The sequence below is a fragment of the Pimephales promelas genome, chromosome 10, assembly GCF_988280905.1.
Source record: "Pimephales promelas chromosome 10, fPimPro1.hap1.1, whole genome shotgun sequence".
Taxonomy (NCBI): domain Eukaryota; kingdom Metazoa; phylum Chordata; class Actinopteri; order Cypriniformes; family Leuciscidae; genus Pimephales; species Pimephales promelas.
This window is the reverse complement of record NC_142778.1, coordinates 35509779-35798136: the sequence shown is the minus strand read 5'-3', so window position 1 is coordinate 35798136 and position 288358 is coordinate 35509779. Positions and strand designations below refer to the sequence as shown.

Below are 288358 nucleotides of genomic sequence, written 5' to 3'. Positions count from 1 at the left end.
ACAAGCACAGTTCCCGTTTAGCATTGTTCTGGCAATTTCAATTTTAACGTGAATTTACGCGATCTGGAAGGGCGAAAGATTTCCCTATGCAGATTATGTACCAGGTTTAAGTTGGACTTACAACATTGACCAACAGAAAGCTATACTATATACACAATAGACGACAGAAGTAATTTTCTAATTTATTCGCACATTAAAAAGGGACCTGTTATGTTCTTTTCACCAAATTGAATGTAAGTCTCTCGTGTCCCCAAAATGTGTCTGTGAAGTTTCAGCTCAAAAAACTTCACAGATCATTTATTATAGCTTGCAAAAAGTGCCCCTATTTGAGTGTGAGCAAAACTACAGATTTTGTGTGTGTCCTTTAAAAATGCAAATGAGCTGCTGAGTAATTACAGACAGGATTTTTATTGCGGTGTGAACTATCCCTTTAAGCCTTAAATGCTCGGATCGGACGTTTCTGAACGGTTAGTTGATCAAGTTATGTAGTTGTTGTGGAGATAAGTTGATGTACTGTCATGTTAAGCTAAAAATCTTTCAGAAACAACTTTTGTGCAAATCCAGCGTTGAGCTGACCCTGAAGCAGATCATGGACTTCTTATGTAAGAGTAGGGCGAAATCTGGAACGAGTTATGATTTATGGGGATTATAAAAAAAAAAAATGAGTGGGTGGATTTTTTACCATTATAATCTGGTTGTTTACACACACTGTGGGCACACATCTGTGTTCAAACACCATGTAAAAGTGAATTTTGCATAATAGCGTTCCCCTTTAAGAATGCAGGGTTGGGGATTGATACGCAGATTCCTGTTCACAGATTTAACTTAAAGGAGTATTTACTCACCCCCATGTCATCCAAGATGTCCATGTCTTTCTTTCTTCAGTCGAAAAGAAATTTAGGTTTTTGATGAAAACATTCCAGCATTTTCTCCATATAATGGACTTCAATGGGAACCAAACGGTTCAAGGTCTAAAAGACAGTTTCAGTGCAGCTTCAAAGGGCTTTAAACGACACCAGACGATGAATAAGGGTCTTATCAAGCGAAACGATCGGCCATTTAAAAAATAAATAAAAAAGTTAAAGTTTTATATGCACAAATGCTCGCCTTGCTCTGTTCTGTGATGAGCGTCCGTGACTCTCCTGTTCATCAAAATGAACGAATCTTTTTTCGAGTCATGACCCTTATTCATCGTCTGGTGTCGTTTAAAGCCCTTTGAAGCTGCACTGAAACTCTCATTTGGACCTTGAACCTTTTGGTTCCCATTGAAGTCCATTATAAGGAGAAAAATCCTGAATGTTTTCATCAAAAACCTTAATTTCGTTTCGACTGAAGAAAGAAAGACGTGGACATCTTGGATGACATGGGGGCGAGTAAATTATCAGCAAAAGTTTTTTTAAAAGTGAACTACTCCTTTAATTGATTCATCAACCGCTGTGACTGATTCAGTGTGTTGATTCGTGACTCGTGGCTTTCTGAATGATTCTTTTAAAGAAGTCATTTGTTTATGAATTGGACTACACTGGTTGCTCTGTGTGATTTAATACAAAGAACCAGTTCAGAAGACTCATTTGTTTGTGGATTATGATTGATCTTGCAATGTTAAAAACCAACATCAAGTCTGTTCAAATGCAGAATTAATATATTTTTAGTGTGTCCTACAAAACATACGCACAGTCAGGCATATTAATGTACTCACGCTGTACAATACATAATAGATCAAAGAGCACAGATTAACATGAAACGACACATAATATAAAATAGATCTGCTTTGTACAGTTCGGGTTAAAAGTTAATGTTCCTCTGATTAATCGTGGTTACCTGGATCGACCGCTATTTTTGGATGACTTTCAAAGTCTCCATCAAGTAGCCTCTGTTTTCCTTTCAGTCACAGAAGCGCTGCCTCTTTCCTTTCTGTAATTACACCCATCACAGGCTCACGGCCAAACGTCATACTTCATGACACCAGACATCTCTTCATCCACAGTATAGATGATGTATTTCCTGACAGGATCACCTGTGCATGTAGAAATATTCCCTTACACACACATCTGCAAATATCCTAGCAAATTTCACAGACAGTATTACATATGATTATGATTCACACGCCCGCTAAATTTATCGAGATAAAGCCCTTTATTTTTAACATACCATAACTGTTATCAGACCAATTGCACTGACGCATTAAAACAGTGGCCATTATTTCATGAAAAACAATGCAAATGCATAATAAACCTTGCGTGTCTGAATGTCAGTTGTGCATTAGAGATAATTGTGTTACAGTTCTGAGACGAGAAAAGCATGAGCTCATCTTCACCCGCGCGCACAGACAGAAACATAGTTTAGATAATAATATTCCTAGTTAGGTTTCTTTTAAAGGGACACCCTCATCCAAAACCATACAAAATGTTCATTCCAGTTTAAAGTGTAAGTTTTCTCTTAACCCTGCTGTAAGTGGATGAAGCAGACGTTTGAGGAGGCGGATAAGAACGGAGACGGTCTTCTGAACATTGAGGAGATCTATCAGCTTTTACACAAGATGAACGTCAACTTGCCTCGCAGGAAAGTCAAACAAATGTTCCAGGTATGCGGGAACGATCAGAAAAGTGGAAGCTTTATAGGAGTAGTTCACTTTTAAAAATAACTTCTGCTGATAATTTACTCTTTCTTTCTTCAGTCGAAAAGAAATTAAGGTTTTTGATGAAAATATTCCAGGATTTTCTCCATATAATGGACTTCAATGGGGACCAAACGGTTCAAATGAGAGTTTCAGTGCAGCTTCAAAGGGCTTTAAATGATTCCAGACGATAAATAAGGGTCTTATCAAGCGAAACGATCGCTAATTTAAAAAATAAATACTTTTATAAACACAAACACTCGCCTTGCTCTGTTCATTGATGCGCGTTCGTGACTCTCCTGTTCATCAAAATGAACGAATCTTTTTTTCGAGTCATTTCGTTCATTCAACAAACAAAATGAACGAAATGACTCGAAGAAAGTTTTGTTCATTCGTTCGAACAGGAGAGTCACGAACGCGCATCAGAGGACAGAGCAAGGCGAACATTTGTGCTTATAAAACTTAAACTTTTGTATTTATTTTTGAAATGACCGATGATAAGACCCTTATTCATCGTCTGGAGTCGTTTAAAGCCCTTTGAAGCTGCACTGAAACTCTCATTTGGACCTTGAACCGTTTGGTCCCCATTGAAGTCCATTATATGGAGAAAAATGTTGGAATGTTTTCATCAAAAACCTCAATTTCTTTTCAAATGAAGAAAGAACGACATGGACATCTTGGATGATCAAAGTTTTTTTGAACTAATAAAGTGAACTAATAGTTTAAAGAAATGTTTTTGGCGAACAGTTTAACAGTTGAGAAAGAAAACGCAACAGTATAATGGATCCACGCGTCAAGTCTTAAATAAATAATATATCTGCTGACAAATTATGAGGTAATGTTAAAAGTAGTTTTTCCCCATGGTATCGAGGGCAAAATTGTGGCCAGTTAAAATACTGAGAGGCTAGTAACTTTGGAAAACCACTTGCCACAGTGGCTGGAGAGCAAAAAAGTTAAAGTCAAGCGCTGCACACACATATTATTTGCTTCAGAAGACATTGGTATATTGTGTGGATTACTAATAAGTACCTTGTTGAGGTTCAACCTTTGGGAACCATGGACTCACAGAGATAAAAATCCTTCATCTAAATTGAATCTAATATGTTAATAAATCAAACAATGTTTCCATTGTTTTATAGAAAGTTTAATTAAATCCGTCTTGTGCTGTTCCCCCAAGCCAGGGGGCAATTTTTAATTTTAAGAACGGCATTGTTTTCTATGTACTATTTGTATGTACTTTATATATCACCTTATGATTAATGTGCCTTAAAAATGATCTCTCCCATTTTTGCTTGTTACTGCTTACGTTTTAAAAGACAATGAATTTGAAATATTTTAGACGGGGAGAACTGGACAGAAAGGGATGACTGAATGAAAAACTTAGTACTTAGTTCAATAAGGTCAATTGACAAGCAGGCATTGTACTAAGATGCCGTTTAATTGGATATATTTCAACATAATCTTCCTTTTATGTATAATAATGGGTGAACTAATTCTCTTTACAAGTCATGCAGCTTTGCTCTCTCCGTGCGTGTGTTCACAGGAGGCCGACTCGGATGACCAGCAGGGCTCACTGACGTTCGAGGAGTTCTCGGTCTTCTATAAGATGATGTCCTTGAGGCGAGACCTCTTCTTGCTGCTCATGTGCTTCAGTGAGAAGAAAGATCATCTGACCGTAGAGGAACTCGGCAACTTTCTGCGTGTGGAGCAAAAGGTCAATATAATATCTCTTCCTGATCAACGCACACCTTTCACAAATCATATGTCGTCTTCTCATTTGCCATATTTACAGTATGTGTCGCTCTCATCCGGAAGCTTGGACCCTGCAGGCAATCATTTTACCCCTTAAAACTCATATTTGATAATCACAATGAGTTTCTTAATGCCTTACAATAGCCTGAACGTGACTCTACAGCCACTTCATTTAGTATACGCAGACTCATGAATATGCAAATTAGTCCCCGCCTCCACTTAAACATGCTTTGAACATCATAGAAAGTCAGTGGAGAAAAAACCCCGCCCCCTCGTTGATGGGATTGGTTTATACGCCTTATTCACGGCAGCGCCATCTTTGATTTTTAATGAGAATGAAAGCGAGGCTGTGAGGGATAGACTTGCATCTCTTCAATGGGCTGTACTGTTATTTAATGTGTTTTTGAAATGTTCTGCTCATGAAACACTGGAAAAATATCTTTCTAAGAAATTTCAGTTGACAAAAAACTCCTGACAGTAAGTTGTGGAAAATTGTAAGTAATCTAAGAGCTTTATTCAGCTTTTTAAAGCGGATGCCATTAGAAACACGGTAAGTCTATCCCTCACAGCCTCACTATCACACCTGTCATGGCGCTGCTCTGAATAAGGTCTATTGCTTGTGATGATGGTGTGTTTTTGACACACTGCAGTTTTAAGGAGAAAATACTCAACATTGGTGTGTTGACATGAATTTGCACATGGTTTGTTTTAAAGCATGTTAAAAACACCACAGAGACACATCATATAAACTTGATGTTCACCACAGGGGGATACACACACGTTCCCATGGCCATGTCTGTTCAAGGGGTTTTCATGCTTTTCTAAGCATATATAGTTATTGCAGAAGCTCTCTAGCTCAGTTTTTTTTTAATGTAAATCCCATAAACATCATCCTGACTGATGTTGCATAACCGCCTCGGATGTCTCACACGGTCAGGCTATTAACCACTTCCTTTTCCTCCTTTATTCAAGCTTTTGCATCTTACTACTGTATGTAAAGGTACAAAAGCTGTCACTGGGGCTTTACCTTTTCAAAAGGTGAACTTGTCCATTTTAGGTCCTAATATTTACATTTTACTAATATGTTATGTACAGTATGTCAATTTTAGGTGCTAATATGTACATTTTAGGTGTTAATATGTGCATTTTAATTATCAATATGTACATTTTAGGTGCTAATATGTACGTTTTAGGTCTGAATATGTACATTTAAGGTGTTAATATGCACATTTTAGGTGCTAATATGTACGTTTTAGGTGTTAATATGTACATTTTAGGAGCTAATATGTACATTTTAAGTGTTAATATTTACATTTTAGTACGTTTTAGGTGTTAATATGTACATTTTAGGTGCTAATATGTACATTGTAGGTGTTAATATGTACATTTTAGGTGTTAATATGTACATTTTAGGTGCTAATATGTACAATTTAGGTGCTAATATGTATATTTTAAGTGTTAAATATGTACATTTTAGGTGTTAATATGTACGTTTTAGGTGTTAATATGTACATTTTAGGTGTTAATATGTACATTTTAAGTGCTAATATGTATATTTTAAGTGTTAAATATGTACATTTTAGGTGTTAATATGTACGTTTTAGGTGTTAATATGTACATTTTAGGTGCTAATATGTACAATTTAGGTGCTAATATGTATATTTTAAGTGTTAAATATGTACATTTTAGGTGTTAATATGTACATTTTAGGTGCTAATATGTACATTTTAGGTGCTAATATGTACATTTTAGGTGTTAATATGTACATTTTAGGTGCTAATATGTACAATTTAGGTGCTAATATGTACATTTTAAGTGTTAATATGTACATTTTAGGTGTTAATATGTACATTTTAGGTGCTAATATGTATATTTTAAGTGTTAAATATGTACATTTTAGGTGCTAATATGTACATTTTAGGTGCTAATAAGTACATTTTAGGTGCTAATATGTACATTTTAAGTGTTAATATCTACATTTTAGGTGTTAATATGTACATTTTAGTTGCTAATATGTACATTTTAGGGTTCTTATAAGTACATTTTAGGTGCTAATATGTACATTTTAGTTGCTAATATGTACATTTTAGGGTTCTTATAAGTACATTTTAGGTGCTAATATGTACATTTTAGGTGCTAATATGTACATTTTAAGTGTTGATATATACATTTTAGGTGCTAATAAGTACATTTTAGGTGCTAATATGTACATTTTAAGTGTTAATATCTACATTTTAGGTGTTAATATGTACATTTTAGTTGCTAATATGTACATTTTAGGGTTCTTATAAGTACATTTTAGGTGTTAATATGTACATTTTAGTTGCTAATATGTACATTTTAGGGTTCTTATAAGTACATTTTAGGTGTTAATATGCACATTTTAGGTGCTAATATGTACATTTTAAGTGTTGATATATACATTTTAGGTTCTAATATGTACCATTAAGGTACCAATATGCACCCTTTAGGTACAAAAGTGTACCTTTTGAAAAGGCACAGCCCCAGTGACAGCTTTTGTACCCTTTTTTCTGAAAGTGAATAGTATTTCACTGTTTTTGCTATATTTTTTTAATCAATAATGCAGCCTTGGTGAGTGAGCAGAAGAAATAAAGCTAGGCAAAATTGTATCATTTCGCATATTGCTTCAGATTGATAATTTTCTTTTATTGTCTCTGACCAATTGGTTCTTTTTATTCTATTTTAGTTGCAATTTGTAATTATTTTGTATATAAAACTCACAGCCATTTAGAGCATTTTACTGTGCTTCATGCATTTCTGCCTGAGCTCCTGGGCATTCTTTAAGATTCAGAAAGTGAAAGCCTCTGTCTCTCTATCAGCTATATTATAATGTTTTCAGCTGAGGTTCTGAACGGCCTCAGTGTGATGCTAAAAAAGCCTCTCTGCGCATGCACGGACCCGACGCCCCGGGGACGTGGAGAAAAGAGGGAAAGGGTGCAGACAGAACTGAAGGATGAAGCCATTTAGTGAAAGAATGTCAGTTTGGAGGGTTTTTGTGAGGAGGGCAAATGTTTGACATGTTCATGAATCCTCTCTGGAAGGGGACTTGAGGTTGACCCTCTCTTTTGATTTCTTCACAGATGTCTAATGTGACTCCTGAGCACTGTCTGGACATAATCAATAAGTTTGAAGTCTCCGAGGAGAACAAGCAGAATGAAGTTCTTGGAATCGAAGGTGAGAATTATGTTTTCTCTACTTTTCTTTCTTCCTACGTTTATCGCAGACAGAAAAGCTAGAGCCTAACTATATTTGATCATGTGTATATTATTTAAATTAAAATTAATTACGTAGAAACTAGGGCTGTCCTCGACTGCAAGTTGACGTTAGCCGTTCGTTTAGGCTGTTAGTCGATTGTTCTGGAGAGAAATGCTAAACCATAACAAAATGCATTTAAATATATAAATTAAAGGAGTAGTTCACTTTCAAAAAAAAAACTTTTGCTGATAATTTACTCGCCCCCGTGTCATCCAAGATGTCCATGTCATTCTTTCTTCAGTCGAAAAGAAATGAAGATTTTTGATGAAAAATTCCAGGATTTTCTCCATATAATGGACTTCAATGGGGACCAAACGGTTCAAGGTCCAAATGAGAGTTTCAGTGCAGCTTTAAACGACACCAGACGATGAATAAGGGTCTTATCAAGCGAAATGATCGGTCATTTAAAAAATAAATAAAAAAGTTTAAGTTTTATAAGCACAAATGCTCGCCTTGCTCTGTTCTGTGATGAGCGTTCGTGACTCTCCTGTTCAAACTCGTTCATCAAAATGAACAAATCTTTTTTCAAGTCATGACTCGAAGGGTCCTTAATAAGACCCTTATTCATCGTCTGGTGTCGTTTAAAGCCCTTTGAAGCTGCACTGAAAACCGTTTGGTTCCCAATGAAGTCCATTATATGTAAAAAATCCTGGAATGTTTTAATCAAAAACCTTAATTTCTTTTCGACTGAAGAAAGAAAGACATGGACATCTTTGATGACATGGAGGTGAGTAAATTATAAGCAAACGTTTTTTGAAAAGTGAACTACTCCTTTAAGTTGAACATCAGAGAAGTGCTAAATTAATTTGGTCACTGATTTTGGCCCAAAACTGAAAATAGCTGTTTCAGCTGAAGATTTTCAGTAGCAAATTTTCGTAATGTAATAATAACAATAATAATACAGTTTTTTGAAAAATATTTTAAGGAAAATTTAAAAAAAAAATTCAGCCATGTTTTAATTTAAACTGTAAACCTGTTGTGCAGTACTTTGTATGACAAAAAATGAGTGTGTGTGTGTGTGTGTGTGTCATCTGTCTTGACAATTCATCTTGTCTTGCTGGGGCTTTATGTTCTGGGTCCATGAGTTCTCTGCACTGGCAACCCTCTGCCCTTAAGCTCAATCACACACACACACACACACACACACACACAGGCTTAGTTCAGATTGAGTTCCTACTAGAGTAAAGCTGATGGAACTGATGACCTGCTGCTGCCGTGTGACCCTTTAATAGTCCACCAGACATCTGTGTAAAAGAGAAAACCCTATCTGTCTACATCTATCTATCTATCATAACATTTGCATTTTTTTGTGTAAAAACTGCAAGCTTTTAAAAATTCACTGAACTGATCCCTCTGACCTAATTGACCTATGGCTAAGCCACGCCCCCTCCACTCACTCGAACACACGGTCAACATTCGGGTCACAGTAGGAGACATTTCACAGGAGGCAATTGGTGATTTTTGGAGACAGAAAGATTATATATCATCTCGGAGTCACCTAAAGGGCCTTAACTATGCATTGGAGGGTTATATTAATAATTTTATTTTCGAGAAGGTCGATGAAATGTACAGGTCACAGTGTAAATGTGATAAACCGCATATCACTGCCATCACCGTTTGGTGTTATATTATAACATTTTATATTGTATATTTTGTATTGTAATTCACCTGCTCGGGGACTACAGATGGAAACTAGCTTAAGCTAAATCTGGTGCAAAGCATCTTTAATTAATGTTTTTTTGCACATTGTCCCTGTTGAAATAAATAAATAAATGAAATGAAATTAAATGTTACAGTATTTACATGAGTCATTCAGCACAACATTGTTATCTCGGTTGTTTACAGATACGTTAATGAAGCTAAGTGACATGTACAGCGCAGCTAGAAGCTAACGTTAGCGTTTTCTAATGTTAGCCTAACTTTACGTTAGAGATTTTAAAGGTAACGTTTAAATACGTTGTTGACTTAACTTAGAACAGATGTAGACATCCTTGTTTAATTCATCCACGTTTAGTTGGTGTTGTGGTCTACTGCGTAACTTAATCCAGAGCAGACACTTATCTCGGTTGAGATCCCAGACAGCAAACTGACATTGAATCAACGTGGAAACGACGTCTCTCATGACATCGAAACAACGTTGATTTTGCTCATCGAATTAACGTTGAACCAACGTCAGACGCGGCATTCTTCAAAGCTAAATGAAAATCGAAAATTGGTTAGCTTTCATAACGATGAAACAACGCGTTGATTTCAAGTTGATTTTCCGTTAGTTTTGAAAGAATGACGCGTCTGACGTTGGTTCAACGTTAATTCGATGAGCAAAACAATCTCAGATCAACGTTGTTTCGATGTCATATTTCCACGTTGATTTGATTCAATGTCAGTTTGCTATCTGGGATGTGGTTTGGGAAAGGGTAAAAAATACAAACCGTCGCCCAGCATCTCGGAAACCTCGTGTCAGAGTTATATGTACCTCATGCACACCGTTTGACCATTTTAAACTTAAAAAGACAAGAAAAAAGTAATGAAAACTGACTAACTGCAGTGCATTTCAATGGACGTGGAAGCAGAGAATGTCTGAGTGTATTGGGTTAGCTGCGCACTCTGATTGGCTCATCGCTTTTGAAGGCGTGGCTTAGCAGTATGGCTAGTATGTTATTTCATGTTATTTTACACGATGTCCCAATATTTTAGCGGTGCATCAATCATTTGACTTGTATTTTCCTTTTGGATTAGTTTATATTCGCTCAAAGATTATGTTTATTTCGGCTTCCGCCATCCAGGGTTCACCAACTACATGCGGAGCCCAGCCTGTGATGTGTTCAACCCGCAGCACAACGAGATCAACCAAGACATGGACCAGCCTCTGTGTAACTATTTCATAGCCTCGTCCCACAACACCTATCTGACTGGAGACCAGTTACTGTCCCACTCCAAGACGGACATGTACGCGTGGGTCCTGCAGGCCGGCTGCCGCTGTGTGGAGGGTGAGGGAAACCTGAGGATATCAATGATTAAAATAGGTTTTGTTTATTTGAGCGTGTGTGTGACTCTGTGACTCTGCTTTGTGTTACAGTTGACTGTTGGGACGGTCCGGACGGGGAGCCGATGGTTCAACACGGTTACACTCTGACCTCCAAGATCACCTTTAAATCTGTCATTGAGACCATCAACAAATACGCCTTTGTGAACAACGAGTGCGTATTTCAAGAGTTCCTTCTGTCTATTATGATTAGTCAGGAAATCATTTTCTTCACAGCTTTAGTAAAGACATTTAGAGCTCATTTAAAACTAACATATGATCTCTTTTTAAAAGTTCTTTATGGTTAAAGAAAGGAACAATTCATATCAGTGGCCTAGAAAAACTGTTTTATTTTACTAAAGGGTAAAATGTTGCTCGTCATGGACATCGGATGCCCAATACCAGTCCCTTTATTTTGGTAATCGCTATTATGAGAATGGTTGTTCTTAAAGGAGTAGTTCACTTTAGGAAAAACTTTTGCTGTTAATTTACTCGCCCCCATGTCATCCAAGATGTCCATGTCTTTCTTTCTTCAGTCGAAAAGAAATTAAGGTTTTTGATGAAAACATTCCAGGATTTTCTCCATATAATGGACTTCAATGGGGTCCAAACGATTCAAGGTCCAAATGAGAGTTTCGGTGCAGCTTCAAAGGGCTTTAAACGACACCAGACGATGAACTTATCAAGCAAAACCGTTTTAGGTTTTATTCATTTCCAGGATATGAATTCTTGATATCAACAATTGTATTTTGACTAGTGAAATGTCACCATTGGCTGCCATTCAAAACCAGTTGTTGAAATCAAGAATTGAAATTCCAATTCCACATATCAGAAATACAATTATTACTAATAAAAACCTTTATTTTTGATATCAAGAATTCAATTGTTACTAGTTGAAATGTCTATTCTTGATTTCCACAAGTGAATTGCTACTAGTAACAATGTTTATTTTTGATATCATGAATGTGATTGTTACTAGTACGAAAGCCATTTTAGATATCTGAAATATATTTTCAGATATCAAAAATGAAAATTTTTACTAGTACCAACTGAATTGTTGATATCAAGAATAGACATTTCAACTAGTGACAATTTAATTATTGATATCAGGAATTTGCATTTTTACTAATTTAAAAGCTAAAACGGCTTGCCACACACGCGGGCAAACTAGGGAATGAACTTGCCCTCCCTTGCAAACAATCCTTGGTGCTATTTTGCAGTTCCAGAAAACAATTGCGCCGCTGACCAAACAAAACCTAGTCTAAAGTCAGTGCCGTGGTGTGTTGCGTGTACATTCAGATGATATTTTAACCTTCTGAGGTTCTTCGGGTCAATAATGACCCGAAGCGTTTAAATATATATATTTTTTTTAAATCGTAGCTTCATCGGAATGGTCCGAAACTTGGTGACTTTAATGGTACTTGCTATATGAACAGCCCAAAAAATTGGGGACAGGATTTGAAAAGTCTAAATGGTCGTAAAAAAAAAAAGTCACACTCAGGAGTCGGGACCTTCAGGTCAAAAATGACCCGCATAGGAAATGAATGGGAAATTGGCAAAAATGTGAAAATACTGAGTTTTTTTGTGCGTACAATCTACAAATCAGCCACAACAGTGAAGGGGTGAATCTATAAAACATCAAGAGTGCAAAAAAGACACACCACACACACACAAACACACCAAAAAATTCAGATTATACTTGTGTTTTGCATTTTTAAAAATCTCAGTTTGTCCACGAGATGGCATCCATCTAATTTCAAAAATTGCTTTTATGAGGCCTAGGCTTGACTCCAAAATGAAATACAGCTTTAAAAAATATATATTTAAAAAAAAAAAAATTTTCTATTATATTCAATGGGGGAAAATTTGGTCATAATTATTGCATTAATACTAATTATAATTATTTTATTTTTTTTTTGAAATTTTTTCAAAACACCAAAAAAGAAAAGAAAAAATATTATAAAAAAAACAAGTAAAAAAAAAAAAATATATGATTTTCTTTTTTAAATATGAATCCCGCCCTTTGGGTCATTTTTGACCCGAATTTCCCGAGTGTGTCTGTTAAACGAAGAACCCCAGAGGGTTAAGCGCGCATGCTTGGCCACAATACAGAGTGTGAACAACACGCACACACTGTAGATGATTCTCTCATCTACACAGATGCATTTTACTTTTAGCAAATGATACATTATTATAAGGAAAAATATACAAACACGAGGGAAATCATTGTTGTGTTGTGTAAAGCTTACACTTTTACCCAAATTATTATATGCATGTTTAGCCAAAGCTAATTTGGGTGTGTTTGTCCCGTCCCCAATGCCACTTCTCTTTCTTTTACGACCCTGACGAGAACATCGATCTCCTCGGCTGTGAAGCGCGTGCCGTTATAATAGTATTGCTCCATGGTACAAGCGCACCTCGTTCATCACGCTCTTAAAGGGAATGTGATATGACGCTCTTATTGGTTTGTTTCCCGTTACGCCCAAACCACATCTATGAACAATGAAGCTCCTCCAGACCAACCCCTTTTAGATTTGCGTCGAGCGCAAGAGGCATTTATCCCTCCGGTTAAATAGCAACAGCGCCAAGATCCGCCCACAAAGTTACTTGAGAGTTGCGTTTTAGATCGTTAAAATAGGGCCATTTGTGTTTGCTTCTCTTCATCTGACTGTTATCAGATACTGCACCCTGCTGTGAGTTGCATGACATAATCATTATATTTAATTTGTTGTGGAAAATTGTTTTGTTTTTCACCGTACAGTACTAATAGAACAGGGCTTTTTGCTCCACTGCTGGATGCTCCTAGAAAACTACCTGTCTGTCTCTTTAATGGTGTTTCATCATTAAACAGCCACCTGTTTCAGCTAATGGCTCGCCATAATGGAGCAAATGAGCATTTAGCACATGCAAATCACACTCAGCATATCCCATGACGCCTGCTGAGACTGTATTGATATCACATCAGCCCCACAGCCAATCTTTCCGTTTCAATCTTTCTGATTCTCTTGTTTTTCATGCATGTGTATGTGTGAGGCTTTTTAAACCCAGAGGGTTTCCCTGATTCCCAGACAGACCTGACATTCAGGTATACAGCTTGTCTGAATCTAATCCAGTGATTTTCAAAGAGCACAGAATCGTTTTTATATTTTTGTTTTCTCGTATGCTTTTGGAAACAACTTGTTGGAGAAATGTGAATATGCAATGTGGAGATCTTAGACTATGAGTGAGAACAGTGTGGAAGCTTGTTTCCGCCACTGAATAAAAAATATAAAAGGCAATTGTGACTTTTTATCTCAGAATTGCGTGATATAAAGTAGCAATTGAGAGTTATAAAGTCAGAATTGTGAGATATGAGCTCGATATGAGAAAAGATATGAGAAAAAATTGTTAGTTTTTTTTTTCCTTAGAATTGGACTTTATAACTAGTTTATATCTCACAATTCTGAGAAAAGATTGCAATTGCAAGAAAAAAATCTGAATTGCAAGTTTATTTCTCGAAATTGTGAGTTTACATGACTTTATATCCCGCAATTGTGAGAAATAAAGTTGCGAGATTGCAATTGTGAGATAAAAAGTCGCAAATATCTTTTAAAATGTTTTATTCTGTGGTGGAAACAAGCTTCAATAGTGACCAAAGTTAAAGGAGTAGTTCACTTTTAAAAAAAACTTTTGCTGATAATTTACTCACCCCCATGTCAAAAGAAATTTTGACATGAAAAAAGAAATTAAGGTTTTTGATGAAAACATTCCCGGATTTTCTCCATATAATGGACTTCAATGGGAACCAAACGGTTCAAGGTCCAAATGAGAGTTTCAGTGCAAACTGTTCAAAGGGCTTTAAACGACACCAGACGATGAATAAGGGTCGACTCGAAAAAAGATTTGTTCATTTTGATGAACGAGTTTGAACAAGAGAGTCACAAAAGCGCGTCACAGAACAGAGCAAGGCGAGCATTTGTGCTTATAAAACTTAAACTTGTTATTTTTTTTTAAATTACCGATGGATTCGCTTGATAAGACCCTTATTCGTCGTCTGGAATCGTTTAAAGCCCTTTGAAGCTGCACTGAAACTCTCATTTGGACCTTGAACCGTTTGGTCCCCATTGAAGTCCATTATATGGAGAAAAATCCTGGAATGTTTTCCTCAAAAACCTTAATTTCTTTTCAACTGAAGAAAGAAAGACATGCACATCTTGGATGACATGGGGGCGAGTAAATTATCAGCAATAGTTTTTGTGCAGTATGTGTGCAGATCATAAATGAAGCAAACAGAACAGGAAGACGACAAGGGAAAGAAAGGAGAAAGAGAGGGTGAGAAGATGACAGTGAAGATGAAAGAAACACAGATAAAAGGTTAATGTCAGAGGAAGGCACGAGGCAGGGAGCAGCTGCTGACTGTTGTTTCTGTTCCCTGGTTCATGATTACCGTCACCCTCGTCTGTCTCCTGCTGCGTCAGGTTCCCCGTCATCCTGTCCATAGAGAATCACTGCAGCATTCAGCAGCAGAAGAAGATCGCTCAGCACCTAAAGGAGATCTTCGGAGACAAGCTGGACGTGGGGGAGGCCCTGAACAAAGACCCCAAGCAGATCCCCAGCCCAAACAGCCTGAAAGGAAAGATACTCTTAAAGGTACCAAAGGCACCCTCCTAAATGTCCACACTGGATGTCGGTCTAACTGATGAACCAGTCATGCTATCAAAATTAACTTAAAGGGACAGTTCACCCTACAATTAAAATGAAGTCATAATTTAGCCACCCTGGTGTTGTTCTAATGCCGTTCTGTTGGTATCTTTTGTTTAGACTGTAGAGAATCATCCGGACATGATTATATGTGATCATTTCTTTTCATTATGAGCTCCAGCAAATGTTGAATTTCAACCTAAAAGGAAATAGAGAGAGATTTTGTCTCGGCATTTCAAGACTGTACAACTTAAAGGGTAACCAAACCCCTGGTCAGAGTCTGACTCCACCCACTGGCAATATTTGAAAATGCTGAAAAAGTGGGCTGACCGCAGCGGAGATAGAGGGGACGAAATAGATGCTAAAACACTCAATCTGACTGATTTTGACGAAACAAGCTGTTTTTTATACTGCCAAGGGCGTAGCTCGTACCAAGTGCGTGGTGAGCTGAAACCTGCGTACGTCACGAAGTGAGGAACATCCAATAGGAAAATTCAACTGCAGTAGCCACCGTTCAACCTGAAGAGGGCAGCACTAAGACGTTTTTACACCATATCTTGTAGAAATAAAACACTTTATACACAAATGTCAAAAAAGTTACTCGAATCAATGACTGGTATTAATAAAGATCCATTCTTGCAGATCATTAACTAAAAAAAGTTGGTTTAGGGTTAGGATATAAATGAAGATATTATGAAAAATGTCCTTCCATACAATAAAAGTATAATGTGGACTGTGTCTATTTGAGTTCACTGAAAATCTTTCACACATAGGCATTTTTTTTTTTTTACTTTAAAGGGGACATATCATGCAAAATCCACTTTTTTAGCCCTTAAATGCATTTTGATGTATATTTGGAGTGTTAATAAGTACAGAAAAGATGAAATTATTCTCTTCAGGTGCTTCGTTTATATCTTTATATTCTGTTTTGGTCATATTTTTCAACCTGTTCAGATTTTTCTGTTCTCTATGACGTTTTTTGAACTATCACGTCACCGTATTTGCAGCGGAACTGACAAATAAGGACATTGACTACCCAACAATCCGCCATTATTATTTCTCGCTCCGATTTTGTAGTCCGAGCTCAATGATGCAGAAGTTACGAGAGGGAAAGTCAAAATGTTCGGTTGTTGGATGTAGTCACTTCAAGGATTCCCACTTCAACAATCTCCGCCAGTATAAAGAACGGTTTGCCGATTGACTTCGTCTGAATGAGAGGTAAATTCCTTCTATCTTTGGAGACGACGAACAGAGCGTTTCGATAAGCTGTAAATATCGTTAATAAAAATAAAGTACTTTACTTTCTTAAAACACATGGTGGTCATGGTTTAGCAGTACCTTTGTCTTTCTTTGTTTTTGTTTTGAAGTAACGTTACACGTCTGCAGTATTATTGTTCTTGAGTTTCATCAATGGTCATTTAGCTGCTTTTCTAAACGTATCATATTATCAATACAGATTGTTTGTGGTAAGATTAGACCGTAGTCATTTATCTTGTCAGTGTGCTTGTTTTAACAAGAGAAATAGTCGACTTTCACTAATAACACAAAACAGTTAACTCACATACCAATACATCCATATGAAGAGGTTGTTCTGCAGGTTCGTCGTCGTCGTCTTTATCGACTCGCTCGCTCTGGCTCGAATATGTAAGGCTTGATGGACAAGTCTTCTGTTGTTGACATTTTATTAACGTGTGAATAAAAATGTTCTTTGAAGGTATCGTATATAATCGTATATCTCTAATCAATAAACTACAAAAATGGCCGAACGTGGGGAGTTGAACCGACCGTGAACTCATCGACCTGGAGAGCAGGCGGGGTGTGACGCATCTCCTTTTTATTTAAAGGGGCCGCTTTGAAACGGGTCGCTCACAGACGCACATCAGAAAAGGGGCTTGTGGAGCTATAATAATGAGGAATTCAGACCCAAGCATTGCAGTTATGTTTTATATAGACCACAACGGAATGATTTATGTAAAAATGAATGATTTAAAAGCATGATATGTACCCTTTAACTCAAGTTATAAAATTAGTAACATCAAACGACGTGTCTGTGAAGTTATGCACATGAATAAAGACTTACAATTTAGTCTTTTCCTCACACAAAGCTATTATGTATAGCTTCAGAAGTAGTACTAAATGTTACCTGAATTCCTTTGGGCTAAACTTTTTCTTGAAGGGTGTAATGGGATGACAGGTGGTCAGTCAGATGAGAAGAGAGTATTGTTTTGTAAATACGGACGTCATTGTGCCATGAAACAGGTCAAGACAGATGGCACTGCCAGCCTGCGCCTCTACAGGCACTACACCTCAAACCCAGCAGGGACTCTTTGTGATTGGAGCACACTTGACTAAATCCTCGCACTCGAACACGGGTCTCTTTCGATAACACACACACACACTTAAACATGTCACAATGTCAGCTCCCTCCGCCAGACTGTGTTCCTGCCAACTCTGTAGGTCAAAAGCATGGAATTGATTTTCCCTCCGTCTTGTCCTTCCACCGGCGACTCTTATTTCCCACTAGCCCTCACACAAATGCATTTGTGAGAGAGACTTGGAGAGATGAGGGTTTGTGCTTGAGTTTTAGGCTTAATGACCCTTAAACAGGTTTCAATGCTCTGAAGTGTCTAAGGCCCTGTTTACAGTGTGTGTTAAAGGAGTAGTTCACTTTTAAAAAAAACTTTTGCTGATAATTTACTCGCCCCCATGTCATCCAAGATGTCCACGTCTTTCTTTCTTCAGTCGAAAAGAAATTAAGGTTTTTGATGGGGATTTTCTCCATATAATGGACTTCAATGGGGTCCAAACGGCTCAGTTTCAGTGCAAACTGTTCAAAGGGCTTTAAACGATTCCAGACGATGAATAAGGGTCTTATCAAGCGAAACGATCGTTTTATAAGCTCAAATGCTCGCCTTGCTCTGTTGTGTGATGCTCGTTCGTGACTCTCCTGTTCAAACTCGTTTATCAAAATGAACGAATCTTTTCCTGAGTCAACTCGTTCATTTCGTTCGTTGAATGAACCAAATGACTCAAGAAAAGATTCGTTCATTTTGATAAACGAGTTCGAACAGGCAGTGTCTCGGACTCGGCCTCGAGTCCTTATTTTAATGGACTCGTGTGCATTTTGACTCGGAATTGACTCGTACTTGAACAAATTGGGACTCGGACTTATTCCCGAGTCCACTCGAGTCCCATTCAAAATATGTCATGATTATTACTCTTAATATTTCTTTAAATTGTTGTTTGATTGAAACTCAATGAAGCTCAACTATGTATTTAAATTGTCTGCCTTATCATCCCTAATTCAGTTTGCATATAAGAGCCACACAGAATTCGTTTGCAGTAATGTTCTGTAAAAGAGCACTTACTGTAATAATCGTAAGTAATAATTATAATCAAATTACCTTTACACCACTATGTGGCCATTTTAGCATTACAACATGATTCCATGGTATATTTGGGTTACTGTTTGAGTATGGTGCCAATTTAATTGTTATCACCAAATATTTTACATATTCTTGAAGATATCTTTAGAATAGAATAGAATAGAATAGAATAGAATAGAATGAATCTTTATTGTCCACCGGGGTGGAAATTTTTCTTTGGCTCACCGCAACATACAGAACAAAACAGATAAAAACATACAAATAATGTCTCAGGCATAATAAAGAAACATTTCTAGATTAACACCAAAAAAAAAAGAAAAAAGGAGTAGTTCACTTTTGAAAAAACTTTTGCTGATAATTTACTCACCCCCATGTCATCCAAGATGTCCATGTCTTTCTTTCTTCAGTTGAAAAGAAATTTTTGGTTTTTGATGAAAACATTCCAGGATTTTTCTCCATATAATGGACTTCAATGGGGACCAAACGGTTCAAGGTCCAAAAGAAACTTTAAGTACAAACTGCAAACTTGTTCAAAGGGCTTTAAACGATTCCAGGCGATGAATAAGGGTCTTATCAAGCGAAACCATCGCTCATTTAATAAATAAATAACAAAGTTTAAGTTTTATAAGCTCGCTTTGCTCTGTTCTGTAACGCACTCCTGTTCGAACTCGTTCATCAAAATGAACAAATCTTTTTCCGAGTCATTTGGTTCATTCGGCGAAAGATACGAACGAATGATTCGGAAAAAGATTTGTTCATTTTGTTGAACGAGTTTTTTCGTTTTTTAAAAAAATGAGCGATTGTTTCGCTTGATAAGACCCTTATTTATCGTCTGGAATCGTTTAAAGCCCTTTGAACAAGTTTGCAGTTTGTACTGAAACTAAGTTTCTTTTGGAACCTGAACCGTTTGGTTCCCATTGAAGTCCATTAAATGGAGAAAATCCTGGAATGTTTTCATCAAAAACCTTAATTTCTTTTCGACTGAAGAAAAAATAGACACGGACATCTTGGATGACATGGGGGTGAGTATCTAATCCTTTAAGTCTGCTTTGAGACCCAACCTTAGGTTATCAAACCTCTCGGTCTCGACTCGAGTGAGCTGGTCTCGACTACAACACTGCGAACAGGAGAGCCTAAGCCACTGGTTATCCTCAGGTTTTGATTCTGTGGGTTCCTCCTAAATGAGGGTCATCTGAATAACAAGTGAAAACAAGTTTTAAATCTTATTGGGAATGAAACAAACACAAACCAAGAAAACATTACATCGCAGTCTTCCTAAAAAGAAAATTCCCTGGGGTTTCACTTCACTTGTCTTTCGCCTGTGGCCAAGAAGCCATTAGTATGGAATCAGTTCCAGTATCAATATCTGAGGTGCTGTGTCAACACACACAGGCTGTAAGGTCTGTCGATAGTTTAAACCGAGGTGAAACACTACCTAACACTCAATATTGGGTTGTTTGCTGACAAGTCAGAACGATGGAAGCATTCATCGCTCCTTTTCTGGTCTGCAGGGGAAGCGTCTTCCTCTATACCTGTCTGCAGACGCTGAGGAGGGTGAGGTGTCTGACGACGACAGCGCAGATGAGATTGAAGATGACTTCAAGCTGAAGAATAGCATGGTAAGAATATAACACACTGATTAGGATTGAGCAGAGGGGTTGATCACTTAAATGAGACTTTTCAATCATTTGTGTCCTACAAAGGGACATTTTTGTACATCTGGACAGACACTGAAACGTATGGATCACAAAACAAAAACCTTGGGTTGAACATATATATACTGTAGAAAATATTGATGGTTTAACTTAAAAAAAGACTGAAAAGCCTTTTAAGTTGATTGAACTGGAAAAAGTGAGTTAATACAATGAAGGAGATTGATTTAATCATCAGAAACTCAAAATTATATGTTATCTGAACTAAATAAATTATTTAAGTTGATTTGCCAAAAGAAAAAATGTTGTGATAACTACACTGTAAAAAATATTGATGGTTTAACTTAAAAAAGTAAGTAAAATTTTAAGTTGATTGAACTGGAAAAAGTGAGTTAATACAATGAAGTAGATTAATTTAACCATCACAAACTCAATATAATAAGTTATCTCAACTAAATAAATTATTATTAAGTTCATTTGACAAAAGAAAATATGTTGTGATAACAAATCTTGAAAATATTTTTTACAGTGTATTAAACAAATCATATGTGACTGATATTATCTTCTAAGTTCAGTGGTTATAACAGACCAAAAGTTATATATTAAACCATGGCTGTGGTAAATATAGCATAATTGCTCTCATTTATTAGAAATACTACAAAATCAGCCTCTTATTCTTTCTCAATGAAAATTCAGTGTTTTATGGGTGAAACATTGGAGTGTCTCTAAAGTTGCATGTACTTAAAAGGCTTTACACTTTATGTGAGTACGTGAACACAGATGAGTTCAACGCCAACATTTAATTCTACTTGAATTGATTGCAGACAAAACATTAAAAACAACTTCATAACTTTATTAAATAATTTGTGACAGTAACAAATTTTTAAAACAAATATATATATACAAGGATTAAGCAAAATACAAACAATAAAGCACAATAAACTATCTGTAAGTTCTGACACATTAAAATTCAGCAGTGTGGAGTTAGTACTATGCAATAATGTAAGTGAAACCAAAAAAAAGTTTATTATAAAGAACTAGATTTAAATAATAAACATAATTGTAACCATTCATCAGCACTCAGATTTTGAAGGGTTTAAAATATTACATACGACAATGAAAACTATGTATAATGGCCGGGTATTGTTGGCTACCTCACGATCATACATATAAGTATCATGATACATGTTACACTCCAGTATGTAAGCATCATAGCCAGGCCACTTTTTTCAGAATTCCAATTTGGAATTTAGAATTTTCTTCGGAATTCCATTTAGTATACGCCGACTAATGAATATGCAAATTAGTCTCCGCCTCCACTCAATCGCACCAGCTCGGATTGCCTAAATCGGCTGTTGTAAACACAATGGAAAGTGGAAATACTGGTTTGATTCAGCCGTATATATTTGAATAAGAAGAAGAAGAGTAAGGGCTAATTATACAGGCTCACCTACAAAGTGGATGTATCAGAATTTTAATGCGTTTTTTACAACGTCAGGCACATAACAGTAATTGCTATGATCAGCCTTTGGCTTGACTACATTATCAAACAGCTAATAATGTGTTGTTAATGTTACACAAACCAGACAGCTGCCTTCTGAAAATCAAATCTGCAGTGTATGAGAGCATAAGCAATACTTAAACACTTCCACACTTAAGAAAGTGACGCGTCTATGCCGTCTATGGAAATACCTTATCAGAATTACCAATAAGATCATTTTGCTCTTGCTTTATCACCTCCTCTCGACCTCTTTTGAAAACCTCTCACGTTTGACGGAGCCAGTATTTATCTGGCTTTCTCCTCACACCATTCTGGCTCACAGTGAGTCTCTAAAAGCCGATCAATCGCAGGCCGAAGCCCTGGTGAGCTTCTGTTTTTGTGGAAACACCTCTTATAAACATGGCCGTTTGCCAAGAGATCCATCCAGCAGCGCCGCCTCCGCTACCTTCAGAAAAGCTGATGCCGAAATCAATATTTAACATTTATTTTGCCAGACTCATTTATCAACAATAAATTGGTTTCCTAGTTAAGTATTTATTTTTTGATCTTGAATGAAGAATGCTTTAATAGCATTGTAATGTACCCTTGCAAAATATTCATGTTGTTTTGTCAGGAGTAATTAATGTTTAATGATCCACTCAGACTAGTCATTGCTGGCAGCCAGTTAAAGGTTTCTATCCTTCATCTCATTACATGCCTACTTAAACATGTCAGGAAATACAAGAAACACGCTGGCAATGTTGTAAGTTGACACTCATTATGGCCGAGAGATTTTAAAGCCATTTACTTTTTTTTAAAAAGTGACAGAAATCAAACAAAAACAAAAATATTTGCATAATTGGAAGTCTTTGAACCCTTTATTGCTCTCTCAGATCAGCCAGGCTTTGATTTTTAATCAAATGACTCATGAATAGCCATCGAAGAGAGAGAGAACACTGCGCTTTCACTGCGCATGTTTGTTTTGGTACCATATTAAAATTACAGATTTTAACATACTTTTAAAAAGAGTACTTGTTATGGAAATGAATGCTTTAAACTATTATAAGTACGAACTGAGTGTAATGTTTTCAAACACTTAATTGCAGGTTAATTGGTATTTAAAGGATTAGTTCAGTCCAAAATTAAAATTCCCTGATAATTTACTCCCCCCATGTCTTTCTCTCGTCAGTCGAAAAGAAATTGATATTTTTGAGGAAAACATTCCAGGATTTTTCTCTTTCAACGCAGACCCAGTGAACTAATCTTTAAATGGCAAATGGATTAGAGTTTAAATTAATATTAAACATCTAATCTATGCTTTTTGCGAACCACTTCTTTTATGTGTAATTTCATAATTGCTAGTGTTGTCTTTGTAATATGAATAAAGTGTAGTAGTAAAGTCAAATGCACAGAAAAGCATTTATGGGAAACTAGAATATTATTTTAATGTACTTGATTATAATTTGAACTGTGGTGTGTTATTTGATATTAGTTTGATATTAATATCATATTTGAAGTTAATACACTCACCTAAAGGATTAAACCCATATTTTCTCCCATTCATATAACTGTTCCTGGAGTTTTTATCATTTATCTGTTTTTTGATGTACTCTCTTTTTTTCTAGTACATTGCATTGCAGTCTTTATTGTTTGTTTAGTTTTTATGTTTATTTTAGTTTGGGATTGTACAGCACAGTGTTCAATTAATTTTTATTGTGTTTTTTAATACATTTTGATTTGATTTTGATTTGATTCATTTCAGTCTAACGGGCCCAGTCAGCACCAGGTGGAGTCGCACATCAGGAAGAAGCTCGACTCTCTAATGAAAGAGTCTCAGATCGGGGACAAAGAAGACACAGACAGTTTCTCCATCCGAGCGCTGCTCCGCGCCACACATGAGGGCCTCCAGAGAAACCTGCGCAAGGTAGCATTCCTGAGTCGGTTTTTAGCATTCCCGAGTTCCCGAGTCTGTTCTTAGCATTCCCGAGTTCCCGAGTCTGTTCTTAGCATTCCCGAGTTCCCGAGTCTGTTCTTAGCATTCCCTAGTCTGTATTTAGCATTCCCGAATCTGTTCTTAGCATTCCCGTGTTCCGAGTCTGTTCTTTGCATTCCCGAGTCTGTTCTTAGCATTCCTGAGTTCCCGAGTCTGTTCTTTGCATTCCCGAGTTCCCGAGTCTGTTCTTAGCATTCCCTAGTCTGTATTTAGCATTCCCGAATCTGTTCTTAGCATTCCCGTGTTCCGAGTCTGTTCTTTGCATTCCCAAGTCTGTTCTTAGCATTCCAGAGTTCCCGAGTCTGTTCTTAGCATTCCTGAGTCTGTTTTTAGCATTCCCGAGTCTGTTCTTAGCATTCCCGAGTTCTGAGTCTGTTCTTTGCATTCCCGAGTTCCCGAGTCTGTTCTTAGCATTCCCGAGTTCCCGAGTCTGTTCTTAGCATTCCCGAGTCTGTTCTTAGCATTCCCTAGTCTGTATTTAGCATTCCCGAATCTGTTCTTAGCATTCCCGTGTTCCGAGTCTGTTCTTTGCATTCCCGAGTCTGTTCTTAGCATTCCTGAGTTCCCGAGTCTGTTCTTTGCATTCCCGAGTTCCCGAGTCTGTTCTTAGCATTCCCTAGTCTGTATTTAGCATTCCCGAATCTGTTCTTAGCATTCCCGTGTTCCGAGTCTGTTCTTTGCATTCCCGAGTCTGTTCTTAGCATTCCCGAGTTCCCGAGTCTGTTCTTAGCATTCCCGAGTTCCCGAGTCTGTTCTTTGCATTCCCGAGTTCCCGAGTCTGTTCTTAGCATTCCCGAGTCTGTTCTTAGCATTCCCGAGTTCTGAGTCTGTTCTTTGCATTCCCGAGTTCCCGAGTCTGTTCTTAGCATTCCCGAGTTCCCGAGTCTGTTCTTAGCATTCCCGAGTTCCCGAGTCTGTTCTTAGCATTCCCTAGTCTGTATTTAGCATTCCCGAATCTGTTCTTAGCATTCCCGTGTTCCCGAGTCTGTTCTTAGCATTCCCGAGTTCCCGAGTCTGTTCTTTGCATTCCCGAGTTCCCGAGTCTGTTCTTAGCATTCCCGAGTCTGTTCTTAGCATTCCCGAGTTCTGAGTCTGTTCTTTGCATTCCCGAGTTCCCGAGTCTGTTCTTAGCATTCCCGAGTTCCCGAGTCTGTTCTTAGCATTCCCGAGTTCCCGAGTCTGTTCTTAGCATTCCCTAGTCTGTATTTAGCATTCCCGAATCTGTTCTTAGCATTCCCGTGTTCCAAGTCTGTTCTTTGCATTCCCGAGTCTGTTCTTAGCATTCCAGAGTTCCCGAGTCTGTTCTTTGCATTCCCGAGTTCCCGAGTCTGTTCTTAGCATTCCCTAGTCTGTATTTAGCATTCCCGAATCTGTTCTTAGCATTCCCGTGTTCCGAGTCTGTTCTTTGCATTCCCGAGTCTGTTCTTAGCATTCCCGAGTTCCCGAGTCTGTTCTTAGCATTCCCGAGTTCCCGAGTCTGTTCTTTGCATTCCCGAGTTCCCGAGTCTGTTCTTTGCATTCCCGAGTTCCCGAGTCTGTTCTTAGCATTCCCTAGTCTGTATTTAGCATTCCCGAATCTGTTCTTAGCATTCCCGAGTTCCCGAGTCTGTTCTTAGCATTCCTGAGTCTGTTTTTAGCATTCCCGAGTCTGTTCTTAGCATTCCTGAGTCTGTTTTTAGCATTCCCGAGTCTGTTCTTAGCATTCCTGAGTCTGTTTTTAGCATTCCCGAGTCTGTTCTTAGCATTCCCGAGTTCCCGAGTCTGTTCTTAGCATTCCTGAGTCTGTTTTTAGCATTCCTGAGTCTGTTCTTAGCATTCCTGAGTCTGTTTTTAGCATTCCTGAGTCTGTTCTTAGCATTCCTGAGTCTGTTTTTAGCATTCCCGAGTCTGTTCTTAGCATTCCCGAGTTCCCGAGTCTGTTCTTAGCATTCCTGAGTCTGTTTTTAGCATTCCTGAGTCTGTTCTTAGCATTCCTGAGTCTGTTTTTAGCATTCCTGAGTCTGTTCTTAGCATTCCTGAGTCTGTTTTTAGCATTCCCGAGTCTGTTTTTAGCATTCCTGAGTCTGTTCTTAGCATTCCTGAGTCTGTTCTTAGCATTCCTGAGTCTGTTTTTAGCATTCCCGAGTCTGTTTTTAGCATTCCTGAGTCTGTTCTTAGCATTCCTGAGTCTGTTTTTAGCATTCCTGAGTCTGTTCTTAGCATTCCTGAGTCTGTTTTTAGCATTCCCGAGTCAGTTCTTAGCATTCCCAAGTTCCCGAGTCTGTTCTTAGCATTCCCTAGTCTGTATTTAGTGTTCTTGAGTCTGTTCTTATAGATCCCGAGTCTATTCTTAGCATTCCCGAGTCTGTTGAATCTGTATTTAGCATTCCTGAGTCTTTTTTTAGCATTCCCGAGTCTGTTCTTAGCATTCCCAAGTTCCCGAGTCTGTTCTTAGCATTCCCTAGTCTGTATTTAGCGTTCTTGAGTCTGTTCTTATAGATCCCGAGTCTATTCTTAGCATTCCCGAGTCTGTTGAATCTGTATTTAGCATTCCTGAGTCTGTTTTTAGCATTTCCGTGTCTGTTCTTAGCATTCCCAAGTGTGTTCTTAGCATTCCCGAGTCTGTTCATAGAGATCCCGAGTCTGTTCTTAGCATTCCCGAGTCTGTCGCCCTTAAATCCAGTGTAAATGTGTAATGATGCATGAGGCTGTTCTTTTAAAACAATAAAAGACAAACCCATCTCATCCCTTTTCTATAATAGGCAAATCTAAAGAAAGAAAAAAAGAGAAAAGAATTGAAATACCTAACCAGTGCGCACACGCACACATTAGCCTTGCAATCCAGAAAAAGACATGGAGCATCCCTTAATTAACATTCGTTCTGCCTCTCTTCTTGCCCTATTATTAGACTTTGCACTCTCTAAACAATCACTTTGATGAGCCGTTTGTAAAGCAGAGAGGGATTTTCTCTCCCCTTCAGTGTCCCTGCATAATATTTATGAAAAAAACAGAGAATCTGGAGTTGATTTTAAGTTACTGTTGCACTAATTTTATGCATCACTGCATGTGGAAATTTCTCTCTGTCCATGCGTGACGCAGAAACTCATCTGAATAGATTTTGACACTGTTTGAGTTACAATTAAATGCATTTTAAAGGAATAAATGCATTTTTAGCACAATATGGGAAATAAGACATCATTTACTTACCCTCATGTCATTCCAAACCATTTATTTTCATGCATCAGTGGCTCAACAATCGTTTTTTTTTTTTTTATGATCACACGGCTCTTTTGTGTGTTGTGAAAATAGACAGTGACCACTGTATATCTTCCCGTTCCTCACACTGTTTGTAGAACATAAAAATCATTATGTTTATGGAAAAATCCACATAAAACAAAACCCAATGTGTGTGTGTGTGTGTTCCAGAACTCCAAAGATGGCATGAAGAAATCCCAGAGCCGCTCCTTCATCAGTAACCTCAAGCACAAGGTCAGAATAAAGACCGTCTCCCACTCTCTCTTCCTTTTCTTTCTCTCGTTTCTCTGTCTCTGCTGTGGAATCAGGTCTGGCTGTCCTCGAAGCATGTCAGCGCTCTCAAATTTTACATAAATGTGTCCTTTTTGCTCCCCAGAGGCAGAAGGATTTTACGAATAATCGCTATTGATCAGATCATAAAGATGCATCATTGATTCTGTTCAGTTATCAGACGGTCATCGCTGGGTCTCTTTATTTTACACATACACTTACTGAGGTTATATTTAAAAACTCCTACATTGATTAAGCACACCTGTTGACTTGATATCTGATAGTCCCTTCCGGATTGTATATGATTGTGCATATTCATAACGACAGCTGTGAACTCTAGAGGCATTCTCTTATTTCGTTCCCTCTATCGCTTATATTTAATGTGGCCGGTGTGTAATTCAACACCTCAATAGCAAATCAATGAAGTGAGTAAACAAGGCTTGTGGTCATTGCTCCATAAGTCTGATTGTGGGCTATTGTACTGGGCTGTCTACACTTTATTGATTTTTTTATTAAAATGCAATCAGGTTTGTCAGCGTAACATTGCGGTTTCTCATTGCATCCGTCATTCCTACAGGAGGTGTTCAGGCACGTCTCTCATATGTGTGTGTGTGTGTGTGTGTTTATGAGGTCTTAAAGGTTCTTCTTTTGTTAGTAATGAGCCTTAAGTCTATTACTGAAGCTGTTATACTTCGATCCTCTTGGCCCTAAAAAAGTTACATGATTTAGATGCTAGTCACGCCTGCTACACACACACACACACACTCGTGTGGTTATGTCAAGTACTGTATGCCCATTAAAACAGGCCAGTGCTATTCTGTTCGTCTCTGTTGTGTGTAGGAGGAATTTCATTTCCTCCCATCCAATGCAAAGGAGCAAACATTCGATCCATGTACTTATATTTCGTGCTCTGCGTTTGTGTGTGTGTGTGTGTGTGTGTGTGTTCGACAGAGGCACTCCAAATCCAGGCTGAAATGTCAGAGTGTTGAAGCGGATGATGACGGGCAGCAGGAGACATCAGGTGGACAGTTCAACAGGTTCGTCTGTCCGTCCGTCTTTTTTGGTGGATGATGCAAACTTTCTGTTTATTAACCCTTTCCACACCAGCACTTTTATTTTAATTTATTTAAAAAAAGGTTAAAAATAAAAAGGGTTACAGTGCAAATACTGCTGTTGCATATAATGTATATAAAATGCATTCAAAAAATTTTGCAAAAAAATTGCACTGTACCATAAAATCAAAAGTGCACAATAACTAAATCCAACATACTTTTATACATCAATACTTTTTTGATAGGAGTAGTTCACTTTAAAAATAACTTCTGCTGATAATTTACTCGCCCCCATGTCATCCAAGATGTCCATGTCTTTCTTTCTTCAGTCGAAAAGAAATGAAGGTTTCTGATGAAAACATTCCAGGATTTTTCTCCATATAATGGACTTCAATGGGAACCAAACCGTTCAAGGTCCAAATGAGAGTTTCAGTGCAAACTGCAAACTGTTCAAAGGGCTTTAAGTGATTCCAGACGATGAATAAGGGTCTTATCAAGCGAAACGATCACTTCATTTAAAAAAAAAACAACAAAGTTTAAGTTTTATAAGCTTAAATGCTCCCTTGCTCTGTTCTGTGATGCACGTTCGTGACTCTCCTGTTTGAACTCGTTCATCAAAATGTATGAATCTTTGTTCTTGTCATTTGGTTCATTCAACGAACGAATTGACTCGGGAAAAGATTCGTTCATTTTGATGAACAGGAGAGTCACGAGCGCGCATCACAGAACAGAGCAAGTCGACCAATTAAGCTTATAAAACTTAAACTTTGTTATTTATTTATTAAATGAGCGATCGTTTCGCTTGATAAGACCCTTATTCATCGTCTGGAATCGTTTAAAGCCCTTTGAGCAGTTTGCACTGAAACTGTCTTTTGGACCTTGAACCGTTTGGACCCCATTGAAGTCCATTATATGGAGAAAAATCCTGGAATGTTTTCATCAAAAACCTTAATTTCTTTTCGACTGAAGAAAGAAAGACATGGACATCTTGGATGACATGGGGGTGAGTAAATTATCAGCAAAAGTTTTTTTAAAAGTGAACTACTCCTTTAAGTTGCAGTCCTGTGAGCCTTTCTTGGTCCATTTTTGATCATTTTCACAGAACTTTCATGGCCCCCCAGGAATATCTGAGTATGCAATATTCTTAAAGAAACAAAATAGCCTCTGCTTCTAAACAAATAGTGTATTCTAGCTTCATGCATTTTTTATCAACACTCGAATGTGTGTGAAGTTTCATAAAAAAGGAACATTTTACACAAAAACTGATAAAATCACGTTTTTTTTTTTCAAAGACCAAGTCTGGATAGGATTTAGAACGATGATCAAAACACAGATGTAGTCGATCGAGTCCATAAACACACTCACAGCTTCAGTCCTGCCGAGTCAACATTTCATTCAGTTACATTAGGCAGTTTTGATTTATTTAATTTCCTTATCATTTAATGAATTACAACTGCCATGATTGGTAGAGAACATGTAAAGAAGACATTTCATAAAATCAACACAAAAACATGTCAGTTTACCACCTGCAAATTAATTGGAAAATAAAGCTGAGTTTTGTGAATAAGTTGCTATAACTTATAATGAGCCTAATTTACATAAAGTAGGAGACATGTTTGTGCTGAAAAGATTTACTTTGAAATGCACTGAAAAAACACAAGCACAACTGTTTCAGATTCATCCCATAATGTGGCAGTCATAAAGGGATTGTTAGTGTCTTATGTAAATGAGGGTTTGCCATCATTTGTATGCTTAATGTGTTACATGAACACCACGAGGAAAGTCATTTGTAATGAAGCTGTCACTCGGCGAGGGGCTTTTCTTATCTTTAATTTCCTCCTGATTTCCTAGTCAAGACTTCTGCAGTGATTGATTTAAAGCTTAAATCTGGATCTCAAACCTCTCGCTGCTTCAAGATGCGTTGGATATTTTCTTTTCATTTTTATTTTTCATTTGTTTATATCTTATTAATTGAGAGCAAACGTTTGGGATCTGTACGATTTTTTAATGTTTTTGAGAGACGTCTCTTATGCTCAACAAAGATGCGTTCATTAAAAAAATACAGTAAAAACAGTGAAATATTATTAAAGCTTAAAATAACTGTTTTCTATGTGAATATATTTTAAACTGTAATTTATTCAAAGCACCATTACTCCATTCTTCATCTTCAGTGTCACATGATCCTTCAGAAATCATTATAATATGATGATTTGCTGCTGAAGAAACATTTCTGATTATTATCCATGTTTAAAACCATTGTGCTGCTTATTATTTTTATGGAAACAAAGAAATTGCTTGTATTTTACTGATGTAAATGTATTGTGCATCTGACCTGGAGCGAATGATTGCATCTAATAGTGAGATGTTTCACAAAGTAGCGTGTGATGTTTTGCTGTGTCTGTGTTTAGAGGTGGAAGGAGACGGAAAACGATAAAGCTGAGTAGAGATCTGTCAGATCTGGTGGTCTTCACCAACTCTGTGGCCTCTCAGGAGTGTTTAGATGAGGGTGAGAAATCGCTGTTTTCCATATATTATTGATATTTATTTATTTGATAAATGTCACATTTACCTGTGCGCTTCAATATATCAGACCTGTCAGACCGTTCACAGGTGGTAGCACCTCATTGCAGTACACGAGATCCATGGGGTGGAGTCGGATCCATATCTGAGGGGTGGAGTTGGGTAGGATTAGGGTGGGGTTAGGGATCAGGGGGTGGAGCTGGGTAGGTTTAGGGGTGGGGTTAGGGATCAGGGGGTGGAGCTGGGTAGGTATAGGGGTGGGTTTAGGGATCAGGGGGTGGAGCTGGGTAGGTATAGGGGTGGGGTTAGGGATCAGGGGGTGGAGCTGGGTAGGTTTAGGGGTGGGTTTAGGGATCAAGGGGTGGAGCTGGGTAGGTTTAGGGGTGGGGTTAGGGATCAGGGAGTAGAGCTGGGTAGTTATAGGGGTGGGTTTAGGGATCAAGGGCTGGAGCTGGGTAGGTTTAGGGGTGGGGTTAGGGATCAGGGGGTGGAGCTGGGTAGGTTTAGGGGTGGGTTTAGGGATCAGGGGGTGGAGCTGGATAGGTTTAGGGTGGGGTTAGGGATCAGGGGGTGGAGCTGGGTAGGTTTAGGGGTGGGGTTAGGGATCAGGGGGTGGAGCTGGGTAGATTTAGGGGTGGGGTTAGGGATCAGGGGGTGGAGCTGGGTAGGTTCAGGGATCAGGGGTGGAGCTGGGTTGGTTTGGGTATATGTAATGTGGGAGGAGTTGGATCTGGATCCGACTCCTCCCAGTGGATTTCATGTTCGGCAGCGAGGATAATCTCCTAACAGGTGGGAAATATGAAGAAATTGAATAAAGTTATCAAACACTTCACAGTCTTCACTGCATAAATTATAAATTAAATTTAGATTAATCATTATTAAAGCTACAAAAGATATTCAGTCAGTAGTGAGTGATTTTCTCTCTTTCTATTGTACTTTGACTATCCTTTATGACACCAGGTTTATTAGGCTGCTGTCACTTTAAGACCTGACGCACTTGACTCTTTACCCTAAACAGAAAAAATTGACCACGTTCATTGACGCATTAATTTTGACAGCCCTAATGTGTATATATATATGAATGCATCTAACCCAGACTTTCTCACACTTTTTCTCTCAGGATCGCCATTTAATGTTCTGTCGTTCAGTGAGACACGAGCTCAGCACCTGGTGCACCATCGATCTGAGCGCTTCCTGACTTTTAACCAACGGCAGCTCTCTCGGATATATCCCTCCGCCTACCGGATCGACTCCAGCAACTTTAACCCACAAACCTACTGGAATGTGGGTTGCCAACTAGGTAAGGAAAGACTAGGGTGTGGATAGATGTCCACACACATATAAATAGACACTCGTAAATTCACATAAATAAAAACATGCATACATGCAAAAACTTGCACATGCATGATATTCATTATATTTATTTGCAAACTGGCAAATGCACGTCTGACCCAGCTGACTTACTGACCTACACATGTCATCTGGGTCTTGGTTGTGCAGACAAACTGACACGCTAGTCCACTCGTGCAATTCTGCATGTGCAATAAAATGCACATTATGCACTTTTCACATGCCCACACAAGCACTATTCACAAGAGAGTGAAACAGCTTTTACACGGACAAACACACATGCAATGGGGTCCAAAAGGCTGAGGCTGTGAAATACTCAGTGAAAGTGCATTTGTTTTGCATTTTTGTTCAAAATGAAAAATATACAGTATTCAAAGGCTTTTATACTCAGCAAGAAAATACAGTAATATTGCGAAATATTTTTACAGTTTTCTACTGTAATATGTTTCAAAATATCAAAGCTGAATTTTAGCATCATTAGTCCAGTCTTCAGTGTCATGATCCTTCAGAAATCACTCTAATATGATGATCTGATGATCAAAAACATTTTTGATTATTGATAATGTTGAAAACAGTTCTTCATTTCTTTGTGGATTATTTCCAGCATTTTTTCACGCATAGACGTTTAAAGAATAGATCATCCTTGCTGAGTAAAAGGAAGAGAACAAGAAATTAACCAGTGTGTGTGTGTGCATGCATGTGTGTGCGTGCATGTGGGTGTGTGCACACCATCATAAGGGTCCAATAAACCAGAGTAAATTGGACTTGTGGAGCCGCAGCTGAGTTCTGCTCCCTCATTGTTTATTGAATAAAATGTTTACCAGGCCATGATGAAACTTCGTAGTTTGTTAGCCATCCAGTTTATTTAGCGTTACACACCTGAATAAATCACGAAATTATTTCCTAGAATAAAATCATGAATAAATTAACGAAGGATGGAGAGGTAAAAAAGGATGTTTTGTCGTTTGCAGTGGCTTTAAACTACCAGACGGAGGGTCGCATGATGCAGCTGAACAGAGCCAAGTTCATGGAGAACGGAGGCAGCGGGTATGTGCTCAAACCCGGCCTGATGTGCAAAGGTACGCAAATGCCATAATATTCTATATAAACCATCTCTAAAATATTTTGCTCACACCAAAGTGTGTTAGCCTCGAATAAGATGCAATCTCTGCATTGCCTTTTTAAAAACATAATACACATTTCCACTATCTATGAATGTTCTAGAAAATGACTTTTTCTACCTGGTATCCATTGAGTGTCAAGGGTTGCAATTGTTCACATTTGTTCTAATCACTAATTCCTTAGTTTTATGCAAATGTATCTCAAGTGCACTCAAATTGCACCGTTTTTGTATGGAATTTATAGAAAGTGCTGTTAAATCAATGCACAACTACTATGCTTTGTCAGAAGTCAAGCACTTCTGTTCTCTGAAAATCTGTACCAGGAGCCTTTAACCCGCTGAATGAGGATCCGCTCCCTGCAAATCCTAAGAAACAGCTGGTGATAAAGATCATTAGTGGACAGCAGCTGCCCAAACCCCCGGACTCAATGCTGGGAGACCGTGGAGAGGTAAGTTCATCTCCTGTCCACATCATTCCTACCATAGATATCCATAAGGCTAGATGTCTTACGGCGGAGTCTCTATCGTCATCACCGGCGGCCATCTTGTCACAGGCAAGCTTTCTGGCGGGCTCTGATGTAAGATGAGTGATCGGCACGAACTATCTCGTTGAAATCTTGACGGATTACAAACGGTTTGGTTTCTTACAAACGTTATTAACGTGGCTATAATTCACACACTTATTGTACAGAAGTGTGCAGTGTCATAACTACATCTCTGACGTTTATAACAAACCAAACCGTTTGAAAATCGGTAGAAAATTGAGCAAGTTGTGGTTATTTATAAAGGACATGCTCCATTAAAACACAATGTTACGTGTGAGCGAGCTGACTGTGGCAAGATGGCCGCCAGAGCGGACGTCGAACTCCATCGGACGAGACATCTAGCCTTTATTATGGATATCTTTGATTCCTATGACGCGAATTATGGGTGTAACTTCTGTTAAGCTGTGAACAATCAGTGAAAGACTCTATTAATGCAATTATACGTTTTATTTTAGATTATTTGTGTATTCCAGTGAATTATTAATGGGATATATCGTAAATTAAATCATGAGAAGAACAAGACCACAAATTAAAACGAAATACAAAGGGAAAAAATTAAATAATCATGAGGAAAAGATACAGCAACTGAAACGAGTTATAACATGTCATGTTAAAATACCAAGTGTTACGTTATTCTCACGATGTGTGAAAATAAAACGGATCAGCTTTATTATTCTGTAGGGCAACATTATGATTTGAAATGAGTCTTTTTGAATGGATGTGTCCAGCCATACTTCATAACGCAGTAAGCTCATCGGGAATAAGGTGGATTGGGTTCAGAAGAGTACAATGCAATGAATGTATCGGTTTCATTCACAGATCATTGATCCTTTCGTTGAGGTGGAGATTATTGGTCTTCCGGTTGATTGCTGTAAAGAACAGACCAGGGTTGTGGATGATAACGGTAAGGCTTCACGAGTCCACACTCTCAGAAAAAAGGTACGAAAGCTGTCACTGGGGCTTTACCTTTTCGAAAGGTACACTTTTGTCTATTTTAGGTCCTAATATGTACATTTTAGGTGTTAATATGTACATTTTAGGTGCTAATATGTACATTTAAGTGTTAATATGTACATTTTAGGTGTTAATATGTACATTTTAGGTGCTAATATGTACATTTTAAGTGTTAATATGTACATTTTAGGTGTTAATATGTACATTTTAGGTGCTAATATGTACATTTTAAGTGTTAATATGTACATTTTAGGTGCTAATATGTACATTTTAAGTGTTAATATGTACATTTTAGGTGTTAATATGTACATTTTAGGTGTTAATATGTACATTTTAGGTGCTAATATGTACATTTTAAGTGTTAATATGTACATTTTAGGTGTTAATATGTACATTTTAGGTGTTAATATGTACATTTTAGGTGCTAATATGTACATTTTAAGTGTTAATATGTACATTTTAGTTGTTTATATGTACATTTTAGGTGCTAATATGTACATTTTAGGTGTTAATATGTACATTTTAGGTGCTAATATGTACATTTTAAGTGTTAATATGTACATTTTAGGTGCTAATATGTACATTTTAAGTGTTAATATGTACATTTTAGGTGTTAATATGTACATTTTAGGTGCTAATATGTACATTTTAAGTGTTAATATGTACATTTTAGGTGCTAATCTGTACATTTTAAGTGTTAATATGTACATTTTAAGTGATAATATATACATATTAGGTGCTAATATGTACATTTTAAGTGTTAATATGTACATTTTAGGTGCTAATATGTACATTTTAAGTGTTAATCTGAAATTTTTAAGTGTTAATATGTACATTTTAGGTGTTAATATGTACATTTTAGGTGCTAATATGTACATTTTAGTTGTTAATATGTACACTTTAGGTGCTAATACTGTATGTACAATTTAAGTGTTAATATGTACATTTTAGGTGCCAATATGTACTTTTTAGGTGCTAATATACACATTTTAATTGTTAATATGTACATTTTAAGTGTTATTATGTACATTTTAGGTGCTAATATGTAAATTTTAGATGTTAATATGTACATTTTAAGTGTTAACATGTACATTTTAAGTGTGAACATTTTAATATGTACCATTAATGTACTAATATGCACCCTTTAGGTACAAAAGTGTACCTTTTGAAAAGGTAGTGACAGCTTGGCAGTGACAGCTTTTGTACCTTTTTTCCTGAGAGTGCAGGGTTTTGTTGAGCGCGTTTGAGCGTTAGGCGGCGTTAACCTTTGCTGTGATTGGTAATGCAGGATTTAACCCTGTGTGGGAAGAGACTCTGTCCTTCACTCTTCACATGCCTGATGTGGCTCTTGTGCGCTTCCTGGTCTGGGATCACGACCCCATTGGACGAGATTTTGTGGGTCAGAGGACCGTGGCTTTCAGCAGTCTCATGCCAGGTAAAACATATACAGTACATCTGGGTGTTTCTTGGACACTTTAAAATTAAATTAAACACTTTTTACACACAAAACTGTATTGAATTCGTCCTCTAAAAGTGCAAAAAAAATTCTAAACTGTAATTTTTCTGGATCAGCAAATAATGTTTTACATTTAGACTTCATATGTGCCATTTCATCAAAACATGTTCTTCACTGACACTGTTGTCTCCTTGAAAAACTAGTCAACTAACTTTTAAAATAACCTGTGGCTGATTTGTTGGTTGTGTAGAAATGCATATCCAATATGTTATTGAAAATTATTTTTGCATTTTAATGATTATTTTGTTTCCCTTTAATTACCTACTGTAGCATGCATCACATTTCCATTATTTTGCAGCGTTTTTATGGGAACTGTTGCAGTAAACTCGCCTCTGGGACATAAAAGTGATTGCAGTTTAATAAACAACTATGTACTGTACATTCAGTACAGCAGTCCCATTATCAGCTTATTAAATAACTAATATAAGCAGATTAAAAAGACCATGATGATGAAGGGTTCAGGGTCATTAGTAAATAAATGTAAATCCATTTCTTCAATCCCATTTTCAATCATCTCTTTCCCTCAGGATACAGACACGTTTATTTGGAGGGAATGACAGAGGCATCCATTTTTGTTCATATCACAGTGCATGACATCTATGGCAAGGTGAGCTCATGAACACACACACAACTGAACCTCATCAGTTTGATAAAGATTTCCACTGGGCATGTTACCAATTTAAATTCAACACTAGTTTGTACATTTAATAATTCGATTTGTTCCTATTGATAACTAAGGCGGCAGGAGCGGTGGTGCTTTGGTTAAATTAAAAGGTGTAAAAAAGCTCAACAAGCTGTTGTTTCTGGCCATTTCTACTGCCGTGTAAACAAACGTGACATTTGGTTCTCATTTCCATCTAAAAAACGGGATATTTTTATTCATATTTCCCCCCGTCGACATTTTATTGAAGTTCCTCCAACCTTTTTACTTTCCAGTGGAGTCCTTTAGTCCTCAACCCAAGCTATACCATAATGCACTTGCTAGGAGCTAATAAGGTACCCTGGATATGTAGTGCACTGCATGATACTGCATGAGCGTCTACTAATGTGTCGTTCTTGGTCAGTGAACACTAAATGTGCCGTTGTATGGATACGTTTTGTCCTCGTTTTTATTTTGCAAGTAATTCTGTTTTGTTGCTTCCTGTGAAATAATCACATTTTGAAGGCTTGAAGGCTTGAAATGAGATGGTTGAATGATTCAAAAGAATATGCTGCCATCTGTTGGATGTAGCCAGTAATGCAGTTTGCACAGGAGCAGAAGTGTGTGTCTGTCAAAGATTGTCGTTGTGTGATTATGTTGAAGTTGACTGTTGGAAATGAACGTGACATTGCATGTATGTATTGTTATTGTCTCTGATTATGGTTTGATTTAACTTGGAGACCCAACAATTGGTGTGTGTGTGACTGTACAACTCCATCAGGTTTATCACAAAGACATCCTGGGATTTTCAGAAATATCAAATGTTTGTAGGTTTTGCAGCAACAACTTCCTCATTTCTTTGTATTGACTATATTTTACTACAAGGGACTTTTTTTTTAATCATATGTTACCACCACCAGTACACTGTAAAAAAAAATATTTTCAAGATTTGTTATCACAACATTTTTTCTTTTGTCAAATCGATTTAAATAACTTATTTAGTTGAGAATCGAGATAACTTATTATTTTGAGTTTCTGATGATTGTATTAACTCACTTTTTCCAGTTCAATCAACTTAAAATTTTAAGGCAACCAGGTTACTTACTTTTTTAAGTTAAACCAACAATATTTTTTACAGTGTACCAATAAGTCACCATAATACGGAGGCGTATTGCATTCACTTGAAGAAAAAAATCTACTCTGTTTTTCTAAATTAACGAGTTCATTTTTCATGAGAAAAAAAAATTGCTCTGCTTTTCTGAATTAATGAGTTAATTTTTCATGAGAAATTTTTTTTGCTCTGTTTTTCTGAATTAATGAGTTAATTTTTCGTGAGAAAAAAAGTTTTTGCTCCGTTTTTCTGAATTAACGAGTTAATTCATAAAAACAGAGCAAAAAAAAAAAAATCCATGAAAAATTAACTCGTTAATTCAGTAAAAAACAGAGCAAAATATTTTTTTCTCATGAAAAATTAACTCATTAATTCAGAAAAACAGAGCAAAATATTTTTTTCTCATGAAAAATTAACTAATTAATTCAGAAAAACAGAGCAAAAAACTTTTTTTTCTCATGAGAAATTCACTCGTTAATTCAGAAAAACAGAGCAATTTTTTTTCTCATGAAAAATTAACTCGTTAATTCAGAAAAACAGAGTAGATTTTTTTTTTCTTCAAGTGAATGCAATACGCCTCCGTACCATAAAATCATGTCAATTAAAAATAATAAAAAATAGGTTGGCATCACACATTTTGCCCTTTTTCACAAATAATAATGTATCATATTAGGATTAAAAATTAAACTGCATCAATCATTCTCTCACTTCAAAAAATGCTGGGTTGTTTCAACCCATGTTTGGGTCAAATATGGACAAACCCAACTGTTAGGTTTTTAAAAAATATGTCTTGAATATGAAGGAAGTTTTATGCATGTTAATGACAACTGTCTTTAAGTGTCTTTCGCTCAATAATGACATTTTGAATGCAAATATGACATTGTTTAAGATGTCTTTGTTATGATAACTTGACATAAACCAATACATCATAACCTGTCAGTGTCTTGAAGTTAAAGTTAAACTACGTGTATCATGTGTTTGGCTTTGACATTGGCTGTCATGAGGCATTATAACTGTGTCATGAATATTTCTTGTGACCTCGACTAGTGGTACTAATTGAATTTGTCATTAAAAAGTTATAATGGCTTCATGACAGCCAATTTCAAACCCAACCACCTGACAGTTTAATGTAATGTTAACCAATAAAGCTAGCTGCTTTCTTAAGTTTGATCATTAATCTGCTATGTCATGTTTTGTTGTCTTAGTTGTCATGACAAAGACACTGACAGGTTATGATGTATTGGTTTATGTCAAGATGTCATGACAAATACATCTCAAACAATGTCATATTTGCATTCAAAATGTCATAATTGAGCGAACAGTTGTCACAAACATGCATAAAACTTCCTTCATATTCATAACATATGACCCCTTCAAGTAAAGTGTTACCAAAATTAAACTCAACGGTAGGGTTCGTCCATATGTGTAGCATTTTTATAAATGTCTTAAGATAATCTTCTGATTTGTTTTTTTTATCCCTGTGGGTTTCTCAGGGCCGTCAGCTGCGGGGTTTCCGAGGCTTATTTAATAGGAGCTCCAAGTCCTCAGTGGACACAAATATCGGCGTTCCACCTCGGAAACGATCCATAACCGACCATCTCCTCCGGAGGACGGCCAGCGCGCCTGCCAAGGGCCGCAAAAAGACCAAGATGCCATTGGCCGAAGCCACATATGACAGAAAGCATAGTGTTGGGGACTCTCAGTCCACTTATGTTGAGAGGAGAGCGGGGAACAGAAGAGCTCTTCAACACCGCCCAGCATCAATGCCACTGGATAAGCTCCTGAACACTCACCTCAGCCTGTCCACTCCAGATAGGGAAGGGTCTGATCCTGGAGTCGACACAATCATTGGTCAGTTGCTTATAACATTCCCTTTGGGACTGTGTCCTAATGAATCCGAATGAGCTGTTACACAATGTATTATAGCTATAAGGCATAATTAGAGTGATCATATAACACTACAGCACCTTTGTGATAAGAAAGCTTTCGCTATCCTCTCTCAGAGAAGAAAACTGCACATCGTCTATTATTTAACTTCTATTAATAATTTCATTGTTTATGTAAAATTTTCACATGCTCTCTATTGTTTCACAGTCCTTTTAAAGGGATAGTTCACCCAGAAATTACAATTCTGTCATCAATTATTCACCTGTGAGAACACAAATGAAGATGAGCTTTCTGTCCCTCCATTGACAGCTACACAACTGAATCGTAGACGCTTCATAAAGTTCGTGGAGATCGTAAAACTAATCGATATGAATTAAGCGGTTTAGACCAAACAGATTGAATTTAGGCTTTTATTCGCATATAAACATTCATCAACTCGCACATCAGTTGTGATAAACGACACGTTTGCTTGGAGTGCGAACCAATGAGGATCGTTCCCGTGCATCAAGCTGGTTCGGTTGAGCTTGCGTTTACCGTAAAACTTCAAATAATAGCCGAGTCCCAAAAAGACGCCTGTCTCTTTTACACAGCTGGTGTGGCTGCAGGTTTGGGTAAATAAAGTCCGGTTTTAAAGGATTGACTTTGATTAATACACGCGAGGGAGAGAGAGCAAAACAGCGCTGGTGTTTTTTGCTTGTGAATTTTCTTTGGCAGCCACCAAAAAGCGGACAATCTGACGGGTTTTGGAAGATTGAATACAACCCGAAACTAAAAAACAGACCCGGCCTCTGTTTAAAGGAGTAGTTCACTTTAAAAAAAACTTTTGCTGATAATTTACTCACCCCCATGTCATCCAAGATGTCCATGTCTTTCTTTCTTCAGTCAAAAAGAAATTAAGGTTTTTCAGGATTTTCTCCATATAATGGACTTCAATGGGGTCCAAACGGTTCAAGCTCCAAATGAGAGTTTCAGTGCAGCTTCAAAGGGCTTTAAACGACACCAGACGATGAATAAGGGTCTTATCTAGCGAAACCATGGGTCATTTCAAAAATAAATTCAAAAGTTTACGGTTTATAAGCACAAATGCTCGCCTTGCTCTGTTCGGTATGTTCACTGATCAATGTTTAAATGTGAATAAAAGCCTAAATTCAGTCTATTAACTTAATCATTGTGTCTCTTCAGATTTTTTTTTTTACTAAACCACATATGGATTGGTTTTACAATCACTCTATGATCTTTTTGAAGCATCAAAAATCTCAGATTTCATCAAAAAGATCTTCATTTGTGTTCTGAAGAAGAACGAAACTGCGTTCACACCGAACGCGAATAGCGCGTCAAATTCGCGCCTGACGCGTTTAGTTTGACGCTTGACCACTTTGTGTTAATTCGCGTGTCAAGAGGGTAAAAACAAAAGTTTGAAGCGAAATGTACGCGCGTCAGAATCGAAATCCGTTGGCGGCCATTGTTTTTATGTCGATTGAGCATTCATCGAGAGAGTTACCGCTCTGTGTTTACCCTGGAGAGCAGAACAGCGGCGTGGAGATCATCGTCGCCGTATATTTGTGTCCACCGGACCTTTCGGAGCCGTTTGTAAAAGGTTTGTGAATTAGTTTGTAAAAAGTTTTCAATACGGTGACAATTCACGTGACTAAAGAACGAAGGACTCAAACCCGAAGACTCAAACGAACTAATCATTCCTCTTTCCGGTGGTCTGACAGCATAGGCTCAATGGGACTGACAGGAAGAAGGAAAGACTCGGACTCGAGACTCGAGAGATGAACTAATCATTTCTGTTTCCAGTACAGATTCAGAATCCATATGTTGCGCAATGCGCATGCGCGGGTAACACAAGATGAACGAATCACTCCCTGAGACAACTCGATAGTCCCGAGTCATATTAAAGATTCGCTCAAAATGAACGAATCGTTCACGAACGACACATCACTGCAATAGCCTGAACTTGAGACCCAGCAACTAATTAATAGCTAACGTTACAGTTATTTCAGTTGCTTTTGGCTTTGGCTGCATTACCCTATTATGTTATTTTTACAAATGTAATTAAGATTTTCGTAAGTACTAGATGTATGGGATATTTAACATGACATTTTAATTATATAATTATGAAATGACCGAAATGAACGAAATGACTCGATAAAAGATTCGTTCATTTTACTGAACGAGACTCAAAGATCCGAATCAGTAAAATGATCCGAACTTCCCATCACTAGAACCGTTTGGCGAGTTTCACCATTTGCTCGCTCCAGGAGCTACGCTGGATGACGGCCGCTGTCAGCGGTACTTCCGCCTGTCACGCGCCCAGTTTGATGACCTGTTGTCCCGCATCGGAGCGATCACCCTCGCCCTCATTCACCTAATCTAGCTGTTATTTATTTTTGTTTTCATGATAAATAGAGCCAGCCTTCAAAAGTTATTAACCTAGCCTGTGATCAGTGTTGGGTAAGTTACTCTAAAAAAGGAATGAATTACTAGTTACTAATTACCTCTTCAACAGTGTAATTAGATTACTGTACTAATTACTCTCTCTAAAAAGTATTTAATTACTTTTAATTACTAATTACTTTTAAAATCCCACATCAATCTCAACCAGCTGAATAATACAAGGATGAACATGAATCTGTTTTAATTGTTTCAAATAAATACTATAAAATTGCATAAATTATCCCTAAACAGACGAAGGTTACATTATAAAAACATACTTTTTAACATCAGACAATACATTTTGATGTTAAACCCACTATTGTTTGTTTTATGTCTGATCTAATGAAATTTCACACTTTTTCCATACATATTTGACAATAATTCATATGAATTTGTACGAGTGCGGTCGTACAATTTAGACGCCTCATAAAATGCATACGAATCGCTGTGAGATCGGATTGATCTATACACAGTATTTAGGCTACCTCAATTACATCAGAAGTAACTGTAATTAAATTACTGATAAATGAAGAGTAATCCCTTACTTTACATTTTCAAGGGAAAAGTAATTAAATTACAGTACAACACTGCCTGTGATTATTTTCTCTCTCACGTCCAGACACGAACTTATGCACATGTTTGTTGGTTGTCTTTACATCATAATAATATTTCATATAATCTTGATATGGAATGAATAACATTCAATACAAAATGAACATGTCTCGTATAAAGAAATAAAGTTTTAAGTGATAAAATACAGTATTTGCTTTGTTGTGCATAATCCCACCATGCATTTAGTCATATTACAAAATAATTTATTAAAGCATCCAGATACTTCACCACGTGAGCAAGCAGCTAGGCTCCTGATTGGTTAACGCGGCGTGAATTAACGCCAAAGTTCAGATTTTTCAACTCGGGCGGCAGACACGAATTCGCGTCAAACGCGTGAATGCACAAATAGCACTAACTAAATCATTCACGCTTAATGCGCCAGACGCTCAATTCGCGCCATTCGTGCAAACGAGACATATTCGCGTCTTACGCGCCGTGCTCTACACCTCATTCGCGCCGCAGGAATTTTTACGCGCGTAACGCGTCTTTGCATTGACTTAACATTGAAATCATTCGCGCCTGGTGTGAACGCACCATTAGTGTTTGGAACGACAAGAGGGTGAGAAATTGCTGACAGAATTTTCTTTTAAGTATTGCATTTAGTTCTGCTGGTCCCTTTGACGTATTCAGACTTTTCTTTCTTGAATACCTTAACTTGCCTTTGTCTTGTTCTGTTGTGCTTCTCTATAGTAGAAAACTGACTAGGAAAACCCCTGCAGGTAATCCACAAGCCATACTCAGGTCGACTCACCCAAAAACATTTCAGTGTTAAGCCATCGCACAACTTAACCCATCAAAGCTTTTGGAAAAATAAAGCTTTTCAAAAAGACTCAATGTTCCCCGTGCCATCATCAAACGTCCTTCTCACCGTCGTACTTGGTGGTACATCTCATTTGTCTGGTGTACAAAGTTTCGTGCTGGAATTTGATCTGTGAGGATGTTTTTTTTATTTGTATTTATGGACGTATCTGACAATCATCTGTCTTCCACAGATTCCTTCCTCCATGAGAAACCCAGATCCATCTCAGTGGATCTTCTCTTCGAAACGTCAGCCTTCAAAGAGCCTGATGAACATTCGTTTTCTGCTGACCCCGTTCCAGACTGTAACACTGAGCCCAAAGATACTAAAGAAACTCCTTACCTGGTCGTTGTGGGCAGTAGGGAAGGTCTGAGTGATTCCCATCAAGGACATTCAAGATGTGGTCTCACCCAGACTGAAGCAGATCAATTATGTTCTTCCAAAGGGCCAACAGACCACTGGTCAAGTCCTTCAGATCGACGTAATAACGGTGGCTTACAGAGTGAAGGAGAATTTTCTCCACCGAAAGCGGCCACGTATTCCACTTCCTCTTCTTCAGGTACCTTCACCAATTCGCACCCTCCTAGAATGGATCTGCAAGACTCGAAGAGTCAAGCGTCCCTTCAGGACAGCGCTCTCTCTCGCCTTATTGACGCCGTCTCGCTAGATAACGAGTACGACACCTGTGGCTCAATCTCTGCTCTGATTGGCCAATTTGAGCTCACTTCTGAGCAACCTCTGAAATACTCCCATCTCAACAAGACGCTTTCCAGCACGCCTCTAAAAGAAGTCACAACCGCGAGACCTTCCAGTCCCGAAACAACCGAACCTGAAGTCTTCACCATCTTGGATGAGGAGGTGCTTTCTCCTGTGTCTAAAAACATCTTATTCGACTCTCCTGCGGTCCGCAAGGGACCCATCAAGATGCCTCCAGAATGGTCCGTACGTGGAAATCTAAAGCAAAGCTATAGCCAATCCACTGGTTCCTTCGGGAACTGCGAAGGTTACAGAGAAACCTCGTTTAACAGCACAGCTTCAGACCGCTTCTTGCTGTGCCAGGACTCAGTAAGCAGCAGTCTGATGGAGGTGGAGATCAATGTGGACGAGGATCCCTTAGACAACACATTGACCCCTTCGAATCGAGATTTCGAACCCTCTCCTGTTCACTCATACTCCACAAACCAAAATCTGTTCTCTAGCACCCACCTGACCGGAAAATCCCAGCCAAGGAAGTTTACCTGTTATAATGACATCGGAAGTCACAGAACAGATCCCACAGAGGCGAAGACACAGGAGAAACGAAACAGCTTGTTCAGCAGGGACGAGCATTTCCACAAAAGCTCTTCGCCCTCAGAATGTCTTGTGAAGACTCAAGGCTGCCGTACGTTGTTATACACACCTGTCACGATTTCAGAGCCAACTCCACACAGCCAAGTCTTTCCCGTACCTCCTCAGATCCTCAACGGACTCTCCCCAGTTGCTTCTTCCAAGTCCAAGAGCCTGGGAGACCTGACCTCCGAGGACATCTCGTGCAACTTTCAGAGCAAGTACAAGTCGATCAGCCGAAGTTTTGTCACTCCCGCGATGCGAGACCAAAGACGGATGTGTGGTTTGTCCGGTCGTCCCAAGTCCACCGATCCCTTGACTGAGCAGCTTCGCAAGCTTGTGACGTTAGAACATGAAGATTATACGCGTCCCCTCCCTTCTTGTTCTCAACCGGCCCCGAAACCTCTGTCAGTGCTCCCTCTGGTTCCTCAAAGCTCTGTCGATGATCATGAAGACCCTCCTCCATTTCTGTCAAGGCGACTGTCAAGCCGCAGTCAAAGTCGTGTACGTCATATAGCCAGTCGTGCGCGTGAAAGACAACAGGAGGCCTCCAAACACCAGAGTGCCATGGAAGTAGTTCTCCGCAATAAGTCCTGTCAAAATCCTCCTCCAAACAGGCACTCTACAGGCTCTTATATCGCCGGTTACCTGGATCGACTGAGTCCCGATGCCCGAGGCTTGCCTGAGGGATCGTGCACCTCGCTACGCTACGGATACGGATACGGAGATCGCTACTACAACGACGACTCTGTACCTGACTTCTCCAACCCTTCAGAACCCGAGGTCTTCTTCCTGCTTAGGCTTTGACCTACTGTGCATGTATTTCATGTAGCAGGACACTTCCAGAACTGTGTACATATACCATATAACACCGTCTCCTATCTAATTATTTTATATACATGTGATCCCTGTCATGCTTGAAAAAATATGTTGTTAAAAATGTGTGTTGTCTCAAGGTGAAAAAATATCTGTGATGGAAATTTCTTGAGTAGCATGAAGCTGCAGACTCGGAGACGTGCATCTACAGTCCCGCATTCTCAGACCCCTCGTTTTTCCGAGACAGCGCCTCCTATCGAATTGTATCGGATGAAGAAGTGAAGAACTTAAGCCGAAACGTGAGTAGGCTATCTTCAATTTTAGTAGCCTACTCGTTTGATTTATTTTTCTCTCATCGATACAACATATGAATAGTCCATTTAATATTTGTAAAGATAGTTTGTAACAAGATTTGAGCCGTTAGTGTATGTTTTTTCGCCCTCTTCCCCCCGAAAATATTTTGATAGCTAACGTTAGCGTTTAACCTTGGACTTTTATGTCCATTTTATGATTTTGCAAAGTGACTTATAAATTATTTTATTTATTTTTTTATTTTTTTTACATTTTGTAAAAATGTATTAATCATTAAAAAAATTATTAACATTTTACTGATTTTTCAGAAAATTTAAACACACACACTTTCCTTCCGAAAAATTAAGCAAGACTCATACAACACAATATAATGAAAGGAGGACATAGACAAAAACTGAATACATTAAAAAAATAATAGAGAAAAAATAATAATAATACATTTTAAAAAAAAACAAAATAAAATATAAATTTGCCTAAATATAGATACCAAATTCTATCAACATGTATCCATCAATCATGTTTCATAGTTAAATGCTATGTTTTTGAGGCGGAACCTTATAAATGAGTTTTTTTAATGCAATTGAAGACGAAAAGTAAAGATGATGTTTAGGTGATCATTAAATAAAGTACAGAATTGTTTATTATTGGTGTTGTGTCTATTCTGATTTGTTTTCCTTCGCATTCAAAATATCAAAAAACAGACTCTGTAATGTTATCATGGTAATGTTAATTAGACCATTATAGGTTGAACTGAAAGAAAAATTGGTATTTGAATAAAAAATATATTAAAAAAAACATTGTAGCAATATAATATCACATAGGCCTACTATTTTTCAGAAGATAGTTCGTATCCCTTCCATCAGTAACAATGAGGTTTTTTTTGGCACATGCATTAAGCAGGGAACAAAAATATTTATTGTATAATTTATTTGGAGACCGTAATATTGCATCCTATTAATTGCATTTGGATAAGCGTGCGCTGTACTCTGTGTGTGGGTGTTATGCGATCTTTTGAACAGCAGGAGGCGCTGTGTTTGAAAAACGAGGGGTCTGAGAATGCTGGGACTGAGTCTGCAGCTTCATAATATTGAATTTCTTGGAGACTTTTTGGTTGTTGTCGGCAGTCATTGAAGGGGCTTCTCTTTTTATTCAGTCTTCCGGCATAGTGTGTTATTTGTATGTCTGTGTAGTCTGTACATACTATGTTGGTAAATCCTCAAAGCACTACTTAAAGTTCGATTATTGTGATGTTTTTCTTTTGCATGTGAAGCGTTTTCAGCATGACTATGCACAGACCTGTAGATGCTGTGCTCTGATTTTGCACAGAATGATTCTGTTGTATTGAATGCAATACAGCACATTTACCTGCTTGCTCTGACTTGCTTGCTTACTATTAGTCATGAATTTAAAGAAGTTTGAAACTCTTCTTCATATTCTATGGTTAAAGTTTTATTTTTATAATTGATTTGATACAGAGAGCAAAAAAATGTTACTTTTCTTTTTAAAGAGACAAAACTTTTCTCTTTTTTTTCAATTATTCTGTGCTTAAATGCATCTAGTCTGTTGTTCTTTTTATTGTTGCTCATCCGAGATGAGTGTAAGCATTTTCTTACCAATGCAATAAAATTATGAAATGTTTGCTATGAGGTAAAATATTGTTTTGTGTGTGTGGTCTCTCTTATCTGCCCCTCTACTATGTGTAATTTATTTGTCTATTTTTATCTCTCATCATCACTTGATTTGCTACTTGTTTTGGCATTATCACAGAAAAAAGGTGAGTTTGACTGGCCATGACACACATTTACCTCCTAGGGGCAAACACACATTTCTTTATGCAAACACAAAAACAGTGATTACAATTTAGAATAATGGTCTATCAAATTAATAGGTAACTGCTGGAAGTATTGCAGGAAAACGAGCCGTTCATTCAGCTACTAATATGGAAACAAGATTAACTAATCAGTTGGAAATATCAATTTTAGGACTAAGATAGTTCTTTTGGATAATCAATAGGCTAACTACTGAATGAGATTAAAAACTACAACATTAACGTTGTTTTACTCTCAATGTGTTCGTAAAATCACTAATTACTCGAGTGTTACAAGTACATTTTCAAGAACTAGACCTATAGCCTAGTGATCTGAAATTCATTATTTTGAAAGAGAAAAAAACCCGTTTTGTATACTTTACAATAAATAAATTGTGTTACTTTTATTTTTACTCTGGTTGAATAAAAATAAAGCATTCAACTTCACGGCATTTATTTTTCACCAAAAGTACAAAGTACAAAAAGACATGTCCGAAAGGAAGATGCACGGGAGTTGTAGTTTTATTCGAAACTATCCCCTCAGAAAAGTCTTATTATTCTTGAACTCTAAAAACTACATTTCCCATGAACCCCTTTCGGAACAGGGCTAACGATTTTAGGCTATTTATTTATTTTGTGAGTTAATATTTGTGAAGTATCTCTGTTTGCGTTGTTGCTCATTTAAACAGCAACATATTCCAGTATTTACATGTAATTTCCGAGCAAGTTGATTGAAGTATGAAATGTTTACAGACAGTGTTTTATTTATGCTCCCGCGCCGCTGACGTTGGGGGTGGCTGCGTCCAGTAGGGGGAGACTACATTAGTAACGTTATATCCCAGATGGAAGATCGTGAGTTATTTATACATTTTTTCTCATTCACACGAAATCACACCACAGTGAAACGAATATAAATCTGTAATAGGACATACTTTTTTACTATGCAGACCTATATTGAAAATTAGTGCCATTATTATATATAAACTATTTTATTAAAATACTTTGTAATACCGCCTTCCGTTTACACCACTGTTCAGAAGATTGGGGTCAGTAAGATTTATTTATTCTAAAACTTGTATTCAGCAAGGAAATTAATTCTGTTACAAAAAAAAATTATGCTTTTTTTAAACATTATTGTTCTGATATTTTTCTAAATATTAATCAGTAATAACTAATATAATAATATAATAAGAATGTTTTTTCTTGACCAAATCTGGAGAAATTGCTGCTGAAATATCTGCATTACCATCAGGAAAATATATTGAAATAGAAAACAGTTCATTTAAATTGTAATAATATTCACAGAATATCAAATGAATGCAGCCTCTCACCAAATTTCAATAATATATATATATATATATATACATACAGCCTATATACACAAAAAAGAAAACAGCCTGTCAAAATATAAAAGTTTGTCTGTGTGTATGTATATATATATCACTAATCGATTCGACAGCCCTAATATATACAGTATATATTCAAATATAATATGATGCATTGATTATTCAAATTGTTATTTATTAAAATTTATTTTAATAAAGAGGAAAACCCCTCGAGATGTGTCGAAGGGACCTCAAGAAAAACATTAGACTACATACATACATACATAATAACAGAACAAAGACAAAAGCTCTCCATCATATATCATAATATATACCCATAATTAACCAGTCACTATTGGCAGAAACATTTTGGGAAGTTTCCTAATGAGATGAGACATCAACATATTACTGGCTCATATTAAAATTTAACGACTTTCTAAACACCAGACCAAACTAAAGTCATAACTCATGTGACCATGGCCTGAAATACTGGTCCCATTGTCAAGGCCACAGATGCAGTGTGTGATTAGAGTCAGCAGACATAATTCACATACAGGGAAAAATACAACGGTAAGAAAAGTATGCACTTGATTTATATGATACATATATCTGCATAGTGTAAGTAAACACTGCTTTTAAATGCATATGCTGTACATCCTGATCATTAAAACCTTAAAATCCTATGCAATGTGTCGTTTGAGCCGCTTTATGCTTTCACTGTGAAGCAGAGATAATGAGTGACTGAATGTGTGAGCCATGTGGAATCAGTAAAAGGGTTTAAAAGCATGTGACAGAAGATGTTGAATGAAGACATGTGAGTGAGTGTAAGCTAACTCAATCTTTTTCCATTAGCAGCCACTGCCATATTCATTTATTTAAGCAACCAGTTTAGCTGCTTCTTTTTTCTTGCCCAAATCAATAAATGAGTTCGTATAAAGCAGCTTACAAAGCAGTGAATCACAAATAATCCAACTTAGGCTACTTAATATCAACATCTCAGGGCAAACATTTAGTTGTCATATTATGTAGAGGTCATCATGAATGTTAAAAAAAATACATTTGTTCATGAGCCCAAAACTTTACACACACTCATATACAGTAGATATAAAATGGTGCAAAAGCTGTCTGACTGGCTCATGATGACGTTTCATCGTGTACACCTTATAATACGAGCCCGTTCTCATCCCAAAGCGCCATATAGGACGCTTTTGCAAAAGCGTAAATATCCAACGCACATGAAATGGGACGCAGATATATTTGGGCAGAAGGCGCCCCCTAGTGGTCTAACCCTTACCCTACACCTTACCTAAACTTAACCCTAACCGAAGCGTCTAATTAGACGTTAAAGGGTGCCATGTGCGTTGGATATTTACGCTTTTGCAAAAGCGTCCTATATGGCGCTTTGGGATGAGAACGCGTTGATAATACGTACATTTCAGGTACAATGCAAAGTAAGGGGAAAACTTTGTACAGCTTTTGTACCTTGTACGATTAAATTGTCAAAAGAACCTAATACATTAAAAGTCGTATGTCCAGCTTTCCTGGGATCCCACAGTGAATAGCATGTTGTTTGTAATTCATGGAAGCTCTCCTGTTAAGATAAAATGGCCTGATGTTTACTTTCCGGGTTTCTCCAGTCCCAGTAGCGGTGAACGAGACTCGAGACTATACGTTAATATGCTTTTCGTGTCCCAAATCCCAATTTTCTTAAATACCAAAAAAATAAATAAAATCCACAATATTGTTTTCACAACATTCTAATATAAAACGAAGTATAGTGTTATCAATGTAGCCTACATACATTAAAAAAATTAAAATATAAAAAACTTTTATGATGACCACGTCATCACAGTGGGTTAGTTGTTTTTGTCCATAATTTGACCCAAACATGGACTGAAACAACCTAGTATTTTTGTTATAGGGTGAATACTGGTAAAGAGGGACAGTTAAGCTTAATCATTTCTATATTTACATGGATATGTTTTTATTACTAAAAATCAACACTGAGCTAATCATTAAGTATGTGATATATATATACTGTATATATTAGGGCTGTGCAAAAATTAATTGTGATTAATCGCATCCAAAATAAAAGCCTGTGTTTACATAATATATTTGTGTGTGCTGTATATAATTATTTTGTATGCATGTATATATTTAAGAGTTATTTGCGCTTAAATTATATATATATATATATATATATATATACATAATCTATATTATATAAATATAACTATTTTATATGAATAACACATTTTCTTAAATATATACATGCATATATACAAAATAATTATATACAGCACGCACAAATATATTATGTAAACACAGACTTTTATTTTGGATGCGATTAATCGCAATTAATTTTTGCACAGCCCTCATATATATATAAAAAGATTTTGTGGCTATAACAACACTTCCAGTGTGTGGCACATCATATTTAACAACCTTGCAGTGAACCATGATGGTGGTAAGTAAAATGACGTAGTATTCTGAAGTAAATAATGCTAAGGTTATAAAAATGAAAAAAACTCATGAATAATTTGTAATTGTTACCGTATATATTTTGTAATCTTCTTGGGTTTTTTTTAATGCGATTTTGACTCTGTCCCAGTTTGTTAATAGCATATTGTTAAACTGGGACAGGGTATTACTGGCAAACTGGGACAGCCATTCAAGTCATTCTAATGGAGGAATTGAGTTCCCATTTTATATGTCCCTCTTAAATTTAGTTAGTTAGCTAGATAATTCAACAAAGACTGACTTAAACTACTTATACTGAGCTTGCTTGTGCAGGCACAGTGCAGACTGCCCAAGCTAGCTTCAGGGGGACTGGGATGTACCCAATGGCTCATACACATTGGGGTGTATAGCCAAGTCTGACCACCAAAAGGTCACTGGAAAATGAAAATCAGATGATAATCTGGACTGGTTTTTAAAATAAAAAAAATGAATTAAATTAAATTAAACCCAATATAAAATGTTGTGGGCAGGCGAGGAAGGGGGTGGGTTGAATCTGCTGTACATGCACCCCTTCTTAAAAAAAGTGATGTTTATAGGCTATTATTGTTGTTTATATTGTTATTGTGTATTTCATTTATAAGGCCTACACTTAAATAACATCTGAATGTGTTTTAAGTGTCCCAGTTTGACAGTATAGAGCCTTGATAAATGTGGTTTGGGGTCATTGTGTGTTTAAGGAAGACTCAGCCATCCTGTGTTTAATGTTTCTTTCTTTTCTATTGTGTATACTATAGTAGAGCTAATACATTTAGATCATAATAAAAAAGTATGCAGAATATAAATTATCAGAAAGTGTCCCACTTTACCAGTATTCACCCAACTTCTATCTTTAAAAGTAGGCTTAAACGACTCGAGCCACCAGAAACTTTTCCGTCAAACTCCTCCCTATCAGGAATCCCACACGACGAGACCGAGTAGGTTGAGGATACGATCGGTAACGGAGCTGTAGTAGTAAAGCGACCAGCAGGAGAGATAGAGAGACACCGTCAACAACCGATCACACGGAAGAGAGAGAGAGAGACCTTCTGAACACGCTCACAACAACAGAAACACGGATAGACAGGAGTGTCCGCTCCACATCACGCACTCATGGCACAGTGTAACGGGAATACCAAGGTCAGTAAACCGGCCTAAGCATGGCACAGAACCCAAACTCTTCTGCCCGTCAGTGTGCGTATCACCGGTTCTCGCTACCGGTTTTTCCCGTTCACACGCGGCCTGTCTGCGCTGGGAAACTTAGAGCGTGCGGCCACCCGGCTGATTTTTTCACATTTATTAATGCGTATTTGCCCTTATGGATGATTCATATGCTCGGTCTTTGCCTACAGCACTCTACCGGCTGATGTCGCGGTGCTGGATGTGATATTAGTGAGAACATCTCATGCCCCGGGCGAAGCTCGCAGCGCGCGGCTCAGCTGAGCTCGTGCATTCGGTTAGCCGGGGCTCGAGCGCACAAGCTAATGCTAGTTAGTTAGCTAGCCTCAATCAGTGTGACATGCTGAGCTTCCACTGTTAATGAGGTTTCGGAGCTGTGAATGAAATCAACAGTCATCTGTGAAACGCTTATGAGTTTCATGCAGCTGCAAAGCGTTCATCGCATTTATCACTGTGAAAAGTTGAGTTGTTCTGCGTTAACATGCTAGTAGTATGAGCTCTATACGGTGAACAGGCCAGTGCATTTCCATACTGGGCTGGGGAATGGGTCCTTTCTTTCTATTTGTTTTATTATTGCTTATTACATGACTGTTAGTTAATGTCTGCACTATTTCGTGTGATTAAATTAAAATGACCCCTTTTTTCCGGCATTTTGTACTCTTTTGAGGCAGTTATAAAGTGTTGTTTTCTTGCGCTCGCAAACCACGTGGGAGGGTTTCGTACTTATAAACTATAGTAAGAGTTACATGGGTTCATAGTGCGTATAGTATACACTGTCTTTATGAAATGATGGCTAATCTATTTTTACCTCAGGGTTCTGAGTTTGAATTGATCGTACTTGAGACTATACAAATACAAAAAATAATGATGTAGAAATAATACCAACCATAAGCACTTAAGTAGTGTGGATAATGCCAAAAATGGCCAGTATGATATCTAAATAGAAGGCTGTCAATTTTATTACTGATTGAATTGAATATATATATATATATACATGTATGTGTGTATATATATATATATATATATTAGGGCTGTGCAAAAGTTAATTGCGATTAATCGCATCCAAAATAAAAGTCTGTTTTACATAATATATTTGTGTGTGCTGTATATAATTATTTTGTATATATAAATACCTATGCATGCATGCATATATTTAAGAATTATTTGCTCTTAAATTCTGTATATATATAAATACATAATCTATATTATATAAATATAAATATTTTATATAGGAATAACACATTTTCTTAAACATATACATGCATGTGTGTGTATTTATATATACAAAATAATTATATACAGCACACACAAATATATATGTAAACACAGACTTTTATTTTGGATGCGATTAATCGCAATTAACTTTTGCACAGCCCTAATATATATATATATATATATATATATATATATATAGGTATGTGTGTGTATACATTCATTTATTTTAACATTTAATTTTCATTATTATATTTTATATAATCGCGAGCTCTACTCGGATGTAAGTATTAACAATGGCGTCAATTTCAGACCCTGACCATGTTAACGAACAAGAGGCTCGTTCTGATCGGATTTCAAGCACAGACTTTGGCACGGAAAAACTTTTTCCGGGGTGGAAAAAACAGAGATAGCACTCTTCATCCTCTTTAGCGCAGCTCAACCAGGCCTCGACAACTTTAAAGAGGTGGCGATTATTTAAATGAGGAACATTATGACTTCATAAGGTCCGGGACCTTAAAATATAACGTGTTGTAGTCCAAACGAGCCGTTCATTGTAGTTCTTGAAAAGTGGATTATGTTAAATAAAATATCTCCCTTTGGAGTGAACTTTAAGCTTTGTAACCTTGTAGATCGTTTTTTATGCACAAACCGCATCATTATACACAAACTAAAGTTGAAAAAGGGAAAAAGCATAATAGGACCCCTTTAATTCACACACGGGCTGTTTGCGAAAACTTATAAATGCTGCCTTTGAGGCATCTTCATGATATTGATTTTTGAAGGCAGCATAGATGCATCCTTCGCTGGCTTTTGATATCCCACAATCCTGTGCTTTCCATTCTCTGACAGTTGAGCTAAAAAATGTATGTTTTTGACCAACGTTTTCCACTTTGATGTCAATTGTAGTAAGCAATTACTATTATATTAATTATATAATAGCTTACTTATCACTAAAGCTTGCTCTATTTTGCTGTAGATCAATAAAAGGTTACGCTGCCTCAGAAATCAGTTTCGTGTCATTGCCAACAAGTCAGCTGCCTGAGTTTTCGGACACAGGCACCAAAGTGCAGGGTCAGGCTGTAACGGTTATAGATGCATTACATGCAACATGACCTTCCTGGGATGTCATGTGACCACATTTATCAGAAGCTGCACATCTGTCACATGCAAACATGTGCCTTTAAATGCATCACAAATGTAATTAGTAGCGTTTACTTGCCTAACGTGGGGAGTTATGCAACACGTGTTCTTCATTGTGTGTCCGCAGCTGGATATCGTGGGAGAGCCCAAAGACGGTTTATGTTCCTACGAGGGTGCCGTGGTGATCCTAGATGCGGGAGCGCAGTATGGGAAAGTGATTGACAGGCGGGTGCGAGAGCTGTTCGTCCAGTCTGAGATTCTGCCTCTGGAGACGCCAGCCTTCGCCATCAGAGAGCAGGGTTTCAGGTGAGCCCATCTGTGCCAATGCTTCTCAGTGGAAGTGCCATGGAAGCCTAATTGAATTGCAAAGTTGAAATGTTTGATATGGTAACCGACAGGCTTTAGGATCTGAACTAACACTGTGAACCAAAGGCTTTCTTCCCTTTAAATGCAGAATTGTTAACCTTCATTTCGTGGATCAAAACTCCCTTTCTTTTTGAAAGACTGCAAACTAGAGCCAGACCGATATTATCGGCCGATATTAGGCATTTTCTTAAATATCGGTATCGGCAGTTATAATGGCCGATTAAATGAATATTTCTAAAATAAAAATGGACGAATCAAACTTCAACCATGTCATGAGTTGTATAGTTTGTCCACCAGAGGGCACTCTACACCGTCCCTGTTGTCAACACTCGTGTATAACGCACCACACATCCTGAACATTTAGACGTAGAGAAAAGGTATCAAACGTATTTTGTGCATAAAAGTTAGCTTTTCTTTTACACGTGTGTGAAATCCAACGAGGCCAAGTGTGTGTTGCAGACTGTCGTTCTGTAATGGATTTAGATTAGAATCGCTAAATAGTAGGTTTTAGAAGGCAGGCAGCAACTGATGATTGAAAATGGTTTGATGGAAAGAATTTAAAAAGTGCAGGTAAAGGGATAAGCAAGCTGACATTGTAATTATAAGGTAGCAGCATATAAGGCAATGCAGGGACTAATTATTTTATTTATCAGAACTTTAATATATTTTGATGTTCTGTTGTGACCATAGAAACTAGTTTCTTTTTAAAATGCATTATCATATTATTTTAGTTAAAACTCATAAATAACTACAAATAACTAATGTTAGGGAAATCTGTTAATATTTTGTTGCGCGTTTTTTCTAAATAAAAAAAGAATAATAATATCGGCCGATATATCGGATTTTAAAACCAACAAATATTTGTTTTTGTAGCATTTTATTTGCCTTTTTTCATATCTTAAAACTGCTGTCTTACATTTTATATAGATTTGTTTTATTTGTGCAAAAAAATACAAAATAAAAGCATGTTTGATAACAAAAAGTGCATTATGTATTCATTATTATAACATTTACTGCCTGAAAAAAGACACAAACAAGTAAATTCTGCTTGATTTATTTGTGAGACAACTTAAATTAAAAAAAGCACATTCCACTAATAATTTTTATTTTTTTTTTCAATATTTTTGTATTTTTTTTATTTTTATTTTTTTTAAAAACCAACAAATATTTGTATCGGTATCGGCCTTCAAAATCCTTTATCGGTCGGGCTCTACCGCAAACACATTGTCCTGCTCGCCACACACTTTTTGTCATTGTACAGTTATGATATAAATCATCTGCCGCTATTTAAAAACCTATTCTAGAAATTTGTAAAACACCAGTTGGCAATCATTTAGTTTGTCCTTGAGAGAACACAGCGTGAGATCATTGAGTTTCGTGCATTCCACCTGTGGGAACGTAAAAGGAAACAAAGCTGATGTTTTCCTGAAGCGGTGAACATTGAGACTGATGGAAAGACTGAGAAAGCCACACGTTGGAGAGATAAGTGGATCACATGATCTGGCCTTTGCATTAGAACGCTCCCTGTCTCGATGATTCGACCGACACAGGCTCTTTCCATCTTTCTCAGCCACTTGATATTTTTGTAATTATATTTTGGTTAATATAAATAGTTTTATAATGAGAATATCAAATTATTGTCTGCAATGTTAGGGCCATTATTATATCCGGAGGGCCGAACTCTGTCTATGCCGAAGATGCGCCCTGGTTTGATCCGGCCATATTCACCATCGGGAAACCAGTTCTCGGAATCTGCTATGGAATGCAGGTGAGAAACTTATGATCATTATTATTATTAATAATTATAAATACAAATGATTATTATTATTAAGAATTAATAATTTTAGTTTCAAATTATTTTATTATGAATAACTTTATGAAATTATTATAATCAAATGAATTAAATGCACTAGTCGGTAACATTTTTAATGCTTTTCAAGTCTCTTTGCTCACTAAAGCTGCATTTTTTTGATCACAAATACAGTAAGAACAGTAATCTTGTGATTTTATATCGCAATAAAATATGTATATATTTTTGATATATGCAGGTGAACACACCCATGCTAAAGTTGACTAAATAGAGGAATAAAAGGAATAAAAAAATCATCTTTGCGGGCCAGTTGTTCAAAACATTTAATCTGGATCAAAATGATCTGGATTTGGAAATCCCATTTTTTCCTATCCAGGATCAGGTAATCCGTCTTAATTTTATGCTGGTTTTTCAAAGCAACATTGGACTGGATCACCCTGTAAGTGTTTCTTATTTTGAGACAAAACACAAATGGCGACAAGATAATTTTTATTTTATTTTTACTTTACTATACTGAATGGCTTAATTGTTAGCCTGTCTACTTTATCACTGTTACAACGGTTACACAAGTCAAGTGCAAAATATAAATAAAAGTAAATACACTAAATGATACAAATGTATTATTTGACCAATTTTAAAGTTTTACTACATTTTCTTCCTGAAATCCACCTTGAGGGATCAGGATAATCCTGTTTTTTTTGGATCAAAGTTATCCAAATCCCACTGACTAGTTTTGAACAACACAAACTGAAGGTTTGATCCAGATTGAAACTAGGATTGGATTCCTTGATCTGATCTGATATCAAATCCCTTCTTTCCCTTTTGAACAACCCATTTTCAAGATTTGATCCAAAAAATAAAAGAGGAAAACTCTAACCTTTAACACCAATTTTCTTTGTGAATGAATAACGTATCGTAAATAAATAAACGTTCTTCCTTAAAATACAGGGTGCAAAAGTCAGGACACCCCTGTGTTAAATTAGTTATTTCATGAATTAGCCAGTTATTTCATGGATCCAGGATAATATGCATCCTGATAAAGTTTGAGATTAGATTTGCATGGGTTTTTTCCATAAGATCATCTCTCAATGCAAATCAAACCAGCTATTAGGCTAACTGAAATAAAACCATGCCGATCTCTAGGTATGGTGAAGGGTGTGTGATGATGTGGGGATTTTTTACTTCCAAAGGTCGAGGGAACTTCAGCAGGATGCATATTATCATGGATCCATGAAATAACTGGCCTTTAAGGAAGATCATATATTTATTTTCGATACGTTATTCATCCACAAAGAAAATTAATGTCCTTAAGGGTTGGAGTTTTCCAAAAAAAAAATTTAAATTAAGGCATTAAGATCAATTTCCAAGGGCCAGTTGTTCAAAAGTAAGCTGATCGGATTTTGGTTATCGGATTGGATCAAATCTTGAAAATGGGTTGTTCAAAAGGGAAAGAAGGGATCTGAAATCAGATTAGATCAGGGAATCCAATCCTAGTTTTAATCTGGATCAAACCTTCAGTTTGTGTTGTTCAAAACTAGTCAGTGGGATTTGGATAACTTTGATTAAAAAAAAACAAAAAAAACAGGATAATCCTGATCCCTCAAGGTGGATTTCAGGAAGAAAATGTAGTAAAACTTTAAAATTGGTCAAATAATACATTTGTATCATTTAGTGTATTTACTTTTATTTATATTTTGCACTTGACTTGTGTAACCGTTGTAACAGTGATAAAGTAGACAGGCTAACAATTAAGCCATTCAGTATAGTAAAGTAAAAAATAAAATAAAAATGATCTTGTCCCCGTTTGTGTTTTGTCTCAAAATAAGAAACACTTACAGTGACCCCATGTTGGCTCTTCTACCTGTTCTTTACATAGCTGTGATATTGTCCCATTTAGAGCACTGGTAATCTTGAAAACTGTGTATCTGGATCAGGGTGATCCAGTCCAATGTTGCTTTGAAAAACCGGCATAAAATTAAGACGGATTACCTGATCCTGGATAGGAAAAAATGGGATTTCCAAATCCGGATCATTTTGATCCAGATTAAATGTTTTGAACAACTGGTCCCAAAAGATGATTATTTTTTTATTCCTCTTTTTAGTCAACTTTAACATGGGTGTGTTCACTTAAGCTACGTTTGCATATTGATTGTTTTTTAAATATAAAATTATTGTAAAAATTTTTTATAAATAAACACACTTAGTAGTATGTCAAATGGCTAACTGTTTTTTTTGTGTGTGTGTCCGCCAGATGATGAATAAAGTTTTCGGAGGTACGGTGCACAGGAAGAGTGTGAGGGAGGACGGTGTCTTCGACATTGCGTTGGATAATTCCTGCTCTCTCTTCAGGTGCGTGTCGCTTCATTATGTCCGTTAGCAGGTTTCTGTGTTGTCGTAAACATCGCCTCAAAGTGCAATATCTTGTGCTGAAACTCTTGTGCGTTTCAAGGGGGTTGCAAAAGGAGGAACCAGTTCTGCTGACACACGGAGACAGTGTCGACAAAGTAGCAGAAGGATTCAAGATTGTTGCACAGTCTGGAAACATTGTTGCAGGTTAGACACGCTTTATATCCTAAAAAGGATACTTTGTTATTGCTGTGAGTGTTTGTGGTTTAACCCATTTCCCGCGTCCATCTCTGTCTCAGGCATTGCTAATGAGCAGAAGAAGCTTTACGGCACTCAGTTTCATCCCGAGGTGGATCTGACGGAGAGGGGGACGGACATGCTACGCAACTTCCTGTTTGAGATTGCCGGTTGCAGCAGTAACTTCACCGTGCAGAACCGTCAGCTGTCCTGCATCAGGGAGATCAAAGAGAAGGTGGACAAATCCAAAGTTCTGGTGGGTGCCGTCAATCTCTTCAACTTGACATTTAAAACAATCAAGTCTGCTCTCTTTGGCTTTCACACTGCAGGAACCTTTTCATAGTTCCTAGAAGCATTGGACCTGGATTTTGGCGCTAAAATACTATTATAAAATAAAATACTATTTTACAAAATAGTAAAATACTAAAATAGTTCCTAGAACTCACTAAATGAGCTCCTACTTCAGAGAAGGGTCTAAACCAGCGCTATAGGAACTAGCTGTGACGTTAGTGTTGCTGATTGGCCGAACGCACACGCGAAACACCAGCGTCCGACATTTTTTTAAAAAGTACAACCTATATGTTTACAACACAAACTAACTCTGTTTTTCTCCATCACCATGTCCCTTTAGGGGCTCAATGTGTTACTCCTTTTGCATGGCTTTCTGGCACATCCCTAATAGGCTATATTGGCAGAAAAAAAAAATATATATATGTAGAGTTCAGATGCAAAAGCCTCTAAATGCCATTTGAAATTTTCTTCTTTAATGATGATTTTTATCAAAATTGTATATTTAAGTTCAGTAATTTCACTTAAATAACAATTAATAGGTAATTATCATTGCCATTTAAGTGAAATTACTGAACTTAAATATACAAGTTTGATAAAAATCATCATTAAAGAAGAAAATTTCAAATGGCATTTAGAGGCTTTTGCATCTGAACTCTTCATATATATATATATATATATACACTACCGGTCAAAAGTTTTAGATCAGTAAGATTTTAAATGAAGTCTCTTCTGCTCACTCTCTTCAAGGCTGCTTTATTTGATGAAAAAAAGAAGACAAACAGTAATATTGTGAAATATTATGACAATTTAAAATGACTGTTTTCTATTTTAATATATTTTAAAATGTATTTTGAAAGCCGAATTTTCAACATGTTGCTGATTACACATCAGTTTTCAGTGTCACATGATCCTTCAATCATATGCTCAATGATTATTTTCAATGTTGAATTTTTCCCCCAAAATTCTATGATGAATAGAAAGTTCAAAAGAACAACATTTATTTAAAATATAATCTTTTCTAACATTATAAATGTCTTTACTGTAACTTTTGATCAATTTAACTCATCCTTGATGAATAAAAGTATTTTGGAATTATTTTATCCCCCAAAAATAAAAAATAAATTCTTACAGACCCCAAACTTTTGAATGGTAGTGATTAATGTTACAAAAGCTTTCCATTTCAGATCAGTTCTGTTCTTTTGAACTTTCTATTCATCAAAGAATCCTGAAATAGAAATGTAAAAAACTGTTTTCAACATGGATAATAATCATAAATGTTTCTTGAGCATCATATTATAATTTCTGTAGGATAATGTGACACTGAAGACTGGAGTAACGATCCTGTAAATTCAGCTTTGATCACAGGAATAAATTACACTTCACAATATATTCACATAGAAAACCACTGTTTTAGATTGTAATAATATTTCACAATATTACTGTTTTTTTGTTGTTGTATTTTTTTATCAAATAATTGCAGCCTTGGTGCGCAGAAGAGACTTCTTTTAAAAACATACAAAATCTTACCGATCTAAAACATTTGACCGGTACACTCTTAGAAGAAAAGGTTCTATCAGCACTACGTATTTGGAACTCTATACACTCTTAAAAAAAAGGGTTTCTCTGGGTTCTATATAGAACCATGGGGTTCCATACATGACCAATAGAACCTTTTACCCAAAAAAAATGGTTCTATAGAACCATTTTAGAGTTCCATATATGAAGCGGGGGATGGAACCATTTATGGTTCTATTTCTTCTAAGAGTGTAGTGTATATATTTTAAGATTTTGCATATCCAAAAAAATCAAAATTTTCCCCCCAAATCTGATTCAAACCACATTGAGATTTTTACAGATCTCAGTCCGGCTCCTCAAATCGGATTTTGATAACGTCAAACCCAGACACGGGAATCCCGGATGTATTCATACATTATTCAAATGGTATGTCAAAGATTTCACTCCGCTATGGAGGAGACTGGTATATAGTGTGATGTTCTGCTGATTTGGAAAGCGGGATGACGCACCTCCATTTTTCCTGGATTCATTTTGAAAGCCTCGTCACATACGTGGATACGCCTACGTCATTACCAACGTGACCCATGCAGATTCGCTGGTTATGTCTAGACACACATCTGATCACTGTTATTGTGGGCTCAATGCCATATTGATCTCCCTTCATCTATTAAAGGCCTTTTTGTTTGGTTGAAGGCACATATGTGATTAGTGCCATAATTTGTCTAATTCTCTATTAATTGCTGATGCTCCAGGCAGTGCATGGGTTGTGTGTGTGTGAGGGCCACTAATTAAAAATGCCAATTAGTTACTGGTCCTTCCGAAAGCAAGGTGATTTTTTTTTTCCCTGAGCTTCTGCAAAGTGGGTCTTCTCTCTAGAGAGTGAACTGAGGATTTATATTGGATTTATAATCTATTAATGGGTATAATATTATAGCACACGCCCCACTCCAAAGTCATCTCTGATGTACTGTGTATTCTGTCTATTTGAACACTTGTGTCTATTGGATGTCTTGTTTACAGTTACAGTCCAAAGTAATTCCTAAATCAGGATGTGTGTGTGTGTGTGTGTGTGTGTGTGCAGGTGTTATTGAGCGGTGGTGTGGATTCCACCGTGTGCACGGCCCTGTTGAATAAAGCCCTAAACCAGGAGCAAGTGATTGCTGTTCACATCGACAACGGCTTCATGAGAAAGAGAGAGAGTCAGAGTGTTGAGGAAGCGTTGACTAAACTCGGCATCAAACTCAAAGGTAACATTCAGAAGGTTCCTTTTGGTAAATTGTTAGCCATAAATTAATTAAAATTTTTTTATTCATGCATTATTAAAATGTATTTATTGACTTTTATTAAAGTATATTAATTTAATTTTTCTAGAGATGCACGATATCAGTTATTCAGAACAATATCTGTCTGCGATACATTTAGCAGCATCAATTTATTTATTGAATTTTGTGATAAATGGAAAAAATTTGAAAGTTAACTTTGTTTCTCATCAGAAGTAACAGAGTACAAAGCGCTTTTTAATTATTGGATGTGATTACAAACAAATAATGTTTGATGTCGAGAGAAACACTGGCCGTCCTGGTGATTCATAGGGTTCAATAGAGCCTGCATTAAAGGGATAGTTCACTTTGAAATGAATTTTTGATATGTTTTATCTTACCTCAAGGGCATCCAAGATGTAGGTGTCTTTGTTTCCGCATTATTTTCAATTTTGATATTTTTAGGTCAAACCGTTATAATGGAGGTCTATGGTCACCACCTCAAAGAGCATGCACAGCGAAGTCCAAATTAAACATGATTTAATGACTCGTAAATGTAAGCACACATTGATGGCCTGAGACACGAAACGAGCGGTTTGTGTGAGAAAACTAACAGTATTTATATCGTTTTACCACTTCCGGCGCATTCGCAGACCGAAAGCGCATGTGCCCTCAGATCGCTGTGGTTACAAGAGGTAAAAACTAAATAAATACTGTTAGTTTTCTCACACAAACCGCTCGTTTCGTGTCTTAGGCCATCAATGTGTGCTTACATTCACGAGTCATTAAATCATGTTTAATTTGGACTTCTCTGTGCATGCTCTTTGAGGTGGTGACCATAGACCTCCATTATATGACTGACAGACAACAACGGTTTGACCTAAAAATATCAAAATTGAAAATACTGCGGAAACAAAAACACCTACATCTTGGATGCCCTTGAGGTAAGATAAAACATACCAAAAATTAATTTCAAAGTGAACTATCCCTTTAACGTCGCTATTTTTAACTGTTAATGCACTATTAATTCAACACGAGACATTTTCTTTACACAGTCTGACATGTTTTTCCATCCCCTTTTGATTGACAGATAATTGGCTGTTTTTAAACAATAGTGAAACAATAGTTGCCCGATACGTCGGTGCATCCCTTAATTTTTAACTCTTTCTGAAACACACATATCAGTGTTCTAACTATAGCATCACTCTCTCCTTCACAGTTGTAAACGCAGCACACACCTTTTACAACGGCACAACGACCCTGCCGATATCAGAAGAGGACCGCACACCCAGGAAACGCATCAGCAAAACGCTCAACATGACCACCAATCCAGAAGAGAAGCGCAAGATCATTGGGGATACATTTGTAAAAGTGTGTAGCTCAGCTTTTGTAGATGACTATCTGTCCAACAGTAATTGAATTGATGTCGTCATTATTATCAGATGGTCCTGTAATGATATTAGTGTAGTGATCTGTCGACTTCAGTATTGATTCGCCTAAAATGTCTTATTAAACACGACTTCGCCAGGAGAATAAACCTATTATAGAGCATTAAAGAGCAGATCTGAATGTGTAGCAGACTATATTTGAGCAGAACATTGAGTCCTGAATGTGCTGTCTCTCACAGGTGGCGAATGAGGTGATTGGAGAGATGAATCTGAAGCCAGAGGACGTGTTCTTGGCGCAAGGAACGCTCAGGCCAGATCTTATTGAGAGTGCGTCTCACCTCGCTAGTGGGAAGGCAGAAATGATCAAAACTCACCACAACGACACAGAGCTCATCCGCAAACTCAGAGACGAGGTAAAGATCAGCATCAGACACATTTGTGTTGCGCAATGATGCCAACATGGCGTTTGCAGGTTTGAGTCCTGCCTGCAACATGTCCTAATACAAGGCAAACCCTCAGTAATGTCCTGTAACTCTCCATTGTTTCATTTCATAATGATTTTTTTAAAAAAAGGTGTATTTATAAATGAGTAGATATTTGCATTTTACCAAAAATCTAGCTCAAATGAAGTTAAACGGTTTTTGATCCATGAATGTCGCACATATGGATAAGAACACAGCAATTTCATCAACTTACAGGTTTAAAAAAAAATATTTTTCTGTCATTTGTCCAAAATCTCATGTTAAAAAATATTTAAGGCAGGTTGGCTGTCGACAACAAATGCTGGACTAACACACTCTTCTCCGTTCCTCAAATACATAAATCATCACCCTTTATATTAATAATGTTTCTTGAGTAAATAAAACACTGTATTGATTCAAACAACCAGTTCTTTATTTACCCTCGTCACACTTCATTCACGATAGAGGCGGGCGGATTTACAGTTTAAGAATCCAATGGAGTTACAAGTCACTAGCGCTTTTTAACATTTTTCATTGGTTAAACGTTTGAAAAACTCACTGGCAGGCGTAAAGGGTGACCAATAGTAATGATTTGGATTGAAAAAATAAAGAATATGGAGTGGTGATGATAATTTAACTTTTGTTACAGTGTTTTTTAGCATTAGAGTGGCATAATAATAATTCAAATAAAATATTCTTTCCCCTTAAACTTGGTAACTGGATATTCGTAAAATTTCTTTAGCTCTGAATTTTTTATTTTTTACATTTATGCAGTTTCTCTTGTCCATATAGGTGAACTCAAGCAGGGAAAGTGTTTGGCTTCAGTATATTCAGATGTGACAGAATAATAGGGAGGCTTTTATTATTATAATTTGCTTTATTTACTTCAGGGTAAAGTAATCGAACCACTGAAGGATTTCCATAAGGATGAAGTGAGAGCACTAGGTCGAGAGCTGGGACTCCCTGAAGACATCGTATCCCGACACCCCTTCCCTGGTAAGAAACCTCCAAAAATCCCTGTTTCTGCTTCATTATGTGCTTCACTTCCACTAATAAGTAGTTAAAACAAATTGAATAAGTTGTCAATTTCAAGTGTACCTTTCGGACGTACTTCATGCACCGTGTTGTCATTATCGTGTGACCTACCCGGGTCAATTACGTCACTTCATAATTGGCAGAAATAGCAGGTCTAGCAAGGATGCATTTCATTTAATAATTTAATCAAAAGTGACTAAGACTTTTATAACCAAAAAATTATATTTTAAAATAATGCTGTTATTTTTAACTTTCTGTTTATCAAAGACAAAAAGCTGTAAAAGCATTTACAATATTGGTAATAATCAAATCATCATATTAGAGTGATTTCTAAAGGATCTTGTGACACTGAAGACTGGAGTAATGATGATGATTAATTCAGCTTTGACCACTGGAATAATTATAGTTTACAATATATTCACAGTTTTTACTGTGTTTTTGTTCAAATAAAAGCAGGCTTTTGTAGACTTCTTTCTAAAACAAAGATCTTACTGACCTCAAATTCATAATGCAAATGTACATTTTGAATGTTTCACGTAGCGATCAACGACTTCTGAAATGTGCTTTGCTGAAAGTGTGTGTAATGTGTTGCAGGTCCGGGTCTGGCCATTAGAGTGATCTGTGCGGATGAGCCTTACGTCTGTAAAGACTTCGCCGAGACCAACAACGTCCTGAAAATCATCACAGATTTCTCTGCCAGTGTCAAAAAGGTGTGTGTTCTGGTTGGCTGAATAATTGGCCTGACCTTACATTGATCTTTTCAACTGAAAGGTGCAGTAAGCGATTTCTGAGAATCACTTGATATCTGAAATCGAAAAGTGGAACTACTTCTTCCAATTATATTCCTCTGATTCTTTCCTCATGAGTGGACACGCCCCCTATTGCTGATTGGCTACAAGAGTGTTGTGGCGCTCGGCCTGTTTGGTCCGATCCACTTTGTTTTTTTTCTCCCGTTTAACCCTCAGGTGCTCTTCGTTTCGGAGTCACACTTGTTATCATCCCGGTCAAAAGTGACCGAACACCTAAAAATTAAATTTCCTCCATCCCAGTAAAACCAATGCAATTTTTTTTTGTTCTATAATATTTATTCTTTGTAATTTAGTATTTTGAGACAGTTTGATTGAATTTATTAATATTTATGCAATATTTATGGTCTATTTTTGCCATGGAAAAAAAAAAATATATATATACTGTATATATATATATATTTAATTATTAATGCAGTATTTTAGTTTAATATAGAGTCTAGGCCTTCAGAAAAAACATATTTTCTGAAGAAAATTAGCACCATCTGATTACAGTATAGAGAAAAAGCGTAGAATCATGGTGTAACCACTAGATGGCATGTACAGCTCTCTATGGAGAAGCATGTGAATTCCCCAGCTGTTTATGAACACTTTTTTTTTTTTTTTTTGGTGGATTTGAATATATAGTTGAAACAATCTCAAAAACGATTTTTTATTAAAAAAAATTTGGGAATTTTTGTGTTTTTGTCAATTTCCCTATTCATTTCCTATGGGGGTAATTTTTGACCAAAAGTCACCACAAGTGTGACTATTTTTTTAAGTAACCACTTAGCATGCTCAGATCATGACCTCAATTTTTTTGTGTGTTCACATACACAATGCCATAAAAGTAACCAAGTTTCTTAACATTCAGATGAAGCTGTGATTTTTAGAAATTCAAAACAGAATATTTTTCGGTCAGAAATGACCGAAGAGCACCGGAGGGTTAAGACAATTTTCAGAAATCGCTTACTGCACCTTTAACAGTATGTTTTCTGATTAAGAGCTTGGATTATATAAAGCATGCTATAAAATCAATCCTTCTGTTGTTAATCCATCCAGCCTCACACCCTTCTTCAAAGAGTGAAGTCATGCATATCAGATGAGGAGGAAGAGAAACTCATGCAGATCACCAGCCTTCATTCACTAAATGCCTTTCTGCTGCCAATCAAAACTGTCGGTGTACAGGTAAGCCGTGTCATCAGACAGAATTCATGATGTGAGCATAAGAATGATTCACTCAATATTTTTTATTTGTTGCATTAAACAGTGTGTCTTTCACTGGTACTGACACCTAGTGGTTTTCAATCTTTTTAATCACAGCCATGATTCATTTATTCCACATGCAAAAGTGTCCAATAACAGTATTCGGCAGGACATGGTGGTAACTTTCCATGTAAAATTAACCTTGCTTTTTAGTCTAAATCACTGATCTATACAAAAGACTCGATTGCTCATTGCATTCTAAACAATGAAGCAGACAAACTCTAACTCTGATCCGTCTGGCTTCATATCGCCAAAATGACCAAATTTCTGTGGTTAGCTTTTAAACATACTCTTTCATTACACACACACACACACGCACACAGTGTTGCTCATTCTCTCTCTACTCCTTTAATTTTGATGCTATTTATAGTTCTGATGAGAATGTCAAAGAGCAGTACAGTCTGTATCGTATCAGCATATAGAGTGATCGTTCCTCTGCTGCTATGTGCACGTCTCACGATGTTTGTAATTATAAACAGGCTTTCAATCCTAGTGTTAGAGGAGGCTGGTTTACTTCACTGGTCCAGACAGAGCCGTCAGCGTCTCACCACATTGGCTGGGTGTTCCTCACTAAACCACGGCTGTGCTAAAATTACCCCGGTGTCCAGACTCTGAGCTGGGACATGCTGACACACAGGGGGCCAAAGAGTTTTAAATGCCATCCACTGTATTTATGCATGTTGTTGTTGTTAATGGTTAATAGTTCTTCTCCACAGCAAGGATGTACACTCCTAGAAGAAAAGGTTCTATATAGAACCTTAAAAGGTTCTATCAGCGCTACGTATTTGGAACCCCTAAAAGGTTCTATACACTCTTAAAAAAAGGGTTCCGTATAGAACCCTGGGGTTCCGTACTTGGCCAATAGAACCTTTTACCAAAAAAAAAAAAAAAAATGGTTCTATATAGAACCATTTTGGAGTTCCATATATGAAGCCGGGGATGGTTCTAAATAGAACCATTTCATGTTTTGTAGTTTTTAACACTTTTTATTTATGATATAAAGCCGCAATTATGAGAAATCGAGTCACAATTTGCGAGATATAGTTGCAATTAAGAGAAATAAAGTCGCAATTGTGGCACAAATGTTTAAAATGGATATTTTTTGAGATGTGGGCTGAACTCCATTTGATCTGTCTGCACAGGGCGACTCCCGGTCGTACAGTTATGTTTGTGGGGTGAGCAGTAAAGAGGCTCCTCACTGGGATTCACTGATGTTCCTGGCCAGACTCATCCCACGCATCTGCCACTCCATCAACAGGTAATGACACATCCGGACGTCCCTTTGCTCCACCAACCATGTTAGAGAACTATGGGACTAATCACTATGAGAGTATTCATTGTCCCCTCTGAAAAAAATGATTTGTTTGGACATATTGCATCAAGTGTGATTTGTCATTGACTCACTTTTATTTAGAAAGGATGCATTAACCCTCAAACCGTTTTCACTTTATAGCCCTTAATCCTGTAATTGTGGACAAATGTGGGTACAGAGGACTCAGGTGTGATTCTAATTTGTATTTATTATAAATGTTATATCACTGTCTTCGATATCCATTTATGGTGTTTTTATTTTTTTATTTTGGGGGTATTTTTGAATTTATTTACTTCAAAAAGTATCATATTTTCTATGTAAATTATGCTTATTTTTATGTTTTATTTTTAATTTTTTTTAACTACATTAAAATATCATTCCAATAAGTTCTTAGAGCTAAAACCTAAAGATGAAGTGACTTTGCTGTCGTCACCTGGTGGCTTATTTTGGCTTATTTTAGAATGCTGTAAATAACAGTTTTTCCCATTCATTTCTATGGGTGCCCATTTTTGACCAGTTTTTTTTTTTTCTCACCCACTTAACATTGTAGAATTGAGTCAAAAAAAATTGTGTGTGTGTGTTCTGGAGGCAAACTTAGGAAAAGTAGCCAAGTCTTGTACCGCTCAGATCAGGGGAAGTATTTTTTAAAAATAAATCAAAACTATTTTGCCCACATTTGTCCAGAATACGGTTTCAGGGTTAAATTGATCAAAAGACATTTATAATGTTACAAAATATTTCTGTTATGCTATAATGTCTGATTTAATTTTAGGCTTTAACTATCCTGTTACGTTCCGGCTCCAGGAAGCAACAAAATAAAGGGAACAGAGTCCAAAAATATATTTAATTACGTCCAGGGGACAAATGACAAAGAAAACAGACTTTCAACAGTAAATAAACAAACAAACAATAAAGAAAAAAAAGGTCCAGCTCCTGATGTGAACAGCTACAGCTCTCTTCCACAAAGGCCAGCCATCTTAAATAATGATTCCCAAATTCCAGACAGGTGTAGATCCTTATCTGGCAACCTATAAAAGAAAAGAGAGGACAACAAAACAAACACTGAACCGTAGCATATCCCAATAAAGACATGCCAATGTCAATAAAGGTCTTATTCTGTGTTCCTTTGCAGAGTTGTTTACGTCTTTGGGTCACATGTTAAGGAGCCGCCCACTGACATCACGCCCACCTTCCTGACCACTGGTGTACTGAGCACGCTCAGACAAGCGGATTTTGTAGCACACTCGATTTTAAGGGAGTCTGGTAAGAGCTGCTTTATTATTGTCATGTGTAAACACTCCCACCACAGCTATGACTACTGCGACAGCTGTGTAAACACTCTTACCACAGTTACGTACGTCTCAGGGGAAAATCTGCTTGGTTAGACAACATCAGTCAAAGACACTGTTGTAAGACTAACATCTCTGTTTTTATACAGTTTTAACTATTTAAATCATCTTTGGTGTGAACAGGCCAAATTGTTTTGGATAGTTGTGGACTGTCTCACTTTTGTCTCTCGCCTCCATAATGATTCTGACACACGACATCAGGATTAAAGGGTCTATATGTAGTTTTTAGCGGCCTCTATTGGTGATGTTTCAGATTGCAACAAGTGCTTGTGTGCGTGCTTAAAGGAGTAGTTCACTTAAAAAAAAAACTTTTGCTGATAATTTACTCACCCCCATGTCATCCAAGATGTCCGTGTCTTTCTTTCTTTAGTCGAAAAGAAATTAAGGTTTTTGATGGAAACATTCCAGGATTTTTCTCCATATAATGGACTTCAATGGGAACCAAACGGTTCAAGGTCCAAAAGACAGTTTCAGTGCAAACTGCAAAATGTTCAAAGGGCTTTAAACGATTTCAGATGATAAATAAGGGTCTTATCAAGCGAACCGATAGGTCATAAAAAAAAATAACAAAGTTTAGCACGCACGTCACATCCAATGGATTTCGCAGAAAATCCGACCCCACATAGAAATAGGAATACTGACCTTCAGAGGTAATAGCAAAACCCGACAAGTGGATCATTGTAATGTGTGCTTACAACCCCTTCACACACAGGCAATAAAAAAAGGATTAATTTTAGAAGAAAAGTTACATATTGCACCTTTTAAAGGAATATTTCAGCCAAAAATTAAACCAATCCCATAATTTACTCACCCTCAAGTCATCCTAGTGTATATGACTTTCTTATTTCAGCCGAAGTTATATTAAATTATATCCTAATATCCAAGTTTATAAATCTTCAAAAAGCATATCCATCCATCATAAAAGTAATCTTCCTGCCGAAACTCGACTCTCTCGTCAACTATAGATTATAAAGTTTTAAATATGGACATTTTTTCTTACAAAACCCTATTACTTCGCTTCATTAGCCATTTATTAACTTGCTTTCATGATGAGCTTCAAAAACCTGGACACATTTCAATGGCATTACAAAGCATGTGAATGGCCAGGATATCATTTAATATAACTCGGATTAGGTTCGGCTGAAAGCAAGTCATATACACCGAGGATGGATTGAGCGTGAGTAAATTATGGGATAATTGTTATTCTTTTGGCATGTCAGCTAGACTAGATTGTTTATGTACATCACTGTTTATACTTTATATCCAGGCTACTCGAGTAAAATCAGCCAGATGCCAGTCATCCTCACCCCACTGCACTTTGATCGTGACCCGCTTCAGAAGCAGCCGTCCTGCAGACGGTCCGTCGTCATCAGAACCTTCATCACCAGCGACTTCATGACCGGCATCGCCGCGACTCCAGACAACCAAATCCCCGAAGAGGTGAGGGATCAGATCCTCCATACACACACAAACAAGGGCTGCACGATACTGGGAAAAATGTCCATTCCGACATTTTGTTTTTCTGCGAAAAATATTGCGATATAAAAACAATTTGAATACAGTAGCGGAGTGGCAATCGGGAGAGTCGGGAGTTTTCCCGTTGGGCCGGTAGTGTTTCGAGGCCGCGAGGGCCGGTCTGATAAAATGTATTTATTGGAAGTTCGCCATGGCCCAAGCTAAAGGAAGAAAACTTTTTTTTATTTTTTATTTTTTTTTTACATTTTCTTTAACGGAGCATATATTTGCACTAAGTGCCTGTCTTTACAGCAAAAAGACGCCCGTCTTGAAACAGCCTCAGTGGTGTAGGTCGTAGGCCGGGAATTGCTTGAAAGCAGCTTTTGATGCGCTGAACGCGAGTTCGAATCCGCCTTTTGCCGAACTCTCTCTTCTTCCTTTTCCCAACACATATGTAAAGATGTAAAATGTAAAACCTAACATTAAGATCTCTAGCGTTATATTTTGCCAACGAACTAAAATTGAAACCATGATATGGTGTTGCGCCATTATAATAACTGATATTAGAATAGCATCCAGTTTGTGCTGCGTGATTACTTTGCTCTCGCGATCATCATCTGGTGTTTTCTCCTAAATAAAAGCTCAAGGGTTTATTTCTTGCAAGTGAAGACATTAGAACAAAAGTATTTTAATTTTCCTATATCATAGTGTAATGTAGGTTAAAATATACTTTTGAAATACTCATTTTCATTTACATAGTATACATTTATAGGCTATAAATGGATTTTACAGTACGTCATAGGAATAATTATAAATCATTATTATAATAATTGTTTGGCATCCTAAAACACCATTGATAATGTAATGCAGACTGAGACTCTCATAACTAAAAAGATGTTTGAGCCCTCTTTATTGTCCTGGTACAAATTAATATTTTGTCTTTGTTCAACGAGCAGTTTATGTGTTGAAGCTCTTAATTTTGATCTCTCAGAGAGCACGAGATTGATGCATTTAACTTTAAAATGTCCAAAATTTCCCCCCGAACCCCCCTAGAGGAACAGAGTACACCCAACATAGTTTTAGAAATTACTATGGGAAAGAACGACCATTTATGAACTTTGCTCCAGCATACTAGTACAACAAAGTTCCTTTTAAATCAGTAAAACTGTAAATGCTATCGGCTATTAAAATCGTGCCGGCGGTCTACGAAATTTCTCGGTAGATTTTTTTGGTCCTACTCCGCCCCTGTTTGAATAGCTGTATTTTAAAAAGAATGAATCATTCTAAAATAATTGGTCGAAACACTTGATCGAATTGAAAACCGAAACTGAAAGGACTGCGCATGTGCAATGATGTGCGGAACAAGCCCTGAATTGTCAAAAAACCTCTCAAAATGCGAAAAACGCAGAATTTTTTTTTTTTTTTTTAAATTGATTTACAGGGTCAATGCACATTAATAAACAAGTGTAAACATGCCAGAATTAGCCCAAGAGGCTATTTTTACATTTTTTTTATTTTTCGAATGTTACACAGTCACCCTAAAAACAGAGACAGAGCATCACACATACACACAAAAAAACAACAAAACAAGATAAAATAAAATAAACATATATTATCTAAAACAAAAAAAAACATGAGAGAGAGAAAGAGAAAGATTGCTACACAAGAGAGGGACAAAGCCAAGAGCAATTGGTACAAATAAGTCTATTATCAAGAATGCAATACTAATGTTGACAGTGCTGATTTGTCAGTAACCATTTTTTAAGATGATACTTTTAACGAAAATTCCAGATGCGAATTTCGGTGTGCAATGACCTTAACTCGTGCTCCTCTGCCCACAGGTGGTTCTCAAAATGGTCAACGAGATCAAGAAAATCCCTGGCATCTCAAGGGTGATGTATGACCTGACGTCCAAGCCACCGGGAACCACCGAATGGGAGTAGAGCAGTGGACTCTAGTGATGTATCCTCGTCGACTCCTCTTCTACCTCCCCCTCTCCCGGTACTGTAACATTCCCACCCCGTCTCCACTCCCGCGACCCCTTTAGGCACGCCGCCCTGTCATCGTCCCAACGAGACCGGAACATTCCCGACGATGGCAGGATGTACTGTGATCGGCGCTAAGCTGACATCGCTACTTCAGTCCGGCCACTTTTTTTGGGGTCGGTTGTAATATTATTGGTATTATAATTGTTGTTGTTGTTATCCTCTTCACTGAGAATAATAATGATGATGCATTTTGTATCGGCTCTCTGTGTTTAATGCATTGTGACAGGTCACTTCTCCATGCTTTCTGTCGTTACTGTCCACGTGCGGCACGACACGAACAAAACTACTTTGTTTTGTTGTTTTTTTTAAAGCAAATCCACCCATTCAAGGATCGCCGCTTTCTGCCTTTAAAAGCTTGTTTTCACTTTCCCAGTGTTGATTTCGGTTTGGATTTGTCTCCTGAACTCTTCTACGGAAGATTAGCAGTAGTAGTTCTTGAAACCGTGACCAATCGAAGTTGATTTGCCAAATACAAATACAAATGCGATCAGACAGAGGTTTTTCTGCGAAGGAGACTCCTGAATCTGGAGGCGTCCTGAAATTTGTGCCTGTTTTCTTTTTTTTTCTTTGGGTTACTTTGTTTTTCAGGGATGTGACTTTATTTTATGCTGCATTATTTTCTTCTCTCATTTCAAGAAAAAGGATTATTAACATTTGAATAGTGCTAAGTGTGATATTTTAAATGAGTTTGCCTGGGCTGGTCTTATAAACGCGTAAGATCAACAGTGTACTTATTTTCACCAATAAAGGCCTTGGGATTTTTTGTGCTTTGTAGAGCAATAGTGTTTCTGAAGGCAAAGGAAATGAGATTTACAGAGGGAGGAAGAGTAGGTGATTGACAGGGAAGTACACCTAGTCCTTTTGGGCTAAGTTGGGCTTGGACCATAAGTCAAAAGTGTGTGTGTGTGTGTGTGTGTGTGGCCTCGTTTTTAATATTCCGCTCCTTTAAAGGAGTAGTTCACTTTTGCTGATAATTTACTCACCCCCATGTCATCCAAGATGTCCATGTCTTTCTTTCTTCAGTTGTAAAGAAATTAAGGTTTTTGATGAAAACATTCCAGGATTTTTCTCCATATAATGGACTTCAATGGGGACCAAACAGTTCAAGGTCCAAAAGACAGTTTCAGTGCAGCTTCAAAGGACTTTAAACGATTCCAGACGATGAATAAGGGTCTTATCAAGCGAAACGATCGCACATTTAATAAATAAATAGCAAAGTTTAAGTTTTATAAGCACAAATGCTCGCCTTGCTCTTTTCTGTGTGACTCTCCTGTTTGAACTCGTTCATCAAAATGAACAAATCTTTTCCAGTCAACTTGTTCATTTCGTTCGTTGAATGAACCAAATGACACGAAAAAAAGATTTGTTCATTTTGATGAACGAGTTCGAACAGGAGAGTCACATAGAAAAGAGCAAGGCGAGCATTTGTGCTTATAAAACTTAAACTTATTATTTTTTTTTTTTAAATAAGTGATCGTTTCGCTTGATAAGACCCTTATTCACCGTCTGAAATCGTTTAAAGCCCTTTGAAGCTGCACTGAAACTCTCATTTGGACCTTGAACCGTTTGGTTCCCATTGAAGTCCATTATATGGAGAAAAATGCTGGAATGTTTTCATCAAAAACCTTAATTTCTTTTCGACTGAAGAAAGAAAGACATGGACGTCTTGGATGACATGGGTGAGTAAATTATCAGCAAAAGTTTTTTGAAAAGTGAACTTCTCCTTTAACAGAAGTGTGTTCTTGTCTGTATAGAGAGAGGGGCGCTCGAATGGCGATCGGTGTCCGACCCCCCTCTGTCTAATTTATGATGTAGAGAATTGTTGTGAAACTGTATTTATTGTCTTCAAAGATTTAATTTCAAAACCTTCTGTTGTCACGATAGCAAAAAAACTCAATGCAAGATGAACTTACTCCCTTGTCTTAATTGCTCTTAACGTCTTTTTCTCAGTGTCACATTTACCATGTGTATATTTTACTTGTCTATTAAAAATACAACTAACAAGTTAAGTGGGTAAACTGCAATATTACATATGATATTCAGTTTAATTTATGCAATTCTATGTTGACCCCCCCCCCCCTGCCTCCTTTTTTTTCTTCTTTTTTTTTTTGTCTAAACATGAACAATGCTGTTTTACCTTAGTATTGTGCCTCAGACCAAGCCACCGCATGCAGTTTGAAACTGATATTTGTATAATGCAAACTGAGCTTTAATAAAGAACTCTGTGTTCAGATTTCTCTCATCACAAGATCTTTCATTCATTGATATATTAATTGCATTTGATTCATAAGCTGGTATAGCTAATTAAATACATCTACAATATGTAATGCTATAAAATGTGGTGCAAATCACATTACAAATAGATAAAATTCTAACTTTTTCCCCATAATTTGGCTCCAAAAAATGATCATTTTGACCATCCTCCACAAAATAGTGGATTACTCTGTAAATATTCATCAACTGTATTTAATATTTTGGCTTTCATCACTATTATATATAAAAAATAACAATCAAAAAGTTTACTTTACAAAATGACTTGATATTCATTGTCAATCACTCACAGACATTTATTAATTCTATAAAGTATTTTAGTGTTTCTTTATTATGTTGAATTTTTTTTTAATTTGAAGTTTTGCATCTATTATTTACATTTTATTTTGGCTTTATTTCAACAATTTTTTAAGGAAATGTGGTTATTACTGGCTGTTTATGTGTGGAAAATTATTTATTTCTCAAGTTATTCCAAACCTGTATGAGTTTCTTTCCTAGATATTTTGATATTTTGAAGAATGTCGGAAACCAAACAATTGGACCCCATTGACTTCTATAGTATTTTCTTTCCATCCCATGAAAGTCAATGGGGTCCATCAACTGTTTGGTTACCAACACTCTCTAAAACATCTTCTTGATATTTTACTTGATAAAGGTGAATAAATGATGGCATGATTTTAATTTTTGGGTGAACTTTAATCACTTTTATCACTTTAACACACCCTTAAACCTAACCATAACGTGATGAATTCGTGTAGCAGGCCACTTAAAACGTCCCCGAATGATCTGTAATTCAGGTGTTTTCGTTTGATGTTGAAGATACGTTAACTTTTACTCCAAAGTGTCACAGATGAGCACATTTGCTGTTAGCCGTTAAACTAAGCATTGAAGCGTTAAGAGCAGATATTGTGTAACGTGAGTCTCTTGTTTGTGAACTACAGTGTGCTTGTGTGTGTTTCTCCCGCTCACCTGGGAAGAGGGATCAGGTGTGTGTCAGACATGTATTGACAAGCACATCCACAAACAGCCAGATCCCGAAGGAAAGGAAAGATCCAGTTTGAAGCGTGGTATAGAGCTTAAGGACACCAGTGAAGCGTACGGATCACAGGTACATCTCTACAGTAACACTCCCAGACTGAGCTGCAATTAAAATGTTTTCAATGTTTGAACAAAAAAAAAAGTTCATTTAAATTCGTTAATAAATTCGTTAATAAATAATAATAAATTCGTTTTTCACAATGTTTCACTCAGATGCTCTTGGAGAGACATAAGTCTAAAACAGTGTGAGGGACTGACATTAATATTAATATAAAGCAGCAAAAATCATGCCGTACTCAAAAGCAAACAATATACAGTCAGTTTTCTAAATTTTGCGTTTCTAAATTTTTGAGTTTCTTCACAAAATACAGAAACACAATGAAACAATGTGATAGTCAGAATTTTTTTATTAAACACCTTTTCATGATTTATTATCCTAATCTATTTTTTAGTCTTTAAGAAGGTTTTTTTTCTACAACTCTTATTTATTTTGTCCATTTGCACCGCTAAATTTGGGGTCAATAAGATTATTTGAATGTATAATAGAAGTGTCATGTTTGTTCATCAAGCAAAATTAGCATTTTTTTTATATACACTACAAGTACAATACAAAAAAAAATACTACTGTAAACTATCATTAATATACAATAAATTTAAAATGTAATTTATTTGTCATTCTCTTCATATTTTGTAATTGTTATTTTATGCATGTTATAAATTATCTAATGTTGTTGCTATTTATTTTATTTTATTACACAAATCTGCCTTGTTATGGTACGGTCCTGTTTTATGTAAAAATCAGAGTTTTTATTTTATTACAGTAGTATTTATTTTATTATTTTTTATTATTTTTTGGGGGCATGGTCGATGTTTTGTTATATTTGTATTATATGAAAATTCAATAGAAATTTTTTTTTTTTTTAATTTACTCCTGTGGTGACTTTTTCAGGATTATTTTTTTTCATGTAACATTATATATCTTTATAGTTATTTTTTGATCAATTTAATGTATCTTTGAAGTAGCCTATACATTTTATTCTAAAAGACAAAAAATAGACTACAAAATTTTTAACATTAGTGTATGCCAAATACTTTATATTATTATTATATTTATTACACTGTATAAACCATTGTATGATATATCTATTAAAGTAGCTGTAGATGATGTTCGATTATACATTTCTCTACCCATAACTAAATAGGCCTACAAATTCAGCATGATGAAAAAGAGCAAAACACTAGAGCATGTTTGTCACTTTCGGTGGCATTTGGCCCCTGATGTGAATCCACACTGATCAGTTGAGTTTTCTTATGCAATCTTCAGAGACCCCCTGAGAGATGTGTCAGCTCAGGCGTCGCTAACTCATCATCGTGTGTGTCGAACACAAGCTCATCCAAGCAGTCTGTCTTTTACATGTTCTTCCTCCAAATATGGATTTAACCGGATTGAGCTCCAAAGGACGGCTTTTGCTGGTTTTCTGCGTCAGTATTTTCCTCTACACGTCCACCGATGCCGAGGGGAGCTGTAAACTCAAGGCCAAGTTCAACCTGAGGGGTTATAAGGAGGTGTTGAAAAGGACGGTGGTCGTCGGTGGGATGTTTCCAGTTCATCAACGCCTGGTTGATACGGACGCCAACACCACCATCCCTCCGGAGTCGTCCGACTGCGAGGGGTAAGACGCTGCATTTAACATGACATTGATTTGACCTGTTTTTCAGACTGCCATTAGATCTGGTGGATCATCACATCGCCACAAGTGCACACTTTCTAATTGCTTGTCATTATAGAAAAAAAGATAAATTGGTCTTAATTATATTCTTGCGTCTTAAAGATCATCATTCATTATTAAACTGTAGTATAAGGAGTAATTACGGTTTATCCTCCCGAGAGAGCACTTTTATGTTACATAAACGAAACAATGGAAAATAACTTGTTGCACAATGCCACTGGTGCGGTGTAGTGGTAGCAGTGGGAATTACACGTGATTTGGCCCACTTTAGACATTTATAAGTACAATGTATCCACTAAATTAATATTAATTAATGTTCTGTTTATTAAAACCAAGTGTAAATCTAATCAAGTTAGTGTTCTACATTTATTCCAATCCAAAATAATAACCAAGGAAAGTAATTTAAACTATATATTTTAATTGTGAACTAATGTTCAGCTGTTCTTTTTAATAATAAGCTTGTACACACTAGTCACAGAAACGAAGATGTACCTTTAATTTGCTCTCTAAACACCCCACAGTCATCATGTTTTCAATCCATTTCAAGTTTTGACGTGACATAAAGCAGTGATATGGTCCACTTACTTTTTATTAGTCTTCCCACAAACGCAATCACTTTCTTTATTCAGGCCGATTCGCACGAAAACGAGAGCCAATCATAACCAGTTAAAGCAGTAGTTCACTTTTGAAAAAAACTTTTGCTGATAATTTACTCACCCCCATGTCATCCAAGATATCCATGTCTTTCTTTCTTCAGTCGAAAAGAAATGAAGGTTTTTGATAAAAACATTCCAGGATTTTCTCCATATAATGGACTTCAATGGGGTCCAAACGGTTCAAGGTCCAAATGAGAGTTTCAGTGCAGCTTCAAAGGGCTTTAAACGACACCAGACGATGAATAAGGGTCTTATCAAGCGAAACGATCGGCCATTTGAAAAATAAATAAAAAAGTTTTATAAGCACAAATACTCGCCTTGCTCTGTTCGTGACTCTCTTGTTCAAACTCGTTCATCAAAATGAACAAATCTTTTTTCCAGTCGTGACTCAAAGGGTCTTAAATAAGACCCTTATTCATCATATGTAATCGTTTAAAGCCTTTTGAAGCTGCACTGAAACTCATTTGGACCTTGAACCGTTTGGTTCCCATTGAAGTCCATTATATGGAGAAAATCCTGGAATGTTTTCATCAAAAACCTTAATTTCTTTTCAACTGAGGAAAGAAAGACATGGACATCTTGGATGACATGGGGGTGAGTAAATTATCAGCTTTTAAAGTGAACTACTCCTTTAAGCAGACGGTCTAGTCATGCTCTAATGACTGCTAGTTGACATGGACTTACTTGCAGTTAGTAGAATATCTAAAGTGGACCAGGTATCCTCTGTTGAATAAGAAAGACCAACATTAACATGAATTTAATCATAATTTGATTAGATATAAGATATTAAAAGCAAATGCATTCAGTTACATGAAACATTATAAACATGTCACCCACAACGAATGTGAATTCCCCCTCAGCTTCAACTTCCGCGCTTTCCGCTGGACTCAGACGATGCTGTTCGCCCTGAACGAGATCAACGACAGACCGGACCTGCTCCCCAGAACTGAGCTGGGCTACGTCATCTACGACTCCTGTTTCACCATTTCCAAAGCCGTGGAGGGAACGCTGACCTTCCTGACGGGCCAGGACGAGGCGGTGCCGAACTACCGCTGCGGGGACGGGCCTCCTCTCTCGGCTCTGGTGGGCGCCGGAGGATCGGATCTGTCCATCGCCACCGCCAGGATCCTCGGACTCTACTACTTCCCACAAGTACCCTCCATCTAGCTCTGTATTTTGGCAATCGCACACTCTAAAAACAATGCTGGGTTGTTTTAACCCACTTTTGGGTCAAATATGGACAAACATTGGATTAAAAATGTAACCCAATGGCTAGGTTTGAAAAATTGCCATGACTTTAAAAAATGCTGGGTTGTTTCAACCCAATTTTGGGTCAAATATGGACAAATTCAAACGTTGGGTTAAAAATGTAATTTGAAAATGTAACCCAATGGCTAGGTTTGTCCATATTTGACCCAAAATTGGGTTAAAACAACCCAGCATTTTTTAGAGTGCATAAGATAACCCTAATTTTAAGGTCAAAATATATTAATTTACAAAAAATGCCATGACTTTAAAAATGCTGGGTTGTTTCAACCCTATTTTGGGTCAAATATGGACAAACATTGGATTAAAAATGTAATTTAAAAATGTAACTCAATGGCTAGGTTTGTCCATATTTGACCCAAAATTGGGTTAAAACAACCCAGCATTTTTTAGAGTGCATAAGATAACCCTCGTTTTAAGGTCAAAATCTATTAATTTATGAAAAAGAAAACAAAAAAAAAAATGCCATGACTTTAAAAAATGCTGGGTTGTTTCAACCCAATTTTGGGTCAAATATGGACAAACTCAAACGTTGGGTTAAAATTTAATCTTTTTTTTTATTCAACGGCTGGGTTTGTCCATATTTGACACAAAATTGGGTTGAAACAACCCAGCATTTATTACAGTTTCGGTTCAAATTCTCACTATATTTCCTTGTAATATGACATAGCTAGCCACTTATCAGCATGCATATAATGACTGTTTATTAGTACCTATAACACATATTAATATGTTGTTCTGCATGACCATGTTCTACATCCCATAATCCTACCAAATGCCTATATTTAATTAGTTCCTTACTATTAATAAGCAGTCATTAGGAGTTTATTGAGGCATAGTTAATATTAAGAACATTTAAAAATGACATTTATGAGATTCTTGAAAAGAAACCTAATTTAGTAGTTTGGCATACAGATTAAGAAATGATTATTATTACAATCATGTTTATTATTATTCCTTAGTTTAGTTTGTTTTGGTGCAGTGAACATGCAGAAACATGTAAGAAGAAAAAAAACATAAAACAGTAAATTATATCACAGAGAGGAATTTTTTTTTTAAATTTTACAGCTTTATTCAGCAAGATTTTTTCAAATAAATACAGTTTTTTTGATATTCATCAAATAATCCTGAAAAAAAGTATCACAGATTATTTACACACAAACATGAAATATATATGTTAAAGACTATATTGAAACATACATCTATTTTTTCAACATTGTATTTATTGATTTTAGAAACATTTACATTAAAACAAGCACAGAAAAAAGGGTAAAAAAAATAAATAAAATAATAATAAAAACAAATCTATCCTATACAAATTCCAAGACAATGGTACATTAATAACATAATTTGTTATTCCTGGTTACACCGAAAATAAACTATTTGGTTCAGCTTCCTTTAAAAAATCTATAAGGTGGTTCCATACTTTGAAAAACTTTCCAGATTTTCCTTTAACAATATATGTGAGTTTCTCCAAAGCCAAACAACCTGCCAATTCCTGTAACCATTGTTTAAAATTAGGGATTTCTGTGTTTTTCCAATGACGGGCAACTACAAGTTTTGCTTGTAATAAACAGAAGGTCAACATTTTCTTACCAGAGTTAGTTAGAGTGCAAGTTACAGGGAACATATTAAATAAACAAAGTTTAGGACATTTGGGGACATTCTGTTTCACCACCAGTGACAAAAAGTCCAGAACCTTTTCCCAATAAAGTTGAACTTGAGGGCACTTCCATAGACAATGGAATAAAGTTCCTATCTCTGAGTTGCATTTTAAAAACATACATCTATTAATTTTAAGTCATTTTAGTAATAATTCCAAGTGTTGATTTGTCTTTCCTCCTCCCCAGATGAGTTACTGCTCGTCCTGCTCGGTTCTGGAGAGCCGGTTCCAGTATCCCACCTTCCTCCGCACCATCCCGAGCGACGAGCACCAGTCCGTGGCCATGGCCAAACTAGTGCTTCACTTCGGCTGGACCTGGGTGGGCACCATCGCGGCCGAGGACGATTACGGGAAATACGGCATCAAGAGGTTCAAGGAGGTGGTGGAGGAGGCGGGAGTGTGTATATCCTTCTCCGAAACCCTTCCCAAGATCTCCAACCCGGAGGCCATGGAGCGCATCGCTCAGACGGTGCTGGACTCCACGGCTAAGATCATCGTGGTGTTCTCCTCAGATGTGGATCTGAAACCTCTACTGGACGAACTGCTGCGTAACAACATCACCAACCGCACGTGGATCGCCAGCGAGGCCTGGGTCACGTCGGCCGCCATCTCCCGTCACCCCGACATCCTGCCCGTCCTGGGGGGAACCATCGGGTTCGCGGTGAAGCGTGCCGAAATCCCCGGCCTGAAAGAGCACCTTCTGGGTGTTAGTCCATATAACGACACTCTGACTGAAGAGTTCTGGGGGATCGTCTTTAACTGCACTCTGAGTTACAGGCAGGTTATGAGAGGCATGAAGAGATGCACTGGAGAGGAGATGATTGAAACGCTGAATAATACGTACTCAGATGTGTCTCAGTTAAGGATTACGTATAACGTGTATAAGGCTGTATATGCCGTGGCGTACGCCCTACATAACCTCGAGACTTGTGTACCTGGCAGTGGCCCGTTTGAAAACGGCACATGCGCTGATATTAACAAATTCGAGCCTTGGCAGGTATGACACACACACACACACACACACGTTTGTAAACATGCAACCAAATAATCCATTAGTAATTTGACTGTGCAACCGGACTGAAAAGTCTTTATGTAAACACCTTAATCGGTCCAATTGAGTTTGATCCCATCGGATTAAAAGCGGTGGTTTATTCCTTTACTACTTTTCTATTATAAGCAGCACGGCACAATGGTTAAAGGGTTAGTTCACCCAAAAATGAAAATTCTGTCAGTATTTACTCACCCTCATGTTGTTCTAACCCCCTAAGACCTTCGTTCATCTTCAGAACACAAATGAAGATATTTAAGATATTAAGATCGCTCCTGCATACTAGCTCCTGGCCTCGAAAAGTCATTAAAGACATCGTTAAAATAGTCCAAGTGACTACAACTCAGTTTTAACTTTATCAAACGACGAGAACACTTTTTGTGCGCAAAAACAAACAAAAATAACGACTTTATTTCAACTATTCACTTCCTTCTCCATGAGCCTGTAGTCAGTTAACGTAGTGGGATTGCGTAGAGCTACGTCACACGTAGGCTCACTATTGGCCGACGCTGGTCATGTGTGTGTGATGCGTGTAACGTACAATAACAGAAGCTTACGCTATTAAACTAGTAACCTGACTCGAGGCAGAGGGAGAAATAAACGAATAGTTAAAATAAAGTCGTTATTTTTGTTGTTTTTTGCGCACAAAAGTGTTCTCGTCGTTTGATAAACTTAAGATTGAGCCCCTGTAGTCACTTGGACTATTTTAACGATGTCCTTTAATGACTTTTCGAGGCCAGCAAGTCATTCCCTCAAGAAGCCTATGGACTAGTACGCAGGAGCGATCTTAATATCTTAAATATCTTAATTTGTGTTCTGAAGATGAACGAAGGTCTTACGGGGTTGGAACAACATGAGGTTGAGTAAATACTGACAGAATTTTCATTTTTGGGTGAACTAACCCTTTAATATGCTCATTTATTCCAAATTATGATCAGAAATTGATAAATTTTAAGTCTGCTGTTTAAAACAAGTGAAGAATCAATGTAGGAGAATGGTTAATATGTGAAAAACAACAGGAAACTGCATATATTCGTGCTGTTTGCACGTCCAAAAATATTGCTTGTGACATATAAACGCGCATATTAACCCGATCACATGTTTAGCGTTCATGTAAACACTACATTCAGATTCATCAACCGGAATGAATTCAGTCCGATTGAAACTGAAGTTGTGCATGTAAGCATAGCCCATGTCCTTTGTGAAATCTACTCATTTATAACCACTGTGTGCCTTGTGTTCAGCTCATGTACTACCTGAAGAACCTCCAGTTCACCGTCCCTCACACCGGAGAGCACATATTCTTCAATGACGGGGACGTGGACGGCTTTTATGAAATCTTAAACTGGCAGAGTGATTCAGACGGAGAGATCACATATTCCCACATCGGTTACTATAACAGCACGGCACCCGCCGACGACAGGCTGATTATCAACAATGCCTCTATCATATGGAACAATGATGTCCTCGAGGTGAGGATGCGTGTAATTTACTCTGATTAGAAATTGGATTATATATAGTAATGATGATAGGGCTGTTAACATATTTCATTGCAGTTAATCTCTATTTTGTAAAAAGTTGAATGCATTAGGTCTCTTTTTAAACAAAAAACATCTATCTATCCATTCATTCATCCATTCACACATCCATTCATACACCCATTCATCCATCCATCCATCCACCCATTCATTCATTCATCCATCCATCCATCATTCATCCATCCAGCCATTCATTCATTCATCCATCCATTCATCCACCCATCCAATCCATCCATCCATTCATTCATCCATACATCAATCAATCCACCCATCATTCATCCATCCAGCCATTCATTCATTCATTCATTCATTCATCCACCCACCCATCCATCCACCCATTCATTCATACATCCATCCATCAATCCACCCATCCATCCATCCATCCATCCATCCATCCATCAATTCACCCATTCATTCATACATCCATCCATCAATCCACCCACCCATCCATCAATCCACCCACCCACCCACCCACGCACGCACCCATCCATCAATCAATCCATCCAATCCACCCACCCATGCACCCATCCATCAATCAATCCACCCATCCATCCACCCACCCATTCATCCATCCATCCATCCACCCATCCATCCATCCACCCATCCATCCAATCCACCCACCCATCAACCCATCCACCCACCCATTCATCCATCCATTAACCCATTCATACATCCATCCATCCATCCATCAATCCACCCACCCACGCACCCACCCACCCACGCACCCATCCATCAATCAATCAATCCACCCATCCATCCACCCATCCATCCATCCATCCATCCACCCATCCATCCATCCATCCATCCATCCATCCATCCACCCATCCATCCATCCATCCATCCACCCATCCATTCATTCATCCATCCATCCATCAATCCAACCACCCACCCACCCATCATCAACCCATCATCAACCCATCATCAAACCATCCATCAATCAATCCACCCATCCACCCACCCATTCATCCATCCATCCATCCACCCACCCATTCATCCATCCATCCACCCACCCATCCAGGGGCGATTCTAGGATTTTTTCAACTGGGGGGCACAAGAGGGGCCACAATTATTACAGAGGGGCCATTATTATGTTATGCATTTATGTAGAACTGTAGATATCCAAATCATTTCAAGTTCAGTAAGCTTTAAAATCAGCAATAAACAGTGATACCCTGTTATCTTTTAATAGCAGTTATTTACTGCTCTACATCAAAACAATAAAATACAATTTATATTAACTTTTCACTTTACAAAAGTGATAGAAAAACTGTAATAAATAAAATAATCCAATGTATTAGTGTCAGACTCACAAATAATAATAGAACAGCCTTATTTATATAAATGCATAATTATATTAATCATTCATATAATAAATACACAGTTAATGAATTCATATAACTGTAATAAAATTGTATACAATACATATTTTTTTCCCACATCCTATTCAATTTGCATTTCAGCAGTTGCAGTAAATTTGCATTGATGAATAGAACAAATCTACTTATTTCAAGGAAGGCTAATTAGTCTTGAGCATATTGATTGTAAAATATCATATATAAATACTTTGTTAGACTTTTTCAAAAAGGTATGCTTTAGTTTAACGTAAAATATGTGGATCATAGAAACAGTTTAGAATGACTTAATTAATCCAGTGTTATTTTAGTATTAATTATTTATTTTGCTATTTAATCATGCATTTTATTTATTTATGATTTTTTTTTTTTGAGAATGTTTCTGGATGCAGGGATTAAATTGACAAAAAATTCTTCTGAATTCATATTCCTGTAACTTTATTTAAATAGTCGAGACCAATAGCGTTTTAAACCGATCTAATATTGCCAGTTTGCGTAATTTAAAAGCTATTTTAATCTATGAAAAACAATTACTTAGGCTATCTTGACAAATAGGCCTAATCAACCATCTACATAACTTTTCAGTGCATGTTTTTGTTTATCTTATAAGACCAAACAATGCTAAACTATTTTAATATAGTTTGTTTCATGCCAAATCGTTTTGGTTGAGGGAAAAGTGAAGTTTCATAACTTTATATATTTAGGCCATTTAACTTTAACTTTGTAGCCCATTAGAGAGCTGACTTAAGTTTAACTGAATTGTTTGCTTTATTTCTCATTGTATAGCTTATTATAGCCACCTATTAGGCTACTTAATACTTTTGAACGGGATATCATTAAAACTGACATTTAACAAAAAGAGACAGGGTTGTGTAATTTTATATATTGTAAAATAAATAAAATATTCTTTATATATATGTGTGTGTTTTTACTATGCATTCTCTTCACTGTGTAATACAATAAAACGATACAACCCTGTCTGTTTGTTAAATGTCAGTTTTAATGATCAATAATGTTTCACATTTTTAAAATGAAAACAAAAAGAAGCAGGGTTGTGTTTTATATTTCGTGTTGCTATAAATATATGCAGTGAAGATAGTCAATGTGCGTTAACGTTACCTGAAGCACATTTTTGTGGCCATTAATATGTACTAATGTGTTCATTTATAAATGAAATGAGGCAGAGTGGTGTTTTATATCTATTTCGTTTTATTGTTGATGAAAAGTGGCAAAGTTGTATTTTACACCATATTTCGTTTAATTGCCTATACATAAAGAAATAACCGGAGTAGCCGCATGCTGAGTGACGCAATCAAGAACGCGCTGTTCCGCAGAAAAACCGGACTCGCCTCCTCTCATCCTCGGGAGTTCGTTCTCCGAAGTTTGCGTACTTGGTATTGAGAAACGACCAATATTGACCCGCGTTCTGTTTTCTATCATGGGACCGCAGCAAACGACCTGTAGCCTGACATGCACTTCTCAAAATCTAAGATTAATTGAGTGAACATGGAGCAGTTTTTCCGTGAGCGGGAATTGAAAAACCGGAGTGGACCATGAGCGAAGTGATTACAGAATGCCTAGAGTGGAGAGTGGAGAGAGGAACGTGCTTTTGCTCCACTCCAGGCTTTATCACATTCCCCTCAGCAGGGTGAATACACATCGTCTTTCTTTAAAAAAATAAGCTGTAGCCTATAAAATATATCAACTTACCGTGTGGTTTTTGAGAAGCATCGTGACGCGGAATCATGAATTATTCTACTACAAGCTGAAAGATTATGATTTGAATTTTTGAGTGACAGGCAATTAGAAGGGTGGGGGCACACTGGGGGGCCAATCAGTTTTCAGGAGGGGCCAGTGCCCCCATGGCCCCTCCCCTGGCTACGCCACTGCTCCCATCCACCCACCCATTCACCCATCCATCCATCCACCCATCCATTCATCCATCCATCCATCAATCCACCCACCCATCAACCCATCCACCCACCCATTCATCCATCCATTAACCCATTCATACATCCATCCATCAATCCACCCACCCACGCACCCACCCATCCATCAATCCACCCATCCATCCACCCATCCATCCATCCACCCATCCATCCATCCATCCATCCATCCATCCATCCATCCATCAATCCACCCACCCATCATCAACCCATCATCAAACCATCCACCCACTCATCCATCCATCCATCAATCCACCCAACCATCCACCCATCCATCCATTGTGTATTACACTGTACCTAAAAAATCCAGTATGATGTTTTAAAATAATTGAACATTATTGCGTGTGGAATCGTATAGAAGATGAACTGAAGAACGGGTTGTTTCTCTTGTGTCCCAGACGCCTCGCTCTGTGTGCAGTGAACGCTGCCAGCCCGGCACCAGGATGGGTATCCGGCAGGGTGAGCCGGTCTGTTGCTTCGACTGCATCCCCTGCGCAGACGGAGAGATCACCAACACAACAGGTCACGGCAATAAAGACCTTTGTTCAATCAGTCCATTAATGGTTTCAGAGTTTATCCTTAGTCAATCTGAATAACTCTTCCAACAGATGCACGAGGCTGTCTCCAATGCGACGAGGACTACTGGTCCAATGCCAATCACGACGAGTGTGTGCCGAAGACCATCGAGTTCCTGGACTTCTCCGAACCCCTCGGGATCACACTGATCGCCATCGCTGCGTTCGGGGCTCTGGCTGCCATCGTGGTCGTGATCATCTTCTTGATGCACCTCAACACACCTCTGGTGAAAGCCAACGACCCTCTGCTGAGCTTCTCTCTGCTGCTGGGTTTAGTGATCACCTTCCTCAGCTCCATCGTGTTCCTCGGTGAGCCTCAGAAGTGGTCGTGCATGACCAGTCAGGTGGCGTTGGCTGTAGGCTTTGCCCTGGTCCTCTCTTCATTAATGGGGAAATCTTCTCTGCTCATGCTGAGAGCCAGAGCTGTAAAAGCTGTCAAATCTGCGACGCGGGCAGCAAAAGCAGCGGCAGCGGCTGCCGAACAGAGTCCCGACACCGAGGTCATCGCTCCAGCTATTCCTCAGAAGAACGACGTGGATCCCATACATCCCAGGCACCAGAGGGCGATGATGATAGTGGGCACGCTGATCCAAGCGGTGGGTTGCACTGTGTGGCTGATCCTGATGCCTCCACACCCCATTAAAAACACAGCCGCCCAGAACATCAAGATCATCCTGGAGTGCGACATTGGAAACATCATCTTCATCTGCTCCATCTTCGCTTATGACATCCTTTTGGCTCTGCTGGCCTTCGCTTTTGCTTTTGTGGCACGAAAGTTGGAAGACCACTTTAATGAGGGCAAGAGCATGACCTTTGGCATGATGGTGTTTTTCATCGTTTGGATCTCCTTCGTTCCTGCCTATCTGAGCACGCGGGGGAAATTCATGGTGGCGGTGCAGATCTTCGCCATCCTGGCGTCTAGCTTCGGCCTGCTCGCGTGCGTCTTCATCCCCAAGTGCTACGTGCTGCTCGTCAAACCAGAGAGGAACACAGAGGAGATGATGATTCCTCGAGTCAAATCACGTGACGCAGGCGTTTCGCTCGCCACCAACAGCACCGCCGTGTCCACCGTGTCTCTAGATGGCTGAAGACATTCCCCAAAAATCATCTACTGTGTCTTATTATATTGGACTCTGACATATTTAAATATACATTTAAATCTAAGACCCAATAGGAATATCAGTAAAGGACTTTTAAGGGGGTCGTATTGCACTTAGCATATTATATCATGTCTATGTATAATACAATTTAGTTTAATGAGCATTTTTTGCCATCTCTAACCCCTAGAAGGCTGTTTTTATACATTTATTCGGTAACACTTTACAATAAGGTTTTCAACTCACGTAAAGTTGATAATTCCGCAAATGACTGCAATTGCAGGTTTCGAACAGAGATGGCGACAAAGAGGAAAAACACCACACTGCAGCTTTAACTAATGAACCTTATTATAAAGTTTTACCATTTATTCAATTAAACTGAAAACATTTTAAGTTCTGTAGTTTTAATATCTGACTGCAGTTTTGCTGTCAAGTACAATATATATATTTTAAGATGCCCATGTTTTCATCGGAGGATCATTTTTGGAGCTTAGTTTCAATCCATTATACCATAAAAAGGTTAATAAGCAGATGCTCTACCGCAACTGTAGAGAAGCAGCAAACAAAACGTAAAAATATCAAACTTTAGAAGAAAGGTGCAACACTCATAATAATAAATCCATGTTTAACATGATACATAAATATGAAATCTTGAATTTCTTTAATGAGAGGGCAGTTTTGAGAGTTACAGATTTCATACTATAATCTCTAATTATTATTTTTTTTTACACAGCAGATACACTATAAAAGAGAAAAAGTTTGGCAAAGGGAAAACAGGACAAAAGATTCCTCATGATATGATCCCTTTTAATGAGCATGAATTTGCACTAAGGGAGGATTTTATGACTAGTGTAGCTTATCTGTTCAAATTACATGATAAAAAGCATGGATTTCATCATCAACAAATCTTTTCAGAGCCAAATTGTATGGAAACAAAGAGGTAAATGTAATGTTGAAGCTTGCCAGCAGGTGGAAGCAGTGAAAGTCCATAAACTGAGATCTCTCTGCACTGGATGATGACACCAATGAAACTGTCCTAGTTGTTCTCAGTCAGCTGTGATATAAAATAACTATTGTAATAGTTTTGCTAACATACGATGAAGTATATTTTTGTGAAAATTCTGTAAACTATGCTATTTGTGAATTTGAAAATGAATTTTAAAAATTAGATTAGACTGGGTGTGTTTTAGATAAATATGGGTGGCATCATGGATTCATGCACAGATTGCATCTAATGTGAACTGTTAAAGAGCTACTTAATATTGAACAGGATTCCACTGAGATCTTTACTCATAAACAATACAAATTAATTATGTATTGCTTTGTTATCTTATTCATAAAATAAAGTTACAATAAACTACCAAAGTTTACCTGTTTTAATATACTATTTTTTTAGTTACCTGACCCAGTGTGACTTCTTTAGTGATTTGGCGATTAAAAACCTTGACAGATTCTTAACAGTTCATGCTTAATTGAACTAGTGACGATAATGTTTATTATCATTATTTTAGAGCTTTTACACTACTTTTCTTTGTGAGCAAAATTTAAATAAATAGCCAATATATTATCAAATCTTCTTTGTCTTACCCCGATTCATCACTACGGAAAGCCGCGTGTTTATGCTTGTCGGGATGGTTTTCGCGCGAAATTGCAGCTTAAATAGCCTACGTCACTCGCCCGCGCGTGTCTCCTCAGATTCGTAAAGAGAAAAGTTGTTCGCGCCTTCGCGGTGGAGCAGCTAAATCTCCGCTTCACTCGTTTTAAAAGGACATTTGGATAGTCATTCAGGAAAGAAAGTCTTGAAGGATTGCTGGGAATGTGAGTATAAAAGCTTTGGATGGGCTTCAATGAGGGGGAGACACCGAAAATGGGATAAGTGATGTCAAAATTGCCTGTGGTGTTATAACATTTCTGTGGGGGCTATGTCAGCAATTCCTCCTGGGCTTTTCCCTATAGCTAGTTGATTTTCAGTTACATGAAGAAAACCTAGCCTAACAAGGAAATAAATATGTTAAAAAGTACACCGATCGTAGCGCAGTACAAGATGCGGCTCAGACTCTGGAATAACAGTGGCAGTTTACATACTTTAAAGACAAAATATCAAAAATAATCTCAGATCATATTTTGTATTTAATACAGAGTTAATAGCAATATTCCTATTGCTTCAGTGGTTAGAAGAAGTTCAACCAGTAAGATCAGTGTACAGTATTCCTCTCAGCTTTGTCAAGTAGAAAATCTATGGCTAGATTTGGTGATCGGGACCAACAGTATTCCTGTGGGTAGTTTGGAAATGGATCAAAACATTCAAGAATATATCATGAATTATTTATTTACTTAAAAGAAACATGATTGATAATAAAAATGAACGAATCTTTTTTCGAGTCATGTGGTTCATTCAACGAAAAAAGATTCATTCATTTTGATGAACGAATTCGGACAGGAGTCACGAACGTGCATCACACAACAGAGCAAGGCGAGCATTTGTGCTTATAAAACATAACGTTTTTTATTTATTTTTGTAATGACCGATCGTTTCGCTAGACAAGACCCTTATTCATCGTCTGGTGTCGTTTAAAGCCCTTTGAAGCTACACTGAAACTCTCATTTTGGTTCCCAGTGAAGTCCATTATATGGAGAAAAATCCTGGAATGTTTTCATCAAAAACCTTAATTTCTTTTCAAATGAAGAAAGAAAAACATGGACATCTTGGATGACATGGGGGTGAGTAAATTATCAGCAAATGTTTTTTTTTTTTTTTTTAAGTGAACTACTCCTTTAATTGTTTATCAACTTCCTAACCATTATGCGCTTCACTCTCCTATCCAGCAGGTGGCGGGAATCCACCAGTTGTAGTTTGTCAGCCAACCGACATTAAACACCAGAAGAAGTAGAAGAATAAACAAAAAGAGAGCGAGACCCCATACCATGAGCGAGACCGAGCTCGTAATAAAACAAGAATCAACTTTGGCTCTTTTGGAGATGGCGAGAACTGATGGATTTGACATAATGTAAAAGCGACGCTGAGATGACGTTGACAACTCAACAGGTGAATAAGGTGTTTTATTGAACAGATAAATTGCTATATGTAGCTCTCTAATAGAGTTCACAGTAAAGCATTATCTATTGTGAAGGCTCATATTCATCTGCACACACACACAACCGAAGCACAAACAAAATAATGTTCTTATGCAAAATGTATAACATATAATAGACACAGCGGAGTAAAAAGTCTCCAAATATAAGACTGAACATTACAACATACACAGTGAGGTCTAAAAGTCTGAGACCACATTTTAAAATAATAATGATACAAATTTTTTAAGGGTTTTGAAAAATTAAGAAAATAAATACTATATGATTATACTATATAATTAAGGCTGAAAAATGAATGAATTAAAGCTTTAATTACCCTTTTCAAAATTAGCACAATACAAGCAATTTCCATAGTGGTGTCAGACTTTTGGATACAACTGAATCAATAAAGGCCAAAAACTACCATCGTTGCATCATAGGATGAACGATATTTACACTAGCGTTGTGTCAGAGAGAATGAGTTCGCATAGTTCACTTGATGCCACTAGACTAGATGCTTTGTGGAGTGATGATATTCTTCTATAATTGGACGTGTAACAACACACCCTCAGTGAGGAATAGCCCAGCATGCCTGAGGAAGACTTGTGTGTGTGTGTGTGTGCGTGTGCCTGGGTAAATGTGGATGTGGTGTAAACAAAATGCTTAAATTTGGTCTTGACTCTTGACAGAAAGTCAAGTGTCCATTCATCTCTGGACTGACCACTGAAACACTGAGCAGTGATAAAGCCTGTAAAGGTATGATTTTAATAATTCATCAGGTTCAACTCAACTCATTAAAGGTGTGAGATTAATAATGGATGCAATCCAGTGGGAAGTGTTGGGATGCATGCGGGAGTACTTTACCGAGTAGATAATCAACATCAACACATTGTGGTTTAACTGATAGGAACTGCTGAGAGACTTACATTAGTTATTAGTGTTGTATTTGTATGTTTTTCAGGTGAGGTAAATATCTAGATAAAATGGAGGCAGACCGAGATATGACAGAGGACACTGACAGATGTCGCAGAAGTTCAAAACTGCCCTACAGGTGAGCAAAACTCGTGATCAGATCTAATATCTGCTGCAATAAAGAGTTGAGCAAACTCTCAGGCTCAGGTGTATTATAGCAATATGCATTCCTGAAATGTTGCTTTCATTGGGATGCTTTTGTTGCACAGAGAGATGGATAAGTAGAGCTGATAATTACATTCCTCTGCTGTCAGGGTAGATTAGTTTTGAAAGAGTCTGTGTTTGACCAGCAGGAGGCGCTGTCCAATGATGGTCATTTACACTCTCCTCATCTCCTCATCTCGTGTCATTTGGTTCATTCAACGAACGAAACAAACTCAGAAAAGATTTGTTCATTTTGATGAACGAGTTCGAACAGGAGAGTCACGAATGCTCATCACAGAACAGAGCAAGGCGACCATTTGAGCTTATAAAACTTAAACTTTTTTTTTTTTTTTAAATGAGCGATCGTTTCACTTGAATAAGACCCTTATTCATTGTCTGAAATCGTTTAAAGCCCTTTGAACAGTTTGCACTGAAACTGTCTTTTGGACCTTTAATATATTAAAGCAATGGATTTATAGTATGCACAAGAAATTCAATGTGTATAAAATTTTATTTTGATTAATTGCATTTTGAAAAAAAAATAAATTAATGGATTTATTGCATTTTGGGAAAAAAACAATCTGTTTTTATAATAAATCTTTGAAAATCAAAACCTGGATTTAATTTTTTTATTGATATTATAACCTACAAATTCTATGTGAAAATTTGAAACAGAAAATATTGGTTTACATCTTCCCATTTTCTTGCTAAAGAAAACACAGTTTTACTCAAATTCATCAAAATGGATTTATAGCGTTTTGGAACCAAACTCTTCAAATAATGGTGCAAATACCTGTAAATTGACGAGCGCAAACCTTAGTAAATCCCCTTGCGTGATTCATTGAAATACTCTCCACCCAACAAATGCATATGCAATAATATAAGTCTGCATATCTGCACCTTTTCAGCGCTATTTTTTCACTGCGTGTCTTTAGTAAATCCTAACGGTAGCTTTTTTGGGGGGTTTGCGTTGATGCAAACTGTTGGTAAATCTGGCCCCAAATCCTTGTTAGCTTTGGTCCCTGTGTGAAACGCTGCAGAATGAATCTGAAAGTGTGTGTGGAAAGAGCTGGAGCCTGTGAACAGCTGTTCTGTCGGGTTAGAATGGCATACTGGAGTAATTAGACACCAGATTGTCAGGAAAGCTTTGCTACACAGTGGCTGAGAAGAATCTGTTTACCGTTCTAGAAGCACATCTCATCCCTTGCTCCTTTTCTTTATCTCGGATGCATGTGCACTAGTTTGGGAAACTGCTGTGTTTTTCTGCTCTCTGCATATCCACTAGAGATAAAGCCGTTCCCTTGGCTCCTTTAGATAAGAGGCAGTCATCATTCACTTATCCCCCCCACACCCTTTTTCATTTTAATCTTCACCCTTCACAACTGAAATAAAATCACTCGGCTGAATGAGAGCCTTTGGGACCGAGACAATTATGTTCGAAGCTCTTCTGGCTATGACTCAGTGTTATTTGGCCTGATGAATTATATGACCTATTCGACCCCAATTCACTTGGTGAAAGAACAGTGTGTTAAAGAGGAGAGCACGGCCAGTCATTTCAATGCCAAACTGTCATAAGTGTTGATCTCAGAGCAGATGACAAATGACAGAAAGTTCATTGGAAAGAAAATGAATTTCAACAGTCCATTTTCATTCTGAAAAATATCCTATTTAGCAGGATCTTTCATTCCTTCTATCCTGTTTTATTTCCTCTCCCATTTATTACAATGTTAGAGTGATGCATTTACTCTCAGGATAATAAAATATCTTTTAATGTAGTACTTATCAGGATATGTGACCATATACTCCCTGTGTTCTGTGCAAGATTGTAAGTACAGTTTTGTAGTTTTAACTTGTAGCTAAGGTTAGTAAACTTTGATATTGGCAAAGTGGGGTCACCTTGTGCAGATCTGTATGCTGTAATATCATTACAATTTAAAAATATCATTTATATGCTGAGTTTGAATCACAGACTGATTTTTGTGGCTAGCTGGACGAGGCCGAGAGCCTTGGGAACGGAGTGAGGCCGGTGGAGCGAGTGTTAATCGAGTTTTTATTTCGTGACCTCTAAAAAAAGTATTGTATTCAATTGAATGCGTGTATGAATGTTATTATTTCATTAACCATGTTGTCATCATAATAATTCCTAATAATCCTTTAGTTGAGTGTGTGTGTGTGTGTGTGTGTGTGTATATATATATATATATATATATATATATATATATAATGCTCCAAATAGCAATTAAACATCTAAAAGTATCTTTATTTGGTTTTTGACTTGGTGTGTGCCAAATTTGGAGTTATAACCAGGGATTTTAAGGAATGGGTGCTACTTTCTAGGTGATTTTAATTTTTTGTTTTTATGTTTTACTCAAAATCGACTTCAAACAGGTGCTGCTCAGTAATTTTTTGTGTAATTCCAACAAATCATACATAATTTTGAATAGAGAGAAGAACTCAGTTTTGAAAATTTGCTATATTGTTTTGTTTTGTTGTTTTGTAGAAAAACTTTATTCACATTATTTGTGAACATGAAGGAACATATTGAAAATAAATTAAAAATCCATGTCGTGTCCCCTTTAAAGGGTTAGTTCACCCAAAAATGAAAATTAAGTCATTAATTACTCACCCCCATGCTGTACCAACCCCAACCCTGCTTACACCAGCTTACACTACTTCAGATCGCAAATCTCGCGCATGCGTCGTGGAAATCTAAGGAAGTCTCGTTTCTGGCCTACAAGGAAGAAAAGAAATAGTCGAATAAACTCGTTATTTTTGTTTGTTTTTTCGCACAAAAAGTATTCGCGTCAAGAGGCAGTCCCTTAGGCAGCCAATGTGGTAGTTATACAGCTCTCAAATTTAATCAAAAATATCTTCATTTGTGTTCCGAAGACGAACGAAGGTCTTACGGGGTTGGTACAGTATGGGGGTGAGTAATTAATGACTTAATTTTTATTTTTGGGTGAACTAACCCTTTAAGATATTGATGATTAACCTTCAGGTGAGGTAATCTCATGTAACCCTCAACCCTGAGCACTTTTTTTCTGCATCGTGGCTGATTTGTAGATTGTACACACAAAAATTCTCAAAGTTTTTGTGTTTGTCAATTTCCCATTCATTTCCTATGGGTCGGTCATTTTTGACCGAATAGAAAATGTGTGACTATTTTTTTTACGACCACTTAGCCTGCTCGGATCATGACCTCAATTTTTTTTTTGTGTTCACATACCCAATGCCATAAAAGTCACCAAGTTTCGTAACATTCCGATGAAGCTGTGATTTTTAGAAATTCAAAACTTTTCGGTCAGAAATGACCGAAGAGCACCTGAGGGTTAAATAATTAAATCACATCTCATGAATTAAAGGGAAGCCGATTCCTAAATTCTCCGTTTGTCCAGCCATGATTCTCTCGAGACCGTGAAGTCAGACCTCCGTTCCTCTGAATGATAGAATCACATATCTCATCTCTCTATTTAAAAAGCCTCATGAGAAGTATCAGATATATTTTCCACTATGATGTGTAAGTGATTGTGGAAGCTGAATGGCGCTGTAGTATATATATTTCTCTAGGGCCATATTCATTTTCAGAGCTGTCTGTTTGTTTATATTATTGCATGTGTCAGTGTCATTGTGATCTATGTTATGTTTGCTGTCATAGTAACAGGCTTTGTGATAGAATTTGAGCAATGCCACAGCAACTGTAGTCAGTGTCAGCTCTGAGACACCGGGTGCAGAGGTCGTGACCTCTGTTGATGGATGTACGGAGACGTAATGTCACCAGTGTCTGGATACCGGTCACAAATACCCTTCACATATATGAGTGTTCCTGGGCATGCATTTTCAGCATATCGTCCCGTAGCGTGAGAGGAGTGCGATATGCGAGTGACAGCGTTCTCAACACTGACCCGCTTGCGCTCCGGTTTCTTCTCCACGTCACATCCAAGGTCCACGCGACGGGGTTCTGGTTTCTAGCTCTCACTTTCCATCTCGCAAACCACTTTGCCCAAACCCAAAACCCACACGACTCTACTCTTAACCCCACTCATCAGCCAGACCAGATAGACGTTACCTGTATCAATTATTAAGCCTTAAGAATAGCACTCATCTTTGGAAATGTGACCCGTGAGATCAGGGCCTGTGGGCTGCGGGCATTGAGTTACTCTAAAATTCATATTTGATTACCCATTAATTCCTAAGTGATTGTGACTAATCACCAAGGTGATATTGGAGCTTGTTGCATGCAATGTGCATAAATATCATATTTGCTTGTGCACATTGTGCCACATCCCATCGCCTCATTTTTTGCACTTTTGCTCTGTGTTTTTCTGCTCGAGTGAATTATCAGCGTTGGCACACCGCTTTGATGGACTCGCAGAACATCCATCACTCCTGTTTTGTGCCCATTGGCACGCATGCTGGCACATTGCAGACATTGATTAAGAGAGCCTGTCTTGGGACGTCCTTCAAGTGAGAGACTTTCAGGTTGCTTTCAAACTCCTCAACTCAAGCGTGAAATAAGGTTTCTGAACTTTTTTATTTTTTTTGCTGACAATCAGAGGGAGGATTTATTTTCTGGGGAAGCAAGCAAGTAATTTGTGAGTTAATATTGTCTGGAGCATGCATTTATTAGGCAGATTACATATTTAAACGTTAAAAGGCTTTTTAAAACACGCTAATGAAACATTAGATTATTTCTATAGGAAGCAGATATTTTGGTGTGTGTGTCGGTGTAAAAGTGGTTGCAAGTTACAGCGAGGCTGATAATGATATCGTGATATCGTCACAGCAAAACCACTGGTCTTATGACATGATAGAAATGCTGCAAAGACTCATCTGTTTAACTATAGATAGTCAATGTTAGCATTTGAAGGGTGTGAGCTTCATCAGAGCACCTGTAGTCACTCTGATTATGAGATATTATTGGGATCTGCTGGGTGCCGACCTGTGAAAGTAGAGCCTGTGAAATGTGTCTGTGTCTTTGTTGACATATTTCCCATTGATTTAGGACATTTTTGTGGGAGGTATATTGGAGGGATTGCTTGCCCTATAGTTAGCTTATGTTGAACAGGTCGTGTTATGTTTTTGTGGTAGACCGTTTTATTGGACAAAAATTTGGGGTGCATCTTATACACCATCATTCATAAGTTAGAATTAGGTAATTACGTGAAAAAATGCGTTTGAAGGAAACCTCTTATGCTGACCAAATTTTCAGCATCATCACTCCAGTCTTAAAGGAGTAGTTCACTTTAAAAAAAACTTTTGCTGATAATTTACTCACCCTCATATCATCCAAGATGTCCATGTCTTTCTTTCTTCAGTCTTGAAGACCCTTATTCATCGTCTGGTGTCATTTAAAGCCCTTTGAAGCTGCATTGAAACTCTTTTTTGGACCTTGAATCGTTTGGACCCCATTGAAGTCCATTATATGGAGAAAAATCCTGGAATGTTTTCATCAAAAACCTTAATTTCTTTTCGACTGAAGAAAGAATGTCATGGACATCTTGGATGACATGGGGTTGAGTAAATTGAGTAAATGATCCTTCAGAAATCATTATATTATGCTGATTTGCTGCTCAAGAAAGATTTATGATTATTATCATTATGTGGGAAACAGTGCTGTTTCATAATATTTTTACATATATATTTATATGGTGCTTTTAAAAATATGGACTGTTTCAAAGCAGCTTTATAGTGATAATATGAAATTAAATATGATTTTTTTTTTTGTGGAAACCATCTTTCCCCAGGATTTCTTTATGAATGGAAATTTCAAAAGAGCTTAATTAATTTGAGTATTATGTAACATTATAAATGTCTTTACTGACATTTTTGACCAATTTAATGCGTTCATGCTGAATAAAAGTTTTACTTTATTAAAAAACAAAAACAAACAAACAAAAGAACAGTCAGATTATTAGTAAAATAACCCAATAAATTTAAGCTGAGAAATTATAGCCAAAGGATCCACATTATTTCTAGTTGTTAAATACAAATTTAAATTCTACAAAGTAAATTCTGTCATGACATAGGCATTTTTCTGCACTATTTTTTTATTTTTAAGAAAAAGTGGGCCATATACGGAATATATAATTTCTCATATATGACATCTTATATGATTATTGTCAATCTCAATCTCTAAATAAAATTAATTTGGACAGACTGTACATTTTCTCCGCTAAATATTCATTAATCATCTTTTAGTTCACTTGAATATGGTAGATGACACTTAAATCTACTTCTTACCTTTTTAAGTCACCTTTATTAGCACTTTATATGGTGAATAACTGTGATTGATCTAACCGTACATTTAATGTAATTAAAATACCGTTACATTGAAAGAACAAGTCATTGTAAAATTTACAGTTAAAATCATAAATTGACATTCCCACAATTCCTTGCGTAACACATTTGATGTATTTTTGTTGAAATAACATAGTTTTTTCTAATCAGTTCTGTACATTAGGGTTTTATGTTACAGTTAGTGTTGTTAAATGATTGTTTATTGCAAGAACAGATTTTTACTGTAAATTTAAGTCTGTAAAACCTAAAATTAGGGATGGGCATTTTTCAAAAATATTGCATTCGAATATTCGGGCTCATAAAAATTGAATACTCGAATATTTGTTGATTTAAATTATGTTTAATGAAAAAGACGTTATTTATAGTTTTTTTTTCGTTTTTGTCACCTATTAGAAAAGTTAACATCTTGGATCACGCGGGGTCCAGCTGCGTACCTGCCGTCGTGATTCAGTGATGGACAGCTGTCTTTCCTCACTCGACTGTTTGGATTTCATGTGATTTCTCATGGTGATGACATTATAAGATTAATTAAATCAGATTAATTAATTTGATAAAAAGTAATTCCGTTTAGTAAGATCCTTTTCAAGTAATTCCAAACTTCGCGAGGCAGACAACATTATGTGATCAAATACAAGCAACTTGTTAAAGGAACACTCCGACTTTTTGGGACTTTAGCCTATTCACCTTACCCCCCAGAGTTAGATAAGTCCATACATACCTTTTTCATCTCCGTGCGTGCTATAAGTCTGTTTGACGCACTCACCGCTAGCCTAGCTTAGCACAAAGACTCGATGTGACTGGTTGCAGCTTTCATACTAATCCAAATGAGTGGCAAAATAACGCAAACGTTTTCCTATTTACATGTTGTGATTTGTATAGTCACATAATGTACAAATAACAAAGTCAAATGAGACACAGACATCTTTTAACCGTATAAAACCTGGGAACTATTCTCTGAAGGCGAAGCACTGCTACTTTGACGGCGTAATAACCGCATCACCGGAGACACGCTGTGGTGAGGAGCGGAGAGTTCGCTCGGTGTTTGGGTAATAGAGTCAGCAATTTATAAATAGTAAAAGCGTAGTTTAGAGTCATGGGTTTTCGCTCTATTGTAAATAGCTGCGACTGTAAACAGGGGAGGTAATACCATGTTTCACAGAATTCCAACTAAAAACGCTGACTGGATGAAGAAATGGCTAACTTACTCTGGATATTTATCCAAACACACCATAAGATTATCAAGGGACATTATGTTTGCTCGGTACATTTCAATGAGGACGACTATTTTGAAAAAATGGAATTTGCCACACGGACCATAATGTGCTGAAGGATACGGCTATCCCATCGATAGCACAGACAGGACAAGTGGATCACCTGCAGCTGAGGTAAGTGTTCCGTTATGTTTTTAGATGACCTACTGTAACAGTGCCTTTAGCCAGAGCTAATGTAACGTTAGTGACACTATTATATGATTAGGGTATGAATATGTTTTTATCTTGATGCGGTGCGGACGCGCTTGGGAAAAAAAAAAGAGCGCGTTCACCGCGTTGAACTTGCACCCTGCGCGCGGTGCGCCTAGTAGCCTAAATTTGAAATAACCATGGAAATAACGAACTTGAGCGTGCAAAAGGGTACGATAGGCTGTGAGTTCATTGTGCAAAAACAATTTGTGCTATTACTTTCCCCTTATTCTATCCTAGTAATGCAATACTGTATATTATATAGGCTAATGTTGAATACATTTGGTTCAGCTAATAAATTGCATTTAAAATATATTGATTCCTGTAATAATAATTATTTATTCATGTGATATTTATAAATCTGGGTGCGTTTTTGGTTGGAAATCAATGAAACATGGTACTGTATTAACCTGGTCTCCCCTGTTTATTGTCACAGCTCATACAATAAAGCAAACACCCATGATAAACTATGCTTTTCTATCTAACGTTAGTAATTGCTGACTCTTTATTCCAACGCTGAGCGAAGCGAACTCTCTGCTCCTCGTCACGGTGCGTCTCAGGTGATTGTTATCACTCTGCCCAAGTAGCAGTGCTTCCCCTTCAGAAAATATAGTATTTATACGGTCAAAAGATGTCTGTGTCTCATATGGCCTTGATATTTGCACACTCTGTGACTATACAAACCACAACATGTAAATAGGAAAACGTTTGCGTTATTTTGTCACTCATTTGGATTAGTATGAAAGCTGCAACCATTCACATCCAGTCTTTGTGCTAAGCTAGGCTAGCGGTGGGTGCGTCAAACAGACTTATAGCACGCACGGAGATGAAAAAGGTATGTATGGACTTATCTAACTCTGGGGGGTAAGGTGAATAGGCTAAAGTCCCAAAAAGTCGGAGTGTTCCTTTAACACACTCCACAGCGCCATCCAGTGCATTTAATTATAACTGCGAGTTAGTGCTTAGGATTTATCATGGACTCACTGCATTTACGGCCAGCAAAGCAACGTATTAAAAATTCGAATTGTATTTTATTTTTCGAATAATAATTACATATCGAAAATTTGAATATTCGTGCACACCGTGCTATCGTTTTTTTACTGTAAATTTCAAATTTACCGTAAAAAACTTTACCGTAAAAAAATGTTACTTTTTTTTAAATTTAATTTTTTTTTTTTTTTACGGTAAATTTCGTTTTTTTTTTTACCGTAAATTAAACAATTTTTTTTTACAGTTCCAATCTTCAGTAATATTAGCTAGTAATAACTTAAACCCAAGTCTAGCTTGGTGACTTTATCTTCTGCCCTGCCCAACCCGCCCTGCCCTACAGCCGGACCAAGAGCTCAGCCAGATCCGGTTTCATCCTCTGCAAGCAGGGAGGTTATAAGAGAGGCTAGCGAAAAGATCACACACACACACACATACACACAGAGAAAGAGAAGGAAAAGAAGAGTGAGAGAGAGTGAGTGAGTCAGGAATCTCCTCCTCCTTTAATTGAGCAGTTTTACTGAGCCTGAAGCCAGACTCCCCCGGGCTCCACTGACGGGACGGGGCCCTGCCGGCCATGATAGCAGCTCGCAGTAGTTCGGTGGGTCACAGGGGCCCCGAGGAGCCCTCCAGGCACCGCAGAGCGTCCGCTGCTTCTCTGGCAGGGCACCGTGGGCACCGCAGCACTCAGGAAACTCGGGATCATGGTCCGCTCCGGCAGGCGGCGCTGCTGCGGGTCAGGAGGGCGCTCCTCATCAGGGAGATGGAGACCAACTGGTACCTGAAGCTGTGCGGACGGGCCAGGGAAGATAGTGTTGCGTATGAGACCGGCATGCCGTACCGGTGAGTCCTGAACGGAGAGGGCCAATGACGTGGTGCATTTCTGTTTGTTTCGGGCTTGTAGTGTCGGATTTGAGATCTGGATCTCTCCACATGCCTCTTAATATTGTAAGAAAACAAACACAACGGGTAAAACACTCACCCTCATATTATTGCGATAGTCCAAGCGGTTGATTAAAATGCAAAATTTGGTGTTACATTGTGTGTGTAAATGACTTGGTGCTGGAAACCCAAAGCACAGGACGACACCAGAATAACAATAGTCATGATTCTGAAGATGAAAATGCTTGCGTTCTGTCCCTGACTAGAGGCACTACGGGCACTTTTTACTGGTAACTAGACATTTGGCATTATCAGGACACACAAATATTACCCATTGCATAATTTATTATACATTATAATCAACATTATAAATAGTAGTTGAATGTAGTAGTGACGCTAAAACTTTTTTCTCACAGTAATTTTGGGTGAATTATACACAATTGTTACTTTTTTGGGGGTTTTTTTTGTATTGCGATATATTGTGAAACGATATATTCTTACACCCCTAGTTTTTATTGCTGTTGTGCACAAATTAATGAAAACCCGAATGCGTGTTTTAGTACGTATATTTTAATAAGCTGTTGCTGACTGATATTTGTTAATTAAAAACAATAAGTCAGGTGCTGTAATTATTGTTTGATTTCATTTTTGTGAATAACATTAAAATATGCATTCGACAAATATTATGTATTTATTAGGGTTGGGTATCGAGAATCGAGTATCGATTGGAATCGGGACTAACTTTTAGTTTTTCCCGGAATCGTTCAAAAGTTAAAATTTCGATTCCTAGTTTCGATGTTCACAGTCCGCCGAGCGGAAGAAGAAACCGCTGAACAACACCAACGAAGAAGCGTCTACCGGAAGTGTTGGCATAACCGCGCGAGTCGAACATGAGTAGCTTACGTCGGCGATCCAAAGTGTGGCTTCACTTTTCTAAAAATAACGAATCTCGGCAAAATGCAAAATTTGTGACAAAAGGAGTATTTCCTTCAGAAAGACCGTTGGTTAGCAAGGTTAGCTAAACTTTTTTGACCCTGCTTCTTAAAAGAATCGGAATCGAGAATCGTTAGGAACCGGAATCGAAACAAGGAATCGGAATCGGCATCAGAATCGTTCAAATTCAAACGATACCCAACCCTAGTATTTATTCAAGCAAAGATAAAGTTATGAAAGTGCTTTTGTCTCTATATCTGTCTCTCTCCACGTGCTTTTTAATATTGTAAGAGAGGGGTTTGTATTGCTGTTATGTGTGAGTGATGAAAACCTGAACGCGTGTTTTAATAAGCTGTTGCTGACTGATATTTGTTAATTAAAAACAAATCGGTCGGGCACTGCAGTTATTGTTTGATCGAATTTTTGTGAATAAAATGAAAATATGCATTTGAAAAAGATGCAATATAAATGCATTTTTCATGCAAAGATAAAGTTATGCAAATTCTTTATTGACCCTCCCAAATAAGTGTAACAAATGTTCGGGGTCAGTACGTTTGTTTTAAAGAAATTAATACTTTTATTCATCAAGGATGCATTAATTAAATAATATCAAATAATTGCTGTCTTCAACTTTCTAATCATCAAAAGGTCCTGAAAAAATGGATCAAGGTTTCCACACAAAACTATTTTCAACATTGAAAATTATAATAAATGTTTCTTTAGCAGCAAATCAGCATCTTAGATTAATTTCTGAAGGATTATGTAACTGAAGACTGGAGTAATCGCATGAATAAATGACATTTTACTATATATACATTTTACTATATATGCATAGAAAACTAAATCGTAATAATAATTTACAATATTACTGTTTTTACTGTATTTTGATCAAATAAATGTGGCTTTAGAGACTCAAAAAAGTGATCATTTGACTTGACTTAAAAAAAGTGAGGAAACCCATAGCCTTAAAATTCTTAAGTAAATAAACATCATACATAAATGAAAAAATTAAGTTATGTCGAATTGTCAAGTTCACACAACTTAATTATTTCAATTATGCATGAAGTTTATTACTTAACCCTCTGGGGTTGTTCGTTTCAGAGTCACACTCGGGGTGTTCGGGTCCAAATGGACCCAAAGGGCGGGATTCATATTTAAAAAAAAAATCATGATTTTTTTTTTTACTCGTTTTTTATAATATTTTTTCTTTTCTGTTTTGGTGTTTTGAGAAAATTAAAAAAAAAAAAAAAATTATAATTAGTATTAAATTGAATACCCCTATTGAACATAATAGAAAAATTATTAAAAAACATATATTTTTTACATTTTTTTAAAGCTGTATTTCATTTTAGAGTCAAGCCTAGGCCTCATAAAAGCAATTTTTGAAATGAGATGGATGCCATCTGGTGGACAAACTGAGCATTTTAAAAATGCAAAACACATGTATAATCTGAATTATTTGGTGTGTTTGTGTATAAAAGTGTGTGTGTGTGTGTGTGTGTGTGTGTGTGTCTGGAGTCTTTTGCACTCTTGATGTTTTATAGATTCACCCCTTCACTGTTGTGTGCTTTTTTTCAAGATCGTTGCTGATTTGTAGATTGTACACACAAAAAAACTCACTATTTTCACATTTTTGCCAATTTCCCATTCATTTTTCATGCGGGTCCATTTGGACCCGAACACCCCAAGTGTGACGTTTTTTACAACCACTTAAACTATTCACATCCTGTCCCCAATTTTTTTGGGTGTTCAAATACCAACAAAGTCACCAAATTTCGGACCATTCCGAGGAAGCTGTGATTTAAAAAAAAAAAAATTCTTTTAAATTTTTCGGGTCCATTTGGGCCGAGGGTTAAAAATGTTAAGTTAAAGAATTTCTTCACTTTTTTTAAGTTTAGTCAACTGATCACTTTTTACAATGAAACAATGATTGTCTTGATTATGAAAATGGAAATATAAAGATGAAATTATTGAGCAGGCTTTAAACTCAACACTTATTATAATAGCAGGTCATCCCTGTTCAGTCTCTACTTTAAGAGGTCATTGACCTGAGAGAGGCCCTGATCTTTCCTGCAGTTATTCTCAGCTGTCACATGTTTCACATGTGACTTGTGTGAATTAGTATTTGATAATCTTTGGGAAAGTATGTATAAACATGATCTCTATTCTTAGTGCACGTCTTCTTTCTGTCTTACTTTCTGAGTGATAATGAGTTATGTTGAAACCTGAGCGTGTCAACACAGCAATCCTTACAGTTTTAGGCCTTTGACCCTCCACGAATATCCCACATCTCGCATCACACGTTTCCCACAGGAGATGCGTTCTCTTTAAAGGGACTGATCACCCCAAAATGAAATGACTCACCCTCATGCCGTTCCAAACCATTGAGACTTTTGTTCATCTTCAGAACACAAACGAAGATCTCTTAAATGAAATCTGAGAGCTTTCTGTTCCACCATTGACAGCTAACACTATGACGCTTCAAAAAGCCTAAATTAAATCTGTTCATCATATAAAGTCATAAAAATTTGGACTAAACCGTTCAATTCACATGGATTAACTATATGAAGCGTCAAAGTGATAGTTGTGTGTCAATGAGTACAAAAATGGCTCTGATTTGATTTAAAATATCTTTCCAAAGATGAACGAAAGTCCTCTGGGTTTGGAACGACATGATGGTGAGTGAATCATTTTTGGGTGAACTATCCCTTTAACATTACAGTCATTTCTCATAGACCACAATGAGAGCCAATTGGTATTTCTCCACACTCTTATGCAAAGGCTGGGTTGTTTTAACCCAAATTTAGGGACAAACCCAGCCTTTGGGTTACATTTTTAACCACACGTTTGGGTTTGTCCATATTTGACCCAAAATTGGGTTAAACAACCCAACATTTTTTAGAGTGCATTAAAGTCTGCAAGAGATTTCAATATAAATTCAAACATTTCTCATTAAATTGTTTTAAGACCAAATTATCCGAGCTACTCATCAACAATAGTCTTATTTGCCCTATTTTTCCTACACTCTAAAAATACTGGGTTGTTTTAACTCAACTTTGGGTCAAATATGGACAAACCCAAACATTGGGTTAAAATGTCATTAAAAAATGTAACCCAATGGCTAGGTTTGTCCATATTTGACCCAAAGTTGGGTTAAAACAACCCAGTCTTTTTAGAGTGAAGGATTAAGGAATAAAAGGTACGAAAGCTGTCACTGGGGCTGTACCTTTTCAAAAGGCACACTTTTGTCCCTTTTATGGACTAATATGTACATTTTAGGCGCTAATATGCTCCCTTTAGGTACATAAATGCCAAAACTGGGATTTTTGTGAGTGTTTGAGGGAATTTTGTTTCTAATTCTCTTTTGGGATGTTTGTTCCACCCCAAATCCTTTCATACATAGTGTTGATCTCTCTTTTACCTCTTCTGGGAGCCTGACCTTGAGCTGATTTGGCTTTTTATGTCTTAAAGAAAATGAAGCATGCAGAAGAGGCTAATGGGTTTGAAGCCGGAGGCCCACAGCTGTATAATGCCGAAACCATGGTCGCTTTTTATTCTATTTCTCTTAAAGCTGAAAACGTTTTCGCCGAAATGGGTCTCGAGACAGAGAGAGAGATGCATATAGTCATGTTTCATGCTAATTCACTACAGTGTCATGATTACAATGAAAATAAGCATTTATATAACTAGAAATATTCACTTTGCAGTTATTGATGAGAAATTGTAGTGTATATATTATTTTGAAACATGAGGCCAAATACCTAGCTCACTTTTTTTTGTTGCCATTATTCATTATTGAATTTATTAGGGGCCAAGCACCGAAGGTGCGGAGGCACCTATTGTATCTGTGCCGGTTCTTATTATTATTATTATTATTAGGGGCCAAGCACCGAAGGTGCGGAGGCACCTATTGTATCTGTGCCGGTTCTTATTATTATTATTCTTCTTCCGACTGGGCGTCTATGGCAGCCCATAGACCGGTTTGCGGGAAAGTTGTTTTGGTTTGACATTCTGATAGAGGACAGTCCCAACTTTAAATACACCAATTTTGGTGTCTCTAACTCATTCCCTCTAGCGCCACCAACTGTCCAAAGTTTCACTTTTATTATGCTAATAACTTTTGAACCGTAAGACCTATCAACAAAATTCTTTTTTCCTCTTATTCCTGAGCTCATGCCGATTCGATCGCACCCTATGACGTCATTTTCCGTCATAAAAACATGGCCGCCATTTTGAATTTTCTAAAAAACGTACTTTTGCGAACTCGTCCTAGACCGTTTGTCCGATTTTCACCAAAATCGCACCGGATCATCTCCAGGCAGTGCTGACAAAAAGTTATGGAATTCAAGATAATTCGAATAACCGTTTTTGATAAACGCACAAACTAATTTTACGTAACGCTTGCAAAAACAGACGTAAGGCTTTATCTCCGCAACGCTTCATCCTATTCAGACCAAACTTGGTACATGTAATCACAAGCATGACCTGAGGCTACATGCAGCGTTTCGGCGCAGCGCCACCTAGTGGTCCGGAGATATGAAAAATGGCTATTTTCGCTCATAACTTCTGAACGGTTTCTCCAAAAATCAAAAACTTGGTCTCGTTAGATTCAGGGCGTCATGCCGAGTCGACCGATATCCAATTTTCCCAGATCGGCCATTTTGGCTGTCGGCCATTTTGAATTATGTGCTAAAATGCTGTATTTTTTGAACGCATGAACGAATTGTTACGAAACTCGGTATGGGTCATCAGTACGATGCCCTGAAGGAGCCTGAGAAGTTTCGAAACAGCGCCACCTAGTGGTGAATTTTTTTTTTCAAACGCTTATAACTTTGGGTGTGGTACACTTATTTTCACGGGAGTTATATTTTTGAGGTCCTGAATCGTTGCCGAGTCCAACGATACAAAATATGTCGGGTTTCGTCTCACGGATGGCGTAGCGTAGCGATTTAGCGCGAAAAAAACACTTGGCAATATCTTCAAAACCGCTGTTCCGATCGAGACGAAACCACCGCCAGAAACACGGAATCATAGCTTGTTAACTATACGCCAATGCCCAAATGCGAAAATATTGATAGTAAGGGGTAGTAAAATTCAAACAAAGTCATGTGTCAGTCATTTTTTACGTGTTTTTTCATATAAATGTTTATAACTCGGAAGCGAATTGAGATATTTTCACCAAAATTGACACACATATGTATGTGGTCACTCTGAGGACACATAAAAAAAATTGTGGGACTGAGCCTCTTGGTGGCGCTATAATAGAACAAAACGTGAAATTCCCATTGACTTCAATACAGTTTTGTGAAATACAATGCTATACTAAACAAATGCTTTGGTCTAACATTACGAAACTCAGTGTGTGCCATAAGCAGCATGCCCTGAAGGTACTCAAAAGATTTTGAGACAGCGCCACCTGTTGGTCAAAAGTTATAATTCATTTCTGAGAACGCTAATAACTTTTGAATAAATTTGCCTATTGCAATGAAACTGATCTTAATAGATTCCTTGGGTTATGCTGAATACATAGATATCAGGTTTTGCATAATCAGCAAAACTTCCTGTCCGCCATCTTTATTTCTTTGAAAAACCTTCTTTTTCGAACTCCTCCTAGACTGTTTGTCCGATTTTCACGAAAATTGAATGGTATCATCTCCAGACCGTGCCGACTAAAAGTTATGAATTGCACGATGATAGACGAAACCGTTTTCGTATAACACAACATCAAAGTTTAGGCATGCTGCCAAAATTACTATTTAGGCTTTATCTCTGCAATGCCTTCACATTTTGACACCAAGCTGTGCATGTGTCATTGTCACCTCACTCTGACCACATCACATCTATTTCGTAACTGCGCCACCTATTGTTCGAAAGTGATAACCCATTAAATCATCTTATAAGTTAATGTTTATGTGATTTTCTTAGCCATTTGCCCAAAGTTCTCTCAAAATGCCCTTAATTGCTCCTTGCTGCAGTTGGTCTGCCACTCCTTGCCATTTTGGCATATGTTGCCGCTTATTGCGCTTGGCCCCGGTAATGGCTGCTTGCAGCTATATTTATTATTATTATTCTTCTTCCGACTGGGCGTCTATGACAGCCCATAGACCGGTTTGCGGGAAAGTTGTTTTAGTTTGACATTCTGATAGAGGACAGTCCCAACTTTAAATACACCAATTTTGGTGTCTCTAACTCATTCCCTCTAGCGCCACCAACTGTCCAAAGTTGCACTTTTATTATGCTAATAACTTTTGAACCGTAAGGCCTATCAACAAAATTCTTTTTTCTTCTTGTTCCTGAGCTCATGCCGATTCGATCGCACCCTATGACGTCATTTTCCGTCATAAAAAAACGGCCGCCATTTTGAATTTTCCAAAAAACCTACTTTTGCGAACTCGTCCTAGACGGTTTGTCCGATTTTCACCAAAATCGCACCGGATCATCTCCAGGCAGTGCTGACAAAAAGTTATGGAATTCAAGATGATTCGAAGAACCGTTTTCGATAAACGCGCAAACTAATTTTACGTAGCGCTTGCAAAAACAGACGTGAGGCTGTATCTCCGCAACGCTTAATCCTATTCAGACCAAACTTGGTACATGTTATCACAAGCATGACCTGAGGCTACATGCAGCGTTTCGGCGCAGCGCCACCTAGTGGTCCGGAGATATGAAAAATGGCTATTTTTGCTCGTAACTTCTGAACGGTTTGTCCAAAAATCATAAACTTCATCTCGTTAGATTCAGGGCATCATGCCGAGTCGACTGATATGCAATTTTCCCAGATCGGCCATTTTGGCTGTCGGCCATTTTGAATTATGTGCTAAAATGCTGTATTTTTTGAACGCATGAACGAATTGTTACGAAACTCGGTATGGGTCATCAGGACGATGCCCTGAAGAAGCCTGAGAAGTTTCGAAACAGCGCCACCTAGTGGTGAATTGTTTTTTTCAAACGCTTATAACTTTGGGTGTGGTACACTTATTTTCACGGGAGTCATCTTTTTGAGTTCCTGAATCGTTGCCGAGTCCAACGATACTAAACATGCTGGGTTTCGTGTTACGGTTGGTGTAGCGTAGCGATTTAGCGCGAAAAAAACACTTGGCGATATCTTCAAAACCGCTGTTCCGATCGAGACGAAACCACCGCCAGAAACACGGAATCATAGCTTGTTAACTATACGCTAATGCCCAAATGCGAAAATATTGATAGTAAGGGGTAGTAAAATTCAAACAAAGTCATGTGTCAGTCATTTTTTACGTGTTTTTACATATAAATGTTTATAACTCGGAAGTAAATTGAGATATTTGCACCAAAATTGACACACATATGTATGGGGTCACTCTGAGGACACATAAAAAAAATTGTGGGACTGAGCCTCTTGGTTGCGCTATAATAGAAAAAAAAACGTGAAATTCCCATTGACTTCAATACAGTTTTGTGAAATACAATGCTATACTAAACAAATGCATTGGTCTAACATTACGAAACTCAGTGTGTGCCATAAGCAGCATGCCCTGAAGGTACTCAAAAGATTTTGAGACAGCGCCACCTGTTGGTCAAAAGTTATAATTCATTTCTGAGAACGCTAATAACTTTTGAATAAATTTGCCTATTGCAATGAAACTGATCTTAATAGATTCCTTGGGTTATGCTGAAAACATAGATATCAGGTTTTCCATAATCAGCAAAACTTCCTGTCCGCTATCTTTATTTCTTTGAAAAACCTTCTTTTTCGAACTCCTCCTAGACCGTTTGTCCGATTTTCACGAAAATTGAATCGTATCATCTCCAGACCGTGCCGACTAAAAGTTATGAATTGCACGATGATAGACAAAACCGTTTTCGTATACCACAGCATCAAACTTTAGGCATGCTGCCAAAATTACTATTTAGGCTTTATCTCTGCAATGCCTTCACATTTTGACACCAAACTTTGCATGTGTCATTGTCACCTCACTCTGACCACATCACATCTATTTTGTAACTGCGCCACCTATTGTTCGAAAGTGATAACCCATTAAATCATCTTATAAGTTAATGTTTATGTGATTTTCTTAGCCATTTGCCCAAAATTCTCTCAAAATGCCCTTAATTGCTCCTTGCTGCAGTTGGTCTGCCACTCCTTGCCATTTTGGCATATGTTGCCGCTTCTTGCGCTTGGCCCCGGTAATGGCTGCTTGCAGCTATATTTCAATATGTTTTTCTTTTCCGGGTGTGTTTATGAAAGTGCACATATGCAACAAAATAAGACTTTGACGTGGTATAATGCATTAGTTAATTACTTTTTTTTTGGTCATGTCCATGATTTTCTTTGTAATATAAATTTATTTATTCACCAATTATTTGGTTTTCCAGATTTGGGTGAAATGATGAATTATGTTTTGTGTTATTGAGCCTTAATTCTTCAGGAGACATTTTGTTACTGATTCTTAAGTTTTGAAACCTGCAGGGAAAAATCAATAAAAGGCAATTAAGGATATTAAAGTGGTTGCAGTGAGAAAATTAAACTTCGATAGGGGAGATGGATCTGCCAAGTCTAATGACACAGTTATTATAGCCTTGCTTTAAAATATGTTTTTTTTAAAATTAAGTGGATGATGCACTTATCTCAAGTAAACATTCTTTTTAAAGTACATTTTAAGAAACAGTGGATTTCATTAACTGCACTTATGCAAAATTTGTGCGTTAAATCTGAAAAAAAAATTGTCATGAACAAGTCATGATTCTAAATTTATGGGACAAAAGGGTTACACTTAAATTGAACGCACGCACTATATTAAAATGGAATGTAATCTTAATTTTTGGAATCTGATTACATAATCCCGACTACTTTTAATAATACCGACTATACATTATTTTAATCTTTTGTTTGTATTTCAGTGACCTAGAAACACTTGAGATGGAGTAGATGGGATGTCTGGAAATAGCTTACCAATTAACATTTATAGTGACTCACTTTCTTTAAAAGTTACTTACAATATCTCAAATGTTTCCAACTATTTGTAAATCATGAAAAGAAAAATTGCGATTTTAGCCAAGGAAACGGGGTGTGTGAGCCATAGACAGTATAAGAAGTGGACAGAGCCATCTCATTGGATCTCCATTGAGACAAGTGAAGCCCGTTTTTGGCGTTTTTTTTTTTAAAATTTTTTATAGCACTTCCGATCCTGACGCGCAGACTCAGCTTGACGACGTAGAGGTGACGTGAGCAACCCGCTGTCTTCTAGTGGCTGTGGCATGAGAAATCTGATTCATTCAACTCGCATATTAACCCTCTGGGGTTCTTCGTTTAACAGTCACACTCGGGAACTTCGGGTCAAAAGGGCGGGATTCATATTTAAAAAAGAAAATCATAATTTTTTTTTGCTTATTTTTTCTTTTCTTTTTTGGTGTTTTGAGAATTTCAAAAATACAAAAAATTATAATTAGTATTAATGCAATAATTATGACCAAATTTTCCCCAATTGAATATGATAGAAAACAATATTTAAAAAAAAAAATATATATATATTTTTTTTTTAAAGCTGTATTTCATTTTGGAGTCAAGCCTAGGCCTCATAAAAGAAATTTTTGAAATTAGATGGATGCCATCTCGTGGAAAAACTGAGCTTTTTAAAAATGCAAAACGCATGTAAAATCTGATTTTGTTTGGTGTGTGTGTATAAAGGTGTGTTTGTGTGTGTGTGGATGTGTCTGTTTTGCACTCTTGATGTTTTATAGATACACCCCTTTACTGTTGTGTGCTTTTTTTCAAGATCGTTGCTGATTTGTAGATTGTACGCACAAAAAAACTCAGTATTTTCACATTTTTGCCAATTTCCCATTCATTTCCTATGTGGGTCATTTTTGACCCGAAGGTCCTGAGTGTGAATTTTTTTTTTTTTTACGACCACTTAGACTTTTCAAATCCTGTCCCCAATTTTTTTTTTTTGGGTGTTCATATACCAAGTACCATTAAAGTCACCAAGTTTCAGACCTTTCCGATGAAGCTACGATTTTTAACATGTTTTTATTTAAACGCTTCGGGTCATTATTGACCCGAAGAACCCCAGAGGGTTAAAGCAGTGATTGACAGCGCTCTGATCCAATGGCATTGGGCATTGTCAGGTTGACATTAATATTCACCGAACCATGACGTCCTATCATGACGGTTCAGGTGAAATACAAAAATATATTCCGTGTGATCAAGGATTAATCGTGCTCTGGGTTTATGCAGAGAGCAAGTTATCTGTTCTCAGTCATGAACTCTGCGCTCTTGGGAAAGTCCTGCGAGTGTGAAAATTCATCCGGGTTATTTATAGGACTCCGTCTGTCTCCTAAAAATAAACAAACAAAAGCATAACTGACAACTACACCTCTGTAGATGAGCAACCGCCTCCAACCCTGAATGCACACAGCTATCCATCAATGCTTCTGTGATATGTGTATGACTTCGTCAAAGTGTGTCAGTGTATGGATTACTGTGTGTGTTTGTTGGCTCGTCTCCATGGAATTCTGCCTGGGATGATCAAGCATGCTGATATATGGGAAAGAAAGTCATGTCTGTTCCTGAGGATTGTGGGAATGAGATGTCAAAGTTGAAGTTCCAGCACTAGTCGGGTGTCAGAGGTCGACTGTAGACTACAGTTTACTGTATCCAGGAAGAAAGTAGGGGATAAAAGAGGGAGGTGGAGCGACAGAGATGGAAAGGGTGGGAGAGCAGAGAGAGAGAGAGAGAGAGTTACAGGCAGGGAAAATGTCCCAGATTCCCATCAGAGAGTGAAACCAAGAGTCGAGCGACTGCAGTCAAGACATTCAATCAGAGGATATTTACGGGATTGTGGGGAAACTTGACTGAAGAAGACATCCAGGTTGTTTTTTGGGATAAGTGCTGAAGAAAGAGGAGCCGTTTGTTACCCGAAGACGTGACTGAGAGAGATGTACTTGTATAAAGCCACTTGTCCTGATATCCCCACTCCAAAGCAGAAGGGTTTGCAGAAGGAGAGGGGTCAGAGTCGCTGTGGGAAGCCGAACGCTGGAGGAAAACTTTATCCTCCGCTCGTGTGCCTGCGTTCAAACTCTCAGGTGGAGATAAAACATCTGGAGGAGTTCCTCAACGCACACACACTCTCATTACAGGATTCGGTCCGAGCCAGGACTGGCATGGCCTACAGGTACACACACAGTAAAGCGAAAAAGAGTCCTTCACATACACACCAAATCCATTCTATAGGGTTTGGATTTCAGTTTACTTGTTGTTACTTGCCTTTTGAATTCATCTCTTTGATGGTTGTCATTAAATGAACTTATCAAAAAACAAAGAAGTGCTGAGAGTGGGAGGAAAGTGTCTTTTTAAACTCCTGTGACGTGCTGATTCGCCCACATGCGGTTTTATATTGTTCTCTTCTGAGTGACGTTGCCAGATACTAGACATTGTTCTCATTTTTGCTCATTACCATTTTTTTTAGATGCTCCCACAGGGAAATCAGGAACACTGATTGCCCCGAGTCAAAAGCTCTGATGATTTGTACTCATTCATTCAGCTAATCCAAAGATGCGATTCATCCTAGGAGACCGTTACTATAATGGACGAGATGGAGGAAAATCCGTACTGTACTACTTTAGACGCTATTACAAGAGACGTATATAAACAGAAAATCGAAACATATGTTGGACGTGATCCTTACGTTATGAAGAGGACCGATTTTCAACTGAATTGAGAGATTTGCCTATAGATATCAGCAACTAACTCGTCTTACAGACATACTTTGACTTTACAAAGTTCGGAAACTGGTACGTTACACAAACAGCCACATTAAGTGTATTTAAACACCTGAATAATGTAATTATAAGCCACATAAATAATGTATTAACTCACATTTGACGAAGTGATCACTGCACACACACACACACACAGGCATTTTCCCATTCGGCTCCTCCTGACCGCAGACGTAGGTTTGCAAGGCATTTTTCCCGGTGTTTTTCTGTCAATTTCTTGTATTTTCGACAACTTTGGGCACATGATAAAAACTCCTCATGGTTTGATCGATTTGAGCAACCATAAACGACGCCAAACATAGGCATTTTGAGTGTGTTACAGTGCTTCCTAATGTAGAAAATCACTTCCTGCCCTCCATCTGCTGTTCGCGCCATGGCAACGCAGTGGCGTGACGTCCTGTGAAAACAAGCTATTGACCTATGGCTAAGCCATGCCCCCTCCACTTATTCGGACACACCGTCAACATTCGGGTCACAGTAGGAGACATTTCACAGGAGGCAATTGGTGATGTTTGAAGACAGAAAGATTATATATCATCTCGGAGTCACCTAAAGGGCCTTAACTATGCATTGGAGGGTTATATTAATAATTTTATTGTCGAGAAGGTCGATGTCACAGTGTAAACGCGATAAACTGCATATCACTGCCATCACCGTTTGGTGTTACAGTATTTACATGAATCATTTAGCACAACATTGTTAACGTTTGTTATCTCGGTTGTTTACAGATACGTTAATGAAGCTAAGTGACATGTACACTACAGCGCAGCTAGAAGCTAACGTTAGCGTTTTCTAATGTTAGCCTAACGTTACGTTAGAGATTTTAAAGATAACGTTCAAATACGTCGTTGATTTAACTTAGAACAGATGTAGACATCCTTGTTTAATTTATCCACGTTTAGTTGGTGTTGTGCGTAACTTAATCCAGAGCAGACACTTATCTCGGTTGAGATGTGGTTTTGGAAAGGGTAAAAAACACAAACCGTCGCCCAGCCTCTCGGAAACCTAGTGTCGGAGTTATATGTACCTCATGCACACCGTTTGACCATTTTAAACTTAAAATGACGAATGAAAACTGACTACTGCAGTGCATTTCAATGTGGAAGCAGAGAATGTCCGAGTGTTTTGGGTTAGCTGCGCACTGTGATTGGCTCATCACGTTTGAGGGCGTGGCTTAGCCGTAGGTCAATTGCTCAGAAAACTACAAACATGTCTGTAGATCATTTTAGCGCCTGCTCAAGGAATCGTGCGGCATGATACAATACAAATGTCCCTTTTCCCCCCTCAATTTCCATGATCTGCTTGGCCAACTGTTTTTTGTAATGTGTAAATTTCAGCTTGTTGTCAGATGTCGAAATGTTCCTGGCTGACTTGGATGGCCAATTACAAAGGATTTACACTCGCTTTTATTAGTCTATTCATCTAATAGGGGTTTGATTGATGGTTTTGGCCGTCCTCTCTGGGGTTAAGAGTTCCCCATGGGTCTCAATGCTGGAAAACCAGTGACATCATGAGACAGTTTTGTCACACGTGTTTCGGACAGACAAATGATGAAACATGTTGGTTTGTATTGGGCTTCAAGTTGGTGCTGTAGGTTGGAAGTGGACATATGGTCCGAGTCGCTGTCGAGGAAGACTCTGACATAACAGGGCTGCTCTACTTTCACATAACATATGGTGTCTTAACAGGGCCTGAGGGCGTATTGGTTCAGCCACAGTGTATTGGACTGGACTTTAAACGGTCTATTGCACTCTTTTGAGCCGCATGAAGGTCATTTATCATAACTCTCTCTCTTTCAGCTTTCTCGACACACAAGTAAGCATGGACATATAAGAGTGTCCATAAGAGTCTCCACATTCTTTGAATGTACTCTTTGTATTACATTATTTTTTACATTTAAAGTGTTGTGGTGTAAGTAAAAGTTAATACCAAACAAAAATTCCTTACACCTTCAATACATCTCAGTGTGCACATTAATTATTATTATTATTTATTTATTATTTACATGAATACCATTTATTATTAATTAGGGCTGTGCAAAGATTAATTGCAAAAATCATGTCCAAAATAAAAGTTTGTGTTTGCATAATAGAACTATTTGCACGTAAATACTGTGTGTATATATATATATATATATATATACATTATCTATATTATATATAAATATTTTGTATATGAATAACACATTTTTTTAAATATATAAATGCATGTGTGTATATATACCAAATAATTATACACAGCACACACAAATATATTATGTAAACACTTTTATTTTGGATGCGATTAATTGCAAATAATCTTTGCACAGCCCTATTATTAATACAGACATATTACTTTTTTTTAGGAGTTGCACCATATGATATATAAGAGTGTCCATTATAAAGAAAAGGAAAAATCTTTTTGCCCAAATTTGCCAATTTTTATTCATGTTGGTTTCATAGAAACATTTAGATTTATTTAGGTGTAACCAACAAGTAAAACATAACATTTTCAATAACATTAATTTTAACAAGCTGTCAAACATTTTTTTTAATTGAATGCTTATCTTCAGGATAGTTTAATCTCCCTGACACTTTTTACTTAGAATTATTTTTTAATATTTTCAGCGTTGCATTAATTCAGAAATGAATAAATCATAGAAGAGCTGCATTCAATTATACGTTTGAATTGAATTTCTTAAATCTGCATAAATGAATAGACAGGGCCATGTCCCAATTTGTGACTTGCTTAAACAAGGGTTTCATTCAGGCCACGAGAACATCATGGCCTGTCAGTCAGTGACTTGTTGTTAACGGCCGACCTCAAACCCGATAAGTCCAATGACCTCATCCCGTTACACTGTCAAAGTTGCACGTCGATGGCTGGAAACAGTTCCACAGGGAGGTCACAGTGCACTTCCAGGCATCTCAGATCCACAACACGAACAGAAAATGAAGCATTTACAATCTCTCGCGGCTGCCAAGTGCAGTGATTTACGTCCAGAGGCCTGCGGGAAAACTTTTATAGGACATAACCACAACATCTACTACATTTTGTACATTTATGGGCCAGCGTGGTGGTGTTATACACTTTTATGGACAAGTAGGTTAATGCTGGTGATTAATATCTGTTTGTCAGTTCAGGGAATGCATTGCATAATATTGACTGGAAATAACTTTGGGGCATAATCTATTTGATCTATTTTCTGTCATCAGTTTGTTTAATTATGGCATTGGGGTATAATCAAGGTTTCGGCTTGATTTATAGTTCTGACAGGTCAGTCTGAGTCTAGAAGACGTTTATGGTGGGATATTGTTTTTCGAGTTTTACTACAGTCACTAAATAAAGTAAACTTGTCCGGTTCAAGAAAACGGCCCTACCAAATACACCCACTCTCAGTTGTTTTACTTCCCAATGTTCTCGATGCTTTGGCTTATTCTCTCACTTTAAGAGTTTGGAGATCACTGTGTTTGTCCTTGTGTGTACACGCATACAGAAACCAGAGAAATGGCCACATATCACCTCTCTCAATAGGTTTAATTTCTTCTTGGTCTTGCGCGATCCTTCACCATGGCATCAAGACAAACTATGTTAAATGGGCCAGTTTCGAAATCACCACGAAAGTGCCAGTCACTGATAATTTATTCATCTTGGAAAGCTGATGAATGATTGAGGACTATCGCTGAGTGTCCTCATTAAATACTTAATTGCCCTTGCAATTAGATAAGGGACAAACCTGTGACACGGAGTCTCCTACGGGCCTGAAGGGAGAGGCGGGGTCATGGGGTGCGTCTCAATCAGGTCCCTAGTTCAGTATTCAAGGCACTGACTGATCAGAGAGTCGGCCATCTTAAAGGCCCACTGAAGGGATGGTTGTATTTGTCGGCCGCATACGTCATGACCGCATACGTCGTAAACTGACACTACATTCCAAGTTCATTGAGAACTGTTACTGTTCTGAAAAAGTGGATTCAGTTGGCTCAGTTTTGAAATAATAGTCAAGTCACCATTATTTATATAGCGCTTTTCACAATACAGATTGTAGAAAAGCTTCACAGTGATAACATGAAAATAATACAAGAATTTTGTTTCTAGAAGAAAATTGCGTCATCGTCCACCTGAAGTAAGGCAGATCAATAATGTTGTTGAATAATTAAACGTCCCCAACTAAGCGAGCCGAAAGCCAAGGCAGCTGTGGCAAGGAACCAAAACTTCATCAGGGACAGAATGGAGAAAAAGAGAAACCAGACTCAGTGGCTCAGTTCTCCTCTGGCCAACGAACAAACAGTGTGTGATTATGATTCAGGCAGCACCACAGGTCAGAAGTCAGATTGGATCAGAACATTCACAGTATTATCCAGTTCCATCTGGTTGGATACCGGCTTGTACATCCTTAATGACATCTTCGTTTTATTCGCCCCAATGGAAAGCATATTTACACTTAGGGCTGGGTATTGACACAAATTTCACAATTTGATTTCGATTCAATATTGATTATTTTGGATATCAGTTACAATAAATGGCAAATTTTCTCAAGGAAATCAAATCTCTTAACTAATGCTGTAAACTATGGGAGTCTAGTTGTAGCCCACTAGGCTTCATTATCTGTTTTGTAGCTATTCAAACACTTAAAGGAAAACTCCACCGTTTTTTGAAATATGGCTTATTCACATTCTTTCCTACATTTAGAAATGTGTGCAAATGCATTTTTGTCTCAGTGCATGCATTGTTTTAGTTTGATAGGGTCGGCGCTAGCTTAGCTTAGCACAATGAATGGATTCCTTTGTTGCCAGCTAGCATGTCCTGAGTAAAAGTGATTAAAAAAATAAACAAACCCACGTAATTACTTCTTGTGGCCTGCGTATTCACAACGAGTACAAATAGCGACTAGGGGTGGCACGGTTCACGAAACCGACGGTTCGGTTTGTATCACGGTTTTAGGGTCACGGTTTTCGGTTCTGTACGGTTCTTGTTTTTTTTTTTTCTTTTAATCTTTAACACTCCAGAAATATACTTCAGCATGTGATATATAGCTTAATTATCCACACTTTAGGATACAGTATGAAAAAAAAAATGATATTCATGCAATCATGCACAACCTGAATTTGACTCTTTGGCTTTAAGCACATTTTGGGACTATCTCAGAGGAAAGCTAGGTGAGATTTAGATACAGCAAGAGAGAAGACATTGACATGCTTTTTGTTTATTTGGCAAAAAAAAAAGGAGAATGTGTATCACTATCATACAAGAACTTGTGCATTTTTATCACACAAATCTTATTTACAAAAAATAAATCAATCTTATTTTGAAGCACACTAGCTTATAGATAACAGTATGGTTAACATATTCATAAATCACATTCATTTTGATTTTGATGCTGGAAATAGTTATCAGTGTCCCATTATGTAGGGCAGTAAACATTGCTTTTCTTACCAGTGCCTGAGTCCATGTTCACGATATACTGATTCACGGATTGAGATGCACACAAAGAGCGATATCAGTCCCACTACGTTCAAACAATACAAATCAAAGTGCTTAATTGCTGATGAAATATTATGTGTTTTAGATAGGGGGTGTTTTATGAAGTGGCCTTAAAAGGTGAGGTCTGCAATCTATGCGGCTCTAGCAGCTCCAAACTGAATTGTAAAATTAATCCAAACCCTCCCCTCACATCTTCCATTGTCACGGCCAAACTCATGCCATTGGTCCGGCCAGAAGTTTACATGTTGGGGCGCTCCAGCAAACAGAGCCACAGGTTGTTTTAAGAAACGCCTGTCTCTGCCTCGCTGCACTGACAATTACTTAACTGGCAGTGTTTAAAGGCACCATTTAAGGGAACTGATTTTAAAACTGTAAGGCAAGCCAACATAATGTCATCCCTAATGAGTTTCAGAGATATCCAAGAATATTTAATGACTGCGGCAGTGCTTATTCCACTCTAAAAATGTAATAGGAAGTCGGATTTGAATGTAGCTTAATGTCTTCCTCTGTATACTGCATGAGAAAGCTTTATAGTATGTTTAAACATTAAAGTAATATGTAGTGAATATTTAGTAGCTTTTACAAATAGAGTAAAATTATACTTATGCTAAGAATATACATCTATAAAGTTGTCCTTAATAATTTTGTAATGTATATATCACTGTAAAAAATGATCGTGATTTTAACAGTAACAGACTGTAAAAATGCTACAGTGATGCTACAATTAACAAACTGTTAATTGGTTAACAGAAAGTTTCCTTACTATATATGGTAAATAACTGTGATATATATATATATATATATATATAAAATGGTACATTTAATGTATTTTTTGTTAAATTTACAGTTGTTGGAAGTGAAAAAGAAGTCATTGTATAATTTACAGTGAAAAAATTTAAATTGACTTTCCCACAATTCCCGTGACACTTCACATTTAATGTATTTTAACTGTTTATTCATAATTTTCTTTAGTTTTTTTCTTATCAGTTATGTTCATTAGGGTTTTATGTTACATTTAATGTTGTTAAATTAATTCTTATTTAATATTTTTAAATTTCAACATGTTACCATGATGGTGTTTAATGTTTGTGTGAATGACACTGTGCAGCTTCTATATAGTAGTATCAACTTTCTTGTGGAAGAGCTGATAATGATGAGCTTTGATTGATCATTTGACTCTCATTACTGCTGTGATTGATGGTTGTCGGTGTATTGCAATTGAGCGAAACAGATATTAATACTTCAAAATGTCAGTAAATTAACATTATATCAAATGATGAATTATGGTTTATTGCTGTAAAATTAACGTCTGTAAAACCTAAAATTTTGCTACCGTACTTTTAAAAGGAAAACTCTGGTAACCACAGCTGCCGGAGTTTTCCCGTAAATTTAACAGACTTTTTTTTTACAGCAGCTATAACACAAATGTATAACACAATTTTGATTTGATACTGATTCATATGGAAGGCATTTTCTGCCGAAATTAAATAAATAAATTAAACAATAAAAATTAAAAATAAAACAAGTTTAACCATTTCATTACAGAAAATGGTACGCAGAATATGTGACAAAATTGATAATGAAATTAAATGATTTCATTTTCATTTTCATGGTGATAGTGCATCATCCCTGTCAAATTGAAAAATAAAATGCAATTGGTGATTTCACGTTTCATTTTCACTACAATCTCGAGACAAGACTGCCAATATTAAAATGAAAAGGCAAAAGTGAAAAGAAACTGCAAATACAGTTTTCACAAAGCTTTTTTATTAACATTCACGCTATAATAGTGACAGAAATCAAATTCAAATGTAAAGTTTAGTTTTAAATTTTAATCATTTTATTTCCTCTTTTATTTCACAGTTTTGATTTTCGTTTTCATTTTCAAAGACAACCTGTATGCAAATTATATGTTAATGAGTGGGTGTGGTTCGCAACGCCGTTGCGTGGAGGAGGGAAAATGTCGGTTATGACCAGTATAGCAGCAGAGTTAAACCAGCTTGCAAATATTTCGGATGATGATGACTTAATTTTGCTTCGAGTTGAATCTATCTTAGACACACTTGGGCACTTTGCAGCCGTCACAAGCTCCGATGTCGATCATCTAGTTGTTAATAATCTAGGTCAGGTTGTGCAGTGCCTTCAGGCAGTAAACTGTCCGGGGAGTCTCGTTTAATGTAGGCCTACATTAAATTACAAATAAAGTGCACAATATATATTTTACATGAAAAACGCTTTGCTGACTTTTACGATGTTACTACTAAACGTGGAAATGTAACTTAACCAGTCCGTGAAAACTGAAAAGGGTCCATTTTAAATATAACGTTACGTGCAACAAGGTGAAAGCTGTTCGCTTCAGTTCCGTTACCTCATATGATGCTCTTTCATCCTCCGTCTGATGGTTCTCTCGCTCGCTCCGAATAAGTTTGCTACCTCTTGAGCAGTAAAACCATTTAGAAGATACATCCTTAGCGTTTCTACTGGGATGTCATACCTTGGACGACCCGGGCCGACGAGACTCCCCGGACAATTTACTGCCTGAAGGCACTGCACAACCTCACCTAGATTATTAACAACTAGATGATCGACATCGGAGTTTGTGACGGCTGCAAAGTGCCCAAGTGTGTCTAAGATAGATTCAACTCGAAGCAAAATGAAGTCATCATCATCCGAAATATTTGCAAGCTGGTTTAACTCTGCTGCTATACTGGTCATAACCGACATTTTCCCTCCTCCACGCAACGGCGTTGTTGCGAACCACACCCACTCATTAACATATAATTTGCATACAGGTTGTCTTTGAAAATGAAAACGAAAATTAAAACTGCGAAATAAAAGAGGAAATAAAATGATTAAAATTTAAAACTAAACTTTACATTTGAATTTGATTTCTGTCACTATTATAGCGTGAATGTTAATAAAAAAGCTTTGTGAAAACTGTATTTGCAGTTTCTTTTCACTTTTGCCTTTTCATTTTAATATTGGCAGTCTTGTCTCGAGATTGTAGTGAAAATGAAACGTGAAATCACCAATTGCATTTTATTTTTCAATTTGACAGGGATGATGCACTATCACCATGAAAATGAAAATGAAATCATTTAATTTCATTATCAATTTTGTCACATATTCTGCGTACCATTTTCTGTAATGAAATGGTTAAACTTGTTTTATTTTTACTTTTTATCGTTTAATTTATTTATTTAATTTCGGCAGAAAATGCCTTCCATAGATTCAAGCCCAGACAAAAAAAAAAAAAAAAACTGGGCTTGATTCATCTGTTCTGAAGGTATGTAAAAAAAAAAATATTTACACTTCTGGTCTTCGGGGTCCCACATTGAAATGAATGGGAAATGTGAAAAAAATTAAATATATTTTCTTCATATGTCAAAAAAAAAAAAAAAATCCGGCATAAATCTGAAAATTTTTATACAGAAATGAAGGCCTAGTACTAGAGCATAAATGCAATGTATCATAAAAAATTATATATATTTCATATGCAAGCTAATGGTGTAGTTTTTTAATTGCGTGGTATATGGATACAAAAGTACTTTATATCTACAAAAACACAGCATTAATGAATAGATGAGAAGTAAACAAACAAAAAATATGATATATTATTTGTATGATTAAAAATGTATATTTGAAGAGTTCAGATGCAAACGCCTCTTATTGCCATTTGAAATTTTCTTCTAGAATGATCATTTTTTTTTATCAAACTTGTATATTTAAGCTCAGTAATTTCACTTAAATTGCAATGAAGATTACCTATTTAGTGTAATTTAAGTGAAATCACTGAACTTAAATATACAAGCTTGATAAAAATGATCATTCTAGAAGAAAATTTCAAATGGCATTTAAAGGCTTTTGCATCTGAACTCTTCATTTTTTTTGTACAATTACTCAATCAATTGTTGGGGTCATATAGACCCAGAAGTGTAAACAGGAAACGAAGACCATTTGAAGGTTAATTAAATTGGATATTTCAGTTATCTCAACAAATTTTAAGTTGTTGTAACTAATTGCAGGCAACATTTTAATACAGTGCCGCACAACTATTTTCAACATTGAGAATAATAATAATAATGACATTAATAAATGTTTCTTGAACACCAAATCATCATATTAGAATGATTTCTGATGAATCGAGTGACATTGACTGAGAATGGTTTATGAGAAGCGAAGTGAAGGATCTGGTCTTTGTCCAGTAACAATGCTGACTAGATGTTGCTTAAGTAATAATGTCTCCTAGTGTTGTGATCATGGCATCGGGTTTTAAACACGATCAATAATGCAGTCGTCAGTTTCAGATCACGTAAACCTGGCGGATCGCGCTTTGTCTCTCTCTTTGACATTTCTCTCTCTCCTTCTCCATGACTTTATGGGAATATTCCTTTATTTACATAACCTCTGCCACATAAACATGTAATTCATTAAGGATGAACTGCCTGTTGAGGACCTGTTACAGTATCTCTTTGTTTTCGGTATTTTCCAATCATCTGCTTTGTAGCTCATTACTATTTCAACTTTATTAAAGCTTTCTGTCACTGTTTTGACATTCAAACCTCCTGCATGTTAATTATTAACCAAACCGTCTGACCGTCTCATGGTAATTGAGATGTTCACGCACATGACCGGTTCACCTCAGGCAAAGACAGATACCTGGCCTCAGCATTCAACGCTTCCGCTGTAAAAGAGAAACAGAGTTTGCTTTGAACAAACTGAGACAGAAAATGCTAGTCCTCCTCACCCCTTCACAACATCCATTAATCTTCATACAGACTCGTCTTAATGAGCAGATGGAGGGATTGACGGTAACAGTACCTGCGCAGTGATGGATGTGTGTGTGTGGGTGTGTGTGTTATGGCAAACACTGCAGTAAGTAAACTTGAGCTCATAAAAGAGAGCAGTTGTAACAGTTCACCAAGAGGGGGCGATGCAACTCTTAATGGTCACGCTTTACTTGGTTGCATGTGCACTAGTGATGCGAGTCTTCACTATTAAATTGGGATTGCTTGTCATCAGACTGTTAGATAGCGCTTTTTGTTGCACTTACTATATATTTATATTTGCCAGTTGGGACTGGGAGGGTCCCTGTTTAATTTACAAGTGCAAACTGGACATTCAAACACAATTGTGATTTGATTCTCATTCATTCATAAAGAGTTGTTGAGTTTTTCACCCATCACACCTACTGGAACCACCATTCACAGTTCTGGGGTCAGATATTTCTCAAGACTCTTCTGCTCAACAAGACTGCATTCATTTGATCAAAAAGTACAGTAAAAACAGTAATATTGTCAAATGAATTACAATTTAAACAACTATTTTAAAAAAAATTCTGTATCTTCAGTGTCACATGATCCTTCAGAAATTATTCTAACACTAAGATTTGCTGCTCAAGATACATTTCTGATTATTATTTTCAGTGTTGAAAAATTAATTCATATTTTTGTGAAACCTGTGATGCAATTTTTCTTTTCTATATTTCTTCTAATTTTTCTACTTTCTTTGACAGAATGTTTAAAAGAACCGAATTTATTTGAAATGTAAATATTTTGGAATTAGACACACACACACAAACATATAAATATATATATATATATATACTATTAGGGCTGTCAAACGATTAATCGCGATTAATTGAATCCAAAATAAAAGTTTGTGTTTACATAATATATGTGGGTGCACTGTGTATAATTATTTTGTATAAATACACACATGCATGTATATTTAAAAAAAAAATTATTTATAAAATATTTATATATAATATAAATTATATATAAATCTATATACAGTATATATATGAAAATATTTCTTAAATATATACAAGCATGTGTGTGTATTTACAGTATATGTATAAAATAACTATACTATAAAATAATTAAACTTTTATTTTGTAATCGTTTGACAACCCATATATATATATATATATATATATATATATATATATATATTTGATCTATAATATGATTTAATGCTTCCTTGCTGAATAAAATTATTAATATCTGGCAACATTTTTTTATTAAACTTAAAGGGGCGGTTTGCACCATTGCTCAGTAAGGCTGTAATTGTGATGTTTTTACTTGTAAACAAAGACGAAATAATGAAATAAAGTACTGGTAATAATACTAACTATAGTGATATAATATTAATATTTCATCTTGGTTAATTATTTATCAAATAAGTGCTGAATGTTCCAGCTATTTGACTACTGTTAGAGTGAAATGACACAGATGCTTACAGTAGTTATCTGTGTTATTATTACAGTTGATTAATGTCAAGCAGTAACTATCGAAACCTCGATGATTTTCAGTCACATTTTTGAGAATATTTAAATATGAGATTGAAGAGCCACTTTTTGACCTCGACACATGAGTGTATGAGTAGCTCCACCTTTAAATACCATCATCCAATAATGTTCAAGTTCAGGTCATGAGTCTTATTTATGCAAGTAAACACACTTCCAGTCAGCTCTCTGTCTACTACACTTATCCTACTGTCCCATAAAGTGTTTCAATGTGTGTGTGTGTGAGACAGTGACATAGCTGTCAATCCTGAGGGACAAGAGGGAGCCAGAGGACCGATGAGAGCATTGCCATTGAGAACGCCTGCAGTATTTATCCTGCTGTGAGTCAGGCAGGGAGTGAGGGGAAATATCTATCGCCCACCCACACACACACACACACACACAGGGCTACTTCATTCTGTCCCACTCTGTATTGCCGTGGCAACGTCACATATAGCCCTTTCATTCACCCTTTGACAACACAATCTGTTTCACCCACTCTCCTCTCGTTTACTTGTTCTCTCGCTTTTCTCTCACTCTCATTTCCCGTCTGTCAAACATGTCTTTGTTAATCCGTGTCTTTACATATGCATGCATAGATGTGTGTGTTTGATGCAATAGGATGAGGTTAACTCAAATGCTGATGGATCTCTAATCAGACAGAAATGTCTCTCTGTCTCTAAACGTGTAAAATGCTGATGTCCAGTGGTCACGTGCTTCAGATGGCATTATCTGTGTGTGTGCTGTAAGCAATGTGCCCTGCTCTCTGACCTCAGATTACACGATTATTATGTCAATTGTGACACATTTGAAGGCATTGCAAACACACCTGTGATCACTCTCTGTTACTATGTGCCACGCGGCGGTGTTGCTCGGCAACAGTAAACAGCCTAGTGGCGTTAGACTAATTAACCATTATCATGTTGTGGAATTATTAAATTAAAATATAAACATATTGAACATTGCTGCCTTGTATTTAAATGGCTGTTGACTAAACATTTCTAACATAAGAATTACATTATACATTGTTAGTTTGTTTATTTTATGATTTTATAAGCATATACAGTAGCCTAGTCATAAAATATTTTAACTTAAAACGTTTTCTTTACAATTTTATTTTATAACAAGCTAGAAATTATACAATTAACAGTATTGCCACCATCTAATGCTCACTTATAAGATTAATCTTTAAAAACTTTCATATTTTAATATTTAACCCCTTAACTGTCACTTGCCCGTATACGGCACACTTTTAATAATTAAAACTTTGTTTTTTAGTGCTAAAAGTTCATAATAAACCAATCTAGTATTTGTCAATAAAAGAGATAAAATTATATTTTAAAAAGTAAGGTAATAAGTCCTCTAAAAAGGTATAATAATAATAATAATTATATATATATATATATATATATATATATTAGGGCTGTGCAAAAATTAATTGCGATTAAACGCATCTAAAATAAAAGTCTGTGTTTACATAATATATTTGTGTGAGCTGTATATAATTATTTTGTATATATAAATACACACACATGCATGTATATATTTAAGAAAATGTGTTATTCATATATAAAATATTTATATAATATAGATTATGTATTTATAAATATATACAGAATTTAAGCGCAAATAATTCTTAAATATATACATGCATGCATAGGTATTTATATATACAAAATAATTATATACAGCTCACACAAATATATTATGTAAACACAGACTTTTATTTTGGATGCGATTAATCGCAATTAATTTTTGCACAGCCCTAATATATATATATATATATATATATATATATATATATATATAGACCATTTTGCAAAATGTAAACAACACTGGTCCAGAATCACTTCCTGTTTCAGTTTGTAACTGTTTTCTTTATTTCACATGTAAAGAAAACATCTTAAAGATATTTGTTTAACTTTTTGATTCAGTTTTATTTGTTCTGTTGGTTGTATTTTATCCCAGCTTTTATGTAGTGTTAAACTGAAACAGGAAGTGCTTCTGGACCAGTGTTTACATCTTGCAAAATGGTCAATATATATATATAATATAATATAATGTATATATATTTTTTTATAATTATATCACATATTTTAGTAGTTATCATAAATTAGGTATCATTTGAAAGCTTACAAACTCAGAATTCATCCTGTGAAAACCGTTTTGAAATTGGACGTTGCGTTACCATAGAAACGTTATTTTTTATTAGGCCCCTCCCCTTTTGAGCATCATCTTTCATAATTTATTAAACCTTTTCTAATCTTGACAAAACAAGGTCTGAATCTCAAGGTCCCATATTTAGTAACAGAATTGATGTTTGGATAGAAATTTATTAATTTGTAATGGCAGAATGTGTACAACTAAATTCAATGGAATTCAATGGCACCCGGTGGCTATTTTTGGTATAACGCCTAAGCAAAATTTCATGGGAACTTCAATTTTTGTGATATCAACTTTAAATTTGGAACACAGCTTGGTTACATATATAGCTTTCATTTTATAGTAATTTTATAGTAAAAATATTTTGTAAAATATTTATTTTATATTAAAAAAAAACATATTAATAAAGTATATTTGATTTACTGTAAATTATAACTTCCATAACTTTTTCATACTTTAATTTTTTGAAATGCTTTTTAATAATCTGCTGATTGTTTTCTTTAAAACAAGACCAAACTTAGGTACTGTATTACAAAACATTCTTGAATTACAACCATAAATGAAATCTTTATTAAGTCTAAATATTGTGATGCCTAAATTCAGTTGATTGATTTTAGTTTTTAGTGTTTTACACACACACACACACACACACACTTTCATTTATAGGAGCAGTTTTAAGTGAGTACTAAAATAACAAACTTTTTCATCTTATATTCTGCCTTTAGGTATCGAAAAACATGCAAAACAATACATCAACTTGTCAAACGTGTATTTCCCCTAACTATGTTTTATTAATCATAATTACAAATTTAACCTGACTTACACACTTTAATAAGTACCTGAGTTATGAGTTGGTAGTCTGCATGATCCTGTTGTCTCTGTTGAAACACTCTCTCTCCATCATGATTACTGCCATGTTTCCGTCACGCTCTGTTCTTCCTCTCATCTCGACTCTCTACAGATGAAGGTCACTGGGATGCCACTGTAGTTTTGTCCATGCATCATCATATAATGTTAGTGACTGAGTTCACTAGATCTGCTCTGGCTCTTCATATCCGCTGTGTTCCTACCAGCCGTTTGTTGTAGTCCTTAAAAAGGGATTTCTGTAAAAGAAAATATCTCCGTTTGCTTTGAACTTTGAGTGTTGTAACTTTGCAGATGGTGTTTATGCTCAAAGAGCAACATTACACACTAATTCAAGTTAGAAAAGTGAAATCATAATCACCGCTTTATAGTCATTTGGGCTGTTATATGGTTCTGATGGTATTGCTTAAACCCCTCACGTCTCTCTCTCTCTCTGTATGTCATAGTACAGTGTGATCCATAATTACCCCGTGAGATCACACACCTCTCGTCACCCTGTCCCTCCTCATTACACTGAAGTGTGTGTGACTGTGCATGTGTGTGATGCTGATGACATGCTGATCCAGTATTCAGTGTGAGGCGGTCAGGCTCTCTGAGTTTAGTCTGGAGAAATGCAATCCCGTTTTTATAATCGCTCACACTTCAAGGCCACTGGACATGATTATGCATTATTCTGCCTTTTTAGCATGCTAACAAAACACTTCACACTCACAGATTTCAGGGAGAAGCATTAGGTTCATCTGCCTCTGATGCTTGAAACCGTGTCCGGTTAACCCTTGTGCATCAATTAAAAAAAGTTACACATAGGTAAATGGAGGACAAAAATGTCCGTGTCAAAAAAATGTGATGCTTCGGATCACAGACTTAAGTTTGATATCATTTTAAAGAAGACCCTTTGCAGATTATTGCTGAAGTTAAAAAAAAAAAATAATAAGTAAATCCAAAAAAAAAAGTTATATAGGTATAAGTTTATGAAAATTATTTATAAAAATTAATTTATATAAAATATATATTTTATAAATCAGGTTGAACTCAAAACTGCAATAAAATCAAAGCCATGAATCTAAATAGGTTGTGTTGCAAATTTGAGGATGATATCTCAAAAAATGAGCTTTCGGTAACACTTTGTTTGGGCGTAGTAACATTTTCCCCATTGGGTGCCAGCAAAACCCCACTGGAGCTCACCGTGATTGGATTTGAATTTGCAGTTTCACACACACATGCGCACACACACAAATTTTTTATAACACACATAACCACACTCTGATATCCATACCAACACACCCACACAAATATCGTTGCATAATTTATCCAGTTGGCTCTGTAGTATGCCGAAGCAGAAAATAGGAATAAAGCGATATTTGTTTTATAGGCCGAACTTTAAAAAAATGGCACCATCTGATAAAAAATAGTAAAAAAATAAATGCCATCAGAATGAAAGCCTCTTAACAAAGATTGCATAATTTTATAGTTAACTGAACTGGGGATTAAAAATGGCAGTTTTAATGGGTTTCAATGGGGACATTTTTGTCCAAAAGGCGCTGAGAGGGAGTATTTTTTGTACCTCATGCAAAAAATGTTTTTTTTTTAAGAAAATGATGGTGAAATAGTAAAATTCCAATAAAAATACACACCTGTGCCAAATTTTTGCAGTTAGCTTTAACACAGGCAAAGTGATCAAAAAAACAAAACTGAAAAGGACAAAAATGTCCATAAGGATGCACAAGGGTTAAACGATGCTCCAGTTTGCTTATACTGGACACAGTTTTCAATGTGCATTGACTCTTTTTGTTTGAATGTCAGAGATTCAGGCACGAATCTTTTTCCGAGTCATTTGGTTAAGTGACGAACGAATTGACTCAGAAAAGGATTTGTTCATTTTGATAAACGAGTTCGAACAGGAGAGTCACAAACGTGCATCACAGTACAGCGCAAGACGAGCTTTGGAGCTTGTAAAACTTAAACTTTGTTTTTTATTTTTTAAATGAGCGATCGTTCGACCTTATTCATCGCCTGAAATCGTTTAAAGCCCTTTGAACAGTTTGCAGTTTGCACTGAAACTCTCTTTTGGACCATGAACCGTTTGGTTCCCATTGAAATCCATTATAAATTATCATTAAAATGCGAAATGAACAAATATGTGCATGGTGTCGAATACAGATGTGATTTCATTTATGGAATGTACTCTATCATGTACATTAATAACACCTAAAAGTGTAGTTGTATGTCTCCTATTTAATCTTTTTTACCAATCCGGATCTCCTTGAATTAAAGAGGTACACTTTGATTTATGTCATCATAAAAAACATTTTTATCGAGTTTTATCGTGTAGAGTTCTAGGACAAGGTCAGTGGTGGTTTTAATGTATCATCACATCCACAGTGGTGTGAGATTAAAGGTGAGCTCTGTGTAGTCCGAGAGGAGGATTGTGTTTACAGAATCAATGACATTATGGAGAGAGTGAGTGAGAAACAGATGAAGAGAGAGATAAATGGTCTCAGGGGAGAGATGATGAAGTTACACACGGTCAGAAAGAGTGTAAGGAGACGCTGTCTGTCGAACGATTGCTTTCTACGTCTGTCTGTCATCAGGTCTGATCATTTCTCACTGCTTCTGTCTTCTTTACAGTGGAGTTATGAAAACGGTTTACAAACCAGTAATCCAGTTGTGTGTGTTGCCAAGGAACTGATTTTGTTACTTAGTGTTGATTGAAAGAGTTTTAATTTAATTTAATTTAATTTTGTTGCTTAGTGTTGATTGAAAGAGTTTTAATTTAATTTAATTTAATTTTGTTGCTTAGTGTTGATTGAAAGAGTTTTAATTTAATTTAGTTTAATTTTGTTGCTTAGTGTTGATTTGAAAGAGTTTTAATTTAATTTAATTTAATTTAATTGAGAATATTTTTAACGGCCCCACCACAACTTATAAATGTAAAATTTTGTACAAAATATGTTATATTTGTTTTTAAATAATTTAATTTAATTTAGAGAATATTTTTACTGGCCCCACCACAAAAATTATAAATGTAACATTTTTTTTTGAAAATATATGTTATATATATGTTAAATAAATAAATAAATAAATATATATATATATATATATATATATATATATATATATATATATATATATATATATATATATATATTTAAATAATTTAATGTATTTTATTTAATTTAATTTAGAGAATATTTTTACTGGTCCCACCACACAACTTTTAAATGTAACATTAAAAAAAAAATGTTATATAAAAAAAATGTTATATATATATATTTTTTAAATAATTTAATTTAATTTAGAGAATATTTTTACTGGTCCCACCACACAAATTTTAAATGTAACATTAAAAAAAAAATGTTATATAAAAAAAATGTTATATATATATATTTTTTAAATAATTTAATTTAATTTAGAGAATATTTTTACTGGCCCCAACACAAAACTTATAAATGTAAAATCTTCTATAAATATATTTTATATTTGTTTTTCAATAATTTAATTTAAAAAAAAATTGTATTTCTTATTTTTTTTGGTAGTCTTGTGTGTCATATGCGGACATGAAGGCATTTTACATCATGCTGTCCCAGTGTTTAATGAGGGCGAGGAGTTTAACTCTGAGTGAAATGCTCATTTGTACAGAGCTATTTTCCTTTTCTGTTATAGAAATGGACTCCATTTCACATCATTTTTCATGGCGTGTAATGTTCACGCATGTCCTAAGGCACAGTGTGTGTGTATAAACGGGTGAGGTGTTCATAGAGTGCTGTCGAGGGAGTGTGTATCTGTCCTCCCACGCTGTGAAGAGAGCCGAGAGAGATTCTGCCTGGCCTTCGGGGCTTTTTCACCTCATTCTGCATCACAACAGTCTCCTCTGCTCACAAAAGCGGCATTTATCTGATCAAAAATACAGTAAACATAGTAATTGTAACGTGTCTAGGCTGTAGAAAGCACACGGCGAAGGAAATGAAGAAATACAAAGTCAGGAGTTCACACAAATAATAACCAACTAGACAATAAGAGTAACCAGGAACAGCTGACAAGACTTAACTAAATTAGTTTTACAATTTAAAATGTTTTCTATTCTAATAAATTGTAAAATATAATGTGAATTACATGTGAGTCACACGATCCTTCAGAAATCACTCTAATATGATGATTTGCTGCTCAATAAATATTTCTAATTAATATTAATGTCGATAACAGCTGTACTCTTAATGTTTTTGTTGAATTTGATAAATAAAAATTCAAAAGAACAGCATTTTCTATAATAGATTCTTTTTTAATCATTTAATGCGTAATTTCTAAATAAAAGTATACATTTCTTTTGAAATTTAAAACATCTTTAAAATGGTTTATCAATGTAAAAACTAAGGCAACATCCAAACATTTGTGTGATTTTTCTCTTTTTTTAAAAATAAAGTCTGATATTTTATCCAATGGAACAGCTTATTTTTAGTGTGGTTTCAAGATACTTCTTGGAGCCACTGTATATCTGCTAAACTATAAACAATACAAGCCCCCAAAAAGCCCCATGGCAAATAAATGCCATTTTCCTGTGGGAAAATTTCAGTAAACTTCCTGGCTTCAAATTTCTTCTACATTTTTCCCATGATTCATGATTTTGTGAACATGCATGTGATTGTCCAGTGAACGAGTGTCTTTTTCCTGGTGTTGCATCACCACAGAGGTCAAACTAGTTTATCCTGTGGGGTCAGGGAGAGGATCGAGGGATCTGGGATCAGGGTGTGCTCTCCTGTCTCTGACGCGGGAACGCTATATAGTGACGAATTGATGACATCACTTAGTAAGCATGGGTTCCCTCGATCTAAAAGCTGTGCATTTTCCCCATAGACTTTTGGAAAATCGCAAAAATTTCTTATCTTATATCTTATTTTTTGCGATTTTCCAAAAGTCTATGGGGAAAGGGCATTGCTTTTCGACCGAGGGAACCCATGCGCCGCTAGCTTCCGAGTTGTCCTACAAAGTGACGTCATCACTTCAGCACTCCATTGATCAGTTTGTTCACCACTAGCGCATGCTGATGATATTTATTCTTCTATACTCTACTAACATAGCCTACGATTCAATAGGCGTCATCATCGTTCAGTCTACGTATATACACGTCGTACCCAAGTTTATTAGGCTACGTTCACACTGCAGGGCTTAATGCTCAATTCCGATTTTTTTTAAAAATTTGATTTTTTTTTTGCAAGGCCGTTTACATTTCCAATTAAATGCGACCTTTTGTGATCTCCTGTGTGAACGTGAACGTGAAATGACCCAGAAGTGACCCGCATGCGCAGAAGAGTAATCAACGGTCAACGACGTCACTTGTTGTTTGCGGAATAGTTCTTTTTTTTCATATTGTTGCGAGCTTTTGTTTTATTATTATTATTATTGCCACAGCCCATATACAAACACAGACAACAATTATTTTATCGACGGGCAAAGTTTGCACATAAATGTAAGATTTTTCCGATCCTCACCGACCTCGTTATAAAACCCGTTTAATTGATAGTACGCGTCCTCTGCGCTCCTTGCTTTGTCGACGGTGGCCGGCGGTGCGACACTGGTGTCTTGTGTTGCCAGATTTTTTCCGCTACAGTTTAAGGCATGTTTACATGTGTTTTAGCCAGGTTTTCGTCTGGAAGGCTCTAAAGAAATTTGGCACCCTACTGTACGAAGTTAAACTGACAGAGAGCGCGCGTTCACAGACAGCAGAATGAACGTGTTCACAGTAATCTTCATCAGGCAGTAATACAGTACGTTTATTTTGGGACCAAAATCGTTCATTGAACGCGTTCAGGCTAGGGGTGTAACGATTCACTCGTTTTCTCGATGCATCGATTATAAATCCTGGCGATGCATATGCATCGATCCTGAAACATGTATTTTGAATCGTGAATCGTTTATTTACGTGAATAATCAATTTAAAAGGCTAAGAATCGAATTAATCACGATTTTGTAGCGATTCAGTGGTTTAAAATATATAAACACAACCTTAAAGTGTTCCTGGTACAAGCTGCCTCACGCATTGGCCGTCATACGACATCCGCATTTGATTGGTTTCAGGCGCTCACACACCCCTGATTTCTCACGCTGAAGCCCGGTCGGTCAAATGCCTGAAAGATGAGTTTATCTTTCTACCTGTTGAGCTACTCGTGTCGTGATCAGCTTGTATTACCGCAAATTAGTTAAAATCTCCCGGAATCTAGAGCGAGCGTGCATACGAGACAGAGGTTGTGCGCCAAACCGCGTATCGCGCGTTCACACACGGCTGCACGCACTCGACAGAGAGGGAAAGCGAGCGAGAGACCACCTTGCGTGTACGGAGAGTCCATGTACTAAATGAATGAAAGCGTTTTATTTCATAGTGCCCACGCAATGGCATGGCAGCTTTATCAATGGCTTGAGCGGTTTGCCTCAAAACTATTGCTTTCTCGACAGAGAGCTCAGCTGGAGAGCTAAAACATGGACTGCTCAAAAATCTGGAGTTAACGTTATGAAAGCATGAGAGCTATGGGACCGAGCGCGAGTGAAAAGATGATAACGAGTGCACTGAGAGGACGCAAAATGAAACTAATAAAAACGCCTCCATTAATTTGTGCATGTAGTCATTTAATGCAATACTTTAAAAGCCTTTTTCAAAATATTTGCTACTTGCAAATGCTAATTTGTAGGCCATTGAATTTTTTTTATAATAATATATTCATTAAAATGAAAAACAAACATGAACTAACATTAACAATGGACAAAATCCCCACTATCTGATCCCCGAAGGCCGCTGTGTAGGCTAATTCAAACCCAGACAAAGATGGGTGAAGCATTGAAATAATACTATAATGCATATAAAAAATTAAGAATCGAATCGAATTAATCGAATCGCATCGAATTTGGATGTGAATCGCATCGAATCGAATCGTTCTGAATTTGCACAAATCGTTCATGAATCGAATCGAAAACCTATGAATCGTGAATCGAAACGATTCGCTGTCTACCCAAAGATTCACAGCCCTAGTTCAGGCACAACACTGGGGAAGAGACACGTCTGCAGCGGCCCATAACAGTGCAGTTAGCGTGTATTGGCTAGCTACAGGTGCGTGCAATGACGTGCGGGTCGGATATATGTGACCTGGCCATTCAGATTCAAGTTGCATTTCAAAAGATCGGATACATATCGGATTTGGACCACATACCCAAGTGGCCTGGGTCGCATTTGAAAAGATCGGATCTGTGTCGTTCAGACTGTCATGAAAAAATCAGATACAGGTCGCATAGGGGCAAAAAAATCGGAATTAGGTCGTTTCAGCCTGCAGTGTGAACGTAGCCATAGATCCATGTTGTTCAGTGTAATGATCTTCTAGACGATTTTAAGCTTATCTGACCATTACAGAGCTATACAACTGCTGCTACTGAGAAAAAAACAGCCTTTTGTGGAAACATTTTAATGGAAAGATATTCCACTTTCTGTGGTTTCCATAGACACGCCGTTTTAAGGCAGAATCTCCTGTTTTAATGAGCTACTTTGGGTTGTAAGAGTAAGAGTTCACTCCTTCATCGATCATCATCGATTCGAGATCCACAGTTAGAGTGTTGAGCATGTGAAACCGACTCTGCGCTCAGTGTGTGTGATCTCGTATTGATCAGTAAATTCACTGTTTCTGGTGATAAGAGGTTTGGAGATTGTGTTGGCAGGAGGTATTTTGACTAGTAAGGAATCCAGAGGTGACAAATGGATTTTTTTCCTTTTCTGCTTTCAGGATGCTCACAAAACGTAACGTTCGGCTTCACGGGTAGGATCTTCATTTCCCCAAAGGACTTTAGGTAATGCTAAGAATAATGCACAGGCGCTGGGGACTCATATCAAAGCTTCATTAGCACTCAAGCAGAGCTCAATTGATTTGTAATGTATTTAAATGAGGTCAGAATAGCGACTCGGAGTAGCTAATATACATGAATTAATAACGTCGTCTCGTATATGTTGGTTGTTTGTGGTGTGTGTACAATACCAAAGCCATAAATCTACTGTTTTAAAAGTAGGTCAGGCTCATTGAAGGAAGAGATACATTGTTTTTGTAATTCCATTGCATTATAGTTGCCTGACTTCGTCATACTCGTATTCAAGAGAGAATATGAGTCTGAAACTCCTCCGTTGGGCTTTGATTATGAGGCGTGTCGTAACCGAATCAGGAAAAAACAACAACTCTACACTCAATTGGATAGTCGGTAGACCTACAACCAATCAGAGCAACGCAGTAAGTCAACTCCTTTGCATAGCGCAGTTTTCAAATACAGAACGTAGCCTAACGCCGCCTTCACACTGGCAGCTCCGTAATACGCAATACGTTCCCAACGGACGTCGTACTACACAGTGAAAAGCGTCGGACGCGGGTAGAACAAAAATGGCGTAGAGATTAAAGTTTGATTCTGTCAGTTCTGTATGATCTCTCTGATGAGGGTTATGCTGCGTGAGGAAAGTTGCTGAGGACGTTGACATGTCAGGTCGGCTAAAAAATGTGATATAGTGGTCAATAGTTCAACGTCTACCTTCAATTTAATTGTATTAACTGCCCTTATAAACGTTAGAAAGTCGTGAAAATTAAAAATTACATGACAACTTATCGTTATAAAGTCATTATTTATTTTATTAAAAGTTAATAATTCAGGTTTGTTTATCAGTACCATAGCAACGGTCAACTTCCGCTGGAACCGTCCGTAGCTTTTCGCACGAGTTCAAATTTTTGAACGCATCCGGATGACCAACGGACACGATTTTCTTCGCACCGCAATCGGTCGGACCCGTTTCGGACCCATTCGCATGCGGGTCTGCGAATCTCCATAGGAAATGAATGACTTCCGGTCGTTTCGCAGCCGCATCGGAGCTGATTTCAACTGCCAGTGTGAAGGCGGCGTAACTTTATTTATTTTAGAAGTTAAATAACGAGTGTTGCTTCTTTTACTTACTCCTCCATGAGTGCCACCAAAGGAGAAACCACAACGACCACAGGCTTTTCATTACGTCCCATCTTCTTAACGACCGTCAGAGCCAGCTGATACACTTTTCCCGAATCATGTTGGAAGGACGCCAAAAATATCTTTCCGATCGACAAATGCCTTGATTGCAGTTTTCTGTTCGTCTATTAAAATGAATGCACTATAAATGTATTTTACAACAGACGCGACAGCGCAATCTAAACATCTCAATTCTCCAGCTCCAGTCATCTTTGATAACGTGATGATTACGTCCCTGCAGATCACCTGTCCATCGTTGTATAAAGCCCGCCCTGGCAATTTGATTGGCCCGTTCATTTCTTGCCTGATCATAATTACTCCTCAATGGATCGAGTCCAGACCGAACTTCCCGACCAAAATATGTTGTGGGCGGAGTTCGGGCTGGCATCCAGGCTAGCATAATAGGATTTCATTTCGCATTTCAATAGAAAAATAATTATTTAATATATTTTAATTTAATTTAATATTTAATTGTATGTATGAGACTATAACATTTTTGTTCATCTTCGAAAACATGTTTTAAATAAAATGTGTTAATACTTCATTAACTCTAATGAAGTGTTTAAATGTTTTTTTCCTTCCACGTCTTAAAATAGCTTGAATGTAACTCGACACCCTCGCCAAATTTAGTATACGTGGTTCTATGAATATGCAAATGAGCTCCGCCTCCACTCACTCACTCAGCTCATAGATCCACTGGTTGACGATCACACGTTGATCTGATTGGTTACAGGTTTCCTTAAAAAAAACATTTCCATGTCTTAAAATAGCTTGAATGTAACTCGACACCCTCGCCAAATTTAGTATACGTGGTTCTATGAATATGCAAATGAGCCCCGCCTCCACCACTCACTGACTCAGCTCAGAGATCCACTGGTTGACGATCACACGTTGATCTGATTGGTTACAAGGTCATTTGTGACGCCAGAAAGCGTGTTTTTGAGACTGTCTTTGGTTCACTGCAGAAAATACTCAGCAATGCTTTCGACTGATGAATTTACACATGGCTTGTCTTAAAGCATATCAAAAACACCATTAAAGATGTATAAACAACATTTAAAAGCTGGATTTTCACCACAGGGTTTAACCTCTCTGACGATCTTTTAACAGCTTTCTATTTAGCATTTGTTGGTTTGGGGTTTAGCACTGAAAGAGTGATGTGTGTGTGCACAGGTGCGCGAATCATTGTGCTCGGGAAAGAGAGCGATACACTGGAAGAGAAAGAGAGCGAGGGAGATAAAGGGAGGGAGAGAGAGTGCTTTAAACGGACGTGGACGACTGCCTGCTGCTCATTCCCGTCCGAGCGAGCGCAGATGAAGCGTCACTGCTGAGCTCAACAAACACACAGAAAGAGAGGGCATAAGCGCATTAGCCACATATCATTATCATCTGGAGGAAGTGAGTGAATGTGTGTGTGTCTGAGGGAGTGTAAGAACAGAGGAAGACCTCAGAAGTGTGGATTTATGCTGTCCCGTCTTCTCCTCCTCCTCCTCCTCCTTCATCAGACCATGCGAGGATCCTCTCGGCGCTTCGGGAATCTCCTCTCCTCCTCCGGACTCGTAACTTTGACTGTCGTGTTTTTCACGAGGAACATCCTGAAGAAGGAGCGACGCAACTTTTGAACTGTGTAGACGTCTCCTTTTTCCTTGTGCTCAATAATTGATGCTGTTTCTCTGCGGCCGCTGATCCACGGGACGGGAACGGACCCCTGCATGATCCCTCATTGTGTCCTCTCTGTGTTGTAGACTCTTCCTCATCCTCCTCATCCAGCATGCAGGTCTCAATCGCTTGCACAGACCACAATCTGAAGGGTCGGAACGGGGACCATGGGAAATCGAACGCCACCAGTCCGAACGTGGTCAACGCGGCGCGGGCCAAGTTTCGCACGGTCGCCATCATCGCCCGGAGCTTCGGCTCTTTTACCCCACGCCAACACATCTCCCTCAAAGAGTCCACCGGAAAACTCACCGGCATGAAGTACCGGTACGTCTTTCTCCATACTTTCCCACTTTCCCTCATTTCCCTTTCTTTCCATCCATGGATATTTGTGCTGTTTCTCTTGCTGGAGTGGTTTAAAGAAGAGAAGCTCAGCTTGGAGACGATCAGTAGAGGTTTGATGCGATGTTTGGGTTGAACTGCGTCCAGAACTTTCAGTGTGAGTGTGTGTTTCATCAGTCGCTATGTTTTTTTATGCTCATTTTGGGATATCACATCAAAATGCTGCCATGCACATTGTGATGCGCTCATTTGAGTCGGATACATTTTCACATCTGAAAGGAAAACATGCGATGGAAAGAATAAATTCCTATTTTTTTTTTTTCTGATCTTTTTGGAAATTGGTTGTTCTGAAAGTGGTTCTGTATAATTATCTCGCAGAACTGCGTTGCCAAACAGGAGGAAACGCCTCCGAAAGCAAGCGCAATACATTGATTATGTGTGAAAAATATTATACAGTGACGTCACCTACTTTTCTTAGTGATATTTAGCGCCGGTTTGTCTGGAAGTGACGATTTTGTTCTCTTCGACTCGCTGGACGAAAATCGCAAATTTACGCGACATTACGTTAGTTAAATTCGCAACTTTTGATGGAAACACAGCTGGTGTGAGATCTTGATCTCCTTGCTCTCTTCTGTCTTTGTTGGCTCCTCAGGACAAACCAACAAATTATAAGTCAAGTCACATTTATTTATATAGCGCTTTTCACAATACAGATTGTATCAAAGCAGCTTCACAGTGATAACATGAAAGTAGTACAACACAGATCAATAATATTGTTAAATATTGAATATTAAATAACCCCAACTAAGCAAGCCAAAAGCAAGGCGACAGTGGCAAGGAACCAAAACTCCATCAGATTGGATGGAGAAAAAAACCTTGGGAGAACCGGGCCAGTTCTCCTAGGGCTAACATTTATATTGTTTATATATAAATATTAAATATAAATAATAATTGTGCCATAATTGTTTACAATTTCATATTTACATAAAGTTCTCCCCAACTAACATAGGTCCGAAGGGCCAATCAATGCTCATCGTTATTCTAGCGGACCAGCAGCGGCAGCCGGCGCTTTCCCGATGGTGGTCTGCTACCAAGCCGCTGGTTCATAATGAGTGTTTTCAGTCGGTCCATGGGTCATATTATGATTTTTTTTTTTTTAAATTTTATTACTGGATAATTATAATCAGGGCTCCAGACTAACTTTTCCAGTGGTTGAACTGGTGCTACCAACTTTCTCAGCATATGATTTGGTCGCACCTTTTTTTTTTCTTCTAAATGCCATGGGATTAATCAATGCATGCTGATGAATAGTGGTTTTAATGAAGTGATGAGTGAAGCGGAATTAGCAAGTTAGTATTAGTAATAGTTACATTATGTTCTATATGGGCTTCAGATAATCGCCACACTTACTCTGACGCGTAATTTTACACGTGAAACAAGGCGCATGAGGGAGAGAGCGAGAGACTTTGCGTGTGTGCGCCTCATGAAACAGAGACTAAGGCAGCGACATTTTCGTTCTTATTCGGTCTGGTTATTACCGTCTACGTCGGAAACGGTTCCCTATTGGCACCGCGTTTTGGTACCCAACCCTATCCATAATGCATCCGTCTGCATATTCAGTACCGTCGTCCATATTTTCAAACAGTTTCTGCCGGTGAAATCAAACGCACTGGCACTGATCTGTGATTGGTCTGTTAGCGCATTAGGCCCAACCCCCTATGGGCGGGTTTGAAAGGGTGGGACTAGTGCTTGTAGTCTTTACAGAAATCCCCCCTCTTACACTTCCTCCTACAGTGACGTGAAATGACGATTTTTTGCGTCATAGTAGGAGGAAGTGAAAAAGGTAAATAGCGGATTTCTCTCGTCTCAGGGGAAGTGACTGGAGGTTGGACGGGATGGGGTTTAGACTTCATTTTGATGAAAGAATTATGAAGAAAAAGCTACAAAAACCATGCACTAATTCATGCACATAAAGGTTTTAAGCTATCTCAGGATATACTATTAGAGTATAGATGACGTGATCATGTTTCTGGTTCAAACAGCCACAGTTAATAAGACAATCACACTATTTGTACTCTGATTGTTGTTTTTTGATGACTCGGTGTATAATCGGACAAGTATGTGTGGGTGTGTGTGGTGTGAATCTGACCATACAGACTGTACTGTCGTCTCTTTTGATCCTTCGCTCCTCTGGGATTTCTGACCTCACACCAGCCCTTGTCATTTCTAGTGATGGATATTTAGTCATCTTGTCTCCTTGAGTAAGTACTCAACCGATAAATTAACTATACTTCGGGGGCAGTGGGTCCATTTGCACCATTATTTAAGATGGGTGTCTTGTGCTTGTTGCACATGGTTTGTGTGAGGTGGGTCAAAAAAAAAAAAAAAAACCCACACGCACTATGTAGTCTCTATAAGGAGGAACACGTCCGGTGTGTCGTCCTCTAATCCACTCCAGACAGAGTTGAGTTGTTCCTCCCCTGAAGTCAAAGTGTGTGTTGAGACACACACTGGCTGATGAGTCGGACCACATACTGTAGCTCCAGTGTTTTCAACGCAAACTCGTCCCAGGGTGGCATATATTGCGCCTAATCCGACGCACGTGGCACTCTTTAGCGTCAATACAACACGCTTTGGTTATGGTAGGTTTAGGTCTGGGGTAGTGTTAAGGTTAGACCACTAGGAGGCGCCTTCTGGCCCATATGTATCTGCGTTTCATATTGACGGTAAAGGGTGCCATGTGCGTCGGATGTAGACGCAATTTCAATAACGTCACCTATATGACGTCTTTTCATGTTTGCTGTCACTTCCAAGTACTCGAGTACTCAGCTATCCGTAGTATCCGGTGTTATTTTAAATGATGGTATTCGTTTTATTTTAAATTTTGTTATTATTACTATTATTATTCTTAGGGGTGCATGATATATCGGCCACCATATCGGTATCGGCCAATATTTGCTCATTTTTATGTTATCGTTATCGGCCCCATAATAAAATTTGGCTGATATATTAAAGCTGATAAATAATGAATTATTTCCTTCAACACTTGACACCTGAGACACTTAAGATGCGCACTGTTCAATATGATTGATCTTAATTGCTTGAAGTATGATTGGAATCAAAAAGGAAAATATAGTTAAGTGCAAAATGAGCTGTCATATCGGCTACATGAAATTATAATGAGATCATTATAATTGTGTTAGGGGACAGATTTTAATTGTGAGACTTTTGTTTTTGCAATCACACTCTAAAAAATGCTGGGTTGTTTTAACCCAATTTTGGGTCAAATATGGACAAACCCGAAATGTTGGGTTAAAAATGTAATGTAAAAATTTAACCCAATGGCTGGGTTAGTCCATATTTGACCCAAAGTTGGGTTAAAACAACCCAGCATTTTTTAGAGTGCAGGCTTTCAAAAATTATATAAAAAATTAATTTAGATTTATTGGCCGTTATATCGGTTTTCAAATATAAAGAATTATCGGTTATCGGTATCAGCCAAAATGTTCATATCGGTGCATCCCTATTCTATATTTATATTTAAGTTCATGTTATTTGTTACTTTATTATATTTCAGTTTTATTTCAATTAACGAAAACAATATATATTTTTTTGTTTCAGTTAACAATAACAACACTGATGCAACGATATTAAACTTCCGGTGGATATATCATAAGGTGATAATTATTATTTCTGTGTTGTGGCTGATAACTGATAAATGTCCGGTATTGAAATTCAATAGTATTTGGTCTGAATAAATTGAAAATAAAACACTGCAAACTAATATTGGTTAGTTTTAATGCTACAAGTTAGGGATGCACCGATATGACAATTTTGGCCGATACCGATAACCGATAATTCTCTATATTTGAAAGCCGATAACCGATATATTGGCCGATAAATCTAAATCCAAATTTTTAGACAATTTTTGAGAGCCTGATTATAATAAAAGTCTCCTCATTAAAAGTCAAGATACAAGTTCTTATTTTAATATTGTGTAGCCGATATGACAGACTTGCGCTGCACATTTTGCACTTTAACTGGATTTTCCTTTTTTAAAGTGATTTCAATCATATTTCAAGCAATTTAAAAGCATCATGTTGAACAGTGCACATCTAAAGTGCCTTAGCTGAAGGAAATAATGCATTAGTTATCGGCTTTTAGATATTGGCTAAATGTTCTCGTTGGGCCGATAACGATAACATTAAAAATGATCATTTATCGGCCGATACCGATAATGTGGCCGATATATCGTGCATCCCTACTACAAGTGAATGTAAGCTCCACAGCATTATAATGTACAGTATGAAAAATAGATTTGCTAATGGTTACATTCAACAGTGGTATTCAATTATTAGTTTTTACCTTTAAGATTCATATCAAAATATTACATCAACAAAAATATCTCCAATATCGTCCGATAACCGATATGGTACTCGTATATTGTTCATTCATAAGATTAGTTATTACCAATCACAACTTATTCACCTCAAAAACCTAAACTGTGTATTCATCATGTGAATGCCCGTTAGCACCAGTTCTTATATTGACTTTGTTTCTCAGATTCGATGTTCATCTTGATCTCTATAGTGCAACAGAGCATTAGCACATGAACGCTTCTCTCTTTCTCTCTTCTCGGTCTACATTGATAGTGATCTCTGTGTTGTTGACAGCCTGTCAGGACGCCATTAAAAGTGCAGGAGAACGTACCGATGCAACATACAGTGTATGAGTGAGGAGCAGAAACGGGAGGATTGGGTTTCTAGAAGTTACAGTATGCTTATAGCTCTGCATGTCTATCATGACTTCATCATTGTACAGGTCTGACAGGGGGAAGCTTTCTATTACACACACACACACTCACACAAGCACGCCCATGGAAACACATCGGAGGCCAATAGGCTTTATTGTGTCTTTATGCGTTTAGTGCTGCGGTAGAAACCCCGGAGACCCATTAGATGAGGTGTTTTTTTTCTCTTCTTTCAACCGTTCCTCACCAAGCTCCTGTATGAACAGCTGTGAATGACTAAAAATGCTGGATTAACAGCTGCAATCGCCACTGAACTGCTCCAAACCAACTTCAGCTGGGGAGCACAGGATCAGTTTGATGTCTGAATGGTGGCCAATTTGAAATTGGCAGCCAATCGTAACCAATAATCCTCTGGAAACCACTTACAAGTCACCAAACACAAAGCTTTAATAGGTTTTGAGGCAACAATAGCACCTTTGAAAAGGATCCTGTAATGTAGGATGAATAGGAAACTGGCAAACAGAGATAGAGTCCTCATCTGTTCTGCATGTGAATTGCCCCTTGGAAACATGTAGGAGTAGTAAAAATAAATAATATATATGTTTATCATTCTGGTGTGAATATTCCATTTGTCATGGATGACCTTTCCAGGGATTTGTATAGAGGAAATGAAGAAGAGGGGATCAGGCTGAAAGGTCACACTGTAAAATATATATCTGTAAAATAACGGTAGCAGAGACGCCAGCAATCTACTGTAATTCTACGGTATGAATCCTGTGAAAATATTAAATAGTCATTTACTGTACAAAAAAAAAAAAAAATTCACATTTCTGCGATTTAATGAATTCAATTTACAATAGGCCAAGCTACACTCTAAAAAAATGATGAGGTGAAAACAACCCATTTTGGGTCATTTTGGCAACACAGCTCTTGGTCAAAAGGGAACTCCAAAGCAGTGTTGCCAACTTAGTGCCTTTGTCGCTATTTTTAGCGACTTTTCGGACCCCTTTAGCGACTTTTTTTCAAAAAAGCAGCTAGCGGCAATTTTAGCGACTTTTCGGACCCCTTTAGCGACTTTTTTTCAAAAAAGCAGCTAGCGACAATTTTAGCGACTTTTCGGACCCCTTTAGCGACTTTTTTTCAAAAAAGCAGCTAGCGACAATTTTAGCGACTTTTCGGACCCCTTTAGCGACTTTTTTTCAAAAAAGCAGCAAGCGACAATTTTAGCGACTTTTCAGACCCCTTTAGCGACTTTTTTTCAAAAAAGCAGCTAGCGACAATTTTAGCGACTTTTTGGACAAATCTCAGTGACCTCCAAATGTTGCTACTGTCCTGCGAGCGCGAGGTCTTGGTTTCTCTGTCGTGACTCGCTCTAGCTGCGTCTCTTCTGTTCAGTAAAAGGCTGAGAGGAGCGCGTGGCCGCTGACAGACACGAATAAGCTTTATTCCAGGGATTTACCACTTATCTGTTTATCTTTTGTTTTATATTTAAAGAATTTAGTTCGACCATTTTCATTTTATTTCTTTTCTTGTGCTTGTTATTACTCGTAACCGTAACATGCACTATCACAGAGCTTAGTTCATCCGGTTCTCTAACTCTCAATTCAGATAATGTTCCACATAGGTCATTAAAAAAAAAATGAATCATTCACTATATCATAGCTACTCGTTTTATTATTTGACAACAAAAAAGATAGGAAATGAAAACAGCTTTATTTGACATTCGGCTATATTATATTAATAGAGCATTAATTTAAAGAGAAAACTCACTAGGCTGACAGAACGCAAGTACGACGCGATGACGTCAATAATATGCTAATTGGTTTATGACGTCATCTAGTGACATTTAGCGACTTTTAGGGAAGGCCATAGCTACTTTTCTGAGAAAATAGTTGGCAACTGTGCTTCAAAGTGAGTTTAAAATCACACTATAGGAAAACCACAACAGTAATTGGCTAATTAAAAGGTGAACATTTATTTACAGTATAAGCAAGAACAAAAATATGCGTAAGAGTAAAAGTAACGTGAACATTTACGTAAGTAAGAAAAGGTTCAGAAATGAATACAAACTCAAACTCGGTTATATAGCTTATGCAGTTAAATGAAACTGTGTTTTAAATGTTAAATAATCAATCAATCATGTTTAAGAAAAAATGTGTTCATCCCACCCACAATGCATTGCGCACTAGGTACAAAACGGCAATACATAAATAGTGTTGCCGATAAACAGCCGTTGCTGATTATTGCCCAGAATGCATTGTTTCCTACAGTGCATAACCGTTTTAATGGAAACCAGTGTTGCTGTCAGAATTTGGCAATTTTTTACAGCATTTTTAAAATGTTCTTCACCCAAAAGTGTCATCATTAAATGCCTTTAACAGCATAAAATGAGTGTTTAACACAGAAGCAACTGACTTACTATTCAACTTTTCTACTTTCAACTTTTCCAACTTATTCAACTTTTCCTTGATATAAATTGTCACATCTACGCATTTGGGGTCAGCAATAACGTGTCCTACTTTTATTCACCAAGGATGCACTAAATCGATCAAGACTTCACATAATCAAAGTATCCCTGTGGGTACATCTGCAGTTAGTCAACATCGTTTCATACTTCATCAAATCTCTCGCTCTCTCCGTCTTTGTGTATCAGTATTTTGGTGCAAACTGCTTGTCGCCAGGGTCTTATTTTCTGCATGAGTGCTCAGAGTCACCTGACCTCCCACTGCAGCACTGAGGCGAAGAGAACAAGACAAGCACCCAAGCAGCGGATGAATAAATAACCGAATGCACGCTCACGGACACACTCAAAAGTACACACGCATACTTTCAGGATGCCAGATAATTGGTTGGTGCTTAATGATAGAGGCTAATCCTGTTAAAACTTTCCTATCAATGGAGGCACCCAAGGAAATTTTGCACCATGACAAAGCAGCTCTCAGACTTTGATTCAGCACATAGACCTGAACGTACTGTAAGCTTTGAGTTAACCCTAACCAATATCCTTTAACTGAGTCACTATATTTTATTGAGAGGAGTACCTAACTTAACTCAAACTGATTGAGCCATCTCTATCATCTGGTTGAGGTATATTATGCCCAAAAAAATCCACTAGATTTCACAGTGTCAATCAACAGCACATTTCACTTCTTCTAACATGGATGTCAGAAACAAATAAATCACCCCAGCCATGTGAACTCTTTTTGGTGAAATTTTGCAAGCTAAGCATAATAATTTTTTTTACATATTACACTGAAAGAGCCTTAACTTTACAAAATGATGTTACTTAATGGTATGAAAAAAGTTATATTTATATATTTATATTTATATACTTATTTATATATTTAGTATATTTTTAATAATTTTTCAAAAACATGCTCAACCAAATGGTTGATTTGGCACATAACGGTTAACTGTGTCACCCCCCCCCCCCCCCCCTTTTGAGAATGGACATTACAATGCAATATTAAAACTTGGTTGTAATTCAAGTATGCTTTGGAATAAAGACCTAAGTTTAGTCTTGTTTTTAATGTAAAAACACTTCGAAAATTAAAGGGATGGAAGTTTTAAATCTACATTAAATCAAATATACTGTACTAAATATTTCTTCTTTTATATAAAATATGTATTTTACAAAATATTTTTTCCTATAAAACGACTAAAAAATCAAAACCGTATATCTAACAAAGTTTTGTTCCAATTTGAAGTTGATATCACAAAAATTGAGATTTTGTTTAGGCGTAATACCAAAAATGATCATAAATTCCATTGAATTTAATTGTATGCATTCTGCTGTAACAAATTAATACATTTCTGTCCAAATATCACTTCTGTTTCAAAATATGGGACCTTGAGACCTTTCTGACAATGTGTTTTGCCAAGACTAGAAAAGGTTTTGATAATTTTAGGGATGCACGATACATCGGCCAGCATATCGGTATCGGCCGATACATGTTCATTTTTAATGTTATCTTAATCGGCCTTGTAAGAAAATGTGGCCGATATATTAATAGCCGATAAATAATGTATTATTCCCTTCAGCTGAGACACTTGTTGAGCACTGTTTATAATTTAGATTTTCTTGAAATATTTTTGAAATCTCTTTAGAAAGAGATTTTTAAAAATTAAAATATGGTTCGGGACAACATGTGCAGCGGAAATCTGTCATATTGGCTATACAACACTATTGTACGCTTGAGACATGGATTTAATTGTGAGACTTTTGTTTTGTAATCAGGCTCTCAAAATTAGATACAAATTTGGATTGAAATTTATCGGCCGATATATCGGTTATCGGCTTTCAAATATAAAGAATTATCGGTTATCGGTATCGGCCAAAATTTTCATATCGGTGCATCCCTAGATAATTTGTTACCATTAAGTAACATCTCAACCATTTGGTAGAGGCCGATATTTTAACAATTATGGGATGTGTTGAAAAAAAATACATTGAGTGTGTTTACTAGCGGCATAAACTTTTTTCTTGGTGCGGACTTCAAAGGGTTAAAGGCAAAACTGAGCACATACATTTGAATTACTCTTATGTGTGGTTATAATTTGATTAATAAAAGTCCCAAACGGACACTAGCAGCTCCGCTGTTTTGTCCTCAAGCACTTGCCGTACAGAGATACACACTTCAGCTGGGGGATTATTTGTTGACTGTCGTTGACAAAGTGTTAATGAAGAACATCTTGTTGCTTGTATAGGCTCCAGTGGCCCTGCAACTAAAACCTTAAATTAGCCTGGATAGTTTCCATGACAACGTTTAGACATTGAGTTGTCTCGCTTTGTAATTTTCCTGGTTAGTTGCACATTATTACATCCTTTAGAAATGTGTCTTAAAGTGCATAAAATTACTTCATCATTTACTCGCCCTCACGACGTTCCCAACCTGGGATATTCACTTTTGATTACCATTTGACGTCAAAAACATTTATGTAAAAGACATTTCTCAATATTTCTTCCTGTGAATTAATATTATAGTTTCAGCAAGATTTTTCTTCTTTACAGTATTGATTTATTTCTTTACCAATCTTTACGTTTTTCCAAAACAGTTCAGCTTGCATTCTTTTGAACTTTCTCATCCATTAAATAGACATTTCTATCCCTTTCTCATTTTCAGGGGATTTGTCGTGTGCATCTGCAGTTGTCTGAATAATTTAATATTTATCTTTTATGCTTATTGCTGTCATTATTAATTATCAGCTCTAGTAATTTCAGGAAAAATGTGCTTCAGTTCAGTCGTGAAACTCTAGAGGGCGTAGGCTAATGAAATATACAAACGTTGACATCACCGCATGGCACAAGCTGATTGGCTCTGCTGATCCTGCAGCCAATGAGATCGCTTGCTCAACATTTTAATAGTGTGTTTGTTTGCTGTTAGCTAGTTCTTCTGAATCCCTCCTCCTCCCCAGCTCCTCCTGCCTAGATCTGAGACAGGATCTGAGACATTTATACAGCAAATCTTACATGCTCACAGCTGTGTGTGTGTGTGTGTATCTGTTAGCGTTAGCAAGTCCTACAAGCCCTGTTTTTGATATCCTTTGGCCTTATTTAAAGGAGAACTCCGGCACAAAATGAACCTTTGGTCTAATTACACATTGCTACCTAGTCAACCGTTATCTGAGATTTGTTTTCATGATTGCCGAATGTAAATAGTTTTATCTCTAAAAACAGTTTAGCCTATAACGCTAATATATAGGGCATAGAGTAATGACAAATAAAAATCGCTTGTTATTACCACTAACAAGGCTCAAAATAGCCCCACAGTAACACGGTAGCATAATAAGGGTCCCTACATTCAAAACGAAGCATTGAGAACTTTGTCAGTGTCCAAACAGTTTAATAAGAAGATATTTTACACACACAGTCAACTTCGCGAAAACGGGAAAAAGACATCTTTGAAAAATAGTCTCGACCAGTCGATCTACGAACGCCGATCCATGTGCGCTGAACTGTGCAGAATCTCATATGGTCCGTTGTTTTCGTAAGAAACACAAACACGAACCGTTTTCTTCTCTTCAATATGTACACGTAGCCAACTGTTCGCGCTCACCTCATCACCTTATTCACATCTCACCGGTGCACATGGATCGGCGTTCGTAGATCGACTGGTCGAGACTATTTTTCAAAGATTGCTTCTTCCTGTATTCGCGAAGTTGACTGTGTGTATAAAATATCTTCTTATTAAACTGTTTGGACACTGGCAAAGTTCTCAATGCTTCGGTTTGAATGTAGGGGCTCTTATTATGCTGTCGTGTTAGTGTGGGGCTATTTTGAGCCTTGTTAGTGGTAATAACAAGCGATTTTTATTTGTCATTACTCTATGCCCTATATATTAGCGTTATAGGCTAAACTGTTTTTCAGTGGTGGAATGTAACGAAGTACAAATACTTCGTTACTTTACTTAAGTACATTTTTCACGTATCTTTACTTTACTTAAGTAGAATAAATAGTGCCTACTTTTTACTTTTACTTCGTTACATTTTGCAGCAATTATTATACTTTCTACTCCACTACATTTCTACAGCTTCTGTTACATTTTCGTTACATTTTCTGATCAGTTTTTCCACTGCCAAAACGTAATCTGACCGTCCGTTCGTTGCACGTTTGTCTCACCAGTGACGTTTGGTTGCCATAGATACAGTATATCAACCCAGTCACACTAAATGCGTCTCACACGCAGTGTGTTTATCGTGCAACTCATACGCGAAAATTTGTTTTTACGTGCATAGGAAACACACCGTGTGTAATATGTTTGGTTTGGTTAGGATTATGGCAAGCCAAGAGGCTCAGAATTGCACCATAAATGAATCGCGTTTACTGCCAAACATAGTAATTAACATATAGTACTAAGGATAAGCATGATATTGCCTAATTGCAAGCTTGTTTCAGAAATGGTGACATTTTTTTCCCATCATTATTGAACATCATTATAGGAGTAGGCTATTAGGTTGAATGAGTTAGAATTAAATGTTTTATTAATCATTAGAAAATAGACATTAAGATAATAAATTGTTATGCAAGTACTTTTACTTTTAATACTTAAAGTACATTTAAAATAAAGTACTTTTTACTTAAGTATGGTTGTCATTGTGTTACTTCTACTTTTACTAAAGTAAATATTTATCTGGGTATTTGTACTTTTACTTAAGTACTGAGATTCAGTACTTCCTCCACCACTGCTGTTTTTAGAGATAAAACCATTTACATTCGGCAATCATGAAAACAAATCTCAGATAACGGTTGACTAGGTAGCAATGTGTAATTAGACCAAAGGTTCATTTTGCGCCAGAGTTCTCCTTTAAGAACTGGTTGTCATAAGAGCAGTCAGGGTTAGGGCTCGCGTCCTCTGATTCCCCTGCATTTACAGCATATAGGATGGCCAGCTGCCTTTGCCTGGTCAGAAATGAGAAAATGAAATTGATTTAAAGCTATGGATGGTGACAGAAGTCAGCCCGGGGTCTGATGGACACGTGATGGTGGGCTGTCATGTTCATCTCCTCATAGCACTGCCTGCCTCTCTTCATTATCTGCCCCTTCGCTGTCGCCCTTAAACTGTGCTTCAATGTGAATCCTTCTAGTGTTTGATTAAAATGGATTTATGATGTTTTTTTTGACGAATGAATTTGTCAAAGACAGAGAGATGTGTGAAATATTGGAAAAATAAGACACTTGATTCTGATTGGTCAGTTAGGACTGCTAAAATGTGTGTTGGACAATTGCTCCCTTGGTCGATAATGAGTGTCTGACTGTATAATGACTGTCGATTTTGTGATAATGACTGTCAGAGGTGAGACCAAGTCATTGTTTTGCAAGTCACAAGTAAGTCTCGAGTCTTTGCAGTCAAGTCCCGAGTCAAGACAGACAGTCCAAGACAAGTTGCAAGTCCTCGAGTTTAAGCTTCATGTTTTTAACAAGTCATTAGTGCTTTTTGCACAAATTACTGTCTCAGTGTTAATTACTATAGTAAACGAAATGTATACTAATTTATATCAGGAAGGCTTTTATAATAAGATATAATATATTTATTCAAACTTGGTGGATGTTGATTGGTTGGTTAGCTGATTGGTTGAATGTGAAGAGTGGCAATGCAGATTTAAAAAAAATAAAAAAATAAAAGTAACTGTTCATTGGAAAAATTAATCATGATTTTCTGCACATTAAGTTTAAAATATTGAGTCACTGGTTAAATTGTTTTGTTTACGCGACAGTAATTGTACTGGAACATTCCTATTTCCATGGCGACGTATCGAGCGCCACGTGACACTTTTTGGGGCTACGTGCCTGTCACTTACAAAACGTAACGTAAATCCATCCATTTCTCCCGAAAGACATGAAAGTGAGTGGCTGGTGAACAGGGAGAAGACTTTATAGTTACCTATAGGCTAAAATGTACGTTTGTTGTGGGTCTCAAAATTACATTTGAAAGGTTTATTATTTCCGCTTACTTAGACATCAGTGTTTTTTTTCTCAAATTATAAATGGTTCGCTAGTACTTGTGCATTTAAATGCCTGAAAAAGAAAAAGGAAAACATTATTTGGTTGAAAACTGTCCGAACGTGTGATAATAATGACAACTGACTGCTAAACGCACTCTATATCACGCGCTCTCTGGCTCAGTGCCAAATGTCCGAAGTCATTGCAAGTCGCAAGTCATTGTTGTCAAAGTCTAAGTCGAGTCGCAAGTCATCTTTAAATATGTCAAGTCGAGTCGCAAGTCATCAAATTTGGGATTTTGGGACTAGTCCAAGTCAAATCCGAGTCATGCTACTCGAGTCCACAACCCTGCCTTCTAGTGTTTGATTAAAATGGATTTATGATGTTTTTTTTGACGAATGAATTTGTCAAAGACAGAGAGATGTGTGAAATATTGGAAAAATAAGACACTTGATTCTGATTGGTCAGTTAGGACTGCTAAAATGTGTGTTGGACAATTGCTCCCTTGGTCGATAATGAGTGTCCCTTACATAGGCTTTCTAGTGAACATCAGGCTGGCAACTGAGAGATTTAAAAGTGACAAACTTCATCTTGAGCACAGACGGTTTTGCCATAACTTTTGTTGGTTTTGCGCCACTATACTTATGTTAAATCCCATGCTGGCAAGATTTCATTTTACTCCTTAAATTCTTAATAGCTCTCCTGGGAGAATGATGAGCCGACATTTGTAGACCTCAACAATCATAGCCACGGCGCAATTCTTCTTCCTCTATTTTTCTGAGACGTGAAAAGAGATTTTACTTTAAATGAGAAGCTGATATTAAAATGAAAATGCATTACGGAGTGTTTTCGAGGCTCGGTTTTCTGATGGTGTATAGCTGGATTTCGTGAAATAAGAATGAATATTTTAGAGAAACCTCATGAGAGCATCTTGACACTCAAAGAAAAATGAACAAAGTCTACCGTTTAGGGAGAATAGAAAGAAAATTGCAGAAGTCAGAATGTGTTTTGCTTATTGCTTTAGCTTTAATTGATGTTTTTTTCCATAGTCAACCTCCCCTCACTTTATACAAGTTTTAAATCCGTTTATATTGGTATTTTACATGATGTTGATTATAAAGACTTGTAAAAACCATAGCATTAATAGAGAGAGAAAACATTGAGGTAGAGTGGCATCTCTTAAAAAAAACTATTATGCAAAATTCACTTTTACATGTTGTTTGATGTGTGTGTACATCTAAAATGTAACTTTTTAATTCTTATTAAAGTTACAAAAGTTATTCAGTCAAGAGCAGTAAGAGTTTTCTTTCTTTGTTTTTAATGTTAATGAATGAACAAAAGACACAGATAGCAGCAGGTTTATTAGGCTGCTGTCACTTTAAGACATAATGCACGGATCCAATACACTGATACTGTTACACCAGCCTGTAAAAATGAATACACTTTATCTAATCAATAAAATTATGGCAACAGATTACAAAGGAATATTATTAATTAAATTTAACAAATTAGAATTGAGTAGTAATTAATCAAATTAATTCCTTAAAAGTTAACCATTTAAAATGAGTAAAGTTAAATTTTACAAAAATCACGTCAAAGATTAATTATGAACTATTTATATTATATTGCCAACATTGAAGACACCTGATGTTAACAAGCACAATCACTGAAGGAGAAAACCGTCATTTTAAAACAAACACCGATCACCACAATGGTGACTTAAATGTACGTTGTTTTGATTTGTTTGTTGTAAGTTTTACTCATTTTAAATGGTTAACTTTTAAGGAATTAATTTGATTAATGTTTACTCAATTCTAATTTGTTAAATTTAATTAATCATATTGTTTGTAATCTGTTGCCACAATTTTTTTTATGTATGGACTGTAATAACGTATTCGTTTTTACAGTGCAGCCTGTTCTCACGTAAATGCGTCTATATTACATGCATCGTGTATTGTCATGTAATTTATGCGCGAAAATGAGTTTTTACGTGCTAATTTTCACATGCATTTGATACACATTTCATTTGCGTATAATACACACGAACCCCAAAGCACTACTAAACCTACCCTAACCAACCAATGCGTATCATATGCACGGAAAAACTCACTTTAGCGTATAAATTACAGTACATGCGTGCTATAAAGACGCATTTAGTGTGATGGGGTTGGTTACACATGCATTGTCTTTCTCGACTATTTCCGTTCACTTAAGGCATAAATGACTATGTTTACTAGGATACTAAATTTTATTTATACTAAATACTAAGTTTTCCCCATATTTTTGTGTGAATTTGTCTGTTCAAGCATAAGAAGACAGCTTCTAGGAGTGCACTTCACATGTTTACACACAGAAAACTTCGCACAAATAACGAAATGAGCTCCCTTTCACGTCGTTTTGCACTTGACCAGGCTTAAACTTTCCTGATGATGCAGCGCTGACCCATCAACTGTCCCGAGCGTTGTTGACATCCATGTTCTCACAACATTGTATTGTTAGGATTCATAAAAATGTTGCTTTAGGCTGATTTCTTTCTAAAGCAAACCTCTATGAATGCATATGGTACTGGGTAAGTAAATAAATGAGATGACAAATTAGATTATATAATTTTTCAAAAGTTTTTTTTTTTTAGCCATTGACGCAATAGGCTACATGACAGTTTTAACTCTAAAATTGAAAAATTGCATTAACATGAGTGATTACGCGTTAAACGGAGCCGAGCCGGTGAACAAAAGCTCTCTGTTTTTAGACTCCCGTCTGTCTGACATATATACCACACATTACTCTCTCCAGCGATCAGCAGGTCTGAGGTTAAAGGTCAATGAGAACACAAAATCCAAACTCTAGAGCCAGCATGCAGAAAAGGATTATCCTTTGCTCATTAGCTCTACGTCACATTTTATTTGTCTCCATTTTCGTTTTTTCTTTAAAAGCATATGTACACACATACTGCCATTAAATGCATCTGACTCATGCACTGATCATCCATACCTTCCCTCTCTCGCCCACCTGTTTTATGAGATTATTGAGACGGTTGTGTATGTGTATTGCATGGCAATGAAATAATAATTCACCTGCCGTCCATAACTGAATATTACTCATCTGAGCAAATAGAGAGGGAGAGTTTGAATATGGTACATGGTGGAACTTTCAGTCGAAAAGAAATGAAGGTTTTTGATGAAAACATTCCAGGATTTTTCTCCATATAATGGACTTCAATGGGAACCAAACGGTTCAAGGTCCAAAAGACAGTTTCAGTGCAAACTGCAAACTGTTCAAAGGGCTTTAAAGGTGCCATCTACCATAATAAATCAAATCCTACTCCATATTCCATAACAGATGGGGGCAGTATACCTCCAAAAAATGACTTGTGCTCCTACCATCGCACATGTTACTCAAATCATTTGACATGATAGTAAAAGGTTGGAAGACCGCAGTTTCACGTGGAACATTTGGAGATTTTTAGAGATCAGAGACTCAATGAACTAAACACTAGAGTGAACTAAACTAAACACTATGAATCTCAACACTAAATGATGAAGACCGCCTCATAGATCTCAAAAACAAGCTGGTGCATTTCGACGGTATGGGAAAATAAAAGCTTGGGCAATTATTTGAAGTTTATGGTATTCGTTTTGTTCATATTACACTTTTATTGTTAGTGAATTAATTTGACAAGTTAGCGCCGTGAATTCACCGTGAGACACACGCAATTGACACTTAGCAAGCAGGTTAGTTAAGCTCTCAGATTCTGTCAATTATATTACGCAATTCAAAGAATAAATACCGTTTTGGCGCTTGTACATGTTACACTACAGATCCCTAGCGCACGTGAACCGATCGTCTCTACTAGCTGGAAAAAGAACATGAACTCTGTTGAAAGATACAGTATGCTACAACTTACCAAAATGTATTCCTCATGCATAATGTCGACCAATCATTTTTTGAACTCTTCCCTGAACTGAAATGTAGTAGTGGGCTGTATTTCCACACGACTGACATCAGGTTCAAGTACACATACACACACACACACAAGCCGGCGCGAGCGCGACTCACTCACGTATTGCAGTTTGGCTGGTGCTAACGTTGCCCGTCCGCATACCGCCTCCCATGGCCGGAACTGGTATTACGATACCTGCCGGGCCGGGGCTAGTAATTTAGCATGCTAATTCAGGTTAATATCTCGGCAGCACTATAACTTGTCAGTTTTTTAATGACATCTTTGCACTTATTTCTTCTCATTCTTTTGATGCGTGTAGCTCATTTTTCGTATATTGTTACCTCAATTATTGTATATGGCACCTTTAAACGATTCCAGACGATGAATAAGGGTCTTAGCAAGCGAAACGATCGCTCATTTAAAAAAAAAAGTTTAAGTTTTATAAGCTCAAGCACTCGCCTTGCTCTGTTCTGTGATGCGCGTTCGTGACTCTCCTGTTCGAACTCGTTCATCAAAATGATTGAATCTTTTTCTGAGCCAATTTGTTCATTTCGTTCGTTGATTCAACCAAATGACACAAAAAAGATTTGTTCATTTTGATGAACGAGTTCGAACAGGAGAGTCACGAACGCGCATCACAGAACAGAGCAAGGCGAACATTTGAGCTAATATAAAACTTAAACTTTGTAAACTTTGTACTGATACACATTATCATTTGATTAGAGATGTGCACTACAAGCATTTGGGGATGCTTGTTTACAGGGATGATGTTATCCCTGATGTACAGTAATGAATATCGCTGAATATGGCTAACCATGTCCCGGATCTCCTTATTCAGAGGAAAGTAAGCGATAACCTCATTTATAATAGACTATTTCAGGCACCCTGTTGGGGACCATATGGCTTTAATACAATCAAGAAAGCATAAACTCGTATGCTGGACTAAAACATGCTGAATCTGTTAAAAAGGAGAAAGTTTCTTTTGTCTCTCGTCACGTTTCTGTTAATAAAGCCCCTGAAACGCTGTTGTCGGCCTACAGGGCTGGTGAATAATGAATGCTATTATTCTCTGTAGTGAGCGTGTATCTGCATCACTTCGTTAATTTCAAGCACACTGGTAAACAATGCAGGTCCTGGAGGGGGAATTTCACTTCATTGTTTATCTGTTTATTTTTTATTTTTTTTTGACAAACGCTACCAATACAAATGGATTTTGTCAAGCTGTTGGGCTTCGGGCTCTGTCATGCATGGTTGACACACAAGCAACACGCACACAAGCTGATCCATTTTACATGCAGACTAAAATGTTTATTCGTTAAAATTATTGCAGCAAATGGGCAATATCTTTACTCCGGTTTTCCGTGTGCCCTAATCATATCTTTGCTTCCTCATTGCAGCTTATTTTTGGCAAAAAAAAAAACATCCATTTAAAATTAAAATTAAAATTATTAAAATTTCACACAAAAAAATCTTTGTTGAATGGACGAACACATTCTTCAAAGTATCTTCCGTCCTTTAGAAAAAGTGGACATTCACGACTAAACGCCACCATCATTCAGAGCTTAGAAGTACTTTATGATCTATAAATCTATTTGACTTAATGTGAGTAGTATTTACTGTGATTATAATAACACTTTACAATAAGGTTCATTAGTTAACATATTTACTAACATGCACTAACCATGAGCAATACATTTGTTAATGCATTTGTTCATCTTTGTTAATGTTAGTTCATGAAAATACAGCTGTTCATTGTTTGTTCATGTTAGTTCACGGTCCATTAAAGGTGCCATATGTAATAATTGAGGTAACAATATACGAAAAATGAGCTACACGCATCAAAAGAATGAGAAGAAATAAGTGCAAAGATGTCATTAAAAAACTGACAAGTTATAGTGCTGCCGAGATATTAACCTGAATTAGCATGCTAAATTACTAGCCCCGGCCCGGCAGGTATCGTAATACCAGTTCCGGCCATGGGAGGCGGTATGCGGACGGGCAACGTTAGCACCAGCCAAACTGCATAGACGAGTGAGTCGCGCTCGCGCCGGCTTGTGTGTACTTGAACCTGATGTCAGTCGTGTGGAAATACAGCCAATTACTACATTTCAGTTCAGGGAAGAGTTCAAAAAATGATTGGTCGACATTATGCATGAGGAATACATTTTGGTAAGTTGTAGCATAGACCAACGCTACTTTTGCGTCATCGAAGGGTAACGCCCCCTTTTGGGGGAAAACACCTCTATACTGTCTATGGGAAAACAAACGGATTCCCATGAGAACAGAACTCGCACTAGATCTGCAAAGTTTCTTGATAGCAAAAATGGCACAAACTTATAGAAGCTAACGTTACTGAATACGGGGTTACAGAGGTGTCCCTTTGAAATGGTCGAAAACTGGATTAATGACCCCACACAGCGGCCAAATATGGACTATTCAGACATCTAACGTTACCACTATCTCGTGGAATCACCAAGTAAGTAGCCTTTTTTTTCATTAACACTCACAGTATGACAAACTAGACGATGAATGGATCATATTTAACTTGATTTAAGCTATTGACATAGTCTAATAAGGTAACGTTAGCTGCTAACAGCTAGTCTTTCTAATAGCTAGTCGACAACAAAACTGTCAATAGCTTAAATCAAGTTAAATATGATCCAAGTGACATGGCCTCATCGTCTAGTAGTTTGTAATAGGCTACTGTGAGTGTGTAAATGATAAATAAATAAAAAAGGCTACTTACTTGGTGATTCCACGACATAGTGGTATCGTTAGATGTCTGAATAGTCCATATTTGGCCGCTGTGTGGGGTCATTAATCCAGTTTTCGACCATTTCAAAGGGACACCTCTGTAACCCCGTATTCAGTAACGTTAGCTTCTTTAAGTTTGTGCCATTTTTGCTATCAAGAAACTTTGCAGATCTAGTGCGAGTTCTGTTCTCATGGGAATCTGTTTGTTTTCCCATTGACAGTATAGAGGTGTTTTCCCCCAAAAGGGGGCGTTACCCTTCGATGACGCAAAAGTAGCGTTGGTCTATACTGTATCTTTCAACAGTGTTCATGTTCTTTTTCCAGCTAGTAGAGACGATCGGTTCACGTGCGCTAGGGATCTGTAGTGTAACATGTACAAGCGCCAAAACGGTATTTATTCTTTGAATTGCGTAATATAATTGACAGAATCTGAGAGCTTAACTAACCTGCTTGCTAAGTGTCAATTGCGTGTGTCTCACGGTGAATTCACGGCGCTAGCTTGATCAACATCAGCGAATGCTGTCTGTCAAATTAATTCACTAACAATAAAAGTGTAATATGAACAAAACGAATACCATAAACTTCAAATAATTGCCCAAGCTTTTATTTTCCCATACCGTCGAAATGCACCAGCTTGTTTTTGAGATCTATGAGGCGGTCTTCATCATTTAGTGTTGAGATTCATAGTGTTTAGTTTAGTTCACTCTAGTGTTTAGTTCATTGAGTCTCTGATCTCTAAAAATCTCCAAATGTTCCACGTGAAACTGCGGTCTTCCAACCTTTTACTATCATGTCAAATGATTTGAATAACATGCGCGATGGTAGGAGCACAAGTCATTTTTTTGAAGGTATACTGCCCCCATCTGTTATGGAGTATGGAGTAGGATTTGATTTATTATGTTAGATGGCACCTTTAACTAATGGTAACAAGATTTTAATCAAGTATTAGTAAATGTTGAAAATAACATTAACAAAGATTAACAAATGCTATTCATTATTAGTTCATATTAACTACTGTAGTTAACTAATGTTAACTAACGAACCTTATTGTAAAGTGTTACCGTGATTATTATGTTAAGTGATCTTAACACGAAATCAATCTTTGCATATGAGAAATGCTGAACGTCTTTTAGGGATCTTCTCTCTCAACATTAGGCATTGTGGAGCGTTAATCTTGTGTTCCCCGTGGACTGTGACGGGCGATCTAGGGTCCAAGGGTGAAAGAATCTATTAAAGTGAGATTCAGAGGGTTCATCAGCTTTCCCTCTCACTCCTGCCGCTGATTTATTGAGCTTTCCCCTCACCCTTTCCGAGCGCTTCAATAAAAGGGCAGAAATTCTGCTAGTTTTCATTATTTCTCCCTTCCTCCCCTCGATGAATCACCGTATGTGTTTGTGGATATTGTATTTTGGCAGCTGCACAGGCCTGTCACACTACAATTGGCTTTTCCACAGATCTAACAGGCTATCAAATGCCATTTTTATGGGTTTCTTTGCCTGAAGTGAAAATGGTAAAACTGAAGAACATGTAATGCTGCGAGATGAATAGCTTGAATTGTCATCTGCTACTGTGGTGGACACGTGCACATTTTCACACTTGCATCCTAAACACAAAAGTGGAATTATTTTCTGGAGCCAATAGGAAAATGCATTTGTATTGCCTTTAAAGTCCCCCTGTAATCAATCATTTGATCACCAAAAAATCTGATTTTTTTTTTTTTTTTGTCATGCCTTGAAATAGCTTGAATGTAACTCATTTAGTATGAATATGCAAATGTTCCCCGCCTCCGTTCACTCACTCAGCTCAGAGATCCACAGGTTGACGATCACACGTTGATCTGATTGGTTACAATTAAACAAAGAGCAGATGACTCTTAAAAAAACGTTTTATAAAATGTTACTGGAAGAGCGTTTGGGTAACACTTTACAATAAGGTTCATTAGTTAACATTAGTTAATGTATTTACTAACATGCACTAACCATGAGCAATACATTTGTTACTGCATTTGTTCATCTTTGTTAATGTTAGTTCATGAAAACACAGCTGTTCATTGTTTGTTCATGTTAGTTCACGGTGCATTAACTAATGGTAACGAGATTTTAATCAACTATTAGTAAATGTTGAAAATAACATTAACAAAGATTAACAAATGCTATTCATTATTAGTTCATATTAACTAATGTAGTTAACTAATGTTAACTAACGAACCTTATTGTAAAGTGTTACCAGCGTTTGTTTAATTTCTGAGGACATTTCCTGTTAGCTGGGGTGTCTCTCTCATTCCTTTGCATGTTTTTTGATCGTAAATAAAGGAAAAATCTTCCAAATCTGGGGAAAAAAAACGATGTGCTACCAGTCTTTGTTTTTGCCCCAAAAGAGCTGACCAATGTTTCTGAATCATACATCTTTCTATACTCTCCATAGCCCTCTTTTTGCCTCTTACTCTTCAACTTGCTTCTCTATGCTTTTTTTTTGTTGTAAAAAATATCCTAATTTTTCATTATGGTCTTTTGTTTAAATTTCTTGGGTTTCTTTCAGTCATGTTAAAGCGTTTACCAGCACAATGTGTCATCGTATTAGCCTTTTCATTGACATCCCCTTTAATTAAAGAACAGCTTGCTCAGCAGAACAAAAGATTGTGTTCACTCACCCAATACTCTCAGATTATACTTATATCCATTTAATCTTCTCACGTCGCCTTCCTTTTCATATTAACTTCAGGTGTTGTTGTGGTCTGAAAGGATTTCAGGTAGAAATTAAAGCTGCAAGCAGCGATGGGCGGGCCCTCGCACCTGTAGCGCGTCGGGGTGTGAGGCGGCTGCGTTGCATATTCTGCAGCTCAGCCAGTGCGGCTGTGCATTTGCTACGCTGCTTCGTTAAAGGTCAGTTCCTGTTGCCAGCAGGTGGCACTATGACTGTGGGTGAATGTCGGCATGTAGATTTGTTCAACGCGGGACTCTTGTCAAATGTGTAAAATTTCGTGCAGATCTGGGCATTTACAGCCAAGTTACTACAACTTCCTGTTTCATGGCGAATCTTCGACGCCACGGTCACACCCATCGACGAAAACGCACAGATAGCACAACTTTACATCGTCAATGCCTTTAGAAGGCACATCAGAAATGTGATGTCGATCCGACTGAAGCCCTAGGAGGAGTTAGTTAAAGTACGTAATGAGTAAATCATCCAAAAATGGCGGTAAAATTAGAAATGGCTGACTTCCTGTTGAGTTTAGGGCATCGCTCCAAGAGACTTTTCTGTGCGTCTGGACATGGTAGATGTACCACAGAAATTTCGTACATGTCGGTCAAACATGCGACGGGGGCTGCTTCGTTAAATGTCACTTCCTCTTGCCACTAGGTGGCGCTATGAATGTGGGTGAATGTCGGCATGTAGATTTGTTCAGGGTGGGACTCTTGTCAAATGTGTAAAATTTCGTGTAGATCTGGGCATTTACAGCCAAGTTACTACAACTTCCTGTTTCATGGCGAATTATCGACGCCACGGACACGCCCATCGACGAAAACGCGCAGATAGCACAACTTTACATCGTCAATGCCTTTAGAAGGTACAACAGAAATTTGAAGTTGATCCGACTAAATCCCTAGGAGGAGTTCGTTAAAGTACGGAGTGTGTAAATCGTCCCAAATCGGTCGCCGAATTCAAAATGGCGGACTTCCTGTCGAGTTTAGGGTATGGGTTCTTGAGGCTTTTTTGTGCGTCTGGTCATGGTAGATGTACCACAGAAATTTCGTACATGTCGGTCAAACAAGCGGCGGGGGCTGCTTCGTTAAAGGTCACTTCCTGTTGCCAGCAGGTGGCGCTATGACTGTGGGTGAATGTCGGCATGTAGATTTGTTCAGGGCGGGACTCTTGTCAAATGTGTCAAATTTCGTGCAGATCTGGGCATTTACAGCCAAGTTACTACAACTTCCTGTTTCATGGCGAATCTTCGACGCCACGGACACGCCCATCGACGAAAACGCGCAGATAGCACAACTTTACATCGTCAATGCCTTTAGAAGGCACAGCAGAAATTTTAAGTCGATCCGACTAAATCCCTAGGAGGAGTTCGTTAAAGTACGGAGTCTGTAAATCGTCCAAAAATGGCCACCAAATTCAAAATGGCGGACCTCCTGTCGAGTTTAGGGTATGGGTTCTTGAGGCTTTTTTGTGCGTCTTGATATGATACACGTCCCTACCAAATTTCGTGCATGTAGGTTGAACGTGGACGAGGGGCTAATTTTTTCCAATTTTCTAGGTGGCGCTAGCGTGCCATTTTGCCCCGCCCATCTGCGAAACCCACAAAATACGAAATTTTTCACCAGTCCTGACATGCGTGCCAAATTTGGTGAGTTTTTGAGCATGTTGCGGCCCCGAAAATGGCACTTACTTTGCAGAAAAAAAAAAAAAATAAAAAAAATAAATTAAAGCTGCAAGCAGCGATGGGCGGGCCCTCGCACCTGTAGCACGTCGGGGTCTGAGGCGGCCGTGTTGCATTTTCTGAAGCTCAGCCAGTGCGGATGTGCATTTGCTACGCTGCTTCGTTAAAGGTCACTTCCTGTTGCCAGCAGGTGGCGCTATGACTGTGGGTGAATGTCGGCATGTAGATTTGTTCAGGGCGGGACTCTTGTCAAAGGTGTAAAATTTCATGCATATCTGGGCTTTTACAGCCAAGTTACTACAACTTCCTGTTTCATGGCGAATCATCGACGCCACGGACACGCCCATCGACGAAAACGCGCAGATAGCACAACTTTACATCGTCAATGCCTTTAGAAGGCACAGCAGAAATGTGAAGTCGATCCGACTAAATCCCTAGGAGGAGTTCGTTAAAGTACGTAATGAGTAAATCATCCAAAAATGGCGGTAAAATTAGAAATGGCCGACTTCCTGTTGATTTTAGGGCATCGCTCTAAGAGACTTTTCTGTGCGTCTGGACATGGTAGATGTACCACAAAAATTTCGTACATGTCGGTCAAACACGCAGTGGGGGCTGCTTCGTTAAAGGTCACTTCCTGTTGCCAGCAGGTGGCGCTATGACTTAGGGTGAATGTCGGCATGTAGATTTGTTCAGAGCGGGACTCTTGTCAAATGTGTCAAATTTCGTGCAGATCTGGGCATTTACAGCCAAGTTACTACAACTTCCTGTTTCATGGCGAATCTTCGACGCCACGGACACGCCCATCGATGAAAACGCGCAGATAGCACAACTTCACATCGTCAATGCCTTTAGAAGGCACAGCAGAAATTTGAAGTCGATCCGACTAAATCCCTAGGAGGAGTTTGTTAAAGTACGGAGTGTGTAAATCGTCCAAAAATGGCCGCCAAATTCAAAATGGTGGACTTCCTGTCGAGTTTAGGGTATGGGTTCTTGAGGCTTTTTTGTGCATCTTGATATGATACACGTCCCCACCAAATTTCGTGCATGTAGGTTGAACGTGGACGAGGGGCTAATTTTTTCCAATTTTCTAGGTGGCGCTAGCGTGCCATTTTGCCACGCCCATCTGCGAAACCCACAAAATACGAAATTTTTCACCTGTCCTGACATGCGTGCCAAATTTGGTGACTTTTTGAGCATGTTGCGGCCCCGAAAATGGCGCTTACTTTGCAGAAAAAAGAAAAAAAAAAATAATCCTAACAGTTTCAATAGGGTCCTCGCACTGTTAGTGCTCGGGCCCTAATGAGAGAGTGACTGCGGCTGCAAACATGCAGCTTTTATTTGGGGAAAGATTTACATAAGCTGTTTTTCAAAAGCTAAGCTTTGTTTATTTTCCGGGAGTATTCCTTAAAACACACACACACACACAAAAAAAATCTTTGAAGCGAACCTTGTTGGAACAATAAATTGTGAGTCCCATGTTGGTGAGGGCTTTATGATCTATTTGCGTGTTTTACAGAGGGAATGAGTGATTATTACTAAGACCTTCAGCAGATTTTCACTACTACAAATCACATGTCGTTTTCTTGGAGATGCCACCCGTCCAGATTAGCATTTGAATAATTACCATACCAGACTAATGACGAATGGCTCCATGCCACTTCAGATCTCTTTACGATGAAACACTCCAGCTATAGCTTGGACTTCACTGTGAGACATCGCTTTTGAACTGTTCACTTTGCTGGGATGCATTGGACCATAGCAGAAGTCAGACGGAGCTTTGCCTCTGCAGGAGGACATCATCAATCACAGTTTTAGGAAAAACCGAACTCATTATCCTGCAGAGATCTCGTTTCCTCAGACGGGAAATCAGTGCAAACTTTATCTAATGGAACGGAGCTTCTTGCACGTATTGTTTATTTGTATTCCTCACTTGATACACTGATTCGTGAAAGTCACCTGAGAGCAATTCATCAATTTACAAAAATACGGTTGACAGATTATGACAAGTGGTTTAACCATTTATGCAGTTTAAAATACGACAGGGAATGTTTACTATGCATTTATGCAGTTTACTAATGCATAATATAATATAATAATTATGCAGGAAACTGCAGACAATTGTACAAAATCAATTACATGTTTGTACCAAAGCATTGGTGCACAAAGTGCACAAGAGACTAGATGATATAGAGGTTAAACAAGCAGTCTTTGTACTAAATGCACCAAAGCTGATCATGAAGACATAAATTGAGTTTAGTTCGTTGCATTAAAGGGTTAGTTCACCCAAAAATGTAAATTAAGTCATTAATTACTCACCCCCATGCTGTACCAACCCCGTAAGACCTTCGTTCATCTTCAGAACACAAATAAAGATATTTTTGATTGAATCTGAGAGCTGGATCAGTCCTAGATAGACTGCCTAAGGGACTGGCTCTTGACGGCCCATAAAGTCATTAAAGAAACGGTTTAAATGCTGCACGTGCCTACAGCAGCTCAATTATAAGTTTATCAAGCGACGAGAATACTTTTTGTGCGAAAAAAACATAAATAACGACTTAATTTGACTATTCTATTACTTCCTTATGGGCGCATGCGCGAGAACTGAGACGAGGACGTTCTCCTTCGACTTGTTACCGGCTGCTCACCGCTTAGGAGTATTACTGCCACCTACCGTATAAGATGATGTGCTGATATAGCTGGAAGCGCAAAACTTTCTGTTTACAAGCAGAGGAAGATGCGCGCTGTACATACGCTTTTCAATTTGCGTATTTTCCGCACTATAAGGTGCACTTAAAAGCCTTTAATCTTCTCAAAAAACGACAGTGTTCCTTATAATCCGGAGCGCCTTATATATGGATCATCATTTTATACGGTAGGGGGCGGTAAAACTGCTGAGCGGTGAGCAGCCGGTAACAAGAAGTAGACGAATGAGAACGTCCTCGTCTCAGTTCTCGCGCATGCGCTCATAAGGAAGTAATGGAATAGTCAAATTAAGTCGTTATTTATGTTTTTTTCGCACAAAAAGTAGTCTCGTCGCTTGATAAACTTATAATTGAGCCGCTGTAGGCACATGGAATATTTAAACCTTTTCTTTAATGACTTTATGGGCCGTCAAGAGCCAGTCCCTGATCCAGCTCTCAGATTCAATCAAAAATATCTTCATTTGTGCTCCGAAGATGAACGAAGGTCTTACGGGGTTGGTACAGCATGGGGGTGAGTAATTAATGACTTAATTTTCATTTTTGGGTGAACTAACCCTTTAACATTCCCAGACATGCGGATGAGTCAGACTCATTTCTTAGCTCACTGATCTCGTTCCTGGAGTTCTTGTACTTTCATGAAATGACCAGTGTGAGATGTTTTAAGCATTCACTCACTCAGACACCCACATAAGGTGCTGAAGTCTCGCCGGAGGACGTCGCTAGTCGCGAGTCAAGTTTTTTTCCTCCTGTGCCCACTCGTACCAATGTTGCTTGGTGACCTTCTATCTCTCGTTCTCTGTCCTGTTCAGAGTGTAATGGGCTCTATGCACGGCGTTATTTCCGGCGAAGGATTAAGGATGCTCGATAACTTCCGCCGATCGTAGAGTCCAATGCAATACCGAGAAGTTATATTGAATTTTATACTCCATGGTTAGAATAAAGAAACGTTAGTCACAAAAACAGATAAAACAGACACCCCTCGTTGTGTTTATGCTTCTTTTTAAAATTATATTAAATAAACATAACTATATATAAAATTACATCTAAACGTATGTACGTTTCGTTTCAAAGACGGGAGGACAGTAAATATTGAAGACTCTGCCATAATCCCGTTTTCCTCGGTTCTCCTCCGCTTAAATCTCCACAACCGGAAATGGACGAGCATCCTTGCGTCAAATGTGGAACTTATGCGTGCATATAGCCCATTGAAATGATGTGGGAATTTGATGTGCGTATCTGTGTATTTGAGTGTGAGGTTGAACTCTGTAACTGTCCTCTGACTCGGTTTTTCACAGAAGGGGAAGGAGTAATCACAGGGTAGATGCATCCTGGCATCATGGGGAGAGTTCGGCACAGCTCAACATGTGAAGGTGTAAATGAGACCCTAGAGAAATAACACCCCTCTCACAGATTAATGCGTGCCAACTCTTTCTCTTGTGAGGACATTGTACATCGCAAATGACTAGAGTGCAGCTGTTCTTCTGCTAAATTATACAGTTGTAATCAAAATTATTGCAAATCAGGTTTATTGGCAAAATTTACAGACTTTCAGCTGTCTGCAATGAACAAATCAAACAAAAGTTATTGAAATAGCTCAAAAACAAAAAAATATTTCAAGTGGTTACCCCTAGAGCCAGACCGATATTAGCGGCCGATATTAGGCATTTTCTAAACTATAGGTATCGGCAGTTATAATTGCCAATAAATGAATATTTCGTAAATAAAATAAAAACGGACGAAACACGCTTGAACCATGTCACGAGTGTTGGAGTTGTATAGTTTGTCCACCAGAGGGCACTCTACACCGTTCCTGTTGGCAACACTCGTTGAGTTGGTCACGATACATGCATTGCTTGAATAACAATTAAAAGAGCATCCCTATCAGTTCTCTTAACTCAACTAAGCACGACAAAATTTGTGACTAATCATCTCCAGTTTAAAATAAAAAAATAAAAAAATAAAATATCGACCGATATATCGGATTTTAAAACCCAAAAATATTTGTATCGTATCGGCCTTCAAAATCCTTTATCGGTCGGGCTCTAGTTTCCCCAAATTCAACTGAAAATGCAACTTCTGCAAACAGGTGTTGTCTCAAGCACACCTGATGCAATCAATCAAGGGCTTCATTAGTTGCACCAGGTGTGCTTGAGCTAGAACACATTAAATATCTGAACTGGCTAGGTTTGTCGAGTGTCACGTTTGACTGCATGTCAGTAATATGGCTTAGTCAAAAGAACGATCCTAAGAGAAGATATCATCGCCCTTCATTGAACTTCATTGGCTCGTTGAACTTTACTACGACTGGTGTATTTATCACATGAGAACACGACACCCTGAACTGCATCCAAGTTCAAATACTCAATTACCTGAATTGAATTACTGAAACTTCATTTCAGGTTTCAGTTTTTGCCTAAATGAAAACATAAGTTTTTAAAGAGTAACTAAACCCTAAACCAACTTTTTGTAGTTAATGATCTGTAAGAATGGATCTTTATTAATACCAGTCATTGATTCGAGTAACGTTTTTTACATTTGTGTATAAAGTGTTTTATTTCTACAATATATGGTGTAAAAACGTCTTAGTGCTGCCCTCTCCAGGTTGAACGGTGGCTACTGCAGTTGAATTTTCCTTTTGGATGTTAGCGGTTCTTCGTGACGTACGCACGTTTCAGCTTACCACACTCTTGGTAGTATAAAAAAACCAGGAATGCGTTTCCCGTACAACGACGTAGTTCGTTGCTTCACTACCATAGTACGATGTATCGTGGGAGAAATCAACTAGCTAGTCACGACTGTTTCCCGAAACCCATTGTCGCAAAGTATCGTTCAACCACGTTGGTTTCGCACGTGGTGGAAAAATAACTACTTTTAATGAAACTGTTCTAGATTTTTTAAAATAAATTACAAACATGTCATCTGAGGACTATTTCTAATTGTTCTCAGTTATTTTGCTTTATTACCAGACTCAATATTTGGCTCGTTCTTACATAGTAGAGCGCGTTCGCACATGCGCACTCTTCAAACACGTTACTTTAAATCTTTTGACAAACTAAAAGACGTAAATTCCATTTGTAAGTATTCTAAATAAAAGGCACCGGTTTTACTGAATGTCAGCTTGCTTATTTTGCTCAAAATAAGAATTTTATTACGTCCAAATGTCATGCAATATAGAAACGATGCCTCTAACCACGGGTCGAGAGCTGTCGTTCAAACCACACAACTTTGCGATGCTGTTTGCGAATGTTCGCTGGAACGATGGTTTCGCGAAACACTAACTCGTTGAACTATGCTAATAACGACAGAACTTGCGACCATAGTTGGCTAACGATGCTTTCGGGAAACGCACACTAGCTTGTTTTGTCAGAACCACTGTAGCGAGTCAGGAGTTGGAATATCGAGTATTAAAAACAATCAGGATTGAGTGTTTTAGCATCTATTTCGTCCCCTCTATCTCCGCTGGGGTCAGGCCACTTTTTCAGCATTTTTCGAATATTGCCAGTGGGTGGAGTCAGGCTCTGACCAGGGGTTTAGTTACCCTTTAAAAAAATAATTTCGGTGCAACACTGAATAAAAGGATTTGTGTTTTAGAGTCTGTCAATACTGTCATTAAAATACAGTGTCTATTACCAAAACTTGACTTACCAATACCTACAGTATGAATACAAATGAGATCACCCTGAAAACACTCGTGATTTGTTATTAACCTTTTAGCTCGCATTTTACAAAGCAATTTTCCTCAACAAAACTTCCAGCTTGTTTATTCTTCAGCTGACCTTTAATAATATCAGCTTACATCAGTCAGATCCTTGGACTCCAGGAGTCACAGCGACACTTTCCAGTGCATTCAGCTCAAGCTGTGGAAGTAGATGATTTGCTCCTGATTTATGCAGATTGCTCCCTCTCCTTCTTTTAAGCAGAGCACAAGCGTTCCTTAATATGTCAGGGAAGCAGAACTGTTCATTTATTTACTTCGTTTCTCTCTTCATTGCACGATCCATTCAGTCCATGTTTTAAGGAATTGCTGGTGACACAACATAACTCCAGATATCAACATCACATATTATTCTTTCTCTCTTTTCTTACTACTGGGTGGATCATCTGCAGTGTCTCATGCATCTTATTATACCTCTTTTGTTTTCCATTAAACATGCAGCCTAACATCTCAGACTCGTATCTGCCAAAGAGTAAGAAGGAAAAGGCCTGCTGTCACAGATTGATTTATGTGAGCTAAACTGGCGTCCTCAGCTTCTGCCCTATTGAGCATCTGGCAGATGATATTTCTCTCGTCTGCCGCAGAGTAAATATATATTCAAATATTATAAGGTTAATTTGGTGGTTTGTAGGCATTTCATCGAGTGCTTGTATAATGTCGTTTTGATTTGCCCCCATTACATTCAAATCATTTTTTGTTTACTGAAGCTTCTGAAGAAATGATTTAAGGCTCGGTTTTAAATAACCCCAGTGCCAGACTTCATTAAGTACACTAACATCCCACGGCTTATTTATAACTTAGAATTCCATTAATTGTTTTATTTTGACAGGAAATATGTGAGAATATAAAGGCTTTTTTTTCTGAAATTGATCATGACAGCTGTAATTGTTAAAATAATTATTATGATCAAATAGCAAAATATGTTGATCAACATGTTTTATAGATTATTGTTAGAATTATAATTTTTTTTAGTCAATAATTACAGTACCGGTAAACTCATCTTTGATCACCAAAATGACATATTTAAGCGCTTTTTTCCTTGAAATGTTTTTTGTCATGCCTTAAAATAGCTTGAGAATAACTTCAGCCTCATTTATTACAAGCATTTCTATGAATATGCAAATTAGCCCCGCCTCCACTCACTCACTCAGCTTAGAGATCCACTTGTTTGGATCATTCATTCATCATTATCGGAAAGAATATTGAAATATGTGAGAATATAAAGGCTTTTTTTTCTGAAATTGATCATGACAGCTGTAATTGTTAAAATAATGATTATGATCAAATAGCAAAACATGTTGATCAACATGTTTTATAGATTATTGTAAGAATTATAATTTTTTATAACTCATCGTAAAACTCATCTTTGATCACCCAAAATGACATATTTAAGTGTTTTTTCCTTGAAAAAAAAAATGTTGTCATGCTTTAAAATAGCTTGAATATAACTTCAGCCTCATTTATTACAAGCAGTTCTATGAATATGCAAATTAGCCCCGCCTCCACTCACTCACTCAGCTTAAAGATCCACTTGTTTGGATCATTCATTCATCATTATCGGAAAGAATATTGAAATATGAGAATATAAAGGCATTTTTTTCTGAAATTGATCATGACAGCTGTAATTGTTAAAATAATGATTATGATCAAATAGCAAAACATGTTGATCAACATGTTTTATAGATTATTGTTAGAATTATAATTTTTTTAGTTAATAATTACAGTATATCCCTTAAAACTCATCTTTGATCACCAAAATGACATATTTAAGCGTTTTTTCCTTGAAAAAAATGTTGTCATGCCTTAAAATAGCTTGAGAATAACTTCAGCCTCATTTATTATAAGCAGTTCTATGAATATGCAAATTAGCCCCGCCTCCACTCACTCACTCAGCTTAGAGATCCACTTGTTTGGATCATTCATTCATCATTATCTGAAAGAATATTGAAATATGTGAGAATATAAAGGCTTTTTTTTCTGAAATTGATCATGACAGCTGTAATTGTTAAAATAATGATTATGATCAAATAGCAAAATATGTTGATCAACATGTTTTATAGATTATTGTAAGAATTATAATTTTTTATAACTCATCGTAAAACTCATCTTTGATCACCCAAAATGACATATTTAAGTGTTTTTTCCTTGAAAAAAAAATGTTGTCATGCCTTAAAATAGCTTGAATATAACTTCAGCCTCATTTATTATAAGCATTTCTATGAATATGCAAATTAGCCCCGCCTCCACTCACTCAGCTTAGAGATCCACTTGTTTGGATCATTCATTCATCATTATCTGAAAGAATATTGAAATATGTGAGAATATAAAGGCTTTTTTTTCTGAAATTGATCATGACAGCTGTAATTGTTAAAATAATGATTATGATCAAATAGCAAAATATGTTGATCAACATGTTTTATAGATTATTGCTAGAATTATATATATTTTTTAGTCAATAATTACAGTACCGGTATATCCCGTAAAACTCATCTTTGATCACCCAAAATGACATATTTAAGTGTTTTTTTCCTTGAAAAAAATGTTGTCATGCCTTAAAATAGCTTGAATATAACTTCAGCCTCATTTATTATAAGCAGTTCTATGAATATGCAAATTAGCCCCGCCTCCACTCACTCACTCAGCTTAGAGATCCACTTGTTTGGATCATTCATTCATCATTATCGGCGATAAACGCTATACTGTATAGTTTGATCAGTCACTTAGAAGAGTCGATCATGTGATGCAAAACTCGCAAGATAATTTTGTCTACAGTATGTGTGCAGAGACAATGCAATGACATTCAATTTATTTCATCAAATTCATTCCCCTCTTCTGTCTTTGTCACTCATACAGTAAAAATATATCTTGCTGCATTTCACCAGCCGCTCTCACATGTCACCATACCTCTCTACTGTGAAATGTGAGATAATGTTGCCCTCATTAGACCTGTCATATTAGGCTAATGAAGCCTAGTAGGCTACAACTAGACTCCCATAGTTTACAGCATTAGTTCAGAGATTTGATTCCCTTGAGAAAAATTGCCATTTATTGTAACTGATATCCAAAATAATCGATATCGAATCGAAATCGAATCGAATTGCAAGCTTGTGAATCGAATTGTGAAATTTGTCTCAATACCCAGCCCTAATAAACATCATAAACCCAACGAGGGCTCAGGTGTGTTGGTCTGGAGAGAGACAGTACACACACAGAGGCACATATTAGCGAACGGCACACTTACATGCACTCATACCGCTTCCAGATGATGCACCTGAGCTCTCAGGTCAGGATCACATTGACCCGAATCACATCCCCACTGTACACCATCATATTACGCATCACTTTATTATGACAAAAGGTGGAAACGATGGGTGTGAGAAATGTTCTCTGATTGCTCCATGAATACTGCATGAGTCTGATTCATTCTGTTCTTTAAAGTAGTCATGACAGTTCAGCTTCCAACTAAATTTTACACTGCTTACATGCGCGCACACACACACACTCCCTCATCAGTAACGCAGCAGGGAGGACAGGGTTACAGTAAACTCCTGGCAGTGACTGAGGTCGTGGTAATGAGTGTATCAGTCTCAGCTTGCAGTAATTATTCTTTGATTCTTTGGGTTCGGGGTGATTCAGTCGTCATCGACAAATGGTTGAGAAAATAATCCACAATACAACAATGAAGCAATGCAAGTATAAGTATTACAAAATGTGATATTTTACTGTCTTTTCACTGAGTAGTAATACATACAGAATCTTCTGATCAAAACACAGATGAAGAAGAAGCAGAAACAAGCGATAGCATAACATTAAACCGCATATAAATCAAATCTGCCTAATGTTACTGAATGAAATGACGATCTGCAGGACTGGTTCATGGACTCGATCGACTCCATCTGTGTTTTGAACATCTCCCAGATGTAATTTGTTGAAAATTTTTGTGAAAATGATTTAAAAAAAAAAAAAGGCTGGCAACGTTTTTCTAAAACGCGGAGAAAGAGTTAAAAAGTGTATAAAAGTGTTAAAGTTGCAGAGCGAGGCGGCATCTCATTTGCCTCCTGAACCCTTTGAGTTTTAATAGACATATTGTGGGTTTGATGGAGGGAATTGAGAATGAATGAGGGAAATTCAATGCCTCTATTGTGTTATGATTGGCCTGTTATGCTGATCACATGATAAAACCCGGCTTTCGGTTTTTGTCCGTATACTAGGGCTGGGTATTGACACAAATTTCACAATTCGATTCGATTTCTATTCACAAGCTTGCAATTCGGTTTCGATTTCGATTCTGTTTCGATTCAATATCGATTATTTTGGATATCAGTTACAATAAATGGCAAATTTTCTCAAGGGAATCAAATCTCTGAACTAATGCTGTAAACTATGGGAGTCTAGTTGTAGGCTTCATTAGCCTAATATGAAGGTAATAATGAACTGTTTTGTAGCTATTCAAACACTTAAATTACACTTTTATTTATTTGTATAATAAGAAGATTATATGAAATATAAACATATAAATGGTGGCTGTCATAAAAACTTGCCAGATTTATTCAAATATGCATTAAGTAATGAAGAACATTAAGATTATAATGCATATGTAATATGGTGTATATATTTAGCAAAATGCTCCTCTCTAGAGTTATTTTTTTATGTGGGTTTTCTGTGGTAAATATGACGATACATGACATTGATTACAAGCTGTTTAACTGACGTCTTTCCACGGTTGAAACGCTGATTGAGCGAATCAATGCGACATGATACGGATTTCGATAAGTTGTACTCTATCTTTAACACACTTTCAGATGCTCATTCATGTTTATTTGGCGCTGTGACTGGTATTATTAAGCCGGAAGAGAGATCAGCGCTGCTGCTTCTCCAGAGCGATCTCACGCCACAGCGCCAAAACGCTATTTATGTTTTTGAATTTCTAAAGAAAATGGACGTAATTTAAAAATTGAGACTTTGTTTCATATCAATAGTAACAAACAACAAAGATTATTGTGAGTTTTTGGATGTACGCAGCCGCGATACAATGATCCATTCATTCAAATGAAACAGGATGACTAATCGATTCTTGAGGTTTAAGAATCGATATCGGTTCATAAAAATGAGAATCGATTAATAACGAGAAATCGATATTTATTACCCAGCCGTAGCGTACATGTTCCGCATCCACAAAATGGTCTCAGGCCATAAATATTGGTTTTAATGGGAAAACTAAATAAAAAGTAAATAACCAACTCTCTCAATGTGAAAATTTTATTTTGACATGGCATAAAACTTAAATATCTAAGTGAGAGATATAAAACTGAGATATTTAAGTGAGAGAATTGTTTTTTTAACACAGTTTTAATAAATAGAACATAATTGTTTTGATCATGTCACTTTCATATATGCATGCAGAAAGTAGAATATATATCTGTGTGTGTGTTTTGTACTACAATATAAGTTGTTGTAATCTGAAGAGTTGCGTTGTCTTGATCGGTCTTGTGAAAAACACTCCTAATTCATCAGTCGCTGTTCTTTAGTTTGAATCGCTGCACTGTACAATATTCTTGCTGTTTGGCATCAGATCTATACAGCTGCTTTACTCCATTCATTATTCAGTGTGAGCATGTCGAGCGAGCCACTGGCCAGAGCCCTTTAAAGAGCACGATTATGAAGATTATTTTAATCGTAGTTCACTTTGTATGTTTAAACATGAAGTATCCTCACTTTAACCACGAAACAAACTGCAAATAAATGTGCAGGTGCGGTCTGCCTCTGGAGGCTTTACACACTACAGGCTGTTCCCCTACATCACTTGAACTGTAGCTGTCGTTGTTGTGGTCATGCTCCTCTGTTGCAATGCTTCATTTGTCTTTACTGTAATCTTAAACAGATTCTCAATCTGACTGGTTCCCAGTCAATTTTCGTCCTCTAGCTGTTTAAATGATAGATGGCAAAATCCAACAAAATCCAAATTCATCTAAAGGCTCACAGATGCACAACCACAAGTGTACACACACATACACACACACACACACACACACACACTTCTGGTTGGCTGTGGGGACTCTCCATAACATAATGGTTTTATTGTATAGACTGTATTCTGTCCTCTTACACTAACCCGACTCCTAAACCTGCCCATCACAGGGAACATTCTGCTTTTTTACATTTTCCAAAAAAAAAAAAAAACTAACTATTTATACATGTTTATGATTGTTTTCCTCGTGGCGACCAAAAAATGTCCCCATAAGGACAGGATTTTAGATATTGCCATATTTGTGGGGATATTTTGTCCTCATAATGTATAGTTAACCTGACCCACACACACACACACATATGCACCACATGTCAAAAGTTTGGGATAATTACGCTTTTTTAAGTCCCTTACACTCCTCAAGGCATGCATTTATTTGATAAAAAAACAGTGAAATATTATTACAATTTAAAAAGATTATTTTCTATGTGAATATATTGTAAAATGCAATTTATTTTTGTGATCAAAGCTGTATTTTCAGCATCATTACTCCAGTCTTCAGTGTCACATGATCCCTCAGAAATCACTCTGATATCATGATTTGCTGCTCAGTTATTATCAATTAATATTAGTGCCCAGTTATCAATAATGGTTCTTATAGTTATCGGTGCTTAAATGTTACTTTATATATTTGTGGACTAAAAACATCATATTTTTGGGGGTTTTTTTAACCAATTTTCAATTTCTTTCTTTTTAATAAAGCTCTAAATTATAATATATTTATTAAAAAATGGGCAAGAAATGTTATCAGTAGTTTGTAGACTAAAACTAAAATATTTTTTATATATATAGTAGGGGTGGTTAATCTGTCTGATTTCCCGATTCGATTCAATTACGATTATTGAAGTCCCGATTCGATTACAGTCGATTTTCGATTATTAACGATTCTCGATTACCGATTATTGATTTTCCATTTCACAACAGTAAACGAAAATACACTAGATCAACATATGATTATATTAGCAGCAGCAACATTTTGGTATTAATTGCACTTTTTATTTGTTTGATATTCATTGAAAATATAATGATGGTTAGTGAGGACATGCAAACATGCTTGTTATCTACTACTTAGGCAACTCATTATCTTTACATTTATTAACTTTACATTTTTTTCAAAAGCAATTTTGCTGCATTATAATGCAAATGCACCTGGTTCTATTAATTGACAGTATTAAAATGTATTTTGTGATTTCCTTCAATTGAAAATATATTTGAAGCAAGTTTGGGGGACTTGAAGGGCACCCGATTCAGAGAATCACCTAGAAATTCAAAAGAACAGCATTTATCTGAAATAGAAAGCTTTTGTAACATTAAACAATACCGTTCAAATGTTTGGAGTCGGTAAGAATTTTTATTTAATTTTTTGGGCAAAAGAAAAAAGAAATCTATACTTTTATTCATCAAGGATAAATTAAGTTCATCAAAAGTTAAAGTACAAGACATTTATAATGGTACAAATCGATTATCTGAATCTTTTGTGTGTGACTATAAATAATTTGCTTTAAAGGTACAAATTAATGACCCATGAAGAATTAATGCACAATATATTTTATTAACATTACAAAGAACGACCAGGAAAATAAATGTGTGCTTGAACTAGGAGCATAATTGTAGTAAATAAATAATATAACGACTGGTGCAGCCGAGTGTTTTTCCTCCTCTGGCTGGAAAGGTGTCATATGGCTTATCATATTTGTCGTGTTTCCGTCGTTGGTTTTATTCCACAAAGCGTACAACTAGTGCGGCTCTTGTCCAGCTCCTTTCCCCCTTCAACTTCAGAAGCCAAAATATTTCCACACGTCAGCTTTTAACCTAACAAGGAAAATGTTTGGTTCTCGCGTGCCATCTCATCTCTGTTATGTGCACGCCACAGACGGTCCGGCCACTGCACTTCCGCGCTTCAGAGTTCCGTCTTTCGCGTTCCGTCAATATTACGTTATTATAAATACATATAAAAAAATTTTTTTTTAAATCGATTTTTTGACATTTGTGAATCGATTCAGGATCGTCCACGTCCGCATCGCGATGCATCGAGAATCGATTTTTTTCCCCACCCCTAATATATATATATATCATAGGTTCTGCCTCTTTCTTTCTATCAGTCTGGGTCTTGAAAGGGGATCGTACTCGATATTTCCTCTGTCACACTCTTCAACTTAATCTTGTAATGAAGTGTCAAAGGTTGAGGGATGGGTCATGGATTGTAACGTCAGCTGTATATTACAGAAGGTGCGGTGCGTTAGCAGTGAATCTGTTATCATCCTGACCTGCACCTTCACTCTCTGGCCTTCATGCAGAGAAATAGATGAACACTGACGAGGAAACGCACACTCGCCGCAGACTGCACCCGCTTGCAGTTTCTCTCTCTTGCTCATCCTCGTTTTCTCTCTCCGTCAGCACTTTTTCTGTGTTCCCTGCGAAGTTTGTCACTAACCGCATCTCACTATCAATACATCTCATTTAAAAACAATGAATTCCCTTTAATGTGGTTCATGGTGTCGTTGCAGTCTTGCTGTACACTCGAGTCACAATCTCTCTGCTTCCATGTTTTACACTGTTAGAAAAGTGTTGCTGTGCAGACCAGAAACACACTCTATGCTTTATCAACACATTGTTCAGTTCAGTTCGGTAACAGTTCGATGGCTGTTAACAAGAGATAAAAACGATATAAATACTGTTCGTTTTCTCACACAAACCGCTCGTTTCGTGTCTTAGGACATCAATGTGTACTTACATTCACGAGTCATTAAATCATGTTTAATTTGGACTTCTCTGTGCATGCTCTTTGAGGTGGTGACCATAGACCTCCATTATATGACTGACCGACAAGAACGGTTTGACCTAAAAATATCAAAATTGAAAATACTGCATAAACAAAGACACCTACATCTTGGATGCCCTTGACGTAAGATAAAACATACCAAAAATTAATTTCAAAGTGAACTATCCCTTTAAGGAAATGAAAATAGCAAAGCCATTCATTCACTCGACAGTAGTTGACTTAAGAAAACAGGAGAAAACGGGGCATAGAAGACATTTCTGTGCCCTTTATAGTAATGTGTGTGTGCATTGTATGATTATCAACCTCATTTGATTTTGTTTACACCTTTGCGTTCATGTAAGTTGTTTCAGTTTACATTGAGAATTGAGTTTAGCTCCATGAAGTCAGAATGACTGTGTTCAGCAATAATATATAGATATTTAATTCTCTCTCTCTTTTTCTGCCTGTTTAGGAATCTTGGTAAATCTGGATTGAGAGTCTCATGCCTCGGTCTGGGTGAGTGTTGCATTATATCACAGAAGATATTTCCACATGCTGCACTATCAGCAGACTCGGTTTGTGCACTGTTCGGTTTAACAGTTCATTTATCATGACACCACGCTGACTTCTCTAGCAATTTCTCGCTTTCACACACACTCATACACACACACACACACACTCTGGCTATTGATGTCTTGGATAGGACTGGGACTTGAACAGTGGGATATATGAAAGCAATTACAAAAGCTGAACTTCAGTAACCGGAGTGTTTCAGTCAGTATCGGTACCTCAGAGACGACGAAAAGCAGAGTCAGCTCTTAGAGAGAAGCAGGCCACAGCTACAGGGGCATATGTGTGTGTGTGTGTGTCTTTAAAGTGGATGCGTGTTACTAAATATAAAATTATCCAGGAAGATAAATCGCTCTGAATGCGAGGCTAAGTAGATTTGTTGGCATGCAGATTTTACAAAAAAAATATGTAACCTGTCCCACAGAAAGGTCGGAACAGATTAATTGAAAATATTAATTGAATGAATCAGTGAAAAAATCATTTTGGTGAACAGATTCATGAGAAACAATTGTTTTTTTTGTTTATGAATTATTTTTTTATTAAATTGGTGGAGTAAATTAATCACTGACTTATAACGAATCAGTGAGTCACTCAACGAATCAGTGAGTCACTCAACGAATCAGTGCGTCACTCAACGAATCAGTGCGTCCCTCAACGAATCAGTGCGTCACTCAGTGAATCAGTGCGTCACTCAACGAATCAGTGAGTAACTCAACGAGTGCGTCACTCAACGAATCGGTGAGTCACTCAAAGAATCGGTGTGTCACTGAAAGAATCGGTGTGTCACTGAAAGAATCAGTGCGTGACACAAAGAATCAGTGCATCACTCAACGAATCAGTGCGTCACTCGACGAATCAGTGCGCCGCTCAACGAATCAGTGAGTCGCTCGACGAATCAGTGAGTCACTCGACGAATCAGTGCTTCACTCAACGAATTAGTAAGTCACTCAACGAATCAGTGTGTCACTCAACGAATCAGTGCGTCACTCAATGAATCAGTGCGTCACTCAATGAATCAGTGCGTCACTCAAAGAATCAGTGAGTCACTCAACGAATCAGTGCGTCACTCAACGAATCAGTGAGTCACTCAACGAATCAGTGCGTCACTCAAAGAATCAGTGCGTCACTCAATGAATCAGTGCGTCATTTAACGAATCAGTGCGTCACTCAATGAATCAGTGCGTCATTTAACGAATCAGTGAGTCACTCAACGAATCAGTGCGTCACGCAAAGAATCAGTGCGCCACTCAACGAATCAGTGCGAAACAGTGCGTCACTCAACGAATCAGTGCGTCACTCAACGAATCAGTGAGTCACTCAAAGAATCAGTGCGTCACTTAACGAATCAGTGCGCAAATCTGTGAGTCATGTAGAAGAACCAACTCAAAAGTTAGGCAGATTCTTGGTATGTCTTCATTCTCAAACTATGCAAAATAAAATAATACATGACCCAGACCATAATAAATGTACTAGCAGTTAAAAAACAAAACTGCAAACATTTTGTGGATTTTTGCTGAATATGATTCATTCCTATACCTAAAAGAGAGAGAGAGAGAGAGAGATTATCCTACAGCTCATAAAACCATTCGGCCCGGTCTAAAATATAAACCTCTATAATGGGCTAATGGGAATCATGGTAAGACAAAAATATTTTGGAAGAAGGATTGACATATTGACTATATTGAAAAAAAATACATAGTGTTCCTTTAATGAAACCTGTACCTTTATGAAATTATCAGAATAATAGATTCCTATGTTTTAAAAAGAAACTCTGTTGGGTCTGATGTAACACATCTGTGTCCTGAAGCAAACCAGCAGAAACACTCAATCTTTTTAAGAAATCCACTGAAGGGTAACAATGAAACTATTCAGTTCTTCCATAATTGCGGTCCTATTTCGTTTCATTTGTTCATTGAGATGACTGACAGAAAAGAGCTCAGTTCAAATGTGAGCAGTGGAAGCATGCATATTGTATGAGACTGAGAACAGCACAGGTGTCTCAGTGCTAAAATGTGCTAACGTGTGTGTTATGAAGCTCATGTGCTGCGTCACGTCTGTATACAACAGAACACACACCAGACAGGTCGACGGGAGAGTGTGCGTGTCCGCCTCCACAACAAGTCAAGAATCTTTTATCCAACTCTGATTTCTAAAATCAAACACCAGAGAGTGAACGAACATCTGACTCTCTCGCGGAGAAGGAACAGAACGAGTTAAATATAGAAAGAGGCAGGTGAAGTGACTGTGTGGGTTTGACTCACCTTCAACCAGACTTATATAAACATTACATGTTCACAGTGCATCTTTCAGGGTAAGTTTGAGAGTTGACTAAAAGTGAATGATTTGTTAGTTTGTCACACTTCCGCTTTACCATTGACTAGTTGTCGTAAGCCAAAAGAAATCATCCCGGGGTGAATAACTGAAGATGATAGTTGGAGTTGGTAGCGATTTTTGTGTGAGCGTCGGCCCAGCAAGCCGTCTCATGTAAAGGTCAGCTCCTGCCAGCTGGCGATCTCCCATAATGCCAGCAGTGCAGAACGCGAGTGCGCTACGCCAATGTTTAGGCAGCGCTCGCGCTCAGAGACAGATCCTGCCAAACCGCATTAGAGAAAGCAGGAGTGCACCGACATCTCCACGACACTGCAGAGCAGGTCAAGGCCAGATATGTGTTATTAGAAACAAACACGTTAAATAGACGCTCTTTAGTCATTTCTCGCGAGAGACGTGATTTATTCCCAATGGATTGAAAGCTTCGGTAGTCTTTTATAAGCCCTGGAAAGGCTTTGGGCAGGAATACACACACCAGTGATTCAGATGCGTGTATTTCAGCAGTGTGTAACGCATTCACTCTAAATAGTCACTTTGGTGGGTTGAGTGCAATACATGCATTTTTAAGGCCATTGCAATTTGCGCACGTTAAAAAATAAATACCTCATGTTATGTCAATCACTGCTTGCACACAAAAAAAAATCAAATCGGGTTTGATTTTCTGCGTTTTTCGCATCTGTCGCGAACAGTTTGAATGGTGTTCAAATTTTTTTTTTACATTTCAGAGCCACCGAATCACGAATACGCAAAAATGCATTCGAAATTTGTCGGACTCTGTGTGCAATGGCCTTTAGTCTTTTAAAAAGGCATCTGAAACAAACTTGCAAAGTAGAGTTGTCAAAATATATATAATTTTTTATATATATATATATATATTTTTTTTTTACATATCAATACTGAAATATCGGAAATGACTTGATACTCATTTTTACGTTGAATAGATACACAAAACCATCTCTCTCTCTGACAGCGAGTGACACAAACCCGCCTCTCCTCACTCACTCGTTTCATTTGCTCCGGATGAATAATGTTGCTGTTACAGAGCTTGAATTTCGCCGTGGGATCGCACGTATTGTGCATAATTTTACTCAGTCCCACATATTTTGCAGCACATAAAGCACCACAGTTCTAAATTAAGTTAGTTTTCGCTGCTGTATTGATGTAAACGCAGTCAGTTGTGTTTTAAGTGAATGTAAACAGTTGAGAAAGAAAATGCATGTGTAAAGGCCATTGCACACTGAGTCCGAAATTTTCGTATGCGTTTTTTCGTATTTGGGATTCGGTGGCTCTGAATTGTCAAAACACCATTCAAACTGCTTCCTACAGATGCGAAAAACGCAGAAAATCGAACCCAATTCGATTTTTTTTTTTCATGACGGACGAACGTTTCGGAGGCAGTGTGCAAGCGTGATTGACATAACGTGAGGTCGTATTTATTTTTTAACGTGCGAAAATTTCGGACTCAGTGTGCAAGGGCCTTAACAGTATAATGGATCCATCCGTCAGCTCTAAAGGCCCTTGCACACCGAGTCCGAAATTTTCGTATGCGTTTTTTCGTATATTCGTGATTCGGTGGCTCTGAATTGTCAAAACGCCATTCAAACTGCTCGCTATGGAAGCGGAAAACACAGAAAATCGAACCCGATTTGATTTTTTTTTCATGACGGACGAACGTTTCGGAGGCAGTGTGCAAGCGTGATTGACATAACGTGAGGTCGTATTTATTTTTTAACGTGTGCGAAAATTTCAGACACGAATTTCAGACCCTTGCACACCGAGTCCGAAATTTTCGTATGCGTTTTTCCGTATTTGTGATTCGGTGGCTCTGAATTGTCAAAATACCATTTAAACTGCTTCCTACAGATGCGAAAAACGCATAAAATCGAACCTGATTAGATTTTTTTTTAATAACGGAGGCAGCGTGCAAGCGTGATTGACATAACATGAGGTTGTATTTCTTTTTTAACGTGCGAAAATTTCGAACGCAAATTTCGGACTCGGTGTGCAAGGGCCTTTAAAGTGACAGCAGCCTAATATATCTGCTGCCAAATTATGAGATAATGTAAAAAAATATCTGTATGGCTTTTTTTCCTCATGGTATAGATGTCAAAATTGTGACCAGTGACAATGCTGAGTGGCTAGTAACTTTCGGAAAAGCACTAGCCACAGTGGCTGGAGAGCAAAACAAGTTAATGTCAATCACTGCGATCCAACTTGTAAATAGCGTCCAAGTTCTTGTAGAGTTTTCTTGAACCACGTGTACCACCTGAGATTCATTTAGGCATTGATGAAGTTACCATAGAAAGCATAGTTATGAACATCAGTAGTTGTCATCACGTGTTGTCTTCAGGAATTACGATAGAAATAGTTCAATGATTCGGTGTTTCCTGAGACCGTCATGACTAGCTAGAGAATTTCTCTAATGATGGAGCAACTTCTGTCGCTGTACGGGAAACAGTCCTGCGAGTGTTTAGATATGTGGGATGTACTGGAGCTATACGTCTGTTTGAGCACCAAACGGATATCGGCAATTCTCTAATGTACTTCAATCACGGCTAATGAGAAGGGTGGAAATGAGAGCTAACAAGTTATCGAATTCCCATCTTTCTTTCAGCCTTTCTCTTTTACTTTTTATTCTTTTCTCAGGATATTTGTTACTTGTTGCCATCTGCTCATTGATTGAATCTGAGAGATTCTGCCAGCTGAATGTACAGTTGTAAAGCAAACTCAAGGTCTGCCTCTAATGCACACACACACACACACACACACACACACAAAGAAGACGCTTTTGATTATTTTCTGTGGCCTTTGGTTGATTTTCCCACACCCTGAGGAGCAATCCAACCCGCCTCGAAACGTCACTTTTCAGAGGCTCAGAAGCGTTTATTTCTGTAAAGACGTCAGAATTTCATCACTGTGAAAGTTGTGCTTTTGTAATCCCCTCCCTCGGGCTGAGGTTAAACAGACAGGCTTGAAGTGCAGTTCACTTGAAGTGAGTTTGATCCATCAGCTTGAAATGTTTTTGGGAATTGGGAGAAACTCCAGCAGAGGGTGCCATCTTCGCAAGCTCAAGCGATTTATCCATTTATTTTATTTTATTTTTTATTTTTTATTTTTTTAGGAAAAGACACAGTGTACATTAATTAACATCCTTAAATGTAAATGTACCCAAATTAGCCAAATTCACACACGTTTCTGTTGAGCTTATGAATGCGATGGCCAATCAGAAGCAACCAACCAAAAACAGAAAACTTTAAATGTGTTTTGGCCTTTCATTTACACAAGAACAGCATTTCTGGGACCTGAAAACCCAAACTTGGCCAACAAAGTGCTAGTTTTTGAAAAACGCCTCATGTACGTTTATGTAGTTGCAAAATGCAAAATACTCAAATATTATAATATAATTCAAGCATGAACGCAACAATTTAACATAAAAAGTCAATACAGATTGAATGCATTGAATTAGGTAATTATAAAAACTGCCTTTACTAAGGTGAAACATGCATATTGCCCAACAGTTGCATATGCCATGCATATTAATGGAAAGTTCATTTCTGACTCTGGTTTGAAGGACCTTTCAAGAAAGTCTTCGTAAAATCGATCAAAGTGATTCTGCTCAGAGAGAAAATTAACATTTTAAAGCTGACCCATCCAGGGTCCTGGAGCAAATACTAATGCAGCTGGAGAATAAAGGAGAGAGGGAGGCCGTGCACACACTGCCCAGATCTACTGAGCTGGTCAATTATAAATGCTGTGAGTTTGGTTTTAAGCTCAAGGATGTGAAAACCAACTGCAAAGGCAAGGTTTTCTATTCAAATGTGTTTGCACTCTGATAAATACGTGCAAAATGTGTTTACATGAGTGCATCTGACTCTCAGTCTCTGCTTGTGAAATGAGTTTGTGTGTGTGTGTGTGTGTGTGGAGGACTCTTATTGCTTAAAGCGCTGTCAGTCCTACCCATAAGTGACATGCTTGCTTCACACATCATATGTGGGAGTTCATTTACTCCCTTGTTTTCACAGTTTGGCTCTTGCCATCAGCACAATGCCTGTATATCACTGACCCGCTGGCCTTCTGTCCTTCTTTAAATGACCTTGCCTCTTGTAACAGTGTAAACGAAGGCCACTTATGTATATTAAACTAGTGATAATGAAAGTTCTGATTAAGTGACTGTAGGGTGGTTTTATTCTTGATAAGTGGAAGTAATTTAATAATTTGTATCCAATGAGAAATCACTTTTACTTTGAGTTTAGACTTCTGTAGAGACCAAACAATTTGTTTTAAACTAAGATTAAAGGTATTGGATGCATTTGTTATCGGCCCAATGAAAAAATTTGGTTACAATTATAATATGAACGTTATATTTATGTGCTTGGGACATTTAATGGTAGGACATTTTTGTAATCAGGTTCTCAAAAATCATATAAAAATTTGGATTTACACTGTAAAAAAATATTGTTGGTTTAACTTAAAAAATTAAGCAACCTGGTTGTTCATTGAAATTGAAAAATTGAGTTAATACAATGAAGGAGATTGATTTAATATTTAGAAACTCAAAATATTATGTTATTTGAACCACATAAATTATCTAAGTTGATTTGACAGAAGAAAAAACGTTATGATGACACGTTATGATTTTTTTTACAGTGTAGATATATTAGGCTATGCCTCCTCTGTATGGATAGAAAATGTTTATATTACAAGACATGTTTTATTATGACGGGTTTCAAAAATAATGAATGAAATAATGATCGAAATTATGTCTCTTCTGTATTAGAAAAATAAATATATGAATAATAAATAACTAAAAGAAATACCTCCAAATTGAACAAAAATAGCGCTCATAAACTTATAAATATATATCTTTAGTTTTGTTCCTCTTTATCCTGTTTTTCTTCCTCACCCTAATTGATTACCCATCTATATTTTGCTGTAGAGCTGATCTTTCCCAGCAGTTGTTTTGAAAACCAGGACATTTTCATCACTTTATAACAACAGGACAGGACGCGAAAACAGGACATGTCCTGGGAAAATGGGAAAACAAAGCAAATGCCGTCAGAATATAGCAAACAAGTCATGATGCACACATGATCATTGTATGCTGCTTCTTCATACTCTCTTTAATTGTGTAGGAAAGGAACAGTTCAAGTTATTTCCTTTTGTGTTCGACGGAAGAAAGTAAGAGTCCAAATGCCATACATTACCACTAAGCTTTTTTAAACCCTCCAATTGGGACATCTAGAAATAGGAAATGTGGTTGTTGATGTCAGCAGCATTTTGTAGAAGAGTGTGATTTAAATATAGGACAGCTTGACTTGACCCCACTGCAACACCCCTCATTAAAACTCATGTAACAGCTCAGAGACGGAGATCATTTCTTAATATCCTAGCGCAAACTCTGGGTCTTCTCCACTGTATGACCATTACATCTGAGTCAGACGGCATCTGCTATTTATACGCTCCGTTAGCTGAGCTTGTAGCTTCTGTTCGGCCTGGAGTTTCTCTGAATCTGCCGATGTTCGAGTACAGTGAATCTTCTCCGCTGTTCAGCTTCATCCACCGCTGGAGCCAAAAACAGCAGTGACACCATAATTATTATTGATTTATTTTAGGGTTTGCAAAAATTAATTGCGATTCATCGCATCCAAAATAAAAGTCTGTGTTTACATAATATATTTGTGTGTGCTGTATATAATTATTTTGTATATATAAACACACACACATGGATGTATATATTTAAGAAAATGTGTTAATCATATATAAAATATTTATATTTATATAATATAGATTATGTATTTATTTATATATATACAGAATTTGAGCGCAAATAATTCTTAAATATATACATGCATGCATAGGTATTTATATTTACAAAATAATTATATACAGCACACACATATATATTATGTAAACACAGACTTTTATTTTGGATGCGGTTAATCGCAATGGGCTCTATGCACGGCGTTATTTCCGGTGAAGCATTAGGGATGCTCGATAACTTCCGCCGATCATAGAGTCCAATGCAATACCGAGAATTTATATTGAATTTTATACTCCATGGTTATACTAATGAAACGTTAGTCACAAAAACAGATAAAACAGACACCCCTCGTTGTGTTTATGCTTCTTTTTAAAATTATATTAAATAAACATAACTATATATAAAATTACATCTAAACGTATGTACGTTTCGTTTCAAAGACGGGAGGACAGTAAATATTGAAGACTCTGCCATAATCCCGTTTTCTCCGGTTTTCCTCCGCTTTAATCTACACAACCGGAAATGGACGAGCATCCTTACGTCAAATGCGGAACTTATGCGTGCATATAGCCCATTCATTTTTGCACAGCCCTAATTTATTTATTTATTTGAACATGTAAATAAAATTTTTAAAAAAATCAATCAAAGAAACTAATAATAAAAAAGAAAAACAAAACAAATAAACAACAAAGTAAAACTCCATACTTTCAAAAACGACACCAGACGATGAATAAGGGTCTTATCAAGCGAAACGTTCGCTCATTTAATAAATAAATAACAAAGTTTAAGTTTTATAAGCTCAAATAGTCGTCTTGCTGTTCTTCTAAATAATAATTGTATGATAAATCTTTTATTCTAGAATGAAATTTGCGAAAATAATGGTTCATATCACTCAATACACATATGGAAATGGAGGCGCCCTTATATGGGTTGTGCCCTAGTGGAAAAGTGTGGTACTGCGCCCAAAGCTCATTTTTTGCGATATCAACCTAAAATTTGAAACACAACTTGTTCAGATTTTTGGCTTTGATTTTGTTGCAGTTTTAAAGTCTCCCAGGTTTTGAAAATACATATTTATATAAAATATGAATAATACATTTTTTTACATTGTACATTTTCATAAGCTCAAACTTGTTTCTGTTTCACTTTCTTAATTTTATTTCACTTCTACAAAAATCTGCCAAATGTCTTCTTCAATCTTACGTCGATATACCAAAGCATTCTTGAATTACAACCATTTAAGTTCGAAATGTGCATTTCCATGTCTATTAAAAAAAAGGGGGGGGGGGGGGTGACACTTAACAGGTTATGGAATAATCAAACTCATTAAATGAGAATTAAGTGCTTTTGCGATAAATATCACAATTCATCCTCAACATTTTCTTTTCCTTCACAGGCACTTGGGTGACATTTGGAGGGCAGATATCAGATGAGGTAAGTTCTGCACTGTAAAAAAATATTGTTGGTTTAACTTAAAGTAAGTAACCTGGTTGCCTTAAGTTGATTGAACTGGAAAAAGTGAGTTAATACAATGAAGGAGATTAATTTAATCATCAGAAACTCAAAATGATATGTTATCTGAACTAAATAAATTATTTAAGCTGATTTGACAAAAGAAAATAATGTTGTGATTACTACACTGTAAAAATATATTGTTGGTTTAACTTAAAAAAGTAAGTAACCTGGGTTGCCTTAAAATTTTAAGTTCATTGAACTGGAAAAAGTGAGTTAACACAATGAAGGAGAATGATTTAATCATCAGAAACTCAAAATTATATGTTATCTGAACTAAATAAATTATTTAAGCTGATTTGACAAAAGAAAAAAATGTTGTGATTACTACACTGTAAAAATATATTGTTGGTTTAACTTAAAAAAGTAAGTAACCTGGGTTGCCTTAAAATTTTAAGTTGATTGAACTGGAAAAAGTGAGTTAATACAACGAAGGAGATTAATTTAATCATCAGAAACTCAAACTAATAAGTTATCTCAACTAAATAATTTATTATAAAGTTGATTTGACAAAAGAAAATATGTTGTGATAACACATTTTTTTACAGTGTGTTTACTTTACCGACACTTACCTGAAGCTATGAACGTTTTCCAATCAGACGAGAACAGCCTGCAGTCGGCAAACACACACATGATGCAAAACACCCTGACATTTTCTTCTAGAAGTTGTGTAAAACATACAAGCGCAGAGACAAAGATGTCACGGAAGGGACTGTCGCGTCAACCTAGAGGACAAGTGAGGATGATAATTTGTTTCTGAGGGCATTTAAGTTTATATAAACCATCCTTCTGCCTCAACGAAAGGGTTAAAATGTCCTCAGTCTCTGCGGCCTTTCTGTGCTGGTTGTCAAGAGCATGAAATGTTGGAATCGGTCCTAATCACACACACACACACAGAGTTTTGGCCAGAGGAATGACTCAGCGTGCCGTCAGCTGAGTGAATCTGACTGGACCTCCAGCGCGGAGTGACAGGGCAGTTTGTTTCTCTGCCGTCGTAAGGGATTTGCTTTCTCTGAGGCATTGGGGTGTCGGAGGGCAACGTCTGAATCAGGACTTTATGTTAGCGCTTTGTGTGAGTAACACTCTCAGAGTGTGTGGAAGTAGGAGGCGGAGGATTAAAGGAAGTGTTAAGAGGCTTCTGTTAAAGAAACTGGGGTTGACGTTGTATGAAATGTGAGGCTACAGAGTGTGAAGTTGCTCTTCTCTCAGTTCCTCTGTTACTAGATCAATTTGATAACATCAAACTGGAAATATGACATGCCACTGACTACGTCAAATATGACATTCAACATGACGTTGTTGTGGCAGGAGTTTGAAAAGGTGAAATGTGGCTTGAAAGTCTAGAAAGCAATTCTTAGCATTTAGGTAGTAGTAGTTGAATTTTCTTTTTTAATTTGCGTATATTAATACATTTTATTGGTTCTCAGACACACAGCTGTGAGCATGTAAGATTTGCTGTATAAATAGAGATGAATCATGTCTCAGATCTAGGCAGGAGGAGGAGGAGGGGTTCAGAGGAACTAGCTTACAGCAAACAATCAAACACACTCTTTAAATGTTGAGCAAGCGATCTCATTGGCTGCAGGATCAGCAGAGCCAATCAGCTTGTGCATGCGGTGATGATGTCAATGTTTGTAGATTTCATTAGCCTACGCCCTCTAGAGTTTCATAACTGACTTAGAAATTACTATATTTCAGATTAATTTTATTTTTTTTCCCCTATTATTCATATACCTAAAGCAGTGACTGAACTAGTTTTCTTTTCTTTTTCTTTTTTAGAATATATCATTTAGGTCGCCTGAACCCCAAAGAGCCTACTAAAAGCTTTTAGGAGGGGTCCCAATAACATAAACACAACATATAATATACAAACCAAAAACTCAATATACCATAGACACAAAACAGACAAAAACAACAGAAAACACAGACGATTTAGTTCACATAATTAATGAATATCACAACCCTTAAAAAAACAGCAATCCAAATCCCTTTACATTAGCGCTCTCAAATGTTATATTAACCCGTGCACTGACTCTCCTCTCTTTAATTCCCTTCCCTAATTTTTTTTCTCATTTTGTCTCATTTTTATGCTGATTCATTTATGTGATTTTGGCCGCATGAGAGACTCACTATAATTATACGCATATATTCACCTACACACACACTCTCACACTGCAGATCCACTGCACAACAAAACACACTGATCGAAATGAGACCGACAAGAACTTTCAAAATCATCTACAGGATTTCTTTAATTGCTTAAAATGAAACACTGTCGTACCTGAACGACTCCGACTGGCTCATGGTGACACACAAGTCTTCATAAAAGGTCAAATCTCTGGGATGATGGGCCTGGTCCTCATTTCATTTGAAATAGCCTGTAAGTGAATATGGATGGGAAAACAGTTATAGTACTTTTTCTATAAAGTGTATGAGGATCCTTTTGCAAGGGAAAATAATATTTTTTTTCTAAAAAAACATATTTTTCCATGAAATACCCATTTAAACTGTCAGGAAAAATAGGATATATTACAGTAAATGCTGTCTATATACATTATAATGAAAGAGACGTTTTATAAATGTAAAAAAAAAATAAGTTTTTAAAAAGATGTTTAATTGCATGAAACTTTTTGTAACATTTTATTTAATTTTAATTTTATTTTATCTACACTTTTTAAAACAAAATAATTTAGTCAAATGCAGAAATATATAGTATTTATATAATACAATATTGTGTTAACTATGTGTAAACATTACATAATTAATACAATATTTTATAGAGAAAATAAATAATTGTTATACACTTACTGTGATGGCTCTATCTCTAAGTGTGTGTGTTCTTTCTCTCTGTATGCGCTCTCTGTGTGTATGTCTGTCTCTTTCTGTACGTGTGTGTGTGTTCTAGGTGGCGGAGCAGCTGATGACTATAGCGTATGAGAGCGGGGTGAACCTCTTTGACACCGCAGAGGTGTACGCTGCTGGAAAGTTAGTATGACTCAACATCAACAAGATTACCCATAATTCACTTTACTCCATGAGTCATTATTAACATCTGTCTTTCACAGAGCTGAAGTCATACTGGGAAACATCATCAAGAAGAAAGGCTGGAGGTACGGTTGGGTTCATCTGTGTGTCAAGCACATCTGTGTGGACGTAATTCACGATAAAGGAGGAACAAATTATATTATTCTTAATTGCAATATATCACTATATGTTACTGTTTTTACTGTGTTTTGATAAATAAATGCAGCCTTTGTGAGTGTAAGAGACTGTAGTGTACATGAAAAGCACTAATGGGTGGCAACCAGTTTCTCTCTCTGTCTCGCTCGCTCTCTCTCTCATATCTCATCAGACTGATCTGTAGTGTTCAGATTTACTCTGTCCCACAACTAATTTAATCTGACCCCTTTTATAAGCTTCAGAATCCATAACGACGATAGATGTCGTCGTCCCACCGCAGTGAACACGCACACACACACACACACACACTGGTGTCTGGATATTCATAACCCCCACCCAAAAGTCATCAGCACATCTGGACTGATCTTATCTGTAAATGTTTAACCCTCAGGTGCTCTTCGTTTCGGAGTCAAACTTGTTATCTTCCCGGTCAAAAGTGACCGGACACCTAAAAATGAAATTTCCTCCATCCCAGTAAAACCGATGCAATTTATTTTTGTTCTATAATATTTATTCTTTGTAATTTAGTATTTTGAGACAATTTGATTGAATTTATTAATATTTATGCAATATTTATGGTCTATTTTTGCAAAAAAAAAAACAAAACAAAAAAAACGGACGAATCACACTTCAACCACGTCATGAGTGTTGTCAAAAAGTGCAGGTAAAGAGATAAGCAAGCTGACATAATTATAAGGTAGCTTATAACTGTAAGGCAGTGTAGGGACTAATTATTATTTAATTTATCAGAACTTTAAAATATTTTGATGTTCCTCTGTTCCGTTGTGACCATAGAAACAAGTTTCTTTTTAAAACGCATTATCATATTATTTTAGTTAAAACTCATAACTATAAATAACTAATGTTAGGGAAATCTGTTAATATTTTGTTGCGCGTTTCTGAAATAATAATAATAATAATAATAATATCGGCCGATATATCGGATTTTAAAACCAACAAATATTTCTATCGGTATCGGCCTTCGAAATCCTTTTATCGGTCTGGCTCTGTTATCTTCGCGAGTCTGCTGTCAACAACAGGCCTAAACCAGCCTGGCACCAGCACAAAAACATAATTATTATCAATAAAATGTTGAAAATATTGAGATTGTCAATGTCAATGTATGGTATTAATTATGATTTCTTCAGGTCGGTCTTAAAAAGCCTCAAATGTGACTTTAAAAAGTGTGTAGGGCCCCTGAATGGGTGTGTTTACTGATTAATCAAATCTTCCCCTTGAGTGAAGGTTATTTATGTGCATATTTTAACTCGCTTTTCCCTCTCTCCTTTCCTTAAGGCGATCCAGTCTGGTTATCACCACAAAGCTCTACTGGGGTGGAAAGTGAGTAAACCGTCTTCACTCATAGTGCTTGTACAGTAATGACAACTTTTACTTCATAACTCGCGCTGTTGCTCATTCTAAAGGGCAGCACACTTAACGCCGACATCCGTACATTCCCACATTTCATAAATGCAATTATAGACGTGAGTTCAGGGCAAGTGCTGACCCGGTGTTTTCTCAACGAGGAAGTGCAGCTGTGGAGCTCGATAAGACTAAAGAAAAGGCCTGTCCCATTTCCCCACAAATCCTCGCTCATGAATAATAATTAGCATTTAAATATGCCAGCGTTTTTAAATGGAGTTGAAAAGTGAACATTTGCAAAAAGTCCCAGTTTGGAAAGAGGAAAAATGTCTCGTATGTTGAACTGAACTCGAGTTTTTGATCTTTGCGTGTCTCCTTTCTTTGCCACAGAGCCGAGACCGAACGAGGCCTTTCTAGGAAACACATTATTGAAGGTGAAGTACACTTTCTCTTTCTTAAATCCTCTCGCTGTGTGATCACAGCTTGTGTGTGTGTCTCGTTGTGGGGTATTGATTGAGTGGTTTTGGTGTCGGTGTCGCTCTGCCTGGCAGAACTAACAGATAGCAGGACTAAAGTGGACACACACACACACACGATCAGTCACTGAACACACTTTGCACATAATCAAGCCAAGAATGAATGCTTCTGACTCTTTCTTGACTGAATTTCATCTGACACAAACAGAAAAAACTGCCCTGAAAAACCAGTTATGATGTTATTCATATAGTAGATGAATGAAGTGGAAATAATACACACCCTGGCCTAGATATTCAGGGTTACGTGGTGCATGAATGATTGGTTGTGTGTGCTGTTCTGCACTGGCCCTTATTTTTCTTCCATGCCAGCAAGTTTGGGGCCAGACACCTATTTTATAAACCTAGAGTTTAGGATACACTGCATTTGGTGTGAACACACCAGCCGTATAGTACATTTACATCATTGCATTTGCTTTAGTCATTGGTCTGGTAAGGCTGCAAATCTCTCACACACACACACACACACACACGCACACATGCAGGTTTTAATGTTTTATGGAGACATTGCATTGACATAATAATTCTCTATCCTCTGGCACTAAACTTACAGAAAACTTTCTACATTTTATATTAAAAAACACACTTAATATGATTTATAAGTGGTTTTCTTCATAGGAACCAAAATATGTCCACAGAAGGACAAGGATTTTGGATATATCCATCTTTGTGGGGACATTTTGACCCCGTAACGTACACACACACACATAAAGGTGGGCTGAGATACATTTTTGGCACATATACGTTTTGACACACAATCTGTTTCTCAGGATACACAGCTATTATTGTGTAAATCTGTATGTGGTCCTGTGAAATGAAGACAAGTGACATCACTTCCCCACAATTAATCGATTTATGTCAGTATGACAAGTTATTTAAAAACTGCACTTAAAATACAATTCATGCAATGCATACAACAACTTGAATACTCTTCTCCTGTGATGAACAAGTTTCAGATATAAAACATGCAAAAAATTTACATTGAATTTTAATATATATATATGATAATGATTAAGATGCAATGAAAATGGCAAACTCAATTGAGGCGGATACATTTTTGATCCGATAAAAAGACTTAATCCGAAATTGCCAGAGATGTACTAGAAGAGAAAGTACTAGAAACCTGGACTTGAGTAAAAGTACAAGTGCTCTATCAAAAAAGTGACTTGAGTAGAAGTTGAAGTGCTCTTTAAGGGCCACACTTAAGTAGAAGTACTGAAGTATTTAACATTTTTTGTACTTAAGTAGTTTATTTTAAATTCACTACTTAAGTACTAAAAGTAAAAGTACAAGTATTGTGTCATGTAATTATTAAAGAAAGCAGTCAAAAGTTTGAACTAGCAATCAAATAAGGCGCTTTGGCGGGATACAAATTTGCTTTGGCGGCCATTGCAGGACAACCCCTGCATTAGTTGTCAATGTGTGTGTCAATCAATACCATTACCCTATATAACTGGCGAGCGATTTAGGCTGCATGAAAGCCAACTTGCAACGAATGATTCGTAAAATTTTTATAATTGTAACGAGTAACTAGCAGAACATTAAAAAAATATCGAAGTAAAAGTATTAAATTAATCGAAAATATCTACTGAAGTAAAAGTAGAAGTATGAGAAAAAACAATACTCTAGTAGAGTACAGATACAGCATTTTAGTACTTAAGTAGTTCTACTTCGTTACTATACATCTCTGGAAATTGCGAATAAATCCCTTCGATGCACAACAAACTCACCCGCGGATTTGATTGGATAACTGGACTAACCAAGTGACCAATCACATCACAGCATCTCAATTGTTGTTTTGATCATTCTAAAAAAAACAAGGAACTCCCGCCGAAGTCATTTCCGATGTAGAAAAAAAGAGCCACAGCAGCAACTTCCATTTTAATGACAGATATTCACGCTAATTTCCCAGGAAGTGACGGATTTTTGTTCTCATGAACATATGGGATGCAAACGCTGCTTAATTAGCAAATTTTTTGCAGTATTGCAACTCAAATTAAAGACATAGACACAACGAGTGAATGAGCCCTGCGGCCCTGTACAGAAAGAGTCCCCCAGAATCACACACCCGGGGGTCCCTCGTCTGCGGCGCATGATCAAGTTTGTCCTGATGTTTTGAAGACTTGAAGTTCTTCATGGTATAAGAGCCGTCAGCAAACTGTGATCTGTCATAGCATGCATCTTTTCAATTAGCACAAACCTGTCTCCCATGCACAGCTAATCTCGCTATATTGTTAGGTAAACACTACCACTAAACACTACTTTTTGAAAAGGAAGACAAACAAATGCTCAAACACACTCGCAATCTCCTCTTTCAGGTCTCAAGGGCTCTTTGCAGAGAATGCAGCTGGAATATGTAGATGTGGTCTTCGCCAACCGGCCCGACAGCAACACACCGATGGAGGGTGAGTTTGGCCAGATATACACTAATGTCCACAAGTTTGGGGTCCGTAAGTATAGCAAGCAGGGCGAGGCCGAGAGCCTTGGGAACGGAGCAAATCACATTTGCATATACGCATTTATTTGATAAAATACAGCAAATATTTAAAATAATAATAATGTAATCTATTGCTGGAATGGCAAATATCCGCATTTTTCAGTTTCACGACATGCCTTAAGAAACATTTCTGATTATTATCAATGTTGAAAATAGTTGTACTTCAGATTTTTGTGGAATCTGTGACACATTTTTCCCAAAATTCTTTAAAGGGATAGTTCACTTTGAAATTAATGAAACCTCAGGTGCTCTTTGTTTCGGAGTCACACTTGTTATCTTCCCGGTCAAAAGTGACCGGACACCTAAAAATGAAATTTCCTCCATCCCAGTAAAACCAATGCAATTTATTTTTGTTCTATAATATTTATTCTTTGTAATTTAGTATTTTGAGACAATATGATTGAATTTATTAATATTTATGCAATATTTATGGTCTATTTTTGCCATGGAAAAATATATATATATATATATATATATATTTTTTTTTTTTCAAAAAATTATTAATGCGGTATTTTAGTTTAATATAGAGTCTAGGCCTTCAGAAAAAAAAACAAATTTGAAGAAAATTAGCACCATCTGGTTACAGTATAGAGAGAAAGCGTAGAATCATGGTGTAACCACTAGATGGCATGTACAGCTCTCTATAGAGAAGCATGTGAATTCCCCAGATGTTTATGAACACATTTTTTTTTTTTTGGTGGATTTGAATATATAGTTGAAACAATCTCAGTAATGTTTTAAAATTTTATATTTTAAAAAAAAAATTGTGAATTTTTGTGTTTTTGTCAATTTCCCATTCATTTCCTATGGGGGTCATTTTTGACCAAAGACCACAAGTGTGACTATTTTTTTTTAAAAGTATTCATTTAAAAAAAATCTTGCTTACCCCAAACTTTTGAACAGTAGTGCATGAAAATCATTACATTAATCGACTTGTTCAGGGTACATCTTGAAGACTTTAGTAGACTTTGGTAGATTTGGTAATCCAAAAAAATGTACCTTATACCTTCACCAAAGCACGTTGGGATACTCTCGAGAAAAGTGCTGTGATGTTAGCAACGACAAAACTGCATCAAAAGCCAGAGATCTACAAAAGAATGAGTGTTGGTGTCCTGCAGGCACATCCGTCTGAGGGCTAAGTGCTCTGAAATATGTATTCATGATAACAAGGTTATGATTAAGTGCAGTCCCCGGGGTGCCATTCTGAACAACCAGACCTCTTACGTCTACTCGAGGAACGCAATGCAGCCAGCAAGCCTCAAGGTGCAAGCCTGAAAATCTAAACAACTGTTTAAAAATGTGCTTTTGGTACAAACCACGGAATAGCGAAGTCTCTTGAACAGTGTACAGAGAGAAACAACTGCACCAAGAGTGATCTGGAGGAAATGTGCATTAAATGAGATGTCGTGTGAGTGTTTCATTCTCAGAAGAGCAAAATGAAGAGAAGATAGTTGTTTCAGCCTCTTTGACCTTCATAAAGAAATGACTAGCTGATTTTCTCTTTCGTTTACCCATCGTATTATCTACTTACATATGCCAAAAGCATAAAGGAGAAGAGAGAAGAACAGAAACAGAAACGAATGTACTGGACGTCATGCATACTTGACACACTTGTGCGTTCTTGCTTTACTGTGGCAGTAACAACAGTTCAATTGCACTAAAGAGAAAATTGACTGAAGAAGTGGAAGCCGCCTACAGCACCCCTAGTGATAAAGCGCGACGCATAGCTTACAACTGGGATGAGAATGCAGTGTCCTGTGAATTTAATTGAGCCTGCATAGCTAGAAGCATTTGCTTCACATACTTTCAGAAGGTTTCATGCCTTAGGGACAACCATGGAGGGATTCGAGACAATTTATGATCTCTCAGGATGGTGCTAATTAGGATAAAGCATGTTAAAATGCTAGGCAAGCTGTTTTTAGCCCTAGCAGATATCACAGAAATGGCTGCCCTGAGAAATCGCATCGTCTATGTCAGGGATCCAAACTGAAGGGCCACTGTCCTGCAACTAGCCTCAACACACCTGCCTGGACGTTTCTGGTCTGTAAGACCTTGATTAGCTGGTTAGGTGTGTTTAATTTGGGGATGGAATTAGGGATACATGATATATCGGTATCAGCCGATATATGTGTTCATTTTTTAATGTTATTGTCATCAGCCTTATAAGAACAATTGTCCGATATATTAAAGCTTAGAGGTCGACCGATATGGTTTTTTTCACGCCGATGCCAATACCGATCTTTTGAAATCCGAGGTGGCCGATTAATGCTGCCGATTTATTTTGGCCGATATTTGCTTGGTTTTTAACCTCTATTTGAAAGATAAAATGTACAAGAAATGATAATTACTTAACAAAGACAAACTTTCTCAACAAAAACGTTTTATCCTCTCAAAAAATGTCCTGAAACATGTATTTTTGGTTTGTTTTAGACAAAGACAAATAGACATAACCTAATTATCACAAAAAAGGAGAAAAAAAAACTTTAAATGATTTTATTTTTTATATATAAGATTTATTATATTTTATTAAATGTAACTTCTAACAATAACGTATTTCACTAGTAAATTGCTGTTGAACGACAAAAACAACCACCAGATGGGAAAATGATATTTTACAAAAACTTTAAATTTACAACGCACCGTCCGTCTGTTGTTCTTCAGACAATGGCATCCCGCTGTTAGTCTACAGTGAAATACAGTCACACTTTACACTGTTTGGCCAGCGTTTTAACCATGTTTAATCCAGCTACTAACTAACGGTCAGTGTATATCAGGCACTCGGCTGGAAAATGACTCTAGCGGCAGCGTGCGTCAAACACGTGTTCCACGACAACACTAGGCTGCCCACAGATGCGCCTGCCTAATAATCGGCTTGATATACTTGGATATTGGCCGATACCGATTATGTTAAAAAATGCCAAAAATCGACCGATTAATCGGTCTACCTCTAAAATGGATTATTTCCTTCAGCTGAGACACTTCAGATGCGCACTGTTCGCCATGATGGATTTGAACTGCTTTTAATATGATTGGAATCGCTTAAAAAAGCGCAACGTGCAGCGCATATCGGCTACTAAAAATTATAACGAGAACATTATAATTGTGTGCTTGGGACTTGACTTTTAATGGTGAGACATTTGTTTTCGTAATCATGCTCCCAAAAATTTAATAAAAAAATTTGTATTTACTAGGGCTGTCAGTTTAACGCGTTATTAATGGCGTTAACGCAAACCCATTTTAACTGCGTTAATTTTTTTACTGTCTTTTTGTCCAAGCAAACTTTGTAGTTTTTTCACATGCTTTTGCAAGAGGTCGCGGCATGCGTCCGATCCATTTTGGCGCCTCGCGCTCGTCATCCACTCAAAGCCGGCTCGCAAGCCCAAACGTGTGTTTGCGGCGTGCCTGTTGTTTTGTTTACGGTCTAGATCCGCTTGTGCTTTGGTCGAAGAAGCAACAAAACGTCCTCGCGCGGCGCAAGCCATTGAAATAAATGGGTTTCAGAACGCAGAGGACGTTTTGTGCCCCGCATACTCGTTTCGGCTTGCGAGCCGGCCAAATAGTAACGTTACGTTTTGAGTGGATGACGAGCGCGAGACGCCAAAATGGATGCCCGGAAATTCTGAATGGAAAGTTTACTTTTAAAAAGTTGCCAAATTGTCCCATTGACAAGATCAAGTGATCTGTGTGTTTTGTCGTTGTGAACTGAGCGATCATCATCGCAGCACATCCAGTCTGAAACACCACTTGATGATGGCCAAGCAAACACACACACACACAGATGATGCGAATTCTCCGCCCCCTCGTCAATATCAGGACCTTCTCTCACCCTTTTATTGATAGACAGTGTTACGTTGTGTGAGAGATTATTTATATATGTTAGTGTGAAATTGAACACTATTCCAATGTTATTTTCAATAATAATAATAATAAAACAAGCCAATCCACTTTTCCATGTTAAGAGCATTAAAATGAGAAAAAAATAATGTAACAAAAAGAAATCAAAAGATATTTAGAATAGATAAAAATGTGCGATTAATCGCGAGTTAACTATGACATTAATGCGATTAATCGCGATTAAATATTTTAATCGTTTGACAGCACTAGTATTTGCATTTATCGGCCAATATACCGATTATCGGCGGTCGACCAAACTTTTCATATCGTTGCATGCCTAGTTGGACCCTAATTGTGCATGCGCAAGTTTGCACACCCCTGGTCTATGGGACCGTCTTGAACTCTGTAAATAGCCGGGTAAGCGTTAGCTTATTCAAAAAGTAGCAAAATTAGCAAAATGGTTTAAATCGCTTAGAGCTCAGGAAATTCGAGATTTTTTTATTTCCATTTTTTTCTAAGCTGTTGGGCGAGGGGATCAGTATGCCCCTCTGGTAATGCATGAGCTGCTCTGTTGTGTAGCATTTAGGGCTTAGTAACATTTCAAAGCTCTGCGCCAGATCCCAAGGTCACCCTGACTCGGCCAATACTTTCAGGCTTCTCTACTTTAACAAGCTTTTCAGCTCTCTCTAACACAGCCTGACGACCTGCTACTCTTGATTGATGTTCATTTAACTTCATTTTACTGTTTTTACACCATCCTCTAGCACAACAAAGTTGATTTGTTACAAACTCATTCATTGTAGTTTAAAATTTATTTACATTTATTCATTTAGCTGATGCATTTATCCAAAGCGACTTACGATTGCTATATGTGTCAGAGGAGCAACTAGGGGTTAAGCGTCTTGCTCAGGGACACATTGGTGTCTCGAACCCGGGTCTCTCACACCAAAGGCATGTGTCTTATCTAGTGCTGTAGCGGCGCGTCGATGATTCGACGTCAAAATTGCGTCGACGTCATATTTTTGCGTCGACGCTTCTTTATTTATTTATTTTTTGCATGTTCCCGGGGGAACTCAGCTGATATTAATATTTAAACATTCTCTATGATGTTTGTAAAAAATATTTTAATAACACGGTTTTGGCGGTTGTAGAGTTATAATGATGGTGTTCAAATACATAACATTAGACTAACGTTAGCCAGCTTATAGTATCTTGATTTAGTATGCTAGTATTTATTTGAGATATTGTTTTTTTATTAATTGAGCAGCAGAAAAAAATATTCTTTATATTAGTCGTCCAATTAGTCATTAGATTAGTCGACTAATCGATAAAATAATCGTCCAACTAATCGTTTAGTTAATAATCGTTTACCCCAGCCCTAGTCTTATCACCACCCCCATCCATGCTTCTTATCTTTAAACATGGGCTAGTCACTGTCTCATAGACGTGTGCAGGCAGTTCGCTATGCAGTGGTTTTCTGCTGCATTGATGCGTGAAGTGTCCAGAGTTTGGTGCTCATCACTGTGTGCAGTGCATATTAAAGTTCCTCAGTGGCTCTGCAGTCCCCTGCTTTCTCTCTTTTCGTCAGCATGAAGGGTAAAAGCTGAAGGGAATATAAAGTTACACTGCACTTCAGCATTCTTTTATCACTCACGAGTTATTGAATTGAGTGAAACCACACAAAAGTACGTCAAGCTGATTCCGAGTGAATGGAAATATATTGCACCGTAGCAGATTATGTAACTGAATATAGCAGAAATGGTCTGAACGTAGAACTGCTTTAATTTACACCAAATCTCTGACATTTGTGACTAATGATCAGTGGAACTATTGTTTGTTTTATTTTAATAGCAGCCTAATTGTTTTTACTTGTTCTGGCTTTTCAACACAAACTAAATTAAATTAAAGATCAAATTCTCATTACACCCTTGAAAAAGAGGGATACTTAAGCATACTTTAAAAAAAAGTACTTAAGAAAATAATGTATTTTAAAAGAAGTGGGAACTTAAAAGTTCACTTTAAAAAAACTTTTGCTGATAATTTACTCGTCATCCAAGATGTCCATGTCTTTCTTTCTTCAGTCGAAAAGAAATTAAGGTTTTTGATGAAAACATTTCTATTTAAACTTAAATGTTAGTTTTGTTATGTGTTGTTTTGTGATGACCTGACGGGGGACTGCAGATGGAAAGTAGCCCTGGGGCTAATTCTGGCATATTTACATTACTGAAATGTTTATCAATATGCATTGTCCCTTTTAAATAAACAAATAAATAAATAAAATAAATAAATTCCAGGATTTTTCTCCAGATAATGGACTTCAATGGGAACCAAACGGTTCAAGGTCCAAAAGACAGTTTCAGTGCAAACTGTTCAAAGGGCTTTAAATGATTCCAGACGATGAATAAGGGTCTTATCAAGCGAAACGATCGGCCATTTAAAAAAAATAACAAAGTTTAAGCTTTATAAGCTGAAACGGTCACCTTGCTCTGGCTCTGTTCTGTGACGTACGATTGTGACTCTCCTGTTCAAACTCGTTCATCAAAATGAACGAATCTTTTTTCTAATCATTTGATTCATTCAACAAACGAATTGACATCATTTTGATGGACGAGTTCGAACAGGAGAGTCACACAGAACAGAGCAAGGCGAGCATTTGAGCTTATAAAACTTAAACTTTGTTATTTATTTATTAAATGAGCGATCGTTTCGCTTGATAAGACCCTTATTCATCGTCTGGAATCGTTTAAAGCCCTTTGAACAGTTTGCAGTTTGCACTGAAACTGTCTTTTGGATCTTGGACTGTTTGTTTCCCACTGAAGTCCATTATATGGACATTCATTGACTTTTAAGTGCTATTTTTATAAATAAAACTTGGTTACATTTTTAAATGCGAGTTTATTACTTTTATTGTATTTGAATTACCGACAAGCATTTATGATAAACTAAAATATACTTCAACATCATTTTTATTGAACCTTGTATTTAATATATGTGTAAGGGTCTCATTCAGTTTTGGTTTAAATTCAGTTTCTTTTGCTAGTTGGTTTCATTAGTGACTGATTATGATTTAGTTCCTTCATTAACTGGTTTCCTCAGTCCTTTGTCCAGTATCATTTGTGTTTGTGTGATGATGTTATATGAGTTTAAAAGAGATTCCTAAAAGGCTTTGTTATTACATTTCCTGTGTCATGTAATCATTGTTTTGAACGTGACATAATTACAAATGTTTTTAAATAAAGAAGCACTTTAGCACATATAAAATCTAGTACATTTAAATGTAAAATTGTTTAACAATGCCTTACTGTTTAGATTATAATCAAGTACTTTAGTATGTTAGCACATTTTTTTAAGTGCAACTAAACATAAGTATACTTATGTGGCCTTTTATTTCATTGATATATTATTTGTAAGTAGTTTTTTTTCTAAATATACATTTAAGATTTGCACTTTCAATACAATTACATTCACTCTTTTTCACAAGTGCGCTAACAGAATCTGTGCATGTTTGTCTCCACAGAGATTGTCAGAGCCATGACCTACGTGATAAACCAGGGCATGTCCATGTACTGGGGAACCTCGCGATGGACAGCGATGGAAATAATGGTAAATAACCGTTTTCTTAACCTCAGTTGTCATGAGAGACTTCATTATTTCAGCAGAACGAAGTGCATCACTTGCATGTCAGGACAGAATTGCTGATCATTGACTCTCTTTAGGCTTGAGTTCAGGAGCAAACCCTGTGTTTGCTGAAACAACAACCTCAGCTCTCCTAGTGTATATTGGCCACATCACATATTTTTAGCCCTTTGACTGAAGTCAGTGCTGCTGTATAATTGTAGTGTTGCACAAAGCAAGTTGGCACAAACTGAAATGTTGTAATTAAGCCCTGACATTATCAATTCATGGGCGATAAATGTAGGCTTGATCAGATTTTTTACAAAGAGGGCACACACTGATGACTTGTAATTTGTGTGACTGTGATAATACCATGTTCTAGTGTCACGCCAGATCTATCCCACGTAAACACACCCCCATGACTGGAACGTGTTTATAGCCTGAAATGATACCATCATTTATGTGATACAAGATATTGGAGAAAAACTAGTTCTCACACTTTTTACTACAGTAAATATTCCCCAATGTTAGTTTACGCTTCTCCCTTAAAGGAGTAGTTCACTTTAAAAAAAAAAAAACGTTTGCTGATAATTTACTCACCTCCATGCCATCCAAGATCTCCATGTCTTTCTTTCTTCAGTCGAACAGAAATTAAGGAATTTTTAAGGAGCTTATAAATTAAGGATGGATTTTTCTCCATATAATGGACTTCATTGGGGACCAAACGGTTCAAGGTCCAAATGAGAGTTTCAGTGCAGCTTCAAAGGGCTTTAAATGATTGCAAACGATGAATAAGGGTCTTATCTAGCGAAATGATCGCTCATTTAAAAAATAAATAAAAAAGTTTACGTTTTTTAAGCTCAAATGCTCGCCTTGATCTGTTCTGTGATGAGCGTTTGTGTTCAAACTCAATGTAAACATCAAAATGAACAAAACATTTTTTTCGAGTCCTAGATAAGAGCCTTATTCATCGTCTGAAATCGTTTAAAGCCCTTTGAAGCTGCACTGAAACTCTCATTTGGACCTTGAACCGTTTGGTCCCCATTGAAGTCCATTATATGGAGAAAATCCTGGAATGTTTTCATCAAAAACCTTAATTTCTTTTCGACTGAAGAAAGAAAGACGTGGACATCTTGGATGACATGGGGGTGAGTAAATTATCAGCAAAAGTTTTTTCCTAAAGTGAACTACTCCTTTAAACGCCACAGAAAAATGATTATATTAAATTATATTATATTATCCAACAGCAGTGACGTTTTATATTACATTTTAGACTGAATGATAGAAACCGGTGTTTGAAATTAACATGATTTGTGAAAATCAGCATTTTTGTAACTAGGTTTGTAACTGACTAGCCTCAGGCATCACTATATAAATAACATAAAAATAATTTCTAGCATATAATATTTGCAATATCTGCTTCTGATGGCCGGGTCAAGACACATTTGGAGACGAAAATGGATTGTAGCTATTACAGAGATGTATGCATACAGTATATCTGAATCCTAAAGTGTAAATCTGATTGTGTGTTTCTAGGAGGCGTACTCTGTAGCGAGGCAGTTTAACCTGATTCCTCCAGTGTGTGAGCAGGCGGAGTATCATCTCTTCCAGAGGGAGAAGGTCGAGGTTCAGTTGCCGGAGCTCTACCATAAGATAGGCAGGTGTCAATCAATCATCATTTACTCACTGAATCCTGACTGTCACGCAGCAGCGGCTCATCTTGTGTGTGACTGTAGGTGTGGGCGCCATGACATGGTCTCCGTTAGCCTGTGGGATCATCACTGGAAAGTATGAAAATGGTATCTCAGAATCCTCTAGGGCATCTATGAAGGTACTAATTTATATACAATGAGAAATCAAGTGTGTATTTTGTGTCGTGCTTCTTCCTACCCGACTTGTTGTTTTGTCTAGTCGTACCAGTGGCTGAAAGACAAGATCGTGAGTGAGGAAGGACGAAAGCAGCAGGCGAAGCTGAAGGAACTCGCTCATATTGCTGAGAAGCTTGGCTGTACTCTGCCTCAGCTGGCCGTAGGTAAGACCGCAACACTTCAAACACAACTTCGTATTATCGTCCACAAACTGTACTGAAGCCTTTTGCTGTTCTCTAGCCTGGTGTCTGCGGAACGAGGGAGTGAGTTCAGTCCTGTTAGGAACCTCGAATGCAGAGCAGTTAACTGAAAACCTGGGAGCCATTCAGGTGAGATCCAGGCCCTGTTTACACCTGGGCCCGGTTTTTCAAAAGCAATCCACTTAACGGATTGGATCAAATCTTGAAAATGGCTTTTTCAAAAGAAAAACCGGATTAGATCACGTAATCCAATCTTGGTTTTGATCCGGATCAAACCTTTAGTTTGGGATTTTCAGAACTTTTTTGTAGGATTTGGATCACTTTGATCCAAAAAATCTGGATTAAACTGATCCCATAAGAAGGGTGGATTCGGCGTGGATTTCATGCCTAAAATGTAATGAAAACTTTAAAAATGTATCAATTTGGATCATGCAGGATCTTACCAGATGTCCTATTTATTCATACGTTTTTATTTCATTTGTTCATCCATCAGGCTACAGTGATTTTAACGTATTCAGCCTTTCCGTATAGACGAATCCGACGAGCGTTCTGTGTAGGCTGCCATCTTGTGGCGACGCCATTACTGAGCTGTTACACAGGCATATAGACATATGCACCGGTATCGGTATGTAAACAAACCTCGGTGATAACGCGAACTCACCCTCGATGACAGCTACAGCCAGGCAGAATGACTTGTTGGGTTGATCTGTGACTGCAGTGGCCTCCAGTCACAGATGAAGGTACAAACGATCTTACAGATTAACGTTATTTATGAAAATAGCTTGGCAAGCTAGCTAGGCTAACGTTTGCTAACGAGGAAACTATAAAAAGATCTGTCCATTTGGCAACAATAAATAAATAAATGAATGAAATCAAATAAACAAATTCATGTTTTTCATTTGTGTCCATTATTTATCTCATTTTCACATTGCAACAGGCAAGGGTAAGGTAACGTTACAGCTAGAAAGTATACATAATATCGACCAATTAGTGTTTTTAAACCATGGAAAGAGGTCAATATAACAGCAGGAAAACAATTATGTCACATAACGTTACATTTAGCTCAGGAAAGCCATTTAATGACCATAGCATGTTAATTGAATCGAAAAAATAGCAAGAGAGGAGATTTTGCTGATCACTATATCACATATTTATTATATTTTTTTTTACTCCTGTCATTTAATAATTGTTATTATACGCGAATGTCCACGTCTTGTACTCGCCCAGGAAATCTGTAAACCGTACGGCTCCAGACAGGGGCAGTCGACCCGGGGTATTCACAGTGTTTTTTCTTCATTTTACTTCATAAAACTGTTTACCCACTCGATATTATACAAGGGGTAACGTTGTAACGTTAGTGACAGTCGTAAATCGCGGGCTGTTTATTCCAGTGGACGCAAGTTGCAACTAAAACAATAGGAGGCAATGGCGCAACGCTACCCAGCAACAGCTCAGTAATGGCGCCCCGCTTACTTCCGGTAGTTTCGCCGGATTCGTCTATAGGAAAATACCTGGACCTGTTTTTTCAAAAGGTTTAATCCGGATGAAAGTGATCCGGATTTAGTAATCCTTTTTTTTTTTTTTTTGGCGATCCGTGATCACGTTTTTCAAAGCAACATCGGATTGGATCAATCTGATCCGGATAGGAACCGGATTTTGGTTATCGGATTGGATCAAATCTTGAAAATGGGTTTTTCAAAAGAAAAACCGGATTAGATCACGTAATCCAATCTTGGTTTTGATCCGGATCAAACCTTTAGTTTGGGATTTTCAGAACTTTTTTGTAGGATTTGGATCACTTTGATCCAAAAAATCTGGATTAAACTGATCCCATAGAAGGGTGGATTCGGCGTGGATTTCATGCCTAAAATGTAATGAAAACTTTAAAAATGTATCAATTTGGATCATGCAGGATCTTACAAGATGTCCTATTTATTCGTTCATCCATCAGGCTACAGTGATTTTAACGTATTCAGCCTTTCCGTATAGGAAAATACCTGGACCCGTTTTTTTCAAAAGGTTTAATCCGGATGAAATTGATCCGGATTTAGTAATCCTTTTTTTTTTTTTTGGCGATCCGTGATCACGTTTTTCAAAGCAACATCGGATTGGATCAATCTGATCCGGATAGGAACCGGATTTTGGTTATCGGATTGGATCAAATCTTGAAAATGGGTTGTTCAAAAGGGAAAGAAGGAATCTGAAATCAGATTAGATCAAGGAATCCAATCCTAGTTTTAATCTGGATCAAACCTTCAGTTTGTGTTGTTCAAAACTAGTCAGTGGGATTTGGATAACTTTGATCAAAAAAAACAAAACAGGATTATCCTGATGCCTCAAGGTGGATTTCAGGAAGAAAATGTAGTAAAACTTGAAAATTGGTCAAATAATACCTGTATTTAGTGTCATCCACTTGTGATCTGATCAAATACCACGTGTAAACAGCCTTATTGACTTCCTACACATCTATTAATTTCCAGACGATTATTAACTCATTTATTTGCACATTCAGGTACTTCCAAAGATGACATCCCATATAGTCTCAGACATTGATCATATACTTGGGAACAGGCCATACAGTAAGAAGGACTACCGGTCCTAGTGGGTCCGGACACACACTCATGGTGAAGAGAGGTGTGTGTGTGTAGCAGTGTTCGTGCCCTAGTGGTTCCTGCTCCAAATCTGTTCCCATCATCGGTCTGACCTCTCTCTCTGAAGCCTTAGAGTGCCGTCCTCCATAAGCTGTACCCCGTTTCTGCTGGTGCGCCTTTACACCCCAACACCACAGCGAGAATCCCACAACTGGTGTCAGGAGAGACCTTACATAAACACCCATGACCCACGCTCTCAAACCCATCAGCCACTGGGACGCCTGCAGGTATTAACACACAGTGGAGAAACGGCGCATGTCGCCCTCTTGTGTTCGAGTACAGCAACTGCAAACCGGACTCGGTGGAACAATGTGCATTCGTATAGATTGGAGGCTGTGCAAGAATACCTGTATGAAATATTATGAGTGATATTTTAATGCGTGTTTGCTTCATTATGTGAGCCACATGTACGTGTGGTGGAAAAATAACTCAATGCACGCCTCGGACCTTGGAAATTACTTGAATGAGGGTAGCATTTGTGATTATTGAACATGCAACCGACCTCAGTCCACACTGCAGTATAATTGATCTGACATGCATAGAGTATATTATTATACCAGCATCCTAATGCATTCATGGTAATGTCTGATTATAAATGAGTGACTTGATTTTTCTTTAGTAACAGTAAGGAAGGATTTAGGAATTCCTTGTGAAAAGAAGTGTGCTTAGTTGTATTAAATGTGCACTTCAAATCTTAATTTCGAAGCATTTTACTTTTAAAGGACACTTTCAGTTTCTTAACACTTAATTTGACTTTTTTTTAAAAGGTTTTATATTTTACATCAGTGGTTTTTGATCATCTTTTGTCATTTAAAGTAGCATTGATGTGTTGACTAACATACCAGAGCATATCTAAAGTGCGTGCTTATAATTATTATATTTAAAGCTACTATATTTTAAATTACAAATTTGAAGTTCGTTTACAAATTATTAATATTAAATTCATGACACAAGTTAACAGATTTTTTAAGTATCTTTAAGTTTATCACAAATGCTTATTAAATTCAGCAGCACACTTTACCTATATTTCAAAGACCGTATAATATAAAAGATTTTGTAATTAAGTCCTACTTAAGTGGGTCAAAATATACACTAAAGTTCAGCGATATGCATTTATTTAATACATTTTCATTGCATAATTAAAATGCAATTAACATTTAAGTATATTATTACCATGAAAATGTATTAAATCTACTTAAGTGGGTCAGAATACACTCTAAAGTTCAGCTATGTATTTAATACATTTTCATTGAATTAAAATGCAATTAACATTTAAGTATATTATTACCATGAAAATGTATTAAATGCATATAGCTGAACTTCAGAGTGTATTTTGACCCACTTAAGTAGGACATAATTACAAAATCTTTTTATCTTGTCTTTGAAATATACTGCAAAATTTAAAATGATAAAGATACTTAAAAAAATCAGTTGAAACTTGCGTCATGAATTTAATATTAGTGTTTAAGTGTAATAATTATATGCTTTGGTATGTTAGTCAACACATCAAAATAAGTGTAATTCTTTAAAGCATGACAAAAGAGTATCAAAACTTACTTTAAATTAAAACCTTTTAAAAAGCCCAATTAAATGTTAAGCAACTGAAAGTGTCCTTTAATTTAATTTTAATTAGTATTTTTTTACTTTTAAGATTTGAAGTACATAATTAAAATGCAATTAAGATTTAAGTATATTATTTCCACAAGTACTATCTTTTTTTTTCTTTTTAAAGTATGCCTATTTTTTTTTACAAGGGTTAGTTCACCCAAAATGTCATTATTTACTCACCCTCACTTTATTCCTGATTTTGGACCCCATTGACTTTCATTGTAAGGAAAAAAAAGTAAGATGTTTAAAAGGAAAAAACACCTCCTCATAGGTTTGAATCATCACAAGGGTCGGTGAATAATGACAGTATCAATGAGCTCCTGATCTGCATGTCAGCATTATGATATAACAGAGGTGGATTTGATTGACAGTTTGCAGGTGCCTAATGTTTGACTTTATTGCTTGCCCTACTTGAAAGCCATACTTTATCACGCTCCAGATATTTTAAAGACTGACAAGCTGCTTTACCCCGTAGTATTTAACTTGTCAGAGCTTTTAGATTCATTTGAAACCTGATGGATGCTGGCTTGAGAAAACCATCAAAAACAGTGTATAGTGTTCCCTTTAGTCTCCCTGCGGAGTGCCTTGATTCTCACCTGCATGAACATTAGGGCTTGCCCATTCTCCCATGGGTCCACGAGTGGAATACTGTGAGCTTTTCTCAATTGTAAATGACGTATTTTATCAAAACAAAGAAATCACACCGCGGTGGTGGCTATTGTTTTCTAAAGTTTGTAACGTGGAGTTGTTGGATACACAGGCTGTTCTGAATCTCTGCATCAGGGTGTTTGCTCATATCATGCGTGTCTCTCCCTGTACGGCAGCAGTGACTTCTGTAAATATAAATATGTAAACAGTCGATAGAGGTAGAATATAAGCTTGAAATAAAAACATATAAGGCCAGTAAACCCATGTGTGTGTCATATTGCACTCCCCTATTCCTCACAGTAAAATGAGACAAGATATACGAGTAAACAGTCTTTTATTGGTACAAAACGAAAACGAGAGACCAGACAAGCCTTAACTGATCATGAATTTCATGAAGCTTTTACATATTAAATGATAAACGCCCTGCCGAAATATAACAAACCTCCTTTAACACGTCGCCCTCCCCCCATAATCCTCATTTTACGTGTTGTCCTGTTTTATTTGGAGCCGGTGGACAGCAGGGCGATCAGACCCGAAGAAGCACTGATGGACAGAATGTAGTTCCTGTGACAAACACATCAGGCAAACGTCAACTTCTGAACCAATCAGCAGGCTTTAAAAGACTAAACGCAAATGTGCTTACACTGTTGGATTGAAGTTCTTCAGCAGGAAGAAAGAGGCGATGATGACGAGCATGAGGAAGAGCGTGTTGTTGTAAAAGATGGAGAAAGTCGTGGCCTCGTAATCGGCGACCTCGTTCTTTTTCCAAAGGATCCTGCGGGAAAGTCTCAGTGTTAGGAACGAAGCACTTGCAAACAGTAGGCATGTCCTGTGCCTTATTTAAGAAAGCAGAAAGGGTTCATTTCTGTCTTCAATATTAGCCAGTGTTGCTCATGGTCATTAAGTTAAAAAGATCACGATTTTGATTCAAACACACACACGCGACTCGCCGATTCACACCGGAACTGTGTTTGCTGAGCATTCGTTCACAGGACTGGTTATTGAATCGTTCATAAACGCCGATTCATCCAGTAATGAAACAAGTTAGTCATTGAATTATTCATTCAATCTGATTTTTATGTCGCATTAATTGACAATTTTGTCAGAACTTCTTAAAAATGACATATTTTGTTAAGTTGTCTGTTCAGAATCATTTTAAACCAAACAAAAAGTAGTATTTGTTTTTGATAAATTAAAAAAATGAACCTAAATGTTGCCTTGACACTTAATGTTCTGTGATGCACGTTCGTGACTCTCCTGTTTCAACTCGTTCATCAAAATGAACAAATCTTTTTTTTTTTGAGTCATTTGGTTCATTCAACGAATTTGGTTCATTCAAATTGACTCGGAAAAAGATTTGTTCATTTTGATAATGAGTTCGAACAGGAGAGTCACACAGAACAGAACAAGGCGAGCATCTGTGCTTATAAAACTTAAACTTTGTTATTTATTTATTAAATGAGCGATCGTTTCGCATGATTCATCATCTGGAATCGTTTAAAGCCCTTTGAACAGATTGCAGTTTGCACTGAAAGTGTCTTTTGGACCTTGAACCATTTGGTTCCCATTAAGGTCCATTATATGGAGAAAAATCCTGGAATGTTTTCATCAAAAACCTTAATTTCTTTTCGACTGAAGAAAGAAAGACGTGAACATCTTGGATGACATGGGGGTGAGTAAATTATCAGCCAAAGTTTTTTTTAAAAGTGAACTACTCAAAATGTAAGCACTAAAATAAAACTATAGAAATATAAAAGCAGATACAAATCAGATAAAAGCAAATAGTGTAATATAAAAATAATAATGATAAAAGGAGACAAGCCAATGAAAATTAAGATAATTAAGATAATACCTCTCGTCCTTCTCTTTGCGGGACATTTTGCGGTTGTCGGCCTCGGAGAGCTTGCGAGTCACTTCTTTAGACACGGCATCTTCACGCTTCTGAGCAACCCTAAAAGTATAGCGGTAGATCGATTCAGTCCAATGAACTGATTCAGTTTACAAAACCCAAGAGATAGAGAGAGAAAAGAGATGGGCATTCTTACTTGTGCTTGAGGACGAATTTGACATTCTTGTAAGCGAAAGCCACCAGGTAAGTGCTGACTAGAGTCATGACTGCATACAGTACTGCAGACTGGACCAGGTCCATGTGCCAGATCCTCCAGAACAGCCCTGGCACAACATCACACACATGCAGGAGTTATGAATGCATCACAACAACAGTCATCATTCATCAGAGAACATTTAGTCCGGGATATAGGATCACACAACAGCTATATGTGGGAATCTATAGCACACTAGTGTCTAGGTGAAGAGCTCAATGTTTAGACTCAACCATTATTTACTCATTTATCCAAAAGCGACTTACAAATGAGGAGAGCGATAGAAGCAGTGGAACAAACAATATAACGCAGTAAAGTTACGCAGTTTAACTTTTTTTTGATAGATAGATAGATAGATAGATAGATAGATAGATAGATAGATAGATAGATAGATAGATAGATAGATAGATAGATAGATAGATAGATAGATAGATAGATAGATAGATAGATGCAGGAACAGATGTGGACACACGGATGAGGAACTTACAGATAGGGATTGCGGACACGATTAGCGCATTGCCGTAGAATAGCGCTGTGGATTTGGCCGACAGGTTCCTGCTGAAGTCCTGCAGGAGAAGATCCTCCTCTGACTGCTGTTTGCTGGCGCTTTTAGGAGCCATGTCTCCGGTAAGTCCACTGCTTGGATCCTAGGCTTGGTTGAAAAGAGACAGACACGTATGTGATCCGAACGGATGAAGCGCTTACGCCGCGTCAGCACAAACAGTGACGTAGAAATAATGCGCCCAGAGCTCAAGGAGACTCGCGCTGAGATGCTGCCTGCTAGTGTCCGGGAGGGGCTCGCGCATTTAAATGGACAGTTCGCTAAAAGATGTTTTTTTTAATTATATTAATATAATATTAAATGCTCAAAAAACAAAAATTGTCATTGTCATGGCCAGATTAACGTCCTTCAGTCTAAGAAAATTAAATATCTGGCATTGTTTACCAAGTGTGCCGCACAAGTCAAGTGAAGACAAAACGTTTCGTTCGCCGATTCGCCCCCAGGTTAGATTATTAACCCGCTCTCTCCATGTAATCGAATGGGATTTGAGACAAACTAAACAATCAAATTATTTACACTTCAATTTTTTTTCCTTCCAAAGATGGTTTCTGACGTTTTAGGTAGTTATCACACATGGATATAATACTGATACACATACATGATGATGATGATACACAGCCAGGGCAACTTTTTGAGCAATGTTGCCGTCAACAGGCTGGATGAGACAGGCCCGACCAAAAATGTTGCCCATTTTCAGTGGGAAAGTGCCCAAGTAACAATCACTCAGCAAGACTGCCCAGCAACATTACTGGTGAGTATCATCATCTAACGTTAGGCCTACTGTTGTTGTTTGGTTTTAGGGGTGTGACGTCATGACCGTTTCTTTGAACGAAGTAGATCGAGGCACAGGCACCAACGGACTTTTTTTCGGAAGGAGATTGGAGCTTTAACTTTAATTTCTACATTTCCATAATATCACACATAATGAGTTTTTCTGCAGTAAACTTTAGTATTCTAACCGACTCAGGCCCGAGTCTGCTTATCAGCGCCATATTTGGGCCATTGGTGGCTTTTAAACAGTGGAAGACAGCAAGGTAGCGTCGTCCATCTTTTTTAGTCTCAGTCATTTACTCACCGACTATCATGCTGTTTCAAAAATGTATATTTGAAATGTTGGAGATGTTATTATCCTAGACGTGTCTGTGTTTTCTGAAAATATTTCCACCGCTAGATGGAGACAAATAGCCTATTAACATTTATGGAAAAAAAATGAAAGAAAGTTTGGCTATAACAGTTATGCTATGTACTTCCTTTGCTATCTATCTATCTATCTATCTATCTATCTATCTATCTATCTATCTATCTATCTATCTATCTATCTATCTATCTATCTATCTATCTATCTATCTATCTATCTATCTATCTATCTATCTATCTATCTATCTATCTATCTATCTATCTATCTATCTATCTATCTATCTATCTATCTATCTATCTTCATTTTTGTTGTGAAAGGGCCTATGTATTTGCAAGAAATATGACTTTTTTTGTTTGTTATTAAAAAACAAACAAGCAAGCCCAGCCCAGGTGAGGAAAAGTAATGTAACATTACTTTCCATAAAGGTATTGCAATTATTTTTGGGGGGGGAGTAACGCAATATTGTAACTTTCCCCGACCATCATTAAATGTTTGAGAAAAGCAGATTGCTGACATTATAACTCTCATCTGAAGTACAGTTTGGGACAGACAGTTTTAATGGACATTGAACAAAGGAGTTGGTGAAATTATACTTTTCTACCACCACGCCACTTTTGATCCTCATTACCTCATTTACCCTTTTTTTCGGACAACTTTAAGCTTGGTGTGGAAAGCAGAAGCACAGAAGATGATGAGACAGGTCAGACCGGAGAGAAAGAAACGAGAATGAAAGAACTACCTGGCAGTCATTGCACAATGCTTGAAGATCATAAAGGAAAGCAGAAAAAAGCACTAGAGCAAAGTTCAGGTAAACGCGTCCTGGGTTTCCCCGGTCAATAAAGGGCAGTTATGGCATGGGTGTAGTGTCGACCTTAGGGTTTGTTTCTTTATTTAACATCAGAATGACTGACAGCCCAGTCATGGCAGCTGGTTTGATAACATTTGCACCTCTTTCTTGAAAATGGGTGGATCTGTTCAACGGCAGCCAGAAATGTGACGGTGCTTTGATCTGAAAGATCACGACTTTACAAGCTTCATATGATGACAATGTTGTGTGTTTTGTCTTGCTTGTTGATCCTCTTGCCCTTTTTAGATCTGGGGCGTGTGTTTTTTGACTATTTCAAAATCAAGTCACCTTTATTTATATAGAGCTTTATACAATACAGATTGCTTCAGAGCAGCTGTACAGGAATAAACAGTGCAATAATAATGATTCAGTGGTGCAAACAAAGTTCAATCTCTAAAAAGACGATAGTAAACAGTCATTATTCAGGGGAAATCAGTCAATGTGTAAAGATCATCAATCATGAAATGAGTTAATTCATCAATAAATCAGCTCAGTCAGTCAAATCAACAACGTTGCTGAATAAAGATATTTTGAAGAATGTTTCAGTTTTGAGGGGACTGTTGACTTCCATAATATAAATGGTGCCCCAAAAGTGAAACATTTTTCAAAATATCTTTCTTTGTGTTTAGCAAAGAAGGAAGAAATGTTCATTTCTGTGTGAACTATCCCTTTAACACATTTTAATTTCGCTTCTAGATGAAATATGACAAGGAAGGACTTCATTATCCCTCCTTGCCAAACATGTGTTTATACTCTGAGATATGATATCTGAGAATAGTGCCATTCTGTGTCTGTTTGCCTATGACAGAAGGCTATTGGTTCAAGTGAGGTAATCGGTTTCCTCAATTCAAATCAGTGTGTTTTGCAATACATCCAATACATTATTAAACAAGATTGTTTAATAAGTTGCTAGTGACTGTTTTATCAAGGTGGTTCGGCTGTATTATCATCAAATCGCACACCTATTCTCAAGAAACGGCACATTTTTCAGTGAGTTAATACGTTTAATATTTTGCTAAGTTTACTTAGTGGGGTTTGTCTCATTATGGACATTAGTAACAGATGCTCGCCTTATAAACACTACTGATAAGCGATTATATTAGCCAATGTGTCCTGCAATGGAAGTCTATATAAGAGTCTGAAAAGGCTTTTTTGTTTTGGTCATAATGCTGTTGAAAAGCACAGAGCACATGTTTATCCTGAGGCCAAAGGCTCGAGGGTCACAGCGCCCTGCCAAGGCCGCTTGCAAAAGCAAACAACCAAAAGAGAGGGAAAGAAAAACTCAAGACGTTGACATTTTGGCAGGAGAGGAAAGCTCGTTCGTCCATCTGCATCTGAAAGGTCACTGCGTTTTGTGTAGCGCCAACCCTGCGTGTGAAGAACACGGGAGATGGGAAAACACACTTGGTGTGACCACTCAAAAAAGCAAAAACAACACAGCAGGAACTCCAACAAAAGCGGACGTGGAGGGTTAAATCCTAATAAAACAACTTCTTGGACTTTAAAATTGACCTTTTCATCTAAGAATAGACTGAAAAAGAGACAGAATGAGGAGGAAATAAGTTAGCTTGACATTCTGGCCTTCAAAGTCTGTGTGCCCAGAATGACTTCACCGTTTGTGCATCTTTGAAGACACAAGAGGAAAGAACAACCCATGGTTGTGCGAGAGCTCAATACGCTGAACAAACACATATTGTGCAAAAGCAGATGCATTTCTCATACAGATTTATTGTGACTTCATTTGGCAAGAGACCGGTTTGGAGAGGTAAACATGACATAAATCAATAGTGAGTTTGAGTGAACAAGGGTTTGGTGAACATATACACATGAAAGAGAGAGAGACTGAAGGCTATGTGAACCCGGGAATGTGAGAAGAGTCCCAATGATTTTTTCATAAAGGGTTTTCACGACGCGACACGTCATCAATCCGGAAGTCGGCCATTTTGGAGGCACAGAACATAAACAATGCCATTGAATTGAACGGACTCGCAAATTTGGCTGATTATTTCTGCTGAAAAATGGTCGAGTTTTGGTCTATACTAATCGGTCGCATCGGGAAAATACCTTTTGAGTTCTATAGACTGCCAAAAGTTAAAGAGAAGACTGCAAAAAAATGATGAAAGACGGCTTTTGTGGTTGAGAGGCACAGAATCAGCTCATCAGCCACATGTGTAAATGAAGCTTTGACTATGGCTAAACGTATTAACAATGGCTACATTCACACTTTCAGTCCAAACCAGATTATCTTTGTATCCGATGTTTACATTTTATGTAGCGTGTAAGAGTCGCATACCACCCAAAATCCGATCGTTCAGACTGAGGCATAGGCCTATGTCCTGGTATTTGAATAGGATTTCAAACCACATATGGATGTAGCTTGAAACGGATTTCATGTGCTTTTTGGACTGACAATCTGAGCATAGCCTATGTCGGGATAAGAAATAGAAGGAAGAACTGCAGTAACGTTACGGGCTAGAGAAGCTATTTCGTTCGGACCTTTGCCACAGTTTGTCCAAATATTGTGCTCTCTCCTGCTTGGTAAGTCCTTCTCTATATGATTTCGCCCCTACCACGGGGTTTTCTGTGTTTTTTTAGTGTAACAATGTGTTCAGTAGTACATAAACAGTGCAATCCATGCTGTTGTTTACATCCGAGTGCCTCCATAATGACCGCTCATCCGGGTTACCGCCCTGAATGTGACGTCGGTGAAAACCCTCTATTGACTTGTTTTGATTATTGCAGACAATACGTCTATGGATAACAAAAGTTTATGGGTTATAATCATAATAATCCCCACAAATGAACACAACTTGTATGAATTAGGAAGCGTAAATACAATCAACAGTCTCTTTCAGTCTGTCAATCTTCTAATTTAGTCTAACGTTACTCTTTTTAATGTAGCGCTGTGTTTAATGAGTTTTTTCAATAGGTTTGTATGTCCAGATGTGATATATTTATAATAATTCACTCGGGCTGCATTTAAAATTCCCTCTTCCACGTTTGAAAGATTAGCTACACTGGTTCGAGCAAGCTAAATGCGATCGAGCTTGTATGTCACATTTGCTCGCGGTGAATCAACACCACGGATTAATGACGCACCACTCCCTCTTAATTGCTGTAGACTGTTAAGTGCACTCCATGAATACAGCTTGGCATGTGCACAATGATGAATGAGAGTTGTGTTCATTATCCGCTGCATTGAGGGGAAAGACCTTGAGTTGATGTGCTTTGAAATGTGTGTCATACTCATACTCATGTATTGACCTTGCTCATGTTCTCAAGGTTCTCCTCCCAAACTTGATCCTCCCTGTCCTTCTGGACTCCGGAGTGGTTGATATTTTTTTTTTTTTTTTTTGAATATGCATCAAATAACAAGCACGTACAAAGCACAAAACACATAGAACTCTGACATGTTATGTCAAGTATATATAACGTTTCACATATATAAAGAAAAAAATAAGAATAAATAAATAAATAAAATAAAAGACATACATAGAGGAAACCTTATGCATCAGTGGTATTGAAAATATATAAAATATATTTGATATAAAATATCATCATAATATTTCAAGAATCTGTCACTTTTCTTGTTTTTAATCAATCTTAGAGACTTCAGAAATGTATCAATTTCGATTAAGATAGAGTGGTTGATATTTACTCGGAAACCACCCTGTGAGAACACGTAATCAAATCTGACCAGTAATAACAGTAATTTTTTTAATAGGATCAGAATCATGCATTTTCCAACTACCTAATTCGATCTAGTTACAACAAATATTTTTATTATGCAGTAAAAATGAATTACAATAAGATTCAAAACAAGGGTTTCACTGTATATTAAGTTTTTTTTAAATAAAATGTACATGGGTCTTTCTTTGATCATCCGGCTTTCCAGAAATGCCTCAAATAAGGTGTCAATTATCCCAATTTATTTTATATTTAGTTTTCCGTTTTAAAATAGTTAAAATATGGGATTGTATTAATACACTTATTGTGAATCATTATCTCTACATGGGATTATACACTGTAAAAATGAATGCGCTTTATCTAATCAAAAAAATTGTGAAAACAGATTACAAGCAATATCATTAATCCAATTTAACAATAGAATTGAGTAATAATTAATCAAATTAATTCCTTAAAAGTTAACCATTTAAAATGAGTAAAACTTACAAAATTTCTAAAATAAACAGTTCTTAATTAATCTTTGATCATGTCTCTCTGTTATTCAGATATTTAATTTTTTTGGTGTAAACTTTACTCATTTTAAATGGTTCACTTTTAAGGAATAATTTGATTAATTATTACTCAATTCTAATTTGTTCAATTTAATTAATAATATCGATTGTAATCTGCTGCCACAACTTTATTGATTAGATAAAGCTGTATTAATTTTTACAGTGTACAGGCAATGTTCAATTTTGGTGTTGCTACTATCTCCATACATATTTTATATTCTATCCAAAATTGGTTGCATCTGACCACAGAATCACTCCCATAATTAAAGTGGGTCACTAATGGGGCGGTGTTACGCCGGTAACATGAGAAAAGAGATCAGCTATTATAAGATGATCTCATTAGATGTATTTTAATGTGGATACAGGTTTAAAAAGATGTTACGAGTTTTTGAGTCGGGCAGCAGTTCCCATTATAATTCAGTGTTTGTGTGAATATGTGAGATTAGTGAATAGGAAGTGAGAAGTGCATGCGTGGGACGTGGGTGTGTTTCCATAAAAGTGTGTGTGGCAGAGAGGAAACCTGGGAGCCAGATATTGTGGGATGTGGAGAGAGGGGGGTGAAGTACCACTTGAGGAACCCAGTCCTCAAAAGCATGACAAAGGAGACGTGGTTAGATGCACATGGATATTAATGGTGGACCTTTTATTTGATCTTTTATGAACCCATTTTTAATTTCAGACAAATTTGGAGAATGATGAAATTCCAGAATTTCTTTTTCTTGAGTTTGGCTCTAGCACCTTTGAGGCTAAAAGCCCACGCCCAGGTACATGTGCACACCAGATGGAGATGGCTCGAGTCTGTTATAAGCAGCTGCATATCCTACACTTTCTTTACTTTACGTGCCAGTAGCTGGAGCATCTTTATCCTGTTAGCGCTTTCTTGGAATTACGTTCCCTTTCATCCTCCAACAGGTTTCCTGCACATTAATATCGTTCTCAAGACACAAGAGTCATGAAATACTGGTTATAAATCTTGAAAAATACTATTTTGGTTGGATTCGGAAATGCAGTGCTTCACTCTAAAAAAATCCCATGTTTGGGTCAAATATGAACAAACCCGAACGTTGGCATATTAGTCATAAGAGAAAGTCAGTATAAACCAAGAGGAATGTGTATGTTTAAAAAAGTAAGAGCAAGAACTAATAGAAAAAATAGATGCATATCTGTTTAGGAGTACTTTATGGAATAATTGTGACAAGGAATTAAAATTGTGTACTTCAGTCTGTAATTTAAAAACAAGGTGATAAATAATTATAAAACTCAATATGATTAATTTGTTTACGTTATATGTAAACCATTGAAATAATGTCTGAGATGTACACCTTTGTAATCATGTATGAATATCTTGGAAATGTTCTTAGTAAATGTAAGTTTATTTTGAAAGTTAAATCCAGAGAGAAAAGTGCTGCTAATTGAGTAATTATGTACAAAAAGTGGGAATAATAGGCATAGGCTTCAGCCTAAACCTTTTTTTTTTTGGTTATTCACTGTAAAAAAAAAAAATTGTTTGGTTTAACTTAAAAAATTGGTTGCCTTAAAATGTTAAGTTCATTAAAATGAAAAAATTGAGTGAAGGAGAAACTCAAAATTTTATGTAATCTGAACTACATAAATGATTTGAGTTGATTTGACAAAAGAAAAAATGTTGTGATAACAAATCTCATTTTTTTTTCTGTATAATGATTAAAAATAAATTGAATTGGGTTAAACATGTAATTAAAAAATTGAAACAACGGTTTGGTTGACCCAAAAAATGGGTTGAAAAACAACCCAGCATTTTTCAGAGTGAAGCAGTGCATTTCCAAATCCAACCGAAATAGTTTTTTTCAGGATTTATAACCGGCTATTAGATGTTTCCTGGTTGTGGTTAGATGGGTTAGAGCAGGATGTGAAACGTTTCACATTATTGATTGTTTTTCCACGCTCACATGAGACCCAGAGTCACCAATAGATGGCAGGGTTGTTTTCTCCAATTGGTGTCCTGGAACATGTTGACCTCGCTTGTTGATCATGCTTTGTGTGATGCAATCCTTCAGGACTCAAGAGGTGTGTGTCTGTCAGATGTGCTTCTGTGTTATTAAATTACTCCTCTCCTGACCTGACAGCCGCTCTAATTAGTTCTGTATATAAAGCCATGTGATGGAGACTAACCGTTTCATAAGAGGTCACAGGATGCATCAGGCACTGATTATGTTGGTTTCATCTTGTGATCATTACATTTATTCTGTTAAATCATAACATGTGTCAGTTCCTAATCCCCAGTCCAAAAGAAACAAAAATACATATTCCTGAATCGGTCGAAACCTGCGGTCAGTGTGCACCATTATGAAAAGGAAGCAACCAGAAAACTTTGCTATGGCGACAAATCATTTTTTGTCCATCTGGGGTTTATTCAGGTTCCTTTATACCGTGGATTTAATGAATCCGTTTCCTTTCCAGGAAATACTGGAATATAGTTTCTTTGCTTCATCCCAAAAATTTGTATCAACACTGTAAAAAACAGTAAACTACTGGCAGCTGTGGTTGCCAACTATACGGTGTGTTACTGTTTGTGTGTTATATAGCTGTTAAATTAAAGTTTTATACTGTAGCTGGCAATGCGGTATTTAGCTGTTAATTTTAAAACAGTAACACACCGTATTTTTACCGTATGATGCTGGCAACCACAGCTGCCAGTAGTTAAGTTTACCGTTTTTTTTTTTACAGGATTATTTTTTTACAGTGTACTGTAGTTGACAATATGGTATTTAGCTGTTAATTTCAAAAACAGTAACACACCGTATTTTTACCGTATGATGCTGGCAACCACAGCTGCCAGTAGTTTACCGGTTTTTTACATGATTATTTTTTTACAGTGTACTGTAGTTGACAATATGGTATTTAGCTGTTAATTTCAAAAACAGCAACACCGTATTTTTACCGTATGATGCTGGCAACCATAGCTACCAGTAGTTTACCGTTTTTTACAGGATTATATTTTACAGTACTTCACATCTTTTGGTTTCTGCTGTGTCCATTATTTATTTGTTGTTATATAGAGGCGATATAAAGAGTCAGAAAGAAATGCCTCAGATTTCTAAAACAGGAGACATTCAGTCCCCGAATAGCACTGCATCTGTCAATCTCATTTCAGAGAAGCCCGGACAGATAAACGCATCCTTATTCCCGGGGACAATGTCTGGACGAGAATGTTATTTCTCAGTTATATTTTAAGTGAAGTTGACCTTGCTCAAACCACAGCATATCAGGCTGACAAGCAGAGCCTGTATATGTGTTTATTGACCGAGCTACTCGTCGTGGTGTAAGAGAAACATTCCTTGTGGATGACGGGGAAAGCGATCCACGTACTGCAACCCCTGTCACAGGAGACTAGTCATGAACACAGACTAACATAGGGCCCCCTTATTCACCCGGGGGACAGAAAGGAAACTTAAGACCCCTATACAGCCTCCCTGCGCTAGAGAAAGGAAAGCAGACTCGTGTTTAATGTTTATATCAATGGTTGTAGTCACTGAGTGTCTTTATGACGGCACATATGGAGAAATGAAAGTCAAGGTGTCGTGGCTTTTCCTCAAACAAGCACTGGTATAGTGACTAGTCACATGTCTAGACCTAAATGAGTTTGTGTTTTCCTCTCTGTAGGTTTCTATGGATATTTTACAACACCTCTGGTTAGATAGCAGGTTTGTCTTTTATTGCATGGGTTAAAGGAGTTCACTTTTGAAAAAGCTTTTGTTGATAATTTACTCACCCCCATTGTCATCCAAGATGTCCATGTCTTTCTTTCTTCAGTCGAGAAGAAATTAATGTTTTTGATGAAAACATTCCAGGATTTTCTCCATATACTGGACTTCAATGGAAACCAAACGGTTCAAGGTCCAAATGACAAATGTTCGCCTTGCTCTGTTCTGTGACGCACGTTTGTGACTCTCCTGTTCGAACGCGTTTATCAAAATAAACAAATTTTTTTCCGAGTCATTTGGTTCATTCAACGAACGAATTGACTCGGAAAAAGATTCGTTCTGATAAACGCGTTCGAACAGGAGAGTCACAAACACAACACCGAACAGAGCAAGGCGACCATTTGAGCTTATAAAGCTTATCAAACTGAACAAATCTTTTTCTGAATCGATTCGTACGTTTCGTTGGTTGAATGAACCAAATGACTTTGAAAAAGATTCGTTCATTTTGATAAACAAGTTCGAACAGGAGAGTCACGAACGCGCATCACAGAACTTTGTTATTTATTTATTAAATGAGCGATCGTTTCGCTAGATAAGACCCTTATTCATCGTCTGGAATCGTTTAAAGCCCTTTGAACAGTTTGCAGTTTGTACTGAAAGTGTCTTTTAGACATTGAAGTCCATTATATGGAGAAAATCCTGGAATGTTTTCATCAAAAACCTTAATTTCTTTTCGACTGAAGAAAGAAAGACGTGGACATCTTGGATGACATGGGGGCGAGTAAATTATCAGCAAAAGTTTTTTTGAAAAGTGAACTACTCCTTTAATGTGTCGTTCTTTTCGGATGCTTGTTATTTCATGGTTCGTTCCAGCGGCGTCACCGTCAGCTGTTATAAAACTGAGCTGCTGATCTTGAAACGTGTGAACGTGATTTGAATCATCAGGAGAATGCACTGTTCGGTTTCAGGTTCCTAATTGATTTGGCCAGCTTCTTTAACACTTCTCTCAGAGACGTCTGTGGCATTTGTGAGATGACAACCTGCTGGGCGGGTTTTCGCAGGGTCATTAAAATTCCTGTTCTTTTCCTCTGCTACTTAACGCTACATGTTGGCTCATGTCCATCTGCCGTCTTTGCTGCTCAATAGAAATGTGCCCTTTTGCACTGATCTGAGACTTTTGCTCTTTCGCTTCACTAAAATATAGATAAAGAATGTTAGTAGCAGATCAGGGCGTAACAGAAACCTTCATCCAGATGAAAAAGAGGAGGGAGAAACAGATACATGACTTTGGCTCTGAAGATGTTTCAGGCGACCTTTAGCCTCAATTTTCCTGCATCCCTGGTGGCCCCAACAAGAGCCGGGCAGATCAAACCAGGGCTTTGATCAGCACATTGTGAGTGCACACTGGGTGACCTGGTCATGTGCATATGAGAGAGGGAGGGAGAGAGAGAGAGAGAGCAGAAACTCAAGAACAGGGTATTGTTCCCTCCTTCCTGTCCTCTCCGGGATAAATCACTACGGAAGCTTTTTTTTTTGTTTTGTTTTGGTCAGCTCTGCCACCGCCACCTGCCCTTTCAATCTCCACCTCTTTTCATAAACCCCCCACTGAAAGCCCAGGCCTGAAGAGAAAATCCTCAAGCAGTCATTCACACACGCATGCCTTCAACAAGGACAAGGTCACGAGGTCGGAGTCTCAGACATCCTTCAAGCAGACATGGAAACGGTAAGCTTGGTAAAAGATATATCCAAGAATAATGCTCATTTTCAACTTATATTGTTCGATTCCCCAAAAAATGCTTACAAGTTTATTTCCAACGCATTCTCATCCCAAGGCGTCATATACGACATTTTTGCCTATGCGTAGACATCCAACACACATGGCACCCTTTAGCGTCAATACAACACGCTTCGATTATGGTAGGTTTAGGTCTGGGGTAGTGTTAGGGTTACACCACTTGGAGGCGCCTTCTGCCCCATATGTATCTGCGTCTCATGTTGACGGTAAAGGGTGCCATGTGCGTTGGCTGTATACGCATTGGCAAAACCGTCAGTATATGACGCATTGGGATGAGAACGGGCTGATATTTCACCCGATATTTTTGATATTTATTTCTATACTTAGTTGCGACTTTTTACATTACACTCTCAGAAAAAAGGTACAAAAGCTGTCACTGGGGCTGTACCTTTACAAAAGGTAAACTTTTGTCCATTATAGGTGCTAATATGTACATTTCCGGTGCTAATATTTACATTTCAGGTGCTAATATGTACATTTTAGGTGCTAATATGAGCATTTTAGGTGCTAATATGAGCATTTTAGGTGCTAGTATGAACATTTTAGGTGCTAATATTTACATTTCAGGTGCTAATATATACATTTTAGGTGCTAATATTTACATTTCAGGTACTAATATATACATTTTAGGTGCTAATATGAAGATTTTAGGTGCTAATATGAAGATTTTAGGTGCTAATATGAAGATTTTTGGTGCTAATATGAACATTTTTGGTGCTAATATGAACATTTCAGATGCTAATATGTACATTTCAGGTGCTAATATTTACATTTCAGGTGCTAATATGAAGATTTTAGGTGCTAATATGTACATTTTAGGTGCTGGTATGAACATTTCAGGTGTTAAAATGTACATTTTAGGTGCTAATATGTACCATTAAGGTACCAATATGCAGCCTTTAGGTACGAAAGTGTACCTTTTGAAAAGGTACAGCCCCGGTAACAGCTTTTGTACCTTTTTTATCTGACAGATGTGTTTTCACTTTATTGATTGCACTTTATTTTACAGTATGTGCACTTACATGTACTTCTAAGAAAGTACTGGTTAATGTAAGGTACCTACATGAGTTTAGGGTTACACTTTATTTTAAGGTGTCCGTGTTACAGTGTAATTATGCATTCAAGTTTTGAGCTTGAGGTTTAGTTGCATGTAATTATGCATAATTTATAGTTATTACTACAGTAACATGTAACAAGGACACTGTAATATAAAGGGGTAGGTTTAGCGTTAGTAACTAGTTGTTATGCCGTTATTGTAATAACTATAATAAGTAAGTACATACAACTAGTACAACTCTGTACATGGGGAACAGGACTGTAAAGTAAAAAAGTACCACCACTTTATTTTAAGGGTATATAGTTACATGTTACATGCATTTTCTATAGTAGTAACAGTAAATTGTGCAGCTATTACAAGCAACTAACCCAAAACCAAACTCTAACCTTAACCGTAAGCGTAAAGTAAGAACATGTAATTAATTATTACAAATTAACTCATTATTTCACAATGCCCTTGTTACATGTTAGTCAGCTATAAATTACTTGCAACTAACCAAACCCTAACCCCGTAATACAAGTAGTTACTCAGAACTTAACACTGTAACATGGACTCCTTTAAATAGAGTCTATCCCTCGTGTCTTTTGCAGTGCTTTAAAATACACGATCGCCTAGGGCTGTTCACACAGAACGGGTTTTGCGTTTAGAAATGCTTACGTTCACACGGAAGTGCAGTGAAAGGCAAAACCGCATTCAGTGTGAACGGTTTGCCACTTATTGAGAGATAATGCCCTTATTTTGTGTGTTTACAGTGTCAAGGACGACCTACATTCAGTGGCACATAAAGTCCAAATTAATAAGCACCAGTTCCATTTTAATCCGTACGGTAATTATGCATTATTAGCTTATCCCATTCCGCGATGGAACACACTGTGGTGTAATTATGCTTTTTAATATGTTTTGTTTTAACATTATATATATTTTTTGGTACACGGTAATCGTTTTGGAGTCGTTGGCTTTTTTCTGTCAGGATATGTCAGATTTTAAAAGCCAAAAGGGCGAATGATGATTGTCAAGAACAGATCGGTTCACAGGGGCAGAGCCATGAGAACACACACACGTCACTCCAGTTCCCTGTAGATTCCTCTGTGAGGGAGGGCTCGTACCGACATGTCTATACACAAGATACTGAACGTGTTTTGGGCGAGGTACAATGTGAACTTGGTCACAGAGGCGTAGCCATGCAATTGCACATTTTTACTCCTTTCAAAGGCATATGATTTTTCAATGCAGACAATATTTATTTGGAATGACGACTGGTCCTACTGGTCAAGTGCGTATCTACTGTCCTGAATTGTGTGGGTTGCTTGTTTCAGAATTCAGTTGCAGTTTGTCTCGTCTGAAGAAGGGTGTAAAGTAGCATGTAATTTGCTGTGAAAACAGGTTGTGTCATTATGCAGTCAATAACCTTTCACCTCATTCCAGTGACACATCACTACAATGATCTGTGGCAGGAGTTTCCAACTGGTGGGTCAAACAACCCAGTACAATATTTGTTGGTTACACTTTGTTTCTACAGTGTAGTTACCCAAGAAAGTACTGGTTTTATAATAATGTAACTGGGTTAAGGGGTTAGTACCTAGTTATAACCCAGTTATTGGGGATAGTTCACTCAAAAAATGAAATTTGCCTCAAGTTGTTCCAAACCTGTATGAGTTTCCGTTGAACAGCTGAATGTTTGTAACCAGATAGTTGACGGTAGCCATTGACATCCAAAGTAGGAAATAAACACTAACATCAAATCCCTGGTTACCAAAATGACTTCTTTCGTGTCCAACAGAATGACTCATACAGGTTTGGGACAACAAGAGGGTGAGTAAATGACAAAAACAAGACAAAAAACGGGTGGACTATCCCTTTAAAACACTTCAGAAACCCACTTTTGTTTGATAGGCTATGGCTATTAAAGGTTTAGACACTTGATTGTTCACATTTCTCTATAAAATGATGCTTATGCTTTAAAAAACGGTGGCATATACTCCATATATACAGTAAACACAACACCTGACGAATTCTGGCGTAAGCAAACTAGAAGGGTGAGTCAAAACGCACAAGCACGCATCGGGCAACTTCCTGATTTTTTTTTTCCTCCTTTCCAAGCTCCGCCCATTTTGCGCCCCAGCCGCGCTGTGATTGGACGAGCGAGTCCTGTGTTCTGCAACAGCTGCGAGCCGCTCAGACGCTGCTGGAGACCGACGCGAACGCTTCACTCTGTGGATTAACGCTTTGTCTGTCCTATATATGAGCGAGGAGTGCGGAATCACCGGGACGGGCTACTTGCTTCGACAGTAGCATCTAAAGGAGTCGGGAAGTTTTCAGGTACTAACCTACATTTGGAAAGCACAGGAATATAAACATCGATGTCTATATCGCGCGTGCGGGGGAAACGGAGCGCTTCTTCTGCATTGCGAACGGACTGTAATAAATCGTCTCCCTGCACCCGGTCGCGGTGTAGTGTTGGATTTGGCATTAACGCATCCCTCTCGCTCGTGTGTTTGTGTGAGAACGGGGGTCAGGCGCCGCAGTGGGCAGTGATCGCTTTAACACAGACTACGTGCGAACTAGAACGAGCCGCTATTGGCAACTGGCACGTACGCTCCCAACTCCATGTATCTAGATCAAGCCATCAAAATACTCCCGAGAGAGCGCTTGCCTTGCGTTTGCCTGATTTTATCGCATGGAGCAGCGCGATTAAACCATGCAATTCGATCAAACAAGACGAATATTGCTATTTCATGGGATTTGTTTACAATCTATCATGTATTATTAAATACACACTGCGCTGCTTTTGCTTAATGTCGATGCGTTTGTTTTTGAAAAATACGCTTATATGATCATTTAAGTTATAAGACTTTATTTTAGTGTCCAGTTACTAAAAGTATGCGTGATTACATAGAAAACAAACCCTAAAGCTGTAGTAAGTACATGTCGTTTTATTATTACACCGTATTTAAATGTTTACAATACGCTTAAATATGATAATTTAAGTTATAACACTTTATTTTAGTGTCCAGTTACTAAAAGTATGCGTGATTACTTAGAAAACAAACCCTAAAGCTGTAGTAAGTACATGTCGTTTTATTATTACACCGTATTTAAATGTTTACAATACGCTTAAATATGATAATTTAAGTTATAAGACTTTATTTTAGTGTCCAGTTACTAAAAGTATGCGTGATTACATAGAAAACAAACCCTAAAGCTGTAGTAAGTACATGTCGTTTTATTATTACACCGTATTTAAATGTTCACAATACGCTTAAATATGATAATTTAAGTTATAACAATTTATTTTAGTGTCCTGTTACTAAAAGTATGCGTGATTACTTAGAAAACAAACCCTAAAGCTGTGGTAAGTACATGTCGTTTTATTATTACACCGTATTTAAATGTTTACCTTGTAACACCGACGCAACCATAACTTGCATTGGTAAGTTCATTTTTAGTGTGTTAAAGCGAGTGAAATGGTGGATGTAGATTAAATGGGAGGAAACTACGACGTTGCTATCATAGTAATAAACATGTTTTTACAGTGGGAGGGAGGGGGGGGGGGGGGGTCTTGAAAGAAACTTTCTGTTTCGCTAATACTTTTCTCTCTCATCTCGAGAAAGGAAAGGTTTCATCTTTCGCCCGGTCACCTGAATGCCCGTCTAGGAATGAACTGATTGCGCGCGCACTAGATATGTGTTTATGGTGGTTTGAGTGTGTCATTGTAAACTCTAGTACACTCTGAGAAATGTTAAGTGCACGCGAGAAACAAGTCACGTGATATTTGGGATGCAACTAACGATTATTTTCATAATCGGTTAATTTATCCATTATTATTCCGAATAATCAGATGAAAAATGCAACAAGTATTATATGATGTTTTTGACAATGTTATTCCACATGCTGTCCTGCAAACAATGTTTGATATAATGCCTATGAAAACAAATATAGTGAATGTCATTAATGAGCTACTCCAACAATATATCCAACATAACTATGATTACATATTTTTTAAACCTTTATTTCTAAATATGAATCATTCTCGTGATTCGGACAAGTTGGATAATGCTCACTTTGTGTTTTATCCGTAGAAATGTTTTTTTTGTTTTTTTTCGCTACTGTAAAGTGATCAGTAATCAAATTCTTTGTCGATCATTTTCATTAAAGATACACTCTAAAAAATGCTGGGTTGTTTTAACCCAATTTTGGGTTAAAAATGTAATGTAAAAATTTAACCCAACGGCTGGGTTAGTCCATATTTGACCCAAAGTTGGGTTAAAACAACCCAGCATTTTTTAGAGTGTAATAATCGATTTTATCGTTTAGCAGTTGTGTGATATACACAGTATGCATTGCAACAAATGGACAGAATGGTACGAATAAACATTGTGTGAACTATTCAATGACTTTCTGGGCAGTCGGTTTTACAACAAATAGTCAGTAATGTAACCCAAAGTGTCTACAAGTGTACACACAATCAGTTGAGTGGCATGACGACTAAAATCTATAGTAAGTGATAAATAATGTTTTGATAATACGATATACAGATATTTAGCTGCGTCAACTCGCTACAGTAGGTGAACGCGACTTTTATCCGCTAAATAGCATCTGTTTAGCAATATAACATTCTATATCTATTTAAAAAGAATAATCGAATGAGTAATCGCATCCAAAATAAAAGTTTGTGTTTACATAATATATGTGGGTGCACTGTGAATAATTATTTCATATATAAATACACACACATGCTTGTATATATTTAAGAAATGTTTTCATGTATAATATAGATTTATATGTAATTTATATTATATATAAATAAAAATTTTTTTTTAAATATACATGCATGCGTGTGTTTTTATATAAAATAATTATACACACTGCACCCACATATATTATGTATACACAAACTTTTATTTTGGATGCGATTAATCGCTTGACAGCCCTACGTGTTCTGCGTACTTGTTATACATTGTTAGTTTCACATTTGTAAGTCGCTTTGAATAAAAACGAAATGTAAATATTATTGTACTGGTTGCTTAATGCATATTTTAAAACTTTAAAAAAAAATACATTTAAAACATATTTTGTTTTCACTCCCTGCCTTCATACACACACATGCTTGTATATATTTAAGAAATGTTTTCATGTATAATATAGATTTATATGTAATTTATATTCTATATAAATATTTTATATATAAATAAAAAAAAATTCTTAAATATACATGCATGTGTGTGTTTTTATATAAAATAATTATACACACTGCACCCACATATATTATGTATACACAAACTTTTATTTTGGATGCGATTAATCGCGATTAATCGCTTGACAGCCCTACGTATTCTGCGTACTTGTTATAAATTGTTAGTTTCACATTTGTAAGTCGCTTTGAATAAAAACGAAATGTAAATATTATTGTACTGGTTGCTCAATGCATATTTTAAAACTTAAACGTAACACCCGTTTACTCATGTTGCTGTGTTTTCTGAATAGGTGTCGTGGAGACGTGTTCGCGCCATGCAGGAGGCTGTAGACACCGCTGAGCCCGCTTTAGCTCTCCCCATGGAAACCGGAGAGTTCCCCGAGCAGCGGATGGGGCTCCCCGACAAGATCCCGCTAGTGAAGCCCTACTTTAAAAAGAAACACGCGCAGAGAAAACTGGGTGCCAAATGCCTGCACGCGTTAGAGGACCCTATTTTAAGCACGTTATTGAACTCGGACGCCCTGGTGTCGGGTGACGGGGTGTTCGTTCCGCGTAACCCGTCTCGACCTCAGAGGACTATATGCACCGCTGTCGTGGAGAAGCAGTCGAGGATTAGTCAGGTGTGCCTGAAGGAGGAAGAGGAGGAGGGAGAGGAGGAGAGCGCGGATGCGGACGTAGCCGTGGGGGAACAGAAGGTGACGGATATACAGCGGGTGTCCATAGACGCTAATGAGCGCGTCGAGGCGGTGCCCTCCTCTGTCGTTTCGGGGTCGAAGTTAAATGACATCTGCACCGCGGAGACTTTGCAGGGCGCAAATTGCCTCGCCATCAAAGAGGGCGAGATCTTTCAGGATAAAAGCGAGGAGGCCTCTTTGGATCTAGTGTTTGAACTCCTGACCCAGCTCCAGTATCACACGCATCAAGCGGACGCTGTATCGATCTGTGTGGATTTCCTCCAGGGCGTCTGCATCTACGGCAGCGACTGCGCCCACCATCACACCGTTTTACCTTACCACTGGCAAATCCACCGAGCAGACACGCAGATCTGGCAGAGCATATCGGATGACTCTCAAGAACAACTGGAGCGGCTTTATTGCAACCCAGACAATGAACATATCAGACTTAAGTTTCTGTAAGTGCTTTTGATTTCACCCTCAATCATTTATGCTAAGTTTGTGTAGTTGGTAAAAGATGCCTGTGATCTGGTTTAGCTGCAAGTTTGACGTGCTTAAAGGGATAGTTCACTTTGAAATTCATTTTTGCTATGTTTTATCTTACCTCAAGGGCATCCAAGATGTAGGTGTCTTTGTTTCCACAGTATTTTCAATTTTGACATTTTTTGGTCAGACCATTATAATGGAGGTCTATGGTCACCACCTCAAAGAGCATGCACAGAGAAGTCCAAATTAAACACGATTTAATGACTCGTAAATGTAAGTACACATTGATGGCCTGAGACACGAAACGAGTGGTTTGTGTGAGAAAACCAACAGTATTTATATCGTTTTTACCTCTTGTAATCATAGCCATGACAAAATGATCTGACGGCACGGGCGCTTCGGTCTGCGCATGCGCTGGAAGTGATTTGTTTATACAGAGAATTCGGAAGTTTTACCTTTCACTAAACATATTTAGATATACGGGAAACCGCAATGGAAGACGATTTCGGTATATCTAAATATGTTTAGTAAAAGGTAAAACTTCCGAAATCTCCGTGTAAATATTGAGTGACGTCACACGCAACCGATCACTTCCGGCGTAACATTGAACTGATTCAGTTCGGTTCAGTTGGACATTGAACAACTGATTCAGATCACTTGGATTGCAAGAGGTAAAAACGATATAAATATTGTCCGTTTTCTCACACAAACCGCTCGTTTCGTGTCTTAGGCCATCAATGTGTACTTACATTTACGAGTCATTAAATCATGTTTAATTTGGACTTCTCTGTGCATGCTCTTTAAGGTGGTGACCATAGACCTCCATTATAACGGTTTGACCTAAAAATATCAAAATGGAAAATACTGCATAAACAAAGACACCTACATCTTGGATGCCCTTGAGGTAAGCTAAAACATATAAAAAATTAATTTCAAAGTGAACTATCCCTTTAAAACCGTACTGAAACCAACCAGAGGGACCAGTAAAGCAGCTGAGGCGGTTGTTTTTCAGTGAGGTGAACTGACGTAGACACCGAACAGGAAGTTGCCCTGTGTGCAGGAGGTGGATGAGGTGAATGTGACTAAAGCCTAGTTCACACTACATGATTTTAAAATGTCGGGCTGAACTGTGCAGTTTACACTACATGACTTGCTCTCAGTGAAATCATGAGTATTCAAGTTGTTTAGCTGTTCACACCACACAACACAACGTGATTGATCCACAACAGGAGGTAACTCACTACACGAGTTAACAACGCACTACATAGAGATACAACCACGATCGGATGATAAGAGCATATCATTTGTGACTCAATGAGAGCTGTTTCAGTACTATAGTATACGGTCTAAATCCTGAAAATAATCAAACAAATAACGAGTTGACAACAACACGATTCTATCTGGTCTAGAAACCATGTTTTGTAACGAAAAACCACGCAATAAAACGAACCAGAAATGACGCGAAACTGCAGAGAAGAACACAACACGCGAATATGGACGTCAGACAGAAACTAGTGCTGCACACTGTTTGCTCGACGATCTGCTCTGAGAAAAAAAAATGCAAAAAAGAAAAAGTAAGATTTACCTGGTGTCCTCAACCCATGCGTTGCTATGATTGGCTGTACTCATGACATCACTGAGATTGAGTCGCGCGACTGGGCGAGATATCTAGCATGCTAGATATTTTTCTGAGCTCGGTGACCTGTCTGCGAGCTGTCTGCGAGCTGTCTTTGATGCGTTGTTGGCTCTTTCACACTAACTGATTGGCGAGCGTTAATCGTCCGCTAATCGCCCGCGATTTGCACGCGATAACACCCTGACTTGTCGGCGACTCAACGATTTGCAAATCGGGCTTAAATCGGGCTTAAAATCACGTAGTGTGAACTAGGCTTAAGAGATCGCATCTTTCCTATAAGCCTTCTGTCGGCTTGTCTGACATGTGGAAGCGCACTGACAGCTGTAAGCCGTGAACTTGCACGACCCGCCTCTGCTTAGTTGGGTCAAACGCGCACACACACACACACACGCTCCCACTCGCTGCGGCTTGCGCTCAGGCGGTCTCACGCACTCGTCGCTCAGACAGAGAAGGGCTCACATCGCAAACACGCAAATAAATGAGACGCGCGCAATTATGCACGCACACACACAGCCGCATCACCATTGCCTCAACTTTTTGTCCCTGAGCTGAAATCGTGGTGGCTTTTGCTTCAACTTCAACAAAAGGTCCCTTTTGTATGTTTGTGAGAGTGTTGGTTAGGTCCCAAGCCTGATCTGTATGGAAAAGGAAGTGCGCTTGGGTCATGACAAAGCAAAAGAGACAGTGATTTTAATGCTCACCATGACACAGCTCCTGGCTACTTCCTTCTTGGAGATAGCGTTGGCCATTTGTCATGGAAATTCTCCTGCGGGACGGCCGACTGTTTAGGGGGTCTTTGTCTACAGAGTTAGGCCCACGTAAGCGTCTCTGTTGGCTCGATCAGTCCAGAACCGTGGCTCCCAGTGACCTGTTTCATGTTAATAGCTAAAGCCGCCCATTAACCTCCTGCTGACTTTGGTGGATCGGGGTAAAGTGAGACCCACAGGGCCTGTAAACCACACCCTTTCCTGCTGACCCCCATCTTTTTTTTTTTGTATGTGTGGGGGATTTTTTTCTCTAGGAGAAGTCATTGTGTTATGTTACTGAGCAGAAATGTGTGACAGACGTGCCACTGGGCACAGAATGTAATTGGCTGTAAATACAGCAAACTAAGTGGCATTTATTTGAAAGGAAAATAGCGAGGACTTTTTAAGTGAAAGGCTTTTAAATGATAAATCAATACACATACTCTAACTGTTTAGTATTTGGACGCTTTCTGGTTGTCAAAGACAAATATGCCCAAAATGTCTTCCTAAATCTTCAGATACTTCAGGGCCACTGTGTTTTTTAATACCAAGACACGATATTCAATTTAAAGGCGTTTATTTTGAAGGCAAGGATTGTAGATGATCAATCATTAGATGTACAGTATTTGGACACTTTCTGGTTGTCAAACAAAAGACAAACAGGTACAAATATCGCTTCTTAGATCTCGATTTGACATTTTTTAAAAAAAATACTTTTGGACGACTATATTTTTGAATGCCAAGACACAAAAGCAAACTTGTTGGCATTTCTTTTCAAGTTAAACAGTAGATGATTGGATTTTCAAGTAAAACATTTAAGAAAAAAAAATTATAAATGATAATAAATCATCATATACACTCTAAACAATGCTGGGTTGTTTGAACCCAAATTTGGGTAAAATATGGACAAACGTTAAAAATGTCATTTCAAATTTTAACCCAACTTCAACTTTCACTTTCAACTGTACATTTTTTAATTGCATTTTTAACCCAACAAATGGGTTTGTCCATATTTGACCCCATATTGTCCATATTTTTCAAGTAAAACATTTAAGAAAAAAAACAAGGATTATAAATTTACAATTAGTCATTTAGCAGACGCTTTAATCCAAAGCGAGTTATTCAAACGAGTCATCGTGAAGAGGCAATAACAACACAAGAAGTGCTCAAAATACAAAGTTCAAACATTGCTCAGAGTAGTATAAACCACTCAAGTAAGGATTTAAAGTTTTTGTTGGGTTAAAAAATGTAATTTCAAATTTTAACCCAACTCCAACTTTCACTTTCAACTGTAAATTTTTTAATTGCATTTTTAACCCAACATTTGGGTTTGTCCATATTTGACCCAAATTTGTTAGAGTGTACAGTTAGAAATAATATAAAGTATTTGGACACTTTCTAGTTGTCAAACAAAAAAATCGCTTCTTAGATCTTGATTTGACATTTTGTTTTGTTGACCAAGGTGTCTAAATACTTTTGGACGACTGTATTTTTGAATACCATGACGCAATATTAAACTTACAAGCATTACTTTTCAAGTGAAACAGCAGATGATGAATTTTTCAAGTAAAATATTTAAGAGAAAAAAAATGAGGATTATAAATGATAATACATCATCATATACACTCTAAACAATGCTGGGTTGTTTGAACTCAAATTTGGGTAAAATGTGGACATGGTTAAAAATGTAATTTCAAATTTTAACCCAACTTCAACTTTCACTTTCAACTGTAAATGTTTTAATTGCATTTTTCACCCAACATTTGGATTTGTCCTTATTTGACCCAAATTTGGGTTGAAACAACCCAGCATTTGTTAGAGTGTACAGTTAGAAATACAAAAATCGCTTCTTAGATCTCGATTTGACATTTTGGTTTGTTGACCAAGGTGTCTAAATAATTTTGGACGACTGTATTTTTGAATACCATGACACAATATCACACTTATAGCGTTACATTTCAACTAAAACAACAGATGATGAATTTTCAACTAAAATGTTTAAGAAAAAAAAACAAGGATTATAAATTTACATTTAGTCATTTAGCAGACGCTTTAATCCAAAGCGAGTTATTCATCGTGAAGAGGCAATAACAACAATAGAAGTGCTCAAAATACAAAGTTCAAACATTGCTCAGAGTAGAATAAACCACTCAAGTCAGGAGTTTTTTTTTTTATTTATTAAGTGCTCTTGATGATTGATAATAAATCATAAATGATAATAAATCATCATATACTGTATACTCTAAACAATGCTGGGTTGTTTGAACCCAAATTTGGGTCAGTTATGGACAAAACCAAACTTCAACTTTCACTTTCAATTGCATTTTTAACCCAACATTTGGGTTTGTTGTCCATATTTGACCCAAATTTGTTAGAGTGTGCAGTTAGAAATAAGATACAGTATTTGGACACTTTCTGGTTGCCAAACAAAAGATAAACAAGTAAAAAATGGCTTCTTAGATCTTGATTTTGGCTTGTTTTTAGATGTAATGTTCTCTCAGGCTGCTACTGTTAACACTGGTTCTCAGTAATCCACATTTTTATTGTGTATATCCTAACTAATGGATGTGCCGGCGCCTGATAGGTTTTCATGTTTTTTTGTGCCATTGTGCTGCAATGTGTGAGATCTGTGACCCCTGACCCTTAAGGTTTGGTCTCCATGGGAGCCGCTGAGGTTGAGATGATTGTGTTTGTCACACAATCTCAGTGTGCACCAAGGGCACGGTGACCTGAAACCAAGGTGTTTGCATGTGTGAGAAAGGAGATAACGCCTCAGACGAGCCATGGAATTATTCACATGGGTGAGGTCTCACCGTCACTTTGACTCATAAAATGTGTTCCTCCTGGATTCGTTCTCTCTTACACTTTTAAAAGTGTATGGTGATAATGTAGCATGTTACTGACGGGGAATGTTGGTGCAGTCACTATATGACCAAAAGTAATTTTATTTCACGATTACGATCACGATATTGCTTTAAATAAATGTATTACGGTATCCAAAAAATGTTATACCATTGAAACACCAAAACAAAGACACAAATGAAATAGACCTGCCTGAAAAAAAACTTCAAGTATACACTGCATAGTCAGTGTGTAAATGTATTCTTATTAAAGTAGATATATTAGGCTGCTGTTACTTGCATGCAAGATCTAATGTGCTGATACACACACGCTTTCTCAGTCGTTTACGTTCACTTAAAGGCATACTCCACTTTTTTTTTTTTTTTTTGGAAATAGGCTAATTTTACAACTCCTAAATGCTAATGGTCTTGTCCACTTCAGTGATGTATGCTAAGCTATGCTAATGGTACCACCAAAACCGGAGATCGGCTCAACAGTTTAACTCCGGGGGAGCCTATTTCCAAAAAAAAGTGGAGTATCCCTTTAAGACACTGACAAAGACGGCCATTTTGACACATAAGCTTGTGTATTTGACTGTTCGAGCTAAATAATTGTGTAATATAATAACTGTATGAGCATTGGCTTAATATGTGTGCGTCGCTCATCCTCTTTCACTGCTAATTGCTCTTGAGCGGTTTAAATAGCTTGTTTTTAAACGCATTCAAATGATAAGCTTTCCTGATGCGGCAACGTAATCGCAATAGAGACGATTGTCCAAAATCACTACCGGTAAATCACTCAAAACTGCACCATGCTAACCTCGTGTTTTTGGACATATTACCAAGGTATTTTTTCCCTCTTTCATTCAATAATGAATGAACCGCCGTCGGTGTATGAAGGAGTGATTGTGGGGCAATATGTAAAATATCATAGCAATTCTCATCGTGTTTTTTCTTTCAATGTTTTTGTGCGAGTGAGATCATAAAGAGCTCTATTCTCTCTTTCAAATCTTTCTAACATAAACAAAAGCTTGCAAACTTTGCAGCTGAAGTATGTTTATGTGTTCCTCTCCCGCTGAGCGGGACAAAGACAAAGAGAACGAGTCAAATAGTGGCTGGATTGTCTGAACAAACAGTCCCACATGTGCGACACGTCCCGTCAGTCCCCGCATGGCCTCCAGAACATCCTGAGACCTTTTCTTCTTTCTCGTACAGAGCGCAAGACGGAAACGAGAGTATTTATTTGCCCTCAGCTCTTCTGAGCGTGTCCTCCCTGAATGGAAACAAAAATTGAGAAGTCGAGTGTTGACTGAGGTTGATGTATTCCCTTAAACATCTTGAAGAGGAAGAATGGAAAGCCCTTTCCGCTTTATAATCAGCTGTCACTCATTACAGTAGATATCAAGTGATTATATTAAATGATAGCGCTCGCTTTTAGGGCCTGTGTGTGTCATGGAAGCTTGTAAATCTTTACTCGAACCGCTTGTGCCAGAAATGTCTATTCGCACCTGATTATTTGAGTCCAGTGACGGGTACATCCTTCCATAACGCAATAAAACTAGATAGCATGGACAGTTTCATTAATTATTTTAGGAGTGATATATATATATATTCCTGCTCAACTTATAGTGTCATCAGTCATCTGTTAAAGGAGTAGTTCACTTTTAAAAAGACTTTTGCTGATAATTGATGTCATCCAAGATGTCCACGTCTTTCTCTCTTCAGTTGAAAAGAAATTAAGGTTTTTGATGAAAACATTCCAGGATTTTTCTCCATATAATGGACTTCAATGGGAACCAAACGGTTCAAGGTCCAAAAGACAGTTCCAGTGCAAACTACAAACTGTTCAAAGGGCTTTAAACGATTCCAGACGATGAATAAGGGTCTTATCAAGCGAAACGATCGCTCATTTAATAAATAAATAAATAAATAACAAAGTTTAAGTTTTATAAGCTCAAATGGTCGCCTTGCTCTGTTCTGTGATGCGCGTTTGTGACTCTCCTGTTGTTTGAACTCGTTCATCAAAATGAACAAATCTTTTTGTTGAATGAAAAGAACGAGTCGACTCTGGAAAAGATTTGTTCATTTTGATGAACGAGTTCGAACAGGAGAGTCATGAACGCGCATCACAGAACAGAGCAAGGCGAGCATTTGAGCTTATAAAACTTAAACTTTATTTTATTTTATTAAATGTGCGATCGTTTCGCTTGATAAGACCCTTATTCATCGTCTGGAATCATTTAAAGCCCTTTTGAACAGTTTGCACTGAAACTGTCTTTTGACCTTGAACTGTTTGGTTCCCATTGAAGTCCATTATATGGAGAAAAATCCTGGAATGTTTTCATCAAAAACCTAGCCTATTACACGAAACCATTGATGCTTTTAAATGTTGAAAATTGATAATGAAAGAAATCCATATGAATCAAGCGGTTTAATCCAAGTCTGCAGAAGAGACACGGTTGCTGTATATGGCTTTTATTCACAAATAAACATTGCTCAGCACTGGAAAGACACGTGAAATATGGTTATCGGAAGATCAAACATGCTTTATTGATGGGGTTTGAGCTTTCAGAAGAACAAATAAGCTTCATTCTTAATCATTTAGTCACTCAATGTCATTCCAATCCTGTATTTCATCTGTGGAACATAAAAGAAAAGATGTATTAGTGTTTTTTTTGTGTCCATACAATGAAAGTCAATGGGGTCCAAAACATCTCCTCGTATATTCTGCAGAATAAAGGAAAATCATACAGGTTTGGAGTGACAGAATTTCCATTTCTGGATGACCTATCCCAGTCAGAGGCTTTGTCTGATTCACTGTGTACTACATAGCCTTAAAAAAGACGTTTGCACGTTACTAATACGACTTCTGCAGCTGCCCTGTGTGTCATTGTGTGTGTTTTGTAAGTATCTGTTGGCTGATTGTGTCTCATTGCTGAGTTTACCACCCGCAGAGGTGACTGCCTTATCTCAGGGTTGGTAGTGTGTGATCAGGTGCATACGTGAGTGTGTGTGTTTGTTTAATTCTTGTCAGACTGTGACGCTCGTGCTGGGTGTAAATAATGCTGGCATGCGGGAGGCTCAAGCTGAGCACGGAAAAAATCAGTTGTTTTACGTTTATGCTATTAAAGGTGCAATATGTAGGATTTTTGCAGTAAAATATCCAAAAACCACTAGGACAATGATATATATATTTTGTTTAGTTGATTACTTACAATATCCCAAATGTTTCCAACCACTTGTAATTCGTGAAAAAATTTCGTAACCATGGCGACAGACGTTGAAAACTGGGTCGGTTATGCCCGTTATGCCAAGAAGGACGCTCACGCTGTTGTTGTTTTGTTCAAACATTATGGACCATGGCAAGCAGACTTTGAGACAAAAAGAGGACTAAAACGACGATGAACATCTTTCGAGATGCCGAGAGCACGTCCGCGACTAACTTCGATTTAGAGACGCGAGTGTTGCAGGTTTCTTTATTAAACAGGCAGTTTTGGGAAAGTTCACTTTCTACATGAACTAGTTCAAAGTTCAGTTCACAATTTTAAAATTAACTAGTTCGTTTATAGTTCTTTTTTTCCATATGTTGCAAGCTCTTTTTATTTATTATTATTGCCACAGCTCATATACAACCACAGACAATGATTATTTTATTGACGGGCAGTTTGCACAGAAATGTACGATTTTTCCCATCCTCACCGACCTCGTCATAAAACCCGTTTAAATGATCATACGACGCCTCCTCGCGCGCTGCTTTGTCGACAGCGGCCGCGGCGCGACACTAGTGTCTTGTGTTGCCAGATTGGGTGTTTTTTCGCTACATATTAAGGCCTGTTTATGTGTGTTTTAGCCGGGTTTTCGCCTGGAAGGTTCTTTAGAAATCTGGCACCCGATTGTACGAAGTTAAACTGAGAGAGCGTGCGTTCACAGACACCAGAATGAACGAGTTCACAGTAACGTTCATCAGGCAGTAATTAGGGTTGGGTATCGAGAATCGAGCATCGGACCGGGACTAACTTTTCGTTTTTCCCCGAATCCTTAAAATTTCGATTCCTAGTTTCGATATTCACAGTCCGCCGACCGGAAGAAGAAACCGCTGAACAACAACAACGAAGAAGCGTCTACCGGAAGTGTTGGCATAACAGAGCTTACGTCGGCGGTCTAAAGTGTGGCTTCACTTTTCTAAAAATAACGAAATCTCGGCAAAATGCAAAATTTGTGACAGAAGGAGTATTTCCTTCAGAAAGACCGTTGGTTAGCAAGATTAGCTAAACTTTTTTGACCCTGCCTCTTAAAAGAATCGGAATCGAGAATCTTTAAGAATCGGAATCAGAATCGTTCAAATTCTAACGATTCCCAACCCTAGCAGTAATAGAGTACGTTTAGCTCACGTTCGCCCAAAATATGAACGCGTTCAGGCACAACACTGTGAACAGGTGAGCAAATGTTGAGCATGGTGAGCAAACTAATCAATGTTATTTAGTTCAACATGATAAGTTAAAGAATATGATCTTTACACTCTAAAAAATGCTGAGTGGTTTCAATCCAAATTTGGGAACAATTTGAACAAACCCAAATGTTGGGTTAAAAATGTAATTCAAAAAATTACAGTTGAAAGTGAAAGTTGAAGTTGGGTTAGAATTTTAAATTACATTTTTAACCCAACAGTTGGGTTTGCCCATAATTGACCCAAATTTTTAGTTTAGAGTGTGTGTTATTCTCTACTGTTAATCTAGCTACACAACATTCAACACACTCAAATCCCGTGTAACTGTTAGAGCAAGTGAAGCAGCGTTGACCCGTGTGAGTGTTAATTCAACACTTGCGTGTAGTTCGGTAGAATTATTCGTGGGACTCGCGTTGGTATACGTCTAGCAATCACGCAGTCATGTTAAAAACATCACCGTATTCACTCATCCCTAAAAGATCCATCAGCTTGACGACAAGATCCATAGTTCCGCTTAATGCAGAATATACGTCATCAATATACGCCTTTGTTATTTTTAGAGGTTAGCGCCCCCTGGTGGCGAAACAATCTTGTATATTGTAGGCTACCTTTAAAGGGTAACTAAAACCCTGGTCGGAGCCTGACTCCACCCACTGGTAATATTTGAAAATGCTGAAAAGAGGACGAAATAGATGCTAAAACACTCTATCCTGATCGTTTTCAATACTCACAATTCCAATTCCTGACTCGCTACAGTGGTTTTGACGACACAAGATGGTTTTTATACTGCCAAGGGCGAGCTGAAACCTGCGTACGTCACGAAGTGCGGAACATCCAATAGGAAAATTCAACTGCAGTAGCCACCGTTCAACCTGAAGAGGGCAGCACTAAGACGTTTTTACACCATATATTGTAGAAATAGAACACTTTATAAACAAATGTCAAAAAAGCTACTCATATCAATGACTGGTACTGATAAAGATCCATTCTTACAGATCATTAACTACAAAAAGTTGGTTTAGTGTTTAGTTACTCTTTAAAGTCGGAAGATCGTACTGTGTTTTGGTGCGTTGGAATGAGTGGCAGTAAAGTGTAGAAAAATGAAATGTCTCGTTCCTCTTGGATCCGGTCCGCTCTGTTTCTCCATTCGGAGAAACCGTCTGACGCTGCAAACCACAGCTGGCACAGAGGTGCCTTTTCACTGGCGTTTGCGGCATATGCGCCAAGAGAGAGCGGGCTGACGGGTTAAAGGCTAATCACTGGAGCGTGTCTCTCAGAAGTGGTTGTATGTGGAACATGCCGATCCCCACACAGACCTTGGGTTCGGGCATGCTCAGTGGCGCACAGGGTTTTAAAGGCTGCTAATCCTTTTAAACTTCATGCGTTCCCTTTCTCTGGCTCGCTCTTCCCCTAGCTTTGACCCTTTTAGTGTGGGTTTCTCTTCAGTACTCTGGGTGTGTGCGTTTAAAGTTGAGCGTGATTTAGCTTTCGGAAAAGCAGAACTGTATAGTGTTTGAGTTTGCCAGCTGGGCTCGAGTTCCCCTATTTTGCAGAAGTGCTGGATAACAAGAGACTGGCATAACCTGGGCAAGTTAAACTGAAGCTGGTCATGGACACTGTTCTCAGTGCTTAAAGCAAGCAATAGCCGTCATTTCACCGTCTGGGTTAACTATAGACCCGATGTAGTTTGGCTATGAGTAACCCATTTCTAGCCAAAATAACCATGAATTTAGTTACATGCCGTTTTTGCCAAAATAACTTGCGAGATGTATGATATTCCAGCATGCAAGCAAAGTAAACAGTGATTACAAGGATTTTGGTTTCATTTCTACACTCATTTAAATTGATGACTAGTCTATTCTTGGACGATGGTTTAGACGTCTATTGAATTTTCACTGACAGCCCAATTTCTGCCTTGTTTCAGCCTAGACGTCTGGGCCGTGTTGGACGAATGTTAGACGTCTTTTAAACGTAAAATTGCTTGCTGGGCACCAGTATGGCTGTCAAATGATTAATCGCATCCAAAATAAAAGTTTGTGTTTACATAATATATCTGGGTGCACTGTGTATAATTATTTTATATATATGAAGAGTTCAGATGCAAAAGCCTCTAAATGCCATTTGAAATTTTCTTCTAGAATGATCATTTTTATCAAGCCTGTATATTTAAGTTCAGTGATTTCACTTAAATGGCAATGATAATTACCTATTAATTGTTATTTAAGTGAAATTACTGAACTTAAATATACAAGTTTGATAAAAATCATCATTAAAGAAGAAAATTTCAAATGGCATTTAGAGGCTTTTGCATCTGAACTCTTCATATATATATATATATATATATATTTATAAATACACACACATGCTTGTATATTTTTTTAATTTATATACTATATATATATATAATATTTTATATATAAATAATTATTTTCTTAAATATACATGCATGTGTGTGTATTTATATATACAAAATAGTAATACACAGTGCACCCACATATATTATGTAAACACAAACTTTTATTTTGGATGCGATTAATCGTTTGAGAGCCCGAATATTTATACAAATTTTGAGAACGTATAGAGATCGATAATTACTTTACTTTAATGGGAGTAGGCGGAGCTAAATAAATATTTTGGACAGTGTTGCTCTTTTGGCTCTCTGATTGGTGGAATCTTCTGTAGAGCATCATGGGTAATGTAGTTTTTCACCAGGAATTCCGTTATTTTTTAAATGAGCTGAAATAATGCGGGCTAACGGCTTCAACAGAAGCAAATGCCATTGATTAACAACCTCATAGCTCACAGTAGGGCTGTATTTAAAGGTTTATATTTAAATGTTTTCCTTATTGCACTCTATAATCTGTTTCACTGGAAAGTACGTAGCAGGACTGAATGATCTGTCACTACTGTAGTGTACACACAGTTTATTTTTTTACAGAAGTTATAATTATATCGTACAGTTAAGCATGCTCTCGTCAAATTTAGACGGTTACTAGCGTTTCTCAAAATTTAATCTCAAATCAATCTCTTTAAGTGATATTCTTACTCATATTTTTGTGTATGCAGACAGAAGAATAATTTAGGGGATTTCAACCTTCATTTAAATGCGGTTGTACACGGCTTTTAAATTGTGAAACTAAAACCTGAAACATTCTCTAAGTACATGAACAAAAACAGTTCTCTTTTTATTATCTATTTCACGTGGTGTTGCGTTTCAAAGCACTTCATGACGCAGTTTTACGGCCCGTTTTCTCGCTTGCATTCTTGCACAGGCTTTAGTCCATACTTGAGCCTTTCAATACTTTGAATCTTTTACCTTGATACTGACCTTTCATGTTATTATTTCCCTTTTAGGTTATTCAAGTTCATTTTAATGTCGCTGGATAAAGTTTTTGAATACCTCTCGCTCACAGTCAAATGAGGGTGTGTGTGTGTTTGTGTGTGCACATTGGCTGATCTCAGCGCTTGACACCAGTGAGACATCAGGCGGTTACAGGTCACGGTCACCGTGATGATGAATTGGGTCAGGGGGTCATCGAACGCTTTAGCAGGGTTTACAGGAAGAACAGAACAGGTTACTCACTCGTGACTAACCTCACATGTAGAGAAAGAGATAAAGAGAGGAGAAACTGGCTTATCAACCGCTCCCCTCTCTTCTCTCTGGCCCTGTTTACATTTGCTGTGTTTTGGTCGATCGGATCACAAGTAGACGAGGGAGACGCATTCGAGCCAAGATGTCCACGTCTTTCTTTCTTCAGTCGTAGAGAAATTAAGGTTTTTGATAAAAACATTCCAGGATTTTTCTCCATATAATGGACTTCAATGGGGTCCAAACGGTTCAAGGTCCAAAAGACAGTTTCAGTGCAAACTGCAAACTGTTCAAAGGGCTTTAAACGATTCCAGACCAATTATCTAGCTAAATGAGCGGTCAATTAAAAAAATAAATAAAAAAGTTTAAGTTTTATAAGCTCAAATGATGCGCGTTTGTGACGTCACGTAATACGCAATCGCTTTGAAAAGTTCTCGTTCGCGACTCTCGTGTTCGAACTCGTTCATCAAAATGAACAAATCTTTTTTCAAGTCATGACTCGAAGGGTCAAGACCCTTATTCATCGTCTGGTGTCATTTAAAGCCCTTTGAAGCTGCACTGAAACTCATTTGAACCGGTTGGTCCCCATTGAAGTCCATTATATGGAGAAAATCCTGGAATGTTTTCATCAAAAACCTAAATTTCTTTTCGACTGAAGAAAGTAAATTACAGCAAAAACATTTTTTAAAAGTGAACTACTCCTTTAAATCCCGTCTGGCTAGTCTCTTCCCAAAACGTTAATACATGAGGTCAGCAGACGTAGAGTAGACGTCTTTTGCGGTTTACAGTATGAAAGCGATGTGTTTTCGACCGTTTACACTGTATTTAGCGGCGTCCGAGCGACCAAAACAAATGTTATAATGTGTACAATCTCTCCATCATGCTTATTAAGTACGTCGTCTACCAATCGTTCTGTCCACTAAACGATAAAATCCCCTGCCTTCATCATAAGTAGGTTGTGGCGATGAGTGCAGAGAGAATCAATCCTTGCACTTAATTTAATGACTGGAAGGTTATTTTTAGTCGTCTGACCACGCTTTGTCCTCGAGGGGAGGCACTTCTATTGTTATGGCCACGCTATTACTCGGCCCGTCATGGTTACCCGGTGCTAGGTCTGAAAAAGTGTGTGTGGGTGAGCTACTGTGAAACCTAGTCTGTCAGGAAAGCCAGTGTGTGTGTTTGTGCTGCGGTCAAACGCTTCACGCTAGGTATCGCATACCTCGATGCGCATCCAAAAGAAAGAGGTAACACAAGCTGAGCACTACACAAGTTACGCGCATGTGTTCGTGTTAAAGTGAAATGGAAGCCACGTTACTTCCCACCGCCAGATTGCCAGATAATCGGGTCTGAGAAATGACGTTAGAAATGACACCGTGCTCAAAGTGAGTGAGATAATGTGTGATCCTCTGGGCTTTATTATTTCATGTTGTCTTAGCTTTCTGTGGAGTCACTTCTTTATCCTCCTTAATCCCAGAATGCCCTGTTCTTTCCTCATTGCACCTCATTGTACTAGCAGAGAGTTCTGGACAAAGAACGAGAGAAAGAACAGAAAGAAACTTTCTTTCTGCCGTCATAAAGAGCCTCTTCATTTCCCCAAACCAGTTTTCTCTCGGGCGCTTTCACTCGGGGATGTGATAGCCATCGTTCTTGTTAATGGCTTTTGTGTGCGCCTGCTTTAGATGCAGAAGGGCAGGTGGAGCGAGAGCGCAGCGTTCAGAGATATTGGCACCGTCTCTGCTTGTGTATCGAGCACAGATGACTTAGCATGAGTCAGCAACACCCTGGAGCGAAACAGTGAGCAACACACTGATTCCTGCACAAGGATGTTGAGCTTGTGAAACTCATTTCTGTTGAGAAACTCCACATTTGAGGTTTGCTTCTAATGATTACCGAGCTATTATTGTGTAAGGGACGGCGTTTTTATTTCTGGGATGTTGTCGGAACATTTTGTGCATACGTTTCAGTGGATCTGATAATATTGTTGGTGTTGTTTCCCAGCAAGCAATTTTGCATTTAACCCTAAAACCATATTCTGGACAAACGTGGGCAAAATAGTTTTGATTTATTTTTAAAAAATACTTCCCTTGATCTGAGCGGTACAAGACTTGGCTACTTTTCCTAAGTTTGCCTCTTGAACACACAGTTTTTTTGACTCAATTCTACAATGTTAAGTGAGTGAAAAAAAACCCTCCTTAATCTTATATTTGTGTCAAAAATGGGCACCCATAGAAATGAATGGAAAAACTGTAATTGAGAGCAGTCTAAAATAAGCCAAAATAAGACACCAGGTGACTGCAAAGTCACTTCATCTTTAGGTTTTTAGCTGTAAGAACTTATTGGAATGATATTTTAATGTAGTTAAAAAAAATTAAAAAATAAAACGTAAAAATAAGCATAATTTACATAGAAAATATGGTACTTTTTTAAGTAAATAAATTCAAAAATACCCCCCAAATAAAAAAAACCCACCATAAATGGATAGACAAAACTTTATAGAAGACAGTGATATAACATTTATAATAAATAAAAAATACGAGTCCTCTGTGCCCACATTTGTCCATAATTACAGGATTAAGGGCTATAAAGTGAATACGGCTACAGGATGTCTAATATCCAAGGCAAAAATTGGTCTTTCAGTGAAAATTGAATTGACGTCTAACCATCGCCCAAGAATAGATTACACTCTAAAAATGCTGGGTTGTTTTAACCCAACTTTGGGTCAAATATGGAAAAACCCAAATGTTGGGTTAAAAATGTAATTAAAAAATGTAACCCAATGGCTGGGTTTGTCCATATATATGCAAAGTTGGGTTAAAACAACCCAGCCTTTTTTAGAGTGTAGTAATCAAGTAGATAAAGAAATGAAATGAGCGTAGAAATGAAACCAAAATCCTTGTAATCACTGTTTACTTTGCCAAAATAACTTGCGAGATGTATGATATTCCATCATGTAAGCAATGTAACTAAATTCATGGTTATTTTGGCTATCACTCTAAAAAATGCTATGTTGTTTTAACCCAATTGTGGGTCAAATTTGGACAAACTCAAACATTGGGTTAAAAATGTAATTTAAAAATGTAACCCAATGGCTGGGTTAGGCCATATTTGACCCAAAATTGGGTTAAAAGTTTAAAACAACCCAGCATTTTTTTAGAGTATAGAAGTGGGTTACTCATAGCCGGACTTTATCGGGTCTAGAGTTAACCTAGACTGTGAAATGACGGCTATCGCTTGCTGGGTTTACTATATGAGATTTCTTTTCATATTCTCAGCTCTTTTGGATTCAAGAGAAGGATTTGTATTATTTTTTGCACTTCTTGTAGGTGAGAAAAATCACAAAAGGAAATCCATTGTCACATTATCTCTTGCTTCTCATGTGTTTCTCTTGTGACAAAGACCCCGATAATCTTACCTGCGTCTCAGAAGAGCTGAAGTGTGCTTGGAAGAATTGCCAACACACCATATTCAATTTAGAATTCTGTGATTTCATTATTAACTCAAATATTAGGATACATTATCTGAGCCAGGGTTATTATTGTTAACTTAAAACTAAAACTAGTAACAGTTGACGGTCCAACTTCAAGTCAACTAGCAGTCATTAGAGCATTAGTCGACCGTCTGCTTAATAACACTTTATTTCGATGCTCCACCAACAAACAATCTACTGACTATAAGTAACTTTTTACAAGTTTATGTCAACTTATTCCGATAATGAGATTTGCAAAGTTACTTATAATTAGTATAGTCAAAATAAAGAGTAAAAATGTTCAAATCTGTAATTGAAATGAAGCTTAAATTATATACTACTATATAAATAATACTAAAATAACACTATCACTGCTGGAAAAAACTGGTCTTCGCTGGCTCAGCTGGTCTGTTGGCTTGTTTTGGCCACTTTTTAGACCCAGCTAAACCATATTATTATTACCAACTTGACCTGGCTTGGAAACCAGTTTAAACTAGACGTGGGATTTTTAGGGAGGGATGCAGTTCACTTTACAGCTTTATCCTCGTCCTATAAATCATAGATTGTATCATTTGTGTCAAACACAGTTTAGGTGACGTATCTCTACTCTGAGTAATAACATTTTCAGGCTTATAGTTTCACATTCTTTGTCTAGATGTTCAGGTTTTGTGTGTTTCAATTACCAGTATGTGAGGAAAAAGTTGTTTGTGAGCCGTCAGTTTCATTGCCCCCCCCCCCCCCCCCCACACACACACACACATGAGATAATGAATGTTTTCCAGACGTGAGATTACACAAACCATCTATATTTTGTTCCCCAGCAACTGGTGTGTGAGCAAGTCTAGATTTACTGTGGTCTGAAGGACACGAATGCCTCCAAATGTGGAGGCAAAAGTCTAGTTTTACCTGGTGATGGACGCGGTGTGTTTGGGGAACCGTCCGGTCTCTCTGTTGGGCAGAATGTGTGTTCGTGTTTCCAGAACTGTGTGTGAAAGACAGGCTGTCCCGAACACGCTGGCGCTGCTTCAGAGTTGGTGTGTATTCTGTATACTTCTGGGTGTGTATGGTTGAAGAAGCCCATGGTGTTCCAGTTGAGAGGACACAATGTGTGTTTTTCTCTGAAAAAGAGAGTGAGGACTGTTCTTGTAGATCCTGAAGATTTTGGGCTCTGAATCTTAATGGAATAGTTTCCTAAAATGAAAGTTTTCTCATAACTTACTAGAGCTAGACCGATATATCGGCAGACCGATATTAGGCATTTTCCAAACTATCGGTATCGGCAGTTATAATGGCCAATAAATGAATATTTCAAAAATAAAATAAAAACGGACGAAACACGCTTGAACCATGTCACGAGTGTTGGAGTTGTATAGTTTGTCCACCAGAGGGCACTCTACACCGTTCCTCTTGGCAACACTCGTTGAATTGGTCACGATACATGCATTGCTTGAATAACAATTAAAAGAACATCCCAATCAGTTCTCTTAACTCATATAAGCATGACAAAATTTGTGACTAATCATCTCCAGTTTAAAAAAAATATATTAATAAATAAAATATCGGCCGATATATCGGAATACCGGATTTTAAATCCCCCAAATATTTGTATCGGTATCGGCCTTCAAAATCCTTTATCGGTCGGGCTCTATAACTTACTCAAGTTTTTCCTGTATGGCTTTGTGGAGTAGAGCCAGACCGATATATCGGCCGATATTAGGCATTTTCCAAAATATCGGTATCGGCAGTCATAATGGCCGATAAATGAATATTTAAAAAATAAAATAAAAACGGACGAAACACGCTTCAATCATCTCTCCTTGGCCTGTTATATTGAAAATGTATGTTTTACAATTTGCAGTATGATGTTATCCATTGCTAAATTATGGCTCATCATAGACTAGCTAACCACAAAGCGAGCTAACGCCACTATCATCAGTGGAAGACCGCTAACGTTAACATTAATGAGCTTGGAAACCACAATGAACTTTTTCTGCCTAAATAAAGTAATGATTACTGTATTTATAACTAGCATATCTCTAGTTACAGTCCCTGCATTGTAAAATGTAAGTTATACCTGCGAGGAGTGAACATTTAGACATAGAGAAAAAGTATCAATTGTATCTTGTGCAGAAAAGTTAGCTTTTCTTTTACACGTGTGTGAAATCCAACAATATTTAATGAAAAAAAATATCGGCCGATATATCGGATTTTAAAACCCAAAAATATTTGTATCGGTATCGGCCTTCAAAATCCTTTTTCGGTCGGGCTCTACTGGGGAATTAGGAAGTGAACGAGGAGTGCCCAGTGCCCTGAAACAAGTGACTTGTGTGGTAATCTAGTGTAGGGTGACAGATTTACTCAAAACAGAAAACTATACACAGATGTTTTGCATATTGATCAGTCTATTCCTGTAGTGTCATGAAATACAATAGTGATTGTGTCAGTTCCGGCTGATCCTCATTTTTCAATTTCATTCATCATGGGTTTGGATTGAGCAATTGATGACCGAATCTTAATTCCTGGATGAAGTAAACCATTTACCTTGTTTACACAATGGGCTTAAATTTGGCACGGACTGCTCTCAGACCCTCTCAGACGTCATTTTGTGTGCGTGTGTGAGTGTCTGCTTCATGCATACGTATGGTTTGTTTCGCTGAGTCAGTTCAGTAGGTCAGTGATAAGCATCTTTCTCTTGCGCACACATGCATGTGAACTTAAGTCTGGGCCTGGTTTTGTTTCTCATGCATTTAGATCAGATTTTATGTCTGTTGGCATGATTTCAAAGATAGTAGGACATTGTGTGAGCATGATTCTTTCTTTTCTGTGCCATATGACCGTTTTGGCAGCTCACTTTGTGCTTTAAGATGGCTCTCACTGAGAAATATCCTGGTCGTATTTCAAAAATCACAAGAAAAAAATCAGTATTGTTTAGTTTAAAGGCCTTTTTGTTCATTACTTAATTACATTTAGTCGTCATTATTTTTGTGTTGCTAATATTCACGTTATCGCAGAAGTACTGGGGTAAAAGTTTATATAACACTGATGTCTACAGGATGAAAATCGAGTATATTGCCTTTTGTAAGTTACTCGACGCTTCAAATACACTGTAAAAATGAATGCGCTTTATCTAATCAAAAAATTTAACAATAGAATTTAGTAACAGTTAATCAAATTAATTCAAAAGTTAACCATTTAAAATGAGTAAAATGTACAAACCCCACTCCCCAAAAAAACATACATTTAAGTAACCATTAAGGCTTGTTTTAAAACTACAGTTTTCTCCTTCAGTGGCTTTTTAACAACAGGTGTAAACTTTACTCATTTTAAATGGTTAATTTTTGATTAATGATTACTCAATTTAATCAATAATATTGCTTGTAATCTGTTGCCACACTTTTATTGATTAGATAAAGCATATTCATTTTTTTACAGTGTAACAATTAACAAAACACCGACGACAAGTGACTGTTATACATGTATTTGCCATTGAGTCATTCAGTCAGAGCTTCGTTCATCCAGTAATGAAACAAGTATTTATGAGTAAGTCATTGAATCATTTATTCAAATTAATAAAACATTTCAAATAGGTCTGGATTTTGTCAGGGCCTCTAGTAAATCACGTGTTATTTAGTTTATTTTGTTTCTCAATTTATCCAGAATTGTCCAGCTCTAATTATTTGGTAAATTTAAACTGACCAATAAAATATCACATCACAGATTTTATTTCTTTCAGATTGTTTTGGCTCGGTGTGCTCATGTTTAGTCTACTAATGCCATGTTTTGGAGGCTTGTTAATGCTCACGAATGGCCTCTTGCTGTTTAATTGTGTTTTGTATGTATGTATTGTTGCGTTTGTTGAGATCTTCTCTCTGCTCGGCCTCCTATGATGTGCTCTGGACTTCCAGTGTTTAGTCTACCGCCCGTCTGTCCGCCACGTTCGCTTGTGAGTGTTTCTTTCAGGCCTCAGTCCACCCATCCTGCCAGAGCGCCATGTCCTTCTGGTGTACGTCTGAGATTAGCTCTCAAAACTCTCGGCTGTGTTGATATTAAGTGCGTCGGGCAGTTTCGGTCTAGTGCACTCTGCAGTTGTCTGGGTCTTTGACCTTTATTGGTATGTTTGAGAGAGAGAGCGGGTTCGTTTTATCACTTCTCTCACTCCTCGTTGTTATATCAAATGATAATAATTTGTGGTGTCTCATATTTGACCTCTCAGGAACCTAAAAACTTCTGGCTTTCCATTTGTTACACGGTAGGGGGCGCTGTTACACATTTACACTATTAGAGTAGAGAATCTCCGGATCAAAACACAAGAGAAGAAGAAGATGCAAAAACAAGCGATAGAACATGTAAAATAACACGATTATCAAACATTAAGCGGCATGTAAATTAGAGCCAGGCCGATATATCGGTAGACCGATATTATCGGCCGATATTAGGCATTTTCCAAACTATCGGTATCGGCAGTTATAATGGCCGATAAATGAATATTTCAAAAATAAAATAAAAACGGACGAAACACGCTTGAACCATGTCACGAGTGTTGGAGTTGTATAGTTTGTCCACCAGAGGGCACTCTACACCGTTCCTGTTCGCAACACTCGTTGAGTTGGTCACGATACATACGTTGCTTGAATAACAATTAAAAGGACATCCCCATCAGTTTTCTTAACTCAAATAAGCATGACAAAATTTGTGACTATCATGTCCAGTTTCAAATAAAAAAATAAAATATCGGCCGATATATCGGAATATCGGATTTTTAACCCAAAAATATTAGTATCGGTATCGGCCTTCAAAATCCTTTATCGGTCGGGCTCTAATATAAATCAAAACTGTCGAATGTAACTGAATGAAATGTCGACTCAGGACGAGCAACAGGACTCGACTTGATGGACCCGATCGACTCATCGTTCTGAATCCCGCCCAAAAGCACGATTTTCTCAGTTTTTTGCTTGAAATATTGTCCGTACTTGTCTATATTCAACGTCGAGTCAAACCGGTTGGATAACCGTTGAATTTTGAGGTTGTAGCCTTCAAATAATGTTGATTTGACCTACAACTCAAAAGCTGTTGATATTTCTATGATGAATACATCGTGAGTTAACAAAACCACAACTATTTGGTGTTCAACGCGTTGGTGTTTGACGTTGAATTCATGTTTTTTTATTAACAGACATTATTATTATTATAAAAACAGACATGTTTTTTTTATTAAACAGACAAATAGACATTATTTCAACAACATTTTAATGTTTAATGTCAGTTGAGGGCCATGAAAATGCTAAAAAAAAAAATGCAGCTGGTGGCTAGCATCATTTTTTTTATTTTTAAATGGTGGTTTGTTATGCGTGTGACTAGCTTTGAGAAGACGCAATTTTGGGTTTTGCAAATGTTTTGACCATTAAAAAGGGCCTCTTATTCTTCCACTGGGAGAATTGGGTCTGCATGTGGGTTGGCCATTATTGGAACTACTTTAGCCCAGACATTTCACCTTTGACCCCAAATCCTCTTTGTGTTGAAGAGTAAGTGTAATCGATGAGGGCATGGGTGACCTAAAAAGCCGGGGTCAGTCGGGGGGTCACCGCTCCTCCCCCATCCGTCTGGAGGACAATCCCACCCCTTATTTTTGAGTATTTGAAGACCACAAAGACCAAGGGAGAGTTTTCCAATAAGCCCAAGGTATTTTGTGGAAATTAAATGAGGCGTAAGACGTTGTTTTTCTTCGAAGGGCTAGGAAGTTCATGGTTTAAGGACAGATTATTATTAGCTGTTGGGATGTTTGTATGTTGACATGTGTTCACTTTTGTTTCACGCACAGCGGTCGAGTGTTTACGTTGGACTTCAGTGCCATGCGAGTGTGTGACCTGGAGTTTGACCTCGTCAGGCGTTTGTCCACGCCCCCTAGCAACGAAACCACGCCCACAACCACAAGCCCCACCCCTGACTGCCTGTCCGTGTGGAAGTACTACTGTAGAGATAACTTCGGCTGGAGGGAATATTCAGAGGTGAGACGCCAATCTGATCCATTCTTTAAATAAGCAAATATACATGTACAAATTTGGGCTCTGAAAGAATTAATTAATACTTTTATTCAGCAAGGATGCAGGGATAGTTCACCCAAAATGTTTTATTCTGTCATTTTTTACTTGCCCTCAAGTTGTTCCAATCTTGTATGAACACAAAAGAAGATATTTTGAAGAATGTAGGAAACCAAACAGTTGGACCCCATTGACTTCCATTGTATTTTCTTTCCATGCCATGAAAGTCAATGGGGTCCAAGGTTTCATGGTATCATGGTTTCCATAAAAATGATTGTTGATTGTCAACATTGATAATAAGAAGCACCAAATCTTGATTTGCTTCCTTGACACTGAAGAGTGGATTAATGGCTTCTACAAATTCAGCTTTGCATCACTGAACTCTTAAAATATATAAAAATAGCAAACAGTTATATTAAAGGACTAGTTCACTTTTAACAAAAAACTTTGCTGATAATTTACTCACCCCCATGTCATCCATGTTGTCCACGTCTTTCTTTCTTCAGTCGAAAAGAAATTAAGGTTTTTGATGAAAACATTCCAGGATTTTCTCCATATAATGGACTTCAATGGGGACCAAATGGTTCAAGTTCCAAAAGACAGCTTTAAACGACACCAGACGATGAATAAGGGTCTTATCTAGGACCCTTCGAGTCATGACTCAAAAAATGATTTGTTCATTTTGATAAATGGTAAATGGACTGCATTTATATAGCGCCTTCATAGACCTAATGGCCACCAAAGCGCTTTACAGTTTGCCTCACATTCACCCATTCACACACTCTTTCATACACCGACGGCGGTGTCAGCCATGCAAGGCGCCATCCAGCTCGTCGGGAGCAGCTGGGGTTAGGTGTCTTGCTCATGGACACCTCGACACTTGGTCAGGTGGAACCGAGGATTGAACCACCAACCTTTCAGTTCGTAGACAACCCACATGAACCACTGAGCCACTGCCGCCAAGTTCGAGCTTGGCTGAGCCACTGAGCCACTGATAAACAAGTTCGAACAGGAGAGTCACGAACGCTAATCACAGAACAGAGCAAGGCGAGCATTTGTGCTTATAAAACTTAAACTTGTATTTATTTTTTAAATGAGCGATCGTTTAGCTAGATAAGACCCTTATTCATCGTCTGGAATCATTTAAAGCCCTTTGAAGCTGCACTGAAACTCTCATTTGTACCTTGAACTGTTTGGACCCCATTGAAGTCTATTATATGGAGAAAATCCCCATCAAAAACCTTAATTTCTTTTCGACTTAAGAAAGAAAGACATGGACATCTTGGATGACATGGGGGTGAGTAAATTATCAGCAAAAGTTTTTTTTTAAAGTGAACTACTCCTTTAAATTATAATGACATTTCACAATATTACTGTTTTGAGAAGATTTCTTTCAGAAAAGTTTTTTTTGAAAATCCTATCGATCCCATACTTGTGTAGGATAGTGTGTAATTCTTGATTTTGGGTGTGTGTGTGTGTGGTTGGCTCAGTGAATGTACGTGCGGTGTTGTGTGTGTGCGCCTCAAGTCGAGCTGGCTCGCACACGCACCAGAGAAGACGTCCTGTTCTATTCACAAGCGCCTGAAATCAGAACATTGCATAAGCGTTCCTTTGGTAACAAAGCTTTTTATTTCCTGTGAAAATCTCCTATGATGGATACATTCTGACCAGTGCTCCGGATGAATCGTGTGGGAGTCGGAGAGCATTTAAGTGTGCTGTTGTTCTCATTTCCTCTCTCTTTCTCCATCTCACAGCCGGTGGTTCGGTTGATCGAGGAGGCGAGCGGTCGAGGTCTGAAGGAGGTCCGCTTCATCACGCTGCAGAATCAGTACATCCTGAACATTCACGAGGGCTTCCAGCAAAATGCTGTTTTCGGTTTCCGCCGGCAGATCAAAAAACGCCCGCTGTTCCGGTCCTCCATCATGCTCACGCCTTACCTCCAGTGAGTATCTGCGTGTCTTGTTAGACACCCCTGAAAGTCCCATTACAACCAATTGTCCTTCAAAAGGTCCTCTGGATACACTCCAAAGTGGTCCGAGAGCACATATCAGACTCATTTTAATTGCTTGAAGAGCTGAAACATAATATTCATACTTGCCTAAAGCTAGAACATGGACTGGTCCATCATAACTTTCATGGGGAGAGAATCATCTGTTATCAACTGCAGGGCTTATTTACAGTGACAAAGACGAAACCGAACACAGGAGAGAAGGAAGATTTAGTGGTTTTCTGACCGGTCTGGCTCTGTGGAAGAGAGTTTAACCTGACCATATGAAAGTCCAATTTCTGACTAGCTGAGGCGGCTTTCATCATTTACATCTACTAAGTCACTCGGGCCTGTGAAGGGTCAGAGAATTATGGATATTTCTTTTTTTCCATAAAGCTAAATGAAGGCGAACAGCAGTTTTGAATCTTTTCTCTCGTTTTTACTCTTTCTTTCTCAATAGATTCAATGTGTCCCACCGTAGCCTCCGCCACGAGCATTATTGGATCAGGGCTGAGCGAGATATTATTTTAGTGTATTTTTGACAATATTCAGTGTATATCCGGATATGTTTTTTCTATAATCCAACCAAGTAGTTTAAAAATAAATATACATTTCCATATTGCTAAACATAACTATGAATAGCGATATATACGTATATTTAAAAATTAGTAAATTTACTGATAGTCACGCTGAAATATGCAAGGATTGCATTTAAAAAAAATGTATATGTTTACTAATACTTTTATTCAGCAAGGACAATTTACAACATTTACAATGTCAAATAAATGAAACCTTTCTTTTCATCAAAGAAAATATTAATAATTAACATTAATAATAATCGGAAATGTTTGCTGCATTTCTGAAGAATGATGCTGAAAATTCAGCTTTGATCACAGGAATAAATTACATTTTACAATATATATTCACATAGAAAACAGCTATTTCAAATTATAATAATATTTCACTGTTTTACAGTATTTTTGATCAAATTAAAAGGCAGCCTTGAGCTGCATTTCAAAAACGTATAAAATATAATCAAATCAAATAAACTCACCATCCCTTTTTTTTGCCACTCATGTTTAAATCAGACACACTATCCATCTTAACGCTCTCACACTTGCAGAGAACGAGAGAATGTCATCTAAATGGTCCTGCAGCGTCAGGAACACACTGTCCTGAGCGCAGGGGTGCAACTCATTAGTGTGATTGACAATTTGGCCAAACTGCCGAGTTAATGCTCAGCAAGCAGCATAAATCTCCCTCTCGTTCTCACACGCACTGACTCTCTTTACAAACAGATCCTTTCTCAGAAGAATTTGCTTATCTCTTCAATAAGATTGCCCTCGCTTCTTTCCATTCACGTTTACACAATGCCTCTCCACACTATATGCTTGTTGTATTGAACTCCTGCAGTTCTTGCACCAGGAAGCGAGTCGAGAGAGGAAGGGAGCGCAAGATAAAGTTAGCGGATGACTCATAAGGTAGTCACACTGACTAGAGGGATAACGTTCACCTGCTAGATAACAAGTGTCATGTTGAGTCACAGGACTGAGCCTTGACCTCCATTTAACACACTCTGAGTTTAAATTGAACTTTTCCCCGTTTATCTCTCGTGAGGTAATAATACAATGCAGAAGCTACACTAAAGTAATTTCTGTAGCCATTAGTTTCACAGTTCAACTGCATCATTTAGGGCCAGATTTACGAACTGCTTTGGCCAGCGCAAACCCTCATTTAGCATTAGGCAAGTTTATTTCTACAGCACATTTTATATACCATGGTAATTCAAAGTAAGTAAGGAAAATTAAAACGGTTCTAAAAAGAATTAAAAGAGTAAAAAGATCATATTTCATATTCATACGATCCTTTCATAAAATTACATTACAAAACTACTGTCAGGATTTACTAAAAACACAATGAAATTGTGTCTGACCTTATTATTGCACATGCATTTGTAGGAGTTTTCCTTTCAAATGAAGGATTTATGAGAGGAGAGTATTTAAATAAATCATGCAAGCTGATTTGCTAAGGTTTGCGCTTGTCAATTTACTAGTATTTGCACCATTCTTTATTTGCACCATTAAGTCAATTTACTAGTAATTGCACTATTATTTAGGTCAATTTACTAGTAATTGCACCATTATTTATTTGCACCATCATTTAAGTCAATTTACTAGTGTTTGCACCATTATTTAGGTCAATTTACTAGTGTTTGCACCATTATTTAAGTCAATTTACTAGTATTTGCACCATTATTTATTTGCACCATCATTTAAGTCAATTTACTAGTGTTTGCACCATTATTTAAGTCAATTTACTAGTATTTGCACCATTATTTATTTGCACCATCATTTAAGTCAATTTACTAGTGTTTGCACCATTAGTTATTTGCACCATCATTTAAGTCAATTTACTAGTGTTTGCACCATTATTTAGGTCAATTTACTAGTGTTTGCACCATTATTTAGGTCAATTTACTAGTGTTTGCACAATTATTTAAGTCAATTTACTAGTATTTGCACCATTATTTATTTGCACCATCATTTAAGTCAATTTACTAGTGTTTGCACCATTATTTAGGTCAATTTACTAGTGTTTGCACCATCATTTAAGTCAATTTACTAGTATTTGCACCATTAGTTATTTGCACCATCATTTAAGTCAATTTACTAGTGTTTGCACCATTATTTAGGTCAATTTACTAGTGTTTGCACCATTATTTAGGTCAATTTACTAGTATTTGCACCATTATTTATTTGCACCATTATTTAACTCACTTTACTAGTATTTGCACCATTATTTAACTCACTTTACTAGTATTTGCACCATCAAGTCACTTTACTATTATTTGCACCATTATTTAAGTCACTTTATTTGCACCATTATTTAACGCCCCAAAAAAGCATGTCTTAATTTGCCCTGCTATATTGTGTTGGTAATTATGGAAACAATCCGGTTGCGTCTGTGTTCATTAATGTGCGTGTCGTCACTAGATCACGTGCAGAACTTTCCACTCCCGTTGGTGCTTTTTTAGAATTGCTCCCTCACGTTAACTTGCCCTGTATAGTAAATCTCTCCCTTAATCTCTTTATGACCCCATGTTTTCCTCTCTTCGTTAGGACTCTCGGTGGCCTTTCCTCAACATTTCTCTCCTCCCTGGAAAGTTCTGGAAACCAGCCTCTCTCTCCGACGTCAAGCACTCCCTCCAAGTTGTACCCTGAGACTTGGTTACCCATGAACACCAGTCAGGACTACCTGCAGGTGCCCGTGTCCCGGGATGACCGCAGCTACCGGACCGTTTACAGCCTCTTCCACAAGACCGTGTCTGAGACCAAGTTCCGCATCCTGAAGATTCTCCGTGTCCAAAACCCCTTCCTATGGGAGAAGTACAAAAGGTGTGTCTCAAATAATCCTTTGTGTAAAGTTGTTTAGACTGTGTATGCATGGCCAACGCAGTGTTTAGTAAACACTGAGATTACAGACTGGTTGAAGACAGACAATAAAAGGTTATCTTGGCAGATCTGTGTTTCAGAAACGTCTGTAAAGTGAATTTTCTTCCCCACCCCTGCACAAGTCTTTGAGGCTTTGACGTTTGCGTTCACAATGCTAGGTGTCAACCGCGCTAACGGTTCTTACTAAGTTTTTGTTGGTCGGAAACAGCTGTGTTTTTGTGGTAGATCCATGAGGTGAACTTCTCAGTGTGTGAGCATGTAGAGAGGAAAGGGTGCTAGTGGTGAAGCCTTGTTGTATTTTAACAAGATATTGTCATGGAAATACGGTTTGGTCCCTCTCAGCTGCGGACGCTAGGTCACAGAAAAGGGATGAGTCAGGAAAAGAGAGTTACTGCTGACTCGTCTGAAGCACGCGACCGATTAGATTAATCCTTGCATATTTCAGTGTGTCTAGTAATGCATTGCTGGAGTGATTGCTGTCTTTGAATGCACAGTGGACATAAATATGATAATAGGGTGACAGATTACGTATTTTTCCTTAAATATAACGGCTCCCTTTTTTACATTTTTAAAAATAACTAAAGGTTATACTAGGTTAACATACGAAAAAAGAAAGGGACACAATACAAACACAGATAGTCCTCACTGCAGAACACGAAATCCAGGGGGAGTAGTTGAATCCAGATTACCTACCTAATCCTACCCATCTCCACCCCCTGATCCCTAACCCCACCCCTAATCCTACCCATCTCCACCCCCTGATCGCTAACCCCACCCCTAATCCTACCCATCTCCACCCCCTGATCGCTAACCCCACCCCTAATCCTACCCATCTCCACCCCCTGATCGCTAACCCCACCCCTAATCCTACCCATCTCCACCCCCTGATCGCTAACCCCACCCCTAAACCTACCCATCTCCGCGCCCTATCTCCGCCCTTGATGCCTAACCCCACCCCTAAACCTACCAATCTCCACCCCTTAGATCTGGATCCAACTCCGCCCCCTGGATCTTGTGTACTGCAATGAGGTGCTACTATACAAACATGCGCACATACAAATATACACAAGTATAATAAAACAGTAACATTATCAAATTCTGTAAAAACATATTTATTTATTAAAAACCCTAAAAAGAGTCTTTTATTCTAGCTAAGGACACTTAGGTAATAGACTTATCAATATGCAAAACATCCATGTATAGTTTTTCTTGGCTTTTCAGTGATGAGTAAATCTGAAATGCCATACATGGCTGGGAGCAGCTGAATATACAGGTGTGGTTATCTTATTTACGTGCTACTACGTGTCTCAAACAAAACTCTTGAATATCATTCAAAGATTCAATGCAATGAACCTCTCATAGTCCAGCAATTAGTTGCTCCTGGCAAGCAAGCGCCCATTGTAGTAGCCTGGGAAAGAGAGCTGGAGGAATAAAGGTTGGTGTGTTCATTCATATGCCTGTGCAGGTGAGGATCTTTTGTACAATAGTCTGAGTGTTTCCAGGGTGTTGGCCAGCGAGAGAATGTCACTGGGTAAGCAGCATGAAAGCGGATTTGTTTGCATCAGTAATAGAAAGAACAAATCAGACTGATGGCAGTGGCTCGGTGTAAAAGAGCTTTAGGGAGATGAAAGGGGAAGCTGAAACAACACGAGTGATGTCTTCACTGACGCATACGGAGCCGCTGCTCCCCATGAGCGTGTCAGTCGGTGTCCGTAGGGTCACATGAGGTCAGTAAGTGATCAGAGAGTTTCTCTCAGCCAGGCTGACCTCGCGTCCCCTCGGCACACAACAATAGAGCCACAGACTCGGGCTAATGCTGACTGGGTTCACTCGAGTCCCTGGCGCTTATCTGTTCACTCAGCCTCTCTCACTTCTCTGTTTCCATTTGACCAGATGACAGGCTGAGAACTCAAGTTGAGCTTGTGTTCTTGTTTTTGTGTGCGAGGAGGACAGAAACTTGTATTTTTAAATAGTTTTAATGCTGTAACTGTTGACATCAGGGTTCACAAATTCAACCTAGCCATGAAGTTGTATAGGGAAAGGAATAGGATATGTTTCCCCTTGCGTAATTATCAACACTGTTAAATCAATGCCATCTTTAGTAAATTTCAAAATATCAATTTTCATATTATGCATTATAATTATTGTCGGCTGTCGGCTTATCAGTATCAATTAGAATTTTTGACCGAATTTCTGTCTTTCTGTGTTTTCACTGTTATACGGTAGGGGGCGCTGTTACGTACCTTCTGAAAGAGTAGAGAGTCTCCAGATCAAAACACATGTGAAAAAAAGCAGAAACAAGCGATAGAATAAGTAAGCATCTATGTAAAATAACACGCTAATTCAATTCAATTCAAATTTATTTCTATAGCGCTTTTCCCAAAGTAGCTCAAATAGTAGAGCGCCAACGTCATGGATTCGATTCCCAGGGAAAGCAAGAACTGACGAGAATGTAAATGTGTAGCTTGCAATGCTTTGGATAAAAGTGTCTGCCAAATGCATAAATGTAAATGTATATTGTTTCAAAGCAGATTTACAGAAAGTGCATTTCAGAAATGTACATTAATTTAGGGCATTACATATCTCATATCTCGAGTAGGGAGGCTGGATACAAACTTGAGCTGACGAGTGCTATTTACCTTGTGACTGGCGTCAGGTAACAGCAGAAAAGCAGATGCGAAATAATTAGCACAGCAGCTGTTTATAATATTCATGCATTCGATCTGATTCAACAGTGGTATAAAAGGTGAGCATCATGTAAATGCTTGGCTAAAGAGATGCGTCTTTAATCTAGTTTTAAACTGGGATAGCCTCGAACAATATCAGGAAGGCTACTCCAGAGTTCATGAGCTAAACGTGAGAACGCCCTCCCTCCTTTAGTGGACTTAGATATCCTAGGAATGACCAGAAGCCTCTTAAAGATTGTCGGGCGATAGAAGGCTCATTAAATACACAGGAGCTAAACCATTTAGGGCTTTATAGGTCAGTAGTAATACTTCGTAATTGATACAGAACTTAATATGTAATCAGTGTAGAGATGATAAAATTGGTGTTATATGATCATATTTTTTTGACCTAGTAAGAACTCAAGCAGCAACCAGCTAATAAGGTCATCAACATTAAATCGCAAACTGCCTAATGTTACTGAATGAAATCTTGGACTGTGAAGCTTTTGAGTGCGTTCATGGACTCGTCCTGAATCCCATCCAGATTGATAAAAAAGGAATATATGAGGCTAGAATAAATTAAAAGTAGAGGATCTCCTCTTTCCTTTGATATATTTCATGTCCAGATATTCACACAAAATATGAAACTTTTGTGAAAATGATCAACTACTTTCGTTGGAAAGATGCATCCCTAGTCTCTGTCATTCCTAGATAATTCTATTATGCTACATTTGATTCTTTGTTACAAACGTCGATGTTTTGCCTGTTTTTAATTTACATGATCGGCCATCTACTGGCTTGCATCAAATTATCGTTCTTACAATTGAATGAAAACCATGTATTATGTTGCAGCTCTTAACAAACTGGTTTGAATCCCAATCTTTGTCCGTTCCGTCTTATAATCGATGTTTAATTGAAATGTGTTTCTCATTCTCTTCATAGGAAGAAGGAGTACATGTCACGTCGCATGTCTGAGATGGACCGCATGCTGAACGAACGTCACCTGTTCCACGGCACGTCCCAGGATGTGGTGGACGGCATCTGTAAGCACAACTTTGACCCGCGCGTGTGCGGAAAGCACGCCACCATGTTCGGCCAAGGCAGCTACTTTGCGCGCAAGGCTGTCTATTCCCACAACTTCTCCAAGCGCTCGCCCCGCGGTGTGCACTACATGTTCCTGGGCAAGGTGTTGACGGGCAAGTTCACCGTGGGCAACCCTTCCATGCGCCGCCCACCCCCTCTGAATCCAAGAGACGCCTCCAGCGACCTATTTGACTCCTGCGTGGACAACTGGATGGACCCACAGATCTTTGTCATCTTCAATGATGATCAGAGTTATCCGTACTTCATCATTCAGTATGAAGAGGTGAGCAATACAGTGGCTATTTGAAGAGCGCTGCACATCTGGATACCTGCACACGAGACTTGAGACTTGTGCGCACGTTCGGCCAGTTCGAAAGGAGACGGAAGTGGTTGTGCGCCGGCACTCTGAATGGAAATCATGGATCATATGGGATGCATTTGGATATGGTTCCCACCCTCAATCCCGTGTGAGGGTTTCTGTGTGACCTTTCAGTGCCCATCTTCTCATACCCCTGTGAATACAAATGGGGATTGTGTGTATGTGTGTGTGTGGACGAGTGTCTCTGCTATGGCTTTTTTTGGCTGACCATGAATTGGGACGCGCTTTAGTAAGAGGCCCGTCGATTGCTTGCCAGTCAGACTCGGAAGCTGTCGTCGCAGCTTCGCATTCTTATAATTTTTTTCCCAAAAGACTCACCGTTTCCCATTGCTGCCATTCACGTTCCATACTTGCTATTCGTTCGAAGTTGTAAATATGTTCTCCTTGTTTATATTTGAACTGTGTGCCTTTTGTTCATAAATAAATTGTTTATTTATGTTAGTCAATGTAACAAGTAAATAAAAACAATTTAAAGAGAATGTAACCGATGTGAAGTTGGTGTTTGTTCGCTTGTTCAATTTCCGACGCACAGTGAACCTTTGGTCTAATAAAACATTGTCTAGTCGACCGTTCTCTGAGATTTGTTTCATGATTATCGAATGTAAAGAGTTTTATCTCTAAAAACGGTTTAGCGTATAATGCTAGTAATGGGGGCATATAGTAAGTAAAAAGAAGTCGCTAGTTTATACCACTAGCAAGGCTCAAAATAGCCCCACACTAACACAGTAACATAATGAGGCTCCATACATGCAAAACGAAGCATTGAGAACACTCTCGATAAGTCGAACCACGAACGCCGTTCATACAGTTCAGCTCACTCAGCACGTTGTTCGTGGTTCGACTTGTCGTGACTGTTTCCCAAAGATAGCTCCTGCCTGTATACGCGAATTGAACTGTCTTTATAAAATATCTTCTTAAGTTCTCAATGCTTCGTTTTGCATGTTATGTTACTGTGTTAGTGTGGGGCTATTTTGCAGCCTTGTTTGTGGTATAAACTAGCGATTTCTTTTTACTTAGTATATGCCCCCATTACTAGCATTATACGCTAAACAATTTTTAGAGATAAAACTAGGTACCGATGTTTTATTAGACCAAAGGTTCATTTTGCACCGGAGTTCTCCTTTAACAATTGACCAAATTTTCCTCTGACCTTTCCAATCATAACCGGTGGTTATCTAACAATTCCCATGACGTCGCTGCATGGGCGGAGCCAACGTGAAAATGAAAATAGAGACCGATCCTTTGTCCATCTAGTCGAGTTGAAAACACAATATTGACGGCATTCAGAGGGAAAAGTCTGTGCTAGACTAAGCTGGTCTCTTCATCAGAGAAGTGAAAGGGAATTAAGTCAGACACTACTAAAATGCTAACATTTCACGGCAGGGATTTAAAGGATTAGTTCACCCAAAAATGAAAATCAGTCAGTATTTACTCACCCTCATGTTGTTCCAACCCCGTAAGACCTTAGTTCATCTTCAGAACACAAATTAAGATATTTAAGATATTAAGATCGCTCCTGCATACTAGTCCATAGGCTTCTTGAGGGAATGACTCTTGATGGCCTCGAAAAGTCATTAAAGACATCGTTAAAATAGTCCAAGTGACTACGGTGGCTCATTTTTAACTTTATCAAACGACGAGAATACTTTTTGTGCGCAAAAACAAACAAAAATAACGACTTTATTTCAACTATTCACTTCCTTCTCCATGGGCCTGTAGTCAGTTAACGTAGTGTGATTGCGTAAAGCTACGTCACACGTAGGCTCACTATTGGCCGACGCTGGTCATGTGTGTGATGCGTGTGACGTACAATAACAGAAGCTTACGCTATTAAACTAGTAACCTGACTCGAGGCAGAGGGAGAAATAAACGAATAGTTGAAATAAAGTCGTTATTTTTGTTGTTTTTGCGCACAAAAAGTGTTCTCGTCGTTTGATAAACTTAAGATTGAGCCACTGTAGTCACTTGGACTATTTTAACGATGTCTTTGATGGCTTTTAGATGCCAGCAAGAGTCATTCCCTCAAGAAGCCTATGGACTAGTACGCAGGAGCGATCTTAATATCTTAAATATCTTAATTTGTGTTCTGAAGATGAACAAAGGTCTTACGGGGTTGGAACAACATGAGGGTGAGTAAATACTGACAGAATTTTTTTTATTTTTTGGGTGAACTAACCCTTTAACTGTTACAGAATGGTTGACTCCTATCAATCAACACTGGAATTAGATTTGATTGTTCTTTAAGCTTGTTCTCTCTTGCCCTTTCTCTCCAGAGGACACTGGGTTCCTAAGCTTCATGCTAAATGAATCCCAGGGTACTAGAAAGAGAGGAGCCGGCCAGATCACATGCGACCCAACCCCTACTCCTTTCGTTTCTCACTCTGAGCTACTTGTGTCATCATGATGAGTCATTTCGATTGAATTGAGTCACAGCGCATCATCGGTTTGCTCTGGAGCCTGTACAAAATCCAGGTGCTGTTTGTTTTTCCATTTTGCTCCTATCATGTTGTGTCCTGGGGGCTGGAACAACTGAAGTGGATTGGGGGGAAACGGACAGAGACTGATCTCCCTTCAAGGGAAGGCTCTGATTACAACCTGCTGTGATGCGACCCTGTAAACAGGAATTGGCAGTCTTTCTCTCTCCCCACTAACCGTTCCCTTTCTCCCCGCTCCCCCTTGACCTTTCTCCCTGTGTTTCTAAAGGCGAGAGCTGCAATCAAAGACGAGCCCTAGGGCAGAGCTTTTGAATAACTTACCAGAGGATGACAAGAAGCAGTCGCTCTCCCTCATTAAATAATTGCTAAATCTCACATATTTGTTTAAGGTGTGCCTGGAAGAGACGGGCAAAGAATGCACGTGATTTCAGATGTTTGACTTCTTATGTTGCTCTGAAATACTTGTTTGCTTCTTCGGCTCGGGGGAACCAGAACGAGCTCTACGATGCGTGAATCCCCGTATTTCCTGCTCAACCCAGTTCCATATTGCTCCAATGACGCCCAGCTGCAACCAATGAACATTCCTGCTCACTTTTTTCATCATTTCAAATTTCTGCCATAAGCCCTTAAGAGCAACAGGGACGGCCCTAATATGGGAAGGGGATTGTGCCCTGAACTTAGCGTGACCTTAAAGCCAGCATGACCTCTGCTTTCTGCCCTGCCAGTTTGCCATGCACGGTCAAGCTTTGGATTTCTTCAACTTCATCTCGTTTTCTTTTATCTAACACCGTTTTCCTCTTTTTAAGAGCATTCTGAAGGGTTTGGCAATTTGACGGAGGAATCCAGTCATTCATTCACTTTTCTTTAGGGCCGTCCACCTATCGTTATCTGTTTCTTGAGTGGGTCAGGAAGTAGATAGGGGGAGCTGGGAGGTTATAACCAATGCTATCAAGGAAGGGACTCATTTGCAGGGCAGAAACTCGATAGGAGTCTAAATTGGACTGACGAATATATAGCAGCTTTATCCAGAGGCCAACAGGTTATCAAGTACCTTCAAGTCCAGAGCTCTGCTTTATGCTGATAGCTCACTTACACACGCTCCAGTAAATCTTGGCAGTTGTGGAATACATGTGAATGAATTGCTCACTCGGTAATTTAGCTGTCCTGAAACATTATTGCGTTCGTGATGATTATCTAGTGCTTTTTCAACTTCTGTTGGCAGATTGTGGAGTCTGTTCTCTCATAAAATCTCCATCTGGAGGATTAGGGTGGGAGGCGAGGCAAGTCGAGGACAGCGGGGAGAATGGAGAACAGGAAAGAGGTGGATAAGTGAGGCTCATTGATAGTGTATACAGGTGGAGCAAATGTGAGGAGGCTAAAGAGATCCCAGCCCGTTTAATGCCTGTGGATTTGAACACGCATGCATCTCGGGAGTGAAACCAAACGCTTTTATGATCACATAAGAGTATAGTTTCTTTCTGAGGCTCTTCTACTGGGCCAATAGGCGTCATTTCATCTTCATATAATGCACTTTACTTTAATGGTAACCAAACAGTTCAAAGGCCAAAAGACAGTTTCAGTGCAAACTGTTCAAAGGGCTTTAAACGATTCCAGATGCTGAATAAGGGCTCATTTAAAAACAAAGTTTAAGTTTTATAAGCTCAAATGCTCGCCAAAAACTCTGAACTGCTCGAACTCTTTTTTCGAGTCATTTGGTTCATTCAACGAAGGAAATGAACGAATTGACTCGGAAAAAGATTTGTTCATTTTGATGAACGAGTTCGAACAGGAGAGAACAGAGCAAGGCGAGCATTTGAGCTTATAAAACTTAAACTTTGTTATTTATTTATTAAATGAGCGATCGTTTCACTTGATAAGACCCTTATTCATCGTCTGGAATCGTTTAAAGCCCTTTGAACAGTTTGCACTTTGTACTGAAACTGTCTTTTGGACCTTGAACCGTTTGGTCCCCATTGAAGTCCATTATGTGGAGAAAATCCTGGAATGTTTTCATCAAAAACCTTAATTTCTTTTCGACGGAAGACATGGACATCTTGGATGACATGGGGTTGAGTAAATTATCAGCAAGTTTTTTTTAAAAGTGAACTACTCCTTTAACTCGATAGAGGCTATGAGTAACCCACTTCTAGCCAAAATAACCTTGAACTTGGTTTGCCAAAATAACTTGCGAGATGTATGCTATTCCATCAACAGTGATTACAAGGTGTTTGGTTTCATTTCTACACTCATTTCATTTCTTTGGATAATAGATGACTAGTCTATTCTTGGGCGACGGTCTATTGAATTTTCACTGACAGCCCAAATTTTGCCTTGTTTTAGCCTAGACATCTGGGCTGTGTTTGGACGCTATTAAACTGGGTCCTGTCATGTTATCTGCTCCCTTATGTCTGAAGCTCTAAGTCATGTATGCAATGGCACCTGTGCATCGTCATGAGCACTTGGTTCATGGTTTGGCAGGGTTGTTGGTTGTGAGAAGTAACATTTTCCTGACTGGAGCAATGGGAGGTTCTGGAATATGCTGGATGCCCAAAGGAAGGGTATAAAAGAGGAGGGAGGTGTAAAGCCAGGGGCAGCGTACGTGCCGCACAGCTTGAGACTGGTGCTGGAGGTGGAGTTGAAAGGAACAGGATGCTGAGCCCTACAGGAATGCATACGCCCTGCCAGTGTGTGCATAACTCATCCCTCCCGCCCATGACCATGCTGGAGAGAGAGAGAGAAAGAAAAAAAGATGGACACTGAGAGGAAAGGATCAGGGAGGAACTGCAATTCACAGCATCTCTCATAAAGGAAATGATCTCCGCAGATAAAGTTGCAGGGTTTTTTGCATCACAGTTTCTGGTTATCACAAGAATCAGGGCTGATCAACAGGCCACCAATGTGATTCATTGCATTTGGAAAAACAAAAAAAAATATGCTGTGCAGGATGTTCCTGACACACTAAACACACAAAAAATAAATAATTTGGAAATGCACATCTGTGTAAATACAAACTCTTTAGTTTAGAGTCATACATTTCCCAAACACTCACAGACAGTCAAATAGTTGGACGCGGCTGCTCATTCCTTAATGAATGCTATTGTCCACAGTTTAGTAATAGAGATATTAAAGGAGTAGTTTAAACCCCCATGTCATCCAAGATGTCCACTTCTTTCTTTCTTCAGTCGAAAAGAAATTAAGGTTTTTGATGAAAACATTCCAGGATTTTCTCCATATAATGGATGCCAATGGGGTCCAAACGGTTCAAGGTACAAATGAGAGTTTCAGTGCAGCTTCAAAGGGCTTTAAACGACACCAGACGATGAATAAGGGTCTTATCAAGTGAAACGATCGCTCATTTAATAAATAACTAACAAAGTTTAAGTTTTATAAGCTCAAATGCTCGCCTTGCTCTGTTTTGTGACGCACGTTCGTGACTCTCCAGTTCGAACTCGTTCATCAAAATGAACAAATCTTTTTGCGAGTCAATTTGTTTTGTTTGTTGAATGAACCAAATGACTCGGAAAAAGATTCGTTCATTTTGATGAACGAGTTCGAACTGGAGAGTCACGAAACACGAGAGTCTACGCCGCGGATAGACCTAAAACCAATCAGAGCGATACAGAGCAGTTTCAGTTGTTTTTGCTCGGTTTTTAACAAAAAGTAAACATTCAAATCGCTTAAAGAGCATATTGCAGGTAAAAAAAAAATCGAAATTTATAGATAACCTTGTATGAAAATACCATATGAAAAGTTAATGCAGGATTTAAAATGTTTTAAAACAACATAAGGACACTAATTTAGAAGATAAAGTGAGCGTTTCTTGGACTGCTAGTAAAAACGGCTTTTTTTTCAACGTCGCGTCATTTGACGTCATAGCAGGGAGCCGCAGCCTCGGCTCAGTGAGAGCAGGCTGGTGTTCAGTGAGAGCGCTCGTCAGTCAGTGTGCTTTCGTTAGTTTTTGCATTTTAATTTATCATCGTCATGGTAAATATTGTGTTTGTGGAGATTGCAAAAACTCCAGCCTGTCAGGACTTCAAGATTGAGTCCACAAGTTTCCATTACAATAAAAGTGACTGTGCTATATAGCCTATCTTTCGTTCCTGGTGCGGTTTGAGCAGGTGAAGAGACGGGATTTCTCCTCTCGGCTCGGAAAACACGGTCGTGTGTAGCGTTCACTTCAGATCAAATGATTAGCATCCCGGCAATATGATGGAGTTCAACATGGTATGCCGAAGCAAGAATATTGATCGTCGTATACTACCAATGGCATCAAATAGTGTTATATAGGTAACTTAGTCATGTCATGCCCTAAATAAAACTTGTAATTGAAAAACAAAATTGGTTGTTTAAATACTCAAACCTTTAATGTTCTGTTTATGTTATAACCAAGGTGAAAAATATGTATTAAAAATTTACCCGAGTATAGCCTATGCTTTTAGTATAGAAATATACTCAAGTAAAGTTTTTATACATTTAATAGTATATAAATCTACCCTAAACATACTGTAACCGAGCTTTTGTATTGGGTTCGCCTAAACACTTTTAACTAATAAAATAATAAAAACGGGAGACAGAAGTTCCATGAACGATGCAAACTCTTTTTATTCTTTCTCTTCACTCTCCTTAAACACATGTGCTCCTCATCCACTTATGCGCATGCTCCTCCCCTCTTGCCTATGGCAAGTCCCAAAGGACAGAATGTGTTACACACGCACAAACAGAACATTACTGTAGCCTTAGCTTCTACTTTAATCTGTTACATACGTCCCATCCCCCTAAAATAAACGTCCCCGTTTATCTACCAAATAACAAGGGATAGAACGGAAAACAGGAACAAGAATAATACACATCAACATGTATAATACTCAAACCTATGTCCAACCATAAAACAGTTTGTACACTATGGAATCACAATGCTCACTTATACATTTTCCACTCTGCACAAGAATCTTTTTTTTTTTTTTTTTTTTTTACAACAATGAACTTCAGTACCGTACAAAATCTTTCAAGAAACCAGGAGGTTTCAACCTTCTCCCAGCCCTACTCATAACAGGAATGAGTTTTTCAGGTCCCTGAAGTACCTCTCCTAAATCCTCTCGAGGTGAACTGCACTTCACTCCCCCCAATATTTCAGGCTCCTTAGGAGGGGAATCAGGTAAAGAATCCGGAACCACAGACAGTTTCTCAGTAGAAGACGGTGTTGGAAAAGGCAGTGTATAAGGTCTCAACCTATTGTAATGTACAACCTGACCTCGTTCATCTGAGTCTATAGGGCTAACGATCCGGTACGTCAGTCCAGGCTCTCCACCAGACTCCATGACTTGCACAATCTGAAAAGGTCCTTTCCAGTGGGGTGCTAGCTTCATACGGCTCTCCACAGGGTTATTGAGCCACACCATGGCACCGACTGTATAGGGCTGATGTCTGAGGTCCGAATCATGGTATAGTTTATATCGATCAAACGCCACCTCGCTGTACATTCTTGTGCTCCTGAAAGCGTTTTGCAGCTTTGCCAGCAGAGTGGATACGAAGTCAGCATGAGACTTTGAAACGTCACAGTCAAGTATACGGGTGGCCAGTAAACAGTCAGTGGGCATCCTTGGTTCCCGTCCATGGACTAGGAAGTATGGCGAGAACTTGGTACTAGAATGATTTGAGGAGTTGTATGCAAATGCTACCTGTTTGATATAATCATCCCACCGCTGCCACCAATGTAACCGAGCTTTTGTATTGGGTTCGCCTAAACACTTTTAACTAATAAAATAATAAAAACGGGAGACAGAAGTTCCATGAACGATGCAAACTCTTTTTATTCTTTCTCTTCACTCTCCTTAAACACATGTGCTCCTCATCCACTTATGCGCATGCTCCTCCCCTCTTGCCTATGGCAAGTCCCAAAGGACAGAATGTGTTACACACGCACAAACAGAACATTACTGTAGCCTTAGCTTCTACTTTAATCTGTTACAATACTAATGTCTGCTGGCCTGTTATAGGATCATAATAATCTGTACAATATTGTGAGCACAGTGTATATCGTTAGCGAACGTGTATACTATAAGCACGTCTCTCACCTAAAAGGCACCTGTCCTGTTCTCCACTGGTTCTCCTCACATCACAGCTCAATTTTTCTCTGACCATTCTGTCTGACATTATCCTGGCCTGTCCCTGATCTCTTTAGCATAGCAGGCTCATAACTTTATGGCTTGATCCGTCATACGAGTATTTCCTCAGCGTCCGAAATGTCATTGCGATTCATTGTTTTCCTGTTGTGTGAATCGACCGCTCTCCCGCTCATTGCGTCACGCCCGCCACGCCCATTTTCAGACGCGGAAGTAAAATTTTCTCACAAAAACGACTGCAGAAGCTTCTGTGGCGTGTTTATACGTATATTTTAAAGAAAATCTAGTTCCTACATTGTTTTTCTATGCATTGACTCGTTGGGTCCTCTAACCTGCAATATGCCCTTTAAAACAGACGCGAGTGATGTTTGACGGCGGCATCCGTCTTTGTAATGTAGGCTACACAATCTGCTTCAAAATCCCAGCGCTGTTGTCATCGTGTAAAGCCCGCCCCAACGTTTCTCCGTGCGTCACGTGACCAAACCGGAAAACGGGTCTCATCGCATCCGCTTGTCAGAGAAAGTGTTAACGGCCGTAAGAACTGACTACGATATCTATGGATATTTAAGGTAATCAGCTATCCTAACTAGTTCACTTTGTTATTGGCGTTTTATTCCATTTAAATATCTAAACGTTACTGTGAAGAATAAAAAATATAAAACGTTTAAATATTAATCTGCACATGTGAGGGATATTGTTTATGCTAATCTTTGCTCGCTCCTTTTAAGTTATCTTGAGTAAAACCGCAAAAAAATTCATGAAAAACATACAAAAGACCTGGACCGGAAGCGATTCGACCTGTTTTACAGAGAATGCGGAAGTAAGTTGTGCATAAAGACTATTTCAACGGATTGGAAATGTGCTTGAGTGAGCTCTTTGCCAGACTAACTTTCAAAGCAAATCTAAATTTGCCGGATGTTGTCTGGGTTTTAGCTATTGTCCCCTAAATGCATGTTCCTATGAAAGCCTGAATGCTAAGCTAACGTTAAAAGCTCAGCCGGATTCCAGGCCGCTGTGTCAAGTGTTGGCCTGCCTAGGTGTTGCTTACAACTGTGAATTCCCTTAACCTGAGGGATCTGTAAAACATTCCTGAGTCTTAGTCAGTGGTAGTCAGCTTTCATTGGAGGCACACAGCACCTTATATAAACCCTCCACCATGAGGAAAATGCATGACTTGGTTGCATTCGTGTGTTTTCGGAAACTATATAAAAAAAAGAGCGTATTGTTAATCCAATCAAGCTTTGAACATGGACGCTTGGACACAGAAGAAGTGTCTCCAAGTTACGACCTATGGGTGAGTAAAGAAAAGGCATGCATTTGTTTAAAGCACCACACGTGCGAGGCGACCCGGCAGTGGGACCAGGTGACAAAGTGCACTCACCTGATCCAACGTCAGAGAGCGGCTCTCTCTACTCTAGCAGAAACAAGCCCGGGCAGGTTGTCACGGCAACAGTGAACACTACCTGCGTCACCGGAATTCTATGTATGTGTGCGCGCGTGTGTGTGCGCGTGTTCAATTCAAGCAAAAGAAGCCTCATGATCCGCCTTGGAGAGAAAAAAGGCTGAGAACTTAAAGGAGTAGTTCACTTTAAAAAAAACTTTTGCTGATAATTTACTCACCCCCATGTCATCCAAGATGTCCATGTCTTTCTTTCTTCAGTCGAAAAGAAATTAAGGTTTTTCAGGGGTTTTTTTTCTTCCATATAATGCACTTCAATGGGGTCCAAACGGTTCAAGGTCCAAAAGACAGTTTCAGTGTAGCTTTAAATGATTCCAGACGATGAATAAGAGTCTTATCAAGCAAAACGATTGTTCATTTAAAAAAAAAAAAAAGCTCAAATGTTCGCCTTGCTCTGTTCTGTGTAGAGCGTTCGTGACTTTCCTGTCCGAACTCGTTCATCAAAATGAACGAATCTTTTTCCGAGTCAATTAGCTCATTTCGTTCGTTGAATCAAGCAAATGACACGAAAAAGATTCGTTCATTTTGATGAACGAGTACGAACAGGAGAGTCACACAGAACAGAGCAAGGTGAGCGTTTGAGCTTATAAAATTTAAACTTTGTTATTTATTAAATGTGCGATCGTTTCGCTTGATAAGACCCTTATTCATTGTCTGGAATCGTTTAAAGCCCTTTGAACAGTTTGCACTAAAACTGTCTTTTAGACCTTGAACCGTTTGGTTCCCATTGAAGTCCATTATATGGAGAAAAATCCTGGAATGTTTTCATCAAAAACCTTAATTTCTTTTCGACTGAAGAAAGAAAGACATGGACATCTTGGATGACATGGGGGTGAGCAAAAGTTTTTTTTAAAAGTGAACTACTCCTTTAAAATTCCCCTTACGTTCATGTCCGATGTTGAGCTTGTGTTTTACTGCTATTGGCCGGAGAATATTACGGATATTATCTTAAATCTGAAACAATGGGTTTATTTCTGAGCATTGTGACACTGCAACTCTCTCAAAAGTGTATGCAGTAAAAGAAGTTTCATATTTGTCATTTCCATTTGGCCGATATAGTCAGGAGATGTTGATATAGTCAGTGAGAAAGTGGACGCTTTGGGCTGGAAACCAATTCCTAATTAGAAACTGGAGTTTAAACTCAACCATGCCCAACCTCAAACTAATCAAACAACTTAACCACATCACGGGTCACATGCAATGTCACACGGACGCTTCATTTCTCCTCTGAGAGGAAAAGCAACGAGAAAAAGTTTGACTTGAATGGAGTATATGAGACGTTCTGATGCTGAAATGTCTTGATTAATGTCAAATTACATGCAAAGAGCCTTGTGAAATATTAAACTGAACTGTTTCACAGATGCAAATGTACTCCTTAACGTCCACAAAGATAAACCTGTTCCACAGAAACAATCATGAAAAGTCTTTGATACCATCAGTTATATTTAACACCGAGGCGCAAACTGAAACCTGCCTTCTCATTATGCATCATCTCACACATTCATGTCACATTTAACTTCTAATCAGAGAGACGCACACAACCACTTCCTTACTGTCAGCTTCAATCAATCCCTTTAATTCCCCCTTTCTCCCATTTAAACGCTTGATTAGAGTCTTTCCCAGCAGTCTCTCTCAGAGCTCATAGTAAACATCCACACAATAGCCATCGCAAAGAGGGAGCCATTGTCGCTCAGTGTTTGCCTTCTCACAGAGGAATCTCTTTCTTTCAGGGCCGAGGGACTGTTTTTCCCTTTTCCCGCCTTCATCAGGGGTGGTCTGAAGATAACCTCACCGAGAGGCGCTGATAGAGATCAGATTTGGGAGGACTGGCTGGAGAACGGCCCACTAAAACACTCGAGAGTTGAGATAGATATATGATGAATGCTTATGAATGGGGAAATGTTGCAGGGTTATCTTCTTTAGATGATTATGTGAAGGGATTTACTCGCCCCCATGTCATCCAAGATGTCCATGTCTTTCTTTCTTCAGTCGAAAAGAAATTAAGGTTTTTGATGAAAACATTCTAGGATTTTCTCCATATAGTGGACTTCATTGGGGACCAAACGGTTCAAATGAGAGTTTCAGTGCAGCTTCAAAGGGCTTTAAACGACACCAGACGATGAATAAGGGTCTTATCTAGCGAAACGAGTTTTATAAGCACAAATGCTCGCCTTGCTCTGTTCTGTGTGACTCCTGTTCATCAAAATGAACAAATCATTTGTTTGTTGAATGAACGAAATGACTCGAAAAAAGATTTGTTCATTTTGATGAACAGGAGAGTCACGAACGAGCATCACAGAACAGAGCAAGGCGAGCATTTGAGCTTATAAAACGTAAACTTTTTTATTTATTTTTTAAATGAGTGATCGTTTCGCTAGATAAAACCCTTATTCATCGTCTGGTGTCGTTTAAAGCCCTTTGAAGCGGCACTGAAATTGTCATTTAGACCTTGAACCGTTTGGACCCCATTGACTTCCATTATATGGAGAAAATCTTGGAATGTTTTCATCAAAAACCTTAATTTCTTTTCGATTGAAGAAAGAAAGACGTGGACATCTTGGATGACATGGGGGTGAGTAAATTATCAGCAAATGTTTTTTTTAAAAGTGAACTACTCCTTTAAGGGATAATTGGACAGGCTGACTGTTTTGACTTTTTTTTTAGCAACCAGAAAATGTACTTTATTATACTTTAGTAGTCTTTTTTAAAATGGTATAATGTAAACTTGCTCTGCTAATACTAAATGTAGTGCCATTGTGAAACAATTTTGTACAAAGGCAACTAATCATAAACTAGTGCTTACTTTGGCTGTTTAAACAGGCTCTGTCCAGTTAACGTTACTGACTTTTATATATTAATATGCAAATAATAACGTTGGCACAGGGTTTGCAACTGTAAAGTGAAATTTAAAAATATCTAAAATATGGTGGTTAACAGTATCAAGTGTAAACAGTCCATTACATGCCATTTGAGATGAATGGCTAGGGGCAGATTATTTATATGGTTAGATATTGAGGGAAAGATACTCCAGATGATTAACAATAAAATTTAAATCCACTATTTGACGTCATGCTTTGAAGTTTATCTAGGGTCATCAACCATGCTGAGTCCAGACCTGTTGTTTAATCTTTTTTATTACGTTGCTCAGCATGAACAACAGCTCACGTGTGTATTGTCTTCAGGGTCGATGTGTTTGGTGTCATGACCTGCTTGTAATTCGACACCGATTCCTTCCTAATGTAACTAAAAAGCATGAAGTTCATTCAATACAATATAACATTTTAACCATGTTTTAAAGACGTCTCTTGCTCATGATCATTTATTTGATCAAAAATACAGTAATATTTTGAATATTATTCCAGTGTAAAATAATGGTTTTCTATTTGAATACTTTCCTGTGATCAAAGCCGAATTGTCAGCATCATTACTAGTCTTCAGTGTCACATGATCCTTTAGAAATCATATAATGATTTATTATTAATGTTGAAAACAGTTGTGCTGCTTAATATATATATTTTTTTATTTAATAGTTTTAATCCTTTTTTAGGATTCTTTGATGAATAAAAAGTAAAAAAAAAAAAAAGAATAGAAAAGAAAAGAAAAGTAGAAAAGAATTTTTGAGAGAAATTAATAATTTTAAATGTGTTAAATTGACCAAAAATGTGATGTAGTAAATGTGATAGTAAAGATTTATATAGTTAGAAAACATTTCTATTTTAAATAGGCTAAATCTTGTTCTTTTTAACTTTTTATTCATCAGTAAATGAAAATCAATTTAAGTTAATGTCAATGAAAAATATTACAGGTTATAAAAAAATATTAAGCAGCACAACTGTTTCCAACATTGATAATAAATCTGCATATTAGAATGAATTCTTAAGGATCACTGACTCCGAGGAATAGACTAATGATGCTGAAAATGTAGCTTTGTATCACATTTATAAATAATATTTTAAAGTATATTAAAATAGAAAAACATTTTCTATTTTATAATATTTTACAATATTCCTGTTTTTTCTTATAAATAATATGTTTTCTGTAAATGCACCCACGTTGCATTTTCAGTTGTTGTTGAGCGGTGACGCGGTTGTTGAGGCCACGCCCCCTGCGCTTGATGCGTGACTGTGTGTCGTTCAGTCCGTGACTTCAGTCAGCCAGGTCTCAGCGGTTATATGAACTGATATGGCGGGGGTTTGTCACGACATCCGCCGCTCAAATGTGTAACACAACGCGCTGCCGTGAGAAGAGCCGAGCGCGTCTGCGTTTCTCATGCAAATCGGTTCACAAGGGCGCCTTTAAATCTCCCTTCCTCCATCCTTAAACACACAGGCACGCACGAGTACAGCTCGCTCCTTCAAAATGTTGCCTATTCTTAGTCTGGTGGTATAAATGTAAAATCATATTAGGAGCGTCACACGCTCAACCCACTCCTCAATTTCATTTAAACCAGGGTTTAGCTATTTCCTGCTTGCATGTCAGGTGTCTTCTACTTTATAGCCCTCTCTCACGGAACTGGGACGAGAAGTGAACAGCAGTCACGCCATTGCCTGATATGGAAGCGACACAGTGGCAATCAGCTTTAATTGATTGGCGAGATTGGGGTTAACGCGCGTGTGCGTGCAGACAGCACGAAAAGACCATTTGGTGTTTAGGTTCCCTGGGAGGCACAAATCCCTCAGGGCTGAGCGCGAGCCTGAAGACTTGTGGTGGAAACAAAAAAACAAACCTCAGCAAGCCTATTTATTGCACAAAGGAAAACATGCCCTGCTAGTAGGCTATATATGACAGATCAGTAAACAACACGGCATGTAAAAATAATAATTGATGCACGCGGACAGCCTACAAATAGATACACATTTGGCACACATTTTTATGTTATTAATTATTTAACTTCATGGTCAGCTCCATCATGCTATTTTCATACAAGAAACAACGACCATTAGCCTACATGCTATTAAATGGCATATGGCCATTTAGAACAACAGCAGGGACCAGGGTAAGTAAACAATGACTTAATTTTCATTTAAGGGTGAACTGTTGCTTTAAGCGGAGATTGATGTAGCCTGTTTTGTTCGTAACATTTTAGGATTTTTATTTTCTGAAATAGCATAATCAAAATTAGCTTTGTTTGCTCAATTGTTTGCTTTCTCTGTTATATGCTGGCCATGTCTTTCTGACGTTTCCAAGAAAATGTTTTAATCCCTCAATAAAAAAAACAACAATCTTACAAACATTGAAAAATAGCATCCACAGATATACAAATACAGCAATACATCAGAGTATAAGGTAAAACCATATTAATTAGAAGCATATGCAATACCTATTTACAAATCAATAAAACAGCATTCATTTTCTTTTAGTCTAGACTCCACCCATTTCTTCCCACTCTCACGCCACAGCACGCACAGGATCGCACGCAAACACTCAGTCATATCCTAACGCACGCAAACACACTCATTCAGTGACTTGTCCTTTCGGCAAGGTTCTATTTACATTACACACTTCCCCACACACATAGCGTGCCTGGATGAACTCTATAAACGCAAGCTCCCAGTCCCGCGGGCACACTGCCATTACAGTGGTGGCTCCCTATTGGATTAAAGGGATAGTTCACACAAAAATGAAAATTCAGTCATACTCACCCACCCTCATTTAGTCCAAACCAGTCATTTTCATTCACCCTCAGAGCACAAACTAAGATCTTTTAATTAAATCTGAGCATTCTGTCCCTCATTGACGGCTAGCCTACGCAAATAATGGAATCTTTGGCGCTTCAAAAAGGCCTAATCCATATGAATTTTCTGAAGAGACTCGATCACTTTATACGATGAAGAACAGATTAAATTTAGGCTTTTATTCACATAAATATTCATCAACTAAGAGTTGTGGTAAACAAAAGCTCAAATGTTGTTCATTCAGGTGTTACACAGCTTGAGCTTCAGGCTCTCGTGTCTTATTCGCTGATGAATATGTCAATGAAATCTGTTCAACATATTTAGCCATCGTGTCTCTTCAGAAAATTTTGACTAAACCGCTAAATTCATATTTTTACCTCTTTATGAATTTTCCGAAGCATCAAATTTTCAGGTTGTGTGACTGTCTCAATGGAGGGACAGAATGCTCTCAGATTTCATCAAAAAGATCAATTTGTGTTCTGAACTGAAGATGAACGAAAGTCCTATGGGTTGGGAGTGTATCATTTTCATTTTTGGGTGAACTATATCCCTTTTAACACATACAATCAACTGATTAAAAAGCGGTGCAATATTTCATATATTAACGACATCTGTCATTTGCCTACTATTTAATCATGACAGGATAAAAATCCAAAGGAGCCATTACACACAGAAAGAGCTGGAGTAAATCCCGTTGCGTGTCTCCCAGGGTTTAGCATAGAGAGACACATAAGGTCGGGGTTTCGAGGATTTTCTCTGAAAAAAATCCCCTCAAAGCCCACTTGTTTTATTTTTATCACACACATCCGTGCTATTCTGCTGTAAATGCGGATCAGCTATCACGAAGGCGTGAGCAGTCGAGCTAATCAGCCTTTTTAGACATGATTCACATAACTCATACTGTCAAAGAAGCGAAAAATGGGCACGACAATATCTAAGGAGGATCCTTAAATAAATACAGTTCTGTCAGTGCGTGGGTCGGGTATGTGAATCACTCATGCGCTCCGAGAATACTCCGCATTCTTCTAGTCTCTACGTAACTTGAGCAGTCGTCATGGTAACTACGTAACGCTTAAGTTTCACCTCTGAGGCGTGCTTTTCACGCGCATTGATTTATACGACTCGAATTTAAGAGTTTTTGTAGCAAACGGACAAAATAATGGGTATGTAAATACGTTTTTCCATGTAGTAACTTGAGTCTCTTCACTAAACTGTTCTAAACTGAAAGCAATCAGAACGTTCACCACATATGCAAGTTTTAGTGTTCACGCTAAGTTTAGCTAGCATGTTTTGTTATGCTTCTTTGGCTAATCTCTTTATGAGAAAAGGATTTAGAATGAAAACAACACGACAACTAACCCTGCTGTATTAAAAGCCAAATGTTTGGAATGGAATGAGACTAAATAATATTACATTTATTATTGCTCTTGACTGTTATGTGTGATGTTATTTTAGTATCATTGAGCTACTACTATCATAGTTTTTAATACTATTATTAATTTTCATGTATTTTTTCAGTTAACTTTTATTTTATTACATCAGTAATAAAAGTGTTTTTTTTTAAGTTTTTGTGTATGTGATGGTTTATCTGTAAAGTAAAGTCAGTAAAATTAGCATTTTTCCCCTTCTATTCTATAGAGAAGATCCCTAGGGAGAGCGCTGATAAAGAGGAAATGGAGATACACACCCCCTCATACCCCCTACCCCTGGAAATACAGCAGGTAAATAACATTAATTTCAGTTTTACACCCCTGCCGTGCAGATGTAATTGCATAGGTTCTCAGTTTTGTTGCTATTACACTCCATCATAATTACACACACTTCACATCTCTGCGTGACAGAGAGGGAAGTTTGATATTTTGTGATCCGTTGTGCTCCGGGGCAGCTGGCAAGAGATACGAGAAGACCAGCATTCATTCTGTCTGATTTATCAGGTGCCTTTGTGTCCTGAAGAGGTCATGTTGCACTGGGTTGTTCAAAAGACGTTTATTAACCAAATCTTTTGACATGGTTTTTGTACCATTAAACCCTCATTACAAACAAAGGGTTTATTTAATTAAGCTCCAAAAATGGCTTGTTTGGATTTTGCGGGGTGACGTCACATGGGCAAATACATTTGCATATGACTGCCTCCAGAGCAAGACATTGACGAATAGTTATAGATCATCACGTCATAGGCCCCGCCCACTGGCGTTCAGTCACTTAACGGCCAACATTCGCCTACATTGGATGTGAGCGTTGCGACAAAAGCAAATAGAGCTCATTATTATCACTGACACTGTCTACACTGATACAGCTGCACGATTCATCTTTAAAAGATTGTGATCTCGATTCAAATGGCCACGCGAACTTTCTTAAATCCGTAAATGACGCGATTGAAATCACAGAGAAAATTTCAATCTGTTTGCGCTGCCGCTGAGCCAGAGAGAGCAGCTTCACAAACAGTCTTTTTTTTATCACACAGTATCATTATTTCTGTCTTACAATAATTCACATCATCACAGAAGTAGGTAAAAGTTTATAGTTCAGATATAAACACCGAAGTCTACGGTAGCGATCAAATTAGAGTAAATCACCTTTTAAAACTAACGTGACGCTTCAAATTAAGATTGTAGCAATTACATCATTACACCAGTAGGTGGCGACAAGTGCCTGATAAATTCGTTTGCCGTTAAATCATCGAGTCTTCATGAGTCATTGAATCATTCATACAAACCAATTTCTAAGAAAAAATGAATCTCAAATTAATTGAATATTTTAACTGAGTGCAGCAATTAACATTTGGTCAGAACCATTAGTAAATTATATGCTTTTCGTGGTAGAATCATGTTCCATATTTTAAAGAAAAAAATTGGAAGAGTCCATTTTGTTGACTACATCCCGGCATCAGGAACAAATTTGTAATGGCGTCCTGGATCGCGTCTGAGAATGATATGTTTGTTCAGAGCATTTGACGGTAGCCAATCATAACAGTGGCAACCCTTAAAGGAGCAGCGCCTTAAAACAGATCATTTCAGACTGAAGGTCAGAATGAGGATTAAAAAGGATATTTTTTGCTCTCTGGTTTCTCAAAGGAACTGAAACTCGACATGCGCTGACCATGTTTATCTCAGAAAATATATTTTCTGGCATACTGTAAGTCACATGTACACATTTTACCCTAAGATGTGCTATATAGGGAGGATCCCATCCCAGTTAAATGAACATCTAATGGGATTGTGTTTTCTCCGGCGTGCTGAACACCACAGCTCAAAACTATTATCCTTGGGCTATAAACTTATGTCTCATAAATAGTGTCTTTCACCCAAATCATGTTTTTCTCAGATGTCAAACAAAACGTAAATCTGACATTTAACAAAGAGATATAGGCTACTCTTCCTGATTGAATTCCCTTGCTGTTTTTTCCTCCCTGGCTTTAACCCACATCCGCTTTTTTAAAACGTTCAGCCTTTCCACTATTCATTTTTGATGTTAGCGTGGCAAGTGGCTCCACTGTGACAAGAGAAATGATGGAGATCCCACTATGGTGCCTCTCTCTAGCTCTGCTTCTCTCTAAATAATGAATGGGACGAAAAAAACAGCCACATTTTTCAACCTTAGGAGACATGAGGGATAATGGCAGCACATGTTGCGTGTTCAATGGCATGAAAGCATCCTCAGCTCGCCCCCTCTCCATGCACTAACAACACCTTCTCTCGCCTCTCACCTGTCTCTGCTGTGCATCTTAGGCTGGGTCCCAAAACAAACTCCTCTGCAAGTATATACTGGCTTTGGTGTGTGAATTATACATTATAAGTTAATAGGAGCTGGATGAAAAGCATGGGCTTTAAATGGCATGTGATGTCAAAATTTGATTGAGGATTGTTTTCCATCCTGAACTCCATATGGAGACACATGTATGACATATTTATTAGAGGAAGCCTTTCTCATAGCGACTGACTCATACTTTTACAAGTCTCTGAGTTAAAGTTAAGGGGGATTTCCTTATTCATTGAGTCATACATAAAATATTGT

General features: G+C 37.6%; 7 protein-coding genes across 11 annotated transcripts in view; 6 read left to right on the top strand and 1 right to left on the bottom strand.

The window, feature by feature from the left end:
- The window catches only part of plch1 (phospholipase C, eta 1), a 107281-nt gene extending 59281 nt beyond the window's left edge, over window positions 1–48000 (top strand). Inside the window, exons 5-24 of the mRNA XM_089116547.1 lie at window positions 2454–2584; window positions 4161–4331; window positions 7471–7564; window positions 10429–10632; window positions 10722–10842; window positions 15125–15296; window positions 20245–20352; window positions 23628–23789; window positions 27264–27326; window positions 28314–28399; window positions 30823–30920; window positions 32055–32234; window positions 33256–33363; window positions 33729–33853; window positions 34769–34853; window positions 36192–36338; window positions 36947–37026; window positions 37356–37415; window positions 39664–40021; window positions 44101–48000. Of these exons, the coding sequence (XP_088972673.1) occupies window positions 2454–2584; window positions 4161–4331; window positions 7471–7564; window positions 10429–10632; window positions 10722–10842; window positions 15125–15296; window positions 20245–20352; window positions 23628–23789; window positions 27264–27326; window positions 28314–28399; window positions 30823–30920; window positions 32055–32234; window positions 33256–33363; window positions 33729–33853; window positions 34769–34853; window positions 36192–36338; window positions 36947–37026; window positions 37356–37415; window positions 39664–40021; window positions 44101–46040 (4493 nt within the window). The 3' untranslated portion in view covers window positions 46041–48000. The remainder of the gene's footprint in view (window positions 1–2453; window positions 2585–4160; window positions 4332–7470; window positions 7565–10428; window positions 10633–10721; window positions 10843–15124; window positions 15297–20244; window positions 20353–23627; window positions 23790–27263; window positions 27327–28313; window positions 28400–30822; window positions 30921–32054; window positions 32235–33255; window positions 33364–33728; window positions 33854–34768; window positions 34854–36191; window positions 36339–36946; window positions 37027–37355; window positions 37416–39663; window positions 40022–44100) is intronic.
- A 4900-nt stretch (window positions 48001–52900) lies between these two features.
- On the top strand, window positions 52901–76679 carry gmps (guanosine monophosphate synthase). Its single transcript, XM_039683797.2, has 16 exons — window positions 52901–53129; window positions 55651–55829; window positions 57543–57657; window positions 59951–60048; window positions 60149–60252; window positions 60345–60538; window positions 63170–63335; window positions 64567–64718; window positions 64975–65148; window positions 66087–66192; window positions 66826–66941; window positions 68079–68204; window positions 69425–69540; window positions 70727–70857; window positions 72211–72383; window positions 74240–76679. Exons 1-16 carry the CDS (start codon window positions 53103–53105, stop codon window positions 74339–74341), a joined length of 2079 nt encoding a protein of 692 aa, XP_039539731.2. The 5' UTR covers window positions 52901–53102; the 3' UTR covers window positions 74342–76679.
- A 518-nt stretch (window positions 76680–77197) lies between these two features.
- vmn2r1 (vomeronasal 2, receptor 1) lies at window positions 77198–91978 on the top strand. Its single transcript, XM_039683796.2, has 7 exons — window positions 77198–77825; window positions 79080–79428; window positions 81002–81293; window positions 83258–84067; window positions 85363–85590; window positions 89353–89476; window positions 89563–91978. Exons 2-7 carry the CDS (start codon window positions 79187–79189, stop codon window positions 90615–90617), a joined length of 2751 nt encoding a protein of 916 aa, XP_039539730.2. The 5' UTR covers window positions 77198–77825; window positions 79080–79186; the 3' UTR covers window positions 90618–91978.
- Window positions 91979–93452: 1474 nt separating this feature from the next.
- Window positions 93453–214808, top strand: kcnab1a (potassium voltage-gated channel subfamily A regulatory beta subunit 1a). Of its 5 annotated transcripts, XM_089116546.1 has the most exons (17): window positions 93453–93672; window positions 94388–94454; window positions 94660–94749; window positions 142658–142895; window positions 182854–182897; window positions 192437–192474; window positions 195458–195537; window positions 195618–195662; window positions 197029–197073; window positions 197485–197528; window positions 199946–200032; window positions 207476–207561; window positions 209110–209230; window positions 209310–209404; window positions 209485–209605; window positions 209682–209770; window positions 212154–214808. In XM_089116546.1, exons 4-17 carry the CDS (start codon window positions 142684–142686, stop codon window positions 212241–212243), a joined length of 1197 nt encoding a protein of 398 aa, XP_088972672.1. In that variant the 5' UTR covers window positions 93453–93672; window positions 94388–94454; window positions 94660–94749; window positions 142658–142683; the 3' UTR covers window positions 212244–214808. The 5 variants fall into 5 exon arrangements, with proteins under 5 accessions (XP_088972672.1, XP_039539735.2, XP_039539733.2 ...); XM_039683801.2 differs by lacking the exon at window positions 142658–142895 and having other exon boundaries at window positions 93506–93672; XM_039683799.2 differs by lacking the exons at window positions 93453–93672; window positions 94388–94454; window positions 94660–94749; window positions 142658–142895 and adding an exon at window positions 116082–116523.
- A 57-nt stretch (window positions 214809–214865) lies between these two features.
- On the bottom strand, window positions 214866–217413 carry ssr3 (signal sequence receptor, gamma). Its single transcript, XM_039683804.2, has 5 exons — window positions 217138–217413; window positions 216594–216720; window positions 216401–216499; window positions 215192–215323; window positions 214866–215112 (listed from the first exon to the last, which is right to left on the bottom strand). Exons 1-5 carry the CDS (start codon window positions 217268–217270, stop codon window positions 215046–215048), a joined length of 558 nt encoding a protein of 185 aa, XP_039539738.1. The 5' UTR covers window positions 217271–217413; the 3' UTR covers window positions 214866–215045.
- An 11261-nt stretch (window positions 217414–228674) lies between these two features.
- Window positions 228675–269132, top strand: tiparp (TCDD-inducible poly(ADP-ribose) polymerase). The gene is made up of 7 exons (XM_039684126.2): window positions 228675–228841; window positions 232071–232289; window positions 235455–236296; window positions 258867–259053; window positions 260841–261028; window positions 264193–264468; window positions 268134–269132. Exons 3-7 carry the CDS (start codon window positions 235479–235481, stop codon window positions 268579–268581), a joined length of 1917 nt encoding a protein of 638 aa, XP_039540060.1. The 5' UTR covers window positions 228675–228841; window positions 232071–232289; window positions 235455–235478; the 3' UTR covers window positions 268582–269132.
- A 16282-nt stretch (window positions 269133–285414) lies between these two features.
- The window catches only part of lekr1 (Leucine-, glutamate- and lysine-rich protein 1), a 99990-nt gene continuing 97046 nt past the window's right edge, over window positions 285415–288358 (top strand). The window contains exons 1-2 of the mRNA XM_039684028.2: window positions 285415–285507; window positions 285983–286065. Of these exons, the coding sequence (XP_039539962.2) occupies window positions 285504–285507; window positions 285983–286065 (87 nt within the window). The 5' untranslated portion in view covers window positions 285415–285503. The remainder of the gene's footprint in view (window positions 285508–285982; window positions 286066–288358) is intronic.

Excerpts from the sequence above, each read along its gene's own strand:
- gmps (XM_039683797.2), top strand. The coding sequence starts at position 53,103 with ATGGCACAGTGTAACGGGAATACCAAG. Across the intron at positions 60,539-63,169 it reads TGGACAAATCCAAAGTTCTG|GTGTTATTGAGCGGTGGTGT; the intron begins GTGGGTGCCGTC and ends GTGTGTGTGCAG. Across the intron at positions 66,193-66,825 it reads ATCCCGACACCCCTTCCCTG|GTCCGGGTCTGGCCATTAGA; the intron begins GTAAGAAACCTC and ends AATGTGTTGCAG.
- vmn2r1 (XM_039683796.2), top strand. The coding sequence starts at position 79,187 with ATGGATTTAACCGGATTGAGCTCCAAAGGACGGCTTTTGCTGGTTTTC. Across the intron at positions 79,429-81,001 it reads GAGTCGTCCGACTGCGAGGG|CTTCAACTTCCGCGCTTTCC; the intron begins GTAAGACGCTGC and ends ATTCCCCCTCAG. Across the intron at positions 89,477-89,562 it reads AGAGATCACCAACACAACAG|ATGCACGAGGCTGTCTCCAA; the intron begins GTCACGGCAATA and ends CTCTTCCAACAG.
- kcnab1a (XM_039683799.2), top strand. The coding sequence starts at position 116,288 with ATGTACTTGTATAAAGCCACTTGTCCTGATATCCCCACTCCAAAGCAG. Across the intron at positions 116,524-182,853 it reads AGGACTGGCATGGCCTACAG|GAATCTTGGTAAATCTGGAT; the intron begins GTACACACACAG and ends CTGCCTGTTTAG. Across the intron at positions 209,405-209,484 it reads CCTCTAGGGCATCTATGAAG|TCGTACCAGTGGCTGAAAGA; the intron begins GTACTAATTTAT and ends TGTTTTGTCTAG.
- ssr3 (XM_039683804.2), bottom strand. The coding sequence starts at position 217,270 with ATGGCTCCTAAAAGCGCCAGCAAACAGCAGTCAGAGGAGGATCTTCTC. Across the intron at positions 216,721-217,137 it reads CGTGTCCGCAATCCCTATCT|GGCTGTTCTGGAGGATCTGG; the intron begins GTAAGTTCCTCA and ends ATGTTGTGCCAG. Across the intron at positions 215,324-216,400 it reads CGCAAAGAGAAGGACGAGAG|GATCCTTTGGAAAAAGAACG; the intron begins GTATTATCTTAA and ends ACTTTCCCGCAG.
- tiparp (XM_039684126.2), top strand. The coding sequence starts at position 235,479 with ATGCAGGAGGCTGTAGACACCGCTGAGCCCGCTTTAGCTCTCCCCATG. Across the intron at positions 236,297-258,866 it reads CATATCAGACTTAAGTTTCT|CGGTCGAGTGTTTACGTTGG; the intron begins GTAAGTGCTTTT and ends TTTCACGCACAG. Across the intron at positions 261,029-264,192 it reads ATGCTCACGCCTTACCTCCA|GACTCTCGGTGGCCTTTCCT; the intron begins GTGAGTATCTGC and ends TCTCTTCGTTAG.